The 239,460-nt window shown below is 39.3% G+C and overlaps 5 protein-coding genes and 2 non-coding genes across 14 annotated transcripts; 1 reads left to right on the top strand and 6 right to left on the bottom strand.

The window, feature by feature from the left end:
- Positions 1 to 1,744: 1,744 nt before the first annotated feature.
- Positions 1,745 to 5,002, bottom strand: thpo (thrombopoietin). 2 transcript variants are annotated; one of them, XM_041804140.1, is made up of 5 exons: positions 4,806 to 5,002; positions 4,554 to 4,690; positions 4,313 to 4,399; positions 3,989 to 4,153; positions 1,745 to 3,138 (listed from the first exon to the last, which is right to left on the bottom strand). In XM_041804140.1, exons 1-5 carry the CDS (start codon positions 4,816 to 4,818, stop codon positions 2,992 to 2,994), a joined length of 549 nt encoding a protein of 182 aa, XP_041660074.1. In that variant the 5' UTR covers positions 4,819 to 5,002; the 3' UTR covers positions 1,745 to 2,991. The 2 variants fall into 2 exon arrangements, with proteins under 2 accessions (XP_041660074.1, XP_041660075.1); XM_041804141.1 differs by having other exon boundaries at positions 1,745 to 3,135.
- A 33,760-nt stretch (positions 5,003 to 38,762) lies between these two features.
- On the bottom strand, positions 38,763 to 44,070 carry LOC121519869 (zona pellucida sperm-binding protein 4-like). Its single transcript, XM_041802963.1, has 8 exons — positions 43,712 to 44,070; positions 43,430 to 43,617; positions 42,363 to 42,460; positions 42,119 to 42,276; positions 41,853 to 42,045; positions 39,286 to 39,433; positions 39,126 to 39,201; positions 38,763 to 38,934 (listed from the first exon to the last, which is right to left on the bottom strand). The coding sequence occupies exons 1-8, from the start codon at positions 43,995 to 43,997 to the stop codon at positions 38,813 to 38,815; spliced, it is 1,269 nt and encodes a 422-aa protein (XP_041658897.1). The 5' UTR covers positions 43,998 to 44,070; the 3' UTR covers positions 38,763 to 38,812.
- A 119-nt stretch (positions 44,071 to 44,189) lies between these two features.
- On the top strand, positions 44,190 to 95,689 carry LOC121519870 (chloride channel protein 2-like). Its single transcript, XM_041802964.1, has 24 exons — positions 44,190 to 44,321; positions 44,420 to 44,588; positions 54,313 to 54,444; positions 58,012 to 58,140; positions 58,495 to 58,628; positions 58,945 to 59,025; positions 64,337 to 64,360; positions 64,840 to 64,918; positions 68,284 to 68,409; positions 68,508 to 68,592; positions 68,957 to 69,058; positions 70,928 to 71,012; positions 72,903 to 73,058; positions 73,136 to 73,205; positions 73,284 to 73,394; positions 73,890 to 74,103; positions 74,309 to 74,442; positions 76,929 to 77,179; positions 77,550 to 77,661; positions 77,785 to 77,831; positions 86,454 to 86,492; positions 86,570 to 86,674; positions 90,665 to 90,751; positions 90,924 to 95,689. Exons 2-24 carry the CDS (start codon positions 44,420 to 44,422, stop codon positions 91,467 to 91,469), a joined length of 3,018 nt encoding a protein of 1,005 aa, XP_041658898.1. The 5' UTR covers positions 44,190 to 44,321; the 3' UTR covers positions 91,470 to 95,689.
- A 2,884-nt stretch (positions 95,690 to 98,573) lies between these two features.
- Positions 98,574 to 106,433, bottom strand: fam131a (family with sequence similarity 131 member A). Its single transcript, XM_041804180.1, has 5 exons — positions 106,223 to 106,433; positions 103,140 to 103,251; positions 102,880 to 103,062; positions 99,644 to 99,781; positions 98,574 to 99,495 (listed from the first exon to the last, which is right to left on the bottom strand). Exons 2-5 carry the CDS (start codon positions 103,228 to 103,230, stop codon positions 98,951 to 98,953), a joined length of 957 nt encoding a protein of 318 aa, XP_041660114.1. The 5' UTR covers positions 103,231 to 103,251; positions 106,223 to 106,433; the 3' UTR covers positions 98,574 to 98,950.
- Positions 106,434 to 112,843: 6,410 nt separating this feature from the next.
- Positions 112,844 to 143,525, bottom strand: LOC121519921 (eukaryotic translation initiation factor 4 gamma 1-like). Of its 7 annotated transcripts, none has more exons than XM_041803029.1 (33): positions 143,094 to 143,525; positions 141,203 to 141,330; positions 141,034 to 141,120; positions 140,789 to 140,821; positions 140,066 to 140,086; positions 139,569 to 139,748; positions 138,884 to 138,983; positions 137,202 to 137,312; positions 133,683 to 133,876; positions 133,388 to 133,480; positions 129,894 to 129,960; positions 128,831 to 129,793; positions 128,657 to 128,745; positions 128,299 to 128,488; positions 128,031 to 128,164; positions 127,687 to 127,806; positions 125,443 to 125,829; positions 125,084 to 125,230; positions 124,725 to 124,961; positions 124,383 to 124,487; positions 123,900 to 124,181; positions 122,003 to 122,120; positions 121,819 to 121,921; positions 121,274 to 121,647; positions 121,013 to 121,134; positions 120,719 to 120,891; positions 120,476 to 120,601; positions 119,706 to 119,787; positions 119,501 to 119,599; positions 118,041 to 118,184; positions 117,855 to 117,936; positions 117,447 to 117,587; positions 112,844 to 114,316 (listed from the first exon to the last, which is right to left on the bottom strand). In XM_041803029.1, exons 2-33 carry the CDS (start codon positions 141,275 to 141,277, stop codon positions 114,135 to 114,137), a joined length of 5,361 nt encoding a protein of 1,786 aa, XP_041658963.1. In that variant the 5' UTR covers positions 141,278 to 141,330; positions 143,094 to 143,525; the 3' UTR covers positions 112,844 to 114,134. The 7 variants fall into 7 exon arrangements, with proteins under 7 accessions (XP_041658963.1, XP_041658965.1, XP_041658967.1 ...); XM_041803031.1 differs by having other exon boundaries at positions 133,725 to 133,876; XM_041803033.1 differs by lacking the exon at positions 137,202 to 137,312.
- LOC121520796 lies at positions 124,585 to 124,660 on the bottom strand. The gene has a single exon (XR_005992803.1). It is a non-coding gene; the product is annotated as a small nucleolar RNA SNORD66 (small nucleolar RNA).
- On the bottom strand, positions 125,322 to 125,398 carry LOC121520797. The gene has a single exon (XR_005992804.1). It is a non-coding gene; the product is annotated as a small nucleolar RNA SNORD66 (small nucleolar RNA).
- Positions 143,526 to 239,460: the final 95,935 nt, after the last annotated feature.

Below are 239,460 nucleotides of genomic sequence, written 5' to 3'. Positions count from 1 at the left end.
GAAGACCTGAAGCAAAAAGTGAACATGCTGAAAGAAGAGGACCAAATTCATCAAAAAGATCTAAACCCAGTCGAAGAGTTTTTCTTGGCATGGCAGTGGAGGGTTCAGATCTCCAGCCCCAGGCTCAGGTACCCCTCATTTGGGCCATGGAGGAGGCCTGTGACCAAATCGATGCCGCAGCTGTGCAAGGATGAATTCGACATTCAAGACGGTTCTTCTATGTTGTCTTGCCAATGAGGATATTGTCTGTGATGATGATGAAACTCTCTGGCAAGATCCAGCTAGGTAAAGAGATAATGTCTAATAATTTCTGTTCTGTATTTTCAGTTTTTTTTTCAGTTTTTTTCTTTTTACTGTGAATGTAACCTGTGCTGGATACAGTATTTTATGTTTGTCTGATATTTACTGAGCTTACAGTGTTATGTGCACTACTGTAGTAGCATGAAAATTGTGACATGTTTGTTGTGATTCTCCATGCTGACATGTTGTCTGATTTGGGTATATAGAGAGAAATAAATTATATTTTCATCAGTCTGCAGCATTGGTCTTGTGTCATGTTTGGTGAATTTATTGTACATTTTTACTCTAATCACTGAGAAGTAGCTAAAAGTGTTTTAGGTTAGCAACAGCAGTGTGTAACTGGTTCAAACAGAATTTAGTTACATGAAAAGTGTGTGGTACATATGGTAACAAAATATGTTTTTTATAAACTAGTGTATAGTTTTTACAAGAGTGTTTCATTTTGCAAAGGATCTGAGGTGTTCTGCTACGTGTGTGTGGTTGTGTGAATTGTGTTTAGTGTTTTGACAAAATGAGCCCTGTTTTTAAAATCGTGTTTAAGCAATTGAAAAAAAACTGTAACTGGGGGATCAAAACAATGGTTTAAAATTGGCAAAAACTTGTCCAAAGTGTCAAAACAATGGCAAAATGTGTTACAAGTAGCCTAAAAGGATAAAATGTTGTAAAAGATAGTAAAATGGGTTAAAAGTGATAATAAAGGGTAAAAAAGAGATCAAACAAAGGCAAAAGTGGGCAAAAATGTGCCAATAGGTGGCATAAATGGGTTGAAAGTGGCAATAAGGTGGCAAAATAGATCACAAGTGTCAAAAAGAGTTAAAGTTGCTAAAAGGTGGTTAAAATGGGTTAAAAGTGATGGGGAAAATTGTCAAAAATGGCCAAACAATAGCAAATTTGGCCAAATAGTGGCAAAAGGGTAGCAAAAATGGGTTACAATTGGCCTAAAAGAATTAAATGTTGTGAAAGGTGGTAAATATGGGTGAAGAGTGATAATAAAGGGCAAATTTGGGTACTTAAGTGGTCAAAGAAATGCCAATGTGGGCAAAAATTGGCAAATAGGTGGCATAAATGTGTTAAAAGTGTCAAAAAGGTGGCAAAATAGATCACAAGTGGCAAAAAGGGTTTAAGTTGCCAAAAGGTGGTTAAAATGGGTTAAAAGTGATGGGGGAAAATGGCCAAACAATAGCAAAATTGGCAAAATATTGACAAAAGAACAGCAAAAACGGATTAGGTGACAAAAAGTTCCAAAAATGGGTCAAAAGTAGTTATAAGAAGTGGCAAAAATGCTACAAAAAAAGCAGCAAAATGCTTTAAGTTGTCAAAAGAAGTGGCAAAAATGGGTAGAAAAATTGGGTAACTAGGTTAAAAATAGCATGAATTAATAATTTCAACACCAATTTCAACCCAAAAATATCTTGCCATGCTTTTCTGCTCTTAATGAGGTAACTGTTAGCCAGGATGCTAGCACCAATGCTACTAATGAAACACACATACACCGATATCATCAATAAATCCCAACTGGGGAGGGCCCATTCTCTGGTTTTTTTTTCAGGGGTCGAGCCAGATCTGTTGGCAGGCATGGTTACAGGACTTGCCATAAAGTTGTAGTAATAACGTATTGTACAAATTCCCACGGCACACCTAGACTTGCCTTATGTCTCCCTAGTGTGCCTTGCCACAACATTTGAGAACCACTGGACTAGAACGTCTAGAATGTCTAGAACTGCAAAAGGTGAACACAGGGCATTCACTATCTGTGACTCCCACTCAGAAAACAACTGTTCCGTTGCCAAATATCAAAGTTAAAACCCAAACCATTAGTTTTCCTTCACCTGAGCACACACTGATGGTGCCTATTCGGGCAACAATAGGATGAGTCTTAATAGCTGTAAAACAAAAATAAGAAAAAATGAACATGCTATGTAAATACATGTCTGTGTCAAATAGGTTTCATTTTTATATTAAAAACAGCATCAGAAACAGTTAAGTACGAAAATAGAATTTACAATTTTAAATGCAAAGTATGGAAACAGCTGGAGTATCTACACCCAGAATTATACCAATTCAAATGAGACTAATTTTATGCCCTGAAAAAAGTTATTCATTGAAACACCTGCACATTTACACCAAACCAACCAGGTTTGCGATCAATATGTGAACATAAGCCTAATTTTAAAGTGTCGTGGAGAAAATCTCCCCACTAGCTACACCTAAGAAGCAGGCTAGTTCATAGACATTTTCTATTCTTCTTCTACAATTTTTTACCAAATGTGCAAGGAATGTTATGCCGTATTTACATAGAAAAAACATTAAAACAACACATTATAGTGCATGGGTATTTGCTTTGGGTCACCATCCACTTTGCAATACCCCAGCTGTACCACCTTAGGAGCATAACAAGTCTTGGACAACAGGTTTATTTGAAAGTTAGTAAATAATTGTCTAAGCATCACAGCTATTTGTTTTTCTCTACTTTTCCTGTTGTAGGTCGTTTTACTAACAGAGGGAACTATTTTACATCCAACTGCACAAAACATCACTATTATATAAATTAGACATGTCACAAAAGCACAAGGAGATGATAAAACCAGATGGTTATGTTCTCTTAATTTTTCTTCTTTAATGGTCATCAGCCCCTGCTGAGCTCATTTCCAGTATCTGAGGAACACTGGGTTAACTGAAGTTCATTTTGAGTCACTGGGAAGTGCATCTGTTTTCCAGGTCAACCATAAATCTCTCCAATTTGCCAGTAATCAGTTGTTTGTAGTTCAGCAGGATTGTGCTAAGGTTGTGGGTGCTTTGAGGAACACAGGACAGAGCTGGGCTCACCACCGGCCCCTGCTGGTCCAGACAGAAAATACAAAAAAGATCGTTTTAATTACAGAGCAGGAAAAAGCGACTTAGAGTGATAAAGAAGGCTGGAAATTAAACCAAAAAGGCTTGTGACAAAATAACCAACACAGGCTCAATACGGAACTGGAAGCATGTAAAGGAACTTGGATTAAGTGATTCTCAACAATGGGAATTGACAAATTAAGTTTTGAAGTGACAGATCACAGGACATTCATCTTGTTCTCTTTCTCACCGGGAAAGTATGCGCTGCTATCTTCTTTCTGTCCTGAGGAAGGAAGGCTTGAGGTCACACAACATAACATCATCACTCCCAGGGCACAGATATTCCAGAAAGTCACAGATTTATGAGAAACCAGGATATTTCCATAGCAAAGAGAGCTGATAATGCCTCTTAATCAGATGCAAACCAGTGAGAGAGGAGCCCATCAACACATTTTCACTAAATCTGTGTGAACATTCATCGCCACACTGATGAATTTATCTTGGCTAGGTTTGTTGTGATGTTTTTCTGTGTGGGTGTTGAAGGCAGGCTGAGCCCAGTTAGCTTTGATTTGGGGAGTTTCGGGTCAAATGACATCCAGAAGTGAAATCAAAAGTAAGATTTAGATAAATTCATAGCTTGTGCCAACTGAAATATATATCATCTTATATCTATTTATATATACAGGTATTGATTTCAGCTTTAAAATGGTTATTTGAATAATTATATAAAGAGAAGAAAGCCAGTTATTTTAAGTTAACATGTCCACCTCTTTTGATTAAAAAAAAACCAAAATCTGTCATTGCAGAGGTTCTTTTTTGTATTTGTTAGCATGAAATTTTCATAAAGTTATCTTACACTTAGCTGAAGGTTTCCAAGAATGAGCATGTAGTTGTCGATGTTGGTCTCTAGTCTCTGCAGGAGTGAAGCGACACATCCTGGCTGGTTTAGAGCTCTGGCAGCCTTCACACCTTCAATAAGAAGCTTCAAGGATGAAACAATGTCTCCTCTTTTCTCCTGGTGCTGTGGTAACACAAGCCCAACCACACAGGTGTGCAAAAACAACATCAGTGTTATTAGATTTTTTTTTTAAAGATATTAATAAAAACAAAGATTGGTACAAGTAAGAAGAATATGTCAACTGTGATAGAGAATTTTGGACTCATACATGTGCTGACATACTGATTTGTTTTCCCAAGATGCTGCATGTAGCTGGATACAAGGGAGCTGAACCGGTGTGGAGAGGCGCGTCAAGGAGTTGCAGTTACTCTGCAGGGGAGGAGACACATGATAAGGCAGGTGGACTACAAACATGCTAACAGGTTGGGTTAGTGTTAGATAGTAGGGTAAGATTTTGCAGGAGAGGAATTGACAGAAAAAATGTTTGTCTATTAGCAGCAGTGACATAACTTCACACCCTCACCAGTGCATTTTTCACCTCTGCCACAATGTTTAAAGCCTTCCTGGCGCCTTTATTACACACAAATTCTATGGATTTAGTCTCAGCATCCACAGTCCTCAGTTCCACCTCAGAGGCTACCAAACAGAGCAGCAGGAGTCCTGGACAAACACACACAAGCACCGAAGCTAAGTTAAAGCTGAATGAGACCGTTTTTAGCTGATAAAAAGTGCATTAAAAACCTCATAAGCCAGAGTTTTTCAATTCACTACTCACTGCTTAACGCCATGCCCTGCTTGGCCGCTCCTGATGAGTCCACATTTGTTCCATTAAGAAATGTTGCCAGGTGGAAAATGCCCTGTGTCTACTGGAGAGGAGCTGTGTGTCCTTTTTGTCTTCTCGACTATTTAATTTCCCACCCTCTCATTCAGGAGTGGGAAGTGCGAGAGTGTTATCTAGCCTGAGAGTAGGAAGCTCTCCAACTTTCCCGCTGCACTGCTTGCTGACTGTAAGGTTAATCATTTATTATTGTGAAATACTCAATATACACAGCTGATCAAATTTCTACTGGAGGAGGGTATTGGCTCTGACCAATAGAGGCAGCAGCTCTTATAATTCACAAAACTAGAGCCAGATGAGCTGCTATCCACACACACTGCACGTGGGCAATCCTTTCTGGTAGTGGCTGATATTATTAGGGATGCACAAAAAATTGTGATATTTACAAATTAATTTTAGACGATACAGATATTGATGCTGATATATCAATGTAGCTCAGATCTTAAACTTCATTACTTAAAACACACTTAGAAGCATTGTCACTCAACATTGCTTGACCAAAGAGACAGATTGTTTAAAAAAATACCTTTGCAAGAGGCACAATTCATTGGGGTATGGATCCAATGGTTAGTAACAATATATATACACATTAATCAGTGCATGCAGAGAGCTTGGGTTCACCTTTCATTTCCATCATTTTTCTTTATCTATTGTCAATTTAGACAATTATTTGGATTAAAAATATTCTAAACCATCACTTTTAATCCCCATAGTCAACTCCATCATCAGATGTTTGTCAACTCCATCAGATGATGGTTTTATTCATTTTACAAAAATCCCCACATTATCTAATTTGTTTGTATACCTGCTTCTCTCTATTCAGTAATAACTTATTAATTTAAAAATATTAGTTTAATATGGTTAGTATTAAAGATAATGTTAGAAAATCATGAAATTCAAAATAAGATACTTCAGATGAGTGATTGTTTTTAAAAAATACTAAAAGGGAAATAATATATTTTATTATTAAATTATAACAGGACAGATTTTGATGAAAATTTTCAGGGAATGTCAGAAATGGTATTTGGAAGAACTGATTAGATTTTGGGAGTGATCCGGATCACCATCTGGATCCAGGAATTTTTTAATAGGATTCTTTACTATTGGGAGATAGGGCTAAGGGCGGAGGTCTGCGCTCTCCGAGTGCTTTTCTAGTTAGCAATACTATACAGAAAAATGTCTGCCAAGCTTGCTCCTTTTTGGAGTTTGAAAAACCTGGACTTTCCCCCGTAAAAACAGGTTTAAAAATCCTCATTTCTGTTTTATTGGTATCAGATTTGAATCTAAACTGGCCAAGGCTTCATGCTTTGGTTCAGTAAGTTTCACATTTTGTTTTTTTGTTGTATTACACAAAACCAGAAGCAGAAGTGAGTGTGTTATTTTGGGAAGAAACTCCAGAGTGCTTTCTTTCTAAAGACACTTTGTTTGCTCTTGTACTCCAAATGGTGCATTCAGTTTAATTTGGGTATTCCAGAATAGGCATTTTTGACTAATTTTACCCAGAATTCTTTCAAGGAGCGAGAATGGACAAAGAAAAAGCCTTCAGCTGATGTTGGTCTATTGATCCTGTCTAAAAATCCACATGCTTATTCAGCTGGTATTTACAGCTAATTGTAATTATCAGCAGAAATTCTTATATCTGCCAATACTGATGATGCATTTTGAGCTAATACCCGGAAGTATGTAATTATCAATCTGATCACTCATACATCCCTAGACTTTGGCATAAGTTTCAAAGTAGTGTGTTTTAGGATTTCAGTCACCCACAATCGCTTTTAACGTTTCTGGTGTATCGGCAAGCCATTTTTATTTTCCAACGCTTACAAAGAAGGCCAGAATTGTGGCAAATTATTTCTCTAAGAATAATTTAATTTTCACTAAACTGCTAGAGGGCAAGGTGAAAACACTGCAAACGCGATTATCCATCCCAGTATAGTTCAATAGCAATTCTCTTTACATTTATCACCCAGGAGGAGAAGTGAACGAGCGGTGTTCAGTCGGATACATGCAATCATCCATCGGGTTGTTATGCCTGCGGGACGCAGCTGGAAGACGCGGTGACGCTCCAATTCAATTGCCTCCTTGCGAGGCTAGAGGGTATAATAGCTGTCAAAGACAGATAAGAGAAAACATGGGGGAATGCAGCAACCATCGTGATATTGGACCCCCGAGTCACCACGATAACCCTAATAACCGAGCCCCTGCTTCATTCTTTTACACCCAGGCTGTTAATATGCATCATCATTAAGACGCATAACGTCCAATTTAAGACCCAAAAAGTGTGTGTGTTGTCACATACAAAGAGGAAGAAAGGAGGGGGGTGTTGGAGAAGGAGGGAGCATGATCACTTAACACATGTCTTCTTTTTCTCCCTCAAGCCTTCCTCGTATCTCCGCAGACAGTCCCCAGCGCCGGTAATTAAGACGAATGTGCGCCGCGGCTCCGCAGATAATGACCGGAGTGCTTGGATTTCTGCACACAAGGAGAAAACTGCGGGCCATGGCACTGACGGTACCCGCATTGCATCACGGATACGACACCCGGTACCCCGCTGTCTCCCTCCCACCTCCACTGGAGCCGACGAGGAGACTGTAGCATCTTATAATAGAGTTTTTTTTTTTCCAGTCTCAGCCCCATGCAGCCGCTCTCTCAAACGACCGGCTGCTGTCACCACTGTTCTCCAAAGCGAGCCGGCAGACGTTTGCTCCGCGCTGCGCTTCTCTGGAGGCGCAAAGCCGGTAATTACGCGCCGTGTTTGCAACTTTGATGCGGTGCTGTATGGATTGCGCATCAGCAACAGGCCGGTCCATGGGATCCAGAGCCGAGATTTCCCTCCGTTGGAGTGACGTGTGATTACCGGGAGTCTTCCTCTGCCCGGTCGTTTCCTCATTAAGCCTTGCGCTGCAACCTGTAGCTCTGTGCCTCTTTTTCCATTAATTGTTCCGCCAAAGCGCCATGGAGGGACACAGCTGATGGTTTTGAATCCGTAGCCCGCGGAGGAGAGAAGAGAGAAACGAGGAGCTTCAGACTCAGGGGAAACCGTAAGTATTCTGCGTCCTGACAAGATGGATCATCCTCTCTTTTCTCTCTCTCTAGAGTGTCAGATCTGCGAGAGTTCCCTGAACTTTTATTTCCATAACAGGCTCAAGGGCAAATGGTAATTGAAGGTCTGATTAGGTAGAGGTGTATCTATTGGCTCTCATGTATTATTTGTGGTATACTCTCACATAATGCTTTCATATTGTCTCTCAGCTGTGAAGAATGACAATTTAGATATTTGCCACTAAAACTTTATGGTTGCATACCCTAATGTTCCACAACAAGGACTTAAAGACCTTGAAGCTGTAGATCTATATCAGCAAAAAACGTGTCAGAAAATGAGTACATCTTTACCAGAATAGTGCCAAAATAAAAATATTTCAGTATTAACTGTAAGGCATTCAAAAAACTATTTGACTGAAAAGGTAAAAATGATAACAAAGATTGCATCTCTGATCCCCTTCATCTTAAGAGGTAACTTTAACGTCACTACAGTAATCGAGTTTTGAGTTTGAATTTATATATACCTTTACTTAATTGTTTTACAGCTTCAGTGCTACAATCTACTTCATTGTATTGTTGTCTGAAAACCATGTGGTTATTTTCAAATGCCTTTCAGACACGTGAGGACAGTACACTTGATGTTGTCCTCACTGCCACAAAGGATGGGATACATGCTTTTAGTCCTTTTGTATTTTGTACCATACAAGCCACTGCGAGTTGGGTGATATATTTCTAAAGAGTCCAGCTGTGGAGATTTTGGGATGTGGGTCAGTATGCTGGGGCTTGGGGCTGCAGAGCACCTAGTTCCTCTGCTGCTGGGTCCACAGCAGCGCCTGTCTGTGGCTGCAGGCGCTTTAATAATATGAAGTCGAAGGTAGTTGTTGATATTAAGTCACAAAAGTAGGAGATAATGAGAAGATGGGTTGTAGGACTGCAGGGGCATATAGACTTGAAGTCTGTGAATGTTGAGGTTTATGAATGGGGACATTTTTATGTCCTATAAAGGTATGCTTTTGAGTAAATTCCCTTCTACCACTCAGTGGTCTCAGTGGGTCTGGCTCATTCCAGTGTGGTCCAACACTTTGCTTTGAACTGGTTTCCCTGCCAACAGCCAATCAGCTGCCTTCATGTGCACAACTGTTTTATGTGGCAGCCAGTTAGAGGCTTTGACTCCCAGTGGTATTAAGTCTTTTAACCTGTGAAGCATCAGAGAGTTTGATATTCAAATTCCTGCTGGTTTGTGACCAGATTTGTTTTTTATGTTATGCCATCGGTTTAAAGCTTGATTAAATAGGGACATTTTAAAAAATCATAACTGGAATTAGTAAGGTAAGCGCGTTTGCTTCAGCCTGAGAAGGTTTTAAACTGTCTCAAATAAGAATTTCTGAATTTTGCTTCTAGCTGTGGGAATACTGGCTAACATGAAGGATGTTTGGCTATGAAAAAATGGCAGCAAATCCGGGGAACAGTGGTTATCTCTCAGGTGTGAGTCTCACTTGGCACCACATCAATAGAGATAGCTGCCAGTGAGTAGCACCTCCAAAAAGGTTTTAGTAGAAGCCCAGAGATATGCTCACAGTATTATAATACATGTGTCTGAGAAAAGGATGTGAAAGAGTCTTCACATGTGAGCTTTCACATACAGTCGCTTCTGTGAAGTGCTTGTAATCACACAGGCATATGAACCTATTAGTAAGTTCTCTTTGAGTCATCCTGGCTGTCAGAGGAAACGCTTTAACCCTGGATATGATGCGTCTTACACACAAGGAGGTCAAGTATCTTATTTTAACAAAATCCTATGATCTGGGTTGACAAAGGCCACAGGGTCACATCACCACACAATCTACAACTTGGAGTATTCTCTCAAGTTATTTAAGATATTGAAAATACTGGGAAAGAATGACAGCTGGCTTTTTTAAAGCTAGACTCTTCAACCACACAGTTGAAGCTTTTCTTCCTCTCCAACTGGCTAAAATATGACACTTGAGATAGGTAAAGGTAGCATGTTTCTGGAGCTCCTTTCTAAAAGAGTAATGGAATCACTTTTTAAGGCCTCTTTTTGGGTAGATTTTTCACTTGTAATTGGCATATCAATTCCTTATAAGAAGAAAGAAAAAAGAAAATAAAGGGAGCCTGTTTCATTTTGAGTTTCTTGAAACACATTAATAATTTCCACATGTTGCATCAGGTGTACTGGCTTTACAGGTCTGCTGGTGAGACTTTTGCACAATACGCCATGGTCCTTAGTTTCATGAAGGGTCTTCTACTGGGCAGAAGAATTGGCTGTGATTTGATTTGGGTTTGGAAACTACTCATTCAGTTTTACAGCTTCATGGTAGTGAATGCTATACTTCATTGCATTACTTAGTGCTACAGGAGTTCATTTGATTACAGTTATTTAGGGTGTCCCCTATATGACAGTAAACAGCTCCATAGTGGCTTGTTCTTTCCCTCTGTGTCCTTGAGACCTGAAGCTAGCTGGCTTTGGCCACGGAGCTCATTACAGATGACCTACAAGGTACCATGATACCACTATGTTCAGTGTTTTGTCTTACTCATTGCCAGGTATGACTAACGTTTATCTCAACTTTCACAGAGTCACGCTGGATACTCTCCTGGTAGTTCCAGTGAAGATGATAGGCGCAGCTGTGCATTGTGCTTTGGAGCAGAAAATCAAGGTTAACTGGACTTCAAGGGCAAACTGCTCTACTGAGAGGTGAACACCTAATCATGTAGAGCAGATGGATTAGCCAGATTCCATGTCTGTAATTGCGCAAATTCATCTTGTAAAGCGCCAATCTGATATGATTGTGCCAGATCTGAAGACGGACCTGACCAATTAGCATCATTTGTGGAGAACAAGGCGGTAGCTATGGGCAGGGTTAAGTTGTATTGGTAGCAGTGGTTACCACTTGTGTGGGGATTAGCTCAGATACAGCTATAGCATTGTAGCCGTATTATCAGGACAGGGCCACATTTCTTTGTCAAAACAAGAACAGAGAGCCACACTGAAAACTTCTCTTGGTGGAGAAGATGTTTTTGTGGCGTGAGTTTTATCCATCAACAAGCTCCACTGCTCATAAACTATAACAGCACCAGTCTGTCATGCTCAGGTTACTACCAGAGGTGCACATGCCAACTACCTTATTTTGTCTTGTCGCTCTCATTGGCCCATGATGAATCTGACAGACAGAGCGTTCGTCCTCTCATCTTCAGAGAATTTTTTGAAAAGTCCTGCCTTTGCCAAATGCTTTGTATGAGAGGTTTTCCAGATGAATGTGAGATATATCCAGTGTAATGGATATATAAAAACAGTCTATCTGTCGTGCCAGGTTAGTGAATCCTAGTTATGGGGTAATGCGCTGGTTACCCTTGACTTGTGTATCCAAGTGGCTACCAGCGCAGTTTTATAAATGCCATCGAGTACCAACACAGAATTTGGCAGCATTCCCAGAAGGATTTGGGTCCTGGTCGTTCTTTCCTTGGGAATCAAACCAGCAGCAAAACCTAAATTCAGGACCAGTGGTCAGACACTTCAAACTGACAGCCCCCAAGCTGTTCAACAAACATATTGGTGTTGGACCCACTTTTCAGAAGGTGTAATCTTTAGTTCAAACTAAAGAAAAAATCAAAGGCTTAGGGACTCAGTGAGAACAAGCGATTACCAACCTCCAGGAGAAGGTGCTGTATTACCAGGGCTAAACAGATTTCTTAAAGTTATGTCCTTTCATATGCTAAGCACAGAGAATGTTGCTAAGGGTGGAACCAGGAAAAGTTACTTCATTTCCATCAATTTTTAATATGTGTTTTCTCAGGAACCTTTAATGCTACATCAAAGACAGTGGTCTTTATATTTAAACATAAGGCTTATCAGTTCAAGGTTCTTCCATTCTTTTTCCCTGGGCCTGCAGGTGTTTATTAGATGGATAGGAGCAGCACCGGCCCAGTCTACTGACCTAATCCTAAAGGCATGACATCAGTCTGTAATCTAAACCATTATGGACTCAAGTGTACCTTACATGATCACTTCATTCCAACAGAGGGAAGATATTTGCAGAGTTCCCCTGTGCTATGAATGCTGCTGCTTTTGCTTCATGGTACTTGCCTGTGGAGGGAGAAGCTCCTCAGATCTCCATTTGAGCCTTCACAGTAGCCTGGGCATGGTTTTCAGCATCAGTGAAAGCTGTCTGAGCCTTCTTCCCTGTTAGCAAGAAGAATGCATGCACTGAAACTCAGAGGATATAGAGGTGGAACTTGTGACAAACCCATCATTTTTCCCTAAGATACTGGCTACTTTCGATTTAGACGAGGCCATTAAGCAGGCAGTTAGTAATTCCTCATACTTATAGGCTAATGTAGCAGAACTGCCCTGCCCAGTAGCTTTTAAGCATTAAATACAGGCGGCATCTAGTTTTCGCCACACTGAGGCCAAGAGAGGGCAAACCCTTGCAAGTAGAGACTTTCAAGGTTAATTGTTGAGGTAAATGAGCAGTCAGAAAGGTTAAAGGATTGTCCTTTTCACTAGCCTTGCAAAGCAGATGGATTTGCCAGACTCCATCTCTGTCATCAGGCAAATCCATCTTGAAAAGCTCCAATCCACAATGTTTGTGCTGCACCTAACACTGTTCGGACCAATCACTGACACTGAAGGAGAATGAGGCAATAGCTATGGACTGGGTTTAATTGTACTTAAAACTGTTTCCAGTGGCTGCCTACAATGTGATGATTACCTCAGATGAAGCTTTAGCATAGCGTCAGTTTTACTAGAACTGGATCATGTTTCTGTTTAAAATAATGAATGAAAAACAACACTAAAAGCTTTTCATAATGCTAAAGATGTTTCCACTTTTCTGCCAATCTGCTCCAGCATGAGTTTATGAGAGTGACAGTAAAATCTTTTCTTCTTCTGCTCTTAATTTGATAATGATCCTTACTCTGCATAAGTGAGGCAACACAGTGAAAAAACGAAAGGCCTATTTTTAGGTGAACTAAAGCACCTGAGATGGTCTTGCATGTCTGTCTATAACACAGGACAGGTTTTCTTTAGCTGGAGGGGCCACTCAACAGATGTGGGAGGGTACATCCACTTATTCAGGCACCACTGATCCTTTATCTTCCAGTACTGAAAAAATAAATTACTGAGGTGCCCTTTTAAGATGAACTTATTAGAAAACGAGTTCAAAATGCTGTTACATTATTTGGAAATAGGCTATGAAAAAAATTTAATCCTGAAAGTACAAACTACATGGGAACTCTTAAACTACTTCCCTGATACTGCAGTGGTTTGATGGGTAGTTACAGTGCTGTGAAAAAGTATGTACCCCCCTCCTGATTTCTTCTTTTTCATATTTGTCACAATTAAATGCTTCAGATCACCAAGCAAAATGTGCTATTAGTCAAAGATAACCCGAGTAAATAGAAAATGCAGTTTTAAAATGCCTGGTTATTGCCAGACCTGTTGAATCAAGGAATCACTTTAATAGAGCCTGCCTGACAAATTGAAGTAGATCTCACAAAGCAACACATCATGGTGCAATTTAAAGAAATCCATGAACACATGAGAAACAAAGTCATTGACATCTATTTGTCTGGAATGGGTCACAAAGCCAATTCTAAGGCTTTGGGGATCCAGCAAACCACAGCGAGGACTGTTATCCACAGTGAGCCTTCCAAAGAATGACCGGCCTAACAAGACTCCTCCAAGAGCGTATTAGCGGCTCATCCAGGAGGTCAAAAAGTAACCCAGAACAACATCTAAAGACCCACGGGCCTTACTTGACTCAGTCAAGATCAGTGCTCATGATTAAATGATAAGAAACAGACTGGGCAAAAATGGCATCCATAAGAGAGCTATAAGGCCTCTCACATATCACTCATCTGAGACCCCATATATAGAAATACATGAGTAGACTTTGACTAAAATCAGATTAAACTTCTATTTAGGCTAAGGGTTAAGGTAGAGTAAGGATACCAAAAGTTAAAAGTCAAAAACCTGCCTACAAAACTTAACTACAAAATGTTTAATACAGCAGAGTAAACAGTCTGCTTACAGGAAAGAAGCTTGCCCCCAAAAACAGTCCACCTCAGCCATCATAGCTTTCGTAGCTCCAATTCCTGCATATGCTACATAGCTAATGTAGCAGCCTAAGCTAAAGCTAAACTCACAAAGCAGCTGTAGGTACAGCTGGTACTTTGTCAATATTGCTAAATTAGCTTTAGCTATTTTTGCTTAAATTTACATTGCTAAAGCTAACTTAGTGGCTTATGTAGTAACATAAATTATGTAGCTAGTGTGGCTATGTTAGTTTAAGCTAAAGCTAACAAGCTAAAGCAAGCCACTGTTCGCGTAACCATTTCTGAAACAGATCTATACATAATTTAATCCTGGATTAGACCTCTGATCTGTTTCTCGAACTCTACCAGAAAATGTTGGGGAATGTCTGGCCATCAGTTTTGACCTTAAGCTCACTTTGATTATGCAGCAGGACAGTGAAATGAAACACACCAGTCCACCTCTGAATGCCTGAAAAAATTGTTAAAGTTTAGGAGTGGCCGAGTTAAGGCCAGATTTTCTGAGATGCTGTTGCATGACCTTAAACAGGCAGCTCATGCTTAAAAACCCTTCAGTGTGGCTGAATTAAATTAATTTTGCTAAGATGAGTGGGCTAAAATTCCCTCACAGTGATGTTTAAAGCCTCATTGCTGCTTAGGGTGGCACGACCAGTTTTTAGGTTTAGGGGGGCAATTACTTTTTCAATAGGGCCAGGTAGATTGGGTTATCTTTGTCCAATATCAACATTTGTTTCATTATAAACATTGAGGTGTGACAAATATGCAAAGAAATAAGAAACGAGGAAAGGGGCAAATACATACAATACAAGGACCAGGATCAAAATTGACCTTTAAGGGAGAAACACGTTAGTTAAATGAGCTTTTAAACTTGAAACAACTAAAACATCATCACAAGGGCTATTGTCATTCAGTATTATTGTACACTGGACGTCCTTCAGCAGGATGGTAATATGGGCCATAGTACAGATAACTTATTGACATTGACACAGCCATATATCCTCCAAACACAAGCCTCGCCCTGTTAATTACTCATCATCTTCGTTCAGGCCAGCGATGACTCAAATCTCGAGCAAAGGACAGCTGAGTCCATCAGAATGACCACGCAGGAAAAAACAAAACCCTCCACATGACAGTTTGTCCAAACAATTCCTGCACCTGCACATGCCTCCGCGCGAGCTCACAATAAAAAGAGCATCAAGTCCACGAACTCCACAAAGGGAGAGAGACGGCAGCACGGTGAGAGTGGAGGAGGAGGAGGAGGGAGGCGGTGTTTTGCAGTCAAACCGCAACCAGCGCTGCTCACACGGCTCTCATCTGGCACATACACACACACTTACACAGTTTGCAGCGGCGGCGGCGTTTTGCAGCACGCAGGAGGGCTTCTGATCAGAAACCTGTTACTCTCTGCTCATGTGATGGCCGGTATCCGTGCCGCCGAGTCCCCCTCCTCTTCCTACTCCTCCTCCCCCTCCTACTCTTCATTCGCAGATTAACTAGCCTAGCGGGTAACCTGCGCTTCTGAGAGTCTCGGTTTTGGTGTCTTAATGAGGATATTGCGGCAATGGTGAAGGACAAGGCCGAGGATCGGACGCTTCAGTATCAGCAAACTTTGGTGAGTTGCGCACAAGGTCGTGGATGATGTTTTGCGTAAAGGGACATGTAGTGTTGTCATGGATGCCTGCTCGGCCGAAGGATGGAGACACAGCTGCTGGTTGCTCAACTGTGTCCTGTATGAGAACAGCAAGAGAATGTGTGCGGCTCAATTTATCTGGTTATCCCTAACAAACATTACACATAAAATCGACTTTACTGGCTAATTTGAGGGGCTTTTGGTCTGCTTTTTATTCAGTCCATGCTCTCTCTTCATTCACGTCGATCCACAGGTGTTGCATCACTCAGCCTCTACCTCCCTGCTTAAATAATTAACTCTTATCAATTTAAAATTCACCAAACCATGTCAGATTAATTTGTTCAGCCTGAAGAGGCACATGTATGGCTATCTCTGGTCACTTTATGTATGGCCTAATGGGTCTTTATTTGTCTTAATACCCTGGAAATACAAGATTAGTGGCTCACTCCGCACCCGGCTCTCATGTATTTTGCTCACGTCCTGTGTCTACCACATCCCCTCTATTTCTCCTGCAGATCTTGTCCTTCCTTGCCCCCCCCCAGTCTTCTATCTTCTTCCACCTTGGCCCTTCCGGTTTGCTTTCCATAGCCCCCAAAAAGGGGAGTGTTGCTAAATATTAATTGCCCCATGCACCAGTTTTCCTGTCATAGCTGGACTGACAGTGATATCCCAGAGCATCATCTATATTCAGATAAAGGGGCTGGATTCAAGAGCTCTCATTGCTCTTTCTCTTGCCCATGCATGCATGTGCATTTTTCATATGTGAGCAATCTGTCATTCGCTTCATCTTCCTGCAGCTGTGACGGGCCCAAGTGGTACAGAGGTGTTTTCTGCTGTTGTTGGTGCAAAGATCGATGCCAAGCCGTGTGTCTCAAAGTAAAAGATCAATAGTAATGTAAAATGGCAGTCCCAGTCTCTGAGGATTGGAACGTGCTGTCTACCCCCCTCTTCCTGTCTCTTTGGCCACAGCTCTTAGATCAATGGCTTTATCATTCACTCCCTGTGTACCAGTCCATTATCCCAAAAATAGATGCACGTGCATGCCTGTGTGTTCTTGCACATGCAAGCAATAGTGCAGCTTGTGTCCTGTTACGTCTCTTAGAGCAGAGTGGCAGCACTATTCATCAATTACCTCACAGGCCAAAAAAAGCATCTGTGTCTTCCTCTTTGAAAACTGAATGACATGTACAGATTAATCAGATAAGCAAAAGGCTCTCTGTGTGTCTCGCCGTCCTAGCTGCAGTCTAAAATTGGATTCTAATGTTGACAAAAGGATCCTCTGTGTTTTATTGTTTGCCTTCAGCAAGATTTAGAAGATTTTCAGTCAGTGCTTGAAGCTCAGCGGCTCAGAACCACTTGTGCTGCGGCAGGAATGTGCAGATGACACAGAGCAGATAGAGAAAAATAGAGATCTGTCAGATAACTTTTCCTGCACAGAAATGTCATCTTCTCATTCACAGTGAAAAATTAAACCATTTCCTTCCAGTATCCATGCACTTCTTGCAATTTTTACAAACACATTTACTGTTATGGAGCAAAAAGAATCTCTTGTTGGTGCTCAAGTTTTACAATCAGTGAGCTCTGCTGTGACAATCCATTGAGATACAATGTATAGGGTATCATAAATGACTGAATAACTGATTTAATTACAATGCAACCAGACATGATTGCGTTCCGAATTTGAGGACGATCATCCATAAAGAAAACAATTATTTGATATGTTAATGACATCCATTAATATGTTTTGTGCTGCAGCTCTAATGATGCACTCTCCATCACTGGAGCAGATTTCCTAGAAAGCATTTCTCACTCCTCTCTAACCTCTGAACTCATTATGGAAAGGGAAGAGTAAAACAGAGAATAAACAAGCTATTTATAACCATCAATGAATCAAGAAACTCTTTGTTTGAGGCAGCAGGTGTTTCTTCTTGTTTCTGAGTGAGGGTGGAGGATTCTTTGGGCAGCCACTGACAGTCTGTGGGTACATGTGGTTCTGGCTTCTTCAACTGCTGTAAGGTTGCAGTGCATTCTGGGATGTAAAGGCAGAGGCTGCCTCTTGGGTAATAGGGGGATGTAGCAGGTAAAGGGCAGTGATATAGGTCATGGTGTTGCAAAAAAAAGGGCTGTTGTGTTTTCTGGAAGTGTTGCAACCTTCAGTCTGAAGCTTTTTCCACATTTTTCTCAAGGTGTCAGAGGTCTGATGTCACAGGGGTTTTGCAATTGCATGTTTTTTTCAATCAGAAAAGTGGGCAAGTTTGCGCCACATCTTGCATGTGCATTTATTCTGTATTTATGTACATGTGTATAGTTTGGCATTTTCTGCACACACACACCTGCCAACACATTCAAGCCTAAATGAGAGTGTGTTGAATCTCATGTCAGAGCAGATGCTAGAGGAGGCATACTCATGTTCTACGGCAGCAGGAGGCCTGAGGATTTGACTGCTGCAGGCATCAAAGTCATGATCTACCTGAAGAGGAAAAGCTGCCAGCCCACACCTCCACTCACACCACTCCCACCCCCACCCAACCTGCTCTGCTGGGCACTGCAGCAACACAGAAATGATATACAGTACACGATCTGGCAGGTTTCAACCTATGCATGAGTGTGTTTGTTTTATAAGCTTCAACATGTGCCACAGGGAATCAGTGCTGTCTATCTCTTTCCAATTCAGCAGGATTTATAAATATTGATTTAATTTAAAGCATATTCACCCGAAAAATCTATCTATCTATCTATCTATCTATCTATCTATCTATCTATCTATCTATCTATCTATCTATCTATCTATCTATCTATCTATCTATCTATCTGTCTTAGTTCATTAAAGATACAGTTGCACATGCTTTTCTGAATTTGTCTTAACTTGAATACTACAGCCTTCAGACACAGATTGTCTCCTGAACAGCAGTGAGAAAGGACTCTTTGCACTGAAAACTGTTCTGTGAGATCTGTTGTCTCTCTTCTCTCTTTTGTATTGTTTGGTGTACAGAGTGTCACAGACCAGTTGGGTTGGTAAACACAAGCATGCTGTTAGCAGTTTTACTTTCATCACTTTTAAGGATTAAACTACGTTAGTGTACATCTCGATGCATATTGTTACACTACCATGAAAAGAGACCATGTGCTTTATGAAGAAAACTTTGATATGTAAACAGAATTTAGCTATCATACATATCTTTTTGATTCCCAGCATCTTTTTCTCTCTTTGTCGCTATCATACTCACACCACCGCACACTCAGAGACACACAAAAGTGCCGTCTCTTCAGGGGGTTTAGTTCCTCATAGTCAGCACTCTGTCCGTTCTCACCCGCTGAAGCTGGCTTGAGTCCATTTAAGGTCCTGTCACTTCCAAATAGTGCTGTTACCTGCAAACCACTGAACGTGGCACTGCACAGACTGCAGACAGAGAAAATCTATCTTAATTTATTTGACATCTGAAATAGACCATACCCACTGAACTGTACAATGTGATAACAAACTTAAAAGCTCCCATTTGAAAAGGCATAGTAACCATTTAGATAACATGGCATCCTAATATACTGTGATTGAACAAGTCAAAGAATGGAGGAATAAGCACTGGTGTATCTCAGTGGATAGAGCAGGCAGCAATAAGCAGAGGCTATAATCTTTAACACACTTGTCATGGGATAGATTGTCGCATGTGTCCCCTCACTCTCTCTCCCCAAATTTCCTGTCTCTTCAGCTGTCCTATCAATTAAAGGTAAAAAAAAAAAAAGCCCCCCAAAAGATAGTCATTCAATTTAAAATTGTCTTTAAGTTCAAGTATGGAAGAATTATCAACAAAATACAAATCAAAGTATTCCTCTTGCTCATTTGCTGTTTTGAGAATTTTATTTGTTTTATTATTGTCCTACTGTTGAGACATTTTATTAGTGATATATATTTTCCACCATCTAGGTGGCATGTCTAAGTCACAATTCCTTTTTTTTGCTCCGAATGAGTCACTAACTTGAAAGTGAGACCTACGTTGTATTAAATTACTTAAAACTTGTGTTGAAGGTTATAAATTGGGGTGTCTAAACTTTATTCACTAAGGGTCAAATACAAAAAAATATAAGATGACCTGGTCACTTTAAGGTCCCTGTAAAGTGAAATCCAAACTTTGTGTCTCAGCACACTAAATATGTTGGAATAAAGTTGCTGTGGACATGTGAACAACACAGAGATCTATGTATGACTGAATTTTTGATTTCGACTGTTAGAAAGTTGTGCACCTCTTTCATAGCTTTGGTTTATTTGAGCAGGGCAAGTATAGGAGCCCATGGCATCACTAGTCTTGATGGGGAACTACCCTGCCCCCCTGTTTCTACAATGATATAAAATCACTGAGGAGTTTATCTTAATACAGTCTGTTGTTAGCTGATGTCCCTGCCTTTATTGAAAATTAACAGCCAGCTGCATAACATGTCTGTTGATTGTGAGGTAAATTTCCCAAATCTATCAGCCGCAGTGGCCCTCAGGTCATTAAAAGTATCATAACAGAGATATTTGCACCAGAAAACAGTTAATTGAATCCCCAATGTATGCTTCTCTGAGCCAGGCAGCTGCACTCTGAATTTGATAGGATCTTATTTCTTGTAAGTGGGCGTGGCTTCAGCTCATTCAACTGACAAGCCCACACCATCCTAGAGCAGATTTTACTGCCTCATTTTTAATGATTTTGAAGCTTGGTTTTTCATGACTGAAATTTGGCCTGGTGTTTCATAACACAGTGGCCTGTCATTCAACAAACCTAAATAAAGATTGTTTACATCACTTTGCAGGAACTTTAATATACGTAATCTTTGATGTATTACTAAAACTATTGCTGGTAATTGATTTTAAAAAATCAAGCTAATCACACAAATATGCTATGATCAGTCATGATTAATCATACATTTGAAATACTACCATTTACTTGCATTTTGGTTGGAGATATAAAGAAGTGCAGGTATAGTTTTTAAACTTGGTTAAACCCTCAGCTTACTAAATTACAATATCTTAATTAGCTGATCAATAATATCCATAAATTGTCAACTTAATCAGCAGAGAAACAGATCAAGTATAAAATTACTTCTGCTGCAAAGTGAATGTAAACGGCTTTCCTTGAGGCCCCTTGTTTCAACGATATTGATGGGTCTGCAGTCTTTGGCGACTCATTGCATTGATGAGCTTAGTTGTTGTCATTTTGTTAACAAATCCAGGTCTGCTGAACTCCACCAGTGCAGCTTGATGACCATGGCTTGGTCCTGTAATGATGTTGGTGTCTTCGCAAACACAAAACTTTGGTTTTATCTTAACTTCCATGTGGGAGCTTTTTAAACCAAAATTTGCTGTAAAGCAGACCTTGGTCCATCTCATCACTTTCACCTCTTCCCCTCAGGCACATAAACATCCACTGGAGGACTACCGGAGGAAGTTGTGATCAAACTAACAGATTCATACGTCCATTTACTATAGTCGCCATTGCTGTGTTTGTTTTGCCTCCTCTTTTGGTCAGTCTACTTTCTGAGTGGCCATTGAGTGACTGTCCTTGGTGTTCCCCCACAGAACAGGATTTCTGATCATACTGAACTTGCTTATCACATGTCAAGACAGCTCTGATTGCCTTCGGAGCAGATCAGAGTGGGAAAGTCACTCTCAACACACCTCACACCAAAGGAAAATCTGGCAAGATAATGCTTAGAGCCCTCCAGTAATCAGGTTTTTGCTGACTTTGGTCGGAAGGGGGGAATCAGGCAGAGAATTGGCACGATTATTTTGTGTGTGAGAGGCTTTAGTAATTGAATATGCTTTTAAGAAACAGCCCACATAACAGCTTTCCAATTAATGGCTAACAGGGTAAATAGCCAGTCATTGTTAAGGATAAGCCCTGGCTACCACTGCATCCACCCCTCGCCAGGATGAAAGTGATGCTCCATGCAGCAGAGAGGGTAGATGCTGATGGCTCATCTCCACATTCAGGCATAAAACAAGCAAACTGCACAAAGCTCCTAACCCTAATGGTACTGTTGATTCTTGAAGATGACAGGTGTGACATGCTGTGTTAATCAGGCCTGAGAGGGTGCAGATAGAGGAGAAAATGAGCATAATTTGTGCTGCTATTTGCTGCCATAATCCTTTTGTCTTTATTCATCAGGGCATTCTAAATCCAGATAACTTTTTCGCATTGGTTGTCAATATGTTCACCTCTTAAGTCTCAGTTTAGTCATGGAAAACAGGATATGTTTGTTTACAGAGTCAGCACAGTATTATTGCATAGTGACATGACTGAGCAGTATGATACAGTCAAGCACAAGCTTCAGGTAATCATGTGGGCCAAATTATAATATTTTCTTAGACTGCCTTGGGCATTTAATGATTAACTGGGGTTGCAGTTGGCCTGGGAACTGTAGTTTGGATTCATGCAATGCATGGAGCTGTCATCTACTGGTGTTATATGAGAATAAGGACTGATGGCTCATTATAACTTTGGCTCAGCAGTTGTGTTGTGCATTGCCCCCCTCACCTAAACCAAGCACTTTACTAAAAAAAAAAAAAAAACAGAATTCATGTCCACTTCCTATAAAATACATATTTGCACATGTTTGCAAACTAAATTACTAACCATTAAATGGACATCAAAGCATTTTGTAACTCATCCTTCTGTGAACAATTAAAATGAATAATTTTCAGATGGCAAGGCTTCTGCTTCCTCCTCTGATTCTGACTCAGACAATTCAATTATAAAAGGCTGCATAACTCTGGTTGTCATATGCACCACTGCTGTGAAGAGAGCTGGGCAGATGTCAATCAAATTATTCTGGATATCAATCTAACCATGATCTATAGTGCCCAGAGATATAGTCTAAAACTTGAAATGAGATGTTTACTTATCAAAATAATCTGTCATAGTTGAATGTATCTTTGCTGACTTTTTAATAATAGACTCAACTTTAATAGTATGTTGGCTGTCTTAGTATTGAAACCACAGTTTTTCTGACAGTGGCTTTAATTTAACATTAGTTGTGGTTTTATCAGAGACTCACTGATTTTAGAAAAGCCGTGTGCTTTTAAGTTTGACAGCAAATCAATCAGACAGTTCAGTTGATGTTCCAGCAAATACCTAAAGCCAAAATTAAGTAACTTTAGTGCTAAGATTTCTGCATTCATTGAAAAATTACTCCTTACTTAACATTACCTCAAATATTTAAACAGTTTTGAAAACGCTTGAAATTTTAATTTGATACTTTTTGAGGCCCATGTTTTGTTGTGGTGTCAGAAAGCTGCGAGATTCCACGTTCATTGTTTCCGTGGAAATACTTTGTGTAACTCTATTGAAAGTTGCATAAGGAGTTTTTTTTTTTTAAAGATTTATTTTTGGCCTTTTTGCCTTTATTTGATAGGACAGTGGATAGAGTTGGAAACAGGGGAGAGAGCGGGGAGAGACATGCAGGAAGTAGTGCCACGGGCCGCATTCGAACCTGGGTCGCCTGCGTATATGGCATGCGCCTTAACCACTCGACTACCGGCGCGCCAGCAAGGCAGACATTTTTAACAGATTTTCTCCCTTGTTATGTGAAAACTATCCATTAAAGATACAATATGCAACAGTTTTGCACTGAGATATCTACATGGATTTATAAAGTATCCATTCCTATCTTTTATTATTTTTAACATTTTCTCTTATGTTTCCTAAAGTTTTCAAAGACAGAGAAATTCTTGATTTCCATTATTGTAGGTGTCATGTCACAATGGCGGTCTTATTGTGAGTTCAATCGCCTAAAGTCACCCCAGCAACATAAAACCTCCAGTTAAGACCAGCACTATTCAGCATCTCTCACTACTATTTCTTGTTTTGAGTTGAAGACTTTTCAATGAAAATGGTACTTCATAAGGTTTATTAACTAAACAGAAAACCAACATTCTGTTTTCATTCATAAATTTCTCATAATGAGAGAGAAATGCACTTGAAAGTACACTTTAAATGTACAGCTGAATAAAATTAATTAAATTTTTTTAAAAAAAGACAAGATTATCATAATGAATCAAACATTATTAGACTATAATAAACAGCAGATCTTAGACAACTACACTGTGTTTATGAGCGTTAAGAAAAATAATGTCTGTTTATATATCAAATTCTGAAGTATAGTTTCCCAAGTTCATCAATACAAGGCCGTTTGCAGAGACAGTCATGATTTGCCATTTGGTTTGACATTTTCTTGAAATTTTGACTTTATATTTGACATTTCAATTTTTTTGGCAACATTTTTACTTTTTTCTCATAATTGTACTTTTACAGATCCTCTTCCGTAAAATACACCTTATAAAGTTCTTTCTTTCTTTCTTTCTTTTTTTCTTTCTTTCTTTTTTTGGAAAGTACATACTGTAGGTGATGAGATGATGGTGTTTTACAGTTTTGTAGCCGTTGGTGTTACCAAAGCTGCATTGAATGGATCGCCATAAAGTATTATACTAACTTGTAAAATCACAACTTAACACAGAGATGTTAACTGAGGTAGAGTTTTCTCCATGAGGTAACTTTAGATGCTGGCTGTTTTGCATCTGTCTTGATTTATAATAAAATTGAAAAGTTGCATGATGGATGAGGATTTTGAGCATCATTGTAGCTAATTAGAATTTTGTTTAAAAATGAATTAACATAAAAGATAATTCACTCATAGTTTCAGCCACTGCTCACTTTTTCAAATTTTATTTGTCACTCTTATGGTGTTTTATGTTGGTCCATTTATTTTTATAGGCTACATTTTATTGAGGAAGTGGTGTAACAAATAATAACACCTTGGGGATAATAATTCCACTGTTCCAATCGTGTTTAAGTGTTTATGTTCAGTGTCTAATCCGTCAGAGTCTCCTCTGTGCCGTTTTGACTCCTTTTATTTCCTGTTGCAAATGTTTCTCAGTATAAGAGTGCCACTTTGCACAACAGACAACCAGCCCTGTCTTAAGTCTCTCTCTAAAAAGATGTCACCCCTTCAGCTTGATCCTTCACTGAATCTGACACATTCGCTGAACACTCCCCCATCTTTTGTGGCTTTCTATTATCAGAGCGTGTGCAATGTTGGTAATTGCTTGTGTGCACCGGTCTGCTTGACAGCGCCAAGGTTTTTCTAGTGTAATGCTTGCTGTGAACTCCAGCCTTAGTTAACTATTAAAAAAGCAGCCTCAGCTACATATACTAATGTAAGCAGGATGAATCAAATGTGTCACTTTGTCCTCTAATTTAATTTTCAATCTTGTCCCTGGAGAGTTCAGGACTTAGATTAGTCCGAGGTCTTCAGTCTTCCTGTTATTACCCTGGTGCTCTCATCAATACACACTCAGCCCGTTCAACTAATCACACCTCCTCAACAGTATGTAGGAGTTAAAGGTCTAAATCATCAATCCTTGTCTCTCTGCAGTGATGATAGGTCCTTTCACTTTGACACACTGCAAAAAAGAAGAGATTAAAATCTCCTTATGAATATTTATTAATAAAAAACCAGCAAGGATGAAAGTTTTAGATGTTTAAGCCTTCATCGTTATTTGAGTGTCAAATATTTGTCCTTGCTGTATCTTTACAGTGAATAAATTATCCCACAGAGCCCCGGGAATTGCTGAATAATAAAGAACTTTTATCTCATCTGTTGTGTGAGGCTTGCACTTGGTTTGACTTAGAGCAAGGTGGCAAACTGAGAGATGTAGCAGAAAAGGAAGGAGTTAGACTGTAGAAAGTTGTAACAGATCCTTTTTTATGATTTTCATTATTATCTTTCGTTTCTGAGCAAGATAGTGCATGAGTCAGTGTGATATTGCATGATATTGCATTACTGAAAATCTACTTACTGGTGCTCTCTGGGAAACTGAGATAAATACCTAGATCAAGCGTCACTGAAATGGGGTAAATTGGGGTCTTTTAGATCCACTGTCCAGTAGGCCTGAATGTTGCTCTTTCTTGAGCAAAACTACAGTAAAAAACATGATTTTACAGCATAGTAAAATGCCACATTGTAGTGAACTAATATGTATTTGTGATACATACACACTTGGTTAGATAATTACAGTGCTATCACTGCTGCCATCCATCCATCTGTTTTCTATACCGCTTGTCCCGTTTGGGGTCGGGGGGGGGGGGTGGCTGGAGCCTATCCCAGCTGTCATTAGGAGAGAGGCCGGTACACCCTCGACTGGTTGCCACTTAATCACAGGGCTGACATATAGAGACATACGCCAGACACGCTCACATTCACACCAACTTTAGAGTGCTCGGATAACCTAACAAGCATGTTTTTGGTGGTGGGAGGAAGCCAGAGTACCCGGAGAGAACCCACACGTGCACGGGGAGAACATGCAAACTCTGCACAGAAAGGCCCTGACCGGTGAGCGAACCAGGGACCCTCTTGCTATGAGGCTACAGCACTAACCCCTGCACCACCGTACAGCCTCCACCTCTGTCATATCAAACATAAATTATATTACTTCTTCTATTGACAAGAGGAAATACTTTGCTGTTTGTAGAGTTAACAAAAGTGTTTGACACTGTTGCCCACTCCTTTGTCCTTTTGAGGTTTAGAGAGATTTTCTCTGACTCTGTATCCTGTAAATGCTCAAGAACTACATACCTTTCACAGAGAAATCTGTTAAAGGGGAGAGACGATATTTCACATTGCAGTTAAAATATCTAGTAAACTCTACAGGCTGGACTATCTCATTTGCACACAGTCCATGAAGTAGTCTACCTGAAGTGGACAGCCCATTGCTCTTGCTTCTGACACTTAAAACACATGACAAAACCCACATGAAATGGCTAAAAAATGGTTTCAAACAAAAAAATATCCTGCATTTTTATAGCAAACGTGTGATTGACAAGTGTATTCCTCCATGTGTTTGGTTATAACACTTATAGAGGATGACAAATAGTTTAATTAAATTGATGCAGCTTTTTAAATATCAGTGTGTTACTCACATTTTGAAAATGTTTTTCAAAATACAAAGATAATTCAGACTTATCAGCTTCTATTATTTTTATTTCCATTGGAACTGTAGCAATAGAAAGTGAAGTAATGGGAATGTGACATACTATTAACATGAATGAATATTTGATATGGAGCGCTGATAAATGCATGTTTGAGTCATGACTAGACAAGACAAGCTATATGTAAGCAGCGCTATTTAGTAAATGAAGGTTAACAGTTAAAAATTTTTAAAATGGACCTGATATATTGCATTTCATGTCTTTAGCTTATACTAAAGAAGCATTTTATAGTCATTTATTCTGTCATCAAATAGTGTAAAATCTTGTCTCGCTCTGTCTTGTGTTGCATCACACCCCTAATCACAACCACCTTTTTAATATTGCTTTGCCAACACTGCACATTCAGCCATTCAAACCCTCCAGTACACCTTCTATCTCTTACAGCATGCTCTTTTCAATCTAAGACTGGTTCCCAAACCTAACTGGACCAAATACTATTCTCTTGAGCAACCAGTTTTCGCATCACCCCTTCAGAGGGACACAGCATTGATATCTCTGTATCTGGTTGACTTTCTGGCCTTTATGAAATTTGAAAAAATTAGATACTCACTTTGACACCTCAATACAAAATTGAGTATGGCTACCTTTTGATGAGTATGTCAGATCCCTCCACATAGATGCCAGCCCCATTGGCTGAGCAACCTTCTCTACCTCATTCTACCAACGTCACAAACCTATTGAGTCTTTTCTCTTATATTAATAGCATGTGGTATGCATAGTATGTGAAATGGGATCGTTTTCAAATGTCCTTTGTTTTTTTGGTCTGTTTTAGGTTTGGTTGCATAATTATGCCCTCGTAGCACCCTAACTGCCCTTGCCATTGTCTATCTAAGGTATGATGCAGTACAATATGTTTTCAAATCAGACATTGTGCAAGGGATTTTTGTACCATGTGAACATTGTGTTTATAGAAACGCCTCTGCTTCCACTCTTAAACCCCTGGAGTCCATTTATCACTCAGCCCTCAGTCATTACCAGCAATTTTACTCCACTCACCATTGTATTTTAAATGCACAGGTGGACTGGGAACCTCTTAACGGTAGGATGTGATATCATTGATTTATTATTCATTTAGAAAGCCTTAACTGGCAAAATGCCATCAGGTATAATGTACAAATCAGTCTCATAACAAATATACATGTTCTATTGACTGGATATGAAGTTTCATGTACAGAAACTTCATTTGGAAAAATGCTTTTAGCCCCTCTGCTGAATTAACCCGGAACAATTTACAACAAACATTAAAACTGCAAACCCTTGTCCCTTTCTGTGTTAACTTCGTCAACTAATACTATAACAACAAATGTTCGTCCACAGCCTTTTTTTTTTCCCGTGAGAAAGACTAGACTAAAACGAACCAAAACTAGATCTTTGATGACTAAAACTGACTCAAAGTAAGTTTTGTTTTCATCAAGATTACTAAAACTATAGTAAAATGTAATTTAGTTTTCATCTGATGTTCAGAATACATGATATTTCTAACCTGTGGGTAAAACTGTCAAAATACAAGCTATTCTGCCTCTCAGCTGTAGAAAGCAGGGACCCCGGTTTGCCAAGGTGCATAGAAGACACTACCATGGTTTGGTATCAGATTCATGTAAGTGAATTAATGCTTGGACTAAAAGTTAAGGATAAGATGTGAGGACTTTTTATGGATTAAAACTGGACTAAAATGCTTTTAAGTACAAATTAAAAAGGGTAGAAATGACTTTAATGTGACTAAACTAAAAGGCATTTAATCCTTAGACTGAGACTAAAATTAAAAGTAGCTCTCAAAAGTAACACTGGTTTCTATAGGACTCCAAATGTGACTGTTTGTGTTGATGACATTCTTTGTACTGCTACTTAAATGCATATTTATTTTGCTTCTGTTCTTTTGACATTGTTAAAATGAGGGCGTGCCTGCAGTAATTTTTTTTTTTTGATTGAATCCAACACTGACTGTATAGATAGGAAAGTTGTCTCCACCCCCTTCTGTTTTAAAGCTTATTGCTTTACAACAAGACATATTGCACCAGTCTATTATTTGGGGCCAGAATTAAACTACAGACTCTGGAATGATTTTGACATCCTGTATGTTCTATCAATGAAAACACACCTTAAGATAAAACAACAAAAATGTCAGTACTGTCCACAGCAGAACAAAGAATAATAATAAAAAATTAAAGCACTTAGAAAAATGAACAGTCTGACATAAATTTACATGACATGACAACTTATCTAACAATTATTTTGCTTTTATATTTAAACTCATGTCCCAGCTGTTACGTGAGAAGGTGAAGCTTTTGGCCTACATTGCAGCCATTCAGTCATGGGATGTTTTGACTTCACTTTTCGGGAGCTGTCATATTGTCCATATTTAATACAGTATATAGTCCTACATGATGTAAAGAACAGGCTGAATTCCAAGTTAGCTAGCTTACAGTAATGTAAGCTTGTTGTGATTTAGCTGTTTGACTCTTGCTGGACTTTAAAAATGATGTTTCACTTTAAAATATGACCTTTATTTTCTCTGAATTTTCACTTTTAGCTGTCTTTTAGATGCTGATCAATCTGAAGGCACAGGAATAATGTTTTTTTAGAACAAAGACTAAATATTGTTGTTTCAAAATCTATTTATTAGGTAGTTAACAGGAGATGACTATGTTGAATTATCTGAAGATAAAGTGGTTCATTCAACCAATGTTACAGTGTTAAAGATAAGATGCACACGCAACTCTCTGGTTTATCTATTTACAGACTGTCTGACACATTCTGAGACATTAAAGAGGTGGTTGTAACTGTAGAAATGGTCTTTATTCACTGTATCTCACTATCTGTAGACTTTACCACATGATTTTTGGTTTTAAATAGTCCCTTCTTTGCATTTGCTATCTTGTTTCCAGGAAATTATGAGACATTGTTTAATTAGAAGATATCAAGGAGGAGAATTATGTTGTGAGCCAAGCTTGAAATGATTGATGGATGACTCAGTCCATCACAGTCAGCCATGGTAGCTGGCTTGCATGCTTTGTTGTTGTCCAAATTTGGATTTTCAGTCTTTGATTGTATAAAATCACATTTTTTGACCTTGTGAAACCATTTTGAAGTAAAATTCAAAACTACTCTCTTTCAGGCATTTCACACTTCCTCAAACTGGTCTGTAGCGACCTGTGGGAGGCAGGAGTTGAATGGTGTAGAGGGGTTGTGATGTAGGAGGTGAACTGACTAATGTACATACAGAAGTACATACAGAAGTTGAGGTAAACTGGTTACAGAAAACAGCTCAACATAACCCACAAGATCCCACCTGCTGCTCTCCCAGGGGGGCTGGGCTCCAGATGGTTGATGACTGCTTTCACACAGGCCAAGAAAGAAACATTAACCCACCCTGTTTTTACTCTCGGTGGGTGATTGTCTGGTGCTTGTAGTGGGTCTGTGTGTGTCTATACTGTATGTGTGGGAGCAGGGAAATTTATTTGCCAGGGTTCAGTTGGAAAAGTTGACATTTGCTGTGAATAGACTATAATTCCCCAGTGCTGTGGGGGTAAAATGTAGACCAGTTACTGACTGTGAGCCAAGTCTGTCAGTACCCTCCTTTCATTACGTCACTGGTCAAGATTCTTAGAAGTTGACAGATGTGGGCCGTTTAATTTAGGAAAGACAAACGTGGCTGTAATAACTCTCTTTGAATGAGGAAGAAGTGGAGTGACCTCTAAACTGGTGTAATTTGGGGGGTTTTCAGATTCTGTGAGGCTGCAAGTGTTTTCTGTAAATGCAGAATTGTTTTGCTTAATCTGCTATTTTTTTCAAAGTAGGAAGTCTTAAAAGATTTTGATACAGTTGTACACATAATCTACATGCAATCTCCAAATTGATCTGACTGCACCAAATGAACATCATGAATGAATGAATCTGAGGATTAGTAGTACAGTGTTTTGCATTAGCAAAGATACCTAAAGTCCCTGTTAAGTGAATAAAAATCTGTGTTTTGGGTTTGTTGTATGACAGGCGGCTATGTTATTAACCACTCACTCAAATTTCAGTCATGAAAAATATGAAATAAGCTTCACAATTATGAAAATGTGGTAGTATTATCTGCTATGTTGGCTAAATGCACCAACAATGATTCTCTCTCAACAACCTGCATTAAACACTTCAGGTGTTCCTAATTCCTGGGGTGACTGTGGCTCAGTAGTTGAGGAAGGTTGTGGGTTCGAGCCCAGTGTGTCCTTGGATAGGACACCTAACCACTGCTTTGTTGGTGCAGTGTAAATTGGTATAATTGAGATTAGCTAATATTGATGGCCAGTTCTCCATAGCAATCTCTGCTATCAGTGTGTGAACGTAGAGTGAACAGGTGTGAATGGGTAGGTGCGACCTGTGGTGTAAGAGCACTTTTATTAGTCAGATGACTAGGAAAGCCCTATTCAAGTCCATTTATTAATATTTAATTTTCTGAATGAAAGTGAAATTATGTCTTTCTTGCATTTATGAGACCTCTGAGTTTTTAAGATGCTGCTAAATTCCCTGATGTTGCTCTGGAAGACAGAAGTTTTCAGTGATTATAATAAGTGGAGGCTTTTATTGTGACAAATGTGTTTATCACTATTTACATCAGTGAATGTAAGCATTACAACTAGTGCTGTCAATTGATTAAAAAAATTATTCAAGTTAATCATATCATTACAGCGTTTCTTTAGTTTTTATCAATTTTTAGATTTTTAAACGTTCTTTTTATCAAGTGTTTATTTTCATTATTTTAACTGTATGTACAGCACTTTGAAAGCCCTTTTTTACTAAAAGATGTATTATTATTATTGTTATTATTATCTATAAATTAACATTTAAAATACTACCATTTAGTTGCATTTTTGTTTGAGATAAATTAGTACATGTATGGTGTTTAAACGACGAAATATTAAACAAACTAGATTTTTTAAACTTATTTGTGGTTTGTAAATCAGATTGTCTAAATTCACTGAGCAATAATATTTACAGACTGCAAATGAGCCCAGCAGACAAACACATCAGGTACAAAATAAGTTGTGCTGTAAAGTGAATGATCAGGTGTGCTGTTACCCCGAGGTAGCTGAAGTTGCTGACTGATGTCCAGTGGTCTCTTGTCAGTGTAAAAAATGTAGCCCAGGCCAGCTGCTCCACTTTAGTTACCTTTTTAGCTGTCATGCAGCTCATGGATTCTTGTGACAGTAGTTCTCGCAGGTGTTCTGTGGTACGGGTTGTCCGAGGCGACCCAGATGACGTCTTGAAAACCCTTGTCGTCAACGATGTCGATGGTCTGCAGTCTCTGGCGACCCATTAGCGATCACATAAGTTGGCTTAGATGTTGTTTTGTGGACAAATCTTGGTCTGCTGGACCGTGCCGTGTAGCTTGGCATTATGGCTTCATCCTGTGTTGTTGTTAGCATCTTTGCTAGTGTTAGCAACATTAGTTATCATAGCTTGATCCCGTGTTGTTGTTAGCGTCTTTGCTAGCATTAGCAACATTAGCTATCATAGCTTGATCACGTGTTGTTGTTAGCATCTTTGCTAACATTAGAAAAAGTGCGTTTTACCAGGAGGTGGTCAAACTCGTTGTGCTTCGAAGTAAAGACAGTTCATCAATGCAGTATGTACACACAACTTTTGTTTCATCCAGACTTCCATTAGGCAGCTTTTTAAATCGAAATTTTCCGTGAAGCAGACCCGGGTCTGTCACCTCACTCGTCACTGCTGGCTGCGTTTGACCTGCCTTTAACCTTTTAACCCCAGGGACATAAACATCAACGCAGGAGGACTACGTGAGGAAGTTGTGGTCAAACTTAGTCATATAATTAGAAACACTGTCCTTTTCCAACATATCTAGTGTGTTTTGACAAAAAAATTTAATTTCACTTTATACGGACTTTGAAGCTCCTAAGAGAAAAATGTTTTGTGTTGTTTTGTCCCCTTGTTGACTAAGTGGTATGTCTTAGTTCTTTGCTGATCTTCTCTTGCATGCAAGTAGTGTCTTCTGATGAGAAATCTCCTCCTGCTGTCTTTACACAGTCATATATATCACTTGCTGTGAATCATTGCCATGGTGAACACAAACAAAGGCTGTTTCTGCAATCCCCTGGTTTGACACATACCCTGTGGCAGCTGTTACAGGCATTGGAAAACTATATAGAAATAATTTATCTTGGCACTCATGGTCATTTTCACTTATGTGGATCATAAAGAGACATCTGTATTAAATTCTTATGATTTATAACAATGTAAACACACCTCACAAGAGCTTTGATCAATTACAAATTTTAGAATATGATTCAGTTAGACACTAACCTGACACACCAGATTGATCATTTTATATATCGTTTGTGTGGGATATGTTTCATCTGTGCATCAGCCTATAGACTGGGAAGGGTGGATCCTTTCAGTAAAAATGCCAGGTGATTGGAGGAACACTCTCACATTCATTACATGCCAGTCAGCGACTAAACGTGGTGAAGTACACATGTGCTGTTTCAGGGAGTCAACCACATTACGTGAGCTCGACAGGCAGCCATTACTGTTGTTCAATTACTTTTTCACGTAGGGCCAGGATGGCTCAGGTGGTGCAACTACATAAATTGTCAATCTATAAAAATACTTAAAACTAATATTTACTCCTAATAAGGTAAATGAGGTGTCAAATATGTAAAAAAAACACAACTTTCCTAAAGGTGAGCGGTTACACCTTGTCAGGTGGTCAGAAGCTACTTAGCTTGTTATGGCTTTTACAGCAAAATCTGATGCTTCTTTACCACTACCATGAAATGCATAAACAATATGTTCTTAAATCCAATGCGCAGAACAACCAGAAGGACAAGTAGAAGAAAGTTTGTGTCAGTTTTCTGTGATCTTCTTCTTCTCCTTTGGTGCATTTCCGTGGCAGCGTTACAGCGAAACGTACAGGCTTGGCCACAACCTTGACCACTAAAAAAAAAAAAAAAAAAAAAAAAAAATTCAATGTTACACCCTTTTTATGCCAGTTATTGTACACAATGTCACTGTTATTTTTTATGGTAAAAGACACACACAAAAAAACATATTTCCCACCTAAATTGATCTATATAGAAAACCTTTTTTCAATAAATACAGTTTGGGCCATATCGTTGATGAGTAGTAAAATTGATTTTGATGCATAGAATTTTTTTTTTGTAGTGCCAAATTCCTTTAGTTCCATCTGTCCTTGTATTTCCATATTCTGGACATACAGAAAACTGTTAATAAAATACAAAATAATCATTTTTCAACATTTTTTTAAAAAAACTTTCACTGCTTCAAATCTCTTCAACAACGTCAACCCTGACCACAAAAAAAAAAAAAAAAAAAAAAAAAAAAAAATTAGCAAGTAGCATTTTTGACTGTAAACACTCCACTTACGGCATGTCCGGTTGTAAACATAGATGCAGATTTGCACCAGAGCAGACATGTAGGAGAACACAAACTTTTCCTTACACATGTAGCCCACTCTCAGACATCCATATCTAGTGGCACAGATCGTTTCATTTAATTCTGATGATGTTTATTGGATGAAATAGTGCTTCAAACACTCTGAGTCCTTGGAAGAAGTCCTGGCACCATCTGCTGGATCACTGTGGGACGGTGAAATTTAGAGTCCTGGTGATCGAGTGACTGGGTAGAAAATGTTGCTATATGTGGTTTTGGTGCCATAGACAGTCAAAAAACGTGTTTTAATGAAAGTCTATTGGCCAGATTTCGGACAAACAAGGATGGAAGGAGCTATTTGGCGTCAATAGAGTTCTATGGGCAACACATTTCTTTTTCGTTTTAGTATGAAGAAAAATAATAATTGGCCAAATTTGATGCCTCAATCTATAAAAATATGACTATCAACTCAAAATGATGATGATAAAAATGACGAATGTCCTCAAAATGTACATACTAGGATCCGAGGGTTAAGCCAAATTACATTTGACTTAACAAACTTAGGAAAATCAATACAGTGCTTTTTTCCCCACTACTGTGGAAGACCATGAGGAACGGTAAGACACAAACATTAAAAAAATGTTTGTGGAGCACCCAGAGACTAAGGAGGCAGAGACATGCTGCTCCATCTCTTTAATGATAGTCTCATTGTTATTTTCATTAGATGATTCTTGATCAGAGTCAGAATAGTCAAGATCATCTCCTACCAAAAAGGAAAAACACTGTAAAACTTTGAAGCATCTGGTGTAAATCATACTGGTGCTCTCTGTCATCATGGATCCCTTCTGTCTACAGCTGAGAGGCAGAAGAGCTACAGATGCATTTAAATGTGTTTTTGTGGATTTACCCACAGAGGAGAAATGTCATGGATTTTGACTGCCAGATGAAAACTAAATTGCATTTTAGTCTAGTTTATGTTTCTAGTTTAATTTACATCTCTATGAAAACTAGACTAACTTTAAGTTATCAAAGATCTGTTTTTAGCGGGTCTCTGGTCATTTGTAATAACTGTGCAGGATGTCTGTAATTTTAATCATTTACAAAATTGGCCATGTCTGTAATTTGCGGAGTAAAAATTCCAGAACAACTTACCAGCATATTTCAGTGCAAAAAGTCAACAGGCAATACTAATACTGCAGGAATATTTTTTACAGTCCATGCAGCTTTTTCTGCTCCTTTTTATGATCGAAAAAATCATAGAGGCTGTGTAGGAGATTGTAAACAAAGCTGTGATACATACTGTATAGGCTATTATCTTTAGTTAAAAGTAACAGGAGAGGTATTATTTAACACACATATTTGACATCGATCGCCTCCCTTTCTCACATACAGGTACATCTCAAAAAATTAGAATATCATGACAAAGTTCAATATTTCTTGTCACTCATTTCAGAAAGTGACACCCATATATTATATAGACTCATTGTACATAGAATGAAATATTTCAATCCTTTATTTCTTGAAACATTGATGATTATGGCTTACAGATAATGAAAACCCAGTGAAGTTAAAATTTAGTGTCTCAGAAAATGAGAATATTGTGAAAAAGTTCAGCTAATTAACTTCAAACACCTGCAAAGGCTTCTTGAACCTTTAAATGGTCTCTCAGTCTGGATCAGTAGGCTACACAATCATGGGGAAGACTGCAGACTTGACAGATGTTCAGAAGACAGTCACTGACACCCTCCACAAGGAGGGTAAGCCACAAAAGGTCATTGCTAAAGAAACTGGTTGTTCACAGAGTGCTGTATCCAAGCATAGTCATAGAAAGTTGAGTCGAAGGAAAATGTGTGGTAGGAAAAGGTGCACCAGCATAAGGGATAACCGCAGCCTTGAGAGGATTGTCAAGCAAAATCTATTCAAGAACTTGGGAGAGCTTCTCAAAGGAGTGGACTGAAGCTGGAGTGAGGCAAAGACCAATAGACATGGGCTACAAATGTGGCGTTCCTTGTGTCAAGCCACTCCTGAAACAGAGACGTCAGAAGTGTCTTACCTGGGCTGTGGAGAAAAAGAACTGGACTGTTGCTCAGTGGTCCAAAGTCCTCTTTTCAGATGAAAGTACATTTTGCATATCATTTGGAAATCCAGGTTCAAGAGTCTGGAGGAAGAGTGGAGAGGCACAGAATCCACGTTGCGTGAAGTCCAGTGTGAAGTTTCCACAGTGATGATTTGGGCTGCCATGGCATCTGCTGGTGTTGGTCCACTGTGTTTTCTGAAGTCCACAGTCAATGCAGCCATCTACCAGGATTTTTCAGAGACCTTCATGCTTCCTTCTGCTGACAAGCTTTATGGAGATGCTGATTTCATTTTCCAGCAGGACTTGGCAACTGCCCACACTGCCAAAGGTACCAAAAGCTGGTTCAATGACCATGGTGTTACTGTGCTTGACTGGCCAGCAAACTGGCCTGACCTGAACCCCATAGAGAATCTATGGGGTATTGTCAAGAGGAAGAAGAGAGACACCAGGCCCAACAATGCAGATGATCTGAAGGCTGCTATCAAAGCAGCTTCTATTACACCTGAGCAGTGCCTCAGGCTGATCGCCTCCATGCCACTCCACACTGATGCAGTAATTCATGCAAAAGGAGGCCCAACCAAGTATGGTGTGCATAGAAATGAACATACTTTTCAGAAGCCTGCCATTTCTGTTTAAAATATCTTTTTTATTGATCTTATGTAATATTCAAATTTTCTGAGACACTGAATTTTGGGTTTTCATTATCTGTAAGCCATAATCATCGACATTTCAAGAAATAAAGGCTTGATATATTCCACTCTATGTATAATGAGTCTATATAATATATGGGTGTCACTTTCTGAAATGAATGACAAGAAATATTGAACTTTTCCATGATATTCTAATTTTTTGAGATGTCCCTGTATTGAGGGGGGGTTACTCGACTTTCTTTCTTCTTCTCTGTCTGATCAGCTGCAGATACACACAGGTGACTTACAGTGACATTGATGTGTAATGGAATCTAGGGAAGATATGTCATTAGTTTATCAGTCATGGACAGCTTTCTACAGATCATATATATATATATATATATATATATATGAAAATATAAATAGAGAGAGGGGGAAAACACACTTTTTGTTGTTATAATCTGTGGTTAACAGTCTGTATAGGACACATGAACGAAACATCTCCTGATGTGCACAGCACTGCACTTTTGTAACTTTAGAAATAAAAATCCACTATGTATTTTCATTGCTGTAGCCATGCAGCCCCTTTGTGTTTTCCTTCAGAAATGTCTGTGATTTCAGTACATTACAGACTTCAGTTAACCTTTGTGAATGTACCACACAAAACGCTGACATCAGGGAGTAATTCACAAATTTCAGAGCATTTTTAGTTTTAGTTGATTAAATTAAGAATGATACGATCCCTAATGTGTGATACTGTTGAAGAAAATTGATTGCAGCCATGGATTTTGGAGCCTCTCCACGCTTTGCTAATTTTCAGTAACTGCTAGCTTCACTGAGCTATTTTGCTGACTAAAAAGACTAAATAACTGCAACATTTATAGCCTAGCCTATAATACAGTAAACTTTATCATTATGGGGAAAGAGTCCTGCAGCATAGCAACACACAGCAACAGTAGGCTTCACTCATAGTTCCCTCACAACAATAGTACAACTAACATTTTACAAGAATGAAAACAGTAGATCAGGACTCTTCTTCATAGATGGCTCTGTTAGAGAGCCAAGTTCAGCCTAGATTGTATTGGGTAACATCAAGTATGCTGAACCCATACCTGCTCCACGGGTTTACTTTAATTGACAGCATGTTTTGTAACCAGTGGTAAAATGTGTTCACATTTCCCTCCCCTGACATGTTAGAGGATGTCCAGAAGTGTTTAGTGTTCGTCAGCAAATCCCTCTGGGATGCAGCTTATAGCCGAGGCTGTGCTGCTGTCTGAACAGGACATATAGCTGTGCCTCTAAGCTGCCGCTCAGTAGGTTTGAGGTTAAAGTGGAGGGATACGAGCATCCTGCCAGCATGGTTCCCCTTTTCTCGTCTGTCAGACCGAAACTACGCTGCTGCTCTGCTTTCTCTCTGCACCGCCTGCTCATGCGAGCAGAAAGAGCGAGTCTGAAGGAGTCGTGATGCCCATCTCAATGAGAGGAGGGGTGTGTGTCGTGGGGGGGGTGGGGGGTGGAGGAGTGTGAGTGGGACAAAAAGGGAGGTGGTGCACAGAGCAGTGGGGGGAGAGATGTTGCGAGTTGTAGCATACACAGAAACCTAGAGGGACTGTTATCAAAAAAATAAGGAGAGAGGGGGAGACTGAGTGAGCCTGCAGGAGTCGTGATGCTCATCTTAATGTGGCAGAAAGAGATCCATGTCTGAGAGGGAAGGTAAAATATATAGGTTTTAATCATTTTCATGCCAGCAGCACTGTAAAACGGGATTTTACAGTCAGTCAGCTTCTCAATACCCACTTTTCATTTTCACAGCCGACAGTATGTGCATGCCGTACTGTTCGTTTCACATCTCCGTGCAGTTTTGATTTGCAGTAAAGTATCCAGTTGTAATGTGACCTTGTGATTTCTCAGCACAGTTAGAGGGTTTGCATTACTTGCACGACTACACTGCCAGTGCACAAAAGCTACCTCAGCAAAAAATGTACAGCGACTGACCTTCAAAGACCAACTCAGACAGGACACAGTTTAATCTAGAGCTTTCAACAAGCTTTTATTAAAAGTCAAGTCCAGTTTTCAGATTCTCATCTCTTTGATTTGGAATTAGGAGCAGATTTGGTCCTGTGCTTTGTTAGGATCACCTCTCTGCTTGATACTAGAGCTCTGCGACTCGAGGAAACTTTCCTTACTGCAGCTGCAGCTCGTCCTGTGGGAGAGGGGTAGAAGACAAATGCAAAGCCTCAGATATGAATGGTTTTTAAATCATGTAAAATGGGCAACATTTGCTAGTTCAAAATGGATTTGACAAATGTTCTTCCAGATTCATATGCATCATCATTGCAAGTTTATGGTTAGGATTACATGGGCAGATAATGATCTCCAGTGATAGCTACTCACGTTGTCTGTGGCATGGTTGTTCACAGGAATCTGTGCTGCTGGGGTAACACACTTCTGTAGCACAATGGATGAACACCTTAAGAAAACAAAAAGGTTAAATTACATCAATAGAATAAAAAAGCATCTTAAGTGTGTAATGCGGTTGACAGCTCAACTGTACCGTGTCTTTTTGAGGTGTGTAGTTGTTCTGATCCACAAATGCAAACATTTTTACAATGAAACGTTTGTGGTGCGTGGGGTAAAGCAGCCCAGAGGATTCATCTACAGGCACCACAGAGGTCAAGTAACGGTCATCATGGTAGGGACACCTGAAGATGAAAACTATATTAATCCTGAGGGAAGTTTAAGCATCCAGCAGCTTCAGGAAACATGAAACACCAGTTACATTCAAATGCTTAATATGATAAATAATTCTACCCTTTTTATTTCTCTTAACTGCTCACATTGTCTTAAATGTTGGCCCTCTTGGTCTTGATCTGTGTAGCTTGGTTACTGAGTTGCCTGTGCTCCTATTGTTTATGTAATACCTATGATATCTGCACCCAAATTAGATCTTTGACGTGTTATGCCCTATTCACATGGAACTAGAATTACCCAGAGACTGCTGGTCATTTGTAATAATCACGCAGGACGTCCATTTTTAATCCAGTGCAAATCAACCATATCTTTAATTTGCGGAGTGAAATTTTCTGGGCAAACTTTCTAACATATATTTCAATGCACGCAGAGGTTCACAGGAAAACTGTATAATATATATATCTGTATTTTACCTAACTTATTTAAACTCCGCTGTCCAAATGTGTGTGAGAGCACCACTGCTCTCCTCACAGTGCTTCTGCTCTGCTTCCTACAGTTTATCTTTGCAAGTGCCTAATCTTAGGCTTAAAATTCAGTGGTTAGGCTTCACCAGCTGATCTACACAAGGAGGGTTGTTGTGGATGCATAATGATCACAAATTTATAAAGCGCAGAACAACTTCAACTACATAAAAACAGGAGAGATTCATATTTAGCATTAGACATCGCTCCCTCATATCAATGGGAATAATGCTTGACCTTCTTCTTCCTTTGTCTGATCAGATACACACAGGTGACTTGCGCGACCTTGATGCGTAATGGGAGCTTTAGGAGATATTTCACTAGTTAAGTAGTCACAGAATATGCTTATCCTGCGCAAATTCACTGCACCAAACATCAATGTCATGGTGTAATTCAGAAATGATCAGACCCACAGGAAATACTACTCCTGTAGGAATAGTTCCTTAGCTTTGCATGTCTTATGGTGTCTGCATTCTATGACATCTTAGTTTGCTTGGCATCATGTGAGGCCTGGGTTCTGTGTGTCTTATGATGCTGTTAGCTCATCTTATTCAGGTTTTTGTTCAGTTCTTGAACTGTTTGGTTCTTTTCGATTCTTCACATGCCAAAGCACTTTGTAAACCCTTGTTTTTAAAAGTGCTATACTAATAGTTATTACTCCAAGTACTGTAGAGAAAAGCTACCTAGGTCCACCAACCTCCCATGTTTTTTCTTTAACTGTGGACATTGTTCAATAAGTGTATTCCATAAGGTGCTTTTACTTAACCCACATTCCCATTTCATGGACAAATTTTATATAATGGGAGAAAGTTTTGAAAAGTGGCCTTCCCGGTTAAAGGGATATTTCGCTATTTTTGATGTTGGGTTATATGAAGTACTTTGTGATCATAGTGTCATTAGTCTCTTGTGATTTCAGTGAGGGTTGCCCTGTCAAACAGGATGTGCTTGGAGTAGCTAGGCTGTACAGCGCAGCAGATGGGTCTAGCAGCTCCACATAATTTAGTGAGTTTAAGGTAAAAATGGGCCAAAAGTCCAAGCTGGCTCAACTGTATACTATATCAACATATTTGGAAACTTTTTTATTTTTCATCCACACAGCCTTTGTGTTTGGCACCATTTTGCAATGCTAGCTATGGCTTTGTGCTCTTCCGCATCAACATATATTAACAGCTGTTTGGGTCTGCAGGCTTCGTCATGCCTTTAACAAGTGATTCCACAATGCTATGCCAGTAGAGCATCATCACTTTTTATTCAGAGTCCTTAGATCAACACCAGAGGTGGGTGTAGCTAAGAAACAGTTGAGGTTTCTACCCAACCTTAAATAGTCTAGCAGGGCCACGACGTTATGGTGGTCAGAGGGTCAGGGCTGTGAAAGTGCACATCCCATCATCCAAGCTTGGATGATAAAATTCATAGCCAGTGGCAGAAAATTATCTTGGTCCATCATAAGTAAGCAGCACAAAATATGAGACAGCGATGGAACAGCAGGTTCCACTAGAAGTTCACATGGCATTACGTAGCAGTCTCACACAACATCCAGTGTTGCTATAACAATAGATTTTGTGTCCTTCCTAGCTGCTCTGACACCATTTAAAGAATTTCAGAGTTTCAACCGTAAAAATATTAAGAGTTCCCAAACATATGGTTCGTCATTTTTAATTGCTGTAGGCATTTCAATGTGAAAACTACACATTTACCTTTAACAATACCTACCTCTCATAGGTGTGGTATGAAATAATCAGACATTTTAAATTAAGCCCTGATGAGAGGAAAATTTTACACTAAAACTACAATTAAAACTAGACCTACACCTAAAACTGAATTAACCCCATGCCAGAATATGAATAAGAGCATAAAATAAGAGAATATCATCTTTAAAAGCTTATACCTAATCTCAGTGATACTTTACCCATCAAGTAGAAGATCCCACTGTGGCAGGCTTTCAGGATCAGGGCTGGAAGTGGCCCAGCAGTGCTCCAGGTTCAGGATGATGTTTGGATCAGATCTCTCCACAATGCCTACCTCTACATAGACCGGTTCCCGCAGCACTTTGGTGACTGGGTAGTCTGCTGGAGTGTAGAAGGAGCTATACGCTGCTTCTTCTGCAATTATAGAAACACCATTACAGCCAACACTTAATTAATCATGCATTATCCTAATACTACAGCCACTCACCCTCCACGCAGCCCTTAGAGTGGCACTCTCCTTTTCCCAATTTCAGCTCCACTCTCAAGGGTCCAAAAGCAGCAACCGGCACAGGAGGAGGAACGGCTTCCACCTCCATGATGAGCGCCTCCACAGCAGTGCCTGAATACCTGCACTGGAACAATAGTCTGCAGGGAGAGCAGAGGAATTTACAGCTCAGGAGACCTGGCAGGGTCACCGAAGCAATAAAGGAGGATCGATTAAGCATGCTCACTCAAAATGGCTGTCCCGAGTGATTGATCCTCTGGGTCCAATTCCCACTTCGTATGAGGAGGACATGTGGTTCTCATACACCACGTAACCCTCCTCCTCCTGTAGAAAGAAAACAAATGAGCTAGATTTGTTAGGATTTGAAACTTTGATTTATGGAGAAATAAACACTGTGTCAATCTGCAAAATGAGAGATTGATTTCTAATTCAGAAATGTCAGACAATAAGGAGTGTATAGTGGGAGTTTTTTTTTTTTATAGATTTGGAGAAAGCATTAACACAATTTTACAGAGACTATTACTGACTAAACTTTAAAAGATATGGAATAAGAGGAATATCACAAACGGTTCAACCTTGAAAACAGACATCAATAATATGAAAATGGTCAAGAGTTTGACTTTCACAGCAAATGACTGTCAGTAGCAAAAGAATGATTCCGCATTTCATCCTAAAACAGCTGTTGCATTTGACTTTAGGTCAAGTCTCACCTTATAAAAAACAACCTAGTAATAGATTCATATTCTCTTGTAGTTATTTCACATTAAGAAAAGATGATATTTTACTGTATAACCTCCTCAGGTATCAAAAGTAGCTACTCGGTACTTTAAGTACATTTCAAATGACTTACTTTAATTGAATAGATTTATAGATTGCTACTTTTACATCTACTTCATTTTATCCAAAGTAACTTTACTTTACTTGGGTACAAAAATTTGGTACTTTTCCCACCTTAGAGATTTTTTACTTTGAAGTTGTGATACTCTAACTGGAAGTTTAATCCAGTTTTTTTTTTTAAAGTTTCTAGATTTTAAATGTCCAACTATTAAACTCAGGTTTGGATAAATCTTTAAAAAAGAAAGAAAGAAAGAAAGAAACAAAGAAACAAAGAAATAAAGAAAGGATGGCAGTGGTTTTAAGCATTAAAATAACAAAAATAATCAGTCTTCTGCCTGATGATCAGGCTAGCTTTTGTAGCTCATATAGATGCTAAATTATTAATTTTGTTCTTTTTCATACACAGCTTAAAACTTCATACAAAGCTTGAGTGAAAGCAAAGACTGCTGCCATCACCTTGTTTGTCGTTCCACATGCTGTCACAGGGAACTGGATGATGGCAAACGAAGAAGTGTAGGCAACCGGGGTACAGGAGTGGTCGTTTGTTTCCAGCAGGGTGATTGAATCCACATCTATGTGGGGTACAGTGGTGTCTCGAGCCACAACAACCACAAATTGGCCATCCCTGGTGCACTGCACAGTCACTGTGAGAGAAGAGAAGATGAATTTCACTGTTGCGCTTTTGAATATTTTATTCATGTACAAGAGGCACTAGAAGCCGCAGTGGAGTACAGATACCTGCTTTGCCATAGTAGCACTGCCGCCCATCAAAGCAGCAGTTTATGTTTGCACACTGCTCTTCGGTGATATCTCGAGTCCCACATTGGATCTTCTCACCCTCCTCCACCTGGCACTTATCAAAGGGCGCTGCAGGTGTAGGGACATGAGACTGTTGCTGGGGTAGCTGAGGAGGAAGAGGAGGTTGATGTTGCTGCAGAGGCAGCACCCAGTTATGCTGGGAGGCAACAGTAGAAACAAAAACTACAACCAACACGACACCAAACAGACACTTGAAAAGCTCCATTATGGTGTTGGAAACTACACACTGGTCCAAACAGCACCCACAGCTCAGGAGCAGGCTTTATACATGATTGATTATGTTTGGTTTGCTAAGAACTCCGCCTCCCATCGTTAGGAGTCAATAGTGAGGCAGCCCTGCAGAGTTAATCAGCTGGGAGCTGACAGGTGGAGCTTATTGTCTGCTCATCCATCTGAACAGAAATCAGTACATGAGTCAAAGCTGAGTGGATTTTTTCCTCCAAAGGAAGATGTGAAGATGAATGTTGCATAAAGTGGATTTTTGATACACCTGGTTCTGTTTTCTATCTTTACTGTGACTCCATACTGTGTACATTTTACCTGCAACATCCCACTGACATTTCTTTCACTGCCTCCCACCTGCACTACCTGTATAAAAGCTCTTTTATCCCCCTCTTATATATACAGATGTATGGCCGCTACACCCAGGAGCTGGGGGTGTATGCCAAAGAGGAAGCGGCCCGCCTACGGGATGGAGGAGCGCGTGATGGCGGTGGACTGCGGAGGAACACCAGCGTCCGTAGTCGTGCTGCAGATCTGCTGGAGTATGAGAAAGACCCCTGTGCTAAGTGCCAGAGTAAGTGATCATCAACCTACAAGCACTAAATCTTCATCAGAAGGTCATAGAGAAGGAGGCCTCAGTGCTCCTCAACCAAGTGGTCCTTGTGTGTGTTTGTGCAGCAAATTGCAGTGCTTGAGTGAGCGTGAAAGTTGTGTGAAAACATTGATTTCTTAGAGTACAGTAGAGCTGGTTCCCGACACAAGGGAGAAGGAGAGGATGTAGAAACTATTAAATGTGTTTGTTTATCTGATCTGAGCCATGACCTCAAGACAACATGGGTCATCTCAATGTCGGACTGACAGAGCCCCCTCTGCCGGCTGCCAAATCCTGAGTGTTTGTGTATGTGTGTGTTTTTTTGTTTTGAGTCAATCTGATCTGAAATGTCAGATTATTTCATGTCTAGTCCTCCCAGATGAGCACAGATAAGGGGGTGTCACCAGAAAAGTGCTCTCTTCAGACTGATCTGTTCAACAAAAACAAACCGTCAGACTCTGCCTGTGTGGTTCTGTTTGCAGTCACTAAATGTGTACATTCTTATTTGTCCTTAACCTTCATTTATGCACATTAGGGAAAATCAGCACAGCAGAAATGCTCTTGAAGCATCATTTCACCCAAATTAAAGCATCAGAACTTGTTTCTGCTGCAGAAATCAAATCCCCTGTAAAAACAACTCTTCACACGCTGATGTCTGAGGATTATCCACTCACAAGGACAGTGTTAGTAAAAAGGCGAATTGCAATGTCATTTTTCAATGTTGTAAGTGCCACACACAAAGCAGCTCTCATCTGAATCATCTACATTAGAATGAGATGAATGTTTTACTTAAATGAAACCCAAATTGTTTCCTGACTGGATACAATGTTACTGAATTAGAGGAAAATAATATGCTGTTAAAAGTTGGTGAAAAAATTGTGTTGTTGGTGAATTGTGAGTTGTTAAGCATTTAATTATTTGCCAACTCTAATTACAAAATAGGCCCCTATTCTTTTTTTGAATTTATGCCAGAAAGTCAAATCTACTGTTTCCATCTGCTTGAATGTTATGATGACTCTCGTAGTCCTCTATTAAGTTTTGAAATTAAAGTTTTTTATGTAAATACAATTGTAGTCCGAGCTGTTTAATTTGCTTCTTGAAGGCAGAATTTAAAATTGACTGGGAAGAATTACAAAACTATAATTCTTATTCAGCAGAGTTCCTGCAGATCCTTGAAAAGTCTTAAAAGGTCTTACCCTTACATGTCCATACTCTTTTTTGCTGTTTTGTCAATACTTCTCTTTTGACAGTATAAACCACCCAGAAAATGTCTGCTATGCTCAAGTTTGGTAACATTTTTTCAGCACAACCCCATAAAGAATCATAAAACAAATTTTTATTTTTGTTATATTAAAAAAAGATCTATATAAAATATGAAGAAGTTTGGATTTCAAGAGTTCAAAATTCAGAAAAAAAGACATATATCAATCTTAAATTGAACATTTTTACACACAGTACATATGTTTTTTGTTTTTTGTCTGCTTAATAATACCCAAGTCTAAAACAATTTTTGTACTAAAGTAAATTGAGAACTCTAATGTTTTTTTAATCTGTTCTGGACCTTTCCCAAAGTCAATAGGTTCTGTCCTGATATCCATAAAAAATTTACAAATATATTTGAGACAAACTTTACTTTTAACTGGGAGTAACTCTTTGTTGGATTCTTACTGTCATCTACAAATAAGAAAACTAAGTACTTGTTTGTAGTATTGAGTATTGCAGCCCAGAAGGTAATAACCAAAAAAATGTTTTAAGCCAGAAGTTCCAACTATAGAAGACTGGTAAGATATAATTTATGAAACATATGTAATGGAATGATCACCTTTTCATTGCGGCTTCAGAGGAACAAATTTTAAGAATTTTAAGAATGCCCTTTTTTGTTTAAACTCATTTATTTACGGACACCAGATTTTTTTTACTGTTTTATTAGATAGGAGACACCCCATGTTCTAATGTTATAAAATGTAATTATTATTTTTTTGTTTTGTTTTTTGTCTTCTTGCTAATATTTTTCCCTTTTTCATCTCTATGTTAAAGAAAATCTTTAAAGAGGGATCATGCTGGAAGTCTTTTTGCTAGTCATTGTATCATTGTCTATTATGTGTGATTCCAAATAAAACAATTAAAAAGACTAAATAAGATATACTGAAAACAATACGGCATTCTTCGCATTCCAAGACAGAGGGATATCCAAGCAGTGAAAATTAAACGTACAAAGATGTATGTAAAATAGAAAAAATCCAAATAAATGCAGATTTTTTTTTTTTGACATACATAAGTTTCTTTCCATTTTTAACTGTCCAGCTGTACAAAACTTTATTAACACAGTGACAAAGAGGATTCAATTACATGGACTGCATTTTAACTGAATGACTTATAAGCAGATAGTAAAAATAGTGATTATTAGTATTATTAGCAGATAAGGAAAATATAAGGAACTTTAAAAAAAATGACATAAAATGCCAAAGTTATGATAATATTATCAGCACCAGTCCTTTAATTCTAAATGATAATATTTCTTGTTTTACTTGACTTCTTGACATCAAACAAAATCTGAAAGTCAACCTAAAAATCAGTGTTTGCAATGCAAAATGTTACCTTGCCTTCTGCAAAAAAACAAACAAACAAACAAAAAAAAAATGTGCATGATGGCTTTCAGCCGGAGCGATCATGAACCACAACCACTAAGGTTTATATTGGACTTTTTAAAATCATGGCCATAAACGTCTTAAAAAGTCTGGTTTTTTTTTACTTGTGAGCTGTCTTACATTTCAGAAGGCACTTTGACTAAGATATGTCTTCAGCCGGTATTTGTTCTCTAGTTACATATTTTCACCTTTTTTTTTGGATGTCTATGCTTGTAGTGTATGTTTAATATTACTGTATGTTTTTTGATGCAAGAAAGGCATTAAATTTGGGTTTTTATGACCCAAACATGTATCCTATCAGTTGACATTTCATTAACAGCGCATTAAAGTCAGCCTAAGTCTGATGTCAATAATGGTCAAGTTTGATCACTAAAGCTACACTCTCATAAATAAAGTCCATTTTGTATGGAAGAATCTGTAATGATAGAACACTTAACAATCATATAATCATTAAATAGCTCACACATCAATTCATCAAGATATTATTTTAAAATAAACCACTGTGCAAGTAGAAATGGTTTGTTACTTTAAATTGAAAGCAGGTTGGTCTTCATGTATGCTACAGGTGTTTATAATCACACACATACCGAGACAGAACACTGTTACCATGTGTTTTTTATTGGAATAAATAAAGTGCATATTTACACAGATGGAAACAGCTGTTTAAGCCAGGCTGACAGCTGTCTCTTAAAACGTATTTCCACGGTCCTCTCTCCTCCCGTTTATTTTTTCTAGTCTCTCCATTCATCTCTGCTGGGAGGGACTGAGACTCAAGTAAAAAATGCATGGACACAATTTATGAGACTTGAGGGGCACCTATATTTCAGTACTTTCAAAAAAGTTTAACTAATGAACAAGGCTGGGGGTGAGGAGTTAAGCCATGAATGAATGTTGAATTCATTAACTGGGAGCATATCTGCAAGTCAAACTAATAATACAAGTTATCATTGTGGCTCTCAAAATTGGGTGCACAGACCCTTGTTAGATACAAAAGTCAACCCACAAATTCTTAAAATCTATAAGATAATCTTGAGGAAGAGAAAAATGGGGGGGAAAAGAGTAATGGTCCTCACATCTTTTTTTTTTTTATTTTTTTTTTTTTTTTTTTTTTACAAGTGAGCCAGTGTGGCTGCTTTCCAGGATCAGTCTCTGCCTCTTTGCCCTTGTGACTAGTGATCTGATTAAAGCTCAATAAATTGCACCATAGGTGAAAGCCACACTATATTGGCCCGGCCCCGCTCCCTTGCTGGCTGTAATGGAAGCCATTTAAAACAATCACTCTCAGATCAGGAGCCAGCCGGAGTGATTTGTGTGCAGGCCGTCTGTGTGCGCTGTGCACTCGTAGATCAAGAGGTGTTTGTATTTTTAGACTCGCCTTTGGATAGACGCTCAGGCTGGACGGGCTCTGCTGTTGTCTTGTTAAGTAAAGAGAGAACCTGCAGTTTCAGTGGAAGTGGGAGTTTTTTGTGTGTTTTTCGTCGCATGTATCTACAGTATCTGTGTGGGAACATCATCTTTGTGGGTGATGGACTACGAGTGTTTCAGCTCAGGAGCCGCAGCTTTTGAACAAGGCAGCCTACACATGCTGCCAAAGGCTCTGCTGCTGGTCATGGTGGAGAGCTAAAAACACATACTGCCTCACTGTGTTTATTTTGACTTGCAGAGTGAGTTTTACTGCTGTGTATTAGCTGTTATGTTACTCAGGTCTCTGTCTCTCAAGTTTTAACTCTGATATATCAGAGCAAATATAATATTTGGCTTCACATCCACAGGCTCTGATACACTGTTTTATAGGTGAAAAATCTCCCCTGTTTTTAATATTATTACTGATTTCAGCATGATGGCTTCATATGATGCAATGCAGGGTAGCAGAGGTGCAGAAAATATCTGGCATGGGTGGGATTTTTATTATGGGATCAAGAGCAGACATCTGTGGATGCCACTGAGCCAAGATGCGCACGGAAGTATGTTGCTCTGCAGGTGCCAGGCGAGAAGTGTGTGTGTGAGAGGGATGGAGAGAAGGACAGAAGGAAAATCTGTGGGAATGGGAACTTCTTAGCTTCTACCACATGGGAATATAACTGAATCCATATTGAAACTGTATACCCTGTGAAAAAAAGCAGCCTGATGCACAAACAGAGATCAACTTTGGCTATTTAGGTGACATGGATTCCTCTGTGTTTGACTGGTTTGTCTGCACATGAGCTTGTTTGTGTGGCTTTTTTAAACGGCCTCTGTTGGAAATTTGCCATCCAGCAGGTGGCCTTGAGGCCGGGCAGTTTGCCCCGTCATGCACACGGTTGTGCCCCTCCTCTCTCTGGATGCTCAGCCTCCCCCCTGTGACCTGAATCCTGAACCAGACAGACTACCGCAATGTCCGACTTCCTTTAATTCATCGTATTGTTTCTGATTTGTACAACACAGCAAAGCCTTTAAACAACAAGAAATAATAGTTAACATGTGCCTCAGGGGAATCTGATGTTGTCTTCAGCTTCTGCACCGTACGGTCACAGATTAAACCCATTTTAGAGAAGTATCCATATACTTGTTAAAAAGCAGCATGTTTTTTTGCAAAATTCTGCCATAAGGAGCCCTGTATGTTAAGAGAAGACACTAGTGTTAATCTAACCATATACCTTAATAGTGAAAACATGTCTCTGAGACTTTATTTGATTTAATCCTCTTTACAAGCTGTTTTAAGTCTTACCTCTTCTGTCAAAGCCTTTAAAAAAACAAAAGAAAAATCAAACCTAAACTAGAAGCCTGGAAATGTTTAAGTAAGCAAAACCATACAAACACAATTACCATATTTTACTCAAGTATCTTACTGACACTGAAAAGAAATTAAAGGTTCTATAATAAGATTTTACAGACTGAAATTAATGCTGATAACTCATAATAACATCAATAGTACAACAAAAACAAAAATAACTAGGGCTGCAAGCAGCACTGGAGGGCCCTCGCACCCCGGTGCAACTCGGGGTGTGGCGCAACCGCCACTATGTGGCAATTGCGGGGTGTAGTCGAACCCGTGCAGTGTGCTGCAGCACGGCAAAGAGACCAGGGTGATCCTCCTTTGAGCGTCATTATGTTAAAAAAAATTCAGCATGGTGCACTTTGTATATGATGTAGTACTGCCCCTGAACAGTAGATGGCAGTATGTCAAGGGTGGAAGTGGACATGTAGAGATGATGAGGGATGGACTGTTTATCATGTAAAATTGAAATAAGATTGTATTTATTATTTTTGAGGTGTGATTGCATCTTACAGTAGGGGGCGCTATAGCAAACCCATGACATTAACACTGAAATTTGTAGAGAGGCAGACCCTGATCATACATGTGAAATTTTAAGGTAATCGGGTGGTTCATATAAGAGTTACACCCACTTCCTGTCTTGTGGTGAAGGATCAACATGGTCGCCATGGCCACTGGGTCATCCAGGAATAAAGCATGTTCATGTTGGGACAGATATTTAGGACTTCAGGTCAAAATCAGAGCATGACAGGTTCACCACACTAAGACAAAAGCAGAAATGACCCATTTGCATCTCTTCCTGTTGGCAGTAGAGGGCGCCATGATGAGCTGTTTTCATGTGGGCATGTTCAATGTGATACTGTTGTGTTGCCATAACGATTTGATGACCATAGAATGATATCCACCACAGTTACATCAGTTTTCAGTTTATAATTGTCCAAAAAATTGCCTCGTGAAATCGAGGTGGAGCTGGTGGACTTCCTGTTGGGATTTTGGCATGGGTCCAAACGTTTTTTTTTGTAGCTCTGATGATGATCTAAATGCAGACTGAAAATCATAGGCCTAAGATGAACACTGTATTTTTGGTGATTTTTTTTTTGTGGCAACCCATGAAACAGGCATGAAAAATCAATGGTGTAAATGTTCACCTGGCAGAAGGGGGCGCTGTGGCAAAAATATGATACTGATGAATGGTTGTATTCAGGACCAATGTGTGATTATCCATGTGAAGTTTGGTGATGATTGAAATAAACACTATAAAAAGGTATAAGGCAATAATGGTGTAATTTCACTGCGAAAAATAGAGCAAAACACAGAAAGGTTGGGCACCAATAACGTCATCACCGTATGGTGAAAACTCATGCAGAGCACAACCTGGGGTCTCAAGGTTGTCTAGTTTCAGTAAAAGGAATCTGGAGTCAGTCAGATGAAATCCCTCAGATGAGTTCCTTCAAATATGACCCCAAAATTTACATAAAACTAATTTAAAAAATCAAAATGGCCGACTTCCTGTTTGATTTACGATATGGGTCCAAGAGGCTTTTTTGTGGGTCCTGATATGGCACACATGCTTGCAAATGTTTGAAATCCTAGGCTAAACCTGCTACCGGGGCTGGATTTTTGAACATTTTTAGGGGGCGCCATTGAGCCAATAGGCCACACCCACCAACAAACATCACCTCAATTATCTCAGCATGCTAACGAGAATAGTTTTACCAAGTTTTATTGCTTTACACATATCACAAGCCCCTGAGAATTCTACTTCCTGTTTCATCCAATGAAGCTAGTGAACTTCCTGTTGGGATTTGGGCATAGGTCCAAAAGGCATTTCTGTAGGTCTGATGATGACCTATATGCACACCGAAATTCATAAGCCTTGGTTGAACCAGCTGGGGGGGCTGAATTTTTGATTATTTGTAGGGGGTGCCATTGAGCCAATTGGCCACGCCCACCAACAAACATCCCATCAATTATCTCAGCATGCTAATGAGAATTTTTTCACCAAGTTCACCAAGACGAAAGGGTGAGGAATACATCCATCAGAAAACAGGAATGTTGAGCCTGATCACAACCTCAGAAAAAGTACAGAGGGCTTCTTATTTGGTTGCTCAAAGGATCGCAAAAAGTAAGAAGCCACACTCAAGTGGACAGGAGCTTATATTTAGGTTAAAGAGTTTCAAATGCAGCATCTAGGACTACAAATGGCACTGAACAGATGTTTATTCAGCATGAGGGTTAGGTGGGGGTCCTTGGAAAATTTTCTAATGTTTAAGGGGTCCCTAGCCCTGAAAAGTTTGAGAACCCCAAAAAGTTCGAGAACCCCTGACTTAAGCAACAGAACAATTTGTGTACTGACTTTGAGACTGATTTAAATATGATGGCATTTTGCCAGTCTAGACCTCATAAATGAATAAAAAATCCTTTTTTGTCCCATCCTACAGTTAGAGGTGCCCAACCCACCTTTCAAACATTATATGGACAAAAGTGTTCTGCTGCCTGACCATGACACCAGTGGGGACTGTTATGACATTGTATTCAAATATCCCCTAGAATCGATAGCTGTATAGATAACAGAATGTGAGATTTACTGACCTGAAAAGGTGACCACATGAATCACAGATATCAATAAAAACAGATATTAGAAGAGGGACTCATTTGTGTTCCAATAAGAATTTTAAAACATCCACAAACTAAGAGTGTTGAGGTTCGGACATGCTTCTGCTTTGAAGTTTATAAGGTCATGTCCCACCTTCTTTATCAAGATACAATCTTCCTCATTACTAAGCAAACACTGATAGAGTTAATAAAGTTTGGTAAACTTACTCATTACATTGTCTAAGAAGAGTCTTCATATTTTGTTCTTATTCTCTGATAGTAAATACAGAGGAATCATCACATTATCCCATTTAAGATGTAACAGATAACCTCCTTCAAAAAAAAAAAAAACAATCCCTGAATCACTGTAATAATCAAGATTAAAATCAGGCAACTTTTCCCATCCTAAAATCTCTTTAACTGTAAAAGCAGGAGATTTACATCATGTAAAGGACAAATCAACAGCCAAACATCATTTTATTCCCTGCAGGTTCCTAAAATTAACACTCATGGTATGCAAAATTGAAAATTATTGATATTTTTCACTGCATTCACTTGAAGAAAATTGTCATAGAACTGTATCGCTCTTCTTCTGGTGAGAGATGATGGAATGATATCAGATGAATCATGATGTTAATACTAATAAGTCATTGCTTCATTTTGTAAACATGAGAAAACAACCATTGCCACCAAATCGTCTTTCTCCTCCCATCTCTCTCTCTCCCTTTCTAAATGCCTCTCTGTCTTGCTCACTTTCACAGATCTGTTCCTCTCCTGGCTTCTATTTTGAATACACAAAAAGTTATTTCTCCCCTTTGAAAGTCACTAAATGAGTGAGTGCGACAACAGAGGCATTTTCCTGAAATATGGCTCTGCTAAATGTGTTAGTAGCACAATTTCAGCTTCTCGGGGGACGAGCACATCTATGAATGCTCTGAATGTGAATTCCAGGCTTTGGCAATATCTGCAGACAAAAATGAAGAAATGGGTCCAGTGATGCTTCTTTTAGCTGACCCAGCTCAGAGTTATAGATTATAATATAATAGAATTTATGACCACGACCTAGCTTTGTTTTGTCTTTAGATTCTGTCTTCTTATTTTTCCCAGGGCATGCTGGATCTTTCAGTGATATTTCTATATATAATTCATTGCACTAACACTTTGACCTTCGACATATTTGTTCTCTTACATTTCAACATTAGAAATCCAGCCAACCATTATCTATACTGCTTGTCCCATTCAGGGTTGCAGGGCGGGAGCCAATCATAGTTGTCACTGGGACAGAGGTGTTTTTACAGCACAGAGTTCACCCTGAACTGGTCACTAGTAAATCACAGGGCTGAGACATGGAGACATAAAACACCGAGCACACTCACATTTACATCTCCAGACAATTAAGTGTCACAAATTAACCTAATGAACACATCCTTGGACTGTGAGAGGAAGCTGGAGATTCCATGCATGCATGGGGAGAACATGCAAACTCTTCACAGAAAAGATCTGTCCAACAGGGCATGCGATCCAGCTATCTCCTTGCTGTGAGGCGACAGTGCTAACCACTTCACCACTGTGCAGCTCATAGAGACACTTTTTCTCTGACTGATTTCTGCCTTGTCTTGCATATCCCTCAATTCATTCTCCTCTTTTACTCATCAGGCCTTCATGGTTCAGTCCTCACTTTTTCCTTGATTTTCTTTCTTTCTCCCAGTGTGTGCGTCTCGCTGTCAGAAGTTCCTGATCTCACGGGTAGGGGAGGACTGGATCTTCCTTATTCTGCTTGGTCTGCTCATGGCTTTGGTCAGCTGGGTCATGGACTATGCCATCGCTTTCTGCCAAGAAGGTAGGAAAGAGAGAGAGAGCCACCGATATATTTACATCATTTAAATATCTATCTATATATACTGTATATATATAATATGTACATAGAGAGAGAGAGAGAGACAGGAGGGAAAGAGTTACAGAGACAGAAGGCGACTGAAAAACAGACTGTTCTCACAGAAGCAGCCAAGTGCTGAAATAATCATTAATTTATGATGAACAGCTAACAGGCATAGTCAGGTATGGTACAAAACTAGAGATAATAATTAAATATTAATACAGACTGGTGGCAGTCTGCCATCAATCTGTATTGATCTAACTAACAAAAATGCTTTCATTGTTATTTAAAGGATCAGTGAATATGGTTTGTATTCACAAAAAGAGTATCAATTGCAGAAAATGTAAACAGATTCTTAAATTAATCACCAGGCTTGATAATGATTTCTTTTTTAAGCCAACGAATGAAAATGAAAACAATAATTATATATTTTTTATCAATGCCATATATATATACATATATGTATATATATATATATAATGAACACATAGCAATTTTTCCTCCCATCTCATACCATCATTTACCTGAGCACTATGAGTATCTTTTACATCCACACAAAACCTGATGAATTTAACAAAAAAAAAAAAAAAAAAAAAAGGAATACACTGGCACACATTGCAGCTGTTAATCCCAGCAAACATCTGGCAGAAAGAGGTTACTCTGCTTAATATCAGCAGGTTAAAGCGCTTTTTTCCCTGCTCTGCTGCTCTCTGGGATCACATCCTCTGTGTTAAACTAAAGACAAAAATCTTGATTTAATCATTCTCTCCTAAATAGTTACCTATACTTTTGGTATCCAGCATAATGTGAGGGAAAAATGACCATTTATTTCTATTATGCTAGCTTTTAGTGTGCTAATTTGAGCTTGCTCACTGAAGTGGACAAAATGTTAGCTAAAACAACCAAACTACTATCTTGAGTCAAAAATGGCAGCTCATTCATCCATGCATCTGTCGAAATGCACAGCTTGCTGTTTGCAGTGATTGACTTTTTCTGCTTGTTTGAGGAAGAATACACCAACATCCATGCAATATAGCGGAGTCAAAGCTAGCCCGCTAACATTTTATAACCTTGTTGTTTTTTATTGTTGATGCAAACTAAATAACATCTGTGTAACACCAAGGGCCCATTACTTTTAGGGCTTGTTTGTATTTGAGATGTATGACAATACCCACATGTGTGAATCCAGCACTGCTTAGTCTGAATTAATGTCAAGACTGTTGCTAGGCTGTGTGATATTAAGTTTCATTGTACATTGTAAGGTTTATTTTGTTCTATTCTTTAAAAAATATGTTGTGCTAACATTTAGCCACCTCTCTAAAAAGCTCTCAGTGGCTAACTCCTTAATATTTAGAAAACAATACTTCATGTCATCATGTAATCATGTCATTTGCCTACATATTTAAAAAGTGTGCTAAAAATGCTGAAGTTACTTTTCCACATGGAAAATGGTGAATTCATCTGAGTGACTATGCTTGCTAGCTTTCTGAACTGTGGTGGTCTATAATATTCGTTATTATATTAGTTATATTAGTATATTAGTTTTTTTTTTTTTTTTGGCCTACAAATTGATGAACGTCCAATAAAGCCTAGTGTTAGTTCATGCAGGACACAGTAGTCATACGCCCAACCATGGTCAGCTAACAGCCAGCTGATCCATAATACTTCCTCCCAGCTCCCACAGCTAATCACACCTTTTGTCTCTCAACACAGTGGTGTAGCACTTCACACTAATCCCTGCTTGCATCAATACTGATGCACCACGCTGCTGCTGCTGGCAATGCTTAACTCCTCCACCCCAGCCTCTTCCTTTATATCATAAAGCTTGTTGCACCCTCATATTCAGATTCCTGTCTCTGTAGATTAATTGCTTTTGAATGAATTTTATTGTATTTAAAATGCATTGTTATAAATGTATTATCCATATGGGAATTGTAGCCATGCACTCCCTGGATAGTCAAAGCATGCTGCAATGAAATAGTTAAATGTATGACAAGAATGTTCCTGACTGTTTCTGACAACGGTTTTCCAAATATCCTCTTTTGTCATTTATCAAAAGTATTTTGAAGAGCTCACTTTATTGCTTATACAGTGCCTATAAATAGTGCCCACCCCTTTGGATGTTTTATCCTTTTATTGATTTTATAAATTAATCATGGTCAATGAAATTAGGCTTTTTGATAAAAAAATTTCAAAATGAAACAGGTTTCTACAAAGTAATGTCAATTATCAAAATTCTGTAGGTATAAAAAGTGATTGTATAAAAATGTACCCCCTTTAAAATGGCTTGCCTAATCAAATAGAGGTCCAGCAAATTGGTAGTAGTAGTCTCACAGTCAGTGAAATGGGGATCACCTGAGTACAGTGAATGGCTGTCAGGCTGTCCTCACAAACTGAGTGACCGTGCAAGAAGGAAACTAGTGAGAGAGGCCACCAAGACACCTATGACTACTCTGAAGGAATTACAAGCTTCAGCAGCTGAGATGCTGAGACTCTGCATACGACAACTGTTACCTGGGCTCTTCTCCAGTCAAAGCTTCATGGGAGAGTGGCAAAGAGAAAGCTACTGTTAAAGAAAACCCATCTCAACTACAGTTAGCCAAAAGGCATGTGGGAGACAATCTCATTCAGTCTGAAAGAGAACTATGCTTTGGCAGCTTTATATTCCTGCAAGACAATGACCAGAAGCATACAGCGGAAACTACACAGAAATGGAAAAAGAAAACAAGGTGAATGTTGTAGAGTCAAAGCCTAGACCTCAATCTAAAAGAGAATTTGTGGCTGGACTTGTAAAGAGCTCCTCACACACAATCCCTGTGCAACCTGTCAGAGCGTGAGCAGTCTTGCAAAGAAGAATGGAGTAAAACTGCAGTATCTGGATGTTCAAGCCTGATTGAGACCTATCCACACAGACTCAGTGCTGTGATTGCAGCCAAAGCTGCATCTACTAAATACTGACTTGGAGGGGGTGAATATTTTTTGATTTATAAAATCAATAAAAGGGTAAAATATCCAAGGGGGTGAATACTTTTATAGGCACTGTATAGTTTAATACGTTGATGTTAATTATTATGTGCTAATCTTACATTGCTGTATTGGTAATTCACTGAATATCAAGGTCAAAGTACTTCTAAGGTTTTAAAATCTACCACTGTGAATGTTTTCTAATAAGGACTCTAAAAAATGCCAACATTAAAAATGAATTTCCTGACATAGATATTTCCCCTGGATCCAGGAACAGTTGCTCTGCTGCATTTATGACACTGTAAATCTGATAGTAAGAGAGCTAAATGATGAATGAGGAGGAGGCCACTGAGATGCCAAAGAAGAAAAAGGCATGAATAAGGCAGAGGTTGAAAAGAACATGGAGAGAAGGTCAGAGGAAGGTAATGAGGAGGAGAGGAATCAGGAGAATCCATTTACATCAGAAGGACTACATCAGAATTCTCCAAACATGGTGTAGTTTCCTGCCGCATTATACTGAGAGGAAGTTACCTTTCTGTGTCTGTGTCTTTGTACTTTTGTGTGCAGCACAGAAGTGGATGTATGGTGGACTGGACAGTAACTTGCTCCTGCAGTACATTGCCTGGGTCACCTACCCCGTAGTGCTCATCACTTTCTCAGCAGGATTCACACAGATACTGGCTCCTCAGGCTGTGGGTAAGAACCCCCCCAAACACTCTTAAGACCTTTTATGCAAAGATGTATGCATTCATAGCTAATTCATTGTCACAATTCAGTGTTTGAATACTGTAATTGCCTCTTTAATGCAGCAAAAGTCCTCTAAGGACATGTGCAGGACGTGTCTTTGTGGTCCAGTCTTCAGGATATCTATAAAATATACCTTTGATGCGATATGCATACAGAAAACTATATGAATATCAATCAGCCCCCCCCCCCCATTGCTCTTCATTTATTCTCCTCACCCTTCTGTCTGTAATTGCTTTCTCTCAACTCCTCTTTTCCCCTCACTCCATCATCCCACCTGGCACGTCTTTCTTTTCTGCTCCCCAGGTTCAGGTATTCCTGAGATGAAAACGATACTGAGAGGGGTGGTCCTGAAGGAATACCTGACTTTTAAAACATTTGTGGCCAAAGTCATCGGCCTGACCTGTGCTCTGGGCAGTGGGATGCCTCTGGGGAAGGAGGTAGAGCTTTTATTTTTCCCTTCATCGCTTCCCATCGCAGACTTCTGAGCTGTAAAAATAACTTATGACAGATTAATTAAAAATTTTGATTATTCTCATCTTGTTTAAGCTATGGCTGTGAATATAAAACAGTGATTTGCTGCTAGTGACATTTACTATTTGAGGGGAAATGAAGAAGTTGAGCCTAAATCTAAATCACAGTATTTTCTGTTATGCCCTTGAACCAGAGAGCAGCATGCCTTACACGATGCTTTAAGATGCTTTTGGTTGCATCCTGTCAACTAACATGCTGATATCTCTCCATCCTGCCACTCAGGGACCTTTCGTTCATGTTGCCAGCTTGTGTGCCGCTCTCCTCAGCAAATTCATGGCTGCCCTTTTTGGAGGGATTTACATGGTGAGGAATGTACCTACATTTAGTTCAGTTTTACTAGAAAAATGATGTACAATTTCAAACCTGTTGAAAGTTTTGAGCCTCTGAGGACTTCAAATATTATACCGCCTCCATTCACTTTCAAACAGTACTTTCAATTATTAATTTTTTGGGGTAAAATGTTTTGAAACATTCAAACCTGTAGCTCTTTGTTAGGGAAACTGACAATATCTGAAAAAATGTGTTGTTCTAGCCAGGGCAGTCACAACCATGTATCTTATACATGTACATTTAACTGCCGTCTTAGCTGTTGCTGTGAAACATTTTGAATCTGCTTAGTTGCAAGCATTTAATAAACCGGCTACCACTTTACATAAGATATTAATGGTAAGTGTTAGTTACTAAATGAAGTCATTCCAAATGCTTGTATATTATGTGAACTGGAATTAAAAGAACTAAATGATGGATCTAGCTGCCTAGTCCAGCAGCCTACATTTATCTCATACATTTTGTTGGGCTCAGAGTGGATTATATCTGTAATACTCTGGAAACTGAAAAAGTTCTGAAAAGCCAATTTGCCGTTACAAACTGGTTTGGCCATGCCTAGTTACTTGTTGTCTTAATGCATATTTAAGCCTTTTTTAAAATGACTTTCACATCAGTATGCAGCCCAGTATAAGCACGCTAAAGCTGTAGTTTAAAAGTCAGTGAGACTTTTGAGGAACCATCACATTTCTGTGGTACTTTAAAGGTAACAGCTCTTAACTTTTAGGGAACGGCAGCTGTAAAGCTAATTGAATAATGCATTCTGCTTTCTGTAAAGATGTTCTTTCTGTTAGTGAAGAGATCATTGAAAAGTGACTTTTACGTCTCTGGATGGGAATTGTGGTCACAGGTGCAGCCAGACTTTTTGGACTGGGACACTGACTCTTGCCCATTTCAGACTAGGAGTGTGTCACACAGGTCTCGACCGCGACATGCCAGGATTTTCAGTTTGATTGCATTTTAACAAGTCAGGGCTTTCAGACTGCCTGCATATGCGTTGTGGCTTGCGCACCTAATACACGCAGCTGAGGCGCGGAGAGTTCAGAGATTTGAAGTCTCGCCTACTTTTTTCCGCGCACCGTTTGTGGCTGTGAACCATATTAGACAGGAAAATTATAAATGGAGAGTCATATTTACATTGTTATGGCAAATATGCACATGGAATATGTTTACAGTGTGTTTCTTGATAACCCTGAGGAAGGCCAGAAGCTTAAATGCGCCTGTTTTATAAAGTTGTTCTTTAAAGATCTACAAGTGAAGCTTTCTGTCCCCACACTAGTAGAATTTGTCACAGGAAAGTTAAACACAATAGCCTAGGTGCTTTTCTGGTTTGTGCTTTTCAAGTTAAAAGCCAGGTTTGGCATTTCTGTAGAGAAACTCCTTTTACTTGTACAGAATGTTTTGTTTTGAATAGTTCCCGACACACTTCCTCTATACACAATCAAGTAGCTAATAGGGGGGTTATTCAGGTAAAACCTATGAGGAAGAACAGGGCTTTGAGAGCAGGGAGATGTGGCTGACATGCAGAAAACTCGTGCCCTTTGTGAAACGGACTTTAAAATAGGGTAGCACTGGGTTTGTGCACATGCCCTTTGGCTCAGTGCCAGTAACCCCACGGCCTTACTAGTTAGCCTTTGCTACATTTTGCACGTTCACGTCTAAGGGTTAGGGTGCCTCAATCCTTGTTGGAATGGAGGGTTAGGGTGAAGTGCTTAGAGGTACATGACCCTTCAAAGTACTGCCTTTATGACAAACAACTCTCTTAACATATTGTTTTATCAATGCATTATGGTCCTTTTATCAGCAAGAATTTGTTTTTTAATCGCTTGTTGTAATGTTTGAAACATCTTAAAAAATCTGTTTTTTGGATGCTGTCAAAGACTTCTCATGATGTATGAGCTGACCCATTGTAAGGGGAAGATTTCACCTTTACCCCTTGTCATTGTGTTTTAAGGGGGAAGGGGGCACTCCAAAACAAGGGGAAGGAATGGGCTGAAAGTTAGAAATGGATCAGAGCCTATCTTTCCCTTCTTATCAATCTATGTATTATAAGGACACAAATTAAATATATATTACAGTGTGTTTAAAACAGGTTACTATCCTTTTCATGAAAATATTTTAACCACTAACATTTAAGTATTTAAAAATGAAGGTTTTTGTTTTGTTATGATTTTTTTCTTTGTTTTATTGTTGTTTGTTTTGTAATTATTAACATTATAGTTTTGTGTTATTTTTTCCTCTTCTTCATTTTTCCCACTCCTCCATGTCTGTCCTGTACATCACTAACCTGTTCTGTTGTTTTTCACCAATAAAGGCAAAAAAAGTATTTAAAAGATATTACATTCTGCTGTCTGTAACTATACTTTATTTTTTTACTTGGAAAAAGATGCACAACATTCAAAGCAATACAGTGGCTCAGTTGAAATGTAGAAAGAAACAGCAAAAAAACAAATAAATTTAAAGTACTAAAACAAGTACTTTAAAATTCAGTACACAACCTGCACTTTCAGTGACTATTTTCTCATCTAAAAAGTTGACTCTAGCTTTTATACTGGGGCGACTAACAGTGCTGTGAAGAACTTTTAGGCATGTTTTGGCCAGAAATTTAGTTAGGTGTGCAACGGTGAGTAAAACCACCTGAGGGTCACATTGGAGCTGAAGAAGATTAACACAACTGAGGTCATGCTCTTGGTGTTCTTGCATATTTCCAGGGGCATGGTGAGATAATGTTTTGAAAAAATTACAAAGGTGTGGAGTAAGAGATAGATGTGGTGAATAGGCACAGCTAAGGGTACTGTCCAGGTGGAAAGTAGAGTTGCCACCAAGCGGCAACCTCCGGTCCTGAAAAATGAAGCCAATGCGGAAGTTCAAAAAAATTGCAATACCGCGAGTGTCCACTTGAGGCTGGCTGCAGGAACACCAGAAGTCCCATCTGGACAGCAGTTAAACAGCTGGTTTTTACACTAGACTAGACTAAACTGGTTTACAGCCTGGTTCAAAACACCAAACGTGTCTCATTAGCTAATGTCTCATTGTGCTCTCACTGTATGGGGGGGGGGGTTGTACCACAATCGTTTGGATTATATTAGGATAAACCTCACTTTGCGCTGATTGGCGTGTCTCATTTGATTGACAGATAGCTCTACAGGCAGAGGCTACGTTTCTGTCAACCAGAATGCTAGCTAGCTAGCTGACAGGAAGTCACGCTTAGTGGACAGGTCGTAAGGTTGATCCAAAGTTCGGTTGAGACCGCGATTTCAATATGGAAGCCTCCGCCGATTGGCTTCAAGAGCTGTTTGAGTCCACCTATTGTAAGCAGATGACTGACATCACACAGGGTTTGTCCAATTCTTTCTACAGTCTATGGTTGCCACGGACCCCTGCTCATGCTGTGGAGGTCCCAGGGCCTGTTAACCATTGGCAGTCTCTGGCCATATTCAAATCCTTAGTAGCCTACATGCCTAAAACTGGTGCAAATGACTGCATGTACCAGTATTAAGTTTTGAGAGATGCAATTTCATTTTTGAAAACGTATCCCCATTTATTGTGTTTGTAAAGCAGCTGCTTCAACTTCTCTGCTCAGAATAGGAACAGTATAGCTGACACGGTTTACCAAACAGTTCACAGTGGCGAGGGTAGCTGCCACTTCTTAACTGCTTTCCCCTGGTTAGTTCATAGCCACACATTTAAACAAAACGGAGAGTATACTGCTAAGCAAATAGAAGGTGTGTGGCACAGGTTTGACTGAGAATACTCCTCAGTAAGGACACAGGTGACAGGTGGAGCCTGTGAGTCTGTCTCATCTATGCAGGCTGAGAGCTCAACTACAGTGTTACACAGGTACATCTCAAAAAATTAGAATATCATGAAAAAGTTCAATATTTTTTGTCACTCATTTCAGAAAGTGAAACCTATATTATATATACTCATTACACACAGAGTGAAGTATTTCAAGCCTTTATTTCTTGAAATGTTGATGATAATGGCTTACAGATAATGAAAACCCAAAATTCAGTGTCTCAGAAAATTAGAAAATTGTGAAAAAGTTCAATATTGGAAAGTCATGGTGTCACAAACTAATCAGCTAATTAACTCAAAACACCTGCAAAGATTTCCTGAGCCTTTAAATGATCTGTCAGTCTGGGTCAGGAGGCTACAATGACATTTCTGTTGAAAATATCCTTTTTTTATTGATCTTATGTGATATTCTAATTTTCTGAATTTTGGGTTTTCATTATCTGTAAGCCATAATCATCAACATTTCAAGAAATAAAGGCTTGATATATTTCACTCTATGAGTAATGGGTCTATATAATATATGGGTCTCACTTTCTGAGATGAGTGACAAAAATATTGAACTTTTTCATGATATTCTAATTTTTTGAGATGTACCTGTAGTTACCAGGGGCCCTCCTCCGTACAGTGAAAACAGATTGTACTAAAAGAGCAAGACAACTGCTCAGTGCCAGGTGCCAATGAAATAGAAATCCTCACACAAGAGGACACCATAAACCTTTTTATTTCTTTTGGTAGATTCAGGCTGCGGCTTGTATGCCAGATTTAACCGTAAACTGAAATGCAAAGGAACTACTAGCAGCCTGTTTCTACTTGATTTTAAAATGCAACCCCTACTGCATGGGATTTTTCTTTTTGTAGATCTATAATGGTACATTTCTCCTTTAACTAATCCTAAAGCCTTAATAGCTGCAAAAAACATAGGAGCTAAGCAACATTTCCCATATACAGGGACTGTTTTGTCTTTATGTATTTTCTGTAGGTGGGAAGCTCAACAATAAAAAACATATTTCTTACGTCCTTGATGTGACCTTGACTTTCTACCATTCCCAGGGCTCACGCTCTCACCTCCACTCATGAGACCACAGCCTGGCCTTCTGTTTATCCCTGCACTGGACAGTGAGCTGTGTTCTTCTCCTCCATGCACCAGCAGTACCAACATCACCATCAGTGTGGAGGAAAATAGACTGCAGTGATGTGGAGAAGGAAAAACTCTTGTCAGCAATGATAGAAATAGTCCATGCGTCGACTGTGTGGCCATTAAAACATAATTACTCTGAGAAAATGTTAATTTGGTTCACAGTGGAATCAAGACTGTTTGCTGAAGCTCTCTCTCTCTGCTTGTTTGATTTTGTGTGGTTGGGATAATAAGTTGGATGACTTCCAGTTGCACCAACAAAAGGTAACCTCTACACTCGCATGGATCACGCTCACACATATTTCTTTCTTTCTGTTTTTTTTTTTTTTTTTTTTTTTTTTACTTTCACTGCTAAAGGAAGAGCCCTTTGAGGGAAGCAAGGTACGAATGCACGAGCCAGATAGTTTCTGTATTGCCAATTCCATCGTCATCAATAATCCATGCTGTCCATTTCAGAAGATTGATGCCTTTTCCATTCATGTGCGCTGTTTGATGCTGTTCAGTGAACCGTCGCAGCGACGCATCGATCTGTGCTGCCTTTGCTTTTACACAAACACCTCATGCCATGATGTCAATGCTCAATCCTGGCTTTTCAATCATTGGCCCCACCTCACATAAATGCAATCTTACTGAATGTGGAAAAATACAGCAGCAGCTTTTACAGTAAAACTGTTGCATTTATAAACAATTGTTGACTTTGTTTTTCATGAGAAATACAATTGTTGTGTATTGTGTGTTTGTGGCATTTGCACGTGTATGTGCACTCATCTGGGTGTGAGTGTTTGTATGTTGGTTTGAATGCTCTGCTGTGTATGCTTGTGTGTGTCTATCTTTGTGTATATCTGATTGTTGTTGTACAGAACGAGCTGAGGAACACAGAAATGCTGTCGGCTGCCTGTGCAGTGGGTGTTGGCTGCTGCTTTGCTGCCCCTATTGGAGGTAAGAAACACATGGCTGAACCCTCTGATTGAATGCTATCTCATTATGTTAGATAGTTAGTGGATCTAATTAGATGAGCCGAATATTTATCCTGCTAGCAGGAGAGCTGGTGCTACTCCTGGACAGTCTATTACTCTAACTCGTTTGTTCAGAGCAGCAAAGTGTACCTCTGCCACCACTAGTCTGCCAGATGTTAAATTTGGCACAAATATCCATCTCAAAGGGTGCGTAAGATTAATTCAGGCGCCCCCTTGTCCTTCCCTCTGGCACCACAGTTAGCTCAGAAACATAATTTGTCAAGCTTTAAAGGGGGTTAAAGCCACTGTTTAGCTGGGAGCCCATTGCAGTTATTTTGCTACATTTTTTTTGGCAATTTGGTTGCTCTCTACACTGCTTTTTAACACTGTTAGACAATCAAAAATATTTTTTTAACCACAGATTTGCTCACAGTAGGACAAACTGTTGTGACCTTGACTGCTTTCTTTTACTTTGTTGGAGTCAAACTAAAAACAGGCATGATATTTTTCTCCTTAACAGAAAGATTATGGACTTTAAGATTAGGTTTCATGTGAATCACTGCAGCGTGCATGTAGTTCATACTGTTTTCCTAGCTAGTCAGAATCGAGTTTTATCGCCAAGTACATTTTCACATCCAAAGAATTTGACTTGGTGTTTTGATAATGAACAAAACTCGTAAAAGGACAATAAAAATGCTGTAAGATGCTATAAAAAAACAGTAATCTTGCTGACAGTGAATTTAAACAGATCGGTACAGAATATACTAATGTGATATCATATCAGCTCTTGATTTTTTGAAAACAATGAGTCTGTTTACTCACCTTCATCAAAAGAGGTTCCACAAGGCTGTGTATTGGGTCCTGTACTTTTTACTTTATACATCAACAATATCAGGTGTGGAAAGTAACCAATTACATTTACTCAAATCTCTGCGATTGTGTAGCTTTTTTGGATACTTGTTCCTTTTTGAATGCATTTTGAAATTACTACTTTTACTTCTACTTGAGTAAGTTAAAACCACAACAACTGTACTTTTACTTGAGTACAGTACCCTTGTGCCTTTTCCACTGAATTGACTACACAGTAGCACATACAGAGAGAATGATTCAACATCACATCCCAAAACAGCTGTTACACAAAGCAAAAATTGGGGTGTTTCAGAGTTGATTTTTAGCTCCCAAAGTCAGCGCATTTACAGTCAGCCATCCGTACCGCGCCTGGGCCCATTTCAGCCTAAAGTCCGGTACGTTTGACCAGTGTGAGTGCAATCGTTCCGTGCTTTGCTGTGACACGCTTCATGGCCCCGGCACGGAAGGACGAGGTGGGCCTAGGTAAGGCACGGATTGCAAATGAAGGAGCACAAGCGCAGGAATGTGACATAACGTGAACAACAGGACCCGCTTCAGAGCGCAGCGAGCACACCAGGCATCAGCTGCATGCTAGAGATGGTATGGAGAGTCAGCTGATCTAAGCTCTGCCCACTGCCATCTCATGGGGGAAAGAACAAAGTGCCTCATTATGCCCTTGGGCATCGTGTTTGGAGCTATTTTATATGTATTTAGTTGTGTTTGGACGTTGCCAGTGATCCCTTCTGGGGTTGTTTTAATCATGTTTATGGAAGAATATTGTTCTTTTGATGTGGGACACATTTGCACTATGTGTGAAGTTATCCACTGAGGTAGAGTTCATGCATGTGACTTCTGGTGTTCCTTGGGACACACAGTGCTTATTCTTCATCAGTCTGTATTGCTTTGCTATGAGGTTGACCCAGCTTGCCAGATTTTGTAGAGTTATTGCAGCTGTCATATTGTATAATACTTTAATATATGAAATGTAGACCAGTATAGACACTTTAAAATGTTAAATTTAACTCTTAATCAGTTTAATTAATGCTGCCAATTTTGCTGGATATTTTAGAGGTGTGACTTTACCTGAACAACCTGGATGGAGATCTATTCTCTCGTTGTTCTTGCCAGCTAGGAAAGATTATTTTACAGTACAACTCCTCAGTAGCTACTCTGTGCTTAAAGTAAACTTCAGATTAAATACTTTTCACTTTTACTTTAATAGATGTGTTGAGCAGTACTTTTACTTTTTATTTAAGTAAAGTTTAACCATAACTGTACTTCTACTTGAGTACAATAGTTGTGCTTTTTTCTACCTCTGAGCAATATTGTATCTACATATCAAACTGAAATGAAATTTTTATACTGATGATACAGCCTTGTATTACTTTGCTGACACAGCACAGAAGGCAACTGAAATACTACAACAAGCACTCTACAACTTGCACGCCTTTAATATTTACAACTTTAACATCTTTGGGTGTAACCTGGCACGGCAGATGGATTTGCCAGCAAGAAACATGGAAACGGGCGAATCCATCTGCTTTGCAAGGTTACTTTGGGTAGTCATGAACTGGAAATAGAAATAGTCCCTCAATACAAATATCTCAGCATCTGGTTGGATCTAGAATCAACTATCAAATGTCATATGTCAATGTCAATTTACTTACCAAAAAATTAAGACAAAAAAAGAATATCTACAGAAACAAACACTATTTTCTCAGGCTTGTAGAAAACCAATAACTAAAGCGATCTTCATGTCTGTTTTGGACTGTAGGGATGCCATTTACAGAAATGCTTCCGACTCCCCTCAGAAATCTGTAGATGAAGTTTATCATTCTGCCCTTTGATTTATAACAGGTGACAGCTGCTCCACTCATTGCATCCTTTATGACAAAGTTGGATGGCCATTGTTAACAGTTAGACATGAGAGACACAGGCTATTTTTTTTATCTATAAAGCTCTCACTAGAAATCTGTGTCCTACAAACTCCTTAATTAAGCTGGGCAGATGGTCATTACCGGACTCAATCGAGTGATTAGCTAAAGCTCAAGGTACCCCGAGTACATACTACAATGGAAAATTATCCTTTACATTCTATGCTAAGCACATCTGAAACACCTTACAAGGTACACTTAAACTCAACACAGTTGTCAGCATGGGCAAAACCAAAAGCTTGGTGCTCATGAATCTGACTGTTATATGTTTGCTTCTGTTTTTCCTTCTCTCTTGTACTGATTTGTTTAAACTGTAGTCCCACCATCATTGAAAATGAGGGCATACCCTTAATGATTTGAATAAAGGTTGAATAGTAGCAATATAAAATTTAATATAGAATGTGTAGAATAGAAAAGTAAGTACAAAGGTGCAATGGAGCATACTGCATGACACAGTATATGTAAAACATGATGTATGCTTAGATAATGATACAGAAGGGCTTCATGATGTGTATCCTTAAGTTCTTTAGTCTCTGTGGGAACATCTCATTGTTTTTTGGTGCAGGGGTGCTGTTCAGTATTGAGGTCACATCAACGTTTTTTGCTGTGAGGAACTACTGGAGGGGCTTCTTTGCTGCCACCTTCAGTGCCTTCATATTCAGAGTGCTGGCAGTGTGGAACCAGGAGGAAGGTAAAACTCTGTTTCCTTTTGGTAGCTGGTGTAATTTCCCCAGCTGACATATTTCAGTATACAGTCTGCACTGTAAGAACAATCCTCTCTCTCCTCAGAGACAATCACTGCTCTCTTCAAGACCCGCTTCCGCTTGGACTTCCCATTTGACCTTCAGGAGCTGCCTGCATTCGCCATCCTCGGGTGAGTGTGTTTCTCAGGACTGATTGCACATTAAACTGATCCCAGAGCAGTCTGGCGGCTGAGTTACCCAAAGGATCTAAGATCTGAAAAAGCTTTGTCCTCCTTTGTGGTCTGCTGTTGAGTCTGAAGGTTGATTTGTGTTTAATGAATGGGGCATGAAATTAACCTTTACTCTGCTGATTGCAATTTGAGGCCGTGTCCAGAACACTGTGTACCAAATGTGTTACAAAAGCATTTAGATAGAAAAGAATAAAAACTGAAAATTAGCCCAAAAACAGTAACTGACTGAACCTGTTTCAGTAAACCTGTCGACCTCCTGCATACTGCATATTGACCAAACAGGTAAATCTCTCTTTGTTCTTAGGATCGCCTGTGGTTTTGGGGGTGCACTGTTTGTCTACCTGAACAGGCTGATTGTGGAGTGCATGAGGAAACAGAAGACCATTAACAAGTTCTTACTGAGGAAGTGAGTATCTGATTTAATGGAGTGTCATTAAAGGGAAATGCACTCACTGTTTTCCTGCTGGGAGGTAGATGATATGGAAGAACACAACTCTTATGTCTTTACTGAATTGTGAAGCTTTTGCAAGATACTTGGCTTAACAATTCAACAAAATTCAGGAGGAAAAATCTGGCCTGGCTCCATCCAAAGGTAACAAAATCAGCAAGTGACACCCCAGGGAGCAGTAGCTAGAGTTGAATCCATGGTGAAATTAGGTCTAATCAATACATTTGCATCCAGCTAAAATACAGTCAACATCAGTGTGTTAGAAGCACAACTTTGTTTTGAAATCTTACTGAAGAAACAGTTCCAAGTTCCAAGTTAACCTCCAAAACAAAAGGATGAACGGGTCGGTAGATAGACCTAAAATCACACCTTTTTGAACTGGATTTCAGAATGCTGCAAGAAGGAATTATTAATAAATAACTAAATTAAATCAGTATGGTTCGTTAAGAATAAAACTTGTTACTACTATTATGTAAAAAAGTAGTCCAGCTGCCAGTGCAGTATCAATATAAATATTTTATAAGTATCTGTGGATGCCAATATCTATGTTCCTAGCACTGTGTTGTGGGTGAAATTTCACTTCCATGTTGTTACCATCGTTGCATGAAAACAGGTCGATTTTAATGTGGCCTATTAAAATAGTGTTCTTCATTTAGAATGATGGTATTCAATTTCTCAGTAGTCTAGAGTCAGAGTGGACTGTAAGTTTGTAATAAATAGATATTTTTTAAGAAAAAGACCTCACATATTTGGGTATTTTACTAAAATGTAACTAAAATGTGACCTGAATGTTGATGTCTGTGGGAAGGGGCTCACCTGAAAATAATTTTTGGACTTTTATATACCCCCAGGCCATGTATACAGCCGTTAGTAAACTGTACCTTTTCTTTTAGAGATTTGAAATTTAGAAACTGGGCAGCACTGTAAGCACGAAGGCTACATTTGAGTAGCTAAAAGTCTCTGGAAACATAAGAGGAGGATCACAAAGCCAGTCTTCTTTTGGCACTTCACATGGGTCTATGTTAACAATAATATTGATCCTTTCACTGCCGCGTCTTTGTGCCAGGTAGCAGTTTGTCTGTGTACGAACAACTTTCTTTTGATCTACCTTTAAGCATCATTGGAAACGCTTGAGTAACACTTGCAGTACCTGTTATTCAGATAGTCCGGTACAACTGATGGCCAGCCAATAGTGTTGCGGCACATTGGACACAGACAAAACCCATAATGCACTGCACAGGGATGCACATAGATTGCCAAGCTCTTTAGTCCTCAAATGATTACACATATAAAACATCTGTGAGTCTTTTTGTGGATGCACTAAATAAGATGTAACCTGTGAGTTAGCAGGCTAAAGTTGTTCCACATGTACAGTAAATATTTTTAGATTTGGACTGAGTCAGGCCATTTGCTCTCAGTCTTGGTGCTAAGCTAAAGTAAGTGCCTTTTAGCAGAAGCTGCATATTTAACAGCTGAGACATAAGACTGGTATTCATCCACTCATCTAAATTTCTGCATGAATGCAATAGGCATCAACTCTCCCAAAATTAGATTTTCACTATCAACAAACATTTTTTTTTGCTAAATAATAGAACCATCGACTTTTATCTCTCTAAGCTGTGAATAAGCTAAACGGGATCAAAATCCTGCTCATTTGTCTTAGAGTAGGTCATGTTAGTTCAGTTTTGGGAGTTGTAGGTAAATTCGATTGAATTGGGTCAGTCTCACTACTAAAAGATCTTCTCACCTACAGATCAAGTATGCACATACACAACAGTGTGACAGGCACACCCATTAATGACCCCACAGTCCCTCTCTTCCTGTCAGGCGTCTGGTGTATCCGGCTCTCGTCACCCTGCTGGTCTCCACACTCACGTTCCCTCCGGGCTTCGGACAGTTCATGGCTGGACAGGTGAGAAAAGACTTTCGCACTCTCATGACAGTATGAAACCATGCTGTCAGAGGATTGATGGTGATTTTAAGTGAGAGCTGGTGTCGAGTTGAGGGTTATTTTGTGCTGCTTTTATTGATACAAGGGGCCATCGCAGAGCTGTCATGTTTCCAACAGAAAACTGATGCTTATTGTCAAAATGTTGGAATAATTTTTACACATGCTCCTCAATTCATGGCTGGGAAAAGTTTAGTTTAAAGAGCTCAATCCAAAACTACCTAGAACAATAATGCAGCATGATTGATAAAATATAAGGTTCTGATGAATTTGAGGAAGCCACATGAAAGTGTCGCTGACGACTGAATAAAGCAAATCTTTATGTTGATTTCTAAAAGGGATACATACACATATGTCATAGGGGGCAATATGAGTAATACTTTGAGGTGAAATAAAATAAAATTTCAAGACATAACATGATGTGTATACAACCAGCAATAATTAAAAAGGCGAGGTTCATGTATGAAGAACTGTGTGCTTATTTTTTACACACCCATGATGCAGAGATGTACACATAGTATCCTTATATACATAATCACTTACACACTCTAATATGAAAAAACATATGCATGCCCACACGTATGCATAATTACATATACATCCAAAGCAACTGTGTTTACATAAACCCATGCATATACACCCCCATTCTCTCATAAACATGAACACACATAGTCCTGTATACCCCATGCGCATGACCACACCCATGCATTCATACATGCATAAACACATGCACATGGAAGGCTGCTTGTAAACCCTGTATTATTAATTCAGCAGCTCAGACTTTTAGCTGCATGTCCACCCCCTACCCCCTACAACACTGCTTCTCCTGTGCTTTTACTTTGAAATAATAGAAGGGAGCAATATTTTGTGATATACAGTAAGCTGGATGTGTGGTTGCTCTACAACTAATATGTTTTATTTAAGTGTAAGAGATATGAAAGGCGGAAGTTAAGCCTCTTGGTTTGGCTAAATTTGATGTCTGTATCCTTTTTTTTGTCATTGTTGATTTGTGAAGTGTATGTAAAAATTCTTAAAATACAGTCATGTGCATACATTTCAGGCATGTAGGGTGCTAATGATTCATCACAGGGCCAGGACTAGGGGCTGGGGGCGTGGGCAGCCAGAGTCAAGTCTGACATATATTTATGTCTTATGTCGTATAGGGATACGTTTATTCCTTAGCTGCTAAGTACAGCTTAACTGCATCTCTCTCGAGCCTTTTCACCCCTGGTAATACGACTGCCAGTGGTTTTTGAGCCCTTGGGACATCCACAGAAGCACCAAGGGCTCATGGCAAACTTGCTACCCACCTGGACAGTGTCCTAGACCATGCTTACTTGCTGCTTCCACCCCTTACTCAACCTTAAAGATGTTGCCTTTGTTTTTTGAACAGATTATTTTCCCATGCCCCTTGTAACATGCAAGCACATCAAGAGAACCACCAAGGGTCATGCGAATCCTCTTACCTAACCAATGGTGCCTTCAGGCAGGCTTACCCATCACAACTATGCCTCACTTCGACCTCAATTTTTGGCCCAAACATGTCTAAAAGTTCTACATACTACTATAAATATTACTTTAAAACTAAGGGAAGAAGCCCAAAAACTTACATTTGGAAATAAACACAGAAATCCATGAAATTAAAAGGTAAATCTTTTTCGCTATCTACCTGTTAACATTGATACTATAACTGAGGAAGTAATTTATTAAACTAACTTCAAAAGCTTAAAACACTTCATCTATCAACTATTATCAACCAGTTGTTTACCTTGTGTCATCATCAGGTTCTGTCAGGTTTTTTAGGGAAAAAGAAGCTAACATTCAAAAACCTTCTCTCTTGTGTCTACCTGTTAGCTGACACAGCACGAGTCCCTGGTTGCACTTTTTGACAACCGTACCTGGTGCCGTCAGGGCGTCGCAGAGGAGTTCGACTACATCAGCCACCACCATGCCTGGAAACACCCCCAGGTCAACGTCTTCATCACACTCATCCTCTTCATCATCATGAAGGTAAACTTTAGAGAAGTGTCAACAAAATGTGGTGGAATTTCTGTCTTTTCATGGTTTCTTCTGTCTCTCTGTTTTAGTTCTGGATGTCTGCTGTGGCCACCACCATGCCTGTTCCATGCGGGGCTTTCATGCCAGTTTTTCTCATCGGTAAGTTTTATCCTCTGTTTATTCTTCAGCAGTTGTAAAGACATGTCAACATGACTTCTGTCTGCTTGTAATTACCAGGAGCAGCTTTTGGCAGACTTGTTGGAGAGATTATGGCAGCCATGTTTCCTGATGGGATACATGCTGACGGCAGCGTGTATCCCATAGTTCCTGGAGGTTATGCTGTAGTAGGTGAGGTTATGTTTATATTACTACCTAATGCTACTTATCTATGTTTGACTTATTTTATATCAGTATACATAGAAACACTTTTGAGTGTTATTTCTGCTGTCTCTTGTGTGATTGAAATTGTTGTTGCAGCCAGCCTGCAGCCATTTTCATAACTTCATACCAACCTCAAAAATGTGACTGATGAAAATCAATGCCACTTAAGCTGAAAACTAAATAAGGAAGTCTTTGAATGCATAACTGCCATGGTTGTGACTCACTTGTTAGTGTGGCAGGAATATATTAAATATTATGATTGAGAGTGACATCCAAAAGATTTTCATTTTGATTCACTGCCATGCAGCAACCTCTCTTATTTGATAATGTAGATATGTTTGTACATGTATATAACATGCTAGCGTGTCATATCACATGCCTGTGTTACCCATATGTGAATGGATTTAGAATAACTGGACAGAAACAAAATATTTTTCTTTAATTTGCTTCCCTCCTCCGCAGGTGCTGCAGCGTTGTCTGGAGCAGTCACCCACACTGTATCCACTGCGGTCATAGTGTTTGAGCTGACTGGTCAGATCTCCCACATCCTCCCTGTGATGATAGCTGTGATCCTGGCTAACGCCGTGGCCCAGGCGCTCCAACCATCGCTCTACGACTCCATAATCCGCATCAAGAAGCTTCCCTATCTGCCTGAACTTGGCATGGGACATCATGAGTGAGTCTCTGTTTATAATGCTTGCCAATGTTTTTTATTAATAGATTGAGTTGTTCCATATTTCTCATATAAAAGAGTCTTTGCCTTTTTATATATCAAATTTTGCATCATGTGTTCCTCTCATTTTCTTTTCTTTCTCACACTTGTTTCCCTTATCTCCCTACCCTCTCTGCTCTTTATTTTAACTCTATCTTTCATCTTTCAGGAAGTATAATATCCGTGTGGAGGACATCATGGTCAGGGATGTGCGCTTCATTACTCTTAGTTCTTCCTATCGAGAGCTGCAGGAGATGCTTCTGACTGCTCAGCTCAAAACACTCGCCCTGGTTGAATCTAGAGGTAAGAACAAGGCAGAAAAAGAATAACAATTACTCTACATCATCTTCCTTTGATTTCAAGTGCAGATAGGAAGCTCAAATGATGTTATAATGTTAATTTTCTGTACTCCAGAAGGCAAGTTGTGTAATCAGTGAATCTAAAAATAGGATTACCATATTTTCAAACCTCCAGGGGATACTTTAATTCTACTCCAAACCTACATGTATGAGCTCATGGTACAATTGGATTTTTCATCATCACTTTGGAAAGTGCCTCAGCAGATGCCTCACTAGAGTAGGTTATGCCATCTCTCAAACCTTGAAATGTGGCTTTACATTTGCAGTGTGTTCAAAAGAACACATTAATTATCAGGTACTTTCTGAGGAAGCTGCACCTCTCCTGGAGATCTTTGGAAAACACTTTCTGTCTGCCATGACAGCAGCTATGTTGCCTGAGGCTGTACAGGTCCTGTTAGTATGATAAGCTGGGCTAGCTAGCAACATGCAGAGACTGACTGACACATGTAAAGACAAATCAGTATTGAACTTTTGGGGTTATTTGGAGTGTTTGATGATTTTCTGTTTGCTAAAACTGCAATGGCAATGGCATTGATGTATGTACAGGCATTGTTGCAAGCAATGTGCACTGCTTTGGGACTTTAATGGTCAAGATTTTGACAGTAGCTGTAAACACTAGAATATATTAGTGTTTAACTAATATCTGGCCTTGGATCATGGATCTTGAAAACAGGGTGGCCCTGGTCAAATTGGGACGCATGTTCACCCTATATTATTTCAAGGCTGCCCAGAAGGGGCGATAAAGAGGAGAGCTTTATGAGGTCCTGCCATATGGGGGGGGGGAGATGGTTGAGAGAATCCGAAAATACATTTTATTTGTTTATGCTGGAGTACAATAAAGCTTTTTCCAAGAAGTAAACCCCTTGTCATTAAACAAAATTGTCTTTTTAAGGTTGTAATAATAGTGTGGATGAGCACAGAGTCTAAACCCCTGAGAAAGTGATTTCAGACGTCAGGATGCTGTGACATGAAACTGTGACAGCTTAAGTGTAAAAATAGATAATTACATCCATCCATTTTCTTTAGGGGTCGTGTGTGTGTGTGTCTGGGGGGGGAGCTGGAGTCTATCCCAGCTGTCATTGGGCGAGAGGCGGGTACACCCTGGACTGGTCGCCAGTCAATCACAGGGCTGACACATAGAGACAGACAACCAGACACACTCACATTCACACCTACAGCCAATTTAGAGTGATCAATTAACCTAGTGAGCATATTTTTGGTGGTGAGACGAAGCCGGCGTACCCGGAGAGAACCCATGCATGCACAGAGAGAACATGCATCGGCCCTGACCGGTAAGTTAATCAGGGACCTTCTTGCTGTGAGGCAACAGCGATAACCCCTGGACTAGATGTGTAAAAGATGTGTAGATATGGTAAAAAAGTCCAGTGTGGAAAATAGTTGGAGAAACTGGTGAAAGGGGGCTAAAAACTGGCATGATCGAACAATTTTATCATCAAATCAAATTTTGGATAAGCTACTTATTTTAACATCTAATTAGGAACTTACATCCACTTTTGTATTGAGCAGTCAAATGATTACATTGGCTAACTACTATAAAGATAGCTAGCCAGTGTAGCTTTTAATCTAGGAAATATCTTTAATATTGTTTTAACTTGTTCAACAGTTAAATGGATGAGTGAATACAAGGAAGGCAAACTATTATAACCATTTACTGTTATGTTACTCCTTTCTGACTGTATCCTGTGACTAATGAAATGGTTGGGTTTCCTAGAATATGATTGGATGTTAACTTTTGTCTTTTGATTGATAATAGCTGATGGGTTATTTTTTGTTTAACTCTGAGAAAAAGAAAAACCACTCAGGTTGCTCTTGTTTGTACTCCTTTCAGTTTCTAATATATGTAAAAGGTTTAAATGATGATGATGATGATAGTCTTATTTTGTATGTTTATACAATTTTCAACTAAGCATTATTACAAAACAGCAATTGAGCTATTAAACTCTCAATGTGAGGAAAAAAATTAAAGAAAATGAATAGGAATTCTGTCATTAGGCCATGGACTTACTGCTCAGTGTAATAAAATGGATGACCATTACTGCAAAGATTTATTATTTCTATACAATTATTTTAATGGCTGTAAATGGGTAGGTGTCAGATTAATCGAATACTGCTTAAATAACCTTTTGACATTTTCCATTTTAAAGATGCAGTATGTTTTACTATTTAAAGAAAGCAAGATAAGGTTTTTGTTGCAGAATACTACTCTACTACTAGCACATGTATGGGACAATGTCAGCAAAGAAAAACAAAGTACCATTGTGTCTACAGGGGTTGTTAGAGTTGAAGCAAAGTCCCGAACAGGAGCTTTGAAATGATACCTTTTTGTTTTTCTTCTGCTGTGCAAGAGCTTTGTCTACAAAGCCACCTTAATCTTTTCCTTTTATCGTCCTCTTCTTCCCTCTCTCTCAGAGTCCATGATCCTGCTGGGCTCCATAGAGCGCCTGCAGCTCCAATCTCTGCTCTCTCTACAGCTGGGCCGCCAAAGGAGGTTAGAGTACCTTCGTCAGCTGGCCCAGGACAATGGCACCAACGACCACCTGCCCAGCCTGACCACTGACAGCACTCCCAGCTCCCCCTGCTCCCACACCCACATCAACTCCTCCACCAATACCAGCACTAACACTCGCCAAGTGGTCCGCTTCCTGGTGAGCACCCAACAGGTGTGAGAGGCGTCCGGGGGCGCCAGGGCTGGGCTGGGGTGAAGTCTGGCTTGGGTTGGGTTGTAGCAGTAGATTAAAGTTAAACCAGCATGTGTAAAGCATGTAGCAGTAGGTAAAGGCACGGATGAGGTTGTTTTGGACAGCTGTTGTGGTAAGTGATTAAAATGTATTAAAGTTTTTTTTGTATCTACAATGTTAACAAATGTCTTCTGTGTCTCTGTCGTCTGTGCCCTTACCTGTGCTGTCCTGTTTGTTTATATGCATGTGCTCATATTTGTCTTTTCTGTGTTGTCCACTGTGGACGTTTGTTTGTACTTGTGTGTGCATGTGCTTGTGTCTGGCTTTCTCTGTTAATATGTTCTCCATGTAGATCTCCACAGAAGAATCTTCCTCCTTCAGCCCTGTGGTTTCCAATGTCCAGCTTCCTCTGAAATCTGCTCTGAAAACAGTGTCTGCCATCAGCGACACAGAGACACCAAATAGTATGTACTTTACACTATTTCCAAACACACCCAAAGACAATCACACACAGGGGCACAGACTGATTGAAAAAAAGTCATATTTCCTGGATAAATTGAATAAAAATTGATTTTGCTCTCCCCCAGGCTCTCAGACCCTCTCCTGTGCAGACCAAGACAAGGAGCTGCTGGAGGTAAGAAATAAAGAAAGGCGGTTGTAATGTTCGTGTGGGTGCAATTGTGCTGTATGAATGTGACACGGATCGTATGCGTGGGTGTGTGTGCTCTCTCTGAGTCCACGCATAAGCCGTCCGCCTCTTTTTCCTGCACCTTCTGCAGGATCCTCCTACAGGCAGCAGGGTTTTCCTGTGTGATCTCATGCTGTGGTCGCTGATTTTTGCTTTAAAACTTTTGTGAGTCATTGCCCCCTCACTACACAACACATTCACTTCCAGTTAAACGCTTTTCAGCATCCCACATTTAAGCATTTCTGGTTAAGCGATAAATGATGATGTCCTACAGAGTGGTCAAAATGTTTTATTTTTATTGCTCTATAATTGGTCTGTCTGTCACTATAAACTGCAAATAAACTTGAATTTTTCTGAAATGTATTAGTATAAGTGTAAACAAATATATTAAACGTGCCCAGTGTGCATAAATATACCTTTAATTGTGGGAATGATACAACTATAAAACCTAGTCATGGGTTTAAAAATCATATCTCCATATTTTTCATGTAAATGATTAAACAATATATTTCTTTATTTGTAACAAATAACAAATGATTGTCACAATACCAGAATTCTCAGCTTTGCAGTCAGGAAAATCGTAAAATATTTGAAACACAAATTTAGAACCAAACACTGAAATGCATAAGTACAAAAATGCATAAAAACATAATTGAAAGGCATCATCAGATGTCAGTAGTGGAAATAAAGTGCATCATTTTTGTTCATTTTAGAAATTTTAACAAATGTTAGGTTCTTTTCTTTAAAGGATTCTGCTAATAATCTAACAATATTGGAACCTATTCAATGTCATTGCAACAAAAATGGAAGTCCTAGGCATCCAATATTGGGTGATTTGGACATATATATAGCAGACCAACTCAATAAACAATAAAAAACACTTTTGCAACATTTCAGTATCAATGTTGTTAAAATGTTCCATGCTCTCAAACACCATGCGCCTCAAAAGATTCAACATTATCTTCATGATATGTGGAATACATAAGTACAAAATTTATTGATCTGAAGTCATATTTTCAACCGTGTGTGAGAGAGAGAGAGAGAGAGAGAGAGAGAGAGAGAGAGACATAAAAACTATCCGAGTTGCCCAAACGTGTTGGCAACATTTGGGCAGTTGGGTTGAAGTGGCACGGAACAAGGGAAAATTAGAAAACAAGAGACACCCTCACTTCTTAACGTATTAGTGCAATTGAGAAAGACTGCATGAGTTTTTCTCTTTGGCTATTTTTCGTTGCAATTTTTGATGAACAAAAAAAATACCCAGTATTGAGTGTCTAGTACTCCCCAAACAGGTGTCAGTGTAGTTTTGATTTTTAGTAAAACTATAAATGCCCCTTGATTTAAATTAATTGGTTATTCTCCATTTAGACTATTTAGTCATAAGCTTTTTACAGTTGCCGTTCTTTCTATTAACAATCTTTTTGCTGAGCCTGGGTCTGGCAGATACAGTTGCAAGAAAAAGTATGTGAACTCTTTGGGATTTCTTGGATTTCTGCATAAATTGGTTATAAAATGTGTTCTGATCTTCATCTAAGTCACAACAATAGACAAACACAGTCTGCTTGAACTAATACTGCACAAAAATGATATATTTTCATGTTTTTATTGGACAAAACATGTAAACATTCACAGTGCAGGGTGGGCTAATGACTTCTCCAAGAGCTAATTGGAGCCAGGAGTCAGACAAGCTGGAGTCCAATCAGTGTGATGAGATTGGATGTGTTGGTTAAAGCTGCCCTGCCCCCCAAAAAACACACACCAGTTTTGAGTTTGCTGTTCTCAAGAAGCATTGCCTGATATGAACCATGCCTTACACAAGAGCTCTCAGAAGACCTACAATGAAGAATCGTTGACTTGCATGAAGCTGGAAAAGGTTACAAAAGGATCTCTAAAAAAAGCCTTGATATTCATGTGTCCATGGTAAGACAGACTGTCTACAAATGGAGAAAGTTCAGCACTGTTGCTACTCTCCCTAGGCGTGGTCTTCCTGTAAAGATGACTGCAAGAGCACAGCGCAGAATGCTCAATGAGGTGAAGAAGAATCCTAGAGTGTCAGCTAAAGACTTGGAGAAATCTCTGGTACATGCTAACATTTGTGTTGACAAATCTACAATAAGTAAAACATTAAACAAGAATGGAGTTCATGGGAGGACACCACAGAGGAAGCCACTGCTGTCCAAAAAAAAACATTGCTGCATGTTTGAAGTTTGCAAAAGAGCACCTGGCTGTTCCATTGCACTACTGGCAAAATATTCTGTGGACAGATGAAACCAAAATTGAGTTGTTTGGAAGGAACACGCAACGCTATGTGTGGATAAAAAAGGCACAGCACACCAACATCAAAACCTCATCCCAACAGTGAAATATGGGGGAGGTGCCATCATGGTTTAGGGCTGCTTTGCTGCCTCAGGGCCTGGATGGATTGCTGTCATTGACGGAAGAATGAATTCCCAAGTTTATCAAGACATTTTGCAGGAAAACTTAAGACCATCTGTCCACCAACTGAAGCTCAACAGAGGATGGGTGATGCAACAGGACAATGACCCAAAGCATAGAAGTAAATCAACAACAGAATGTTTTCAACAGAAGAAAATACGCCTTTTGGAGTGGCCCAGTCAGAGTCCTGACCTCAACCCGATTGAGATGCTGTGGCATGACCTCAAGAGAGCGATTCACACCAGACATCCCAAGAATATTGCTGAACTGAAACAGTTTTGTAAAGAGGAATGGTCCAAAATTCCTCCTGACCATTGTGCAGGTCTGATCTGCAACTACAGGAAAGGTTATTACTGCCAAAGGAGGGTCAACCAGTTTTTAAAGCCAAGATTCACATACTTTTTCCACTCTGCACTATGAATGTTTACATGGTTTTTCAATAAAAACATGAGAACATATCATTTTTTGTGCAGTATTAGTTCAAGCAGACAGTGGTTGTCTATTGTTGTGACTTAGATGAAGATCAGAACATATTTTATAACCAATTTATGCAGAAATCCAAGAAATCCCAAAGGGTTCACATTACTTTTTCTTGCAACTGTATTCGTTTTTCCAAAGTAATTCGTTCAGCATGTCACTCACCATTGGCCAAATGAAGTTTAAATACAATTTTAATAAGAATGTAAGGCGGCACAAACTAGATCAATATTTTAGATAATATTGTCTCACCTGTTATCATGTCTGAAAATATATTGCTATATCGTAATAACTCAATATATTGCTCAGGCCTAGTTGATCTATTCTCTCATACACTGTAACTTTTGGTCCAAACTTTATTTCACTCCTTCTTTTGCAAGATAGTGTTTGTAAGACTTAACATGACACAAGTTGCAATATTGAATCAACCTCCAAAGTACACAAAAGGGACCATGTTGGACTTGATTAATTTCCTAAAACAAAAGTTATGAATGTAACTACAGTGCTTAAAGGTGGTGCTTAAAGCACTGAATACTCCCTTCGCGCATGCGCAGATCAAGTATGTATACCAACAATGTCACTTGTGACCCCTGGATGGCCCGAGAGAGGTTATATCTTCTGGTGTCATCCGGGGTTCTGTTTCTACAGAATCTTCTCGCGGGATCACGAGGATTCTGAGTGACTGAGTGCTCTGGCGGTCATTCAGGATTCATAGAACTGTAGTTATGTTCGTAACTTTCATTCTATTTCATCCCTGCTGACTGCCAGAGGCGGTGCTTAAAGCACTGAATGACTTATACCAGCAAAGTCACAAGGAATCCTGCCACCCTACCTCACTGGGCAGAATTGGAGGACTCCGGCAGGAGGGTCACCCCCAGGGGATGCGGAGTGGCCACATTCACCCTGTAGAACCTGGGGAATGTGTTCGGCGATGCCCATGAGGCAGCGGCACATGTGTCCTCCAAGGGTACTCCTCTCAGGGCAGCCCACGACGTGGAGACACTTCCAGTAGAGTGGTATGGGACGGTTACTAGTCCCATATGCATGCCCGATAACATCCACAATCTGGTGGGAGAGGCGCTGCTTCGAGAGAGGGCAACCCTTATTAGGGCCGCCGTAGCAGAGAAAGAGCTGTTCTGACCACCAAATGTCAGCAGTAGCTGCAATGTAGGCTCTCAGGGACCGTACTGGGCGCAACAGTTCTGGCTTGCCCCCACCCTCTCCTGGTGAGTGTTAAACTGTGCAAGCCTTAAAGGCTGGTTGAGGTGCGCATGTGCCAGCACTTTCGGGAGGAATGTTGTGTTCAGCCATAGAGTGATGCCTGAGTCGTCTGGATTCCACCTCAGGCATGAGGCTCTTATTGACAGGGCGTGTAATTCACTGAGTTGCTTAGCTGAAATAATGGCCAGTAGGAATGCGGTGTTACATGACACCCACTTCAGCTCTGTCCGTGCCAAGGGTTTAAAGGGAGGTTGGCATAGGGCGTCCAACACCAGAGGTAGATCCCATGGTGGAGTTCTTGGGGCTCTTGGGGGATGCAACCTCTGTGCCCCCCTAAGAAAGAGGGACACTAGATTGTGACTCCCTACTATGCCATTGTCGATTCTAGCATGTCAACATGATATTGCCGCCGCATACACTTTCAGGGTAGAAGGAGACCAACCATCTTCCAGGAGAGACTGTAGGAACTCCAGGACAGTGGGCACAGTGCAATGCACTGGGTCCTCCCTCCAGCCAAAGCACCAATCAGAGAAAAGCTTCCACCTATTGTCGTACTGCAAGTGGGTGGATGGTGCTCTGGCGTTCATGATGGTCTGCCTGACAGGGTCCGTGCAGCTGCTCAGCAGTGGGTCGGGCCCTCCAGTGGCCAAACCCACAGTTTGAGGCACTGAGGATTGGGATGCCAGATCTGACCCCCCAGCTGAGACAGTAGGTCTGTCCGTTCAGGGAGGCGCCATGGCGTGCCGCGACAGAGCCTGTGCAGCAGAGAGAACCATGTCCTCGCTGGCCCGAAGGGGGCCACCAGTAACATTCTGTGACCCTCTTGAAGCACTCTCGTAAGTGTTGGCCAAATCAGAGGAAGCGGGAGCCTGGGGATGGGCCTGAGCCTATAGGGACACCCCTGGACATGTAAGACCTGTCCCTCCACGGCACCAGGGCAAGGATGCACTGCCGTGACACTTGGAGCTTCCAGTGTCTGTGCTGTTTGTCATCCAAGTGTAAGCTGTTCAGCCATCTCTGCAGAGGGTGCAGCAATAGCAAGTCCAATGGAACAACGGCAGAGACCGATGTTAGTTTGCCCAAGAGACAGAGGAAAGTGACTTAGGGCAGTAGCCTGCCCCTTTGAAATAGGAGAAGGAGGCGCAGGATCTCGTCCACGCGGTGAGGGGACGGACGTGCCCTCATGGTTGTCGTGTCCAAAGCCACACCAATGAAGGCTGTGGTCTGGGAGGTGTTTAGACAGCTTTTCTCCTGGCGAAAACTTCGCTGCTCCGACTGACGCGGTCCCAGGGCTACTAGTGACTGTTATTAAGAAGTTCAACAAAAGTATTTCTTCTTGTAGTAAGTTCCGTACAACTAGCTTCGGCTAATGCTCCGAAGTAGGTGCAAACTGCATGCGAGGAGAAAAAAAAGGAACAGAACCCCGGATGACACCGGAAGATATAACCTCTTTCGGTATGTGGGAGAGTTTTTGATTGAATTTTGGGGAATGTATTTGTAAATATTTGGGAATTTAATAAGAAATTCAAGGGGGAATTAGCTTTGAAATTTGTTTTAAAATTCAGGGATTTAATGGATTTTTTAATGGGAATATTTAGGCTTTATGATTGAGTTTGACTGAAACATTTGGAAGGTATTACATTTTTTATGGAATACCAACATATTTAAGAATTTTTCATAGAAGTCCTAAGTCATTTCTTTGAATTTTTAGGAGTTTGTGTTTGGAATTTGTAAATTAAAATGTCCAAGAAATTCATAACTTTTAGAGGAAATGCTGTTGATGCCTTGCCCTAACAAGTTCTTGTGGTGGACCTACTTAATTTACTTCATTTAAAGAAGAGGGATCATTAGAGTCACAAAATGTCTTCAGGGGAAAATGATTGTTTGAAAAAAATTGGTGTTGAGGGGCTTTGATGGATTAGTGGTTAGGCATGCCCCATGTTCACAGGGGCCCGGGTTCAAGTCTGGCCTGTAGCTTTATCCACTGTCCTCCTCTATAAGTAAAGGCATAAAAAGACCAATATACAATATCAATGTTGATAATGATTGTTGTTGCATTCAATTTAGGCCATAGAAAATTACTCGAGTCTAGCAACATGTCTGATGTATTCAGTTGTAATGAGGAGGTGAAACAAAGTGTATAAAGTTTGTCACATTAATTCTGACATATGTGGATAAACAAGTGTGAATTTATACATTTATGGGGATGTTTGAGAAAACCTGTTGGGCTCAAAGTGCTTTACAGAAAAGCTTAAATGTGACATGTTAAAAACCTGTCTTCTGGCAGTGACGCTCTCATCCAATGTTCATTAACATTGGGCTCCGTCTACATACAGACTCTGTGGCCCCATCTTCATTAGTGGTGTAGTAATTATACCCTTTCAGCAACATTGTGCTCACATCACAGCCACTTCTCTCAGCAGAAGTCAGACTGGGATCCAATGTTGCCATGACACCATGGAAGGGACTAAACTTGTGCTGATGTTGTGTTAATGTTGTGCTGTGTTGATGCCTTTTCTCCCCACCTGGAAGAGCCCGGCTGCGCCGGCTCCTCCTGCAAAAAGAAAGCCCAAGTCCAAACGAGTGAGGATCTCCATGGCGGTAAGATTGTCTGCCGCCTAGAGACTGTTGCTTAGTAACCGTTGCCTTGCGACACGCACGTAGTGAGTACTGGACCAAAATATTTGTGGTGCACAGACCAAAGCATCAGAGTGGCTTTGCAGAGGGAGCGAGAGCAAGTGTGTGAGTGAAAGAGAAACCTGGGTCAGTTTTCTCTGACTGGTCAAAGGTTTGATGGTCTTTTAAAATCTGTCTGGATCAAATGTTTCTCTGATGTTTTAGATTGTTCTGTGTCTGGTTTGCGTTTGTAAGGGTGTTGTTTTGTTTTGGTTTTTGTGTTAAAGTTAATGGTGTCATTGGTGTTGTCAGTATGATTTCTGAATACTGGGAGCACCGATTGACACATAAATCAAACATTCAACTCAAAAACTCTGTAAAAATCCAATTGTATTACAACATACTGCTTTGACACCAAAAATTGTTTTTTTTACTCATTTTATGCATTTTCTAAATAAGCAGAAACCATCTACTTGTTGGTCAACATTGTACCAGTATGTTCTTATTTTTACTTCTAACAAAAATGTTCTGCTCTGTTCAAAAATGTTTCTGTCTTTCTTTGTTAAGCTTTGTTGTCCTTGTTATAACATGTTAATTTACCTCTAATGATTTTGTGTAACACTGAGAGCAACAAAAAGGCTTCTCATGTTTACACAGACTTGGCCAATAAAGCTAACCATGAGTCTGTTTCCTCAGATTGCTTGCTGTGTTATTGATGTATTGGTATAATTTTTTTTTTTTTTTTTGGATAAATTAATGGAGCTCTACTCCTTTTTACAAACCCCAGTTCCAAAAAGATTGGGACACTATTTAAGATGTAAATTAAACAGAATACAGTAATTTGTAAATGATTTCAACCTAAATTAAATGTAATGCAGCACAAAGACAAGTTATTTAATCAAAAAATGGAGAGATATACTGCGTGCTAGTTATTTACTGTTAAAACTGACACACTTTAGTGTTTTTTCTTGTTTGCTTGTTGTAGAAATATATGCATATTCAAAATTCTATGCCAACATACCATCCCAAAAAGTTGATGCACGAGCATCATTACCACTGTGTTACATCCATTTTTTTCTAACAACACTCTGTTAGTTAGTACAGTGCCTATACAGTATAAAGTATTCACCCCCTTGGATGTTTTACTATTTTATTGACTGCATTAATCAATTATGGTCAATATTATTTGGCTTTTTGACAAAAAAAAATCAAAAAACTCTTTAATGTCAAAGTGAAGACAGATTTCTATAAAGTAATGTCAATTAAATAAAAAATTGTAATGTAGAATAAGTGACTGCATAAATATTAACCCCCATATTAGTAGATTCAAAACCCTTAAAGCTTTGAAGAATCTAGGCAACATTTGTTGTATACAGTGTCTCTCTGATCTCAGCTGCTGAAGCTTGTAGCTCCTTCAGAATAGTCATAGGTGTCTTAGTGGCCTCTCTCACTAGTCTCCTTCTTGCATGGTCAATCAGTGCCATATTCCTTACATTTTCTGATGATGGACTTAACTGAACTATGGGGGATGTTCAATGCCTGGGCATTTTTTGTTTCCATCTCCTGACTTATCCTTTTCAATAACTTTCTTGGGGTGTTCTTTTGTCTTCCTGATGTAATGGCAGCCAGGGATACTGTTTAACCAGTGACACTTCCACTACACTTGTGCTGCATATGATTGAATATAGGTTGAAAAGATTTGGCAAATCTCTAAATTCTATTTTTGTTCATATTTTCCACATTGCCAAACTCCCTGGAATTGGGGTTTGTATGTCCAAAGAGGATTAATGTTTGCCTTGCCTGATTTTTTTCCTTTAGGATTCTGCTGAAGTAGAAGACTGCATGACTCCATCAGAGGTGAGACTGTTATAGACAGAGAAAATGCAAACATGATTTTTATGATCTGGAGTCTCTCATCATCTCTCTCAATGCAGATAGCAGAGTGGGAGGAGCAGCAGCTGGATGAAGCTGTGGATTTTAAAAACTGTAAGATTGATCCTGCCCCTTTCCAGTTGGTGGAGCAAACATCTCTACATAAGGTAACTAATCAGCAAACATAAAGTATATATACAGTGCTTAAAAAAAGGTAGTAGACCACCCTAACCAAAGTAAGGTTTATGCCACAGCTGCCTAAAATTAACAGCATTGGTAATTACCAAAATCATTTTTTATGTTTCTGCAATGGTTAATACACCAATATGTAGAAGCTCTTTGACCAAAATGATATTTTTAATGCTAAAATATAATTATTATTGTTATCCATGAATTTTCAAATTTACCGATTTACAAAAAAACCCAGAAAAGTAGTAAAGCACATTAATATTTCTTGATTAATATGTCAAATTATAGGTATTTACTTGCATTCCTGAACAGAAAATTTAGTTTTAGTGGTTGAATGTTATGCTTGGTTAATTTCTGACTTCTCAGAGAAGCCCAGTGAGCCGGCTCAAATTTTGGTGAATTCAGTTTGAAATTCCTCATTCCTGTTCAAAATGGTAAAACGTGGAGAGCTCACTGAAAATGAAAGAGTCCGCAATAAAGCACTTCATGATGCTGGATGGTCTTTGAGACAAATATGACAGGTGATCTAATAAATTTGTTAAACACTGTGTGTGTATATATATATATATATATATATTTTCTTTTTTTTTACTACAGTTCAGAGAGATGTTAAGGCTCATTCTGCCTCATTAGTTGATATACATTTTTATAATTTTTCACAAACACAAAAGGATCAGTTGGCTAAAGTTGAAAATCGAAAAAGTCATGAAAACTACATCGCATTTTGAACTTAATCGCAGTGCTTGCAGAAATGTCCCTGGTTACTTACCATAACAGGCAGTGCGTCATTCGGGATAACAACAATGCAGCATCTGGGATGACTCATAATGCCAGCATGTCCTTTTGCCTGCTGTTGGATTTTTTGACAACTTTCTTTGACCAAAACTGCAGTACAAGCTTTGTTTAACGAATCTGTAGCCATCCCCTCTATGCCTTTGTGTGTTTTTATCTCCCCTCAAAAATCCAGTGAGCACTGCCCCATCTTTAGATGGCCTGGAGCAACTTAAACTGAGGCTAGAGCACGTCCACATTTCTCTACTAGCATCACAGATTATAGAAGTTGAAGCTATTTACTATCATTTACTATTGCTGAAGTGTACATCCATAACTGCTACACTTTTTCATTGACACAGTGCACCTGAAATCAGCTGCTCTGATTATATTTAGCGTGTATGAAGGAGTGTGCGTCCCACACAGAGCATGCTTTTAGTATTTGTTATAAAATCATAAAGTCATAGATTCTACGCAGGAGCTTCTTGTAAAACACTGTTACAGATTGTTGTTTTTATGCACCAGCCTACATAAAAATACTTTTGCACCCTCATAAGGATCATGGCTGCACTGTTTTAGATACATTGGAGATCCTGGAAGCTCTTGGTAGGGATCCTGATAAATGCATTGCAGCAGTCCATCCTTGAGGAGCAAAGGGCTGAAAAGATGAGACTAAAAGCAGAGTAAGAGGCCAGAGAGTCCAATGCTGCAGAGAAGGATGGTGTGGTCAGAAGTGTCAAATGCTGCAGTCTGGTGGAGGAGAATGAGAGGAGATAGTGGGCTATCATCAGCCGCCATCAGAAGGTCGACCAGGCTATTTCAACACAATGGAAAGAGGTTGTTAAATTTAAGAGGGTTCTTAAGCTGGGTGTTTTTTTTCAGAGCCTTTGATAGAAACCAAAAGTTGGAGATGGGCCTGTAGTTGGTAGGTACGTCTGAATTTAGGTTAGGTATACATTATGACTCCAAACATTTTTCCATACATCCACTACCTCAATTAAGGATACATACTGTCTGTGGAGCACATTGTCAGGTAATACTTAATAATGACAAAGACAGTCTTCAAATTATCTAAAACAGGGATGGGCAACAGGTGGCCCTTGGTCACATGCAGCCTCCCTCTTCATTTACTTCAATCAATTTTGAATTTCAACATATGATGACTCTTAAGAAGCTTTACATTATATTGTCATTTTTGGAAATGCACTTATAGAAGTCGATTGTAAGTTACCATAGTGATCCAACTAGGTTGAAAGAGAGCCAGCTTCTTGATACTGGCAAGTATTGCTTCATGATCAACAGACCTGGCTTGCTCTCAAAACCCACTTTGTAAAACCCAAGTTATTCTAATTTTGGTTTATGGCTGTGAAATGTGAACACAAAGACTATAACAACTTTTGATCAAAGTATGAAAAAAGGTTTCTGGCTTTCTCTCTAGTGCAGGGGTTCCCAAACCGTTCAGCCTGTGACCACCCAAAAAACTGCACCAGAGATCAGGGATCCCCGTCTTGCCTTGACTGGGATAAAGCATATGATAGTGGACAAAGCATCATGTACAAAACTTGCATTTTATGTAGCTTTTATAACTTTTGCTTGTATTTAAGCAAAAATATCACATGACTACATTTTGATTTTAATTTGAACTCATTTTAACAATATTGTTCTGTATTATTCTGTTTGTTTTATGGAAAGCATCCCGTGACCCCCCTTCACTGCCTGACCCCACTCTGGGAACCCCTTCTCTAGTGCATCTACTCTGCTCTCTTCTCATTTTCCTGTCTGTCTTCAGCAGTCCTATCAGTGAAGGCTAAAGGGACCAAACAATGAAGGGTTTCTTGAGAATCAAAATTTGATGTTTAATATTTGTAAAATTTTGTAACTACAGTTTTCCATTTCAGCCTTTTTTTAATTTAACCTTCAAGTTATACAGTATATCCCTTGTAAAAATCCAAAGACATACACAAATGTAGAAATTAGAATGTGAAAGTAAATGTTTTTGAGATAGTTTTATACAGTAAATATGTTAAATTGCTCACAACCTCTGCACTTGAAGGTTAGCATCCTGACCCTCGCTACCAACTGGCAAGAAAAATCAGAGTTCATCTTGACTGCTATCGGGTTTGCTTTCATTCAAAAAACTGGATAAGCAAAGTCTGTAATGTTCTCAAATTTACAGACATTTCTGAGGAAAACATGACTGCAGCATGGCTGTATGAAAACAGTGAATTTTTATTTCTTAAGTCCATGCAAAAAAATGCAATGTCATGCACATCACATATTGCAGGTGATGTTGTCTTTGTCTGCCCTATACATATGTTAACCAGTTTCCAAAAGAATATGTGCTTTGTGTCTTAAGTGTTTTTTCCTCAGTATGTATTTGTTTAACTTTTCTTTTTTTAGATCTGTAGCAAGACGTCCATGACAAACAAACAAGTGAACAATTTCCTCTAACTTTTCATTACGCATTGAGGTCACATTATTTGAGTGTATCTAAAGATGATCAGATGGAGCAGAAGAGGAAGAAGTCAAACATCCCTCCCTTTAGTGTATGAGAAAGCCAGATGTTTTTTGTTAAACATGAATCTTATCTGTCATTCTGAATTGTTTTTGTGGAGTTGATGCTGTGGATATTATTCTGCACTTAATTTAGGATTTTCACACAACAACAGCCCTTCTTGCGCAGATCAGTTGTTGTAATATAATTACTGAATTTTAAGAAACACATTACCAAATGTAAATTGTGTTCTGCATGAAATGATGCTACATAAGATCAGACACAGTAAAAGTGAAACTGTAGGAAGCAGAGCAGAAGCACTATGGGTATAGAAAGAGCAGCGGTGCATGCACATACACCTGGGAAGTAGAGTTTGAATAAATAAATAAAATCAAGTCATTCTTCAACACAAGATAAAAAATTACTGACGAGCACTATTAAAAGCACTTTTAATATCCTAATTATGTCAAAACCTTTTGTTAAAGATGTCTCACACAGCCTCTCACTTTTTTTTCACAAAAATTTACTCTGCATATGACAGACATGATCAATTTGCACGGGATTAAAATAGACAGATACCCCGTACAATTATTAACATGTAAAATAACATGTCTGATTTCAAGATATTGTGTTTATAATCCTGGTCAATATGACAATATAAATCCACCTTTCTATTTTTATGACCCATCTCTCTTCTCTACAGACTCACACCATCTTCTCTCTGCTGGGCCTGGATCATGCTTATGTGACCAGCATGGGGCGCCTAGTTGGAGTTGTCTCTCTCAAAGAGGTGTGCATGTGGGAAGTCTTTCCATTTATACAACTTCACAAATTAGTTTTTAGTCTGTCTACAATAATCACTGTTCACTTTCTCACCCCCTTTTTCTTATTTTACCGCTTTTATGTACTCTCTCTTGCTGTTTGCTGTCTTTTTTGTTCCTTCTGGCTTTGCTTTTGTCCAGCTGCGCAAGGCTATTGAGGGCTCAGTGACGGTGACTGGGGTTAAAGTTCGCCCTCCATTGGCCAGTTTCCGTGACTCTGGGAACACCACAAATGTATCTGAAGTAACTGAACTACACAAGCTGTGCATTCGCCACAGAGGACTCTCATTGCCAAGGGAACCCAACCCCCCTGATGTGGAGGATCAGCCAGATCTCCAGTATAAAGAGATCCCTGTCAACTTCTCGGACCAATCAGATTTACAGTTTGAAACATGCCCTGGTGATGACACAAATGATTCAGCTGAATTAGTTCTCCAGGAAAGCCCCTCGTTCACCGAGGACCAATCGGAATTTACTTTTGACTGCAGCCCCTCCCACACAGAGGAAACAGACCTGGCCTGTGACTATGACCCTCCGAGCCAAACTCCTGATCCAGATGAAACAGAGCTAGAACAGGGGAGTCCATCGCCAAACAAGGACCAATCAGAACTTGAGGGAGAGGATAGCCCCACTCACACTGGGGATCAATCAGAGTTATCAGAGGGGATCCACACTCTTGCTTCATGAATGTTTACGTTTATTACACTTCTAGAGGTCAGTCACACCTCAAAGTCCAGCCTAGATACCTGTGTTTCTAACTTTTGTTGCGGCAGAAGCGAGCAGGTGAGAGTGAGCGTGAGTAGATGTGACATTTGTATTGTGTTTCAAACTGTGTAAATGTGTGGATGAAAGCTGGTGTCATTCAATTTTTTAACAAGTCCCATGAACAGACCAGAACAGACTATGGGTTGTCTCAGCTGTCCCCTGACACCCTTGCTTTTTCTGTGGCTCATTCATTGGGGGGAAATCTGGTTGTGCTGTCAGAAAATTATTTTACCACACTTTAGTAGGCAGCTCTGAATCTGAGACCAGCAGTTCAAGACTACATCATCTGCATATAAGAATCAAAGACATGGATTTACAGCCAAACTTACTGTAGTAAAGTTGTCTCTTTAAGCTTACATGGATATTTCTGCACAAAAAATATCCATTTTACCAGCTTCTGTGGTGCCATCCATTCATCCATTCATCTGTTTTCTTTAGCTTATACATGGCCAGGTCTCTGTGGCTGCAGGCTTAGCAGGTTAGCTCAGACATCCTCCTCTCCAGCAGTGATTTTAGGCTCCTCATGGGGGATCCCCAGGCATTCCCTGGCCAGATGTTACATACTATCTCTCCAGCAAACTGTTAAGGTCTTCTTCTGGAATGTATCAGGAAAAACTACTTATCAGATGCCCAAACAACCTCAGGTGACTCCTCCATTATAAATGAAAGAGTAGCAGCTTCTCTCTGAGCTCCCTCTGGATGTTTGAGCTCCTTATCGTGTCTCTTAGGCTGAGCCCAGCTACTCGGCTGAGGAAACTCACTTTGGCTGCTTTTATCTGTTATCTTATTCTTACCACAACTACTTTGACCTTGGGTTGGAACGTAGAACCGCCAGCAAAAGAGGTCCTTAAACCGGACACTTCCCTTCCTAAACAATGCCTTGAAATCCTGTGCATAAAATCTGAAACAGAATGAGAAGGCACCCAGGCTTAGAAGCATACGCTAAATGTACCCCCTAGGAGGAAGCCCTTGGGGATATGGCTGGAAAAAAATCAGACCGACAAGCCTGGTCCACTGCCCCTCAAGCACTTGTCCAGACTTTTATGTAACACTGAAGGTGCTTCTTGACTGCTTCAGTATCTTCTGCCAAGGATATCAATGAGGCTTCCAATACTGGTCAAAATTTTTTTCTTAAAAAATTGATGTGCTGTGTCAGTGGTTCCTTCAAGTTTCCTTCCACTGCTTACCTGTGATAGTTAAAACTGCTGGAACCAAGGCCCCAGTCTGTTCCTGAGTTGTCTAACAGGTTGTTGGACCTTCTTTTGAGGCCAACCAGAAGTTCTCTTCCTTTGACTCCACATCTCCTTCCACTCCTAAGTTCTTCATCAAGGACACCCCTTCCAAGTTTTTTCCATTAGTGCCTCTGAGGGTCATGAATTCTCCAAGGAGAACTATTAAAGTCCTCCAGTGGAATGTTTCTCAGAAATCTGCCAAATGACTCAAAGAAGGTTGCCTACTGAATATTGCTGTTTGATACTCAAGCACAAGCCTGTTTAGAACCTTTCTCTTAATGGCATGAGTTACATAAAGAAAAACATCTTTCTTATTGAAAACTCTAACTCATCATTGCTATGTGGGGGCTCATGAGTACCCAATCCCCACCAGCACCTCACCTTTATGTTTCACCTCCTGAACTGCTTTACAGTAAGGTTGGCATTCAAATTCAAATTATCCATCCCTGCTTGCCATTTGGCATGAACTTGCTGAATCCACTTGCCTATCCCCAATGTTTGTGGCAAAGAGAGATTGTTGTTTTGGGCTTGATCCCAAGGGTCAAGACCAAGCCACCTTGCCACAAAGGTCTGGCTCCAATAATAGCCTCTGTTTCTTTTGTCCAGGCAAGGAAGTTCACTGTATACTCATACACTGACTCATTTGGGTCTTGTGTATCATGCTTGGTCTGGACCACTTTGCCTAGAAAGACCATATGATGGGCTATTTCTCACTACAACACTGCTCCTTGAGTCAATAGGATATGCAACTCCTCAGCCACATCAAAGTGGAAATCCTTAGAGGGGATCTTTCCATAACTTTATGTCATATTAATCAGAGGTCACCGATCATTGAGGTCTTGTAAGTTGAGGACCAAAGCAGCCCTGACCTGGCCCTATACACAGCAAACAGCAATGTACTGTGTTCAGACACCTTCCCATCAGAACCAGCAATTAGTTTTTCTGCAGTTGAAGCTGGACCACACAGGCCAGTCTTCCCTTTGTTATTACATCAATAAATCTGTCCCCATTTCACTGGTTTTCTTGGACCACTTTTGGTCCTGACCACTGGGAAACCTTCCCAGCAGACTTGGATCACCCTGCAAGAGCTGCTTTTTTTTAAAGATGCTGTGACCTAGCCATTGAGCCATCCCAATCTGGCCTTTGTCAAAGTTGCTGACATCCTTAACTTTCTATTTTTAGCAATTGTGTCTTTTACAAGGGAATTTGTTCAACTATATGAGACCATTTCAAGGCATGGTGTTGTGCTTTAGTTTTTTTTGTGAAATGATCTTTTTTGAGATTAAAGATTTCCATAAAAACATGGGATTTGTTGAAACAGTAATGCCGAATGTTACCAGATTTATGTTTTAAATGAATGTGGTTGTGTGATTGTGTGTGTTTGACACTTTTAGGACTTCTTTTGCCATGCTCAGTTCTGGTCTGGACTCATGAACATGACTCGAGTCTTCAAGCCAAAACAACATCCTGAAAAACATAACTTCAAACATACCAAGGAAAGAAATATGCTACGCACAAACAATGAAGGGGGAGGAAAGGAGAAAATGATAGAAAAGCAAGCACAGAAGAACAAAGACAAGGGAAAATATTCTGATGAGCACATTGATGGTATAATTCAAACTACCTATCCACTAGCACTTGACCTTTACAGCAGAGGGCCAGAATTAATGGCTCATAGTATTCAAATATAGTGGCATTGGTTCAGTGTTGGCTGATATGCAATAAATATTCATTAATAATGCAGTACAAGGTGATTTAATAGCACCGGTGTTATCATCAGTTGCCCAGATTCAGTTGTTTACAACACTCTGCAGTCTTGGCAGAGTTACATGTCACAGCATTTTATTGTCAGTATTTTATATTTCTCTTACAACCAAATATTGGTGTCCATATCAGCCCCTGAAAATCTCCAATCAGATGGGATCTACTGTTCACACGATGACAATGGCAGCTTCCAAAGGTCCACCAAGCTTAGCACAGGGCTCCAAATAATGATGAAGCACATTGTAAGTACCATGAGTATAATTTACCAAACATTTAGCTTTGTTTAACTTTATGGGGCTGATTCAATAAGGGCAATGTAGACTGTCAGTCTTGTCACTTGAACTGCCTCTTCAATTTCTGCTATGTCTGTATTTACTGTGTTAAATGTGTTAATAGCATGTTAAAGGGACAAAATTGAGCTCTGAGCGAAAGGAAGACACTGTCTGTTGTACAGAGCACACACACACACAAAAAACACGCAAACACACACAATGTTATACACACACATGTATGCGGCCTGTAGATATTACCACCATTATATCTTATCTTAATCCAGCCTGGCCTCTAATGCAATGTTGAGAAATGTAACTGCTGTATGAAGCACAGTGGCGCACACAAGTTCAAAAACTGTTGTAGAGCAAAAATGTATGTGAGTCCTCGTCACGATTCAATGGATGTAAGTATTTTAGCTTCATGCGACAATTTTGAGCCTTATTTCGATCTTATGTGATACCACTGCAACATTATTTTTGTCTGTTTGTGCAAAGATTTTTCTCATGTCTTAAAGTTTCGTTAGCATATAGAATGTAAAGTAGTGCTCGCCATATAAGGTAACGTCTAAGGAGTTAAATGTAGAGAGTGCATAAGCTAATTTGCAGCGTATCTAGTTAAGCAATAAGTCTGTAGTCTCTCCCTTTATATGGCACTGGCCTGTATATGCTTTGTACATATGAACATAAACACAGATGAGATCTACGTACATGCTTTTGTACATAGGAGAGTTATGCATTTAAAATCCAACAGCCATTGTTATTTTTCAGAGGACATGAAATTGTTTTTGTACATGAGTGAATGATTAAAAAACACCTTAAAATGTAGAGGTTGTGTTTCAATCATGTACTGAGGCCATGAGCTAAAATCCAAACACTTAAGTTTCACTCTGTCTTTCCAGTGATAAGAAAATCTCAGTTTTCTTGAGATCTTGACTTACTGATTTTATCTCTGAATAACAACACTAGTTTTCCCATAAGTTTTTGAGAAAACAATGAAAATGAACTTGTTATCACAAGGAAAACGAGCATTGTTATTCTTGAATGAATACATCATCACATCAAATCAGAGAGGAATAAACTGTACAGATTCATGACTGCTCAGACTGGGTGCCATGTGACGGCTGCGGCCTGTGTTAGCTCCAGCTTGTGCCATTAGGGCTTTCATACCAGGCACGTGAGTATGCTGTGTTGGATGTGTCCTCATGCTGTTACAGTCTCTGTCTTTATTTGTAAGTTTTACCTCAATAAATCTCCCTACAGTGACAGTTCATTGTATAACCAAGCCAGGAAAATTTCAGAATAAAAGCAGTCTATACAAAACGAGTTTGTTTGAGCTAAGTTAGCTATGCAGAAAACGTACCTATGAAGTTTACAAAGCTGCTTTGTAAGCTTAGCTTTGGCTATGTTAACTACGTAGCTCCATTACCCACTTAGCTCTGTTATTTATAGCTAAGTTAGCTTTAGTAATAGGAAATTTAGCAAATGTAGCGAAAGCTGACTTAGCTATCCAGAAAACGTATCTATGTAGCTTACATTGCTGCTTTGCTACATAACACAGCTTCTTTATCTATATCTAAGCTAACTTAGCTACACAGATAGCATACCTTCATAAGCTACTTTCACCCTGCCTCTCTTTTCCGTGTCTGTTACGCCTTCGCTCCGCAACGCTGTGCTGTATGAAAGCGACCGTTCCACAATGGGGGGTCGATCTCGCCCCACCACTGATCCGGATCGAGAGGTAGTATCAGAGCCGTAACAGACTTTTCCACAACAAGTGTGAAAGGACGTCACAGCATTCCGCAATGGCGAGTGTGCGCCGCTGTCTCCATAAACAGGGGATTTAAATCCAACACGGTTTAATCGAGTGGCATTTCATCAGAGAAACAACAGGGGGATAAAACAAAGAAAAATGTGGATTAACTGGAGAGACTGCAAGGTTAGAGAGCTGATCACACTCTGTGCAGGAGAGGAGAGAGCAGACACATCTCTGCTCACAGCAGCGTCTGAAAAGTTCCATGATGTGTTCAAGTGAGCTCAGTACTCGGAAGTTTTCGACCTCCGACGTAAATACGTGCGCTGTGACACTGCTTAAAGTCAGACCTCAAACTCTGAAACATGGAGGAAAAAAAGTCCATTGGATCTAATCCATCAAAATGAATGTTCATGTTATTTCCCCGTATTTCATTTAGAAGATACAAAGTTTTGAACCAAGAAATCCAGAGTTTTGAGTTTCATTGAAAGCAGCAGCTGCCATCTGATTACAGGACTCCAGGGCATGTGTGTAAGCTAAGGTGTGCACGGCGCTGTTACACCTTTGTGTGAATTGCTCGTTGCGGAACAGACGGGCATTCGTTTTCACCTTTATTATGAAATCTCTGTGTAAAAATGGCTATAGCTTACATTGCTGCTTTGTAAGCTTAGCTTTAGATACGTTAACTACATAGCTTCATAATCCAGGTAGCTACATTATCTTTAGCTAAGTTAGCTTTAGCAATGGAAACTTTTGCTAATTTTGTTCAAGCTAACTTAGCTACGCAGATAACGTAGATAAATAGGTTCTTAGTTGCTTTGTGAGCTTTCATGATGGAAAAGATGTTTTGGCTTCTCTGTCGACCTGCTTTTGGTGAGTGTGTGATAGTAAGTAAGGGTTAGCTGTTGTGTGAGTGGTTGTATACAATGGCTGCTAATGGACTTAGCCACAGCGACAGTTTTGTCAGAACTGGACAACGTCTTTATTTAAAAAAGGGTAGAGAGCAACACTGAAACATTTTCGTGACACAAAAAAATGTTTCAGTGTTGCTCTCTACCCCAAGTTTGTGATTTTTATGGGTGGGGGTGTGCTTCTGTATCCACTGGCTACTGTCGCAGTAGCTGTTTGCTTGTAGGAAAGTGGAAGTTTAATCAGAACTGTACCACATTTCTTTTCAAAACAAGAACATAGTGCCACGCTGAAAGCTTGTCTTGGCAGAAAAGATGTTTTTGCACGTCTCCTGACCAGCCTTGGCATCAATGTGATTCACTGAGAAGATCAACCATTAATAATCTACAGCAGCAGTAGCCTGTCAGCTCAAGGGTTGCGCATGTGCACGTCATTTTGGCTTGTCACGGCTAAATAGTCTCTAATTGGCCTATCATGACATAACGTTTCTTCAAGTACCTTTTGAATTGTACTTTTCTGCTTTCTATGGGAGCTTTTCCACATGGATTGGAAATAAATTCAAGCAATGGATATATCAAACCATCTATCTGGTGTGTCAGGTTAGCTTTTTACTGCTGAGAGGGCTTTATGTTTAAAAATGTTGTGATCCCTCAGTTCTCAAACTACAGACATAAGGGACTGCACAATTACACACCCCACAAACCAATCACTGTGTCAGGAATTTCAACAGGCATCCCAGATAGTTGCAGTCAACCATATATTAGGTTGTAACCTAGTCTTGTTCTATTTTGGCTGAGAGACAAGCGCAGCGCATGGTAAAATAAGGTGAGCCTTCTATTTTCAGGATTCTTGGCCAGTGAGACACATATCTCAGGCAGGTGAGATGCAGCCTTCATAAAGGCGGCCTGAAAGCCCTGTCTGTTAACATGCACACCTAAATGTAAAATCGAGCTGTGACGCGGCTGTTACATAGCTGCCATGCACCCAGTCTGAAATGGCTTCTAGGGCTTCCATAAGTGTGTTTTCTTTTTGTGCTTGTCAAAGCTTAAAGAAAAATGACGCTCTTCTTTCAAAAAAATCATATTTATATATTCAGGACATTCAGACATTCAGTATCAAACATTGCCCGACCCACATGACACAGCATGACCCAGAGAAAAACATTACGAAATATCCATAGAAAAACAAACACAATAGCAACACATGACTCTTCACTAAAATGTACAAAATCTAGTTTGAACAACAGCTTTACATTCTGGTGAAACTCTCCAACATATTTAATGTTTACAGCAGCGATTAACAGTGGAGCGAGATCAGTGCATGAAAGGCCTGGAGGGAGGATGAGAGACAGAAGGCAGCGTGGAGAATAGATGATCAGAGGAGGAGGTGGAGACAGGATTATGGTGAGAGCTGAATAGATGATGTCATATCCAGAATCAACACAGACCCAAAGAGACATAAAGTTGGACAAACACATCACATCAAAAACTCTTTCTTCACCTCGTCTTCATCCCTCTCCTCCTCTTCCTCAAATGACGCCACTCCAGATGAAGCCCTATCCGAGAAGAAGCTCCTCGGGCTGCAATGCCACACCCGGACCTCATGAAACACGCTGCCTTCCTCTTCATCATCCTCTTCGTCCTCCTCTCCAGGAGACTCGGAGTGCGAAGTGGAATAGCAGGAGTCGAACCGGCTGCTCCTCGCTCGTGGCCTCCACTCTGGCTTGCTGTGGATGCAGACCTCGCTGCGGTGCTCCTGTAAAGGAGCCTGCTGCCCCTCAGGACCACCCAGCCTCCCTTCCTCTTCCTCTTCCTCCTCCTCCAGGAAGGGGCTTGTGCAGTCGCTGGGTAAAGTAGGTGAGTTGGTCTGCGATGAATGTGGGTCATTGTGAGAAACAGCCTCGTCGCAGAGCAGGCTGTCACAGCTGGGGCCCAGGGGGCTATCGCAGGGCGGGGCCGCCTCTCCGCCATCAACTTCAGACTGGCAGGGCGGCCCGGAGATAGGATTGGACATGGCGGCGTCTGAGGGAGGAGCAAAAAGTCAGAACACCTGGGGATGGATGGGTAATTGGGGCTGGGGTATGGAAAGATGAAGTGTTCTGTCAATGATGATGCTGAGATGAAGATGAGATGATTGAAATGAGAAGAAAATGGCAGCAACTGTTGATACCTGAGCTCTGACTGGAGATGGTGTGAGCTGGTCCGTTGGTGTGGGAATCCTCATCGTTGGAGTCATCCTCTTCATCATCATCCATAGACGCCCAGGCGCGTAGCTTCGCCTCGGCAATGGCAAACTGCTCAGCCACTCCTAGCAGAAGCATACATTTGATAGATTTATGCATAAAAACACTGCTCATACACTTCCACATTCATCTACTCATCGTGAGGCCTCAGCTTTGTTACACGACTCAGTGAAAAGGATGATAATCGCTTAATTTAAGCTCTTGTCAGGAAACTCCAGTTTGTGTTGTTTTTGGCAGCCAAAGCATTTCTCTTTGAAGTTTTTGTTGTCTGCATTTGTACAGAAGGATTTAAAATAAAAATCTTATGCTGCTATCTTGGACAGTCAAATCATATCTCTGATTAAAGTCTTTATGGTGGATTTTTTTAAATAGCTATTTGACAGTGTCTGGCACCTACCCCCGCAGCAGTCTCAGGCATTAAAAACACTGCTAAGAAATCAATCAATCAATCTTGCAGCAGATGGTCTCATTTTCTTTTTTAAGTTATACATCAACATCAGGATTAATCTCAGTCTGTTCCCTGCTATTATCTCTTCAGGATCACTTTAATTAATCTAACAGAGTGATAAATAGGAAATTATAATGCCAAAGTATTTTTTAAAAACAACTTCTACATTTAAAGTTCAAATAAACAAAATTGTTATGTGTCTTGTATTTTTGCACATATATTTGGGCATTTGGAGCTCTACCGACCCACAAAATGTGAAATAAGTCAACCCTGCTCTTTGTTCATGGTCCAGCTGAGGCCAAAAACAAAAAATCTGATGGACCAATTGGAATCTCATTTGCATTGAAAGGGACAGCTGCCTAAACTAACCCTTATTCTGACAAAGGCTATTTAGAGCAGGGATGTTCCAAGAAATAATATCCTATCCAGTTAAAAATAAATTACAACTGTGTTTATCCAACTTATCTTAAGTCAAGAAAACACATTCTGTAAACCAACTTCACATTGTAACGAGGCAAAGTTGGTTTACAGCATGTTAGCATTGCCAACCTTCAATCCTCTATGCTGGTTAACGTCTACATTCCTCTGCTGATTATCATCACACAACGCTTCTGGTGTATGGGAGTATAACCTCACACAGCCTACATACAATATTAACCCCATCTTCAAGATCAAAATAGTGCTAAACGCGAGATGCTATCAGCGCTATCAGTTGGCAGTTTAGTTTTTTAGTTTAATCAACTTGAAATTCTGCTGCAAACCACAAAAGGATCAGACTTAAATCATTTGGCCAGCTAATCTCACACATCACTAGTTTAGAGCTGGTTTATACAGGGTCAAAACCTCCTCTGGTTCTTTATCCATATTTAATTTGATCAAAAACACAGCACAGATGTTTAATTAGACCACAGAAGGAGTCTTAAAGAGATGAACAGGGGTATATGTCACTCTTAACAGCTGTACAGCATCCTGACTATTGCTGTTCCAACCACAAAACCCAGAGAAGTTTGTCTTCAGTGATTTCAGAAGCCATTAGCACTGATGTGGAAATGTTGTGTACGCTACAAAGATTTAAAATGTTTATTTAATTGTTAATTGTGTCAACAGTCTGTTAACAGCTGTTTTATCCACAAGCAATTAAGCCAGTGATATGGTTTCCTCTCAGGCTTTTTCAAGCACCAGAAAGATACCTTTGAAATATTGTACTCTATTTTTACCTTTCTAAATACTAGGGATGCCCTGATACCAGTATCAGTATCTGATATCAGTGCCTAGACCTAGCCAAGGTACCTGACTGCAAACCTCCCATTGCTGAATAGTCAAAAGGGGGGATGATGCGCATCTAGTGAAAATAAAATGAACTTTGGGAAAAAGCTAAAGCATACTAGGTTAATGCACACCACAGTTTATATATCTATTTCTAAAATGGATCTATACATGATGTAACCCCGGGTTAGACCTCTGACCTTTTTCTGTTTAACTTATGAAATCTAATGTAATGTTTAAAGTCTGGTTGTTTTGTGAATGTAACTGCCAGTCTTTGTTTATGAATGAAGTGGAAATAAACACATTTTTAACTGGAAATACATTGTTCCCGAAAATTACAGCACTTCTTCTGACAGAGATGGCGTCCTCACAGTCATGGTCTGTGAAAGGGGACATCTGAGATCTACGACCTGCAGCCAGACTGTCCTGTTCACTGTACCTATAGCCGCAAGTTACATTTTCAGATCATTACTTTTATAATTTCATTAGATCAGCAGGAAAAAAGCAATATGTCCAAGTTTACTGTGACAAAAACATAAAAAACAATGGGGGCCCCATTAACACCTATTTTAAGATGCTTCTTTTTACAGCTGAAAAAAACATCTTCACTACCTTGTCTTTATACCCCAGTTCAATCATTAACACAACAGGGATGATTTTTTAAGTAACTCATCTGTTTTTATTATTGTAAGGTAATGGCTTTGCACACAATTTTATAATTGAGGGTGTGGCATAGTCAACAAGGGGGTGCCTTGTAGCTGTTAGGAGGAAGGTTGGAGGCTCTAAGGCCTCTGTATGTTTATAGATTTATCAAATGTTAGTGTGACCACATCCCCAATATGGCGATCACCACTGTTAAGTTTTAAAAGACCTCTACAGAAATCAGTGGTTGACCTCACTAGGACTACGTCCATGTTTTATACAGCCTATGGTTTCTGCAGATGTTGGCTTATTGGTTGGTAAGATTAGCTCATAATCCTAACAGTCAGTTCATCTATTCGTTAAATTAAAAAGCAATAAAAATGCCCTCAATTGTTGAGACACTGATGTAAACAGAAAGAGAAAATGTATTACACAGTACGTGACGTATGATCACTCTGCACACTTCGTCCCTCCCTCCTCTCTCTCTCTTTTATTTAAACCAAGCCGATGTGGCCGGCACCAGCAGAGAGGATGAGTCACAGCGAAACAACAAGCGCTGTTGAACCATTGGTGGGCAGTAAAGTGTGCAGGGAGAGTGTCTAATAGGCTACCATCTGCTGCCAAGACAAGCCATCACCCAAGAGACACAGCGGTGGGCGGGGCGGGCCGCTGACATACAGGAGTTTTAGGGGATTAGATGGATGACAGAAGGTGGGAGACGATGCCAGAGCCTGACAAAGATAAGTCCAAGGATGCCCACATACAGCCGGTTAAACCAAACTGATAAAGGGGGCAAACAAGAAATACCTGCAGCAAAGCGGGCCTCCTTCTCTCCCTCACTCAGGTGGCTGTAGGAGCTGAAGTGGGAGTGGGCTGCTGGAGGTGGGTTTGTGGGTTTGGGCCAACCTTTCCACTCAATCAGGTGGGCGACACGACCCTGAGCCAGGGAGGTGGGCTTTGTGACATGATCCCTGACTGCCTGAGAGATACCTGTAGAAAAAGGGGATGGGGTCACTTGTGACCATAATTGAGATGAGTGAAAAAAATAAAGAATTAATTTTTTTTACCATTTAAAGATGATCTGGCAAGTGCTGCAAACTCCTGTATGCCAACACTTTTCCTCGAGTCTGCCGGAGATTTTCCTGACTTTGGAATCATTTCAGTCTCCTCGAATTTCACCTGCAATACAAATTAGGTTTTTAGCAAAAATCCTTTTATTATTGCACAGAATAAGTGAATATGCTCTTTTATTGTGCCACTCTGATCTGATCTGATCTGATCTGAGCAGGTGTACATGTCTGACTTTTAGTCAAAGTCACACTCGGTATAAGCCATTTACCAGACAAGTCAGGATAAACATCTTATTTTTCAAGATTCAATTCAAACAACTTTAATAATCCCTCAAGGGGTGATTGATGAAATACATAGTGACACAGACAGCAAGAACATGTTTAAGTAATAGCACATATGAGAAATGTGTAACAAATATAAGCTCAGAATTGCTTATAAAGAGTAAAAATATCTGCTAATGCAGAGGGGTTATTTACTTTATACTTACTACAAGCAGATTATACCTACTTTTTTCTTGTAATACCTTGAAACAAAATGCGTATCTAGACTTGTCTGCTGAATGTGGCTCACATTAAATGTGATGAGATATTTTGTCTTTAAATGGGATGAATAAACATGCTAAAAATTGCAATTTATCAGCCAAAGCTTTTTCTGTATTGCCATAAATAATGAATGTTTTCTGCTCAGATTTAAACCACACATTTTTGTCAGAAATATTCAAACTGTATTTGAATGAAAAGCTCATATTCAAATCTGGATCACAGGATAAACACACCAGCAAACCTAAGACATATGTGGCCTCAATTCTTAAATAAAAGCATCATCCAAAAGGAGAACCTAAACTGGTGTAAATCTTTTAAAAAGCATCATTTTTACCTCTATTTCATCCTCCATCTCTGTCTCCCTTCTCTCTCTACTCCTGGATCTCAGCCTCATTGTGTTCATGCAGAGATGTTGTCACGGCGAAGCGAACCAGCACAACTACAAGTCAGTGCCTGGGATGACTCGTTTAAACCAGCAGGCAGACGAGCAAACAGCTATGCCCTACATTTACAGCACAGATGCTAAAGCCATGGTAAGCCGTTCAACTCGGTTTGAATGGTTGGCGCTGAGGGAGTTGAGGGCAGTGCTGACTGCCTCTCTGTGTAGACATATGGCGCGTGACCAGCTCTGGTAAGCAGCTCCAGACAGGCCTGCTCACCCCCAAAGCTGCTGATCCCTATTAAAAGTGATAGTGCTACCTAACTAACTCCACATCCAGAATAAATACAGGGACAGCACTTTGTGGGTCAGCTGAATTTGTGCCTGCAGAATACAAGAGCAGCTGTGACTGTGTTTTTATTTTAAAAGATAGTCTTTCAACACAGCGGGGAAAACACAACACCCTGGGCAAGTGCATGACTTGACAGATATCCCTAAGAAGATTGGCTCCCAAAGCGGCTAAAAGAGAAGGAGGAGAGGCTCCTGACTCAAAGGCTTAAAAGGTAAAGTCAAAAATGACAGCTAATTTATGTCAGTGGCACACGTGCAGGCTGTGGTATGAGGGTCTAAATGGCTCTGGGTTACGTTGGACGATCATCTAAGGTGAGCTGCTTTGCAGAGCACACCTGTCCACACTGCAGATGTCACTCATGCTTAGTAGATAAACATGCCTACTGCTCAGCATGAGGAGACTCACAAATATGCCAGCAAAATAAGCCTTACAAAAACAAAATCACACCAGCTCTCATACAAATTTGCAGCATTCGTTAAAGGTAAAACCATGCGTGTGTACTACTGACTGGCTCACAAATTTAAAAAAAAAAAGAAAAATCATATTCCCTGGCACAAAGGATTTCCAATACAGATGCTCATTTCCATCATACTCACAAAACTAAAAACAAATATGAAGCAGACAGAGCATTTTTTTTCTTCTCTTCCTCAGATTAATCATCCGGTGACCGCTCACGCTTATCTTGTGACCCAAAGGACGGGTCACGACCCGTAGGTTGAGAGCCACCGCTGTAAGCAGTATGTAGGTCACATCACTGATCTTTGGTTTAAATCTGTGATCTCTGCTCATCTGCTCAAGCAGATACATGTTGGAGTGATTAAAGACAGATCAATGAGATGATGACAACACAAACTTTTTTTTGTGAATGACTGATTATTTCAGACAGTTTTAGAGCAAAAATGTCTCCAGTGGCCTATGCTCATTTGTGTGATCTTCTGCTTTAAACTGAGTTATCAGGGAATTAAACATGTCATTTACAGACCTCCCTTTAACAATTTGATGAATATTTTCACTTTTTTACTCTTATGACATACTGTTTTTATAATGAGATGCAAATTAATTGATGATGAAAAGTGTTTTTTTTTTTTTTAGATTTTTTGGAAAAATTACCATTTTCATAGCAGAGCACTTTCCCACATGTAGAGCTGCTTCTTGTGTTTTGAAAGTCACACTTCCTCGTTTTGACTGACAGCTCTCTTCAGCTCACACATGCTTTCAACTGGCGTTCATCCTGTTAACAACAGCACGTGCAGCCATTGTAGGCCTAAATAAGTTGCTTGAAGGCCTTTTAAATGACGAATTGTGTTGTCTGCAGATGCAGGCTGGTGTCCATCTGACTGAGGACTAAACACGCCTGGCAGAGCCGCCGTCTGAAATCCTCGGAGGAACGATGTGACTTCCAGGGCCAACAAGTGGGATCGAGTTAAGCCAGTTTGCCCGCAGCCAAACATCTGCAGCTCACTGTGAGCATGAATGAAGTGAGCTGCAGGGCTGATGTATTTTTCTCATTTTCTGTTTTTTGAATTCAAGCTGCAGAAGCGACACGCTGGCGGTTGAATAACATATCACCCCGCCATTGATGTGTGCAGGCCTGTAGCCTGCAATTACGGGGAAAATAATACGCAGAGTCGCGGATGCAGCAGCGGGTCTCCTGGCAACCTCTGAAGTCTCCATCTGCATACCAATAGCTCCATACCTGCAGCGGATAAACACCGAAAGCTCCCTGCCCTTCTTATCCTTCTTCTCAGCTCTAAATGCGCTCGTGTACTTATTACTATCCCCCAACAACGACCTATCGGTACATACCTGTAAGTGGGACCGCGGCGGCTCATGATAATGCGCTTAATTGTCTCCAATCCGATCAACAGATGACACCGGGCGCTTCGTCCTCCCGCTGCAGCCTCTGCAGCACAGCATCAACGCCACGCAGCCTGCGGAGACATCTTCTCAACTCCAGCATCAGGTCTCCAGCACAGACCAGACGCACCTTGTTGATCGGTATATGGGTTACATAGGCTGTCCAAATGTCTCCCGAAAGCGAGCGTCATCAGCGCAAGGCGGTGTCACATCCTATCTCACACCCGCTCCTCCTCTTCCTCCCCCTCCGCATGAAGATCAAGAAACAGAAACCTGCTGCAGCTCCGCTCTGAAAGCACTGCAGCTCATTTTTGGAAAAACTTGTTTCCAATTCAGTCTGCAAAATCAAGATTTACACTTTTGACGCAGAGTCAAACAGATGTGAGCAAGTGAGACCACTGTTAAAAATGAACTGTGCTGGCATGGCATTAACTTAAGACACAGAGCTAGAGCCTAATGACAGTTATATGCCTCTGCACAGTTTCAAATGCTGGGAATAAGAGTAAAGTAGTGGGTCAGAATTAGGCCTAATGATCTTGACCTTTGACTTCCAAAATCTAATCAAGGCGTCCTTGACAATAAGTAGACAAATGTGCAAAGTTTGAAGAAAATCCTACAAAGCATTTTGTGATACTGGGTTTGCAATGTATGCCTGAGATGCCAATGACCTTTACCTTTGGCCTATGGCCTCCAAAATCTATTTAATTCATCCTTGAATCTTAATGGACTTGTGTACAAAGTTTCAAGAAAATCCCATTAAGCACTCTAGACTTAGCACAAAAAGTAAGTAAGCATTTGGTTGATTGTTTTTTGTAACAATGCTTCTTGGCATTGTTTTGCCACACTGTTTGGAACATGCATTAGTGGGATGAGCAGCAGAGCTGAGTATGTTGGTTGCACCCATAAAAAATGTCAGAATCTTCCCTGCCAATGCCAAACAGCTTATTCGGCCATTGACACTTGTTTGTCCTTAGAAGATGACATCCCAAGAAGACCGTTTCCTCACCCTGTCAGCACTTAGGAACAGTAGGATGTCCTCTAACGATTTACAGTCAAAGTTTGCAGGACTATATTTCCAACAGACATTCTGGAAAAGACTGCTTGCAGCCAATCTCCAGTCACATAGAGCTGCCAAAAGGCCTGCCCTTCACAGTGAGGCCCATTTGCGCTGGTGTCCGCAACACATGCACTGGAACCTGAACATGTGGAGGAGCATTGGCAGTTGGATCAGGGAGTGAAAAGTGTGGAGAAGATGCAGAAAATGCTATGCAGATAGCTGCACTGATAGAGTAACATCAGTGTGACAGTGTGATGGTGTGGGGTGGTATCTCCCTCACACAAAAGACAAGGCTTGTCATCATTGGATGCAATCTCAATGCAGAGAGATATCATGTGGTAAGTCCATATCTCCACAGATCGGGTTAGAGAATACCTCCAGAATTTGGGAGTGGAGAGAATTTAATTGCCTGCCTGCAGTCCTGACCTCAACCACACTGAACACCTGCGGGATCAGCTTGGGCGTACTGTTTATTCCAGCATGACTGACACAACCAAATTGGCTGACTTGTGACAAATGCTGGTTGAAGAATGACATCCCACAGCAGTGTGGGACCAGGCTGGTGACCAGCATGAGGAGGAGGTGCCTGGCTGTTGTAGCTGTCTCTGGTTCTTCTACACGCTACTGAGGCTCCTGTTTGTTGATAATAAATTGTTAAATTGCCAATGTCTTGTTTCTTTAGACTTCATTCATCCAATCCACAGAATGACAACAAACAAGTTATTGGGAAAATAAGCTGTTTGCCTTTGGCAGGGAAGATTTAACACATTTCTCATAGGCACAATCCACATACTGAGCTCTGCTGCTCATCCCACAAATGCATGTTCCTTGCAAATGTGACACCATTTAAAGGGGAAATAAAACAGGCTTTCCCACAGTAAAAGAATTATTGCCAAGAAGCATTGCACTGGACAGCTCAGAAAGGGAAAGTAGGGCTGTGCTCAGGGTGGTCTCAGCAGGGATAGAGTAATACTGACCTGGACTGGGTATGTCATTGTGGTAGGAAGACACTGAGGAACTCCTTTACCCAACCAACATGCCACTGAGGATGAGGCAGAGCTCAGAGGTAGTCAAGAGCTCTTTAGTGGCAAGGCACCCAGTGAGATGCTGAAGGCTTCAGACATCGTTGGGCTGTCTTGGCTTGACTGTGGTCCCTATTTTTTTTAAAAAGGGGACAAGAAGGTGTAAGTCAACTATCAGGTTATCAAAGTAGTCAACCTCCCAAAGTGCTGGATAAGTCTAAATGTGTTTTGTTGACCTGCAGAAGGCTTACAATTATACCTCACCAGTCCCTGTATGACTAAAGAGAGAAGCTGTATGCACCTACTGTGGCAGAAGTCATACGTATTCTGGTGAATGTTGGCCTCCACTTGTGTTGTCTCTGATGCCATTCATGATTTCAATGGACAGGATTTTAAGGTGCAACATTCCAGTTTGTGGACCTCAGAATTTTAGCACTGCTTTTTGCAGATGATGCGGTTCTGTTGGCTTCTCAAAGCTGTTTGCAGTTCAGTAAAGTGCATCAGATAGGGGCCAGAATCTCCAAGTCCGTGGCCATGGTTTTCTGCCAGAAAACAATGAAATGTGAAACTCATTCTCAAAAGGTCCAAGAAGAACCTAGAAAGAGCTCGGGTTCTCACTCCCATGTCCAGGTAAAACAGCTTGCAAGGTTGACAGATAATTGGTGCAGCATTAGCAGTGATGCAGGCATTGTATTGGACCATTATAAAGAAGGAGCCCAGCTGTAGCAGCAACGCTCTTATTTACAAATCAATCTACATTCCTACCCTCACCTATAGTCATGAACTTTGGGTCCAAGAAGAACCTAGAAAGAGCTCGGGTTCTCACTCCCATGTCCAGGTAAAACAGCTTGCAAGGTTGACAGATAATTGGTGCAGCATTAGCAGTGATGCAGGCATTGTATTGGACCATTATAAAGAAGGAGCCCAGCTGTAGCAGCAACGATCTTATTTACAAATCAATCTACATTCCTACCCTCACCTATAGTCATGAACTTTGGGTAGTTGATAGAAAAGGCCAGAATAAGTTTGCTTTGCAGGGGGTTGGGCACAGATTTAGAGACAGAGCAAGGAGCTCAATAATTGGAGGGAGCTGGGAGTAGAGCCACTACTCCTTCCCATCAAAAGGAGCCAGCTGTGGTGGCTCAGGCGCCCGGTTAGGATGCCAACTGGGAGTACCCAAGGTATACTCAGAGCAGCTGGAGAGACTGAATACTGTATCTGGCCCGGGAACACCTCAGAATACCCAGGAAGAGCTGCTGGGAAGAGGGATGTCTGGGCCAACTTGCTGTGTCTGCTGATCCACCCTGATAAGCAGAACAAACTGGTTGGATGGGACAGATATGCACACTGCTGTAGTTAATGCATGTAACAGGGACTCCTTGGTGACCAAGCTCACACATGTACATGTAAACTGCTATGATATAGCCTTAAAGGAGACAGAAATCAAGCTTTTCTGTGTTACCACTACTATATCTGCAGAATTGAAAACTTGCTTTACATCACTGCAGGAAAAATAATTATTTTGGTATAAAGGAAACATGGAGTTGATAGCCTGTTGTGACTGAATGAATTAAACTGTGATCAGCAACCACACAAGGTATGTCTATCAAATACTGCTCTTATGTGGATAAAGCCACCTGGTTCACCATCACACCAAGTATTATATATTAAAGGTCAGGTATTCACGTACAACTGCTGCAAGTTTCCGATAAGTGACATCTTTAGTTCACTGCTAGCTTCTGACTGAAGTGCATGTGTATTTGCTAAGGCGTCAGAAAAGGTTTAGCTTAAAAGTTGAGCAACACATTAACTTAAAATCTTTGCTGAAAAATCAATCTCTCGTGAATGGCACAGCAGATTTAGTGAAGGCAGAGAGGATGTCCAAGACCATCTGGGTGCCAATTCATATGAAAATTGAACAAATTGCACTAATTGTTTGAGATCATCAATGACTCAGCATAACAATGATAGCAGAAATGTTCTCCATTGATAAAGAGACAGTTCAGCGAATTTTGCATTAAAAATTTGTACATAATGAAAGTGTGTGCCAAAGTTGCCCCAAACCTTCTGACTACTGACCAAAAGGACAAACTCAAGCAAATTTGTGGAGATGTTTAGGAACAAAAGGAAGGAAACCCAGATCTTTTAGGAGTGACTACAAGTGATGAAACTTGAATCTTCCAGAGACAAAACATCAGTTATTGCATTCAAAAACACCATCATCACCAAGGATGAAGAAAGCACAACAGAGCAAGTCCAAAGTCAAGACCATGTTGTTTTCTGTGATATTAAGGGTATAACTTTGGAGGAGTGGGTTCCAGAAGTGTCAACAGTGAATCAACACGCTAACAAACAGATTCTGTAAAAACTGCGAGGAAAATTCTGAAGAAAGAGACCACAATTGTGGAAAAACCTTTTCATTCTCCATCAAGACTATGACCCTGCTCTCCGTAAAGCATTTTCTGTCCCAAAAACAAATCAGTGTTTGATCACCCTCCCTGTTCACCTGATCTAGCACTGTGTGAGCTTTTCCTTTTTCCTAAGATCAACTCTGTGCTGAAGAAACACAAACAAAGGTTCAGAAACAACTGTCCAAAGAAGACATACTGGACATGGCGTGTTGATGCAGCAGGGGAGTATATACAGTTGCAAGAAAAAGTACGTGAATGCTTTAGGATTTTTTGGATTTCTGCATAAATTGCTCATAAAATATGTTCTGATCTTCATTTAAGTCACAACAATAGACAAACACAGTCTGCTTAAACTAATACTGCACAAAAATGATATGTTTTCATGTTTATTGAACAAAACATGTAAACATTCACAGTGCAGGGTGAAAAAAGTGTGTGAACCTTTGGATTTAATAACTGGTTGACCCTCCTTTGGCAGCAATAACCTCAACCAAACGTTTCCTGTAGTTGTAGATCAGACCTGCACAACAGTCAGGAGGAATTCTGGACCATTCCTCTTTACAAAATCATTTCAGTTCAGCAATATTCTTGGGATGTCTGGTGTGAATCGCTCTCTTGAGGTTATGCCACAGCATCTCAATCAGGTTGAGGTCAGGACTCTGACTGGTGACTGGGCCACTCCAGATGGTGTATTTTCTTCTGTTGAAGCCATTCTGTTGTTGATTTACTTCTATGCTTTGGGTCATTGTCCTGTTGCATCACCCATCCTCTGTTGAGCTTCAGTTGGAGGACAGATGGTCTTAAGTTTTCCTGCAAAATGTCTTGATAAACATGGGAATTAATTTTTCTGTCATTGACAGCAATCCGTCCAGGCCCTGAGGCAGCAAAGCAGCCCCAAACCATGATGGCCCCTCCACCATGCTTCACAGTTGGGATGAGGTTTTGATGTTGGCGTGCTGTGCCTTTTTTTCTCCACACATAGCGTTGTGTGTTCCTTCCAAACAACTCAATTTTGGTTTCATCTGCCCACAGAATATTTTGCCAGTAGTACTGTGGAACATCCAGGTGCTCTTTTGCAAACTTCAAACATGCAGCAATGTTTTTTCTTTTGGACGGCAGAGGCTTCCTCTGCGGTGTCCTCCCATGAACTCCATTCTTGTTTAATGTTTTACTTATTGTAGATTTGTCAACACAAATGTTAGCATGTACCAGAGATTTCTGTAAGTCTTTAGCTGACACTCTAGGATTCTTCTTCACCTCATTGAGCATTCTGCGCTGTGCTCTTGCAGTCATCTTTACAGGAAGACCACGCCTAGGGAGAGTAGCAACAGTGCTGAACTTTCTCCATTTGTAGACTGTCTACTGTGGACACATGAACATCAAGGCTTTTAGAGATACTTTTGTAACCCTTTCCAGCTTCATGCAAGACAACAATTCTTCATCGTAGGTCTTCTGAGAGCTCTTGTGTGAGGCATGGTTCACATCAGGCAATGCTTCTTAAGAAGAGCAAACTCAAAACTGGTGTGTGTTTTATATAGGGCAGGGCAGCTTTAATCAACACATCCAATCTCATCACATTGATTGGACTCCAGCTTGTCTGACTCCTGGCTCCAATTAGCTCTTGGAGAAGTCATTAGCCTAGGGGTTCACATACTTTTTCCACCCTGCACTGTGAATGTTTACATGGTTTGTTCAATAAAAACATGAAAACATATCATTTTTTGTGCGGTATTAGTTTAAGCAGACTGTTTGTCTATTGTTGTGACTTAGATGAAGCTCAGAGCACATTTTATGAGCAATTTATGCAGAAATCCAAGAAATCCCAAAGGGTTCACACACTTTTCTTGCAACTGTAGAAGAAGAAAGAGACTGGTTAAGTGTTTATGTTCAATAAAACTGTATAACAGCATTAGTCTCCTTTGTTTAATAGCCATACCTTGTCTTATTGTGAAATGGTGGCATAGTGGATAGTACCTAGTGTCCTAAAATAATCTCTAAATTTTTTTTTTCATAAGAAAAACAAAAGTGACACCATGACATCAGATAGATTTAAAACACACTTATGGAAAACTCTCCTCAGCAACTTCGTAAGTCTTTTATTTGCAATGCTCCGTTACCTCATCTTTCCAGTTTCCGATGCAAAAGAAGCGATAATTTCTTAAATAAAGAAAGCAAAAAAAAAAATATTTACAAAATTCCAATACAACTAATAATAATAATAATCAATGGATAATCTAAAGCACCTCTCTGCATCTGGACAACCGCGGCTTCTGTTGGAAAAGGACACTGCAATTACATCAGCAATTTATCATTTCTGAAAAATAAAACTGAAGACAAAAAAAACTTTTTTTGTAATTATCATCATTATATATTTACAGAATGCTCCTGAAATAAGTTTCCACTTGAAGCAGAAAAGGCTTTCGGATCATTTCTGTTTAGTTTTTTTTTCCTTTTTTTCCTTTAACTTTATATATTTCATCAAGTCAATTTTCTGTAGATTTCAAGTTTTAATGGTGATTGGGTCATTAAGTGTCCTCTACAACAGCTCAGGTTTAAGTATAGAAGAGGTAAAGATGAAGAGTCAGTCAGTGTGGCTCACTACTGGGGATGGGAGAGGATGGCTTAGAGGAAGCATTAAGACCACCCCCAAGTAGTCGAATCATAGGTCAGCATCAGTCCTCCATGTTTCTGCCTCCGAGTTCATGATGGAGAAACAGGAAGAAAAAAATAGACCAACTATGCTTTAAAAACTCCATCCATCAATCAAGATTAGTTCATGAACATTAGTCTATCAACATTTTGTCCACTGTTATCATTAATAGAAACACACTTCAGTCATGCTGCGCACTCCAGAAAGGGACAAAGACAAGAGCTGAGTTTGGATTGAACACACATGATGATACCCACATATCAGGGAACCCATTCCACCACACACAACCTGCGTTCTGTTCTTGCACATCACATGATGGTAGGCATTTTAAGAAACCAGAATTAAGCAGACGGTTGCTTTTTTGTGTTATTGTGACCAAAAAAATAAAAAGGTTTTTGTAGTGATGTGGCATATTTCACACCTCGTTAGCAAGCAATCCTGCTCAATCAGTTTTCAAGTTTATTTGATGAGGACACTTGCTGTGAGAAGCAGGTGGGGGAAATAATGAGGAAGTAAAAGAGGGAGGGGAGAGAGAAATGATTGTTTTCTGAGTCCATCCCTCTAAGAAAAGAAAACATAATAAAGATTTATCCTCATTGAGGATTGATTTGAGTCTGCCTCTGGCAATATTGTCTCTGTGAATCTCTGCAGTCACCCGCAGAGCCCCCGCCTTGCCACTGGGGGGCCGCAGCTTCAAGTCCAGTCTTTTTTTTTTTTTTATCTATTCCTTGTCGGACTCCTCCTCAGCCTCGCGGAGCCAGGTAAAGAAGGCGGTGACTGATTTCAAGGCCACACCTTTGCCTGTTTGCTCAGCAGGGTCTTTGCTGGACTCCCATTTGTAGAAGGCCTCCTCTTTAATGACGTCCTCGTCGTACAAGGCGTCAAAGAACATCCGCAGCAAGTCTACAGGGAAACGATACAGAAGGATCAATAGTGAACAAGCTTCATTAATATAAACATTTAGCTCTGAATTTTAGTTCAAGGTATTGTTAACTAAGGTCATTAATGGGGGAAACTAACAAAAACTGCACAATAATCAAAATGGAGTTGAAACAAAATGGGTCTTTGATTTATAAAAGGTGGAAGGGGACTAAATTTTAACCCTGCCACCCACTTATTCTAACAAGATAGACCAACTTAAAGTCAGACCCAAAACAAGGACAGGTGGGAGTCACTAGATTAAGGGTAGGTGAAATTAAAAAAAGATGTTGTTGGTGATGATGATGTGGACTTCCTGGCACACAACCAAACTGAACTGAGCAACAACCTGCTCGCTATATAAACTCCCAGACTAGCTGATTATTAACAGCTAACAGCTGTAACAGCACCAAGTTTTCTAACAAGCTGGGTGAGCTCTGACCAGGTTTCTGTGAAGGAAATCAACATCTAATGAACACCCTAGCTGTTCATAATATTTTATTAAGTGTCCTTCAAGCGATGCAAGAGGAGTATGTTTTAGTGTACATGCTTTCTGCGTGCAAAATTTTGCACTTGCGATTGACCAAAATTTTTGAAAGGTAGACGACAGCTGCACTGTTCAAATACAAATTAGAGCCAAGGGTCTGGTTGCATTCAAGGTTGTTCAAAGGCAGAAAGTCTCTTTACTTCCTTATCCAGGCTTTTCCTCTAGTTTTTCAAAAACTGTCTCAAAGCTGGAAGAACCATAAACCTCCGATCAATGGCACTTTATCTGGTGTGTGTAAAATATAAATATGCATTTCAAACAAATCTTTCATTTGTATTTCTGCAATTTTATGCTTCAGGTTTTACCACTGTTCCCTCTAAGGGGTTTTACTGCTTAAATGTGCACTGATCTCCACCTCTCTGCGCAGAAGAAATAATAGTTGCGCATGCAAATATCCCAGATGAGTTTTCGCTGTTTATTTTTCTAATACACGCTGTGATCAAAGGCGCATTAATGCATAGGCTAGCTGGTACTGTAGCCTAGGGTTTCTACCTCCATGAGGGCCTCATACGCGAGAGATGAAAAGTGTGGCTACCACATAATGCAACAGCCAACACACCGATGGCAGGGTCTGATACTGACAGCCGCTGAATACGGATGGATTCAAGCCATGGAGGGTATCTCAGTGAGGCACTTAAGTGAGTTGAATTTATCAGCATCATTTGATAAGTGCCATGTTGCAGGAAATACTAAAGATTTACTGTATATTGATAACTGATCAAAACCATCATAAAATCTCTTAAATCCTAATAACTGATCAGCAGGGCAGTGAGAAACAAAGGCCAACAGGAGCCAGGAATAGAAAACTTCTACAGGAGTTAAAAAGACTTCAGCTGAAGAGAGTAAAGCTGTAAATTTCTCTGTTTTTATCATTTTATTTATTACAGTAATAAGAGTTAAAACGGCTGATGACATCTTTGCCACGTGTTAACTTAATTTAACACATTCAAATAATCTATTATTTAAATAAACAATTATGAATAATTTTTAACATTAAATGGATGTCTATTTTTATGTAAATACAGTGCTTATAAAAATGAATCTGGCTAAAATGATCTACAATGATACCAGGGAAGAGTTGGATCTCCTATAATGGATCTATTACAAAAGGATTTAAGCCCTGATGTTTCTAACAGTGTGATTACTCTGTAATGGGCTGTTAAATTTGTGCAGGTAGAAGTCTTTTAGGAGACCTGGCTGTGATTAGGTTGATAAAGCATGAGAAGAGAGCATGTGTTTTGTCTCATCCATCATTAAGCTTCCTGCCTACTTTTACATTTCAAAGGATTGTAAATCCTTTAAAATGTAAACCTTGATTACATTGAACAGGATTTCCAGACATCAAAATTGTGGCTAGCTAAAACTGAGAGTGGCTTGTGAATTGAATGAATGAATGGTGAAATTCATGACTTGAACAGGGATTATTAATCATTATAATTACAGCCACTTGTGATGTTATTTGGGGTTGGATAGGTGATGCCATGGCGCTGCCATGTGGATGTAGTTAACGCGTCAGAAGTTGCCCACAGCTGATGAAGTAGGTGCTCAGGGGAGTCAAATGTCTGCTCAGGAGTTTTGAAAATTAGAGGGAACATTGGGTTTTACCCCTTGAATTTAATTAAAAATGATGTGTCAAAACTCCCTTGATTCATGCACTAGGCTTAAAATGTGTGAGATAAGTTGTTCCGTTCTTATAAGCATTTAAATAAGTTCATCACAATTCTGATACTTTCTCAATAAAATATAGCGTCATCGATGATGGACAGTACTGAAAAGCTCCAAAATTTAAGATCTTCAGTCATATTTTCAATCAAAAGATACTTTAAAGAGACTGGTCACTGTCTAGAAACAAGAAATCACCAATATTGGTTGCTTAGGACTTCTGTTTTTGTTGTACTGATATCAAACCAGTATCAATATTATTTAATTTTATTAGTTTTGTAAAAAGTTCAAAAAATTTGTCATTGGAAAACCTTTCATCTTCATTACTTTCTGTGACAGTGAAACACACATATCAAGTCTCTCTTTGAGGCTCTCTGGTTGTTCTTCCATCTGCAAAGATTCTCTTAAGCCTCTGACTGAAGTTAGCTTTGCTGAGTACTTTACCTTAACCTTTTTTGTTTTGTTGCCTTATTTCATGAGCTTGTTTTTCAATAACATTTTAAACTTTAAGAATCTAAATCTTTTCTCATGGGTTAAAATGAAACTGGGATGAATAAAAACTGTACATAGACATTTTGACCCCTTCAGTGAGGCATTGCTGACCTCTAGTGGTGACTAGAACCTCCCTAGATGGGAGATGCTTGGTTTAGACAGTGGGGATGTTTTAGGAAAAAATAAGCAAAGTAATGCAAGCTTGTGCGCAGTAAATTCACAAGTAACATAAATAAAAACTAAATAAATCACTTAAATACAAAAAGCCACATACATGGCTGTTAAATCAACAGCACACCTAATTTAAAAATTATGAGCTGCACCTAATTAAGCATCTACTACAGGGCTACCGCATCATAAGCTTTTATTTTTAACTCTGACAGCATTAAGAGAGATCAACAGCAGGACACTCACTCGCTGGCTGCTCCATGTGCACCATCAGAGCCTGCAGAGCGTACAGAGCCTGCAGCTCTTTCTGCTCATCACACAAGTATCTCTGCAGCAGACTGGCCCTCTGGCCTATCTGCTTCGCATCCACCCGGTACGGGTTGTCACCTGGAACAAAAAGTAAAAAAGCGTTCAGACAAACCATGAAGGAGATAAACATCTTGTCACACTGAAGAATTTAACTCAAGGGCAACAAGATCAATCACATGAAATGAGTGTTCAGGATCATGTCAACACAGCTGCACATGAGCAAAGGGACTATATTTCTGAATAATAATTCATACAGGAGTGACTAACAGATAAAGACAGAATCATTTCAGCTAACAATAGACACTCATTGCTTTTTATCATCATTCTCAATTAAGTTATACTTACATATGATGGCAGACTGACACACTGATGTCATCAACGCTCGTACAAACTGGTTGGAAGTGCTTTGCTCTTCGTCCAAGTTAGCCTGAGAAAACACAAAGCAAAGTTTTAAATAATAAGAAACACTCTGCAATGTATTTCCATTTTAAAAATCTGCTGTGAAAAAAATACCCCAGAGCTGCAACTCACCTCCACCCAGTCTCTGATGCGCTCGTTGTTGGCTTTGTCCTGCAGGAGCCGGTCCAGCTTATTGCTGAGCTCGTCTCCACTCAGGACCTTCTTCTTACCAGCTTCCTTTGACTCCACCTCCTCTCCTGTAGTGAACTCTACTTTCTAAATTACAACACAACACACAAAGATAAGCAATGTTACTCTTGTAAGTGATCAATTTATGCATTTCATATTTATGTTTTGTAAACAAATTGGGAAAAAAAAATTCTACAAAAGTGAAGTGATGTTCGATGGCATAGAGGGGCATGTGGTGATGGGGGTAGTAATATAAAATGCATTTTCTCTAATAATCAAAGCATTAGAAGTTTCACTAGCATAGTAGTTTCAAGAGAAAGAGAGTATGTTGCCATCACTGCAGTCTTATTTTCACCAACTAAAACTATGACTTAAAATGTTTGTCAACAGCCTTTTTTCCAAGACAAAAACTAGACTAAGACTAATAAAAATAGATCTGTGATGACTAAAACTGACCAACACTAAGTCTAGTTTTTGTCAAAATGACTAAAACTAGACTAAACTGTAATGCAGTTTTCATCAGACATTCAATATCCATGACGTTCCACTGTGGGTAAATCTTTCAAAAAAAACCCCAAAAAACAAAAACAACGCAACTGTAGCTATTCTGCCTCTCAGTTGTAGAAAGCAGGGACCCCAGGTTTAACAGAGTGCAGAGAACACACTACCATGATTTGGTAGTAGATTTAGGCAAGAAAATAAATGCTTGAACTAAACGTAAAGATTAAAACATGAGGACTTTTAATGGACTAAAACTAGATGAAAATGTTTGGAGTTTTGGGTTTCCGTCAACTAAAACTACACTAAAAATAAAAATAGCTGCCAAAATTAACTCTGCATCACTGCACAAAGACATTCTCCAGTACTAAATGGTTGTCAACCGATTGGTACACGATTGGCAGAAATATATTGGCTTTATTTTTCATTTAAAACAAGAAACTACCAAATACTGGTGCCATGGTACTTATATTGATTTATCCACATGTAGTAAAAACAAAGTATAAAAATCTGCTGTGTAGCTAATTTTTATTTTCCTGATGTTACAGTTGAACACACTGAGATTCCTCTATTTTGCTGAGCTTGTCTCTTACTCTTTCTTTAAAATGTTCCACAATAGAGCCTTGATGTGAAATGTCATATTCAGTAAGTGTGAATTTACATGTGGTCTGCATATTTGCTAGTTTCTAGTGAGCTATGTATTATCTTTAATTCTAAACATAAGGATAATACACAATTTTCTGCAAGAGGAAGTACATAGTTATTTAAGCCCAAAAACCACTAGGAGATTTTACCAAGCCAGAGACTGCTCTTAAAAGATACCCTTTCAAACTGGTATCAAAGTAAAGATTGTTTGTTTCATTTGTTCTTTATTTTAGTGTCTACTACAGCTGCATCCTACAGACCTGCTCAGTGACAAACTTGTTGACGTCTTCATCCTCTGGCAAGAATTCACTCCAACTCAGGCCAGCGTCCGTCCACATGGCCCCGACCTTCTTAGTAGTCTGATAAATAAAAAATAGAATTCTTATTACACAAGCAAGTGTAAGATGATGAAGAGGAAATGTATTAAGATTGTGTTTATAATATAATACTATAATAAGAACGTACCATTCCTTTGCAGAGTAACTTGAGGATCTGTACCAGCAGCACGCCGGCCTTCCCAAGAGGCACAAGAGGCTTCGAGATCTCCCTGAATACAGTTACATTAGTGTTAGACTTTCTACTTATTTCTAACAGATGATTGAACAACATGTGTATTCAAACTCTTAGCAACACCTAAATGACACAAGGTAGGTGTGCATGCATGTATACTTCATCCTAGACCTTTTTGAATGCATACTGTTGACTTGTTCTAATTTCAATGGACTTAAAATACATTTCCTTATTTGAAATAGTTTTCTCAGGGGTGTTCAGATTACAGCTCACAGGCAAAATATGGCTCATGGTCCATTTTTTAATTGGCCTTCAGCAAATTATGAAAAATAAAATGAAACACGGCCCGCACTGGAACATGAAGCTTTTGTTTGGCTGAATTGTACTTATTAGTTTCAACACTAGGTGCTGCTGCTCTGCTACTTCTGTGAACAAACAATTTAACTACGTTTCAACATGTGATTTACAAAAACATATCCTGCTTATTATCCTTGAGCACAAACTGTACTAGTAAGTCTTTTTTCAGCTAAGTGCAATTTGCTTGTTTTGATTCTGATTTTTTTTTTTTTAAGGCCGTTTCTAGTTCAAACTTAGAAAAAAGATGATCAAAGACTAAACGCATACAGTATGAAAAAAAGAGATAAAGGTTTAAGCTTTTAGTTTCTGCAAGAATTTAATCCAAGGGAAGTTTGGAAAATTATTAATGGTTCATCACTTCAACTGACCTGAAGAGCTGTCCCATAGGAATGCCCCCCTCATGGAGCATGGGGTTGATAAGTTCGGCCAGGTAGAGCCAGATGTGAGGTATATCTATGGCCGTGTCTTCTGCCGCCTCCAGGGTCTCCTCAAGCCTACAGTCCAAAAAAACACAGCAATCAATCCCACTTTAACCACACAGCTTATTCTCAACTAAATCTATCAGTACAGTGAAACGTAACAGCTTCGTTTCTTCTTTTATAAATGCTCACCCTTTGTAGTACTGCGCTGGGGGCAATGACCCTGCCTTAACAAGCTGGTGAAGCAGCAGGCCCATGTGCTCTCTTGCGATAGTGCTGCGCTCGAGCGTTGACTCCACGCAGTTCCGCACAAACACAAAGAGCAGCGAGGCACTGTTGAGTTCTGCCACGCACTGCATCGCCTCCTACATCGCCAAAGGAAGAAGACAGACAATGCAGACCATTAGAGCTATTTCACATTCGACGCATTTGCTGCTAAGCCTGATGATGTGTGTATTTACTCTGTAGCATGAGTCATGTTTGTACCTTCAAGTCATTGATGTGGAGGTATTCTTCGATGATGGCTTTCGACTTCTTCTCAACCTCCTCCTCGGTCATAGAAGGCTTCTGAGGAGCGGGAGGAGGAGTGGGGGCGCTCTCACGTTTAGCTGAGAAGAGAAGTGAAGTGAAATTAAACATTCGTTGCAGCCTCATCATTTTGGTGGAGCTCATACCAATAAACAATCCTCCAGAACATCTTGCATTATATCTACACTGCTTTGTTTTTCTGCTGTATGGGCGTTTTACCTGTAAGATCTTTGCTTGGAACCCTGTCCCGGCTTCCTCTGTCTTTGCTGCCCTGGTCTTTGCTTCCTCTTTCCCTGCTCCCTCTATCCCTGCTGCCTCTGTCTCTGCTGCCTCTGTCTCTGCTGCCTCTGTCTCTGCTGCCTCTGTCCCTATCGTCGGTCATGCTGGCAACGCGCCGCACAGCCTCATTCGTAGCTCGGCTTTCTCCTCCTCTCCCGCCACGATCCTGCGACTCTCTGCTGAAGCTTCTCTTAGTGATTTGGTTCTGGCCACTCCTGTCATCACGTCCTTCCCGTCCCTCGAAGCGATCATAGCGATCCCTGTCGCGATCGCCTCTGTCTCTTTCATTGCCACGCTCACGACTGGAGCTTGACCTGAAAATTACAATCAGGAGACCAAAGGTCAGAAGTATCCAAATACTGTGAAATCATGTGCATTTAAACCTGAAGTTGTTACATGTGTAAGTTAAAGGTCATAGTCATAATGAGGGAGTTAAAGAGAAAAACAGACACAAAGACAAAAGAAAATAAAAAGCTGTGAAATACCTCTGAGGAACTCTGCGGTCTGATTCTGAAGATGACAACAGTGAACCAGACTGCTGCAGCGCTGAGAAGCGGTTGAGGGTGCTGGTAGCTGGACGACCAGAATCTAAATGAGGAGAAGAAAGATTAATATAACAACCTCTAACAACTTTAAAACCAAGCTGTGTACGCGAAGGAGTTGAATTACCCTGCTCTCCACTGGCTGGTTTAGCTCCCGTTCCTCCACTGCTGCCTTTGCCCCAGCTGCCCCACATGCCTTTTCCTCCAGGAGCCAACAGCTGATTGTTGAAGTCCAAAGCACCAGGCTGAAGAGAGAGACAAAAATGCATTCACATAGATCATAAATTCAAAATTTAAGTTCATATGAGGAGTTTCGGGTTTAACTTTTTTTTTTTCAGGAGCGATATTATTCTAAACACGCCACAATTTTTTCTCTAACAGTTTTTTTTAAATCCTGCTTAACTTATAGTGGCATGTCTTTCTTAATCAAAATGAGAATGATTTAAAAATGATCATTCCCTTCATTAGAATGCATACTGAATTAGCAATGTGTGTCAAAATAGTCACAATTAGACATTTTTTCAAACTTGTTTAGCCCTGGTTTAAACTATCTAATATTGTGTTGGTTATGATGAAAAAAACAAATAATTCCCCATAAAGACCAGTGATGTCATGGCCCCCTATATTTGCCCTGTCCAAATTAAACAAAGCCATGAAAGAGGTTAACAACTTTTTGATGGTCTAAATAAAAAAAAAATCAGTTGCACATAGTTCTCAGTGTTTTCAAATGTTTACAGCAACATACAACATATCTAGCAGGTTAAGACAAAGTTTGGATTTCACCTTGCAGGCACTGCATTTACTTCATAGCTGTTACTGAGGTAATATGCCACAATTAATCTAAATTCAAGCTTTATTTTTGTCTTGGCTTTTAACATAACCAGTGATGGTATAGATTGGATATTTTCTTTATGTGTAGTTTAGGAATGTTCTCTTCGTTCAAGTTAAATATTAATGTGTTAGGAGTTTGTTGTAGTGTTGACTGTAAGAGTGGATAAGAAAAAAGTTGAGAGAAAAGATGACAGTATTTTAGGTAAAGGGATACATAAGATGCTTAAATGTAAATGAAAGAAAAATCACTGTATGGCTTTAACTTTAAGTTGCAAAGATATGGTAAAAAAACTTTTAACATGCCTTTTCTTGCGTACTACCAACATGCTCCCTTGATAAGCAAATTCCACCTAAATATCACTGATAATCTTTATGCAACAGGAGAAGCACAGTCCAGGCCAAGGCCAGTTTAATGCGAGTGTCACACTCATGGCCTATATACACACATACTGACATTTGCCCTCTGACAGTGGGGAAAGAGGAAAAGGATTGTTAGTGAAAGGATGAGCAAGATAAATGTTTCTCAAGACTCAAGCCAGGTTTTTTGTCTGCTATTGAGTAAAAACAGGGTTTGCCCTGAAGTTAACTGGGGTGCTTCAGACGCCAAGTCTTCCCTGTGCTTCCTAGCTTTAGTCAGGACTCTGCAGCAGAAGTTTCACACTTTTATTCATCACGATGGTTTTCATACAACTCTGAGCAAAGATTGCCAAGATGTGAGATGGCTCTCTCCTCATTAGTCTCCACACTAAAAATCAATGCATGTATAAGTTCAGTATGAAAACACGTCCATTGACAACTGTCATTCAATTTTGTCAACAATTTCCACAACTACTTGCATCCTTAATCCCTGATGAGTATATATCAATGATATTATCAAAAACTACACAAAAAGGCATTTACAAGGACTCTTTTCCAACAGCTGTTGTAATAAAAACATCTGCATATGAAGTTGGCTGAAAGTCATCAGTGGACAATCACAGGATAACAGTAAAGAAACAGAGTGCAGAAACTCTGACCACAGGTCATCAATCTGATCTGATGATACTACTGATTGCAGATGTTAATTCTCATTGCTTTGATTACAGTCACTGTTGCTGTGTTTAATTAGAAGCATGTTCGTGACACAGCTGGACACATAACTGAATTTAAGGTGAAAAAGCAAGTCTATCTCTGGCCTTAGACTCAAGTATTACCTTTGTGATCTTGCTAAGGCGGGTGGTGTCGATGGGTCTGTTCTTGGAGATGGGCACCGTGTTCCAGCCCTCATCCTGTGGCTGGTTGGTCCTGCCGCCTGGCGTGTGAGGGCCTCTGCCCCCCATGCCTCCTCCCATCCTGCCTCCGCCTCCTCCCTCTTTCTTAGACATGAGCTGCTGCTGCACTTTGATCTGCTCCCTGTGCTCCTCCATCTCTGCCTCTTTGTGAATCTGGTCAATAGTTTTAGGACCTTGGTCTCCTCTACGAGGAACCCAGTTATTCTGAGATAAACAGAGAGGGGAAGATGGTTAGGAAAACTGAAAAACATTTTCAACACCTATCATTTTTTAATCAAAATTTAAATGCAGTGCTAATGTATCCTTTCACAGACAGCAGAAAACAATTCTGCTCATTCAGGAATACCTCTCAGCATCAGTTATGTCAGTAAGGTTAATCTTTTGGTAAAATTATTCAATATTTACCTTCCTGAGGTCCAAGACGTCTTGGAGCATGAAGCGGATTCTAGATGAAGTCTTTCTCTCCTTGATGATTTTGTCCATCTGATTAAAATACTGATCCATACGAGGCTAAGAGACACACATAAAAAGAAACTTTTATCAGTCCCATTTACAAAATGTCAGACGTAAATGATTTATAGAGGCTGTGATATCTAAAGAAGGTCGTCTCCTCAGATCCTCAATCCCATCACTATTAATCAGTGGCCCAGACACGTGGCACGTAAAAAGAGTCATCACAAGAGACTGTGTGTTGATGTTTAATAAATTAGAAATCCATCTGTTTGTGTCAGTGCTTCATTTATTTACCTTTGCCTTCTCAAAGTCTAGGTCTTTTCCAATTGTAGAGAGCAGCCTGCAGAGACATTCCAGAGACTCTTCATCGTGATTCTTCAGTAGTTTCACCACACAGTCGTGCATGATGGCCTCTGTCAGCATCTTCAACTTGAAGAGCTCTCCGATGAACTTTATGTTACCCAAAGAGCGTCGGCGGGCTTGGTCTTTAGCCTCCTCCAGCTCCACCCTTAAACGCTCTCGCTCCTCTTCCTGCGGGCAGATACAGATCATTTTTGTATTTACATTTTGGTTAAGTTGCGGTAATCAGCGTTCTCTTGATAAAGGACAGAGCAGTAATCGTGTTAATATCGACAGTAAAATTAAGGTCATACCTCCTTGGCAGCCTCCATTTCTTTTTGCTTTTTCTCAAAGATTTCATCGTCATCCTGGTCCTTCTCAAACTCTTTCTGGCAGCGGTTGAGCAGCAGTTTGCGGAAGTTCACAGTATGTCCTGGCTTGTCTGGAGAGGGGACTTTCAGCTGAAGAAAAAGAAAAATATAACCATTAAAATATGCACTTTAATCAAAGCCACAATCATGCTGAATAAAATAATGATTTTTTTTTTTTCAGCTCCATCACTTCCTCAACACCATCACAAATATTCAGTGGCCCAGACACGTGGCTCAAAACAGAAGTCATCACTGGAGCGAAAAATAAAAGCACTAAATCCTCACAATATTATTTGACTTACCCCCATAAGGCAACGGCACATGTTGGCGTAGGCCACGGAGAAGTTGGGCTCTGAGATGGCCTTCTCGAAGATGAGGTCGATGGCTCCCTTCAGCCTCTCCTCTGTGTCTATTGTCAGCTCTGTCACCTGTTTCATTAGCTCCTGAAACTTCTGAGGGGTCAGCTTGTTGAGGATACTACGAAGACGCTTTAACAGCTCTTGAGTCTTGGCCTGTTCGGGATCTTCTTCTTCATCATCCCCAGCTCGGGCACGAGAGGGCTTTTTGGAGCTGGGTTTCCAGGCCTTCTCGGCCTTGTTGAGCTGCACATCGTCACTGAGAGACATGCTGCTGATGATTTTACGGGGCTCTTTCCTCTGACCCTGCTGGGAACGACGTGGGCCAGGAGGCTAAAAGGGAGAGAGGAATGTGTTTTTTAAAAAGCCAAACATAATACCTCATCAAGTAAACAAACCCTTTAACCCTTGGAAATTCAAGACAGTTCTTGATATTTTTAGTCTGCCTGTATGTTTTATGCAAAAATACCTGTAGAATCTCAACCCTTTTAAGTGCAATCAAGTTATAGATATCCATTTGTTCAGAACAACCTGGGCTATCTAAATATGTGTGCTACAAGGATGTCGGATGGATGTATCAGAAGTTATATGACCAGAAAGACCAAGTAAAAGAACAAAATTGAAATCACACAGAACTTTATACAAATCACACCCGAATACGCAATGATCAAGCCGTTTAACATCTGCATGTAGGGCCTATTGGCCTTGTCTATCAGGAGACTAAATAACAATAACAACACAACAGATACACAAAACAAACTATCACTATCATTCATCCCTGTTAAACCAAGTCACATTTTGCACATGTGATATTCCAATGGGCATGAATCCTATCTTAGGAGTGCAAAGGTCTTTTTTTTACTATTTGGGCCACAGGGGATTATTTTTCTTGCATTTCAAAACTTGCATCTCGTCCCTTATTGATCTTTGGCTGGCCCTGATTGGTCTCTACTACCAAAAAAACAATAGTGACAAAAAGGAGCGTTGTAATTGACCAACAGGCTAACAGGAAGTTGTCTTTTACTTCCAGAGTCAAAATGGAGGACTGAAAGCAAGATTGCCACATTTTTCATTGTTGAAAAAACAAATGAATACTTGTATTATCATGGATTAAGCACTTTATGGTCATAGTATCAAAGCTCCGAATAATCACTGCTTTGGATATAAACGCATCAACAAAAGGTTGGCTTCAAATCACAATTTGTTTTACAGAGATCCATCTTATGGTTCCAGAAATATTCTAAGTGCTACGATGTTAGATAATTTCTTTAATGAGGAGGGATATATTGAGATATGCATTCTGCTAATAAAAATAACTCTGTTAGACTCTGTTTTGCATTGTTACTCCTTGTTTACTTATACACAGATGACCAGCTGATGCCTTAAGGCAGTGGTTCCCAACCTTTTTTCCTCAAGGTTCCCCCTATTTGTATCTAAGAAAAGCTCAACCAAAACCTACAACTTCTGAGGTTATTAGGTCCAAAAGTCAATAATCCAACCATGTTTCAGTTGGTTGGGTAGAAATTTTTGACTTTAAACTGTTTTGAATGAACAATATTAAAAACTCTAAATTTTTGAGTTCCTAATATCAAAATTTAAGAGTTTTTATTTATATGAATATTATATGAATCTATATCTTTTTAAAAAAAAGAAGCGATCTGAATCGGCGATTGGATTTTCTGAACCCAGTCTGACTTTACAACTACATGCAGTTTATACACCATCATTGTTTTGAAAGCACTCTCCACTGCCACAGCCTAATGCATTGGTTCCCAACCTGGGGTCCGGGGACCCCTTGGGGGGGGCAAAGATACACAAGGGACACAAGGGTTTGTCTGCTATGAGGCTGCAAATTTAGATTTGCAAATATTGATTAAACCATGATAAAGCAGTAAAGTAGTTCATACACAGGGCTTTTGATAAGAAAAGCATGCATAGGCCTTTTGTAGAGTTTTTTCGGTGAAACAATTAAAATCTATGTTGATTTTTGGCAGAAGTGTGCAGCAGCCCTTTTTCTTCTCTCTTGAGTCCTGGGGGGGCACCACTTTTCTTATGTACATGTAGGGGGGGGCTCCAAGGAAAAATGGTTGGGAAACACTGGCCTAATGCATGAGTCAGTGTTGTGCATTTAACAGCAAGAAACAAATCATTTTATGCCAAACTAATGCAGAAATCAACAAATTCACTCACTGGGCCTCGTGGTCCTCCTACTGATTTGCTCCCAAGGTTCCCCAAATATGAGGGAGTAAAATCAGGACCAAGATTCATGAGTCGAGCCGGATCAGCTGGCCGCAGTGGAGTCTTGTTTGCCTAAAATTAAAACCAAGAGGCAAAATTACTGCAGAGCCCGTACAATAATACTGACACAACAAAGAGTTTCACAAACGTCCTCATCCACACATACAAGAATGAGCTACATTCAAAAACTAATTATGTAGTTGAAGAAAAAAAGACAAAAAAACAACAACACATGTAGCCTTTCCAGAATGCTTCTACTATGACATCCGCTGATTTTTAACACCACAGCTGCATACCTTGTCTAGGACTACATCGCTGATGAGGGGAAGGCCCTCAGGTTTGTGCATACTGGCGCTTATAAACTGGAAGCCCAGGAGGAACTCCCTGTCGTACCGCTTCTTCTCCTCTGGATCAATTGGCTTCCATTGTTCTGAGAGGAAAATGAGTCCCAGGAAAAATGTGGATTAATTTGCTCAACTTTCATGACACATCCTCTCTTCAGTTTAAAATACAGAATTCCAGTCCACCTTTGTTGTAAAATGTTTATCTTTGCAGTAACCTTACCTTCTTTGTACTGGTACTTCTTTCCACTTGGCTCAGGTGTGGCTTTCGGCTTTTCAGGCTCTGCATTCTGCTTGTCCTCTTTCTCCTCCCACGTCTCATCTGCAACCTCAGCAGGAGGTTCAGCTGGAGCTACGGGGACAGGATCGGGCTGAGTGGACGAGGGCTCGGAAGCAGGTTTGGTACCCTGCTCCTGCAGAAAACACAGCAAGAAGAAATAAGTGAGTTTAACTATGAACAAGTTCATTCTTAGAGCGCCAAATACCCCCCTCAACATATAATGATACAGCCTGACCTAGTGAGACACTTGTACACCAAAACCCTGAGTTCATTTTATTCTTTCTCATGAATCGATACAAACCTCTGTGAAGGCATCCAGGAGGTCTCCAATGGCCTCCTTCTTGTTTAACTCCTTCATGTTTTTCCTCTTCTTTGGCACAGACGTAGCAGCTTGGAGAAATGGACACAATATTAACATCAATCTCACAGAAAACAAACACACAACAATCGCATACAAATAAGATCTCCACTTTACCTTGCATAGTAGTAGATTCCTCCGTAGGGACAGATGTAGGTGGAGCATCCTCAACTTTCTCCTTGCCCTCCTTGTCTTTCTTCTCTTTCTCTTTCTCTTTCTCTTTCTCCTTCTCCTTCTCCTTCTCCTCCTCCTCCTCCTCCACCACCTCCTCCTGGGCCACCTTTGCCGTTTTAGCCACAGGTGTGGGTTCCTGAGTTTGAGAAGAGTCGGACCTGTCGAGGGATTTAGTGTCTGAAAACGTCATATCCTCAGACAATTCTTCGGCGTCCTGAGGAAGGCCATTGGAGAGGAAAGGCTCTGTCTTTTCAGCTGGTGTAGGTTCAACTTTAGGTTCAGGGGCTGGGGAAGGTGCTGGAGAGGGGGCAGAGCATGGGGCTGATGTCTGGGTGGGTGGGGCAGCAGGTTCTTCTGCAGAGGGTGGAGGCTGAGAAACATCAGTTGCTGCCTTTGTTGCCGTCTCTTCTTTCGCCTCAATATCAGGGGTAACTGTTACATCAACCTCAGCCTCAGGTTCCGCTGTATTGCCCACCTCTTGCTCTTCTTCTGGATTACTTATCTCCTCTTTTAGTTTTTCCTCTGTTTCTGGCACCTTCTCCCCTGGAGCAAGGGTAGCCTGTATTTCTTCTGTACTAGCAGGCACCTCTTGTGCTGCTAATGATACTGAGGGGACAACAGGAGCGTCTACTGTATCACCTTCTTTAGTATCGACTTTATTTACAACCTCAGTGGGATCTGGGGTGGTTGCTGCTGCAGGAGGGAGGGATGTGGAAGACTGCTGGTCTTTTATAAACGGAGATGGCACATCAGTAGCAGCTGCAGGGGCAACAGTTTGTGAGGCTGACTCATCAGGTGGTGGTATCTGGTTGTCCATTTCCTCTATTGCCTCCACCACTGGCTCTGTATTTTCTGTGGAGGGAGGTGGAGGGGTGTCGGCGCTAGAAAGAGGCTCCATGCTTTCATCTGTTTGTAGAAATAAAAAAACAACATCCATAAGAACATGTGCTATGTAAACATATTGTGTTTTAAACAATACAAACTAAAGCTGAAAGAGGGCGCTCACCTCTTCTAGTTGTAACAGGCCGTGTTATTTCCCCGTTGGTCTGTGCAGGACTTCCATCTGCTGAGGCCTACAGTCAGGAAATAGTATTTAGCATTTATCCTTTTTAATTAGAAAAGTTATGCAGGCTTTAAAAGAAAAACATGTTTAAAATCCCTGTAAAGTGAAACCCAAAATTTGTGTCTTAACATTCAAGATATGTTGGAATATGTAGATATGGTGGTTGCTGTAAACATGTAAAAACACAGAGACCGTTTGAGAGCTGTTCACCTCTTTCCTGGCTTGGTTAAATTTGGACAGGCCAAATATAGCAGCCACCAAGAAGCATCACAAAGCACTTCATCTCTACACACTGTATTTTAGTTCATTGTGAGGTAAGAACCCAATATCTATCAGCCACGGTGGCCTACAGGTCATGGAAAGTACCATAATGGAGAGATTTGTGCCAGAAAACAGTAAATTTAATTAGCATTGTTGTAAGCGAAGCAATGCTAAAGTTGATAAATATATAATGATAGACATGTTCTATTACTGCCAAGTCTTTCACAATAAAAGCCTTTTATTTTGAAGTGCAACATCAGGAAATGGAGTGTTTTTCAGCAACTTAGGGCGCATTCACACTAGGCCATCCGTACCGTGCCAGTTTCAACCTAAAGTCCGGTAGGTTTGGCCAGTGTGAGTGCAATTGTTCCATGCTTCGGCGCGGCGTGCTTCGCGGCCCTGGCACGGATGCAAATGAAGGAGCACAAGCTTGGGAATGTGACGTAACATGAAATAACAAGAGGACCTGCTTTAGAGTGCAGAGAGCACAGCAGCTGCATGCTAGAGACAGCAGATTGTATTTCAACAAGTTACAAAGATTTTATCAGAGCCGAAGAATTTAACTTCGCACAGCTCCACCACGGCCTCGTTCTAATGGATCCCAGTCCAGTCCACATTTCTGACCAGTTTTTAAGCAAAGTCAGGCTGTAACGACTGTGAGAGAGCTTCTTCCCTTGATTGAGCACCAAACAGCAGATCACAGGATAACAAACACCTTTCATCCTCCGCACGTAAAGGAGAGTTTGCAAAATACACGGACAAGTATGTCGGGGTTAATCTCACGGCTGATTTAACCTCTCTTATTAAAAAATTATATGGGCCAAACTATCATCCACTTAATTAATTTACCTTTAATTCTATTTCATGCTATCAAGAAGTGAAATTGTGATCTTCATCGCTGACGTGGCGTTTTCATGCTTTTGTCACGGTAAAAAAAAAAATTTTAACTCAACATTTAATCTTGCTCTGGACACAGGCTGTCCTAAGACATGAGAGCTTGTTTGGTGCAGCACTGAAAGGCATCCAAATTTACGCAGAGAGATGGCACAGCTCATGGTGCATAAAGGAATGCTAGGGGGATTCAGATAGTATACGGACATGCAGAGTAGTGACTGCAGGGGCTCGTACGAGTTAAAAAGTCCGGGTTTCATTCAGCAGAAGTGCTTGGAACTCTGATAAGGCTCAAGATTATATGCTGTGAGCAATAATTCTCCGCCATGAACCCCTCTATTGCTCTCCCCAATGGGCTCTGTATAGTAAACGTGGCTACTGATCCCAGGTCTGGTGAAATAACTCCAATGTCAGATCAGATATCTTATAAATCTGTTGCTATCTTACAACCTAAAAAAACAATACATATGTATACTGAGTCATCAACATTTATAAGTTCACCAACGGTGGAGGCTTCGTGTGATGATGTCGGAGTGCAACGTATTCGTGCTCAGACCTGGATGCGTTGAGCAGTCTGAGTGCGGGCCAAAGGGGGGACAGTGGAGGGGGTAGAATGGGCTTCAGCACGGTTAGAATATAGCATGGTACGGATGGCCTAGTGTGAGTGCGCACTTAACAAAGACATCTCATAAACAGGAGAGAAACAAAACTTCACATAACTCGAAAAATGAGATACAAGGAACACCTGAAGAGTGAAATAAAGAATGAGAAAATGAAACTGAGACTTTTAAGCCATAAATAGTCTGGCTGTCTCTGGTGGCTTAAAAAAAGAGAATTGTAAAATAACAGCATAGCAGGCAGATAGTAACTCTATTCTGGTTGAAGCATTTTTTTTTTTTTTTTTTTTTTTAACTCTAACAGGATCGTATTTCTCGGGTGGGGTGGGGGTGTGGGGGTGGGGGTGGGGGGGGGGCTTCTGCTCATTCAGATTTAACTGCCTCATTTTTCATGATTTTAAAGCTTAAGTTGATTAAATCTGAGATGTTTTTCATGACTGAAATCTGGCCTGGTGGTTTAAAACATAGCAGCCTGTCATACAACAAACCTAAAACACAGATTTAATGATAACAGTTGTAGATTTTGTGCTGAGGATGATGAGGACGGGCATTTATTTAAGTATCATTGCTCTGTAGTTTCATCATTCTGGCATGAGTTGGTAGATTGGCTGGGTGAGCAAACAGTTCCTCTACCTTTATCTCCTTTCAATATTATCTGTGTTTATTCCAAAATTATCAAAATAAGCTATTACGCATAACCGTAAAACTTGGACAAATGTATTGTTGGAATTACACCAAAGTTAGATATTAAAGATCTTTATTTTGCGTCTTAAAGACTATTGTCTTCAGGAGGGACTCATACGCAAACTCTGATGTTGTCAAAAAAAATGGTATATAGAGTTATAATTATGTTAGCTTTTGAGTGATATGAAATTGTTTGATTTGACTTATTCAATTATTTTTTATCTTTTGACCAGAAATGAGGGCGAAGGGACTCTGTTATTGTATATGATTGTTATTTATTTAAACATATGAGAATGTATGAATCCTTATGTATATTTGTGTTTGTGTATTGTTTTGTTTTTAACTTTGTGTAGATGTTTTCCTTTTGTGTAAATAAAACAAATGTATAAAAATGTCTGTTACAAAGATCCATAGTGAGAGACATATTTCACATCCATCTATGCAAGAGCTAATAGTCAGTGTTTGGGAAGGGCTGAACCTTTCAAAATAATCTCACAAGCACAAAAATGTCAGAGGCATACAATCTCCTGACAAATAAATAAGGTTGAAGCTTGTGTGAAAGAAAACCCTAAACTGTTTTCTTTAACAATGTGCTCTTTGTTCATATGAACCCTTTAAAGAAAAAAAAGATTTTTGTGCTATTTTTGGCTTTATTGGACTGTAAAAGCTCTTGAGCCTTTTTTTTACTTGAGTGTAATCTACTTATGCTCAAAGTTTCTTTAAATACGTTTTTTACACAAATTTTCTTTATTCTTGAAACTTGAAAGCACCTTGAGTCATACTGACTAAGTGATATCTATTTATCTAAAATCAGTAAAATTATACTTTTTCTTAAACTAACAGAAACAAACTTGACTGATTGAACTCTGAACTTGCAATCAGAATATTTCCATAAAGCATCCTGTTTTAAATGACATACAAAAACATGGACATTTCAGGGTCAAAGCCAGCTAATGAAAAATAGTCTTCCTAAATCCTTCTCACCTGTGGGGGAGTGGGTGTGGTGGTGGACCTTCCACCTGACATGATCTCCTCTGTGATATCTTTTCCGCCCTGGTTAGGGTCTCGTATTCGTATCTGTAGAGGAGGGCCAAGACATATTTATATTTAATTCAACAAAATATGAACCAAACATCAAAATACAAACACCATGTAACAATCCTGTCAGTGGTGATCCAAAGCTGCCACCCATCAGAATAAAAACTATTGTTATTTTCATCTGAAAGAGAACTTTCCGCATTGAACACACAAAATGTTTCTGCCCATTCAGATTTTTGACCTCAGAAAAGAGGTGCGCTGCCCTTTTGTTGCGACACACTACCGGTTTGCGTTCCCTCTTTGGTGGGGCTTGTGGCTGTGTTGGTGGTTGTTGAGGAGGCGGGGCTTGTTGCTGCTGCTGTGCAGGGTTGATCATTACTGGTGCAGGCTGGACAGACGGAGAGTACTGCGGCTGAGCTGGATAGTATGCCCCAGCTGTGAGGTTAGAAAGAAATAACTGCATTAATTTAGAGATAACAGTACAAAGCATCAAATGCAGCTTTACAGTCTTATATAACCATTTATCCTGGACTTATAAAACTCCTTTTCTCCACTTGTTTTGTAGATACATTCTTAACCTTCTCTGTGTTGAGGAAATCTGCAATGTGTCGTGTGATTTTGGGACATAAGAATAACAAAATCCAAGACTGTGGATACTGTCAACTTGGATTAATCTGGATTATCTTTGTTTACCCTTGTGCTGATGTTTTCTTACTAACTTAACCAATAAGCCCACCAATTTTTTTGACTCAGTAAATAAAAGGATGACTGAGCGAACCTGAATATTAATTTAACACTGGTAGGAAAATGATTGCACATCTCTTTTTTAAACAAGCATGTCCAGCCTTCAAGGCCAGAAGAAAGATGTATATCAGTTTTGTGATTCAATTGCAGTAATCTAAATTCTGCAAATGTGGGACCTATCACTTCTTACATTTCATTAAAAACATTTCTTAAAAATGCTAGCCATACCATATAGAGGGGATGTCGACAAGAAAATGTGCAACCCACAAAGTGGACTGTTGGAAACACATAGACTTTGCAAATCTTTACTGACTGAATATTTTACGGTTGGAACAACATGAAGCATGGCCTCAAATGATAATACTGAAATGTAGCTAGGAATGCATGATGACAAAGGCATTTGTTTTCTTTATCACAAGACTACACATTCCAAAACAGAAGATGGTGCAGTGGTACGTGACGCACTACTTAGCACCAGAAAAGAAGAGGAAGCAATCTCAGTGCTAAGGGCTAATAACACGGCGGTACTGGTGGAGTTATTCAGTATTAACAGGGGGGGTAACACAACAGTGTTTGTAAAATTTGCCCCGCAATGACCCCAAAGAGAGGAAAAAAGACCTTGAGTTTTAACACGACAGATCTTATAAGTCACTTAAAAGTCATCATCCTAACGTATTAAAACTAAGCCACAGTAGCTGCTAGCGTTAGCCGCGGGCATTAGGACCAAGCCAAAGGATAATACCAGGTAGAGTGCTGATTCAGCAGGCATTGGAAACTGCAGAAAGTTTGTCAGAGCCAAAAGGTGCAAAGCCAATAATGACAAAATCAGTCTCACAGTCAAAGATTCGTAAAAATTCCATCATACCATTTTACAATCCATCGTTATAATTTTCTCTTTAATAACATTGACAGAAAGATGAACACAGCAGCACGTTTACTCCTCAACATTTTTACACAGTAACGGTGAAACAACAATCCCTGTCCTAGCAAACAACTATGAACTGCACCATTTCAGTTATCAAGTACAGTTTTTAAGGATATTTTTAATATCAAGATGTTGTAGTCTGACGACCATAGCTAAGTTGTTAAAAGGCTGCACTGTGGAGCCGTGCGCATTTTTGTCTGCTCTACAGGAGTCATGATCCCAAAAAACATCATGCACTCGGATCTTGCACACTGAGTCAGGTGCAGTTATAATTGCCTTCACTGCGAAAATTCGTAGAATGAGGCGGCAAATTGTGTCGTAGGCTATTGCGAACCTGTGTCTCTGCCACTTCTTTAAAATCCTGCTGGATCCATCCTGACAGAGAGCTACATACAGTGCACACTCATATGTCATAGCGCTGAGACAAGTTGGAGAAACGGAGAACATCTTTTTAATTCTGTCTCTCTTTTGACCTGTGATTTGGCTACAAATGTATGCCTTTATCTGTCATATTTCCATGGTTGATAATACACGAGAAAACTTTGGTGTTTAAAGTCAGGTTTTTGTGCGACGGAGAGGGAGGGATGGGGAGTGGTTGGGCAGGGGTGAGTGAGAAAGAGAGAATAAAGCAACAGGCGGTGATCTGAAAATCATTCACCCATCTCTCTGTTATATTTCCACGGTTGATATCCACATATTAAATGAGCAAAATTTGGTGTTTAGAGTGAGGTTTTGGTGCGGGGGGGGCAGAGATGAGCAAGTGAGGAGGAAGCAGAGGGAACTGTTCTGAATCATCAATCACCCATTTAAACGACTTGGACTGATATGAAATTTTGCATCAAATCAAACCTGTTACGAAAAAAAAGTAACGACAAAACCCAACAATTTTGGCGTCAGAGTGAAGACTTCAATGGAACAACATACAACGGACTAAATGTGCAAAGGCCTTAACACTCTGCATGCCGACTTGTATTCCTCTGTGATGTATGAGACACCAGCAGTAGCCTCTCAGTGCGCTCTCAGTACAGAGACCAGCGTGCTTTCACTAATCTACGATGTAGTGAGAGAGCCACTGGCTACGAGATTTTTAATAGATTAAATAACCTCCTTGATAGTCCAAAATAGACTATCAAAAAGTGTGCAAAATGGAAAAAGTCTATACATCTGTCTGTGTGTGTGTGTGTGTGCACTGAAATGCAGGGTCATTCTCATCATTCCAGTCTGTTAAAATGACAGACAGCCTTCAAAATTCTCCGTCATCCTTTGAAAAATTTGTCAATGACGGAGAATATTCGGTTAACGCGACCTCTGATCCTGACCTATTTCTGACATGACTTTGTCAGTGCATATTTTTTCTTCTCTTTATGTAAAACATCAGCTCTCTTTCTGACTTATGCTGCAAAAAACAAAAAAAACCCAACAGACTCCAAACATCTCCATTTGTTAAGCATGTTGTTAAGCAGCCTGTTATTATTTGGTTTTATGTCTGATTTGACAAAAGTCAACTGAATTTTTTTAGTTGTTTGAAATGTCAGATTTGACCCCTTGTCAAGATACTTTCATTTATTTCAAGGGAAAAGGGGAAAAACATATGTCAGTTGTTTGTGTATGTTATACTTTGTTTGGTATGTTATACTCCTTTGGCCAAATAACTTCACATACATGTCATTACCGCCACCATGATGGGCCACTGTGATGCAGAGAGTCAAAATAGCAAGGAAATCTGTTAAAGTGCCATATTCTTATCTAAAATTCAAACACAGGTATTCAGCAACAGTGATTCAATTACATTAGGACTAAAGATGATGATATATTGCTGTATATTTTCTATAGCCTTATAACTCTAGACTCTTCCTTCTACAAGTGAATGATTCTACACTGCACCTCACTATTCCTGTCAAATATCCTGAATTTTATCTGTTTTTTTTTTCTTTTTTAATGTAAGTAGTCTTCTATTAGTCCTTCTCTTGTGCATGTAAGTGTGTGAGAAACAAAGGGAAACAACATTAAAAAATATCAGAGCCAGGAAAGTGCCACAGAGTTTTGCCACTAAAGCCCGCTGGCTGACACACAAGCACACACACTACTCACCAGGGTAGCGCTGGGAGGTGAGAGGAGCACCGTGGAGAGAGAGACGGCCGTTCTCTCGGCCACTCCCTCTCCCCCCACCACCCCGCCTCTCCCTCGCAGCAAGAGAGGGCTCTGAACCAACGCAGCAAACGAGAGGAAGGGGAGTGAGGGACGGGAGAGGGAGGAAAGAAGGAGAGAGGGCAGGAAGAGACAGATGCAGAATGAGTTAATGAGAGGATCCAGAGGAAGCAGGGTGTTAAAAAGGTCCCATGAAATGACTGCCTTTTGACTGCATCACTCTTTTTGCTGCATTTATTAGGACAGCATTTATTAGGACAACATTTTGGCTTGTCCTTCTGTAGTTTAATATCCCGTTGACTGAATCATCTTGGACTCATTAAATTTTCCATTTAGCCAGTGAGCATTCATAGCAGCTACACTGGCAGGAAGTGTAGAAAGGGGGTATTTAAAATAAAATCTTAAGTTCAATGATTGCAACCATACTCAAAGTAGGGCTGGGCGATATATCAAGTATACTCGCTGTATCGCGGCTTTTGCCACTCATGATGTATATAATGACAATATCGTGAACATCGAGTACAAATTATGTGTACATTTTGAGCTGTCAGCGTGCATTTCTCGCTTGAGTTTAGTTCAGATGACATTTTAACTCCTCGTTGTCATTAGACAATGTCATGAACTTGTGAGGAACTGGTCCAGCATTAATCAACACAGATAACAGACTGATGTAATAAAAGCTGTGAGCCTGAATGGTGGACTAGACTGCAGGGTTTTGGCCTTCTGCTGCATGCAGGATTGGTGAGTTTTGTTTGCTTCACACTTAGTGAGAAAATAATCATTTTATAATCAGCAATAGTAAACATAACACAGAAAACATTTCCGAACTTTCCATAAACTGTAAAAGACTGAGTGTTCATGATTTATGCATTTCTTTATTAGTAATAGCTTGAATTAAGTCTTTTTTCAAAACAAAACAGTGTGCTAAATTTGACTTTATATTGCTTTGTACTCTTTTTTTGCATACATTTTTTAATCCAATGGAAAAGTCCATTTTAATCACCAAACTGGTGTCATCTAGGGCTGATTTGGACATTATACAGCTACTTAGAGGACGTTTTAAAATATTGCAATATATATTGTGTACTGCAATATAGCAAGAATATATCATAATATAAATTTTAGGCCATATTGCCCAGCCCTAACTCAAAGTGAGTGCTACCATCTCGGAAACTTTGAATACTTCTGAACTAGCACATTCATGGTCAAAAATGAGCCCTCCTTCCATTCAATCCCACCCTGGCGTTCAGTCTTCACATGGATCCAACAGAAGAATTAATTTCTTGTTTGAAAGCCATTTCATGGAACCTGTACGGCAGTGTCAGGTGAGACTGCAGATAGAAAGAACACAAGCCAAAGCAGATCAAGCCAGACCACATGCAACTGGCAGTTAACCACATACAAAAGACACTGAACATGCCAACAGCCAAGCAAAACCATGACACACCTACCAATACCTTACTTAAAGAGGTGTGTGAATCGTTTAGACCAAAACTTAAAGCTTCAGTTATGACAATCAGAAAAAGTTATGTCGTCTGGTTTTTAAGTTTCACCGCTCTGAAGCGAGAAATCCTTAAGTTTATGGTTGTGCTTGGTTGTTGCTGGCTTTAGGTTAAACCCCTTACCATAAGCTGGGTATTCAGCAGGGCTTGTTCCAGGATAGAAGCCCGCTGTCCCGCTGGTCACAGGATACTGCTGAGTAGGAGGCATATATGGGGCCCGGTACTGCAGAAACAACAAGAAGAGAGAGAAACAATAACTGTGGATGAACAATAAGGTTCTGAGAGCCTCAGGTTGATCTTTACTACCTCATCTGGTTGATTCTGAAAACATGACCGAGTTTCCAGGACAAGAAAAATGCATGGCTTTGTGTAGATTTTACAAAAATGATTTTGCATTCAGCTCATTCTTAGTTTTTCTCCTCCATTTTCAATCCACTGTGCTAGAATCATATCTTAAATCAAATCCGTTCACCATGACTACTGAAATGCTGGTATGTTTTTTGGATGGCTGATGTATTGGTGACTAGTACAATATCTCAACTTATCAGTAAAATAACTTGACAACTTAGAATCATCCAAGTAAAGCCACCAGAAACGATTAAATATGAGTCCAATCTATGTCTAGGAAACAACGCAAACCTAACTTCAAAAGGGAGTCCAGCCAAACAACATAGAAAACAGAGATGACCCTTAATACAACATTCTGTGGAAAAAAATCAGTTCTATTTAAGGTGGTACAAAGGTTTTTGGGCAGAAAAAATAGAAACGTGAAATTACAATGGACTAATGGTTACTAACGTGGACCAACCTGTCCAGGGGGGATGAAGTAGCCCTGAGGGGAGCCAGCGAAAGACAGTTGTGGCTGGGAAATCATCATCATCTGGGAGCTTGGCGGGTAGACATGAGCGGGTCCCACAGGCCGTGGTCCACTACTCGTCTGTACCCTCGGAGCACTGGTGGCCATGGCTGGTCGGTTCTGATAGTAGCTCTGGAAAACAGATGAGGGAGAGCAGAAAAAGGGTGATGAAAAGTGAAAAACAGCCCCAATAACCTGTTCTATCATGTCTACATTTTTGGTTTGATTCAGAAATCCTTTAAATTAATTACGTCACTAGTGCATGTGTGTGCTACAATCACACAACCCTAACCTCAGCTGGTAGCAATGCACGTACAGCAACTGCCAAAGTGTACAGCAAGTTCAGATCTTGGGTTACACTCAGTCTAAATTCTACTGAATGTCATTTCTCCCTGCTAGACTGAGGTTAGTCAGAGGTATAGAGGGGGGACAAAGAGAAAAGCCGTTACCTGTAGTGCTCTGTATCCACCCTTCAGCCGCACAACACATGAGCAAAAAGCAAGAGAGGGAGTGAGATTAAGGTGAAAATAAGGAAATGAGACAACATGGAAGTTTGAGATTACAGGTGTTAAGAAGGAAGCGTACAAAAAGCAGCAAAATATCTCTCAGCCAAGAACGGTGAAGTCAAACAACCGTGGCAGAACATGCCCTCTTTCTACAAAGAATTGGGATTCCCTGCAGTCCTCCAGGTCCCACTTATGAGTAGTAAAATTATTAATTCATAGGGCTCAAAGGCATGTTAACTTAAAAATGTAAGACAGATGTGGGTTTCAAATATGAATTCACTTAAAGTCTAAAGTAAGACATTATCACAGTTTACATATGCAAAGGTTATCTAACACTAAAGGATATATATTCTTTTCAAATGAATCTGACATTAGATAAAAGCTGATAGAAAAAGGTTTGGGACTCTGTCTTGCTGATGCATGGATGTATTGGGTTTGACAGAAAATAATTAAGGTTTGGGTCAGTGTGACCTGACACAACTTAATAAAGATAAAACTGAGCCTTTGCATAGAAATACAGCACTCAACTTAATCAAATCTCTTGTACAAAACCCTAATTAAAACAACAAAAATGTTTTCATCCAATGCTCCAAAATGTGGAACAGAAAACATGCATCACACTAAGGAGTCACAGGGGATGTAAGGAAAAGTGAGGGGTGTTAGTACCTGTTGGTGTAAAGTACGGGGGCCTGCAGCAAACTGGGAGGACAGCAGAGAGAGGAAAGAAGGTGAAAGATTCCAAATAAGCTACAACACTCACACGCATACAGTACACAGAACAAACCGAAGCCTTAAAGCAGAGGAAGCCATGTCAGAAATCGTTGTGAGAAAGTAGGAACGGAAGGGTTTCTACAGAAGATAAAGAATATACTTTGATGCTCAATGCTTTAAAATTGTGCTATTAACAATACCTGTCTTGGCTGTGGTGCGGAGTTCATTTGTGGGGGTGGAGGGGTCGCAAAAACAAGAGAAGGGGGTTGTCCAGGGCCGTAAGCAGCCTTGAGAGGAGAGAGGGAATATTACCAATCTTAATCCACTTTACAAGCTAACATTACAGTATATTAGGTCAGCTGCTCTCACCTGTGTTAATCCAGGGGATGGAGCAGGGTTTGGGACTGAGGTTGGTCCCGTTATAGGCTGTGGTGGTTTGTTCATTTCACGTTCTTTTGTGGTCCTGCATTAGGGTGGCCTTCTGTTGCCAACCTTTCCTGAGAAGGAAATATTTAAAATAAGAGTATTTATAAGAATTCTTTTCAGTTAAACATGTATCTCTACTAAAAATATGGCTGTAGCCAAACAGGTTAAACATCAGACAACGGTGTAGGAAGAAGTGAACCTTTAGTGTGGCAACTTCTAACCAGACAGGGAGGGTGTGGCCTGTGGTTTCTCCTAAGATAACATCACCAGCTCCCAAAATATAGTTCACTTACATACTGAACAGTGCATACATTAAGCCTGTGAAACCATAATCTTAAAAGACCATTTTCTGACAGTAAAAGTGCATATTCCTAAGTGGTCACGACTCTGACAAACATCAGGAAACAAAATAGGGAGTTACATTATGGTCATCAACTAAAAATGTCTGGACATTATTACTCTTTACAAACATGACTACAGCAACATCAGATTAATCTAGATATGAGGGGAATTGTAGAAAATGGATACCTCAGTTCAAAGTTCATCTACTGAGTTAACAGTGGTTTCAATGCCCCCTGGTTGTGCTAGCTACATGTGCAGATAGTCCATTCAAATCAGATCCGTGTCACATTAGATCGCAGCTTCTCAACAAGATGAATGATAGTTACGTGGTGCTGGAGTGGTCAAAACATGCTTAAATTATTAAATAAATGAGAAACGCAACACGCAGACGTGTCATACAAAATCCACCTGCTGACACGGGAACTGTAGTTAGCCGCTAGCTAGTACCATGCTTCCTTTAGACTGGGCATTTGTGCATTATTAAAAAAATACCATATGACTCTGCTGACAGAGAGGACTAACAGTAGTATAAGCGCCATTTTATTGGAATGAAAGAGAACCGCTTAGTATTAAGTTGTTACACATTTTTACCTCGAAGGGTGTTTTACTGGCCCGCTAGTCAGGCTGTATTCCCGGCCGAAGCAGGTTAAATCGTTAGCATACTGCCGGCTAACATTACGTGTCCCAGTATCACACTGAGCTCCGTTACGCTACGTGGCTGAGGATTCAGTCCACACTTAACCTTACCGTACACAACGCTGAAGCCGATCGCTTTAACCTACTTATGTGCTGTATATACACTCACACATGTCAGACAAAAAAATAATCCGGCGTTACTTTTAGTAATGCTGTCACACTTAACTCTGGTTAGGATACAGTTGAGCTATTGTTGGTTAATGTTAGCGCTTTAGCCCAGCCCTGTCCTACAAAATGTATTTCATTACAGGCCCAGCGAGCTCCGAGGCTCAGTGAAACCATCAACATGTCATTTTATCCACTCTAAGTTTGAACAAACACAGCAAGAATTAAAGGTTTGGAGCAGTGTCGTTTACTCTGGCTAAAACACAGTTTGATCGCTTTTAAACCACAAAAAATAGAGCGTGTAGGCTTACTAGCGTAACCCCATGAAGCCCACAGTGATAACGCTAATGTTGACCGACGGATGATTTGCCACGAGAACCGGGAACCCGGGCTGTCATATCAGCTAAAGAGGGGTTAACTTAAACTCACCAGCTACAAACAATGCTTTAAAATTAGTTAAAGAAACGACTCCAACGCAAAGTGAAATAGCCCAAATATTTTGATTCAGAAGTTGTCAAATGCTACCCAGGATTAGCTGGTTAGCTATCCTTGTGCGAGCGCTGACAGCCGGCAGGGCCTGTACCAAGAGCTAGCATTAGCCACATTAGCCTGTGTGCCTTTGACAAATATGAAGCTAAGCTCGGGTGTACTTCAAGCTAGCATTGCCGCCGTCAGTTTGTTTTTTTCTTACCAGGAATCGATAATGAATATGCTGCAAGATGGTAACTCTGGGAATCGCCCTCTGGTCAGTCTTCTATAACAGAAAATAGTGGCGTTGTAGTTTCCGTGTCCTTTACTCCAAAAAAGTGATGCCCTTTCTTGGCTATTGACTTAGTGAGCTAGCTTGTTAGCTGACCGGCAGATGGGGTGAGTGCTACTACTGTCACTTCGGTTTAAATCCCCGGGCGTGCAAAAGTGACAGTGCTCAAAATCAAATAATATAGTACTTTGGGAGTACTATTGACAACTCCGATGGCCCCGAAAAAAGCCTCTGGACCGGGGGTCCATGATCAAGGCGTCGATGGTGACGGATTGCCGGTAAGGTATGTACACAACTGCATCAGGAGGCTCAGAGAGAGGCCATAATACGATGTTTCTGCTCTATGGAGCCGGTGCGCCTCCAAGTCGCATGGGTAACTTCCGGGAAAATTAAAATTTGATGCCATTTCCTTGATCATGTGATACGGGAAACGAAGGCTGAAATTATGAACCACGGGCTGACGCCATGATAGAAAGGTACGTTATTTGACTTTTCATATTCTACATTAAGATGATGCAGTCACTGCTCTCAGCCTGTGGATAAGAGTAATCTGATAATGAATGAGGGATATTCATGGTGGTTTTATTACTTCGGAGGCCCTAGGCAAAACCAATAAGAGGCCCTCTGTTCAGCTCAAAACAAATTATGAGGACAAAATATTTTGAAGCAATTCTTTCAGTTAACAAATCCATAGCACAGCACATCCAGATATGAATCATGAATACATGTACCCAAATACCCAACAGTACCTATAAGTTGGGAGACAAAAATACCCATACTGATACAGAGCGTAAATGCCTGTACTCTTACTCATAAAAACTGCAGATACTGTACTTGGTATAATTTTAAAGCATGACATTTAGCCTTTCATTATGTGACTATGAAGTCAAAATTGGAGCCATGTCTGCATTTTGTTGATATTTTCACACAAGTGAAGATGAAAAAGGTAGAGGAGAAATAAAACTAAGCACTGATAAATTATCAAGAGGAGGGATGAAGAACATCAGTTTAGAATAAACACACTGTCAAAATAATTTTATGAACAGTTATAGTATTAAATACTCATATTTGTAGTCATATTGGTGGGTGCCAGCAAATGTTAGTACTTTTACGTGGTCTAGAAAAATATGGTATCAGTGCATCCCTACTAATAACCTCTAAAAAAAGAGCAGCATAACTCAAACTCAACACATCTAAATATTTTAACGTGCTTGGCCGAGTTAAACTTAAGAAAAGAACATCACACGCTCGTAAAAGGTGTACGGAAACCCATTTCCGCCCTAAAAAAATAAAAATGTGGAAGTTAGGCAATTAAAAAAAAAGAATCCTAAGTCATAACTATGGATACCAAGCCATAATTGTGAGATGAAAACTCGAAATTATGAGATTAAAAAGTCATAATTACGAGATTAAAAGTCAAAATTATAAGATAATAAATTCATAATTATGAGATAAAAAGTCTGAGATGGTCCTGCATCCACACACCGTACATAGGATGTGAACTTAGCAGTCGCCCGTTTCAAGGTAAGTTAAAAAAAAAAAAAAAAAAAAAAAAAAAAAAAATATATATATATATATATATATATATATATATATATATATATATATAGCTTAATGTAACTTAAATAAAGGGCTTCTTTTATTATTTTACAGTATCTTTAAATTGCCAATGAATGATTAAGTTCTATTTACACCAAAAGTCCCTGAATCAAAAACAGTGTCAATGCATTGAGCTGCTTCGTGTTACTCGCTGACTGTTTCATCAGATATATTATCGATCTTTGCACAGTTCTTTAAGTTGGTAATGTTACCACAGCCACAGGAACCTCTCATGATACACAACACTGTACTGCAAAGAATCACACCATACTCATAAACATGCAGCTGATGCACAGAGGTGCTTGTTGAAACTTTACAGTTCACCTTTTCTGCCTTATTAAGTATCCTCAGTGTCACAGCTATCATGGATAGTATTGATTATTGCATGAATATCTTGGCTGGTCCTGAACGCAGAGCCTCGAGAAGCATTTTAGAAATTTGTTAGTTTAAAAAAATGTCTTGGTGCTTGGAGATGTTTTAAAGTTAAATGCAAAGTCGGAACTACACTCTTGACATGGCTGCTGCACTGTGTCACTCCGCCCAGTGGTTCATTCAAGAAATAGTTCTGAGAATTTGCTTCCCACCAGCCACAGACCTGTTGTTTAGAAAAGAGGCAACTTTATCATCTTTGATCCATTATCACACTTTACATTCTCAGGGGAACCTTTATGATGCTCAGAATCAGAAGGCTGCAGTGGGCTGTGGTGAAATGAGAGCATCAAGCCACAAGGTGGAGCTAGTGAGCTTTGTTGATGAATATATGTAAGAATTGACAAATACAAAATCCACACATGTATTTACTCGAATTTTTATTCAAACATTTACATCATCAGAGCACACAAAAACTGCATGTTTTACTTCAAATAACTTGCTAAAACAATTAGTGTTTAACAGTAACCTATCTATTGGCTTTAGAATTATGTTTGATAAATAATAATAATACCTGTATAAGCTACTCTGGTTTGCAGTGGGAAATAAAACATCAATAACTTGTGACAAGGCCCACTTGAACTATTTTTGTTATGGTCATCTTTCACATTAGGTAATAGCAATGTTTACATTTGACAAAAGTTGTAATCAAATAACCTTGTCATGTCTAAAAAAAACCCACTAAAACGAAGATTGCCTAAATTCTTTTTAAAAAGTATAAGAAACCTTTGTATTATTTGCAATCACAAAATACAAGCTCCTGCTCTCTTATCTCCACAGAAAGAGTGGACACAAAACTATATTTTCTCAAAACAAAAATGGAGCAGGTTGTCCCATATTAAGGAGGTCAAATGAGCAGCAACAGCGGTCAAGTTTAACAAACAATATTTAAATGAATTCAAAAGACCAGAGAGTTAGGAAAGAATGAATGAAAGAAATTAAGAACGAACGAGACAGAGAGAGAAAGAGAAAGAGAAAGAACAAACGAAATAACAAAAAAGAAAGAAAGAAAGAAAAAAGAAAGAAAGATAATGGACGGACTGCAGGAAGAAAGGCATAAAGGACAGATGGACGAATGGACGAACAATTGAACAAAAGAAAGAACGAGTGAAGGAAGGAAGGAAAGACAGAAAGAGAGAATGAACACACAAACCAACAAAAGAAAGAAAGAACGAATGAATGAAACAATGTAAGAAGGAAGGAAGGAACGAGAGAAAGAAAGAACGAACGACAGAATGAATGAAAAAATGACAAGTAGGAAGGAACAAACGAACAAAAGAAAGAAGGAATGATAGAAAGAAAGAAAGAGGATGGATGGACTGCAGGAAAAAAGGACAGACAAATGAACAAAAGACAGAATGAACAAGCAAACGAGCGAATGGACCACATTGTTTGATTCACTGAATAACCAGAGCAGCAGATGACAATGATTTTTTAAAACACTCATGGCTCTTATTTTACTGCCAGAGGCTCAGCCGATTTATTCCAAGAGTTTCCTTTTGTGTCGTCTCTCTGTGAAATTGTTTTAGCTTGACTTCAGACTGTGTAAAATCTCTAAGTGACTGAGCTTTCTCCTCTTGGAGAGTTGTAATGAGACAGAAGTCTGCTCTGAAAATAGCAATGGGTGGAACATGAAGCAAACAAACTGAAGCAAGATCAGTGATGGAGACAAAATGTCTGCCCCCCGCTGACGAACACAAAGCTTTCTGTTTTAAATTCTCAGGAGCTCACTAACTATTCACTTGCTTGTAGCCCTATCAAAAATGTTTGTGATGCAGTGGCATTCATAGCTGTCTCCTCACAAACACAAGCACTGAACGAATAGGTGGTTTAACACTGCCCCTATTGAAGTGATGAAACTTGAAGACTGATCAATGAAAAGAGAGCATTTTTTTCTAGATGTGAGCAAAATCAATAAAATTATAATCACTTGAGTTACTTATGTTTGATTATTCTTAACTGTTTTATGGCATAATCCAACAAAAGCACATTTTATGTTTATCAAAGTACTAGTGACTAAAAAGTAAGTAAAAACATAGAACCACAGTGAACATAAAAACAACAGAAATTTTTAGGATATGACCCCTGTTTTTGAGATCAAGTTGCAACATTATACAACAAGGGAATATCTTGAAACAGAGATATTCAGCCACCTTGACAACATTTTTTGACAGCGAATGTTGCAACACACAGACTCCAGCACAGTTTGATTCTATAGTCAGCTTTCTTCTTGAAAAGGCCATAAGTGGCAGTGATTTGGGACTTTTCCATTACATGGCGCGGCTTGACTTGACTTGGCAAGGCAGCCCAGCACAGCAGGGGGCTTGCTCTTCCACTACAACCGAGCTACCCGTTTGAGGGCGTGTCTAGAGCTGATGACGCAGTGTTTGGAGCCCTCCTCGATCTCTCTACACTTTCTTGTCTGAATGACTTTACATCGTTTTAAAGCAAAAAAATTAAACTACGCCAGCGCTGCAAGCTGCTCTTTTTAAGTTCTCTCTCCCCGTCTCTCTTTTCCTCTCTCTCTCTCTTTCTCTCTCTCTCTGTCCACAATCAGTAAATTCAATAGTTAATGCAAACCATCAAAGGAGAGAATTTTCCTGCGTTTAAAGAGATACTTCAACATTTTGGCAAATTTCGCCCATTGCCATAATTCTCAATTTTTTCCTTTTAACCGCTGTGAAAGCTACATAAATGTTGATTTTTCAAGGTTCTGGAATGTGACAAATGCCAGCAGGTTGGCAAACCTTTGGCAATCTCACAGCCACTACAATGCATAAAGGTACAATTAAGTAACCTCTTTAATTTATTTTTAACTCATAGGTGTCTGATGTCTGGGAGCTTGTTGGAGCCATAATCTGTCATCATTTTTTCTTTTTGTTTTTGTTATGCAAACACAAAACTATTTTTCATCTTACGTTTAAGGGAACAGTTAGTAAAAATCACAATGGCATCACCTTCCTGAATGACTTTTTTTTTGTTTGCAGACGAATACATGAAGCATGGCAACATTTCCAGCATCCTGACAATCTCCACAAGCTGTTGGCCTGGCACGGTTTGACATGGCTTGTGCTCTGCTTCAGTGTACAGTTCAGTGGTGTCAAGCACAAATTCTAAGATGTTTAATACTGTTAATTTACTTATATCAATGTGCTTTGGGTGTTACTTTGAAAATTTTATGAAATCTATGTTTTTTAGGGAATGTCGAAGATTACTGTTTTCTTGAAGCAGAGGGCGATAAGAGCACGATAGAAATGGTAAAGTATAATGAAATGTGTGCTTGTTAACTTGCTCAAAAATGCTTGTTCATAAATAATATACACAATTGTGCAGTTTGTTTACAAAACACAATTTATTTTTTGTGCAGGTTCAGTGCGAATCATGCTCAAGGTGGGCACATTTTGAATGCGCCCAATATGAGGATGGAACTGGCTCAGAATATTTGTGCACCAAATGTACACACGACAATTAAGACAATACTATCTTATCAAACCCTTGTCTTCCTTCTCAAGTGCAACCAGGCCAGTTCAGGACCTACTTTTCGCCCTTGAAGCCATGCTGTTGTAATTTATGCAGTTCAGCATATTGGACTTTTCAATTCCACATGTGTCTCTCAAAACTGAAGTCACAGTGTGTGCTGAGCGATATGATCACAGAAATTTACATTAATGCATATATGAAAACGTCATATTAATGCATTGAGTATTGGGAGCAAAATTTGATGGGCTGCAATTGGAGTATCAAAATATGCTCCCCCCCAGAAAAATATGGATGAAAATGCATCAAAACATGCTGGGATTAATGACACAGGGGTAGTGAGGTGATTATTGGCTTTATATTAATGCATTGAGTACTGAGAGCAAAATTTGACAAGGCAGCAAAAATCGATAGACGCGTCTATCGGAAAAAGCAGTGGTAGCAAAATCTGACAAGGAAGCAAAATCTGACAGAGCAAAAGCTCCAGTCAAGAGCATGATTGGACCTCTTCTCAGGATTGTGTGGACATGTGTGAGTAGGAGGACTTTTTCCCCTGTTATCATGTGTACCAGGGGTGTAATGGTACGGAAAATTTAAAGTTCTGTACATACCTCGGTTTTGAAGTCATGGTTCGGTATGTTCTCGGTACGGTAATTAAAGTGAATAAATAACATATTCTTAAGTGTATTAAATTGTATAAAAATAGATAGGCTAAATAAATTACATTTAAACTATTAATAATGCTGCAGCCTCCTTCCAAAAGGTCTTCAGTTAATGAAAATATGAATAAATTAATATGTTTTAATTACTAGGTTATTTTCATTGATATATTGACATGTTTATACCCATTCTTTAAACACTAAAATTTCCAAGCCAACTTAAACACATCATCACACAGCTGTAAATGTTAATTATGCTAAATAGCATCTATCCGACCGATTTCAACACAGACTTCAGCATTGGATTACTTTTTTAACCAATGGGACCTACTACAAAGTTTGGGAGAACCTTTCACAGCCCATCTAGGCAGATAAAGAGGTTGGAGCCGTGTGAAATCTAAGAATAACCTTACCTATGATGCAGCTGCAGACATGATGGAGTCCCTCTCCCCCTCCTCCGAGGCTGACAGTTGAAGGTAAAATTAATTGGATTCACAAATCCAGAGAACCATTGTTATAATAAAAAGATCAAAAATTATGGGAAACTAACCAGCTGGTGAGACTTTTATTGTTCCTCCTTGTTACTGTGACGTTCTTGTTTGAGTGGCAACTTTTGATGCTTTGATTGGTCCCCTGAACAACGTGCTGTCAGTGAACCACCTGCTGAATAATGTCAGCGCTACTGTTGTCTTTGTCCACTGTTGTATTTTACTGAGAAACAAAGTGTTCCTAAACAGTACACTTTAATCTGGGAATATTCAGGCTGTTGCTGTCATTTGCTGTGGTTGTGTGGTTGCCAGGACAGTGTGACAGTGAGTATTTCTGTCCGTGTATGAGCTAAGTTCCACATGTATTCGTTCGGTGCACGTCTGTACTGTACCGAAAGGCCTGTACCTAATTGGTACAGTAATACACATACCTTTACACCCCTAATGTGTACTGGTGCTTAGATTTGATTAAAATCATACATTCTCACCTTAACTGAACCTGTTTTCAGCCTCTCCTGGTCATTGAAGCAAGTCAACTGAAAGTCCATTCATTCCTATGGAATCTCTTTGATATATCACATGTTTGCAAAAATGTGCTGTGAGTACATTAAAAAAACTGAACTTCTGCTGTGGATTTTGGACAGTCAGGTGGCTCTGTGCTTGTGTAGCAAACAAACTGCTAACTAGCTAACAGGCCACAATGAGTCGTACATGAATAGACTTGATGTAAAATACGGTCAGACTATTCACTTTGATGTGAAAAACATCCTGATTTACCATTCAACACTAAGTACTGTGAGATAATCCAAGAGGGGTCTGGCTGCAGATTGTAGATCTCCTGCAGACCACTACCGTGAGATGCCGCCCCGTCAGAATGGCAGTGACGTAATTTTACAGTACATTGTACTTTCAGTTTTAGTTTTGTATTTTCAGTTCAACTTTATCCATAAACAAAGTCTGGCACTAACATTCAAGAAATAACCACATTGAAAACATTACAGACTAAGCAACATCTCATAAACTAGAAAAGCACTCAGAGAGTGTGGACCTCCGCCATTAGCCCTATCTCCCAATAGTGAAGAATCCTTTGAAAACATTCCTGGATCCAGACAGTGATCTGGATCACTCCCAAAATCTAATTCGACGATTATTCCCTCCCCACTGGGGTGGAGACACAGTGAGGCAAAGCATTGGCTTCGCTACATGTGAAAGTCATGGCAGAGAGTGAATATTCCTCTATTCCTCCCAGCATTGTGAGTATTCTCGCCACAATTCACTGTCTTTCTCCCTGTTATGCTCCGACTTGTCTCCTCGACTGGGCGTGCGTCTTTCAAACTCTGAATTTTGAATAAGTTACTCATGTCTGCCATCTCCTGGTGTAAAGTGGTGACAGTGCAGACCTCCGCTATAAGTCCTATCTCCCAATAGTACAGAATCCTTTAAAAAAAATTCCTGGATCCAGACAGTGATCTGCATCAGTCCCAAAATCTAATCAGTCCTTCCTTATGCCATTTCTGACATGTCCTGAAAATTTCATTAAAATCCGCCCATGATTTTTGAGTTATGTTGCCAACAAACAAACAAACCCACCTGATCACATAACCTCCTTGGCAGAGGTAATAAAAGAAAAAAGTCAGAGGTCTAATGGTGGATTAGATTAAGTATAGGCCCACTTTAGTAGTTACAGGACTGGTTGCCCGCTCTAGCTTCATTAGCTTTAGGTAAAGCTAATGTAGCCATGCAAACTATGTAGTCAACATTTTTACATAAGCCAATGTAGCAATGTAAGTTTTAGCTTTGGCAAAGTGAGCTATGAAAAAATGTAGCTTAAGCTCACATAGCTCTTTTAGCTACATTGGTAATGTAAGTATGTAGCTAATGTGGCTAATGTTAGCACATAGTTACGATAGCTTTGGCAACTGTAGCATTAAATAACGTAGCTAATGAAGCTTGTTTATGTTAAGCGTTATCTATTTTTGCTACATACCTAAATTGTCTAGTTAGCTACAGAAGAGGCTAACATAGCTTCATAAGCTCTGTTAGCATTGTTAGCTTTAGCCTTAGCCACAGTAGCTGTGTTAGAGGGTGGAGTACAGTTTTTTTCCTGTAGGCACACTGTTTACTTGGCTTTATTAAACATTTTGTAATAACGTTTTGCAGGTTTTTGATATTTTTTATTTTGGTTTCCTAAACCTTACCTTAATCTTTAGCCTAAGTGTGGCCGCGCTCCAGGTTAGGCCAAATTTCTTTAATTATGTTGAGGAAATTTACAGATTTAAATTAACCCAAAAGCACAATTTTACCATAGACACTCAAGAGACAGCAAAGTGGCAGTAAGTAAATCGTAGACAGGATTGGCACTCAAACAATGTAGTTTGTTTTGATAAATTTAGCAGACATAGCATAAGCTAATGTAGCTAATAAAGCTTCTTGAGCTTAAGCTTTAATCTAGAGGGCCATTTTAAACAGCTGTTCTTTTTCATTATGTGAAAGCTTTAGCAAACATAGCATTAGCTAACCAAACTTGTTTAGCTTAAGCGACAGTAGCTACTTCACTACATTATCTACATAGCTACGTTATGTATGCAACGGTAATGGTTTAAAAAGCATCAGCTATCTCTGAAATATAATGTTTGATCAATAGTTTGGGACTCTCACGCCCCTGCTCTGTAGTAGGAACAGAGAACATTTCTACTGCATGCAGACTGGGTGACTGCTCTCAATCCAATCAGGAAATCAGAAGATTAAATAGCAACAGCCATATAGCCTCATATATGTATTTTTTCACCACAAATCTAATGCCATCACCTGTGAATCTACAGTTTTAGAGATAAATTAGACCTGCATGTGGGACTACAAGAGGGAGACAGTGAGCAGTGGAGTATTGGTAGTAAAATCCCATTTTCCTTTGTTATTTTTGGTCAAATCACTGAAAACACCATTAAGTTAAACAAAATGGTGAGGCCACCTGAAATGGTGATTATGACGCTATTACAAATGGTATTACATTTTAGAAAATACTATATAATGTGAGCTTACTTAGTTTAACATCTGCTGTTGATTTTATTTATTATCATTATCATTATTATTATTTATTTAATGTATTTTTATTGTTTGCTTGTTGCATCTTGTTCTATAGATGATAATGTTCAAATTACAATAAATCATAAAAGGCAATTGGCCATTTTGTTTTTGATCGAGTTTTTTTGCTGAGATTTTATTTGTGCTCCAAGATTATAATTGCATTTCATTTCAATGGAAGAGGTTATTTTGTATTTAAGTTTTGTATTTTCACATAATTAATCTAAAGAGAATTTTATGTTCAAGTATTTAAAGAAAGAAATAGGTTTTTGATTATAGAGTATCAGTCTTGCAGCAAATAATTGAATCTATATGAATTTCATTGTATTTTCAGTGCTTCCCCTACCAATTAACTGTCATGTTTTTCATTTCACAAATTTGGGAATGATAGTCAAAAATATAATTAAAATGCATAGTTTTATGTAAAATAGTGTCAAAATTTTCCACCGGCCTAACAGCTGGCTATGGGGGGGGGCCCAGTAAGATTTCTTTTCATGGGGCCCAAAATCCCTGGCGGCGCCCCTGAACACACCACATGGAGTGCAGATTTTGTTGTATAGAGACCACAGCTCCCAACAAGAAGAAAACAATGAAGATGGCAGGAGCAAACGAAACATCAGTGAGATACAGAAACAGCAGACTCCAGCAACAGGTTGCACTCCTTTTTGCAGCAGTCCTGATGTAATATCCAGCATTTCTATGGCAATGGTAGACATTTTATGTCTGTCACTGTGGCTCTGTCATTGTAGCCACCTTGACAAGACAGACTGTTAAAACTAACCTTTTTATTAACCTTACAAATAAAGAATGTCTCTGGCTTTAAAAACTGTTGGAGTAGTAATGTCAGCACAGAACTAAAAATATATACGATTGAAGAGTAGTCATTTTAGCGGGAAAATTCTACATTACAACTTTGAGTGTTACTGAATAAGTATTAAAATACATGGTTAATAGTACAGGATCAATCAATCTTTATGAATGGACAACATATTTAAAATGCTATAAAGGGAAGATTTCTTGAATATTTCAAATGCACTCAATTAATAGAAAACCACAGAGACGGATCCCAGTCTAGAAGATTTGGAAAGAGAGAGGGAAAACTTTGCTGCCATTGGTTGTGAATGTATCTTGTAATATTTTTGATAAATGCTCCGAGCTGGAGTCTGCTGCACTTATATATCCAGTAAGAGTTCAGCAGCTTGATGGAGGTTTGATTATTACTTTGGCACATGGAGTACTTTCCTAATGGCTGAGGCTCATATTCAGAGCAGAGGATGTTAAGAGTCTGTGATGATGTTTGTGATCACCCAGCCCTGTGTATTACTACCCTTTACATTCAAAGCAGTGTTATGCATGCTGACCAGCTTGCTTTGAGCCGCTCTATTAAGTTGCCAGACAATGTAAATCAATACGTAATGATGCTCTGAGGTTGCTCTGTTGAGCATCAGTATTATCAGTCGACTCACTGAAAACACTCGTGTAGTCCGGGCTGCAATCTCAACACAGAAGAGAAAAGAAGAATATTTATATAGCTCTCAAAGTAAATATAGAAAAAGTCAGTTTTGTTCATAAAATGTAGACACTAAGTAAATGATCTCTGTATTTTCTTATACTAAGGTGGAGCTGCAGCCAGCAGAGGGCAGTAGTAATCAACATTTTCCTTCTAGTATTTCTCACCAGTTTCAAAAGGATGTTCCTATCCTTTTTGTCATTTTAAAATGTGAGAAATTTCTCCCACATGTATGCTTAAATGTATTAAGAAGTATTTTTTCCATTACTGCTTTCCTTCCATCTCAGCCTAGATTACTGTGTTCCAGCAGCAAATATTCTTGTCTACTCCTTTAAAAGGTTTTGACTGTCTGAAATATTCACCTTAGGCACAATCACTCCATTTACCCATCTGTACTGTTTTTTTAACCATCAGCAGAATATGAGAAAAAGCAGTTAGTCACAATTTTCATCCTATTGTGCAGGTTAAAAATATCAAAAGCTCTTTTTTTAGCAGCTTCTGTAAAGGAGCTTCACAAAACACATGAGAACAATTTTGCACCAAAATCCCAGCAGGAATTTATTTGACATTTAGGTAAATGATTTTTCACATGGCTTTGGTGCAGTAACCTTACAAATCTGGTAGGTGGTAGGAGATGTTCTTTACCTTGTGGAGACATTTATGGCTTGTTTTAACCAAAAATTACAAAATATACTCTTTCATGTCAAAGTGAAAACAGAGTAATTCCAATTAATCAAAAGTGTGTAATGTTAAAGTGACTGCATAAATGTTTATCCCTTTCAAGTCAGTATTTAGTAGATAATCATTTGGCTCCAATCACAGCACTGAGTCTGTGTGGATAGGTCTCAATCAGACTTGCACATCTGGACACTGCAATTTTACTCCATTCTTCTTTGCGAAACTGCTTAAGCTCTGTCAGGTTGCACAGGGATTGGGAGTGAACAACTCTTTTCAGTGGTGGGTAGAGTACACAGTTACAGTACTCTAGTAACAGTACTGTTACTTAACAATAATAAATACTCAAGTTGAAGTAAAAGTACTTAAATAAGTACTTGAGTAAGAGTAAAACAGTACCTTAAGTAGTGAGTAACTTCATTTTGTGCCATTTTTAAAAACGTATTGCATTACGACATATTATTCAGGGGTAGTAATGTGAACTGCACATTGCCATAAATAAAGAAGCATAACTTGCCAAAAGTAAAAGAAATAAAAAACTTAACTTAACACATAGAGCAGCAGTCAAGTTATGTTTGTTAATCACAATAATGGGATGAAAAAATTCAATATGAAAAAAAACGGAGTCTTTCTGTTATAATAGTTAGCTACCTTATTTCTACATGATGATTTTAATCTCACATACATGAATTTATACCTTGCAGTTCTTACTTTTGAATCACATTATATTTATTTTATCATGGGTTATGATTTTTGGCTCATATTTATGAAATTAATCTTATGAACTTGCCTCATTCCTGGGTTTTGTCTTTTTTTAATTTAATTTTTACTTTTTAGCTCCAGTTTATGAATTTTCATCCTGATTATCACTTAACAAATTTGGCAAGCCAAACTGAAACTTATTAAACCAAAGACAACTTTGGCCCACTAGCACCACGTTATAACCATGTTAGGTATAATCACTGATACAAGAGATATGTCACACACACACACAATAATAGTATCACCTACGACGTAACGTTAAATAATGCCGTTTAAAATCACATTTGTGGCAGTGTTGCAGAGGTGATTGGACTCGTGACATCATTTATCACTGTGTCTTTGCAGTCCTTGAGTTAAAACATAGATTTGAACTTACATGTTTAGCAAACTAGCAGTGCAGTTGTTAGCTTGTTTAGCTTACTTACCATAATGTGCTTTCTTAGATTTGATGAAGCTTGTGATTTCCACCATTTTAGGTAGACACAGTAGGCAGTGCATTGTGTGGCTGTCGTTCCTCGTTGTTTGAAAGACAAAGAGTCTTTATGCTGGGCCAGGGATGAACATGCTCCTCTGAAGGAGACGCAGGTATTACATCTTCAGCCACTATCTCCAACTGTTGATAGTTAAAGGGGAGAGGTCACTCCTCCGTTTACTCTGTGGTGCTGAGGGTTTTACCTCACACTGCTGTGAGAGCTCAGCTGAGTGTAAAAAAAAAAATTAATGAAAATATAGACAAGTAAAAGTAGCAACCAGTGTATACCCAATGTAATGGAGTAAAAGTATTGTTTTTCATCACAAATGTAACAGAGGAGTAAAAAAGTACTCTGCTCAATAACTACTCCCAGATGTAGGATTTTTTAAAAAAAACTACTCAAGTACATGTAACGGAATAAATGTAACACGTTACTAGCCACCTCTGCTCTTTTCAAGTTTGGACACTTGCTCTCTATTCAGCCACTCCAGAGCATTCACCTTGTTGTCTTTAAACCATTTCTGTGTAGCTTTTGCTGTATGCTTTGAGTCATTTTCTCACTGTAAGATAAATCTTCTCCCAAGCCATAGTTCTCTTGCAGACTGAATAAGATGGTACTCCAGGATTTTCCATTATTGTACTGCATTCATTTTACCCTCCTTCTTTACAGGCCTTCCAGGGCCGGCTGCTAAGAAGCATCCCACAGCATGATGCTGCCGCCTCTGTGTCTCAAAGCGTGGATGGTGTATTTGGGATGACCAAAGAACTTTCTTCCCCTGACCATGGAGTCTCCCACATGCCTTTTGGTGAACTAGTAAGAATCCTAATTAGAGATTAAGGGGTTAGACTTAAACTGATGTTTTTAGAAAAAAAAAATTACAGTATATATAAACTGAGTTTGCACAAAGGCGGAAAAAGGAGAAACTGTATAGGTGTGGTACTGCTGATTGAGTTGCAGTGCAATTTTTTCTAAATGAGGATGTGCAGTCTTGAACTGTACACTCTAAAAAATGACATGCTGGCTCAACGTAAAAAATTAAGGTAACCTTTTGCATGGATCGTTTTAAGTTATTTCAACTTGGCCATTATTGCTTAAATGCCACAAGACTTCTCTAGTTAGGCAAATTCTATTACTGTAGTACAAACAACATCATTTGCTTTGTACTCTACAAGCTTAGTTAAGTTGAAACGACTTAATTGTAATTGTGTAAAAACTACTCCATTTAACTTATTCATTTACTTTCATTCTATTTAAAAATGTCCATGCAAATTGTTACCTTAATTTTTTTGAGTATTAGTAACATTTCTGTACGTCAGAATAAATAACACATTGAAACTCCAGTTGTATAATCAAACTGTTTATTAAAACACCATGCATCCCATTTGCCAGGACTGACTGCATATTCACATTTCAACAGCACACAAAACTGTAGCCTCCATTTAAAAAATGACATCGTGGAGTACTGTTCCTGAAGAACACATACTGTATATTATCACCCAAAATTGCAAAATTATATTTTATGTGCTAAAGCACACTCAATGCAATGTCATTAAAACAACTAGTTTATTAATGTTACTTGAGACCTTTCCTGTAGCGTCATATCATGGTGTTCGCTTCCTCGCCTGTGTTTTTAGACTGCAGTTTGACATAGACTGTTCTTCAGGTATGGCTCAAGTAACCATCTTCAAACTCACATAAAAATAACTCTAGGGTTTAAGCATCAAAATGCATAAATCTTAAACCAAATGTACTCAGTAACCTACATTTTTTTAGTCATGAATGTAAAACGGCCCAGCCATGCAGCTTTTGCTGGTCAGACCTTTATTAACACTACAACAATTTTAAATTAGAAAGAAGCAAAACATGTTATATCCTGTCTTTGCATAGTTAAAACTACTGCTACAGAAATTCAGTGCCAATTAACAACAATTAACACCATTCAGCTGCTGTAAAATAAAACATAACAAAGACTAATGTTATGGTTGAATTACTACACCAGTTGGCTAAAAGTGTAATGTTACTAGCTTAAATGTTACCACCCCTAGCCAAGGAAAAGAGTTTAGTGTGGTGTAAAAACGATTTCTTGCCTAGTGTTGATAGTTAATAGCTGTTGTGAATAAAACGAGGCAAAATTGTACTCACCAAGCCATAAAGTTTAGTGAAGTTCGGTGCAAAATCGTGTTTCTCCCTCTTCTTCCTGTGCTTCCCTCTGTTTCTTGTGACAGGCGTGGTCTCACAGCAAAATATGTCCAGGCACGTCAGCCTTGTACTCAGCTTTTAAAGAATGCTTACAATATTTTTTAGCTGTAGTAACTGAATACACTTCTATGTTAAGTTAAGGCAGAAATGTTTAAAATCGATTTTTTTACTGAGTTAAGACGGTTTTCTTTATTTTTATTCTGACCAACTTATTAAAATAAGTTATCAACTGATTACAATGTGTTCATATAACAAACTTATTTTTTATACAGAAAAAGCTTTACTTACTAACCCCAAGAATCATTTCTTAGAGTGTATAGACAGAGTCCAGTGAGTGTTATTGTAACACACAAGTCTGTATAAACTTGCAAATTCCATCTGCTGGCTCTGGGGTCCAGTGAGAGTCTGTAGAGGGTAAGGGCTGGCAGAGTGGGAGATCCAGTATGAGTTTTCTTCAACAAAAGGGGCTGTCTCTTTGCCACTCTCTCATAAAGCTTTGACTAGTACAGAGCCTGGCAACAGTTGTTGTATGCAAAGTCTCTCCCATCTCAGCTGCTGAAGCTTGTAACTCCTTCAGAGTAGTCATAGGTGTCTTGATGGCCTCTTTTACTTGTCTCCTTCTTGCACCCTCAGTTTGTGAGCACGGCCGGATCTGGCAGATTGACACGTGTGTCATATTCCTTCCATTTCCTGATGATGGATTTAACTGAACTCTGGGAGATGTTCAATGGCTTGGAAGTTTTTTGTATCCTTTCTCTGACTTATACTTTTCAATGACTGTCCCACTGAGTTGCGCGGAGTGTACTTTTGTCTTCATAGTGTAATGGTAGCCAGGAATTGTGATTTACCAGAGACTGAACCTTCCAGGCACAGGTGTCTTTATACTACAACCACTTGAGGCACAATCACTTCACTCAACTGTTCCACCTTTCACTAACTGGGAGACCATTATCACCAACTGACTGGGCCTCTGTTGAATTAGGTCAGTCACTTTAAAAGAGGTGATTATTTATGTGATCACTCAATTTACCTTACATATTTTTGTTTAATTGACATTACTTTGCAGAAATCTATTTTCACTTTGACATTAAGGAGTTTTCTGTGTACTTTTTTGGTCAAAAAGCCAAATTATATTGACGATGATTGATTTCAGCTTAGAATCTGTGACATACACATGGACATAACAGAAATTGACAACTTTGTCCATCCATCCATCCATCCATCCATCCATCCATATATCCATCCATCCATCCATCATCCATCTAGCCAGCCGGCCAGCCAGAACCCACAGATGTGTAAGGAGAACATACAAAGTCCACTCAGAAAGAATCTGTGCGACAGGGATTCAAACCAGGAATATTCTAGCATTGAAGCAACAGCCCTGACAAATGCAGCAATGTGCAGCCCTGGACAAAGTCAGAGAAGAACAAAAATCATCCGCTGTATCAGTCAGGCTTTGTAACACCTGTATAATCCTACCATGACCTTCCATCCCAAGCTTGTTAAGTAATAAAAAACATCCAAAGATCAGTGAAAAACATTTGAATATCCAATGCAGGAGGCATCAGAGATACAAAGGGCTTAGCTTCCTTTTTGAAAATGCTTTTCAATTAGGCTGGTAAAATAAATGTCAGGCAAAATGTTCCAGAAGTTCTGATGAGATCTGATGTATTTTTGCAACAACCTGGGTAAGGATAGGGTTTAACATAAATACTATTGTGAATATTTGGTCTTGTCTATGAGTAAATAAAACAAATGAAACTCAAAATTAAGCAGGATACTGTGGCACAGAGAAAGCAGGTTGTATGCAGGATCAAAATATCAAATCAAATAAATCCTTTCTTTAGTGAATGTTGAGAAGATTTGTCCTGCATATAAAGTGGAGTCTGTCCTGATTTTTTGGTAAAATACTCTTCACCTTCCCTAGTGCCTACCCATCCTACTGTATCTACCTGTCATCTACACAAATGTCAACCAGTGCAAAACCATCATCTAAAGCATATACAAGCAAACAAGAATACACATAAACAAATATATATACTGTATATAACTTAACAGTTTTGTCATCTTATTTAGCTAATTTGTGCTGATTTTATGCACATTATTATGTTAATTGAGTCCCACATGAACATAATTTGCAGTTATTTCTCCACTTTAGCTTTGTTGTGTGGAAATTCTTATTTAAATGAGCAATTATTGTTGCTATTGATGTTAATCAGACCTGTTTCTACAGGTGTACAAAATCAAGCACCTAGCTATGCAGTTTCCACTGCAAACATTTGTGATACAAAAAAAAGGGTCACCCTGAGGACCTCAGTGAATTCAAGCATGTAACTGTCAAGGATACCACCTTTGCAATAAGATGTTTTTTGAAATGTCATCCCAGCTGGATATTACACAGTCAACTGTGAGTGATACTGTTAGAAAGTGGAAGCATGTAGGAGTAACAGCCACAAAGAAGAACACAGAAAAAAATCAGAGTGGGGTCAAAGACTGTTTAGGCTTATGGTGCTTAAAAGTTTCCCACAATCTGCTGAAGAGTTCCCAACTTCCACTGGCATTAATGTAAGATTAACTGTGTGGCAGAGCTTCATGAATGGGTTTCCATGGGCAAGCAGCTGTATGCAAGTCTGTGGAGCAGTCAAATGGGTTCAGTGGAGTGATGAATCACACTTTGCTGTTTGGCAGTCAGATGGATGAGTTTGTTTTCGGCAGATGCCAAGGTAATGTTATCTGTCTGACTGCATTGTGCCAACTGTGAAATTTTGCATGAGAGGGATAATGGTATAGGGCTGTTTTTGGTTTGAGCTTGGCTTCTTATCTCCAGTAAAGGGCGATCTCAGTGCTTCAGCATACCAAGACATTTTAGTCAATGCTATGCTTCCAACTTTGTGGCAACAGATTTGGGAAGGCCCTTTTCTATTTCAACATGACTGTGTCCCATTGCACAAAGCAAGGACTATAAAGACATGGATTGATGAGTTTAGTGTCTTGAGCCCTGACCTGTTTTGACTTTATTTAATTGTGAATGGGCGCAGCTTTGGCGCATTCGACAGAAATGCCCATAGCATCCTAAACCTTATATTTCTGCCTAACTTTTCATGATTTTGAAGCTTCGTTATATATTTAGAGATGCTTTTCATGACTGAAATCTGGACTGGTGGGTCATAACACAGCTGGCTGTCATACAACAAACCTAAAATACTGATTTTTTAAGAATCACTTTACAGGGACTTAAGTGTTTCACAGAAGAAGAGGCAAAGTAACTGTCCTCAGTTGCTTTAACTCTGCATAGATTCTCATTTTTGTTGAGCACATTCACATTTTATAGTGGTTTTATAATGTTAAATTTGGTTGGTAATTAACTGCTGTTGCTGGTGGTTGTAAATTGCTTATACACAATTAAAAAATGAATATATGACTTACATTTGAATTGATCAAACTTTGACATAAAATGCACAGCTACAACAAACACAGTCAGTAAAGTTTGAGAAGAAACCAAATTCAGGAAATGTTAATATTGTCATAGATTGTGTGTTAAGGCTATTTTTGTCTTTGTAATCAGGACTTTCATAGCCTTGGAAAGATTTAAAAATGCCAAATGTGGGCTTCAAGTTAATTGAAGATGTCTGCCTTGATTGATGTGAAGGCAAGGCAGGATTAAAATATCAGAGATTGAAGTTCTAATTCTGTCAAACACTGAAGGCAAACCACAGGAAACACTACTGTTGTGATTACAGGATAATCTGCAGCACATGCTAATCCACCTTCCACACTCATTTCCTCCCCAGGTCCTTTTTGGCTTTAAAGATTTAAAGTTCAATCCCTCACTTAGCCTGTAGTTTATTGCCGATCAGCTGTGGCTTATACTGCACATCTAATCAGTCTGAAATGTGTCTGACTCCATCAAAAGCCCTGTCTGCTTCTGTCTGTTTCAACAGTTTTTTTTTGCCTCAGTGTCTACTTGATAATCTGCATCATATGCTAATCCAATTTCCCCCTGTACCAAAAAGGATTGTTCAGAAAAGCCAAACAGATGAACGTCTTCTACGCTTTGCAAATTAGACACGCACGCATGCACTCGCACATGCACTCCAACACATTCATCATGCTCGCACAAACAAACACAAAAGTTGCGATTTGTCTGATGTGCAGCGTGAATGTTCTCTATAGCGTCTGGAGGAGCTTGTGGAGGAAAAATAACAGCAATTTTCCTGATGAGGCTACAGGGGGCTATTCACACTCACTGTGATTGTACTGACGCATGGATGCCTGATTCGACATCCAGCAATTTGCAGTGATCGCAAAAGAGGCAAATCAGATATTTGTACAAAGACATCAGAGTGTTTCATAGAGAAGCTGGTCTGGCTCTTTATGGTTGTTCCCAGACACAGTAATGATGTCTGTACATGGACTTCAGTGCACTATGAAGTTGCTTTGACTGAAAAGAAAGGGGACTTTCTGAGAAAATGTGACCGAATAATGCCAAACTGGTACTATAGCAAAAGTCTGATCACATGCTAGTCATTTTTCGCTCTGCTTTTTCTGGATTTCTTATAAACTTGTTAAGGCGAAACAGCATGATCATGCAGGTAGCTATTTTTTAAACGGCTTATAATACAAAATAGCTTTAGGCTTTTTTTCAATAATGTTAAATCTTTTCAGTAAAACCCCAGGGAAGCACTCACATAATTACCATAACCAACACGGGGCTCTACATTAGAATGGTTTCCTGAGCAGCCCATGGCTGTGAGAGCCCCATTGTTATCACAGGCATTTGTTTTTCTCCCAGTCTCACCCATTTCTGGAGTATAGGACCTGCACTGATTTACCTTAGAAATGGCAAACATCTAAAACTCCAAAAAAAATGCACTCATCAGAATTGCCTCAGTAGAACCACTTTTTTGTGTTTATTAAACACTGACAAAAAGCAGTTTTACCTAGATTTATGAAATTTGGTGTGAAGATGTGGCTTGGGATCTACAAAAGCCCAGTGGAACCATGTTTCTGTCTCTAGCTGGAAATCTGCCATCTTAAATAAAGTGGCCAAAATTGGGGTGTTTTGGGCCTGTTGCAGGGGTCATATTTGATTGTTCTAGTCCAAGAGATTTCATCTGATGTACTTGTACTTCTGCACATAGCAAAAAGAGACCTTGCAGTGAGAGGAAATTTCAATGTCTGTGGGGCAAGCTGGCGTTTCAAGATGATTCAAGATATCCCAGTAAAGTAAATGCCAGGAAGGCCTTAATAAGTGGTTTTATGTCCTCGCAAAGATGGCGTGGCCTTGTCAGGGCAAAAAAACAAAATAGCGGCCACGATGTCTCACTGTAAATACTAAAAGCTCAACAACCCTTATATACATTATTGTACCGGAACCAAATCTTGGGGGTCTTGATAACACCGGGGACGCTTTTGTGCTCAATATGTGCTCAAAAAGTTCAATATTGTTTGTCACTTATTTCAGAAAATGAAACCCATATATTATATAGACTCATTACACAGAGTGAAATATTTCAAGCCTTTATGTCTTGAAATGTTGATGATTATGGCTTATGGATAATGAAAACCCAAAATTCAGTGTCTCAGAAGATTAGAATATTACATAAGATCAATAAAGTTCAAAATATGCTTTAATGGCATGAATGGTTAAAACCTTTGTTGCCAAAGCAGAGTACATAAACAAAACAAAACAAATAATAATAAGATAAGATAAGACTTTATTGATCCCCGGAGGGGAAATTCTGGAAAAATAATGACTAATCATGTCATCATAATCAATGACTAATAATAATGACAATCACAATAACACAACTGATGATAATAAAATATTTACAACCCCCCCCCCCCAAAAAAAACAAAAAACCCCCCACAAAGTTATGGTGAAGTTATTAAGTTAAGTTATTGACTATTATAAAACTTATTACCATCTCTAATCTGGTGACATTCAGAAACAAGACTTGCAGCTAGGTGTATATGTTGAGGTTCTTCAGTTAGACACAGTCTCATTATTTCTTTATTTGATCCAGCTGCTGTAACTTGACTCAAAAAGTTCTTTCTTACAGCTTCATACAGTGGGCAGATGAGGAGAAAGTGGGTTTCATCTTCAGTTTTTCCCAAATTCTTTTAGTGGAACCCCATAGAGAATCTATGGGGTTCAGGTCAGGCCAGTTTGCTGGCCAGTCAAGCACAGTAACACCATGGTCATTGAACCAGCTTTTGGTACCTATGGCAGTGTGGGCAGGTGCCAAGTCCTGCTGGAAAATGAAATCCGCATCTTCATAAAGCTTGTCAGCAGAAGGAAGCATCAAGTGCTCTAAAATGCCCTAGATGGCTGCGTTAAATGTGGACTTCAGAAAACACAGTGGACCACCACCAGCAGATGCCATGGCAGCCCAAATCATCAGTGACTGTGGAAACTTCACACTGGACTTCAAGCAACGGGGATTCTGTGCCACTCTAGTCTTCCTCCAGACTCTGGGACCTTGATTTCCAAATGACATGCAAAATGTACTTTCATCTGAAAGAACTTTGGACCACTGAGCAACAGTCCAGTTCTTTTTCTCCACAGCCCCCTTTAGCAATGACCTTTTGTGGCTTACCCTTCTTGTGGAGGATGTCAATGACTGTCCTCTGGACATCTGTCAAGTCTGCAGTCTTCCCCATGATTGTATAGCCTACTGACCCAGACTGAGAAACCATTTAAAGGCTCAGGAAACCTTTGCAGGTGTTTGGAGTTAATTAGCTGATTAAGGTGTGACACCACGACTTTCCAATATTGAATTCTTTCACAGTATTCCAATTTTCTGAGACACTGAATTTTGAGTTTTCATTATCTGTAAGCCATATTTATCAAAATTTCAAGAAATAAAGGCTTGAAATTTTTCACTCAGTGTGTAATGAGTCTATATGGGTTTCACTTTCTGAAATAAGTGACGAAAAATCTTGAACTATTTCATGATATTCTAATGTTTTGAGGTATACCTGTGTATCCCCACCCTCTGGCAACAGGTAGTCACTGTTCATAAATTTCACCTCACAATTCTTGATTGGTTTGTCATATAATGCAAAAAATTGACAGGGCAGTTCCTGAGACATTGACCTTACACATACTTAAAGGTCAAATGTAAACATGAAAATGCATGGCCCCAGCAATTTTTTTGTTGCCATGTAACAGGAAGTAGAATTTTCTGTGCCTTGTGACATGCATAGAGCCAGGAAATGTGTCACAAAAGTTCACAATGATATGCTGAAATGATTGATGTGATTTTTGTGGGTGGGCGTGGTCTAGATTCAATGGTAGCATCCTCTACAATATTTCAAAAATGTATCCTCCGCTGCAGGTACAGCTTAGGATTTTGAACCTTTGTGGGCAAATGTGTCTTGCCACAAACGGAAAGCTCCAGCAGCACTTGTAGTTAAGAGAACACCTTTTTTAGACCGATGTGTTTTAGTTCATACCCTTCATCAGGGTCATCAAGAAACACATTGCAATCACCATTTCTATACAGAGTAGTATGAGATGTAAATTTACCAACATCCTTGCATGTTTCATAGTCTGATCAGGTCTAGCCAGCCTCTTTGCACTCTTTCTACAGTCTTGCAATCATACTGTCAATGCATACAGACTTACCAGAAATAATACCTACACTGTAAAAAATGTCCATAGAAAATACAGTGAAAGACTCTCAAATAGCAACAGTAAAAGACCATAAAACAAATAAACATATATGTATTTAACAGGTTGTTGGAAAGGTTTTAAAATGCATTCTTCTTTACTTTTTACTCTAAATATAGATTTATTTTATGAATCTATGAACTCATCTGAATAACTGGAACATTATTAATTTCATTGTTTTATTTCTATAATGTATTCCTCCATTTGGTGTTTTGATGCTGATGGTGATGGATATCTAAAAGGTGACCGTGCTGCTCCTTATGGATTGTCCTTCTTTCCCTGAAATGTTTCAGTATATGAATTCAATCAGAAAAAAAATGTATTGATTTTAGGATGTAGGAAAGGGATTGCTTTAGACACTTCTATTGTTGGTGAACAGAATGAATAAGAAGCATTGCTCTCTGCCATCAAATTCTATATAACCTGAATTTTTCTCTGCTACCAGTACAGTTGCACCCTGCCGGCCATAAGAAACAATTATAGTTTGTGACACTTCCTTGACTTTAAACCTGGAGGCTATGTCCTTTTCATTACAGACTATTGTTTTGGTGTGACAATTGGTTAGAGACACTGTAGTAAGCAATGCTGTATCTGCTAAAGCGTAACGAATTGCCGGTTTATTACCATCCATGACTAAACCTGCTTTAGTAGGCAGATTTAGTCGTGGGTGTTGTCTTGGCAGTTTGTTTTCTGAAAGGTTCAACCTGTGCATTTTAAACACAACAATACTGAATATAAGAATCATGACTGTCAACAACACTGAAAACCCATCTCTTTCCTCTGAATCATACTGTTCCACTTGTGTCCTATGAAGTCACGCCAAAGGACTCAGTGATTGCCATTTGTGTTTGTACACTGTTTGTAATTCATTTAAAAGCAGTCAAAAGGAACTTTGCACACACTGAGGATGAATCCAGTGATACTTAACAGATCCATGAGAGGTTCTTCACCCATAAACATGGCGTCAGAAAACACATGTGGGCACGTAATTAATGGAAATAGCACACTTTTAATATTCACTCGGTGTTAGCTGACAATGTGGCAGGATAGATAGTGTATTGTCATGTAAAATGCCAGCCTCTGTTTTGGCGAGAATTTAGGTCAGGTCCTTGGTTTCAGTAATTGGATTTGTGAAGCACCTGAAAAAAGAAAAAGGCTGAAATGTAGAAATTATACAGGGGAGTTAAAGCTGACCGGAAGGTTATTGGTATTAATGGATAATGGCCTACGACCACTCACACCACATCTTTAAGTGTTAACACCAATAGAAAATTACTCATAAAAGTTTAATACAAAGCGTACATATGCCAGCTAATCTAGTAGTTTGTAACATTCCACTTGTTTTGCATGTTTCTTGAAAATTATCTGACAGTTAGTTGTACATGTTTGCTTTTGTTACATTTTTGACATTTAAGGAAGCAACAAACCCAAAGTTGAGACATGTTGAACCCTTGGTTGGCAATAAAATGCTTAATGGTTCTTGTAGGAATCTGTCGGTGGATCATGTGCTTTCTAAATTGTGGCTGTTTCCCTGCTTGTATCATGGATCACCTCTCTCACCCAATACACAGTTGATAAAAACGCTTTAAAGTCCATTTAATTTAGTGTCTACCAGAGGTGGGAGAAAGTCATTGTTTGGTCTCAAGTAAGTCTCAAGTCTTTAGTCAAGTTTCAAGTAAAGACAAGGCAAGTCAAATCAAGTCCGAAGTCTTAGGCTTGAAATTTTCGAGTCCTTACAAGTCACAAGCACTGTTTACCAAATAAAATGCCATTTTAACAATGTAACAATCTATTAATCTGTCTTCCTTTTCTGCATGGTGGAAAAGAAAGTAACTGGTTTGACCCTTTGGAAATATTCATAATAAACTGGTTTGTTTTGTCATAAAGCACTTTATAACATGGATTTTGAAAAGTGCTCTATAAATAAAGTTTATCATTATTATATTATATCATAATACATACAGTGATGGGCAAAATACTTTAAAAAATACCGCGTAAGCCACTAGTTATGATTAACAATAAATTAAAAGACACAAAGCTACACCAAGGAAATTAAAAATTAGAAACTTGCTACATCTAATCTAATTAAATATATTTCACAGTTTTTGATTAATAAAAACAACAATAATAATCCACTGCTATTATTATTGTTTTAAAAACAATTTTGATTGAATTTTTAAGTTTATTTAGTTTACCTGTTTCGTTTAAACTGTGTCTGCCTACATAAATATGTTGAACTTTTTTGCTCTTTGCTCGTGCACCACTTTGTGGCATGTGCTTTTAATTAAAGAATACAATTCAAATAAGCTTTGCTGATCTTACATTAATTTCTTAAATACATCATAAGCATATTAGTGTCAGTTTTTTGTGCTGTTCTTTTATTGGCAGAAGGACAAAGAGAGCATTAGTTCGGCTTAAATGGTCATTGACCCAAAGTTTATTAAAGATTACGTATAACGTTACAATTGTCACAAATATCACCCATCTGTGTGTCTTCACCAAGAAGACACACAGATGGTCCTTAAAAATGAAGCCAATGTGGAAGTGCAAAAAATTGCTATACCGCAACTGTCCACTTGAGGCTGGCCGCAGGAAAACCGGAAGTTCCGTCTGTACACATGTTAAACAGCCGGTTTTGACACACAAAATAAACTGGTTTACAGCCTGGTTCAAAACACCAAACGCGTCTCATTAGCTAGTATCTTATTGTGCTCTCACTATACGGGGGGTGAATTTTTTTGTACCACGATTGTTTGGATTATATTTGGGCAGGCTGTTAGGTTGATCTAAAGTTCGATTGAGACCGCGATTTCAATATGGAAGCATCCACGAATGGGCTTCAAAAGCCGTTTGAGTCCGCCTATTGTAAGCAGGCAACTGACGCCACACGGGGTTTGTCCAATTCTTTCTACAGTTTATGGTCTTCACCCTCGCTCTGTGCAGAGATAGGAAAAGAGTGAGCTCCCAGAGCAAAAAGCTCCTGAGCACAGAGAAGTGTCTCTCTTTTAATCTTCAAGGGAGGATCATCCTCCACTTCCTGGTGAGGAGGAGTCCTGTGAATTACAACACTTCCCTGTAACAAGGAGTGGTCTCACTAATGTTAACCTTAGCTGTCATCATCACTGTATACAAAAAGAGCCACTCCCTTGTAACTCTAATCTTAGCAGAGGAAAATATTAACTGTATATAGAAAATACAGTGTGTTGTCTTGTAATACTTTGCATTAGTTTGTTCAGAAACCACAATAAACACACCCGCAACACACTCACATCACATTATTTACATCACCCTTAACTTTACAATTGACTTCAGCTAACTTAATTCCAGTGTCACAGTTTCTAGCCACTGCGATTTTACAAGTGAACATGTACTGTTGTATAAAATGGATGCTAAGCTAAGGTACCCAAAGCATTACCTACATAGACTGTAGAAAGAATTGGACAAACCCCGTGTGACATCAGTCGCCTGCTTACAATAGGCAAACGCAAACGGCTCTTGAAGTCAATCCATGGAGGCTTCTATATTGAAATTAAGGTCTCAAACGAACTTTGGATCAACCTAACGGCCTGCCCACTAAGCGCAACTTCCTGTCAGCCTGCTAGCTAGCATTCCGGTTGACAGAAACGGAGCCTCTGCCTGCCGAGCTATCTGTCAATCAAATGAGACGCGCCAATCAGCTTTCATCCTAAATATAATCCAAATGATTGTGATACAAGATTTCACCCCCCTGTACAGTGGGAGCACAATAAGACACTAGCTAAAAAGACACATTTGGTGTTTTGAACCAGGCTGTAAACCAGTTTATTTCTAGTGTCAAAACCGGCTGTTTAACGTGTGCAGACGGGACTTTCAGTGTTCCTGCAGCCAGCCTCAAGTGGTCACTCGCGGTATAGCAATTTTTTGCACTTCCACATTGACTTCATTTTTCAAGACCGGAGGTTGCTGCTTGATTACCTCACAACAGGTATCAGCCCAACTTACTGTTCTTTGTGCCATTTCAGGTGCCAAACAAAGTTCGAAGTTGTCGCTTCTCCGTCTGTTTATCCTTGTGCTGCAGGTTTCGACATGGCAATTCGTTTTTTGTTTTGACCTCGTAATTTGCAAATGCAAATGAAATTATCCTCGGTAGCATGTTTATGCATCCCGGAGTTAATGACTGCCACTCTCCAGCAGTCTGGTGCTCACAGAAATTCAATCCACATCCTCGCTGTTTGTTCCTAAACCTGACTAGATGTTAATAGATGCATTCAATGGGGCAGATTCTGTGGGAAAATTTGTTGTCTTGCCGGAAATGACATAATTTTGTAGGATCTGACATAATCTATGCTGAACAACTTTCAACATCCTAAGCTAAACATGCTGCGGTGTCTGAATTTTTAAAATATTTTAAGGGGGCGCAACTTAGCCCATAAGCCATGCCCAGCTTCAAAATTATTCAATCATCTCCTTTCAGAAAATAAAAGTTTTCTGCCAACTTTTGTAATGAAAAGTGTTTTTAGCCCCTGAAAAACAACTTCCTGTTTCATGGTGTACAACACATTGGAATGCCATTTGCAACAAAGTTTGACACGGGCAGAGATGATTACTCAAATGTGTAAATTGAATTAAAATTATGTGGGATATATTCAGGTTTGTAGAATTTATAGGTGATTATATCAAAAAATTGTTCATGTTGCTAGTCGGATGTGCTTTGATTTAGAGAAAAATGTTCAAAGGCTGTCTGTTCTGGCACACACTCTCAGTAAGCACACACATACATGAAGAACCGCTTAGTTTTAACAGTCTGAGTTATGGCAAGACAACCCTGTAGAAACCAATCCCCCCTATGATGAAAACTCACAGGTATTGGATATCTGCATGTTTATATGTTCAGACATGCGCTCAAATCAAGCTAGACAGATTTAGGGCTGTTAGCCCCAGTATGTTTCTGTGACAGTGAATGCCTATGTTTTGGCAAGATAGCTAACTTTAGGGAAGCGCCATGACCATCCCCTTTTACTGATAATGTTTTTGGCAGTGTTTCATCTATGAGATCTCTTATCACATTACACCAAAGATAAAGTTGTCCGGATGAACACCCTAGGAGGAATTTGATCAGGCCTTTTGGTACATCCTGACATTTAACACAGGCCCAAAAATGTTCCAAGGAGGTTAAATGAGCTATGGAGGCTGAAAACCTATATCAACCCTTTTTCAGAGTTTTAAGTTGTACTCTAACCACCTCCCCCGTGAACATTCAGGAGATTCTGAAATTTCAATCTTTATCCTGTTAGCAGGTCAGTCCAAAGCCTTTAAAGGATCTTTGATGGCGGTACTGATCAAATATTTTAATGAACGACTTACTTCATCCTGTGATCAGAAGGCCAGGGTCGGCTTAGCTGTATTGGAGGTCAGCAATATTACATATACACAGTGTTCAAATGGAAATGGTAAGTCATGTCATGAAGTCATGTAGAGGAAAGGCTTAGCATTTAAATGGTAACTGTATGGGAACACCATGGATGCCAAAATATGGCTTGTTTTTGTCCCGCCTTGAAAGTTGAAATGCGAACTTCAAATTTTCTTTGCGTTAAGAAGCTAACAGAAGGAACAAGAGGCAAGACGAAAAGGAGCTCATTTACTGTAAGTCCCTAGGCTCTGCCTGAATAGGGAATTTCAAGATTCAGGCATTAATATTTGTATTTCAATCATTGTCTTTAGGGAGATAAGGATTATATGTAGTTTACACCTTCAGCATTTTTGTGTTATAATTTGATGCAATTGAGGTCTGATAGTTCTCTGTTAGTTTTTTTTTTTAATTCCATTGATTTGAGCCAGAATCAGAAAAAATAATGTATTCTTTTGTCTCTTTAGTGTTGGAGCAAAATCACACCCCTTCACATTTGAATGATCACACTTAGGTTTTTGTGAAATATCTAATATTTTCATAGCTGGTCCAAGGCATTGAACTATTTGATGCTTTTCTGCAGCAGAGAGATCTTTTTCTTTCCCATATTGCTTGAAACCTGTGGCCTGCTTAATAATGTGGAACGTCCTTCTTAAGTGGTTTTCCTTTCATTGGGCTCACCTGGCAAACTAATTATCACAGATGTCTGAGATTAATTTCAGTGACCCAAAGAGCCCTGGGACACAATATCATCCATGAGTTTAATTGAAAAACAAACAAAAAAAAAAGATGTTTATGACACTAAAATCCAATTTGCATGATAATTTTGAATGTGGTGTATTTATATTAATGACATTGTGTCCTCTTTAAGTGGTTGCTGTACAGCTTGCTATCAACAATTTGCAACGTAATTCTAATGCTCTTCAAGAATCTCTTTTAAACCATAAACTTCTTTGAAATGTAATTAAAAACAAAGTGCATGCTTTTCTCCAGAGCCAGAAACATTGATCGTAAATCTTTGCAGTTGTTTACTGTAAATGGCTCTAGGATTGAAGAGTCACTGAGTATAAATGCCTTGGCTTTAGGATTCATGGGGATTTAACATTCAAATACCATGTAAAGATGCTTGACAATAAAATGCTGTACAGAAAAACATCCAGCTTCCTTTATTTTGTAGAGAGAGAGAGTTGTTGAAGCTATGTTGTTATCAGTGATGGATTATGGTGATGTGATCTACAGACATGCTGCAGCTTCAGCTCTAAAGCCTTTGGACAGTGTGTATCATTCTGCTCTTAGATTTAGTGCTGGTGATGGGTACAGCACTCATCATTATGCTCTGTTTAAGGTTGGTTGGCCTTCCCTTGAAGAGAGGCATAACAAACATTGGTGTTTATATATCTTTAAGGCCCTTATTGAAAAATTGCCACCTTACATCTCAACCTTGCTGGAGTGGAATCCTGGTAGCTACATGACTCGCTCTGCTGATTTGTTACTTCATGGTTTAGTTGGTCTGAACTTGTGATGATACCAACATTTCCATCTTGTGCAAAACTTTAAACCTAAGGACTCGAAAATGGGAAATCTTTAGATGAAACCCTGACATCCAACAATCATGTCTAAAGAAAACAGGCAAACCACAGAGGAGAGATTCATCATCTAGAAGACTAACCTTATAGCTTTCTATTAACAAATCCCTGCATAAAAATTCAGGCAACAAACTGCAAGGACTTTCCTCCTAAGTGTAATTCAAACATCATATCTAGCTTAAAGTGTTGGCCAAAGTAATCTATTCTGGCAATTTAGAGTATCTGCTGGCTCCAGCAGAGACCCAGAGTATTGTTTTTTTCCTGATTGTCAAATCAAGTGTTGTCAGATGAAAGCCAACTGCAATGATGTGCAAGTTCACAATTGAGATGAACTGGTTCAAAGTTCAGTTCACATAGCTTAATTGAACTAGTTCAAAGCTCTGTTCACACACCTTAAATTGAACTAGTTCTAAGTTGAGTTCATGACTTAAATTTAACTAGTTCAAGTTCATTTCCCACTTTTTGTTGTTTTCTGGCTGCAATATGCTAGTCTCATACAGTAGTCTATATCTATTATCTACTCTATATCTACTTGATTAATCAACAGAAGAATTGATAGAGTACTCGATCACAAAAAGAATCGATTACTGCAGCCCTATGTTAAACTTGAAAGCTAAAAAACCCTTAAACACTTGCAACTTAATGTACAATCATAAAGCAGGCCAACTCAAAACAGATTTTTTAAAAAACAGAATATTTATGGTAAATATTTATTATGAAATATTTACTATAAAATGTAACATGTGAAAAGACTGCATAGTTTAACAGCTTCAATGAAAACAAACATATAATCCTCAGTAAATATCTCACTAAGTTTGCCTCTGCATTTTGCAGACTTTAATTGCCCAAAGGCAAAGTATCTTGAATACTTAAATAATAAAACAATCACCTTTATAGCAGACATAATACCTTAGAAATATCAAACTTTATTTTAATATTTAAAAAAAAAAAGTTCAGTCTGAAGCTTTAGCAAAACATCTATGAAATTTTATGCTTAACACTCAGGTGCACATTACATAAGGCAAATTATTATCATTAAGTTCATCTTTGTCTTCTCCTAACAGAATAAAAAAACACAACACTTAAAACTAAGTGGTAGTCTTTAGTATAACTAAAGATACATAACAGTTTCAAATTACATATGATAAACTTAAGTTGCCATCTCTCAAGATTTTGAGAACATAGAATTTAATTTACAGCATTCTAAAAATATACTTACCTTTGTATTTTGGAAACAAAAGGTGCAAAACTTTGAAGCTCTAGCTTAGCTCCCTTAAAATGCTAATTTTGAAGCATAAAGCACATGAAATATTGCATATCTTAAACATTTAGTGGTTCAGACTTGTTTCTTCATAGCTGGCGGGTAGGATTTGCACAAGAATTTAACGTTTTTTCTGTCGGGATCTGTGGTGGTTTGTTCGTAAAAGTCTTTTAAATATTTATAGTTTCTGCCCTCTGTCGTACTGGATGATCTACTGCCGATGTCACATGCTATTCCGTTAGCCACATTAGCCATGCCTGGCGCAAGGTGCGTGCCGTAAACCTGACTCGGCTGCTGTAAATAACTTCTGCTACCGGAAATCACACTTAAGCCTTAGTAAAACAAAGACCTCTGCAATTTTCGGTACCCTTCTGAATATGATTGGTCGCTTTGCTTCCCAAGTGAACTGTGCTCACGTTTTAGTTCATGAATTGAAAATTGAACGGTACAGCTTACCGTTCAACAAGAAAATGAGCGCGTTCATTGAACGCAGTCATTTGAACTCATTCAGGCACAACACTGGCCAACTGCTTTTAAAATTGAACAATGCGTAATCCAAATAGGATTCTCAAATATATACACCCATTTTCAATATTAATACGAATGGGCAGTTTTCTTGAAAGTCTGAGAGACAGCTTTCTGGTTAAATAAAAATACTGGGATAAATTTAGATAACCCTGTGTTCACTCCAAGCCCTTCTGATCCTTTGCATAAGAGAGACAGTACGGTAACAATAATGTCATTGTGTAAATTATTGAACCAGCTTACTCACTCACATTTTGTGTTCTTGTTGAATCTCAAGTGGAATGTATGCAGCCACAGAGCAGAGCTAATCAGCTTATTGTCTTCTCAAGTGTGCTGCTCTATGTGATCTGTCATCTCTGCAGACAGAGATTTGTGGCTCAATCAAGGAGCCAAGAGACATCCAGAATATAGATCATGAATGGACACTTGAGAAAAGTAGTTGAAGCAGGGCTAGACATGCTTTGTACAGATGTGTTTGCTTCAAACAGGCTTTAACTTCTACTTTCTTCCTCTTTTTATTGATATTTTATTGGCTAACAATACATATAAGCCTGCCCTTGACCAGACCTTTCACATTTTGGCCCTTTTTGGGCTCCTAGAACATAAATAAAAGAATCTTAAACCAAAAAAAAAAAAAAATTACAGCTGTGTGTAGCACACCAGCTTGGTCTACATTTATCCATCCATCCACCCATCTTCTTCCGCTCATCTGAGGTTGGATCACGGGGGCAGCAGCTTAAGCAGGGAAGCGCAGACTTCCCTCTCTGGCCACTTCGTCCAGCTCTTCCCGGGGGATCCCAAGGCGTTCCCAGGTCAGCCAAGAGACAAAGTCTCTCCAGCGCTCTGGGTCTCCCCGGGGCCTCCTCCTGGTGGGACCTGCCCGGAACACCTCACCAGGGAGGCATCCAGGAGGCATCTGGACCAGATGCCAGTGCCACCTCATCTGGCTCCTCTCGACATGGATGAGCAGTGGTTGTACTCCGAGTCCCTCCCGGACGGTCGAGCTTCTCACCTTACCTCTAAGGGAGAGCCCAGACACCCTGTGGAGGAAACTCATTTTGGCCGCCTGTATCCGTGATCTCGTTCTTTCGGTCACTACCCACAGTTAGTGACCATAGGTGAGGGTAGGAACGTTGATCAATCGAGAGTTTTACCTTTCGACTCAGCTCTTTCTTCACCACGACAGACCGATGCAGAGACCGCATCACTGCGATGCCGCACCGATCCGCCTGTCAATATCCCGCTCCATTCTTCCTTCACTCATGAACAAGACCCCGAGATACTTGAACTTTTCCACTTGGGGCAGGATCTCATTCCCAGCTTGGGCTACATGTAGCTTGGGCTACATGATACCAGAAAATGCTGTCTTTATAATATCTTCTCTGTGAGGAAAGTTGTGATGTATGGATATAGGATATTTCCAAAAACTGTGTTTTAGTGTACATACATTCATGGCCAATTAATAAATAGGTCATTTGGACATTTTTTTAGATATATAAACCTGTCCTACCTTTTCCACACTTTGGCTCAACCCTCTACCAGCAGCTCTATGCTATGGATAGTGAAAAAGAGTAAAGATGAGATGAAATAGATTTTTTTTTAAATCATCTATGAATATATGGGTCACATTTGTGTCATCTATATGTAACCAACATTCTGAAATGATGCACACAACCAGCCCCTTGTCAGTTCCAATTAAAAATGCAAATTAACATTTGCATTTTGATAGTTTTCAACCATCAGACCAAGCAATCAACCAAGCAACCAAGCAGCCAGCCAAGCAAGCAAGCAACCAACTGACTGACCAACCTACCAATGCACAGACCAACCAACGATCTTGGAGACACAAACAACCACCAATCAAACCATCAAACCGACCAACCATCCAATTATCTTTCCAACCAACTTACCATCCAACAACCAACCATCTTAGAACCAACCGATTGACAGCCCAACCAATTAACCAACCAACCAATGCACAGACCAAACACAACACAGACCAACAGACTAACCTACCAACAAACCAACAACCAATCAGAAAAACCACCAACAAACCAACCAAACAAGCAGACAAACCAACTAACCACAGACTAACCAACAGACTAATCATCCATCAGACTAAACAACCAACTATTTTACCAACCTACCAACAACTAACCATCCAACCAACCCACCATCTTACCTAATGACTGACCGACTGACCAACCAATTAACAAACCATCACACAGACTGACCAACAATCCTTCAAAACCAACCTCCCAGCAAATGCACGGACTAACAACACACTGATTGACCAACAACCCTACCAACCAACCAAGTAACTAGCTAACTAGCTAGCTAACTAACAACTGTTGCACATGAGCAACAGTTTTCTGGCCTTCTGCTGACTTGTATCTGCCACAATCATCAAATCACCAAAATAATTTTAGCAGCCTTGCATGCATGCAGGGGACATGATGGACTCTGCATGCACAGCTGGTAAAGTGCTTTCCTCTAGCCTTAGTGATCAGTGTACCTTCACCATTAGTTTAATGGGCCCCACTTCTTTGTCTGTGTCTTTGTGCTAAATTTAAATTAAACAGGACATTGACAGGTTGGAGCAACCATCCACATTTATGGAAAGTTTTGTGACTGTACACTGATCACTGACATTAACACACTTTCAAAACTATATATATAAATTAAAAAAACCAACAATAATTTACTATAGACATAGAGGGACAGCAGGACCAAAAGGGTCATGTTTAGGAATGTTTATGGAGGACTATGGAGATAGTGTATTGGATACTATTAGACCAATTTAACACACAAAGTACATTACCTGATCAAGAGAAACCAATTAAAAGTGAGGCTTCAGTCAGATCAGCGAGCCTAAGCCCTCATGGGATTTGTTTACAGAGTGCCACTGATTGATCATTCATCAAAAAGTTGATAGCTCGACATGAGTTCTGATTATCTCCAAATGAAAACATGCAAAGTCATTATTAGCAGGCAGAGGTGGTTGCCCCCCTTACTGATCTCATTTCAAATGGGAGATAATTAAACGGATCATAAAGCAGCAACTCGTAAATGATGCATTCTCTCTGGAGAATATAACAATGGAATTGTAATTACTTTACACTAGCCAATCTGTCATTCATGAATCTTCTAATGTCTATTTGATTGGTGCAGATTTGAACAAAATTAAAGTAGCATACAGGAAGTGGGGAAGAAACAGTGGTAGGGACAGTTCAAAATCAAAGAAAATGAAAGGAAACAGCATGATTCTTAACTCTATGTGCAAACTCTATTATCTAAAGTCTAGTCATGTTACATATGTGCATCGATTTTCATGCATGTAGGACTTACCCAGTCCCTTATGTCATGTTTGGGGTCCCTGTGGGGCCTTTGCACGATTGCCTTGCACGGAAGCACTAGAATACGTACATTTCTATTGGGGGTCAATTTTTATTTAATGTTTAAGGGTATTTTGGGACATGTTAAGGCTCCCATATTAGCAGTTCATTTGCAAGAAGAGTAAACAACATAATATTAATTCCTCTAATTTTCAGGAGGGTCCTTTCTCTGAGGTTGGTGCTCGGGCCCTTGTAAAGTTTGACCAATTTAGTGATCAAAGCACACAAGCCAAACACAACATAAAAACAAGCTACAAGACATGAGAGACACCTAGGGACGACAAGATTGAATGGAACACAGTGAAAAGGGATTAAGTAAAAGAAAACTCCTGTAGGTCTTGAATGAGGAATAACACAGAAACTCTTATATGACATAAAACCTCATCCTCACTGTTCTGTGTTGGAAAGTGAAAATCAGTGCCTCTTTATCACTGTAAAAGTGGAAGAGTGCATCCCTGGAGCTGAAACGGCCTAAAGGGCTGACATTCTGCCCAGTTTCACTGCTGGACATGCTGATAAGAAAGAGTTATCGGCACTTGTAAGCATGCTAATCAGAGATGAAGCTGATGTGTAGAGCAGGATTATTTCCCCTTGGGTTTCAATGCTTTTAGTGTTTACTTTGTCTGTAGATATCTCTACCTATATCTTCTTACACAAGAGTGGTGTTTACACACAGCCTGAGACTACTTCATTATGCTAATCACCTTTGATCTTTATCTGCTGTTTGGCTACAAGAACAAAATGAGTGATGATAATTGGCTGGCTATGGACTAAAACCTGATAAACAAACAGGATCAAAACAGTGCATTTGCTGCCACACATCTCATTTACTTGAATTCATTCCTTCCTGAGAACAACCATCACTCTGGGCCTTTGTGTCCGGTCAGAAGTACCTCTTTTTAAAGTGCACGTTCTGCTAAAAGGCATGCTGGCCTCTGTGTGACAAAGCATCTGCAAAGGCTTGAAAATGGGATGGTAAACACCTAAGAAACAAAAGATGAGGATGCTAACCCGGGTGGAAGTACTCATTAGGCTGTCAACAAGTGTCGAAAGGGGGGTAGAGGAAAGTTTACCTGAGGGCACATCTCAAACAAGTTTATTTTCAGAGGTTTATTCTAACCCTAGAGTTCGTCTCATCTCTTCCTATTTATTTTCTTCAGCAGCGGGAGGGGGAGGGAGATAAATGCCAATCAAAGCTGACAGTGGGCTAAAGATCTCCTATGATATAAAGAGTCAACTAATCTCTAAAACATGTTTGAAGGATGAAAATTTTACACCCAATGGCTGTACGCTAAAAGAGAAAATGGCAACGAACTGCTAGTTTTTCTACTTGACTTAGTGACTTTTGTTGTTACTTTTTTAGGGATTCAGTCATATAAAGGGCTACTTTACACATCAAAAACACAATTAAAAAAAACACAATTAAGTAGATATTAAAACAACTAAAAATACCTATAGTACTTCTTTGCAGTTTTTCCATCCATGCAGTGTACTTCGGAGCAAATTGCTCCCTCTCTTGACAATCTTGGGGTTTCTACAACAAATGTCGCAATCTGTCTCCAGAACATGCTGGGATTTGAACTCAGGGCTGCCCCGGATACACACCAAGTCCATTCACGGTGATGCCTCCTGCTAGCATGTGTTAATCCGCACAGAGAAGATTGCCCCAAACGGGAGGAAACACACTGATTATCTGGTTGAAAATAAAACATCAGGTACAGACTGGCAATCCTTTATCTCATCACTAAATCAACATAATCTCAAACAGGAAGCAAATGAACAGCAAATCAGCCCTGTGCAGAAAGAGAAGCCTGCTGTTTGTAGGGTTCTTCTTCATTTCTCTATTTATTAGGGCTGTAATGTACGAAAGATTTCAGTCAGGTACGTACCTCGGTTTTGAAGTCACTGTTTGATATGTTTTTGGTACTGAAATAAAATTTTCAAATATTAGGTTATTTTTATTGATTTTTTTTTTAATTTCAAATGTCCCACCCGACTCTGAACACATCATCATGTGTTTCACACATCCATCTGGGAAAGCTTCAATAGAAAACTTTTGAGAAAAGGCAGAGGATTTGAAAAAACTCGGAATGTGATTGGATGAACATTCTGTCTATCACATCTCTACGGGCCAATAAGAGCAACAAACTAGTGACGTATCTGCTATTGGGCTACGCAGCTACTGAGGAATAACGCGAAACATGGCGACTATAGTCATGTAAGTACTCGACTTTTGTCGTTTTTGAAAAGAAAACAACTCACTGCTGTTCTTTGTTCTTCTTTAATGAACAAATGTAGTCAAGTTCTGATAATACTGGCGCTTTAGCAGCATCCACGCTAATCTCTTCCTCCATAACTGCACCAGCTCTGCTGCTTGTTTACGTCACGACTCTGTTGCGCCTGAAAGTACTGCCCCTCATCGCTGATTGGTCCTGTCACTTTCTAACCAGGCCCAAACGGTTCAGACAGCAGCTTTGCAAGATGGATTCGCCAGTGAAAAACATGGAAACGGGCGTATCCATCTGCTTTGCAAGGTTACATGTTTACAGCAACCATGTCCCAACATATCTACTGTGTTAAGACAAAGACTTGGGATTTCACTTTACAGGGTCTTTAATGTTTGTGTGGTACAGTTTCAAATGCCTTAACTAATCTGATGGAAGTGCTGTCAGTGATGCTAAATAATGTCCGCACTACTTTGTCTTGTCCTTGTCTTTGTCCACCATTACATTTCACTGGCAAACAAAGTGTTCCCAAATGGGAGACTTTTATCTGGGAGTATTCTAGTATATTATAATGAATCCAAGCAGCAGCCAACTCCCCCTGCCCCAGCTGAACAACAGTCTCAGCCCTGCTGCAAGCTTACTCCAGCAAGGACACTTTTGGGGTAAAATAAAGATGCTCTGGACCACATGGGTTAGAAAAGGACTTATCCAGTGCAAGAATCAGGATGGACAGACTCAGCTAATTAACACCTGTGTCCTAGGGAAGTGACATTGTCAGAAATCTGGAATTTATTGCTCTAATTAAAGACTTTGCCAACCTTAAAGCCATTTCTAAAGTTAAGAATGCACTCTTGTTTTATGTGTTTTCTTTTGCCATATTCTTGTGGTACGCTGTTGTGTGTTGTATGAGTTTTGTTTTGCATAGCCCTTTATATGGTGACTGCCACTCTGACAGTTAAACTGACAAGGCAAAGCATTCACACTCATCTGCTTGTGTGTGGAGTAATGTGTGTCTGTATCATTATGTGTGATCTATAATAGCTTGCAGTTGGGGAGTTATTTTTAGTGATGCAGTTTGTATTGAATATAGCAGATGTTTATAGGCTGAGCGATTATAATAAAAATAATGCCACAGTGTCATAAAGTTAGTTGTGACCAATCATGGGTGATTTCTGATGGATTATTTTATGCAAATTAGTCTGTCTGACATTTAGCATGGCAGAGTCCTAATGACACATATGAGTGGTGTGTAAGTGGTGGGAGGGCCTTCATAAAGTATAAGCCCCGGGGCCTAACATTGCTTTTGAATTTAAACAATCAACTATCAGTTGGATTAAAAGAAATGGGTGATAAAAAGTGCATAGTTCATGAAAACTTGAGTTTAAAGTAAGACTGTGACTTTAAATGAAGTAAAATGCTAAAAAAAAGATAAATTAAGTTCATGTTTGGAGGAGATTTAACTGAACAAATGAGCTATAAATGTACATGCATCCGTTTTTAGAAAGTATGCAGCAGCTTTTTATAAAATACAACCATATTCAAAATGACAGCTTTAAAAAGTCTGAACTTGGCTCCAAGTTTCTTTATTAGGAGCTGAAAATACTAAAAAAGCTTTGGGCAAATACTTGAATTATAAAGCATAAAACTAGTTGTGGATTAATCTTCTGTGTTCGCCTTGGGTTTAATACCAACAACTCTCCTCTGTTTAATTTCACTCAAACACAGTTTGACTGACATTTTTTCGCTTCAAGGCACAAGGGGTTAATTAGCAAATCACTTGTTAGTGCTGCATGCAACAATTATAGATCCAGCATACTGTATGTAAGTACAGGCCCATAATTAGATTTACAATTCAAGGAGCATCTTTGCATACCAAATATGATCTGGAGTGTTCAAGGACAAAGCACATGTATGTAAGCATAAATAGCATACAAATTATACACACTCATGCTTCTCATATGGTCAAAACCGCTGAGGAGGTATGGGGCTGAATTACTAAAGGATTAGGGTTAAATGCCCATCTAACTGAGCTGCAGAGCAAACATCTATGTCTCTGACATTTTACATTGGACTAATGTGCATTCATCGAGGGAATAACCCCTTTCTATGCAAATGAGCCGCATTTCCATGAGTATCTTATTCACAAACATGAGTGCTAACAGCAAAGCTTGGATACAGTGGTAAAAGTAGCATCTGCAGGGGGTTGTTGGTTGAATATCTATGAGATGTCACACACAAACTTTGTAGTGATCAGGACAACTCCAGAACTATGTGAGTGAAAGAGAAGTTATCTGTGTGTAATGTCTGTAAATATGACTGTGATATTACTTTTATTCATATTATTAAAAGTGAAGTCAATGTGAGGTGCTCAGCTGCTCAACACTTAAATCAAGGTAAGAGGTGTAAAGGTAGGCGTGTTCCTACTAGACCAGGGGTCGACAACCTGCAGCCGCATTTTGCTCTTTTACCCCTCCCAAGTGTCTCTCTGAAGCTATGCCAGAAATATTAAATAAAGAACTTTTTTAACATGAAAAATACTTTTCTAATGCTATATTGAGATAGTTTTACAGTCGTAAAACCAGCAACAGTTTTCATCCACTCTTATATTTATTTTAATAAACATTTTATCAACTTAAATGTTGTGCGTCCACAGCACAGCACATGTTGGCTCTGACCTGTCTGAGAAACACAGGTCAGGATGTGGTCATGTCATGAGTGACACCTGAAGCGGAAGTTTTGTGCTCATCACAGAAGTTAATTTTTTAAAGCTCTGCAGTCTGGTTCAACACAGCAAGAGGGATGGAGAAAAAAGACAATCATTTTTGATAAGTTTCAAATTAAACTGGTGCGTCTTTTGGATCCTAAGAGTAAGAAGTAGTTTCAGCAGAGAATAGTGTTTATAACATTAACAACAGTATGAAAAACTAAGACAGTACACGCTTGTCAGCATCAGCCAGGTGAAGAAAGAGAGAAAGGAGAACAAGGGATCAATAGTGGGTTGTTTTAGGCCAAATAAACAGGTAAGCTCATGGTTTATTGTTAGTCTCTACTCTGCTGCTGTGTAGTCTTCTTTATTAGCAGAAGACTGATAAATTTAATGATGATTTAAATATTTTAGCATGTAATGAATGTATGGTACGGTGTATGAATGGGCATTTGTGTTGTAAAAGATGAGATTGTTGATGTTTGTGCTAAAAATGGTATGCCTGTTAATATGGCGCTGTCCTTGGTGCTGACTGACATCTGTCACTTCTAGAGAGTGAATGAGGGAGGGAGGCTGCAAACAGCTCATTCTACTCTCTTGTGGATATTATTGTGATTGCTCAGGTTTGTCCTTCAGATTGTATTGTTGATGCAGTTCATGACCAAATGATCATGTACAGTATGCTCTTGTTTATTGAACGGGCCAATACACGTCTTTCCTTCTGCATTCCTGTATGTGACATAGGCAGACAGCAACATGTGATAGAGAGAGGAGAGTAAGTGGTGCAGTCTTCCCTATGATTGTGTAGGCTACTGGTCCAGACTGAGAGACCATTTAAAGGCTCAGGAAACCTTTGAAGGTGTTTTGAGTTAATGAGCTGATCAGAGTGTGACACAATGAGTCTCCAACATTTAACTTTTTTATAATCTAATTATCTGCGGTACTGAATTTTGGATTTTCATTAGTTGTAAGACATAATCATCATAATTAAAAGACAAACACTTGAAATATATCGGTCTTTGTGTAATGAATATGTATAATATATGAGTTTAACTTTTTGAATTGAGTTACTGAAATAAATCAACTTTTCTGATGATATTCGAATTTATTGGGATGCACCTGTAAATGCTGAACACTAATGCTTCAAATCAGAGTTCCCACATGGACCAGAGAGTGGGAGAGGACCCCACAGCATGCTTATGCTGTATTCACCTCAGAAGTCAGACGTCAATGCTGAGAGTGACATCAAAAATAAATTGACTGTGTTTCAGTTATTACCAGTTTGTAACTCAGGGGAATTGAAGTTTCCTAGTCAGAATTCCCACTTACAGTGCTGTGAAAAAATATTTTCCCCCTTTCTGATTCCTGTTTTTTTTTGCATATTTATCACACTTAACTGTGTCGTATCATCAAAAATCAAAATTCCTCCACAGTAATGTAAAAGACTAATCACCAGTTATCACAAACGCTTGATTCCAGTTATTGCTGCCAAGGGTGCCACCACCAGTTATTAGGTTCAGGGGGCAATTACTTTTTCACACAGGGCCAGATAGGTTTGGATTTTTACTTGGGTTGTCTTTTTGAAATATAAAAATTGGTTTGATGATCCGAAAGTATCTATATAGGGGGTTCTAGCTACGGGCTCCCAGGAAACTCAAAGCATGCTGCTCTACTATCCCAGGGAGCATCTTTCGACCAGAGCCTTCTCTGCCAAGTAAAACTGTATATCCATTTTGCAACAATGGCTAATTGAATGATGACACTGCTCCTGACTTAAATGGGTTTTATCAACCAGAAAGGTCCCCCCGCTGATAAATGACAGCACCTGCCTATCGGGCTCAAGTTACTTATTGGAGCTGTGCAAGCCTAGTACCTCATTTTGTCTTGTCGCTCTGATTGGCCTGTAATGAGTAAAACAGATAAGGGGGTTGGTGTTTGGCTGTCATTTCTTCCCCATAGACAGAATTGAACTGAGCAGAGATTGCAGCCTTGCACAGAATAAAGGTGAATATTTACAAAAGTGTCTTGATACTAAGTCTTGAAATAAAAGTAAAACACAAACAGGGCACAACTACTTCTAGGGCAGGTTTGCTCCTTAATGATATAAAGGCTGATTTCTGTGGAAGGACCTTGAGCTGAAGCAGATAGCCAGAGTAAATTTAAACATTTTTGTTGCTCGTAGTTGGCTGCAGGCCATTCTCAGTGAGTCCTTTCCACCGTACAAAATATCAAAAACTGTTCTACAGTGGAGTTTACTTCCTATACAAAGAAGCGATAGAGGTAATCAGAAAACTAGAGCATCCCTTTGGTCAGAAAAAGCAGCAGGAAGTGACCTGCTCCTGCTCCACAGGTTACATTTTGCAGGTATGTCTGCAGCTGTATCCTCCAGGAATAAAAGGCTGCCTGCCAAGCTGAATGATAAATGTAAATGGACTATGCAAATCAGGCAGCGTATCTATTGTTCTGACAGAATCAACACACAAAGGACTCTACATTCACCAACAACATCAGGGGAAGGTTATCGAATTTTTCCCTAAAGGCATTAAGAGTTGAGGGGGATCAATACATGGAAATTAAAGCAGGCTATCGCAGAGTTTATTTACATGCACTTAGTATGCAACATGATTACGGGGACACATTAGATTAATGGTATGCTTCGTTTAAGGCTCCTCCATAAGCCAATTTTAGCAGGAAGCTCAGTTTACATGATTTGTGTGGATAATGTAGGATGTACGGCAGACAAGGTCATATCTGATTGATTAGCACTCACTTATCTTTGGCAAAATTATACCAGTAGTGCGGGTGCTTATTAATTTGCTTTGTGTCCATTTGTATTGTTTTTGGGATGCTTTTTTAAGTTCAGTTTGGCAGCCCAGGGTATAAAGGTTAAAGCCAAAGCAGCTGTGGTGCTTTTAAGTCTTTATGCACAGTGGAACATTTCTAAAAAATCATATTTTTCACAAAGGAGTTTCCCAGAAAAGATTTCTGAGTATAAGGGGTCACCTAAAAAGACATTTTTCAATGTAAGACTACTTCCAGTTTGATGATCTGGCACAATAGGACAAACCAAGCTCAAACCTGCAGCGCTGCATGAAGAAAAAGTTAGCTTAAAAAAAGTTACTCTCTTTGATATGTTTGTCGTTCAGAACTGAAAGAGCTTTTGAAGAGTATAAACTGAAAAAGCTTTTGAAGAGTATAAACTCTTGTGTTAAGAATGAGATCATTTCTGAATGGGATTTCTTTGTTGCTGGGATTTATTCATCATACATAATAAATCACTTTTAACAGCAGCAGAGCCCATGAATCAAGAAGTGCTATCATTGCCACTTGCACCAAACTTAACTCATTACAAATATGGAATTAGGTTCTTGGAATAGTGATAAATTATTTCATTTTCTTTAGTAAAACAGAAAATGCAGACAACTGGATTTATTGCCTTTTTACCCATATGAGACATTTCATAAAGGCAGCAGAATTAGAAGAGATTTTCCTTTCACAGTCTTTCAGAATTATCATCCATTCACTATTATAAGAGGTATTCAATCCCTGTCGTATACTTTTACATCAAAGTTATTTTTTTATTCATCCCAAGTTTCAGCTTGAGTATTTCTACCTAACACTCCTTTATTAAACTTTTACTCATTAAAGGCATCAGTGGAGGAAATCACATGGAATTAATAATAATGGTAGCACCTTGATTCAGTTATTCTGTGATGATTGAAATTTTGCAGAACTATAATAATGCTACTCATTTTTTTCTGGTTAACTGTAGGATTTAAAATGCCTCTAAAAAGCTGATGTTCTTGTAGTTTCTAAAGCACAGAGGATGAATCGATTATTGATAGGAGCATGTTTGCCTCTGCTATGCCAGATGGCATAGATGGCATGTCCCCTTTTGGCTGTCGACCCTTTAACCCTGGGCTATTCAATTACAAATTCAACTGGGCCAAATTTTAAAATCAAGAAATGTAGCCGGGCCAGACATGTTCGGTGCCCAGTAAGCAGCTGGTAATGTCAACTTTTGGACCAATACAGATCAAACTGATGAAAAATATGCACTTTTTTTTTCATAGTTTCTCTTTTAAATTTGGCAACAGGACAATAGCACATCAAAAATTGCATAAAAACACAATGAAAAAATAAATGAAATTCTGTAAATAATTATTTGGTCACATCTTACCAAGGCATAAAAACTAAATTTGCACAGTTGTAGCTACAGTTGAAAAGGACTTTTTATACCCAGTATCTTGGGGCTACTTCTGTCAGGCAGTGCATTGTAGGTAGACTGTAGCTAGGTTAGGCAGAGTGTTGCATTCACAGTCTGAAATACTGTGGGAATTTGTGAAAACTTGTGAAACAGGTTGCACTTTGCATCTGTGGCATGATCACAGGCTGGGCCACTTGATGGTTGGTTCCGGGCCACATGTGGCCTCGGGGCCGCTAATTGAATAGGCATGCTTTAATCATTTATCTGAGAGGGGTCTGAATGCAGACTGTAGCTCTCTCATTAGCTAAACTCTGTATAGATTAGCCTCTCTAAGCCTGTCATGTTTGAAAGAGCTTGCTTACTGACATCACTGAAGACGTTTTCCACTGCTATTGCCAAGTAAAGGCCAGCTTGATCAAAACATAATTGATCCCAATTATGAAGGTTGCAAGTGATGGATGAAGGCAACAAAATAGTATTTTTGGGGTTACAGTTGAAATCATCAAATTATGAAGACTACTATGGGACAACCAATGGTAAGATGCAATTTTCATGTGTAATGTGAAGTTTTGACGTGGTTTCTAATTAACAGAGCACTGGTTAGTTATTTGTCTGGATGATTAGTTGGTGTTTTCAGTGGAGGAGGGTATTTAGCTGCTCTAAATAGCCAGAATTCATGAGGACTGTCAGTCATTTTGGATTGAGACTAAAAAGTCTAGTGGAAACTCTGACCAATGGAGACTGTGGAGCAAACACAGAATCCAGAATCACACTGGAAGGGAAACACAAGGAAGTAAATCTAGACCTGACACAAGGGACAATGACTACAAATCAAAACAGGAAACAGAAAACTCAACAAAAGAATAATTACGGAGAACCACACTGAGAGAAAGGTGAGAAACTACAACTTTAGAAACACTATTAAGAAACATTCAAGAACAATAAAAACAGGAAACACAAGGACTAAATGTGGAGATATAAAGAAGAAACACACAAGGAACACAGGAAACACAGACAGGGACAATAGTAGGGGAAAAAAGTGGAAATAAAACTTGCTTTATTTGGTTTAGGCTGGTCCACACTGTTTCTGATACTGAATAATAACAACATTTGTCTTTCTTTATACTTAGTTTAGATATTTAATAAATATGCCCCTGACACATTGGCTTTATCACTCCATTATAGCTGATACTTAATTTTCGATGTGCTTGTTTATGTAATATTCACTGTGATGTACCATAAATATAAATAAAAATCCACTATCCCCCTCAGGGAGCATTAAAAATGCATCAACTCCTCTCAATTCATAAATCCAGGAGCTGAGTGTGCAAACTTTTCCCTTCCACAGTGTAGTTTCTGTACAAACACTGCATTATTACATGCAGTATACCCCTGCAGAGACAAAGAAACACAACTGTTATTGACACTGAATAAAACACATGCAATGTGTAGGAGGAGGGGAAGAATAAGAAAAAACATTGCTTTTCATGGTTGTGTTTGTGCATGCATGCAGAGGTTTTCAATGAGACATAGTAACATTCAGATTAATGTCAGTACCTCTGAGGCATACAGGTTTAGGACTACATGCTAAGGATTGGATATTAGTGGAGGTGGACTGTTCTTTCACAAGCCAGATAAGATACTGCTGTAGAGGCATAATGACTTAAATTAGGGATTCAGAATGAGGCAGATTAGCGCCCTGACACATTTTTTTCACAGTTAGAAACAAGTTTATCAGTAAACTGTGACAAAAAAAAGAGTTAGAAAGTCTGCATGATAAAATTCCAATTAATTTCTTGTCATTTTCTTCAGAGCAGTGTCTCTAAACATTATGATCTTTAAACAAGTGGGGATCCCCAGTGGGGATTTCACTTTTCTCTCTGCAGAAGTCACTGTGAGTAAAATACCTGCTGATGCACTTCCCTTTAGCATTTATAAGCTATCACGCTCCACTTAGACTCTTAAAGTTACTGTTAAAGTGACATTCAATTGGCGACCCTGTCTTGAGCAGAACCAGACTCTGAAACAGGTGCTGAGATAGATTAGAGGAACGAGGGCTGAGTGTTAATAGATTATGGCTCTGTTTTAAATTAAGCAGGGAGGACAAGGAGGCATGGGAGATGGACGGATTGAAGTGTGAGTGTGACAGACACTTGATGCTGAGGGATACTCAAGGATTTCATGGATGTCAGAGTCACTGTGTTGTAAGAGGTGACAGGAAACATTGAGTACTGGTGCGTATCTAAACTGCAGCGTAGCATGTAATGTTTGTGGACAGGATGCTGAAGCTAAATGGAAACAAACTTGGGAGTATAAGGAAGTGAGATTGTGGTCCACAAAGTCTCTGCAACATCTACTATTCAGGATTTAATTAGTTTGTTCTCTTTACTTTCTGGCAGTCTCTGAAGAGATATCCTTTTTTTTGCTTTTTTTTTTTGCTTTGAATTTTGATGTCTTGATATTATCATGCTGCTCAAAGACTCTAGACACAGCCTCTGTGTGTCTTTTTTGAAATACGACCAATTAGGAAATGCCTTAACCCCTTATTGGGTACTCATTAGAGTAGCCTTAGAATATGATTGGTTGGCATCCCATGAGTTTTACTTTTGCCACTTTTAAATATATTTGACATTATCATGGTGGAAAAAAGGTCTTCAAAGTCACCACATACAATGCCTGTAAAAGCTTTTTTGACACATTACTCGTTTCTGATGAAGACATGCTCTAATATGCGGACTAGATTGTTTAATTATGAGAACCATGATAGATTGCCGAAAGATAATCTTGATTCATGTCAACCTCGAACTGAGATGTTGCTAGTATTACTAGTTAGCATGATGCGATGTTTACATTACAATTCTATAATGATAGTTAACTGTTAATCATCTACTTACAAGTTACAGTCAATGCTGGTCTAGTAAGGAAGTTACTTACATGGTAGTAAACATAGAATTACTTCAGTAATCTCTGTGCCTTCCATAAGTGCCATACTTTTTTTCAAACCTTTAGTCTTGATTAACTTCAAAAAGAAATCCCTGTCTTTTTAGCAGCTGAATGCTCTGCTGTGCTCACCAGCTGTCAGTTGTTTGCATGTAAAAACAGATGCCTCCTGCTGCCTTAAATGTGACTGTAAGAGTGATCAGAAAAAAAAAACATCTGGGGCTGGAACATGGAAACAATGAGCTAAAAATGTTGCTCTATGGGGAACCCAGAGTCAGGAATATAAACACCACAGGTCTATCATATCCAGTTCAAAACTTTTCAAAGAACAAATATGGTGATTTATTTCAGTTTCAACTCATTGGACCTTAACTTAAATATAAAATACCCTTTGAGAAAGAAACCACATCAAAGGGGAGAGTGGAAAAGACAGCAGCATAAAAAAAGAGAGTTTGAAAGTCAGATCAAGATGAGGGAGCAGAATCATGAAGCTAGTTAGCTGTTCAGTCTGCTGTCGTCAGGCGCCACATGAGGTCAATGTTAGCAACGTTCAGAGTGTGTCTATGTGCAGCCAAGTAAAATAAACAGACTCTTTCTGATGATTTTTATGATATGATCTAATTTATAGTTTATTTTCTGGAGAAAAATACTTTATCTGATGACAAGAATATAAGAAAAAACGAGAATAAACTGTTAAACATATATATATATATGTATGTATCTGTAAAAGAAAAGGTGAAACTAAAAAGTGAATACTTTTTCTGTAAAGAACCCACTGATAAATGAAATGCTTCAAAGCATAGTAAAAATTTGTAACCATAATAATAATTTCTAATTTAAGTCTAACTAAAGTGGTCTGAATGGAAGCATCTTTATTCATATTATCCTTTCTCAGCATTAATTCATGTACTGTGATGCAATCAAGGTCCAAAAAGGTGCATTATTATTCTTTTAATAAAAACAATGCATAGTAATAATTATTGCTTTAAATGAACGCATATTACCCCTTTATTGCAGCATCTCCATACAGTCACAGTGTTGTCAAACAAGTCCACCACTGTGTCTCAGTCTCTCATGTTACCTTGAAAAAATTACAGACAGCTCAGTGGGCAAGTCAAAACTCATCATTCAAACATTTCACTTTTTACTCTTTCCTCATTTCATGTTCAAAGATGTTTTTTTTTTTGTCATGGTCAAATTCATTACTATCTATCTGAAATTCCTAGTTTCCTTTCAGAATAAAAGCGGGTCTGTATCCAAATATGTTCAATCACCCTTTGTTAATGTTGCTACAGAAATTCAAAATGAAACAGAACACACCAGGTGGAATTTAAAAATGCAACATAAAGGGAGATTAATCTCTACTGAGGAGTTAAATAGTTTCACAGCCCTGTTTAGATACATATAAAGAGTAAACTTGCACATTTTAATTTTCCCAACACAAAAAAGCAAGAATTTTGGACAACTCAAAGCACTTTTACACTGCAGGTCATACCAACAAATTCATACCCTTTCACTCACTGATGGAAGAGGTTGCTGTAGAGAATAGGCTATCAGTATTAGCTAATCCCATTCAAATACTTCCATACCAATGAAGCAGTTGGGGCAAATTGGGGTTCAGTGTCTTGCCCAAGAACACTTCAGACATGACTGTGCACCAGTGCAGAAAGCAAGGTCCATAAAGACATGGATGAGAGAGTTTGGTGTGGATGAACTTGGCTGACCTGCACAGAGTCCTGACCTCAACCCGGTAGAACACCTTTGGGATGAATTAGAGTGGAGACTGAGAGCCAGGCCTTCCACCATCCCACTGCGCAAAGACATGTTTAAACAATGTCTTTTCAACGTCATTTTTGCACATCTAATTTTGGTCCCCTGAAGGGGGCAGACTGTTACTCCAGATGATGTCTTTTTTCCGATGTCTAGTGAACGTCCATTAATAACGTCCACAGTACCTCCGTATAGGAGCTAATTGTAATCCAAATGTGGTCTTAGTGGACATCTTTTCTACGTCAAATTTAAAATCATTTTAACATTGTTTTTATACTGCTTCTAGTTTCTGTGCATAACTATAGTCCCATTTCAGAAGGTGGCATACTGCTCCAGCACATTTTCCTGTTGCTTCACCTGATTTTCTCAGCAGCAGATGGTAACTGGAAATGCATACATAGGCGTTACACATTTCCACTTCAAACCTGCTGCTGAGCCAAATGAAGCTACAAGAAAATTAACCGGTACAGGAAACAAGTCCTCCACCTTTTGGACACATGGGACTACAGTCAGGTTTAAAATAAATCACAATCCAATCCTGACTGGTTTCTTCCCCATCTTTATTGCAAACATGTCACTCAAGAACCTCTTGACTTAAGTTGAGAAGTACTATTACCACTGTAACCATTATTGCTACACAGAGTACATTTGTTTAGTTAATTAATATTACTTGACTTCATAAATCTCCTGGTGGTTATTAAAGCAGTTTGTGCACTGCATTGTATTTAGTTTATTACTGCAGGAGTGATTCTGTCCTATTCTTATTATTTATGGGTTACAGAATTAAGTTTATAATTATTAACAACTATTATCTTATTTGAATACACTGTACTCTAAATATTATTTATGTTTACACATGTAATATGTAAGTTACTGTATAAGTCCCCTTTCTATTGTTGTAAAGATTAGTTCCTACCAGACGTAGTTTCAGGAGGGACGTAAAAACGGTGGGACGGGGTGAGTTGTTACTCAGGTATCTGTGAGCATGTACTGACGAGAGAACGCTGCACTGTTATGCCATTTTGGTGTCTATTGGAACCAAATAAAGACCACTGTGGAATAAACCTGTAGCCCGTTTATCACCTACTCCCAGAAGAGACTGGAAAAGGGAACCATTCAAGAAAGGAGGGTTACACTACTACTACTAAACAGTAGTCGGCGTAACCTGCAGTTAAGTTTGTAAAAACAACAGTATCAAAATGCTGTGTTATAAAATTGCATGACTCCATCCCCTCTTTTCGCTGAATCATGTTTAGATGTTTGGCTGCATGCATTCAGACAGCATCGTCTTTTCCCTCCAAGTGAATTCAGTACAGCATCTTGTATTGCTTGACAGTTGTTGTGTTCTTGAGGGATGTTTTGTCCTTCTTCCCCTTCATGCTGAAGCAGGCCATTTGATCATTTGTGAAGGGCCAGTGAAAAACTTCATGGACTCTGTCCTTATGGTCCAACATGAGCTAGTTGCTGCAGCTGCTGGGAACAAAATGAAGAAAAAAAAAAAAATCAAAGGAAAAGAAAAACATTTTACTGACACAACTTAGGATCACAGTGCAGGAAGTAAGACTTAAACATGTATTTTTTCCATTTCATGGTCAAAATTTTAGAAAATTTTGGGGGAAAGACATTTACTATTGGATCTATGGCCATGAATTAAATTTCATAAATCCCCACAAAGACTTCCTACGATACTGATGAAGTAACTCAATGATCAAAAGACATTTTATACAACTGTTTTTTGTTGTTGTGTACGACAATGCTGGTTCACAGCTAAGCACAAACACTTACGTCTAGCAGGGCGTCTTGGGGTATGACGAAGAGTTGGGAAGTTGGACCTGCTGACAGCAACTTTTACACAGACGCACTCGGCATCGCCTTTCTCCTTTAAGCTTCCAAAGACTCTGCCATCACATCTCTGCTCTTTGTCATCTATGTTGTTTTCTTGGATTAGTGCAGGACATTTATTTTGATCGGTTTCCTCACTGCGTGCACATGCTCACGCCCATTTGTGTGGAGATGCCGCAACTACGTTACACCAAAACATAAAAAGCTGCTGATAAAAACACTTAACTGTGTCTCCCAGTGTGGTGTTAGTTATACTACAGTATAAAACCTGCTTTCTGACTACAGTAATGTTAACAGTGTCTCCCAGTTGAGAATTTCACCACACTGGTGTTCATGACTTAGTATCTGCCATTAACGTTTGAGTTTGGCTTGCTGGGCTGAGCAAGTACTTGTTAGTGTTCGCCATCTTTGTTTACCCCCACAAAATCGCAAAAGGTGGACACTGGTTTGCAACGACGACTGTTATTGACATTATAGATCATAAAAGGTAACCTGCAGTCAAATATACCTACCTTTAACTTAAGCTTGTTTTTTTTGACGGCCCGACCAAGTCTGTGTGTCTGCTGTTGGCAGGCGGCGCAAGCTTCCAGTTAAACAAAAGACATACGTCATTTTTCCTGGCGATGGTTTCACACTTGCTCAGATTAGCTTCTGTCACTCTGCTAGTGAGCAGTTACCTTGGTTGCTGAGGTTGCATGGTTGCCTAAGAAAGCATTTGTTTTAATTTTAGTAAATATATTTATATGTGTGTAAGAAGAAAAATGCTAGCGTGAGCAGTATATTGAATGATGTCTATTTCATGTGCTTTTTAATTTATGTCAATATTCTGCACCTGACGTTCACGTTCACAAGACGTTGAAAAAAACAACTACACAAGCGTTCAAATATTGAACTGCATATCAATGTCCAGCAGAGGTTGCACTTTGACGTCCAGATCCACTGCTTGATTTGGAGGTCAGAATGACGTGCAGATTGGGTCCTGGACCGACCGACTTGATTTAGACCAGATCTGCATGTCCTGTGGACGTCCAGTGTTTAGTGGGATCAGTGTGTGACCTCACAAATGTGCTTCTGGAAGAATGGTCAAAAATTCCCATAAACACACTCCTAAACCTTGTGGAAAGCCTCCTCAGAAGAGTTGAAGCTGTTATAGCTGCAAAGGGTGGACCGACGTCATATTAAACCCTATGGATTAAGAATGGGCTGTCACTTAAGTTCATATGCGAGTCAAGGCAGGTGAGCGAATACTTTTGGCAATATAGTGTATCTTCAGACACTCAATGAAATGATTTAAAAGCAGATAGATATTAAAACTTTTTTTTTCACAGCAGTTTTAAAGTACTATGTTTTTTATTATTTTATTTTACTCTTATTCATTTTAATAGCCAATCAGATTCAAAAACAAACATCTTGTTAAAGCAGCAAACACCAGCAAAACCACTCAGCCCATCCCAAACTCTCCCAAACCCAGTGTAAGGCAGTACATACAATAAAAGAAATATTTCAGTTTGATTTCATTCAGCTTTCACATAATACAATAAGATACCAGCTCTGTCCACCACTGTTTGCTCCTCTTATTTGGTTCTTGAAGTTCTCTCATTTTTAGGTTAGATACTTTATCATCACAACAGAATTATTATTATTATTATTATGAGGGAAAAATCCCATTCTCTAAAAGCCTTACATCATCAGAGTTTTGAATAATCCTGAAAAAGTAAACATACTTGTGTAAGTGTAAATTAATTTGTTAGAAGAGATATTGCAGTGTAAAACAGATTCATACTGTAGATGCTTCGTTCCTTGTTTAATGAGTGCTGATGGCGTCTCTATTCATCCATCCTTCATCCATGTTTGCCTCGTGTCATTGTGACAGATTATATGAACATAATGGACGTTTCTGTCATCTTTGTTAGCCTTACAATAAATATGGAGTCGCTATTCCAGTTCCTTTTCCTCCTTTTATCACAGATATTAATTCTATGTGACACCTTTCTGACATGCTTATAACTCACTGTGTTCTCTAAGTCAAAGACACAAACAGATATGGGAGCATTTCTATGAAACTGATGCTGGAGAAGCATTTATAACTAATCCCTTTATGACTCGTACATGAACCTGCAGCATAAAGGGCATATGGAGGATTCACAGAGCGACCCATGATATCATAGAGATTAAACTGATTTAGATATGAGAGCTGGAGTCCGTTAGCACAAATAAAACCCATCAGTTATAATGGCAGCTGTATATCTCTAAATGGCATCTTTTTATCTCATTTACTGCTCTCAAAACACACACAAGTTTTGATTTGCATAGCATTATCAGACTTTTTATGAATTTTGATATAGCAAGATGACAGATTGAGAAATTTGAGTGACTGTGTACAGCCTCAGGTTAATGGAGGATTTACTGCAAATAAGATTTAAAATGTTACAGGTCATGTGCTGGGTGAAGACCTGGGACATAAACATACAGGATGTACAGGGAGGATGATTATATAGCATTTACTCTTTATACTGTGAGCCATGAACTGATTTGAGGCTTGCTGCAACTGGTTATTTGTCCAAAAAGCTTTAAATGTAAGGGAAAGTAGTTACAATGGGCCCCTGTACAAGCTATTATTACAGCTCTTGTGTTCCTTTGGAAGCACACACATACACACATATATAACATTTTTATTAATCAGATTACAGATCTGCAATACACATCTGACAAAACACACTCACTGTGGAAAGACTGTGTGTGACTGAGGTTATTATATAAAAGGGCAAACAGAAAGCTATCAAAATCATGGATAGTGCTATGACAGTCAAAGTTCAGAGAGCAGAAAACTCAGCCTTTCACTGTGGTGCTAAAATGACCTTCAATTTTTACAGGCATTTTTAACACATTGATCTCATGGCTAACACCTACTGACAAAGAAGCAAAAGATTATTACAGAAAACAGAGCTCCAGCATTTATTAACAAACACCATATCACGACAGCAGGCCAATTACAGTAGCCCACAAACAGTGTAGTCAAAAAAACATTCACACAATGAGACTGGCGCTAGTGGCCACCTTTTTGCCACTTTCAACCCATTTTTGCCACCTTCTTGCCAATTTTCAACCTATTTTCTTTGTCGGGTCACTTTTTTACCCAATTTTGCTCATTTTTAAATAACTTTTAACCCATTCTGCTACCTTTTTACAACATTTAATCCTTTTTGGCCACTTTTAACCAATTTTTCCACCATTCAGCCACCTTTTGCCTACTTTTGCCACCCCCAGTTGGCTGGGCCCCAGAAACCTCTCCCCTTTATCCCCCCTTATGGGCCACCTTGACTGTTAAAATCTTAAAAAGTCTATTTTGCATTGATAAGAATATGGTGTGCCTTGAGATTTTGGCTTAACCTAAGGTGCGTCTTGGGCGAAAAAAGTTTGACAACCACTGCTCTAGAGAACACTTAATCAGGTTTTATAGAACAAAAGGGCAGCCTGGAGGACACCTAATCTTTGTCCACTGGAAGGTCCCCGACAGCGCACTTCATCATGCTATGTCCACATGTTGGGCACCCTGGAGAGCACTTTATCATTTCACCTGTTGGACATACTGGAGGGCAGTTTCTCCTGTTTTGTTAACTGGAAAAGCACATTTGAGGGCACTTTATCATGCCTGTCTGCATGTTGGGCACCCTAGAGGACACTTTAGGCTGTAAAATTCACAACTAACACAGCAGCATAATGTCAGGATTATTAGTACAAGTTGTTCTAAAGGAGAACCTTCATTTCATCTATTTTGTGTCATCTTGATGTCACGCTTTGCTAAACTGCCAGCATAGCATCAATCTTTACTCTTCTTTTGTCTTTAATGGCGGACGGTAACCATCATTAGCTACACTAACTCCTCTCTATTACTCCCTAATAAAAGTGTGTAACAGGGACTTTTTGCTCCAACTTTTTGTATTGTCCACATCCCATGTTTGGGTTGTGACCCAGCAGTTGAGAGCCATGGGGTTGATGTTTGCATCTAGATTATCATCATGATAACCATATGGTCAGTTTGATGTACGTATTTTATACAATTTTTACCGAGTTCTGTACAATCAATATCTGCTTTGAGATGATATCTCAGACAAAATACTGGACAGGATATTAAACCATAAAGCAAACGGACACAGACAGAGAGAGGACACTCTTGTATTTATCACTCTGATTGGTATCTGAAAAAGAGCTGAGTAACACTGAACATCATATCTGATTTTCTCTCCCTCACAAACACACAAACTCATCCTTCACGTTATGGCTCAACGGATGTAATGATCCATTTTTCTGTTACAGAAAACAAAGTTTTCTCCCTGTGAGTCAGACCTGTGAAAGTGTGCTGTCTAAAACTACCTGTTGGCTGTTCTCTGTATTCACAGATGCAAACAACAAATTGCTAACTTGTCCAATCAGGAATCAGAGCAGAGGGGAAAGGGGTCTCTTGTCCTGGAGATGAATCAATTGTAGCATTGCTCTGAGAGGCAGAGGGGGATGAATAGAAGGAGGAGGGTGGTCGTATAAATCATGCTGAGCTATTTTCCCTCTGCTGCCTGACCACTGAGTGTGAAGGAAAGAAAGCCACTTACCTGAGATCATCCCAGTATTTAAGAGAAATGCTAATGTTAGCACAATTCTATCATTTTTAAATTTATTGCATTAAACTTTTGCATTTTTTGATAGGATAATCTTAAACAGCTGTTAGTTTTACAAACAAGTAAAACATTACGTCCTGATGGAACCAGAGAAAATTCATTCAAAAGCACATGAGCAGAAGAAGACAGAAAACATTCAGATTTACAAAGGCTGTGCTAGTTACACAAATAATTCAGACCTCTGTTTCACACCAGCTTCTAATGATACTGTTCAGGCTGATTCTGTCCTTCACTGAGAGGCTGTGAAACCAACAGATAGAAGAAAAATAAAAGCAAGGGCTGACCATGAGGCTGGTGACCTTGACCTTTTACCTCCAAAATTTAGTTAGTTCATCCTTGAGCCAGGGTGAATTTTAGAGAAAAGTTTAAAGGACATTTCTCGAAGCATTCATGAGATATTATGTTATAAGCAAGGGTGGACATGAGACCCATTGATTTTGACCTTTGACCTCCTAAATCTGTTCAGTTCGTTCTTGAGAAAGGCTTAGTCTTTGTGCAAAGAAAGTCCACCTGTGTTCTTGACATATTCCTTTCACAAGAATGCCTTATACACTACATGCAGAACGTTTTCTGACTGAGCTCCAGAGATCCTGTTTGGAGATGGGAGAACTACCACAGCAGCCCTCCACCAATCTGGGCCAGGCACCGCTCATCACCTGAACAATACTATCTCAACAGTGAAGAGTGGTGGCGGCAGCATCATGCTGTGGGGATGCTTTTCAGCAAAGGCTTTGAAATATCATCTTGTATATTATGACAGGTGGTCTAATACATTTGTTAAGCACTGTACATCAGTAAAACACAACAGATGATCTCTAAATGCACATCTTAGAAAAATCAGGTTTCAGAGTTTTGACATATTCACTGTGCCCAGTGGGATTGAAATGCCAGACTTTAAATTAAAAGAGAACGTAACCTTTTCAATCATGTAAATCTCCACTGTCACATCTATCCAGTTATTTATTGTAGCTCTGACCTGCATCTTTCATCACCTGCACCTTTCTTTCAACAAGAACCTTTCCCTCTGCTGTCAGAAATATACTCACAAATATAAATCTGCTTCTTACCTACGCCAAAGAAAGTAAAGGCTAAACTGTCCCTCTTAACAGTAACATTAGTCCGGCTCAGATCAGAGACCTTCCCAGACCAGAACATTTGTGTCTGCTTCATCATCTGTTGATGAACAAATGGTAGTTTGAATTAAAATAGGTGATGAACATCCAGCATTTCTCACCTATGAACCTTACCTGGGTGTCACACCTCTGTTGTTTATTACCTGACAGCTTATTCATTCACAGAGATCCTTGTGATCTGTCATCATCAATAAGTCCACAATGTACGCTGCATGGAGAGAGGCTTCACCTCTAAATCCATTCATTTTTGTTGTACCTCTCTCATTAAAAGTCATGGTCTACCATTGTGGAGTGAGAGAATTTATGCTGATATAATGTTGTAAAGTCACTGTGCTGGTTTTGATCATTATGATACATTATATGGACAAAAGAATTTGTTCATACCTGTTAACTCTTGAATTCAGGTGTTCTAATCACACTTGTTTCCGCAGGTGTATAAAATCCAGCACCTAGCCATGCATGCTCCATTTACAAACATTTATGGTACAAAATGTGTCTTTCTGAAGAGCTCAGCAGCTTCAAGTGCAGTGCTGACATGGATAACATTGCATCAAGATGATTCATAAAATTTCATCCCTGCCTGATATTTCATAGTCAGCTGTGAGTAATTTTAGAAAGTGGAAGGCACATGGTGCATAAAGTCACTGATTGTGGTTCCGTTATCCTGACGTTTACCTGTCAGGTGGAAAGGCTTGTAAATAACTTGAGAAAACAATGGAAAGTAAAACAATGTCGGTTGTAACAGTTAAAACTAGGGATTTTTCCAGGCGGCTGTTTCCCCATTCGGCTAAACGCCCTTTTAAATTTCAGTTAAAAAACAGTTATATTCATCACAGAGTCATTGTGTTAGCAGGTGTGATGTGAGTCTGATATAATGTGTACAAATAACCTGCCATACCACACTGTTCCTACTACACGCTAACTGCTTAGCTTCTCATATTTACATCTGGGGGAGAGCTCAGACAGAAAGGCAGCAACCATTCACTGAAGCTACAGCGGCCTCTAGTGGCGGGAGGTTCATTACAGTTTTAAAGAGTATTATAAGCCTGTTTCTAAAAAATATAGTAGGTAATAAGTTTATCAGACTCCTAAATCTCTAATTTACGTGTTTAACCGCGTGCATCCCTGGTTCAAACAACCGTGGTTTAACAGCAGTGTGTTTCATCTCTCTCCCCTGTTCAAATCTCAGCAGATCCTTGAAGATGCTGTCTTCTAAGCTCTTCAAAAAGTTGTGCTGATTGTGCGACTAAATGTTTTCTGCACACTGATGATTTAGAAAACCAAGACGTTTATGAAGCAGGTCAGTAGTTTAAAAAACTGATGCTATCACCATAGTTTCATGTATTCCTGACACAGACTGTGATTTTTCTGTAGTAGTTGTTGTTGCATTAGACTACACTGCAAAAACAGGCCACAGTTCAGAGATAGTGTATGACATGTGAATGTGAATATAGTTGTAGAAGTAAATCCAAACGTGTTCTGAAAGGTAGAAGGTGCTGCTGTCTCTGGCTGGTGTCACAAACTCATGTTCTTCAGAGAAACTCCAGGGAAATATCAGTCAGCTCCCCACGCCATGATTCTCCAGGCGACAGGACAATGGTGAGTTATGGAAGACTAACAGTGATCCGTAACACTCTAATCAAATGGATAAAAAAGAATAAAAATGATTCACCAAATAAGAAAATAAATAGCACTGCAGTTTATACACGGACATGTCATACACAGTAACCTTTGAACAAGATTAGAAAAAGAGGCACGTGGAACTATAACAATAATAATGAGACTGTGTATAACTCTGACATTACAATATATGATCGGTAAAAGTGACAAAAACCTGCAGCACATGGTGTGTCACACACACAAGGCAAAGACATGTCTTCAGTTTGTCCTGTAGTGCTAATCCAGTATCTGTGCTCCATTATTTATTTCTAGAGTTATAACTGCATAAAGAAGAGAAAAAGGGGCACACTGGATGTCAGAGGTCAAAGGGCAGGTGGTGACAGACTCCCAGCTCCCCTATCTGCATGTGCATGAACTAGAGTACATTCAGAGTGGCGTGAACCTCAGTAAGACACTCTAAGGCAGCGAAGTTATGACTGGTAAAAAGGGGCAAGGATGTAGACTGAGAATATTCTTGAATTTCTCTGAAAAAAAGATCCTCTCGTCTTTTTAAACAAAATCATTAGAAATCCATTCATTCTGGTTGAAATGCAATCAAACAACACATTGAATCTTATTTTACATTTTGCCCTGGTAATTTTCTCCTGTAAACTCTATAATGTCAGTATCTCCGAGAAAATTATCTCTCCATTTAACTTTATTTTCACACCACGCCACCATCTTTATTTAACCATTTAACTGAGTTTATGTTTTATTTAGTTTATGTTTATGTTTTACAAAACAGTCCAACACTCGACAGAGGGTTTTTTTTTTTATTTTTATGCAATGAATTGACACTGGAGACCCTGTACAGTAAAAAAAAAAAAAAAAAAAAAACTGTGTTAAGGTTTGTTGTATGACAGGTCACTGTGTTATGAACCCCTAGTTCAAATTTCAGTCAAATAAAACATCTCCAAGTTTGTAAAATTAAGCTTTAAAACCATGAAAAATGAGGCAGTAAAATCTGCTCCAGGATGGTGTGGGCATGTCTGTTGGATGAGCGGAGGCCACGCCAACTCAGGAGAAATACGATCCTCTCAAATTTAAAAAATGTCACAACCTGAATGGAGGAAAGCAGTCACACATTAGCCTGCCCCTTGACCCTATGAACAGAGCGCAGGAGCCTGGCTCTGTGCCAGAGAAGAGCCAAAGTCCTTTTTCTGGCTCCAATCTTTGATATTTAAATGATCCATAAACCACTGTGGCTGATAGCTTTAGAAATTTATCTCACAATGAACAAAAAAACAGCATTTAACTGACTGTTAACTTGCAATAAAGGCAGTGACATCAGCTTACAACAGACTGTTCTGAGATGAACTGCTCTGTGATTTTATATTGTAGTGTTAGAGGGGCGGGGTCATTCCCTACTGTGGACTCGTGACATCATGAGCCCACATATTGGCCCTGCCCAGATTGAACCAAGCCAGGAAAGAGGTGAAAAACTTTCTAACGGTCTAAATCCAAAATTCAGTCACATGTAGATCTCAGTGTTTTCACATGTTTACAGCAACCATATTCCAACATATATAGTGTGTTAAGACAAAAATTTGGGATTTCACTTTACAGGGTCTTTAACACTAGAAAGACAATGGCAGTCATTTTGGCTGTTTTCACATTTGAAATACGTATAACTTTGCTGTATTTTCCATGACTTTCCTTTAAAGCACCTGTGTGTTTATTCAATATGAGTAGGTTGCCTACTGGACCAATTTTAACTAGTGGGACAAAAAATCGATACACTGAAATATCGCGATATTTCATGGCACGAGACTGTATCGATATTGTAAAATGCGGTATCGATATTTTGTTAATTAATATTTCATTTTGTTGGTCTGGTAGTTTGTGGTGTAATTTCACCCCCTGACTGCTAGTTGGTGGCAGGTATCGCCAGCTTGCAGCTGACTCTTGCCTCTTCTCTCTTTAGACAATGAGATCACGCGAGAGTTCCGGTCTAAGCAAGCCGGTTGCTCATACCTGCCCAGCAGAGCAACTTCTGCTGCATTCATAGCAGATATATGAGCTTATTTTAGCTTCCAAGACATTAAAGACAGCACAAACTTAGACAGCAGTTAGTCTGTCATTTGCAAGATATGCCACGCCAGAGTAAAATACTCAGACAACACAACAAATCTACAAGTTAGGCATCGTTGCATTAGCTTACAGCAAATGGCTAACGTCAACAAACAAGTCTGTTGAAGCTATCGCTGGTCTCTATTCATGCAGCCATAATCACAGTCAATACTTTGTTGTATTTGTAAGGACCTGTCCCGTGTAGTGTCGTTAAGAATGATGTCTTCTGTAATAAGACAAAAAAAAACACTGGCCTGTCAAACATGCCCTCCGCAAAACACAGTCCATCAGCCCTTAAAGCTGGACTTGACGATCAGCTCGTCTCCCATAGTCTCTGTCCAAAAACACCTGGTTTTTATGTGACAACATAAAAACTGATATGATGTGAAATATATAAGATTGGAGTACATTCATTCTAAATTTCTATATTCCCCTTTAAAAAAATCATGGTAGCATTTCAATTCAGTGCAACAAATGGGGAAAATCCTCATCTTTAGATTGCACAAAGATAGGTAAAATGCGAAATGATGCAGGACTACATATTTTTTAAATAGCTTAATTCTATTTTGTTAAATTCCATATTAACTTATTAAAAGTAATTAGTAAATTGTATATATATATATATATATATATATATTCACTCTGTATAGCACTTCATGTTCAGTCTTCGGCTCAGTCTGTGTCAAATTCTGTGAAAGTGACACTAAACTGTATGAATAAATTGAGAAATCTTGCACTTGACCATTTTACTACCATTTTTTATTCTCTAGTGAGGCATATTTTGTGATGTATCACAATACAATTTTCTTGCAATATAGCGATTATTGCAATATTGCTTTATCATGATAATATCTAACCTTGCAATAGTGTTGTGCGGATCAATACTGAAATATTGATCCCTCTGATACCAGAGACTTATGTTTTAGAATCGATTCTCATACAAAAATATCGATATTTTAATAAATGTGGACAAATGTATAGTTTACCATTAACAGGAATACAGTGGGAAGTAAAAATACTATCGCAAACTTGTTGTAATGATCCCCAGTTGGTAGGAACTACTTCTTCTTCCGCCTGTCAGTCACATGCTGCGGCTCTGTAAGAGCGTCACTGGTCACAACGGGGTGCTGCTCACTAAAACGCAGTCATGTGTGGACATATTTCAGTTCCATAAACAGCAACGACGCGGCACGTGATGTGTGTGAGAAGACAGTTAATTATTAAGATACTTAAACATCTGAGAATCAACCATAAACAGAATATGATGAGGCGATCCAGCGAGCAGGAGAGGAGAGAGACAGGTGCTGCTAGGGCGAGACAGAAGTCACTCTCGGAGTCCTGGTGCTGCAGGCAGAAACTATCCAGGTACAGAAAGAATAGACAGAATAAGGAGCTGTTGGAGATGTGTAGTGATATACGTCTGTCTACTAGACTTAGGTTTTATTTTAATGATCAAAAAACGGGAGTTCCCTGCATTCTTAAAGCTACAGAATCCTTTTCTATACAAATGTTTATTAATATAAATATGGTTATTAAATTAGTAATGAAATAAAGATCATCTCACATCCATTCAGTAGGCCTAGATTTAGTCGGGTAAGGCTACCTGTAAAGTAAAACATTTAAAGTGGATTATATAAGGCAGATGTTACTAAAATATACATTATACTTGCCATAAAACAGCCATTGAGGGCTAAAAAAAAAAAAAGCAAAGATACAACTGAAAAACATTTTATAAATAAGATAGATAATAGCATTGTTTCTATAAAATATTTTTCTTGTATTATTTTCAGTCTCATTTGTTTCGACTGATGGTTAATTGAATATTTTGAAATGTAGTAGTGATGAACTTATGCAATTATTATGACATTTATTTTATTGTCATTAAATTATGTATTTTACTGGCAATTTCAGTAACATAGCTTTTTATATGAAATGGCGAGTGTATGAAAACTGTTAATTATTTAGTTTTAGTGTAGGCTGTTTTGAGAGTCTACATACATAGCTGAACCTAAATAAGATTAAGAATTAACGGAAAGTATCGGGATCGGATCAGTATCGGCGATACCAGCCTGAATTTTACTTGGTATCGGATCGAAAAAGATATCAGCGGTATCGCACATCAATACCTTGCAAAGCAGATGGATACGCCCTTTCTTTGCTTTTCACTGGCGAATCCATCTTGCAGAGCTCCTGTCTGAACCGTTTGGGCCCAGTTAGAAAGTGACAGGACCAATCAGTGACGAGGGGCAGTACTTTCAGGCACGGCAGAGTCGTGATGTAAACAAGCAGCAACAAGAGGCCAGTGCAATTATGGCAGAAGAGCTTAGCGTGGATGCTGTTAAAGCATCAGTTTTATCAGAAGTTGACGACATTTCTTCGTTAAAAGAAGAACAAAGAACAGCAGTGAGTTGTTTTCTTTTCAAAATCGGTATCGTGGACCATGTATCGTGTATCGTATCGTATCATGAATAACCCTGTTATTCCCACCCCTAATTTTAACTGTTCAGTGGTTCAGATACACCAGGCTGGGGAGGTTTAGGCTGTTACTAGTCAGGATAAATGTGCTGCTCTGTGGTGCTGATCAAGGGCTGCTTTGAATGACAGTTTCAGGGGAACCATAGTACTGTATGAAATCACATCTATTCAGATGTTATGAAGATGGACACAACAGACAAGACTATTTTGACTTAAAAAAATTTCATCATAGTTTTATAATGCAAATAAACCTAAGAATGTACAAATTAGAGCCCATTATTTTGGTACAGTGAGGTCAAAGCATGCTAAATAAGCACTGATCGAAACATCACATTAGTTTGATATACAGCTATATGCATACATTTCAGGCATAAAGGGAGCAAAGGATTCATCGGGACTAAGACAAGGCAAATGTTTAAACATCACTCATACGTCATGATTATAAAAAACTACTTTTTAAATAAAACTACCTCTACTAAAACACTTCACTTGTGTTAAAAATTAAACAAAGAGTGGTTTTGTTGCATAAAGGTCAAAATTAAATATACATTTTGGAACAAAACTAGAAAAATGTTGCCTACTCCTCCAAAAAACAAAATACAATAAATTACTAGAAATAAAAGAGCTCTCCCCATGTATCACTTCCTGATGTAATGATAAGTCTGGTACAGTTCTGTGTAACTATGTATAATAAGCAGTTCTCTGATCTACAGTATAACCCCTGCTTGGCACACTTAACTATGGAAAATAGTGACCTTTAATGCATTTTTCCACCCCAGCATTCCAAACAATGATAATCCTTCCAACAGATCCGCTTTCGAGAGCAGGCCTTTAATAAAAAGCAGCAACACTATGGCACACCATGCACATGGGAGACTTGTGACTGTGGGAAGAATGGATTTGCCATGTGTTACATTTCCATGGGGAAGTGATTCAGTACACTGCATGCCTGGGTTTGCTACATTCTGTTAGTACATACTCGCTCCCTGACATGAACCCGACGTCTCCTGGGAATGTGAAGCCTGCAGGCAGAGACTTTATGTTCCTGTGTGGTACCTACAGTAGAAAGAAAGCAGCACAGGCCAAATGACAAGGGATTACAAACCAATATTCAGCTTAGAGGATATATTTAATGCTTGGCTTTCTTTCAGGGAAATTGAACAGATAAATTCTAGTTAGGATTAGAACTCTTAAATCATCTTAAACCCCGATATCATCTTTTGAGGAAAGATAGATTTTTACCACCTGAGTTTTATTCCAGTAAGAGATAAAAGGAAGAAATAACTGATATAAACAGAAGCTTTCATGCCTTTAAGGCATTAGGATATTATATCAAATGTCATCCACACCTCACACTAAACTATATTACAGGTTCAGTCTTTGCTAAGATCTGAATCCCACATTGACTTAGAGAGTGTCACATTTTCTTTAAGGTTACACAAACAACAACATAAAAACGTTAAATCCACAAATGAACAATGCAGGAAATATTTTATATTTTAATAGACAATTATCATTAAATGATCTAAGACTACAGGAGTGATCAGCATTACTTTTAAAGCACTACATGAAATGCATTATGATTGCATCATAAGAGACAAAAGATGAATAGATGGATGGATAGATTCCTTGATTGAACGAGAACTAATCATCATCTGCTGATTTTCATTAAAAGTGAGCATTTGCTCCTTACCTTTGTATAATTTACCAGACTGAGTCCCTATTTTTTCTCCCTCTAGGTATCTATGTGTACTTCCAGTGAAACTGTATACATCAGTTAGGCTAATTGGGCTCATTTTCTTTACATTACATTCACACATCAATTTCTATCCTAAGGATATCCTGTCTACAGTGTCTTCCTTTTGATACATCGGATGAGTTCATAATTGTTATCCATTATCCATTATCAAATCCCTAATTGTTTCTGGTTTCTGGTTCTGATTTTTCATCTTTAATCCTCTGAACGCACAAACTAGACAACTCAGCCAGATTTTCATATCGCTGGAGACCACACACCTGCCGACCTGCCAACAACCTCGGTGATCATGTGACTTCAGAAAAAAAACAAAAAAAACCAAACAAAAAAAAAACCAAACATGGATGTCTGTCGATATCCTCTTGCTGTCCCTCCACGACAGACTGCCCTGGCATGCATTACAGTTGAAGCAAAAATCATAAAACATGGGAAGGACTCAGGATGAAATCCTGGCTCGAATTAAGTTGAAATTGTGTTTATGGTTGTGAGCAGTGAAAGTACGTATAACTCGGCTGTGATGCTACCCCATCTGTTCGCTCTCATTGGTTGTTGTGGGTACTCCGCCAGAGGCACTACGACCTAGAATCGTGATTTCAGGATTTTGGAGGCTGCAACGCGATTAGGTGCAGTAAAACAATTGTGTTGACACCACATACATGAGGATTATTCAGGCAAGCAGTCGTTTGCGACGAGGCTCCTCTCAGGATTCGCCTCAACGAGGCAAATCTTGCCCCAAGTCAGGCTTAAAATCCTGTTGTGTGTGGCTGGCTTAAGAAGAATTTTTGCCCCCTCAGCTTGAAGTTATATCCTGTACCCCACTCCAAAAAATGTCAACAACAAAAACAAATGCAGAGATCAAAGATGGTACACTGTGTTTCAAAATATTAAGCAAATTTGAGTTTAGTTATAAACATCAATTTTTTTGTTTTTCAATGAAACTCATGTATGGTATTGTGTCTCAGGGCTCTTTGGATCACTCAAATCAATCTCAGACACCTGTGATAATTAGTTTGCCAGGTGAGCCCAATTAAAGGAAAACTACTTAAGAAGGATGTTCCATATTATTAAGCAGGTTACAGTTTTCAAGCAATATGGGAAAAAAAAAAAGATCTCTGCTGCCGAAAACCATCAAATCGTGTAATACCTTGGACAAGCTATGAAAACATTAGATATTTCATGAAAAATTAAGCGTGATCATCACACTGTAAAGAAATTTGTGGCTGATTCAGAGCACAGACAGGTTCGTGCAGATAAAGGCATAACGAGGAAGGTTTCTGCCACACAAATTCATCGGATTAAGAGAACAGCTGCTAAAATGCCATTACAAAGCAGCAAACAGGTATTTGAAGCTGCTGGTGCCTCTGGAGTCCCACCAACCTCAAGGAGTACTGACTGAGAGGAGCTCTGTGGAAGAGTAAAGTGAGAACCAGGCTTTTTTAATCACGTTGATGAGCTGAGTGGAAACAGGTGTGCCTCATCAGCTGCAGCAGGAGAAGCCAGCCACACCTGCTGCCTCACACAAACCCTGACTGAGAGAGAGAGCAGAAATACAAAGGGGAGGAGGGAGAACAAACACGAGGAGACATTCAAGGAATGTGCTAGAGAAATACTGGAGCATTTCTGAGCTTAAGTCCCCAGCATTAAGTGCTTTAAAGGGCTACAATAGAAAAGAACGATACGGCTTGTTTTCTTTTTAAAACGTTGTCTAATTTCACCTGTAATTGACTGCAAGTGTTTGACAATACTGGCCCTGCAAAAGGGCACAGTCGTGCTCAAAATGTCTATTTGAGTGTTGTGAAAAGAGATTGTTAAACAGTTTCCCCCTTCAATCATGTAGCTTTAAATAAAAAAATGAAAATAAAGTCAAGAGAAAAGGAGTGCTGAGATGAGCTGAAATGTATAGGCTGATTTACTGCGGGGATGGAGGAGTAACTTGATTAAAGCCTCATTTTGTTTGCTTTCCTGGCTGCACAACGATCAGAGTGTGCTCATTAAGTCTAACACCAAAGATAAACCTTGTAAATCAAAGGTCTAAAAGCTTCAACACGAAGAAATTAAGAACAATACAACTCAGCAGGGAACAACTGAGAACAGCGCTAATCTCTCGTACGCACAATAATTCTGATTTAATTGTCCTGATAATGATGGAATTAGAGAGGAAATGAAGCGCCTCAGACTTTGCTTAATGTAATGCATCTCTTCTTGTTGTTTTGAATTTATCAGGAATCCTCTGTGACTTCTTCTGTGCAGCGAGGGAAGGGGGGGGTCTCCTGAATAATGACTTTTGGAAGGTGGAATTGCTTCGGCCATCATGTGGCAGAGGTGTCTTCTCTATTATTCATGATTTATGTGGTGAGGACCTTGGCTTCATTCAGTTGCTTCTTCATTAAGCTGTTGGATTAAATTGAGATGGTGATTCAGAATGTTAACGCTGCCTGTGACTGTCTGCAGGATTGGGATTTATTTATATATTTACTTGTTGGACAAATTTCTAGCAATGCAAATATGAGTGGAAAGGATTAGGGTTATAATGACACCAGAATCTTAAATTTTGATGGTGGCATTGGTAAAAATCAGACAACAAAGATGGCAAAAATTAGAAGTCTTAGGCATTTAATGGTGTATAATTTCTTGTTTTAACTAACAAAATTGCAAGCAGTTGCAAGTACGCTACCCTGTGGAGTTCTTCAAACAAAAAAACCCTGTATGTTTCCATACGTTTAAGAAAAAAGTTACATTATTGTGTTAGTGTGACAAACTGGACTTGGCAAATCAATTTTAACATGTTAGTCTGACTGGAATCAAAGTTGGACTAAAGCAGGGTCTCATTGTAAGATAAGATTTAAGACTCAATTCCCTCTTTCTGACCAAAGTCAGCAAAGGCTGGATGGACTAATGGTTCTAAAGATTATTATTATATTTTTGTGTGGTGTAAGGTGTGTTGAGTGATCTTTTCCTCTCCAAGCTGCTTGGAAGACAATCTAAGTTGCTCTGATTTGAAGTCATTAACATTAAAAATGTCTGTTGTTTAAGATCAGAACTCCCATTGTATCAGGGCGGAACACCAACACATTAAAAACCAACAACTTAGCACACACTCTATGGATTTTCAAATGGAACCAATCGAGGGCCAATCAGAGACAAGATGACTGAATGAGGAAGCACAACAACCACAGCTTGGCAATGAGAGTAAACATGAAGCATAAAGTTTGCTGGACATCAGCAATGGAGGACAAACTTAGTGATATGTAGCAAAAATGAAATGTACAGAGCTGTAGGGTTGTTCATGTTCTCACTGTTCGACATACAACCAGTTAGCTTGATGAAGGAGATCCGCAGTAACTCACCGACATATCGCCACCAGGCATAGCAGAGGCTCCCATCACGTTCTAGCCCTGTATATACCGGGACAAAGACAGTAGTCCAGTTAAATAACCAAACCAAGCTATACCTGTAGCTCCACTTCACTGTATGTGAATGTTCTGAAAGAGTATGTACCATGAGGCTGAACAAAAGTGTTGAATGCATTTCCAAACTATCATCCAACAGCTTAAAATACAAATCAAATATGTGTTTTCTTTCCCTGAATGTTACAAAGAGAAATCTTTTCTTTCAAACTTTTTCTCATTTTTGTTATTTGATTTGTTCTCTGTCTCTAAAAAGTGATGTGGTGATATTGCTGTTACTGCTACACAAACCCATTAGGAAAACACAAACACAGATTTTTTTTCCCCTGAATCTTCTGATGGCTCATGTTTCTCATTCACTCTTCACTGATGACTCACAGTCAACTGTGCAGATATTCTCCTAGGGCACACTGCTTTAGATGAAAAAATCTAGACAGAGAGGACCTGGGACCTCTGTCAAGGACAAACCATCATTATAAAAAAAAAAAAAAAAACTGGCTTCCTCTAGTTTATGCTTTTATCTCAAGCAAACCAGGTCAATTTATAGCATTTGCACTGCAAAACTGAACACTTAGCAGGTGAATTAGTCTTATTTTAGTTTAAAAATGTTCTAATTACACTTAATATGAGCCATGTTCACTTTACAAGTCCAGTTCAATCAGGATAGACGTGTAGATGAGTCAAAGATGAATGCAGAACAGAGAAATGTGATGCTTGAACTCTACAGGGAGACAGGGTGATCAAAGTGGTATCTTCAGGAAGATCTGTCCCCCTGTGGAGTCCAGTAATTGGTAGTGTAGGAGTTGGCTGATGATGTGAAAAGGCTGATCAAACTGCAAAGACTGGAATTGACCAGATGATGGTTGACGAAGTTGTCTGAGGCTTTGTGATGAAGGGACTGACCGCAGTGTAAAGACTGGTACAGACCAGAAGATGGCTGAGGATACCGTCTAATGCTCTCTGAACCCCACCATTTAACTTTATAGTAATAAGTGGTAGTTATCTAGAAATTTTTACATGAATAAAGTGGAAATTACCTTGTAATTAGTTGGAATTTTACCAAGTGAGAACGCACAAAAGTGACATAATTTCAATAAGGTATGGAATAAAGTATTTGGCCACCTGACCATTACACCAACAGGGACTGTAATGACACTGTATTCAAATACATGTACTTTAATATGGAGTTGGTCCCCATTTTGTAGCTGTAACAGCCTCCACACTTCTTTTGAAGTGTTTCTGTGGGAACTTGTGTCCATTCATTCTGTAGAGCATTTATGAAAACACCTTGAATTTCCTGTCGTTGTGAAATATTTTCAGTTTTGCTGAAAAGAGTATGCGATTTGATTTTTCTTTCCTGGAGTTATTTCCTCACTCATTTGTGTATTTGGCACGTTCCTCAAACACCTGAGCGGTGAAGTCTTCATCAAAGTAAATCCTGCGTTCATTCACATGAATATCCTTCTTTGCCCAGGTGGCCTGTACTCTGTGCCTTTCGCTGAAGTTTTGAAAGCGGACTATTATTGACCGGGAACGTTCATCACTCCCGGTGAATGGTCCAGCTCAGTGCACTCTTTCTATGTTTATTTCTTCATTGATATCCAGTTTTCCCTCTATTATGGTTTACACAAATTCAGTGACATTATTCCCCTCACATCTCTCAGGCACTGAATAAATTCTTAAATTCTTCCTTCGATCATCGCCCTCTGATTCCTCACATTTTATTTCCAGCTTTCTCTGCACCTCCCCAGTGCCTCTGCAACTTCATGATCCTTGTTTTCTTAATTCGACAGCATCCATTCTTACTTTCAGTTGTCCAATGTGTTCCCTCAGTTCATTCATTTCCCTTTTCAGTGTATCAGAGTTCCCAGCAGTTTCCATTTGGAATTCTCTTAGTTCATGAAGTATTTCTGAGAGCCCAAAGATGCCATCCATACCTGAAGCAAGCGGTGTGTAATCAGGTTGAGTGACTGATTGCTCTGCTTGCCGTTGTCTTTCTATCTGGCTCAAGCACGTTGTCATCTCTATTCTACACTTCTCAAAGTTTAAAAAAAAAAAAAAAAAAAATCAATCTTAGCTAACTCTCTGAGTAAATCTATTGTTGTAACAATTCCAATGGAAAAATGTCAAAGTGCTCCCAAAATTTGGATTGTTTCTGGAGCATTAAATCTCATCAGCAGCACTGGCAGCCATCTTGAACTTCATCTCATCAAGCCTTAATTCTTGGGCATGGTTAAAACAAGGTCTTGGAAACATCTTGGAGATTTTGGACCATATGGACATGATAGCACCACACAGTTGCTGCAGATTCATCAGCAGCACATCCATGTTGCAAATCCCCTGTACCACCACATCCCAAAGGTGCTTTGTTGGATTGAGATCTGGTGACTGTGGAGGCCATTGGGGTACATTGAACTCATTGTCATGTTCAAGAAACCAATTTAAGATGATGTGATCTATGTGACATGGTGCGTATCCTGTTGGATATAGCCATCAGAAGATGTGGTCATAAAGGGATGGACATGGTCAGCAACAATACTCAGGTAGGCTGTGACGTTTAAAGGATGCTCAATTTGTACTAAGGGGCGCAAAGTGTGCCAAGAAAATATTATACCATCGGTAACAGCCTTAACTGTTGATACCAGGCTGGATGGATCCATGCTTTCATGTTGTTTACGCCAAATTCTGACCCTACCATCTGAATGTCACAGCTGAAATTAAGACTCATCAGACCATGCAAAGTTTTTACAATCTTCTATTGTCAATTTTTTGTGAGCCCATGCAAACAGTGCATTTAGAGATGGTATTCTGCATACTTTGGTCGAGTGGTTATTTGAGTTCCTATTGCCTTTCTGTCATCTCTGCTCGTTCTCTTTCTGACCTCTGACTTCAGCAAAGGCTTTTTTTGTCGACGAAAACTGTTGCTCCCTGGATATTTTCCATTTTTCTGACCATTCTCTTTAAAGGGGACATGTTTTACCCTTTTAAGACAAGTTTATATTGGTCCCAGAGTTCCCCAAAACATGCCTGTGAAGTTTGTTGCTGCAAAAACACTCCAGTATTGGATTTTTGCACGTCTAAAAACCCGTCTGTTTCAGCCCTGCTCAGAACGAGCCATTTCTGTGTCTGTGGCTTTAAATGGTAATTAGCTATCTGATTCCATCCCTCTCAGGTAATGGATGTGGCTCTCCTGATGTTACAATGTTACAGACAGTTTTATCCAAAGTTAAGGACCTGACTGGGATTTAAACCATTGATCTCCCAGATCAAAATCAGCAGGGTGACCCACTGAGCTATCGAGCATCTCAGCTGGCAACTGAGAGGAGGTGCTTTCTCCCCTTATAACATCATGAGGGTAAAATCTGAGAACAGGCCAGGGGAACATATTTTTGTTATAAAAGCCTGAAAAAGTGATTTTTGCATAATATGTCCCCTTTAAACCCTAGAGATGGTTGTGTGTGAAAATTCCAGTAAATCCGCCGTTTATGAAATCCTCAGCACAGCCCATTTGGCACCAACAACCATGCCACATGAAAAAAAATTCCCTTTTTTACGCATTCTGATTCTCAGTTCAACCTTCAGCAATCATCTTGACCATGTCTACGTGCCAAAATGCATTGAGTTGCTGCCATGTGATTGGCTGATTAGCTATCTGTGTTAACAAGCAATTGAACAGGTGTTCCTAATAAAGTGGCCAGTGAATGTATTTGAAAAACTCGATTTATCATGCAGCCCTACTGTTAGTACAAAGACTTTCCTCACATGTAAAGAAATTCCTCCTCATTCCTCTGTGTGTCACAGCTGCATCCAGCACACTACAGATGACTTCAGATGAAAGGTTGTCGTGGGACATCAACTACCACCAGATTGTTCTATGAATAGCATATTTAGCCTTCTTTAATTTCTACTTTTTTTTTTTTTTCTTTGGAAGAGGCAAAATATAGGCCTTCATACCTGCTCTTTCAAAATGAAATGCAAATAGATTGAAATGAAGAAATACCGAACAACTTTGGATGTCAGGGCCAACAGGGCAGGTGCTCAAGCACTCATTGCTCCCCCTGTGCAGATGAGCTTATGATTGGGTGAAAATGAATGAGCATGCTACAGGAGTACAAACAAACAAACAAACAAACAAAAAACACAAAACCAGCACACATTGTATAGTCTTGCTTGAATTTTAACCAGAGCTGTGCATAAACGCATGTTTTTCTTGTTTTCCTATGAAAAAATGTCTGCCATTGCATGCTGCAAAAGTAATTTTTTTTTGGATGATTTTGTTTTCATATTTGGAGAAAGTTAAGTGAAATTGCATTGCTGCCTTGGCAGATATTTTACAAATAAGCAATTTTACGCCTTGTCAGTGGAATGTGACTTTCATGAGATTTTTTGTGGCTAGATTCAGATGATTTCTCCTGCTGTGATTTGATTTTTACAGCGTAGCGCTTTATTAGGATCTTTGTAGAGAGTTTCACGAGGAGATTATAAAGCTGCAATTTGGTTTGCAGTTCTTATATTCACACTGGGGAGCACCATATGGCTTAAGTCTGCAATGAGATCTTCAAAGAAAATCTTTACAGTGAATGAAACAAACTCACACTGAGCTGTAATGAGGTGTAGCAGAAGTCGAGAGTTCTTAAAGGTCTGGATGAGAGGTCTAAGAGCATCACAGATTTAACCTATCAGCACTAAAGACCAAGAGGCACAATAGGCAGCATGTGAAGCTTGAACTCGGTCCCATAAGTAGAGTCTAGAATAAATATATTACACAACAAATCAGAACAATTTCAAACATTGGGAAATATTCTGCACAACAAAGTCAAAAAATGGCCTTTGAACCAAAATCATTTCTCAGCAACTAAATCTAAAGCAAAAGGAGTGACATCCTGGCTGCACTTTTTGACAGGCCATTTTTTTGGTAAAAAAAAAAAGCACCCATAGCGTGTCGGTGAAGCATGCAATATTATGATGAGGAATTGCCCTCTGGGAAATCAAGTTGCTGCCATCAACATATCTCTTCATCCTCAGTGAGTAGATGCAGCGTCTGACAAGCCAGTTCACACAGGCAGCGTCACTTCTCCTGTTATATTATGTGTGTTTCTCCTCACGACAGCATCGTCACCAGCCTAGGAGGCTTTTTTTTTTTTTTTTTTTATCAAGTTACACACCTAAAGATGAGAAGTACATGTGATGGCTTTTATTCCATTTCTTCCAGCTCTCTGCACTAGATCCTTTCACTCTTAAAAGACAAATTTACGTAACTGTGAAGTGACACAAAATTGTGTTTTATTGCTGTGAAATCAGAAAGCACTCTGTAGCACTCTGTATATGAAAGAAAGCTTCATTAGTGCTGGCAGCTATGCTTTTAAACTGTGTTTGCAAGATAATTTTATATGCAAAATTAACTTGTTTTGCCTTCAGGGAGGAGAAACCACAGAAACCCTGCCCTTATTCACTGTTTTGTAAGAGTTGCAGAAAGCAGAAACATAGCAGCTGTGATTTTTCCTGTTATAAAAACTGCAGGGTCAGTCAAATTAGGCCTGAAATTAAGTTTCTCATTTCAGCGATGTTCTGATGCTGTTAGGGAAGAATTTATGTGAAAGCGAAGTCTGACTGGTTATTTGAAAATAAGACGGAGTAAGACAGCGGGTATCTTTAATCAACAGATTCATTTCTATTGTAAGGAGCTTAGAAAGCATTCAATTATGGTCACTACAGATTGACCTACAGTCATGGACGAAAGTATTGGCACCCCTGGAATTGTTCCAGAAAATACACCATGTCTCCCAGAAATTGTTGCAATTACAAATATTTTTGGTATCCACATGTTTATTGCCTTTATGTGCATTGGAGCAACACAAAAAATCAGAAGAAAAAAGACAAAATTGAAATAATTTTACACAAAACTAAAAAAAAGGGCCAGGCAAAACTGTTGGTACCCTCAACTTAATATCTGGTTGCACACCCTCGGAAAAAAATATCTGAAACCAATCACTTCCTATAACCATCAATGGTATTTAGATCCAGACTCATTGCTGGCCACTTCAGAACTCTCCAGCGCTTTGTCTCCAACCATTTCTTGGTGCTTTTTGAGGTATGTTTGGGGTCATTGTCCTGCTGGAACACCCATGACCTCTGACACTAGGCCCTACATTGCAGCCCAAAATTTTTTTGATAGTCTCCAGATTTCATGATTCCTTGCACACAGTCAAGGCACCCAGTGTCAGAGGCAACAAAATAACCCCAAAACATCCTTGAACCTCCACCATGTTTAACTGTAGGTACTGTGTTCTTTTCTTTGTCAGCCTCATTCTGTTTTCTGTAAACAGGAGAATGATGTGCTTTTCCAAAAAGCTCTACCTTAGTCTCATCTGTCCACAAAATGTTCTCCCAGAGGGATTGAGGCTTACTCAGGTACATTTTTGCAAACTCCAGTCTGGCTTTTTTATGTCTCTTTGTCAGCAGTGGGGTTCTCCTCGGTCTCCTGCCATAGCGCTTCATCTCATTCAGATGACCACGTATGGTCCGAGCTGACACTTTTGCACCCTGAGTCTGCAGGACAGCCTGAATTTGTGTGGAAGTTGACTGAGGATGTTTATCCACCATTCCGACTATACTGCGTTGCATTCTTTTGTCAATTTTTCTCTTCCATCCATGTCCAGGGAGATTAGCCAGTCTATGGGTTATAAACTTCTTGATTATATTACGCACAGTGGACAAAGGAATTTCAAGATTTCTGGAGATGGTCTTGTAACCTTGAGATTGTTCATATTTTTCCACAGTTTTGCTTCCTAAGTCCTCAGACGATTCACGGCTCTTCTTTCTCTTCTCCATGCTTGGTGTGACACACACAGGCACACAACACAAAGGTTGAGTCAACTTTTAGACATTCTAACTGGCTTCAGGTGTGAGTTCTATATTGCCGGCACCTGTTACTGCCACAGGTGAGTTTAAATGAGCATCACATGCTTGAAATAAAATGAATTACCCACAGTTTTAAAAGGGGGCCAATAATTTTGCCCAGCACATTTTTTGAGTTTTGTGTAAAATTATGTCAATTTCGTCTTTTTCTTCTGCTTTCTTGTGTTTTTCCAATGCACATAAAGGCAATAAACATGTGGAAACATTTGTAATTGCAACAATTTCTGGGAGAAATGGTATATTTTCTGGAAAAATTCCAGGGGTGCCAATACTTTCGTCCATGACTGTATACATTCATCCTACATCCATCTACACCAGGGGGAAACTCAGCACGTTATGCAGACAGGCCCGGCTTAAGCAATAGCGCCACTATAGGTGAGAGGTACTCCAACTATGCTGCCACTTCGTTGCAGCATAAAATATAAGAAAGAAAACATCAACATTGTATCAAAAATATACCAACAGGCCTTTGCATGAACTGTCAACATTATACAACATTAACAGTTTGACTTTAAAGAAGACCATACCTCAGTACCATGCTGCGCTGTGCAAGGCTAGACGAGTTGTCCCAACATTATAAACAGTTCTTCCATTACTGTTAAAGCATCTTCACACATAGACTGGGGTGCTGCTGTGGGTGTAACATCAGGAGAGCCACATCCATTACCTGAGAGGGGTGTGGAGAAATACGATCCTCTCAAATGTAAAAAATGTTACAATCTAAATGGAGGAAAGCACTCACACCATCAGCCTGCTTCTTTACCTTATGAACAGAGTGCAGCGGCCTGGCTCTGTACCAGAGAAGAGACAAAGTCCTTTTTCTGGCTCAAATCTATGTTAATAATAATAATAATAGCTTGGACTTATATAGCGCCTTTCATGAGACTCAAGGTCACTTTACAGAAGAGTGAAAAACAAGACACAACACAAAAGAAAAACACTAAGTTAAGGGTATGTAGGGGGCAGGTTTAGGAGAGACCGTAAACTGTGGTTAACAGGTGGTGCTTGAGGAGTTTTTTTTAACATATCCAAGGATACCTGTTATGATGCTTTAAATGATCCATAAACCCCTGTGGCTTATAGATTTGGCAAATGTACCTCACAATGAACAAAAAAAACAGCATTTAACTGACTGTCAACTTTCAATAAAGGCAGTGACATCAGCTAACAACAGACTGTACTGAGATGAACTGTTCTGCGATTTTATATTCTAGTGTTAGAGGGGTGGGGTCATTCCCTACTGTGCTCATGACATCATGAGCCCACATATTTGCAACGACAAAATTGGCCCAAGCTAGGAAAGAGCGACCGTATTCCAACATATCTAGTGTGTTAAGACAAACATTTGGGATTTCACTTCACAGGCCTTTAACTACAAAGTGTATTTTGCTTGTGGATCTCTGCACAGATGTATGAGTATATTGAATTTGATTGTTATAGGAAAGGGCCAGAGAAATTAGAAGTTCTTTTAAACAGACTGCAAACTTGCAGACAGATCTGCTCACAGAGTCATGAGTTACAATGACATGGTTTAATTCAGAAGTGGGATTAGGTAATTGAGATACACAATAAGAGTACTTGAGTATTGACCTTTACTATTCAGTAACTGAATAAATTTTTAAGTTGAAATCAATCTATTGATTCAGGACCACAAGACCAAATGTTGTGTCTAAGCTGTAACATAGCCACGTGCCACTAGATGGGGCTGTAGCACCAGTTAATGGTAAGTACCCCTACGATCTCAACAGCATGGTAGTACAGTGGCATTTTGTGCAAGTACACCTGTGTATGCCTGTTTGATTATGCTGGGCCAACCTGAAGACACTACAGGTAAAACACATTGTATAAAGTCTAAGTAAAGTCAATTTCAGTTTGCAGCAGATTATTTCTCTTTGTTTACTTTGGACCTGCTACCAACCAGCACCTGACAACCTGGGCTGTGCACACTGCCAAATACTCACAAAAAAATTAGCTAAAGGATGCTTCTAGACTCTTCTGGATTTGGTGGTTATGTTAAAAAAACACTTAACAGAAACAAAAAGTTGTCACAGGATCTGAAAAATGCATTTTAAAACACTGTTTCACTATAACGCCTCTTTAAAAGCAGCTTGCAGTGTTTGTTCTGTGATCAGAATCAATAAAGTGCTTGTGATAACAGCAGCTGACAAAACATACTGTGGTTTGCACTGCGGTTGCCATGTTCACTCTGTAAAAAGTACAAACTCAGAGACAAGTGCTTTAGGAAAACAAAACACAGGCCGCAGCTGACAAGTCTTTTTTCATCTCCAGCCTAATAACTCACACTTCCGACTCCAAATAGTCCTGGCAATAACACAGACTATGAAAAGTCGTTTCCAATCAGCCACTTGAGCTCCGAGTTGCAAAAAAAGAAAACATATTCGGTTTATTCTCCAGGCAAGGAAGCAAGTCTAATGCAAATACACACACACAATTGCATAAGAAGCTGCATGCTTGTTGTAAGTAGACACTAACAGCACAAACACATCCACTGGATGAAGTTAAAGTTTGAGATTTGGGACTTTGCTTGATAATCAATGGAAGGATCATTCTCATTGAAGACCTGTTTAGATTTTTTAAATTCCTTTAATCATCAACCATGTAAGTAGACTTTATTTGTATAGCACATTCAAAAAGGCTCCTAGCTGACCGAAGTGCTTCCCAAAGAAAGCAACAGAAAGCAGCCTAACAAATCAAAGGCAAAAAAAGGTGGGTTCTGAGCTGAGTCTTGAATGAATTTAAAGTGCTTACACCTCTACTGTGGGGAGGCAGATCGTTCCACGAGAGACCTTTCCACTGATAAAGCAAAGCCAGTTCTGAGTTTTCAGTGGACCCTTGGGACGACCAGGAGGGACTGCTCAGAGGCCCTGAGAGATCACAGTGGGGTAGGGGATTAAAAGGTCTGTTAAATAAGAGGGAGCTAAACCCTGGAGAGACTTAAAAATGAGCAATAACATTTTAAAACATATTCTCAACTCAACAGGGTGCCAATGAAGGGATTTGCGTATACCTGTTAATAATCTGGTGGCAGCATTCTGCACATACAGCAGGCATGAGCAAGGGTTCACTTTCTCTGAGTCTGTAAAAGATAAACAATGGTTTCACTTTAGCTGAGGAGCATATTTGAAATTTTGTGCCATCCAGTCCTTAATTTCCTTAAAACAGTAGAGCACTTGTTGTAGAGACAGTGGGCTGTAGCTTTTAAGAGGGAGATAAAGCTGTGTGTCATCTGCATAACAGGGAACATGTATGCCATACTATCTTATAAGGCCACTAAGTGGCTGCATACAAAAAACAAGAGGGGCACTAAAACAGACTCCTGAGGAACCCCACAGACTGAGGAACAATATGAATAATTTCATCTTTCTTTAAAACTTCTGTTTTCTAGGAATAATATAAGAAGATTTAACGCTTTCCCCTGAATCTTAACCCAATCTCTGAGCCTGGAGATCAGCAGGTTTGTGTCGACTGTGTCCAACGTGGTACTTAGATTTAAAAGGATTGAACTGAATACGATACAGTCCAGATGTAACATAAAGCATTGCATAAATGATGTGCAAACAAGTATGCTACTAAATACCAACTAAATACTACAGTGCTATTTAAACACGTTTTAATGTCACACTTACTATGTGTGTGTTTCACCTAAATTAGAGATTAAAAAAAATATTTTTAAAGATATATTTGTGTGCTTTTTATGCCTTTATTTAGAAAGAGGACAGTGGGTAGAGTCAGAAGCAGGGATAAGTGAGCAGGGGCGAGACATGTAGGAAAGGACTGGACCTCACCCCTGGACTGCCCATCGATGCCACTATAATATAGATATTGAATTAAATCATAGACTGTTTATGAAGATGGACATAGCAACTTTGAATGAGGCCATGATATTTATAGCTCCCCCTACTGGCTGGCTGTAGTATAGGTCATATGTGCCTATGTTCCAGACTAAGGATGTCCTATCCAGAAGTGGAAAAAGTACATGATTATTGTCGCAAAGGTACACATGAAAAACAATAAACACATGGGTAAATTTTACTCGAATTGAATAAAATATGTTTTAAGAGTTGTTCTTACTCTGAGAAGTGTTTTGATTCAACTCTAAATCATGATTATGTACTCCATGATGAACAAAAAAACCCTACTCTGCAGCATTTTTTTTTCTTATTACAGGGTAATGCAGAACAAAGTGGACTTTTTATAGAGCTGTTTTCCATACTGTATAGAGCTGTTTTTCAGTCCTTATAGAAATATTTCCACTCATTATAGAACAATTTTTTCTCCATATGTGGGTAACACTTTATGTAATAATAATCTTTATTTATAGAGTTTTCAAAACAGAGTTACGAAGTGCTTCACAAGAAAAAGAAATTACAATGCAAATAAAAAAACAGCAATCAGGCAGCAAGGTGGATACAGGTAAAAAGATCATGATCAGACATGTCAAACTCAAAATCAGGTAAATAAAAGCAGTTGAAATTCAAGAACAATCAGGAAAGGCTCTTCAATGAAAGTATGTCTTAAAGACCCTGTAAAGTAAAATCCAAAGTTTTTGTCTTAACACACTAGATATGTTGGAATATGGTTGCTGTAAATATGTGAAAACACTGAGATCTACATGAGACAGAATTCTGAATTTAGACCATTAGAAATTTTTTCACCTCTTTCCTGGCTTGGGTCAATTTGGGCGGGGCAAATATGTGGGCTCATGATGTCACGAGTCCACAGTAGGGAATGACTCCGCCCCTCTAACACCACTATATAAACAGAGCACAGTGCAGTTTATCTCAGTACAGTCTGTTGTTAGCTGATGTACTGCCTTTATTTAAAGTTAAGAAAACATACTATGCGTCCTCTAAGTCACAGTTTGGAACTCTTAACTCAGTGGAAGACTTCACCCAGGGTGTGAATTTGTCTTGCATCAAAAACAACAATGATCCAAAGAAACATGAGCAAAGGAACCCCAGCGGGGATCACTGTACGACAAGCAACATCCAAACACAACTAAACACTCTACTAATGTATCCCCACAGATTTGAAATGGCAGTGGGCAGAGCTTGGACAGCATCAGACGACCACTGGTAGATCAACTGTCAAATAACTCAAACAATGAAGACCATTTAACTCAAACAACACTCCAGTTGTGTGCAACAGCAGTTTTGGGATATTCTCTTACTGTGTGCTACTGTGTAGTCAACAGAGGTGGAAAAAGTACTCGAGTACAGTACTTAAGTATAAGTACAGTTACTCTGGTGAAAGCTTACTTAAGTAGAAGTAAAAGTACTGATTTCAAAATGTACTCTAAAAAAATGAGTACCCAAAAACATTACTAAATTATAGTAATTTTACTAAATATAATTAGTTATTTTCCACCCCGGTCCATCATCCCAGACTATTCAAAATGTGTTTGGAACAGAGCATGTGAGCGGAGCGGGGCGGGAGCAAGCAGGGAGCGTGAGCGGGAGGATTTTGGCTAGAGCGCGGAGCGGTTTTTTTCAAAAAAGCTGGACCGGCACCTTATCTTGCGCTCCATCCCAATCCAATTTCACTCCGGTACCGCTCACACCATGCGTCTGAAGCATGTCTCACCCAGAATGCATCTGTGAATAATTAGCTGCTCAGACGCCCACACTGTTTTCTGTAGGCAACTGGACGACAACTCTCCACCATGGACTTTACCAAATATTTTAGAAAGGATGCGGAGAAACCGAGAAGATGGCAATAACAGATTAACCGCGATAGCGCCTTCATTGCCACTGTGAGAGGATTTACAGACGTATCTTTTTTCTTGATCTTTAACGAGACAATGTGTCTAATTTCTCTCCTATCCAGTGAATGCAATGTGCTTCGGTGTTTTTGTTGAGTGAGCGGTGAGTGATTTGAGTGGAGCGGGTAGAAATTTGAGTGGAAGGTGGAGCGATAATTAGCGGAGCGGCGTGAATCCCCTCTGAGCGGACGAGTGGGTGCAAGGAACAACTCTGTGAGCGAGGAGCGGGAAATCTTATCGCTCCACTCCACTCACATGCTCTGGTTTGGAACAAATAAAAATCTTTCCCAGGATGTAACCAAAATGAAAGGAATGCATGTATGCCAGTGTTGGAAATAAACAGCTCCCGCTTTCCATGTGCTTGTATTTTTAAGCTGAGTGAATTTGCTTGTAGCCACAGTCGTAGATTAATGAGTGATTTGTGACAGAAAACACTGTAATCTTAATCCCAGTTTACTCCCTATTCCGCTCTGCAAGCAGAACCGGCAGACCTAACAGAGCGGCTGTGTTAACAGTGACAAGCAGTGTGTCAGTCGGTGTCACTTTGATTTACATCTCTATAACTAAGTCTCTGCTGCTGAATGTGTGTTTTCGACTGATGTCTTGCTTGTCTCAAGGCCATGATGATAAAAAGAAGAATGCTGTTGCTGTAAATAGTTGACTTTCATTCCCAACAGTGCTCTTAAAAACAGAAGCTCGGCTAACAGCTAACTTTATTTAGCACAATCTATTTCCAACAGAGTTCTTCACAAAAAGTCAGCTCAGGGACAGTGACGGAAAAAGTTAAAATGGAGCCCTGCATTACATTTAGAAGAGTCAGTGATGTGATCTGTGCAGCTGCTTACCAGCTGTTTACTCCATGTGAAATTCACAGCTACTGGCTCAGTAGTTAATTTGAGATATGTGAAATATGGACCTACATCCCCGCAAGTAACACTGCCCACCTCTTGTCTGGCCACTTCTTGTCTTTTACTTGAAGAGTCTTTTTAATAAAAGTGTGCAACAAAACACTAATATACTGCGAATGTCTACTCAAAGCTGGAATAAGCATCTGCTCTCTTGTAGACCATACTGAGGGATCTTTGATGGCACCACACAACAAAAATCTTGTCCCGCCTTGCTTGAGAGACTTGTAGTATTACAGGTTTGATCACGACTAGTCACTGTACCCTCTTGTCTTGACTTTATCTCCTTTCTTTGTGACTGTGCACAGGCTCCTGGATTGTGGGGGAGGCAGGTCAGGCAGTGTCAGTCATGGATACAAAAGAAGCACTGTGTGATGCACCCCTGTGCTCTGAAGAAGAAAAATACAAAGAAGACATGATTGCGTTTGTGTCTATATAAAGAAGAAGACAATATGGAGTGGCCATGTGGGACCAATAAGTACACATTGTTGACGCCAGGGCAAGGTGTCAAACTAGATGGAAAATGCAAGAAAATTTCTGACATGCCAGTCTTGTTCAGTCAGGGCTGTGGACATATTATTGATTAAGTCCCAGTAAAAGAGAATTTGTCATTCCTAACGTTAATATGTGGGCCTAACATTTGACAGTGGGTGACAATGACATGGCCAGGTCAAATCTTGCTAAATTTGTGTTGTCTGATCTGCCCTCATTATAAGTGTTCTTGGGTCCCTCAATAAAGTGTTATATCAATCCAAGCCATTATCACTATTTGTATGTTAAAATAGTAACTAAACTCTTAGACTGTATCTTTTAAAAAAATATTAAAAATTCCACATTTGTATTAAAAAGTGCATGGCAACTGCACTCTACAGGTTGAAACCATCTACTGCAACTGAAATCTTTTCTTTAAAATTCCTACAGGCAAGTGACAGAAGCAGTGCCATGTGTCATGACCACAGAAGTCGCCAGTTACCGCCCAGTTTTCCCCGACCATCTACTTCAGAGGTAGCAGCGCACAACTGAAAACTGCTGCTTTTAATTTGGACCTTGTTCAACAATCTCAGACGTAAAACAAGCGAGATAACAGTTTAAACAACACGAGTAGATAGAGCAGTTTCAGTGGAAAACTCTTACAGTACTGACTTAAAGCATCCCAGCGCTGACACGAGGAGGGGGCAGGGCTCTTTGTTCAGTGGGGGCTTAGGTCCACTCACTTATGCTCACAAAGTCAGTGAGAGCAAGCAGAAAACCGAGAATTAATTTATACTGTTCACTGTGACAAAACTACTCTATTGGGTTACTCTTTTTTTGACCTCTCCTAATGGTGGGTAGGGTGGACAAATTTACCCAACACTGCAAAATAATACCCACATTTGGTCAGGTACTAATTTCCTACTCTGGGCTCCACCTGTCAGAGACTTTGCTGAGATAATGGGTAATGTAGTGCTGTTGTCTGACTTCATAAATAAATGACTGAATTTACCTTCATTTCCCCATTTATACAATCTTTTGTTGCATCCCCGAGGTGTCAGAGGTGTCACTCTGACACTGTAGGATTGTGGGTAATGTAGTGCTGTTCACAGTTAAACCATGTTTTTCTTAAAATGAGGTAGACAAACAAACAAGGTGTCTTTTACATCAGTGATTCTCAGCTGGCCAGACATCAGGACCCACCACCACCTCCTTAAAGACCCTGTAAAGTGAAATCCCAAATTTTTGTCTTAACACACTAGATTTGTTGGAATATGGTTGCTGTAAAAATGTAAAAACACTGAGATCTAACATGACAGAATTTTGGATTTAAACCATTAGAAAGTTTTTCACCTCTTTCCTGGCTTGGGTCAATTTGGGCATATATGTGGGCTCATGATGTCACGAGTCCATAGTAGGGAATGACCCCGCCCCTCTAACACTACAATATAAAATCACAGAGCAGTTCATCTCAGTACAGTCTGTTGTTAGCTGATGTCACTGCCTTTATTGAAAGTTAACAGTCAGTTAGATGCTGTTTTTTGTTCATTGGGAGGTAAATTTGCCAAATCTATCAGCCACAGTGGCCTATGGATCATTTAAGGCATCATAACAAGGATTTGAGCCAGAAAAAGGACTTTGTCTCTTCTCTGGCACAGAGCCAGACAGCTACACTCTGATCATAAGGTCAAGGGGCAGGCTAATGGTGTGAGTGCTTTCCTCCATTCAGGTTGTAACATTTTTTACATTTCTCCTGAGTAGGCGTGGCTTCAGTTTATTCAACAGACATGCCCACACCATCCTGGAGCAGATTTTACTGCCTCATTTTACATGATTTTGAAGCTTAAATTCAGATATTTTGTTTGGCTGAAATTTGATCTAGGAGTTTATAGCACAGTGATCTGTCATACAACAAACCTAAATACATTTATGATTTATTTTTACATTAAAGGGTCTTTAAGAGAAATTAGGAAACATTTGTTTAAGTTCAAACCACTCAAATGTATTTAATAAAAATGTTACAGTTGGGACCCTAAATGTTTAAAAAGCACATTATTAGAGAAGGACATGCATGCATATTTATTAATGTACTCCATTGTCCTGAGACAATTCAGTAATTTCTCTTGGAATTTCCTCTTATCTTAGAAAACTAGCTTTGTTATCTAATGGAAGTTTGATAAATAAGTGGAAATCTTGAGACAAGTACCACAATGTACTCATGTAGTCATAGGAACAATTTGAAAAATACATGTGTGAATTTACTGCCTGTGAATTTAAGCCTATCTTGAATTGTTATGACATTATGGCAAATAAATCTTAAAAAAACAAAACAGATTTAATGATGTGGCTGATGAGGAACAGCAGGAAAGAGGGAGTGTTTAGATACTCTTTAAATGCAGAAATGGTGAATAACAGTAAGATACAAAGCCAGCATCAGTATTTCAAAGGCATGTTTTCCTGTACAAAGACAGTAACACATGCCCTAGTATGTAAATAGTTGTGACAACATGGTCTCTTAGTTCATCATATTAAATGGAATGGTTCTGTCCCAGGATTGTCATTTCCAGTCTTTAAGGTCTTTCCATTGCAACAAACTGTAGGGTTACTGCTGCATGTAGTCAGTGCCACTGTGATCACAGGGAGCAGAGGTCACTGTTCTTGAAGCATGTGTTGAGCATGCTGTTCCAGTGTTTTCTGTAACACTGACTCACAGGCGTAGGTCAGGGTTGGCCACAGTAGAACCTGGCCATTCAGCTCTGCTCACATTCTCCACCAAGTCACCTGAGAGAGATACGGCTACAACGCGCTTCACTTATCATTCGTGCCACCTGAGCAGGCCCGAGAGTGTGCCGTTGAGCTGCACTGTTAAACAGCTGCATGATGAAAAAGTCACCTTGAGGCATGTCACCACTGTGCATGATGGGATGCTTTCTCACTGGGTGTAGTTAGTAGCTCATCCAGAGGCCTGCAGACATGCACAGCTTCCCAGCCTGACTCATGGGATCATTCACTTTATGAAGTCAAGTTAAAGCTTCAGTTAAATCCTGCACTATAATGCACTATCACTGTTTTTTTTATTGCCACTTAGTCAAACATTTAAATCAAATGCTTCAACCCCTGAAGGTCTTTAAAGCTCCAAAGCCCCCTTCTGTTGCCTCTGTGGTGGGTTTTCTGGGCTATGCCCTTGCTCCAAGCCTCAATGATCCTCCACCACATAGTCAGCCTGCATTTTCTCATCCTCTGGAGTTTTGTCCCAGCCTTTTTTTTTCATTGAAAGGCTCAGTTGCAGAAATTCCATTTATCCAAATTGGGTCAGCTAGACTCCAAGGGTAAAGGATTTCCTTCAAAGGGTTTTCCATGCATGCCAGAGGCAACAAAACTAAGAGGAAAAAACAGCTTCGTCCAATCAGTTTTCAGTGATTAATTCAGTTTGCGACTTGAAAAGCAAAAGCAATAATGATCAAAAGTTGCATCTGTGCGCTGAGGTCCATCTGCATCTGATGAGTCATCCAAAGCCAGAGAAAACTGGATTCTTATATGTAGCCTTATACTTATAAAACCCTGAGTCATCAAACACCCTGAGGCTTAATAATGTCAGAGAGAGTTACATGAAATCAGCGACCTTTTATAAATCTGCACACAATCAATGGTTGAGTGGTCTAAATGCCTTCATGTCCCCGGACACTAAGGGCCTCAGAATCTGAGGTTCCTGGTGGCAAGCTTTGGGCCCATGCAACCCTGATGAAATATCCCTTCATAAGATTACAGGGCCGGTTCTTTTGTTCCTACAAAGAGAGGTTACCAAAAGCCTTAAAACACACTTTATATATCATATAATGTCTAGTAGAGGTGTTTTCGACTAAGGATTTTCATAGTTGAATCTGATTTGTCAGATTTTGCCTTTAGTCGACTAACAGTTGAACAGGCACACAGAAGGCTTTATCATCTGCATTTTGACTCCTTTTTCTGGATGGTGGTGCCGTTTTCATTGCAGCGTGACTGAGACGTGTGGGTAAGCTAACCCTTAAGATGCACACAGCGTACCTGTTGCCATGCATTGCCTTATGACGTTTGTTTTTGTGTCACAGATTCTGGTCCTGTAGTGTTGGAGCCAATGAATGAACATTTAATGCTGCTCTTCTAAGGTATATAAACTACTTCCTCTGTCAATATATTTCAGACATTTTAATATGCAAATATTTTATATGTATTCGGCAGTGTGGTGAACAGTTAAACGAATCACGAATCTTGTTTTGGCTGCTTTTGCCTGATATGTGTTGCCTTATTTTGCTACTTTATTTTTAGCATTTATTTTCTTTATTTAGTATGCTTTATTTTGATTAATTGTATGATCCGTTCTGCTGAGTTGTTTGCTTTGGTTCTTTAGAGTAGCGTTTTGTTGTTACAGGTTAGGTTGATCGTTTTTTTCCCTTGTAAAGACTTTCTTGTTAACTTTGTATTTTATCTATTTTTATTTATTTAACCTTTATTTAACCAGGATTTATTCCCATTGAGATACAAAAATCTCTTTTACAAGGGAGTCCTGGCCAAGACAGCAGCACGAAAAGTTTCACACACAGGACATTAAGCAGGACATAGAACAAAGGTTACATCAATCAACAAATCAGCAGCTTTCAGCAAAAAGACGTGCACACACTGGTCAAATGTTCCCTTATTCTAGTTTTGAAATCTCCTAACACAATGCTCAAGTTTAAGATGGCCCTGTAACTCTGACCAAAAACATTAAAAGCTCTTTGACCAAAGACAGAGTGAGTGCGAGGAATCTCATACATGATGAGTCCATGAGAACGAAGGTTACAGCTACTGACAGCCTTTGGGGTTAGTAAAGAACTGAGATAAGAAGGTAATTCATGTAAAATAGCCTTATAAAGAAAGATATACCAATGTTCCATCCTCCTATTGTATAAGGACGACCAACCAAGTTTCTCATATAAAACACGATGACGGGTCTAAAAAACTCAGACTCAGGCAGCATGGTACACTGAGTCCAACATTTTCAGAGAGGATAAGGTAGCATAAATGTAAGGCTGTGTCCACAAGTAAATGAATTCAGGTGTATACGCGAAAGTTTTTTGTCAGATCGGCGTTTCATCCACACGGAAACAGCGTTTGGGGTGACTGTAAACGATACTGTTTGAAACCGGGTCCCAGAGTGCATAAATCCATAAACAGCTACTGTTTTGTCCCCGTATGGACAGCTATCCGCATCTTTTTTGAACGATTACGTCATACATAGAGTATCTACCTTAAGGCGCCTGCGCGGCCCGACCAAAACATTAATGGCGGACTACGGGGTTGTGTTCGTGCTGCAGAAGCTACTGAGCTTGTTATGGCTTTTACAGCAAAATCTGATGCTCCTTTACCACCACCGCAAAACGCATAAACCATATATTCTTAAATCCAACACGGAGAACAACCAGAAGGGCAACTAGAAGAAAGTTTGTGTCAGTTATCTGTGATGTTCTTCTTCTACTTTGGTGCATTTCCATGGCAGCGTTAAAGCGTCACTTACAGGCGTGGCATATGCACTACAGCATTTTCAGTCGTTTCAGTGGTTCCTGAAACGACTCCGTCTTTACAGAAAACTTTTCCAAAACGAAATGGTAATATATCGTTTTCGTCTCTGTGTGGACAAGGCCTCAAGAACATCACCATAATCCATTACAGACAGAAAGGTTGCTTGAATGAGTTTCTTTCTTGCAAAAAAATAAAAACAGTGTTTGTTTCGATAGAAGAAACCAATTTCACCCTCAGTTTTTTTGCAAGACAATCAATATGTTGATTGAAAGACAGATTTTCTTTTAACAAACAGCCGAGGTACCTATACATTTGAACACATTCAATTGCCTCATTGTTTAAGGTAAAAATCTGAGCACTGCCTTGAACTTGTGGCTTAGACCTTGAGAAGCGCATCATTTTGGTCTTGTTGGCATTAAGTACGAGTCTCAAGTCACAGAGGTTTCTCTGGACAACATTAAAGGCCACCTGTAGTTTGTTTGTTGCACTTTCTAAGGAAGAGGACGATGCATACATCACCGTATCGTCCGCGTAGAAATGAAACTGTGTATCAGTAACATTATCTTCTGTTTTCTCCTGTTTGGGAGTATTGCAGGCCGAGTGGTGCATCGTCATCTGAGCGTGTTGGGGCTGTGGGTGGGTATACGCCTCACCACCTGCACCTCACCTTCCCTTAATTGTGTGTGAGTGGTGTTTGGCCCCTTTAATTTTTCTCATTGGGCACATTTTCTTTCTTTTTGGTTGCAGTGTGTGAGTGAGTGAAGGGTTTGGGCACCAGTGTGTATGGTACGTAGTCTACACCCCCATCTCAGTCACTAGCGAGCATTTAAAGCCCTTAGTCTGCAATATTTACCTTAATTATTTGTTTTGTTTAATTTATTTAGTCAAAACAACTTAGTGGTGTACTTTTAACTTTTGCATATTTTAAAAAGTGAGCTAAAAATAAATCTTATATTTTTTTCAAAGTAATATACTTGTTGCTCATTTCAAAATGTATCAAAATAAACTACATTGTTTGAGCACCAATCCTGTCTCTATCTCTGATTTACTTACTGCCAATTTGCTGTCTCTTTAGTGTCTATGGTAAAATTATACTTTTGGGGTAAATTCAAATGTGTTAATTTCCTCAACATAATTACAGTATGGCCTAACCTAGAGCGTGGCCACATATGAATCAATCAAGGTCAATGCAATTTGTCTTTCAGACAAAAAAGTGTCTCTAAGGTCAAAGTGAAAACTGATTTCTACAAAGTAATGTCAATGAAACAACAAAAAAAAAAGTTACTGCATAAATATTCACCCCCTCAAGTCAGTATTAAGTAGATGCACCTTTGGCTGCTATCACAGCACTGAGTCTGTGTGGATAGGTCTCAATCAGGCTTGCACATCTGGACACTGCAATTTTACTCCATTTGTCTTTGCAAAACTGCTCAAGCTCTGTCAGGTTGCATGGGGATCCTTTTCAAGTCCAGCCACAGTTCTCTATTGGATTGAGGTCTGGGCTTTGACTTGCCCACTCCAGAACATTCACCTTGTTGTCTATAAACCATTTCTGTGTAGCTTTCACTGTATGCTTCAGGTTTTTGCTGGTAAAAAAAATCATCTCCCAAGCCGTAGTTCTCTCTTATATTTTACCACTTTAATTTTTCTACCCTTCTCTACCCTTACAAGCCTTCCAGGACCGGCTGCTGAGAAGCATCCCCACAGCATGATGCTGCCACCACCATGTTTCACAGTGGGGATGGTTTGGGAGTTTTTAGGACTGTGGCTGTCTTGTAGTATGTGGTTGTGCCGTTTTTTTGTATTTGATTTGTATTGTGGTGTTTGATTGTCTTATCTGTATTTCTAACATGTTGACGACTTGTCTCTGTTTTTGTACTCACATTTTCATTTAAAATTGCAATGTACTAAAGATGACTGTCATGACAAAATGACCTTGATCACAGCAGGATGTGACATTGTCATTATTCACAAGAATGAAACCAAAAGAAATCCTTCAAAGAGCAGTACCATCGTACTCCAGAATAATTCCAAGAAGAACAAGCATCAAAGCAGAGAAGTAAACACAATGTGAGAATATTCCTCAGACAAAAGATTTTTCTTATAAAAATGAATGAATTGACTTTTGTTGTGCTATTTATATCGGGGCAATTATTATTTTGTTTCTTATATGGTCAAGTCAACATTCAGAAGTTGGACTGTGTAACAGATATCTGACAATGAGATGTTGAAGCAGCAGTGAGAGGAAAGGCTGTGAAGGAGCTGAGGAAGAAACGCCGGTGAAAAGGTCACGTCTCACATTTAACAGGTAAACAGATGAGATACTAGACACTGTTATGAGGCACTAGTCAAGTCGAGAGACTTTTTATGGGATGGGTTTAATGCTTGGACTCATCATTTTTACTGTTATTCAGGGATATGCTGTTGCTTAGTAGCATCCTAAATCCAGTTAGGAGCTTTGAGTTGTTGTGGGTGCTGTAGACAAAATGGTACCCGTTGTCTTTTACGTTATGTAATTTTTAAATTTTGGGACAAAAAGTCTCATCCCACTTTTTTTCATAAACTAAATGTTTTACTGATTGAGAATCTTTGTGGGAAATGTTAGAAAAAACACTGATTGCCTTGTCTGACAGCTACCCCCACAAATGTCTCAGCTGTTCATTAGAATAATATTAGACTAACCAGCCTTGTCGCTCATGGTCTGGTTTATTTTACTCTGCCATTTGGAGGCATCAGTTTAGATTTCAGTCTCTTTTATAATCAGTTAAAATCCCCTCACAGGAGCTTCAACATTTTTACAAAAGCAAAGTGTAAGAAAAGTGAATGAAACATTATGTTACAGGCTAAAGAAAACTTTTCTGGTTCAGCCATATTCACAGCCATTTTTTTTTTTTTAATCTGAGAGGTACAGAATCCAAAGTGCTTGAAGTCCAGTGTTTTCAGTTTCCATAGTCAGTGATGGTTTTGGGTGCCATGTTATCTGCTGGTGTTGGTCCACTGTGCTTTATTAAGTCCAGGGTCAACCCTGTAAGCCATCTACCAGGAGATTTTAGAGCACTTCATGCTTTTATCTGCTGAATAAATTTATGGAGAAACTGATTTCCTCCTCCAGCAGCAGTGGAAACCTGCCCGCAGTGAAGCCAATGAAACCAAGTCTTAAGTCTGGCCGTATGCAAATTGTGTTTCTTAGTGACGTGACCATCATCCACAAACAATGGAGATGGGGATTTTCAAAGTAAAAGCCCGATCAGTTTGGTGCTGTGATGAGATGACTTGCGTTTTCATCCGGTACTTTTATTCCAAAGTGTTCCCGGGATAGTTCATCGGTTGTTGCAGTAACAAGCAAAGTTGCTTAGGTGTTTAACTTCCCTTATGTCTCTACTTTATGGACTTGTAGCAATTCCTCTGGTGTAAGACCGGCATTATTGACAAAACCTGAAACCTTATGTTTTATTAAAAAAAGTACGGCCATATATATATATATATTTAGTTAGTTAGTTAAGTTTATTTCAAACATGTAAAAGCAATACAATGAAAAATTGTCATATACCTTCTGAAGACACATACAGACTTTGAAGAGAGAGATGTGAAACAAAACAATTCCAAGGACACTTAATGGTCGACATAACATGCTTGAAAAGGAGCGGGAAGAGGTACAAACTTATTTAATCCCACCCCTTCTCCATAAATTATAACAGTTCACATTGCTCTTCCACAATATCTCATTCTACATAATAGCTTCAAGCATTGTCCACAAAATATATATTAATTATAAATATATATATATCAATATAGTAAACGCTACGTTCCCTTACCACATAATGACTTTACTCCAAGTCTGGCTTCAAAACAAAATCACAAGTCTAACAACTTCTCAAGGTTTAATCACCACCTTTCCCTCATCAATGTCATCCACAATCATCAATAATGTGCCTACTGAGAGTCACATGATTTCACTACTGGATTAACGTTTCTTTATAATACTACAAAAACTCACATTACAAAGAAGGAATGACAGCAGTTAGAGCTAAATGTTCCTGTCTGATCTGATTGTCTTCATATTGTCTTTGAGCAACAATCAAACTGATCTACTCTCAGACTAACAGCAGAGTGTCGCTTTATTCCCACTGTCTCTCTCTCTCTCTCTCTTTCTGCGCTCAATACAAAAATACTAATTCATGCTTATCATCAAAAAGAGAGAATATTTCTACATAGAATTTAAAGAGCAGTCTTCTAATTATTTATTTATCGGTCCTTGGGATAGCAGAAAATGAACATGATCATATTTTTGGATTGGGCGGTAAGAACTGCATGATTTACTAGTGCCAATAAATGAATGTGACTCGTTAGTTGTTGTATAAACAAAAGAGCGTCTCTGTTATAGGCTAAACATTTCTCCAGAATTTTATTTACAATAAGAAGGGGAAATGGTTTAAACTTCTGATGCTATTAGGCTCAGACAAAGTTTCATTCACCAGTGTGAGAACTCTGGCCATGTGTCATGAAAGTTTCAATCACAGTGAATGCTGAGAACAGGGGACCAGAGTGGGATGCATTCAGTTTGAGCAGAGGCAGGGATAAGATGTATACTCCACAGAGGTGAAAATTTATTATCGTGGGGGGGAGGTCAGAACCAGAAGGGAGGAAATCTCCTTCATCCCCCTGTCAATTCGCACCCTGATGTAACTACTCAACTGGTAATGAATATCAGGGATTAATGGACTTTGTGGAGGCCTGAACCGTCCTCCACGAAGTCTATTAATCCTTGATAATTGGACAACTCAAAGGGCATTAACCCACTTATACCATGGTCACTTGCCAAGGAAAAGAATTAATAAAACCAATAATTTATCATTTTATACATTTTGCGATCAAAATACAAAGTTTTACTAGAGCAACAATTTCTTTTCCCTAGCAACACCTGAGGGCTTGACTAATAACTGGAATAGTCATTCCAATACCATAATGTTCTTAAGGATTGTAAACGTAGTTCAGTACTCCAGTAAATGGGATGGGCCATAGATACAAAGTCACAACTGAACAAAAAAGTATTCAACTCAGCACACTTTCTTAATGGATTTATTAATGAAAAGGCATGAAGACGAGGGACACGGAGCGTTATCTATGATCAGACTATAAACCTGTAAGCTAACATGGACAGTCATCTGTCAGAAAGCTTAGTTTTAGTAGATCAGCTGTTCCAAAAAAAAAAAAAAAAAAAAAAAAGATTTATTCGATATTATCATGCTGGTTTATCAGAAGCATTTCTTTTGGCTTTACAAAGAAATAATGGCTTCTTCTTTTCATTTATGTTATTTAAATCTTCTGACCATAGTTTATAGAAGTTAGAACAGGAGAGAATTGAGGTATTTTGCGACTCACCTCTGTGTTAAGGTGAGCCTGGGAGCAAGTTGTACATTGGAAATAGTAGATAAGGCTGTCTTGAGTTACTTGCCATAAACCTGGAGTCTGTCTTAATTATGACAGTAAAGTGACAGTTAATGCTGGTCTGCAGGCTCCTGAGGCAGGTGAAGCTGTATTCCCTGCTCAGAAAATATGACTGTCTCTGGTTACTATGGTTACATTTAACAGAGTAGCGGCTAACGGCTGCCGTGTGTTAATTTGGAACAGTGATTTTTTTTGATCGGAACAACTTGAAAAGTTCGATAGGTGTCTATATATCAGAAGTTAGTGGACATGGAACCCAATGGAACTTCCAGAGCCAATCAGAATCGAGTATTCACCAAGACCATGGTATAATACCGCCCCCTGGACGCCGGGAGCTTTTTGAAGTTTCTGCTTTTGAAGCGGGTTTTGGATTAGGATCGTTTTGAGTGTGGGATCGTTTCTATATTAGAAGTGCGTTTGCCGGTCATGAATTTGTTCTTGATTCTTGGAGAGTGTTTTGTCAGTTGCACCGCGTTTCCCTTTCTAAAGCTGATTCGGACTTTAGATTGTGTCCCTAAAGTTGAAGCGTTCCTCTTGTTGAAGCTGTTTTGTTGAATGTGGAATTTGTCTGACTTTTGTAAGCTGTTTGCCCTTACCGGCCACCATATTTATCTCAGAATTTCTGCAGTGAATTGCAATTAATCACATCCTTTATATTGCATTTTAAAATTCCACTGTTGTGCATTCAAAACTGAATTTGTGTCATTTTGAATTTTTCTACTGTCATATAATAATAATCTCATAATCTTCAGAGAAGATTTGGCACATTTTTCATGGGCGCAACCAACATACTCAGCTTTGCTGCTTTTCTGTTAAATACATGCAATTAGAATTTATAGACACTTACAGGTGTGTTGATTTATACACTACTTTATAGCATTTTTCCAAACCTTGAACTGAAGTGCTTGAATCAAACTAATTCTTTACAGAATCAACACAGCTGGTGCAGAGGTGAGTCACACAAGCTTGCAGTAATTTGCTGTTTTTCGCACCTCAAAATGTCAAGTGCTGGCTGTACTGAATTACATGTGCCTTTCCATTGTTGTCCTAATTATTTTCACATTTTTCAATCACAAATGAGTCTTTAATGTTAAGGGGAAGACAGGCCATTTTTAGAAACTCTTGTTTTTTTGATGTAGATAAAGGACTTGGCCTGCAGAGTCATAGTATAAAGGTTTTAAACCAAACCCCTCTTCATGCAGTTTCACTGCTGCAGACAGTGTTATATCTGAAAGTAAGCATAATTATTGTATCATGAGTCTTTCATCTATCATTGTAAGACCATAAAACACAGCCCAAGCTGTATTAGGTCAGTCATTTTTCTTGTTATGATATAGTCAGACTAATTTAGCATAATTTATTGTTTTATTTCCAAGAACTATGGAAGAGTTTCAGCCTGTCTGTAGAGGAATGTCTGTTTTTGAGGATTCTGGGAAACTCTGGCCTTGGCCTGGATGTTATCAGTTGCTTTGGATGGTCCAGGATTATTCAGTTATATTTGATATCACTCGAATAAGAATTTCTCAGACCATCCGCACCTGTTGGCTGACTGTGCATTATTTCTAATATTAATATTTCTGCAGTGACTGGTACAAAGTTACTCAGCCTTCCTTGATATTGTAACCATAATCAACATGGGGTTTGTGGTGTGGACCTTTTGAGCTACTAGTAATGTCTGACCTCATCTTGCAAAGCTGATAGATTTTCCAGATTTCATGGCTGTCATCAGGGAGATTTTTACATAACTTGTACATTTTAGTACAAGTGGGCAGGCCCACTCATGATGAATGCTGGGTCTTTGTAAGGTAAAAGATTGCAGTCTACCCCTGCTCTTTTTGTAAAATGCCTTGAGATCAAATTATCTATGAATGTATTCTATAAAAAAGTAACTTAAATGTGTTCTTCCATGTATTAAGCTTTCTTACTTCCTTTTCCCATAATAAATTGATTTAGACGTTACATTCTGAATGTAAACATGGGTAATCCCCTACAGAGACATAACCTGACTGACATGCAGGTACAGAAGGCAATAATCAATGGGTCTATGCTCCTGTGAAAACTGCAAAAAAATTGGAAAATAGAAGCATTTTCTCACTTCCAGTACATATCATGTTTTTTGTCACCTGTTTCGATAAGAACAGTTCTCAATAAAATCAAAGAAAAAACTGTCGGAGTTATCCTTCAAGCACTATCACAAGCTGTTTGTGCTCTGAAAATCAATATATCTGCTGGTCCTTATTAAAGAAAGCCTGAAGATAGAGAGGACAGTCAGAGGGGGGCAGCACAGCGTGGCACAAGAGATAGGCTGTGACTGAAGAAGAGGAAAAACCACAACCCCAACACACAACTCAAAGGTGACCCTGCAAAATAAAAGCATACATGTGCACCTGTTCCCAGCGAACAGGTGCACATGTATAAACATTGTTTATATCCTTCTATAGTCTGTGCACATGTACTATAGAGGTAATAATGTTTTATGTATGAATATTGAATTAAAGCAGCACGAACATTTTATAATCCACATTTCCTTTAAATAAATGTAACAAGGACAGACATATTAAAGAATTTTAGTCGCTGCTGCTGTCAGTAAATGTAAATAACAGAGGGGCACACCAGTATTATGCTGTCACAATATAAATATGGATGTCCAAAGGTGTAATGACAGTTATGGCACTGTAGTGGAAAATGCCAGAATATGTGCTACTAAGTGCAGCTAGTTTTAGGGCTGATCTCCACTCTGTTTTTTATTACTTGATGACAGAAGTCTGTTGGTTCTTCTTGAAAATCACTCTTTCAAGAAAACTTGACCATCATGCCTCTGCAAACAGTGTCACTGCATAGTGAGGCTGTCTGTCTTACCCCATATTGTGGCAGAGTTAAAAAATAAAATAAAACGAAAAGATGTTTAAAACATGAATAAAAATGAGTAAAAGTGCTGTTGGGTCTTTGTAGTGTCACATACAGGTGCTCTTTGAAAGCTGTGGGTTTGCTTTGTTCAGCATGAGTAAAAAGGAAGTTCAATTCAATCAAACATTTAATAAAAGAAATTCCACTACTGCCCTATCCTACACCAACAACCTGGCTTCAAAAGCTCTGTGGCACCTTTGAATGTGGGGGTTGAAAACACTCTCATAGTTACTGATGTTCCAAGGCAAATCATTTCCCATGCGATTAAACCTAAACTATAATTGCGTT

Source organism: Cheilinus undulatus, linkage group 13, assembly GCF_018320785.1.
Source record: "Cheilinus undulatus linkage group 13, ASM1832078v1, whole genome shotgun sequence".
In the NCBI taxonomy this organism is placed as follows: domain Eukaryota; kingdom Metazoa; phylum Chordata; class Actinopteri; order Labriformes; family Labridae; genus Cheilinus; species Cheilinus undulatus.
Note: the sequence above shows the minus strand (reverse complement) of the source record. Positions and strands in the feature narration are given on the sequence as shown.

Bases quoted from the DNA above. Each gene is read 5' to 3' on its own strand.
- thpo (XM_041804140.1), bottom strand. The intron at 4,154-4,312 runs GTATGTCAGCAC...GTGTTACCACAG, and splicing joins CATCTTGGGAAAACAAATCA to CACCAGGAGAAAAGAGGAGA. The intron at 3,139-3,988 runs GTAAGATAACTT...TGTCTGGACCAG, and splicing joins TTGGAAACCTTCAGCTAAGT to CAGGGGCCGGTGGTGAGCCC.
- LOC121519870 (XM_041802964.1), top strand. From the start codon at position 44,420: ATGTATGGCCGCTACACCCAGGAGCTGGGGGTGTATGCCAAAGAGGAA. The intron at 68,410-68,507 runs GTAAAACTCTGT...CTCTCTCCTCAG, and splicing joins AGTGTGGAACCAGGAGGAAG to AGACAATCACTGCTCTCTTC. The intron at 74,104-74,308 runs GTGAGTCTCTGT...TTCATCTTTCAG, and splicing joins CTTGGCATGGGACATCATGA to GAAGTATAATATCCGTGTGG.
- LOC121519921 (XM_041803029.1), bottom strand. From the start codon at position 141,277: ATGAACAAACCACCACAGCCTATAACGGGACCAACCTCAGTCCCAAAC. The intron at 129,794-129,893 runs GTGAGCGCCCTC...TTCTACAAACAG, and splicing joins GCCTGTTACAACTAGAAGAG to ATGAAAGCATGGAGCCTCTT. The intron at 125,830-127,686 runs GTGAGTGAATTT...TCTCCCTTTTAG, and splicing joins TAGGAGGACCACGAGGCCCA to CCTCCTGGCCCACGTCGTTC.
- fam131a (XM_041804180.1), bottom strand. From the start codon at position 103,230: ATGATTCCAAAGTCAGGAAAATCTCCGGCAGACTCGAGGAAAAGTGTT. The intron at 103,063-103,139 runs GTAAAAAAAATT...CTTTTTCTACAG, and splicing joins TGCCAGATCATCTTTAAATG to GTATCTCTCAGGCAGTCAGG. The intron at 99,782-102,879 runs GTATTTCTTGTT...TGCTTCTGCTAG, and splicing joins GGAGGCCCGCTTTGCTGCAG to GAGTGGCTGAGCAGTTTGCC.
- LOC121519869 (XM_041802963.1), bottom strand. From the start codon at position 43,997: ATGGAGCTTTTCAAGTGTCTGTTTGGTGTCGTGTTGGTTGTAGTTTTT. The intron at 39,202-39,285 runs GTACAGTTGAGC...TGTTTTCTTAAG, and splicing joins ACACACCTCAAAAAGACACG to GTGTTCATCCATTGTGCTAC. The intron at 38,935-39,125 runs GTGAGTAGCTAT...CCTCTCCCACAG, and splicing joins ACAACCATGCCACAGACAAC to GACGAGCTGCAGCTGCAGTA.